At 39.9% G+C, this 288,358-nt stretch overlaps 1 protein-coding gene and 1 pseudogene across 5 annotated transcripts; one reads left to right on the top strand and one right to left on the bottom strand.

Annotated features, from left to right (window-relative positions):
- The first annotated feature begins 150,772 nt into the window (after positions 1-150,772).
- Positions 150,773-285,711, top strand: ARHGAP28 (Rho GTPase activating protein 28). Of its 5 annotated transcripts, none has more exons than XM_036323369.1 (17): positions 150,773-150,998; positions 225,246-225,463; positions 226,958-227,175; positions 243,586-243,675; positions 248,586-248,670; positions 249,354-249,496; positions 251,921-252,071; positions 252,176-252,267; positions 254,537-254,614; positions 261,034-261,196; positions 267,717-267,799; positions 270,309-270,506; positions 270,843-270,956; positions 273,049-273,105; positions 275,448-275,572; positions 279,052-279,116; positions 282,032-285,711. In XM_036323369.1, exons 1-17 carry the CDS (start codon positions 150,778-150,780, stop codon positions 282,124-282,126), a joined length of 2,196 nt encoding a protein of 731 aa, XP_036179262.1. In that variant the 5' UTR covers positions 150,773-150,777; the 3' UTR covers positions 282,127-285,711. The 5 variants fall into 5 exon arrangements, with proteins under 5 accessions (XP_036179262.1, XP_036179261.1, XP_036179263.1 ...); XM_036323368.1 differs by having other exon boundaries at positions 251,906-252,071; XM_036323371.1 differs by lacking the exon at positions 150,773-150,998 and adding an exon at positions 193,010-193,235 and having other exon boundaries at positions 251,906-252,071.
- LOC118663165 lies at positions 186,421-187,667 on the bottom strand (annotated as a pseudogene).
- Positions 285,712-288,358: the final 2,647 nt, after the last annotated feature.

Here is a 288,358-nt window from a genome sequence, read left to right as displayed (position 1 = left end):
TATTTGCAAAATACCATCACAGCAGCCACTAGATTAAGTGCTTCATTAAAAACTGGGACTATAGCCCACAACCATCACATACCTCCGTACCAATCAGTCAGTTTGGCTTTTAAGAATGAACATTACATTTGGAATAAAAAAAAATTCTTTTTATTTTCTACAAACAATCTACACCTAGCAGCTCTACATATTTCAAAAGGGTCAGCAATGACCCATAAGTCGTATATTTACACCTTTTTCTCAGCACCAGCAATAGTAGGGAACATACTAACAAACAGGGTGAAAATGGCTTTAACTTTGGAAGGAAGGTGGTGCTTTATCCACACCCATCTCTACTGCTTTTCGGGGTGTGTTCTTGAACAAGTTATTTGAAATTCCTGATCCTCACTTTTCTCAGATGTAAAATGCAGACAGCATCTGCCATGTGTGATTGCTGTGAGGAGCAAGTGAACCATGGGATCACTGGAATACCACATGGCTCGTGGTGGGTGCTTGACAATGGTATGACTGTCCTCCTTGCCTCTGTGTTTTGAGTACAGTTTCTTCGGACTGAGACTTGGGGACTCTCCAAACTGATCATCTGGATCATGGTTTTTAGCCTTGGCTGTGCATGAGAATTGCCCAGGAGCTTTAAAAAATACCCATGAAAAGCTCCCACACCAGACTAGTAGGATCTGAATCTTTCTGGGTAGGGCCCATATTTTGTAAAGTTTCCTCAAGTGATTCTCATGGATAGTCAAGACCCAGGTTAATCAGCCACCTACGTCCCACCTGCCCATGTCCATTGCCTGGACCTACAGCCTGAATATCCCTAGCTCTAAAAGCACTCTTCACTGTTACAGTGGTCTTTCTTTTCTTTACAATATTGGTTTCTAGAATTTTCTAAGACAGGGGAAAAAAAGTCCAACTTGAAAACCGTAAGTTATCATTTCTCTCACTTCTTCATTGCAAATCAATACAGGTGTGAATTTAACAATTAAATTCCATTTTAAAAGTACCTATACTGCTGAAAATCTAAAATTATAGCTGAAGCTAAAATTTATTTTTCTAATGATGATATTAACATTTTTAAGGCAGTTTTTCTATTCATGTGATTTTTAAATGGATTTTTTATGACTGTATTTATATTTATATATGACCATAAAAGGTGAGATATTTTAAAGAATTTATATATTTTTTAATGGTGGTATAGCAAGTTAAGATCCATGCACCTATACAGAGTAGGGAGTATACAGAAAGGAGATTTATTGGAAAACATATAATTAGAAATAGATATCAATCTATATACTTTCACCAAATGATAAATAGTGCTACACTATATTGTGTATTCTTTTTTCTTTGGCTCATCCAGGTCTATATAGTATATAATATATTCTTATCATTTGATTTTAGAAGGAGAAAAAGGGAAAATGATAAGGTCAATTGTATCAGGATTGTGTGGTAGCATATTACAGACGATATGAGAAAGAATGGCATAATCAAGTATATCCGTTTCCAAGGGCTGCCATAACAAATGACTTTGTGGCTTAAAACAACAGAAATGTATTCTCTCACAATTCTGGAGGCCAGAGTCTGAAACCAAGTTGTTGGCAAGGTCATGCTCCCTCTGAAGGCACTTGTGTGGGGAGTACAGGGGGAGAAGTCCTTACTTGCCTCTTCCAGCTTCTGGTGGTTCCAGGTGTCTTTGACTGTGGCTGCATCACTTCAGTATTTGCCTTTGTCTTCACATGACTCTTTCCTCTTATCCCTGTGTTTTCTCCTCTTCTGTCCTTATAAGGACACTTGTCATTGGATTTAGGGTCCACCTGGATAACCCATGATGACCTCATCTTGAGATTCTTAACTTTATTACAAAGTTGTTTTACAAAAAGACCCTTTTTGCAAAGACCCGCTTTTCAAATAAGGTCACATTCACAGGTTCCAGGAGTCAGGATGTGACCATAACTCTTGGGAGGCCACCATCAACCCATTATATATCTCAGGTAATAAGAAGTCCTCCTCTTTTGTTCTTTCCTCCCTGACAGAGTGCAAAGATTTTCGTCTTCGGGCTGTGTGGCCTCATTAGTGCATGATGTTTGCTGTCCCTCTAGGCAACATACCATGTCCTAGGCAGGAAGAATGTCCCAGGGCAGGGAGCAAGAAGTCCAAAGAAAGCAAGCAAGCTGGGCTTATCCCTCTTAGCCCTTTATTCCTACAAGTCCTGCCCAGTGACTCCATCTTGCATTTCATCAGCTAGAGCTGGATCATATGGCCTCCCCTTCCTCTAGACGGCCTGGGAAAGTAAAAATGTTATCTTCCCAGCCCCAGTAATAGAGGAAGGCAAGGATGCAAGCAATTGTGAATGGCCTGTGGGTGGTCAATCCTTACTGGCTGCTGTAAATGTTTAAAGGTAGAACCGAATATTGGCCCAAGACCCAGAACTTTTAGGAACTGACCAAATGACATGCTGGAACCAGACTAGACCTTTCCCTTCCACATGTCAACACTATTTGGGGTTGACTCTCCTGCATTGATGATGGATAGTTGTGTAATATTTTCTGAATATTGATGATACATGTTTTGAGTCTTTAGATTAAGGGGTACCAATAGGGTTGAAGATTTAAAGTAAAATATAAGAAACCCAATTAAATTTAAATTTCAGATAAATGATCAGTAGGTTTCTTTAGTATAATTATGTCCCAAATGCTACATAGTGAATATTTGTACTAAACAATTATTCATTGTGAATCTGAAATTCAAATTTAACAAGAAGATCTTGTATTTATCTGGCAACCCTCGGCAGAAACCTCTCCTCTGGACCAGAGCATTCTGCCAGGCACTAACTCCTCAGAGGTGGGATTATTGATTATACCTATCATTGTAAAAGATAAGCTTTAAAGTTGTTAACATTAATTGTAGCCTGTATGAGGTCTGTGCTAGATAGGAAGAGAGAAAAACTAATCCTTGTTTAACAGAAATATTTAGAAGTCAGAGATATGCCTTTTAAACATTAGTCCTGTCCTTTGAGAGACACTCTGCAGGCTGTTTGAGAAAGTTTATTCCATAAGAAAGATGATCTGTTCACCCATACTATTTAAATAGTCTCAGGCTGTGGTAGAAGATTAAAGTTTATGGGTTTCTAGACTGTGAGCTAGTGTGTGGGTGCTAAAGGCTTTCAGAATAGACCATTATAATTAATCTGTTCTAATTTTGCAACATCTTTAAAATCTCCTACTGGGAATTAAAGGCCAACCTTCGGGGTAAATAATTGTACAGAATTGCAGGCAATCCTATTGTAATTGTTGTCATCCTTGGTCTTGGGACTCATTATTTCTAAAACATATTATTGGCATTTGTGGTGCTTTGCTACTAAAGAATGGCTTTAACCCTGGCAGAGAAAGCTCCTGGGAAGAAGTATGAACTAATTTCACCTGCCTTGGGGCTCATTTAACAAATCAGCTGTCTCTCCCCCTCTCTCTTCTGGGCTTTCATGGAGAGAAGTAAAAAAAATGGGACAATCAATATTCCTGGAAAGAAAAAAATATATAAAGTGAGACAAGAGTATTGTCTCACTAATTTGTGTGCTACAACAGGAGAAGGGAGCAATACATCCTTCTCATTGATTTTAGAAAGTATATAATTGAGGCCAGTGTTGATCATGAATTTGGCTAGAAATTTTTTTAAAAAGCACCGGGGAAAAAGCACTTGCCTTGAAAATGAACGTGGGCAACTGTCAATGTCGAGTCATTGCAGGTATAGGTTATGAAGTGGGTGCAAAATTGGATAAGGAAACTAGAAACATAATGTGCAGATGGGGCCAGAAAATTGACACTGATTGGGTTAGATTTACATATCTACTTCAAGGCCCATATAAATTCCAGAGATGATTTCAAGAGTACACATGTCTACTTGCCCACTGATGTATTCTATAATGGTATTTACCTTTATCATCAGGATAGGACACCCCCAAATCTCATCGTCAGTGGATTTGTGTACGCTTATGCCCTGTGGCAATAATAGCTTTATCTGTGCTTGGAAAAGCCTCAACTTAATAGTGACAGAGTGGCCAATCCATCTGTCATTGCAGCTGGCCACGTCTGCCTAAGGCAGGGTCATTTGCCTTTTATTCTCATTATAGCAGCCACTGAAAAACCCCAGCTACTTAAATCTAAGATTTTTTTTTCCACTGTAAGAAACAAATGAATAAAAAAAACTTCAAATGCAATTAGTTTAGAACAGGCTTTTAGCTTTGAAATGTAATTCACAAAGAATATCATTGACTTCAAGAGGGATATCTATTTTTGTTAATTTCTATAATATTTTGACAGTAATTGTATTTAATTTTTAAGTCATCTGAGTCTTCAACTTATTTTCTTTTTGAAATTTAATGCTAATGGTGAGCTAGCAGGGACTGGTCAACTAGAGCCCCACTGAGCATTCTACATCTAGTCAAACCTCATTGATCTTGAGGTTTTCAACTTCTCTCCAACATAGTAGGCAGAAAAAAATATTTTGTGCTAGGTATTTTCTTCATCCTCTAGTATCAGTCTAACTTCTTGGAAAGGGCAATATGGGACTAATCTAAGGCAGCCAACTGGGAGATTAACTTCAGAAAAAAGCTCTTAGCTGAATGGCAAAAACAAAATATTAATGCAGGACTATGACTGTAGTAACTGATTTCCTGATTTGTGAGGGGTTTTAGGTGTACCAGACACAAGGGACAACCAAATGTGGCACTCCACCTCATTTGCTTGGTAGCATGGTTTATAAAGGAGGGGATGGCAGGATCTAGAAGGGTGACCAGAGAAAATTAAGGTGAATAACCAAGTATGTGTCAGAGCAGTCTTCTCATTACAACAATAACAATGACAATGGCGGCAACTACTTAGTGACTATCCACCATGGGCCAGACATTTTTAGACAGGGAAACTCAGGCTTTTAGAGGCAAAGTAACTTGCCCAAAGTCACAGTGTCATTTTTCTCCTGGGCTCTCTGACTTCATGCCAGTGTCAGGGGCATGAATAGAATGTTAACCAGTTTTAAAATACTATCCCTACCATATCTTCAGTGTTTCTTCTTGCTGTCCTCTCTACCACCACATATCCTCATGGCCTGGCCCCTTAACCTAGAGGGACACTGAGAGCCTCCTAATGGCTTAGTAGGTGTGTAGCTTGAATTCTTCATCACATAAGATTGCAGCACATTCAGCAGCATTATAGAAATATCATGATATTGGGATTTTGGAGATGCGGATTTGAGTCTTGGATATTGCTTATTCCTTCTTTATTCAACAGCTATTTGTTGAGTGTCAAAAGCTAATTTATTATAAAGCTAATGAAAACTTAATCTTTAGGGCTCCTCATTTGTACAAGTTTTTCAAAGTCTTGGGAGAGGTTCTGTCATGTATTTTTGTAAACTTTTTAATATGCGGTAAAAAAAAAGGAACTCTTGCCTTTTGCAACAGCATGGATGGAACTGGAGAGCATTATGCTAAGTGAAATAAGCCAGTCAGAGAAAGATAAATACCACATGATCTCACTCATTTGTGGATTATAGAGAACAACATAGACTGATGAAAAGGGACAGACTCAAAGACTGAGAAACAGCAATCAGGCTATCAATCCCTAGAAGGAAAGTAGGGGAGGGCGAGGGTAAGGGGAAGAGATCAACTGAAGGACTTGTATACATGTATATAAGCCATACCAATGGACATGGACAACAGGGGGATGGGAGCATGAGTGTGTGGGGGGGGGAGGTTGGGGGTTAATGGGGGGGATGAGGACACATTTGTAATACCTTAACTAATAATAATAAAAAAAAAAAATATTTTCACCATTCTCAGTTAAGATCACTGTCACTGTCCACTCATATTTCTCCTTGTATTTTCTGGGAATGCATTTGGGGGGGTGGAGGGCTGGCTAAGGGAAAACTGATTGAGGATGCATTTAGGTTGAGTTTCATGACTGTATGTAACCCACAGTCACTTCTGTGTGAATAACCAAGTATGTGTCACCGGTAGGAAGGGTTTTTAGGAATACCCCTACTGCCTACTTATCAATCTGCCCAATGGGTATAAAAGTGCAAGGCTAGAGGTCATCTTGAACTTGTCCTACAGTGCTTAATACCATAAGCATGTGGCTAATAGAGGAGAAACTAGCCAGAGCTAGCTAGCCTTTGGAGATATGTAAAATTGAAAGTAAAAAATTCAGTTCTCATTGACTTCTGGTCAAAACAGAAGTTCTTCTTGGTCAGGAATATTTAAAAAATGTGGCAGACAAAATTATAAATATAGCAGGCAATATTTTTTTCATGAGAATTATATATATTTGATTTTATCAGAATTCCTAGTTTTGTAGTATGCAACCTCTACACTAAAAACAGTGAATGTATGTGTGAAGTTGCAAGTTTTATGCCCATTAAATACTGACATTTTATTTTTTTATTTTTTAAATATATTTTATTGGTTTTTTACAGAGAGGAAGGGAGAGAGGTAGAGAGTTAGAAACATCGAGAGATAAACATCAATCAGCTGCCTCCTGCACATCTCCTACTGGGGATGTGCCCGCAACCAAGGTACATGCCCTTGACCGGAATCGAACCTGGGACCCTTGAGTCCGCAGGCCGACGCTCCATCCACTGAGCCAAACCGGTTTCGGCAATACTGACATTTTAAAAGATAGAAACTCTTATTCGGCCATTATGATGAGGACATAATGACAAGCTTGAATGTCATCATTTCAAATAGTATTTTGAATTTTTATTGTTGAGAGTATTACAAATGTCCCCTGCCTCTTGGTTACAGAACAAGAACTTGAACAACTCTATATATGAAGAAAACCTTATTAATGCTTTTCCAAATTGACAACAATCCTAGTAACTTATGTGACATTACCAATAATGTCTTATAAAGTTGAACTATCAATACAAATGAAACAATAAATCAATCACACAATCAATAACAGAAAAACAAAATAAAACTTGAATCAACTATACCAAAGAAAAGATTGAATTACCTTTCAATTTTCTCTACAGAAAATATCATAAAATATTATCATAAAAAGAGATATTAAGATGATATAGCCAAAAATGTAAAGAAAATGTATTATGGATATGAGTAGATAATTAATAAATGTATTATGTCATTTTTCTGGACTGTAATTTTTATGCTATTTTTGATTATTTAAAAAATAATTTATTGTGATTCTTAATTATAATTAAATATTCATTTTATACTACTTATATATTTTTTTTAAAAGAGGATCCTTCAGAATGTATGTATAAGCTTTAGACCTCATAGACTTGTATCTAGCCCTGTTGATCCCTCACTACAACCACCAGTGACAGATACTGAGAATACAAAAATTACCCCCCCACACACTGCTTTCTGGAACTGCATTCTGACAGGGTCTATTGTTAGACAACTAAGTAAAATAAAACACACAGTAAGATGATGATAAATGCTTAAGAGAAAAGTAAAATAAGGAAAGAGAATGAAGGAATATGGAAGGTGAGTTTTGCAATTTTTAGAGACCAGGAGGAAAGACTTGTTAAGAAGCCAAATACCACCTATAAAGGAGGTGTGAAGGGAGGAGCTGTTGGGCAAAGTGGGCGTTGAGGCAGAGGAAAGGGCCAGCATAGATTCTGAAAAGTGAACTGGTGTGTATGTTATACTTCAGAGCATCTGGAAAATAGAGAAAGAGAGAGGGGGAGAGAGAGAGAGAGGAGAGAGGAGAGAGAGAGAGAGAGAGAGAGAGAGAGAGAGAGAGAGAGAGAGAGAGAGACTGGAGAAATTATTTCACATAGCCAAGGACCAGAGACCCACAGAAAGGGCAAGTCCTTTGGCCATTATAGGGACATTGGCTATTAGTAGAAAGAAACTCATTGAAAGGTTTTAGACAATAGTTTGACATAATCTGTCATAAAATGTTAACAGAATCATTCTACCTGCTGTTTTGGAAATAGATCAAAGGCAACAAGTGAGGAAGCTAGAAGATCCAATGACCAAATGGGAGAGATGATGGTGACACGAACCAGGGTGGCTGTGAAGCTGGAAAGAGATGACTGGATTCCAGATAGATTTTGAAGGCAGAGCTGATGGAGTTTGCTGACATAATAGCAGGGGCTTTGAGAGAAAGAAACCAAGGACCATTCCAGCATTTTTTGTCTGAGCAATTGGAAGCATGACATTGCCATGTATTGCAATGGATAAGTCTATGACAAAAGTAGTTTGCTCAGTTCCTCTTATATAAATTTTGATGTGATGTCAAGTAGGTAGTTGAATATATAAGTTCAGGAGAGCCATGTAGATTGGAGATATGAAAGGGAGCTTTCTATGTGAAGTAATAATATTGTCATAGCCTGTATGTTAAATAACAGGAAAGAAATGAAGGGAAGACTAAATAATACGGGCATGCCATTTACACAGCTTTGCCAGGAAACTGCAGTTAATATTCTCCAAGGGACTAGACCAGTGATGGCGAAACTTTTGAGCTCGGCGCGTCAGCATTTTGAAAAACCCTAACTTAACTCTGGTGCCGTGTCACATATAGAAATTTTTTGATATTTGCAACCATAGTAAAACAAAGACTTATATTTTTGATATTTATTTTATATATTTAAATGCCATTTATCAAAGAAAAATCAACCAAAAAAATGAGTTCGCGTGTCACCTCTGACACACGTGTCATAGGTTCGCCATCACTGGACTAGACAATAGATGCAGGCCCAGTAAGGTCTGGGTGACATGGGAAGGTACTTAACTGTCAGTCACACCTGGGAATAAGTCAGTGGCCAGAATAGTTGTGGCCACTGCAAGTATGGGAGGATTTGATATTTAAGCTTCTGAACGAAAGAGCTGCTCTCTCTCTTGCTTCTCCCCGGGGCCTGGCTCTCCTGTTGTAGTGGGGCGCTCCCCTACATTCACCCACGTGGCCTACAGCCATGTAGACTCCACACAAAGGAGTAATGGACTGTAATTAGCCTAATGCTGTACAGGACTCAATTCCACTATGGACCGAACACTCTGGACACAGACCCTACTTTTGGCTCTATTGGACCCCAGCTACATATTTTCCAGGGCTGATTTAAGGACAATGGGACTTTAAACCTGAAAAATATAATTCCATACCAATAAAAACCATTCATTCTCCGGTATGAGTCTTAGAAAATTCATTTTCTCAAGATACCACAAGAGCCATCTCACTCCCACTAGTGTCAAGGAAATAGGACCCACTGATTTCTCCAGCAACAGAAGTATGTGCCTGGGAACACTTTTTTCCAAGATCAGAGAGGGGCTGAAACAACAAAAATAAAAAAAATGGGCAGAACACTAATTTTAGTTTCTGTCATTTCTCTAGTGCTCATCAATGTTCTAAACATTTTTCAAGCATTAACTCTTTCGCCATATTCTCCATGTGACAAGTAGTCCACTTTGTACTGCCTCCAGTTTCCACTAAACCAGTGTATAATTGGGAATATCTCACACATTGCTGATTTCATCATCTTAAAATATTTCCATATACATATGGAAGCTAAAATCTAAAATTGTATTGTAGTTTTTTGTGGTTTTTTTTTTTTTTTTTTGGTGTTTTGTTTTGTTTTGTTTGTTTTTTTTTTTGTGTGTGTGTGTGTGTGTTTTTTGTCTCTCCATTTTCTATACACACTGGAGATTGGGAGTTTTATTTTTATGACTTTTTCTTTGCACAGTGGATGTGTACTGGCATTTAAAAATATTTTTAATAAAAAAATTTGAAAAAGTTACACTGAACCTCGAACAGGGCTAGGCCCTAGTTCTCTAGGACTTTCACAATTTTCTGAGAGCTCAATGCTAAATTGATTACTGACTAGCCCCTGAAGCAATCCCAGTGAAGAATTTGATATATGAGGAGAAATTTTCCAAAGTATGTGCTTAACATTTGGTCCTTTAAGTTTTTTAAAATGTCTCCTTGAAACAAGTTAGAGCCCATGAATATCTATTTGATTTTATAACACTGCCTCTGGAAATATCTTAAGTAAGGTGGACTTCAGCAAGGGACATTTACAAAAAAAAAAAATTAATTATGCAAATAACTTTTTGTTTGTTTTTTCATAATACAATAATGCATTTGAGAATATTGCCTATTAAAATTTTCAGGATGTACTTATGAATTCCTTTTAGATTTTGACTCCCTAGTTGTTATTGTTTTTCTGATAGAATAGTCTAATTCCTTTTTAAAAAAAAGAAATCCTGATTCTATTTTTATCTTGGATTCCAAGAAGCTAAGAGGAAAGTTAATGCCCAGCTGTGTTTTAACAATTGAACCTGACTTTGAGATATAGTAGGAAGAACCGATGCTTTGGAATCATATGTACCTGGTTTTGAATTCCAATCCAGTGCTTATTGTATTTAACTTTTCTAAGTCTCTGTTTTCTTACCTGTAAAATGGGAATAAATTATCTCCCCCAGAGAATATCAAATTAGTTAAAATACATAAAGTATTTCTCATGGTACTTTACTAATTATTGTTAATTTCTCTTTCTATAGAGATAACATCAATCTTTTCTTTTTCTATAAAATTTATTTTACTATTTGTTGCATGTAATAAGTGACTATTACATGCAACAATTAGTAAAATAAACTAAATTATTTAAATCTAACTCAAAATTTTATTATAAACAAGTAATGAAAGCAGCTAATGTTTATTGAGAGAGTTCTCTGTTCCAGGCACTACGCTAAGTACCTGGTTGCTGGCCAGGTTTGATCCCAAGCAGTCTGGGTTTGGAGCTGGTGGGGGCCCTTATACAAGATTCTATTACTGCCTTCCCATAGAGCAGCCGTGCCAATAAACACATTGTGAAGTTGTACGCCTCATCAAAAGCCTCACATTTTTAAAGACTCAGATGAAGTTTATACATATATTAGAAACTCTGGAAACCATTTTGGTAATTTCATTACTTTCATTTTCCAAATGGACAAAATGGTGCATTCCATGCTAGCCTACCCTAAATGAGAACCTCCTAATTCTTTGAATCTCTGAAGATTTGGATTGATTTCAGGAATAAATGGGGGTGTACTGAGTCATCATTAAAAGCAGAACAGCCAGGTGCTGCAAGGGGTCCCTTGTCCCTTCCTCTCTGCTCTCAGCCACATAAGCTGCCTCACAGCAGGGTTTCAGACCCCCCTTGCCAGTGTGACATGTGCCTTCCATCTTCCCTGTTGCAAACTGAGTTGTTCTTGCCCTTTATTGCCTTTGATCTTATTGAGCCATCACACACCCAGAGACAAAAATATAAAAAGCACATTACTACTGCATTTTTACTTGGATGGAATGAAATCTGTGAACAGGACTCCATAAATAAACATTTGTAACAAAGCAAGACACTGTCTCGATTCAGAATCTAGAAACCAAGGAACACGAGAGAGACATGACGAAGGGAAAAAGGCAGAGGCCAATGGCACCAGGCTACTACTTAGCTGTGATAAGGACTGTTAGGTTTTAGAAAAGAAACTACCTTACTGTCCGCTGGCTGGTGGCCCCTCATTATATCCTTGTACTTACCTCAAGTAGAAACCTTCATTTTTTTTCTTCTAAGCCACCTAAAGAAAAAGAAAAAGTGAATTTTGGAATATGCTTCATTCTAGCATGTTCCCTCCTCACAAAATTCACCATTTAACATGCAGACAACGTGTAATGGAAGACTCACCTGATTCTGACCTTCACATGACTTTCCTTCTGACAGGATTGGGCTGGAAGAACAAGTAGAAGGTTGTGCATTGGTCACCAACAATATACATTTTTTTAAAAATATATTCTATTGATTTTTCACAGAGAGGAAGGGAGAGAGATAGAGAGAGTTAGAAACATCCATGAGAGAGAAACATCGATCAGCCGCCTCCTGCACATCCCCCACTGGGGATGTGCCCGCAACCCAGGTACACGCCCCTGAGCGGAATCGAACCCGGGACCCCTCAGTCCGCAGGCCGACGCCCTATCCACTGAGCCAAACCGGTTTTGGCCAATATACATTTTTTTTTTACCCCAAAGCAACTTTAACTCTCTTGTTGGTCCTTTAATTAAACAGTTAAGGTCCATCTCAATTTATTTGAGAACAATTTAGTGCTATGACGTTCCCAGGCCCTGACTCTGAAATTAGAAGCTAAGGAGTGTCTCTAGGATTTTAATCCTGTACTGTTTCAATTTTCAAATATGTGTAGAGATTCGCTTGCTTCACCCTCCTGCATCTGTACTAGTATTTCCCCTTAACTGTGTACTTGCCAATCACCCTTACCTAGATTCTAAGTAAGTCGAGGCCAAGAAACTGCTGAGCCAATATTTGAATCTATTTCAGGATTTACCAGAAGCTCAATAAATATTATTAAACTAAAATACACTACATAAGTATTTATAATGCCTAAAAACTTTTCTTTTGATGGGCCATATTATATTTCCTTTGACCCACCTTCAAATTTATAAATTATATCATTGTTACCAAAGATAAGCTAGAATTTCTCTGTCTGGAAGAGGAACATATGTAAATGAGGATATGAATGACTATTTTTAATTCCATGAAGGGAATGTACATTGCAACCACCCATTTGCATTGTAAATATTGTAATTAGAACAGAGACAATCTCTGGCAATTTAGAGAAAGGCTGATGAGATGGTTTTAGAGAAGGCTTTTATTTTCCTAAGCAGCCTACATAGAAATTTAATCCGATTATTTAGGTCAGTTCTTATAGATGAGATTATATAAAGCCTTAGCAAAACCTGTCCATCTTGCTAATCCTTTACCTAAAGGATGTGAACATTAAAATGTATTGCATTTTACAAATATCCACTCAGGTTAGTTTAGTTTCTTTCTCCGTTTGATTTTTAATGTAAATCTTGTTGTTGTTTTTAACAACATCCAATGACCAAATCGCCTGCCTGTTAGAAATGATGCTACATCATCCTAATATTTTATGCAAACATGATCTTAAAAATAACCACTAGGTGGCAATGAATCAGCATAAAAATCTAGGTCTTGCAAGAAGTACCCATTAATAGTTCAAAGAAGTGAGAAAGAAACATCTGGTTCATAGATGCTTAGCATCCTCCTCTCCCTCAGCATCTACATCGTCAGAAGGATCCTAGACACCATGGCTCACCACATGGGGCAGGTGGATAGGGACCCGGTGAGAAGGGAGCAGCAGAGAAGCCCCAGACAGAGTGAAATCAATAGAAGCTTTGGAATCTGAAAGACCTGAGTTTGAATCTTTTGCTCTGTCACTTGCTAGGTACAGGATCTTGGATGAATTGCTTAACTCTGCTGGGCCTCAGTTCCCCATCATTAAAACAGTAATATTAACACCTTACTCATAGGGCACAGTGAGGATCATATGAGATGATATAGGTATAGCACCTTGTATGTGAAAAGTGCTTCATAAATGGTTGCTGTTACAGGACTGTGATTTGTTACCTGAAACCCTTGGGGGCAAGATTTGTTTCAGAATTAAGAATTTTAACATTTTTAAGTAATAAAATAAAGCATAAATTATATATTTGTGCTCGGTGGGGGTGGGGCAAGACTCTATGATCAAACATATATTTCTATAGAAAAACATGTTTATACTAAATAAAATAAATAGCATATCTAATTATCAGTAAAGGCCAGGTTTTACCACTAGTGATTTATAAAAATGCTTGATTTTCAGAGCTTTTGAAAGCTGGGGGATTGTAGATAAAGGAATCTGGATCTGAACTACTCATTTATAAACCATTTTTTTATGGTCCTATGTGCTGGCTACAGAGTTTATTAGCATGAACTCCCTGATGAGGTGTGGTGGGAATGTTGAACTGATCCCTTTTGTTTCCATGTATTCCCCATCATTCTGGGTCAACTATGAAGCCAACTACTTTCTCTACAAGATTATGCTTTCAGAACTTACACTTGGCTGCATACAAAGCTGGGGAAATGCATCACTTTCTGTTCCCATGCATGAGAACTCCTGATGAAGAAAAAGGCTTATATTGGAGCAGGCATTAAGAGTTCAAAATTAGAATGATAATATTTATCAAATAAAGTTATATTTAAAATTTTTCTTCTTGGCAAGCTTTATTTTGAAAGAATTGATAGAGGTATAGTGATGTGTTTTGGAGGGATATCACCTAAGAGATATTGAAATCTTGTTTGGGGGAGATTGTTTGAAGTATGCCAGATTTACATTTCTCCTTCATATATTTCAAACAAAACCTTTTTAATCAATCATTTTATTTTTTCTAATGCAGCCTCTCAGTGCATTGTCAACCCTCAAGGACAGAAACCAGCCTTCCTCCCATTTTTCTTTCTTTGTCATCTCTAGGAGGCTTTTAACTTGTACAGAACTGTGTTTGAAGAAGATGTTAAATACATGCTGGCTTTCTTAGCTCTAAATAACAAAGATGCCGCCATCATAGTTCAGATATTCTCAGGACATAGGTTAGACACATTTGGGAATTACATTAACTCTTTCAGAATGCAAATATGTCATGTACAGCCCAGGATAAGAAATGTATCGCAATGGTTTGAAAGAGCTGGAGGCACAGCTTCTAAAATGAGCAAATCTGCCTAAACATAGTCTGGAGTAAGATTTTTCTTGCATGTTGTATACATATGATTTAAAATAAAAACTAGTCCCAAATGGTAGTAGCATAAATTAGGAATGATTTCAGCTATGCTTTATCAAAATCAGTAACATAGGGGGGAAACCTTCCCACGATGCCCTGTGTAAAGCTGCCCGTGATGTTTCTGAATAAACAAAATTGGGCCATGTTGGCCCTGTGGCTGGGGAGACAAGTCCTGCATCGGTGGAGACTGACAATGGTGAACAGATAATAAACTGATGGTGAGCTTCCTGGGTGAAAAGTCTCTGATGGTGCCAAGCCCATAGGATAAAGCCCGCATTCCTTCTGAGGGCAGTCATGGGCCTTCTCAACCTACCCTTCCCCTGCCTCATCTCTCTTACTTAAAAGGCATTTTGCAATATTTTCTCAATGTCCTTGGATTTTCTGCACCTTCGCTTTCCCTTGAATGTCCTTTCTCCTCTTCATGCTTCTCTCCATTTTTCTGCTAGAAAAGTCTCCTCATTTTTCCAGATCGGCACAAGTAAACACGACCCTAGGACACTTTCCGGGCTGCCATAGTACATTGTATGTATTTATGTATGTATGTATGTATGTATGCATGTGTATATGTATGTTTAGCACTTTGTATTTGTTTCTTTTTAGCACATTGCATTTAAAAGCATTCTAATTGTCCTGTGTTTTCTATCTGTTCATCTGTGCACCATAATGGGTTTGAGGGGAGGAGTGCTTTTTAACTTACCTTTCCGTCCTAGTACAGAAAGCAGGACTTGGAGATTCATGGACATTTAATAAGTTTGCTATTTCTGATAAAAAGTTGAGTCAAGCATGGCCCAGCTCCTTAGTATAAAATCCGTGGTGGATGTTGAAAGAGGAGCACGAGACTGTCCCTTTGTTACCCTCTTCTACTCAATTTTCAGATGAGCAAAGTGGGACCAGCTCAAGGTTACGCAGCTAATCCGTACTAACGTCTTGGCCCCGTATCAAGTGTCCAACTGCCAACCCAGTGTGCTTTCCAGGGCTCTGCCTCCTGCAAATGAAAAGGCACAAAGACCACTTCACTCTAGTGTCAGCCTCCCCATGTGGTACCACTTAATGGTTTTCCAAGCGAGTCTGTGGAGAATGTAAAATGTGGTGTGCTTTTGTTTCTTTTTTCTCTCAACTGGGTAAGTTAATATTCCAGAGGGAATTAGTTAGGCATATGGAAGAATTATTAAAGGAAGTTTAGTTTGCTAAATCTCAGTGGGGATGGACTGTTTCAGAAGTTTTGCTTTATATGCTTCATGCAATTCTAGCGGCCACTTTTCAAGAGATTGGCTGACGGGGGACGGGGGAATCAATGAACTCCTTGTATCTGCAGACACGCAGGAACGTCCCTGGACTGTGACGGCACCTTTATGTTAGGGGTTCTTATTTAAGTCTGTCTGGTTTTTTCAGCATTAATTTCAAATTAAACTGTACAAATAAATATGTCTGCTCAAAAAATTTTTGATTGTGCAAACACACCACCAAATGTCACATGTCTCATCCATGTGAGTGACTGGGTTCATTTTCCAGAGGGAGCTTGGCTACCTGAAGATTATGGCTTTGGTCTAACTTGGTAAAATTCCAACCTCATAGTTTATCACAAATTTTTGCCATATTCAACTCTCTAGTTACTTTGTGAGGATTTTTCTAACTGACTTTTTAAAAAATGTCAGCCAACAGGCATACAGTTAACAAAGATTTCATTGTCTTTCTTAGATAAATTTTGTTCACCAATGGTTTGTCTTTCTCAAAACTATTATCCTAAAAATCCATAATATTTTCCTAAGGTTATTCGAAAGGCTTTTATCTTTTAGTTAACAACTAAAAGTTTCTTTTTAAAATGCTTTATTTACAATATTTTTGTTTTTACCCAGTTAACATTTTTATTATGGAAAATTTCAAGTATGTTCAATAATAGAGACAATAAGCCATCATGTACTCAACATCTAGTTTCAAATATTATCAACTCATGGTCAATCTTTTGTCCTCTGCATTCCTCCCCAGTACCTGCCCCTCTGGATTATTTTAAAGCAAAGTTCAGATGTCATATCATATCATCTGTGAATATTTCTGTATCTTTAAAAAAAAAACAAGAACTTCCCTTTTTTAAACATAAACATAATATCAATAACCACCACCTCTCCCTACCCTCACCAAAGAGTAATTCCATAATATTGTCAAATATCCAGTTAGTTTTCACATTTCCATAATTGTACCATAAATTGTTTTTATATTTTGTTTCTTTGAATCAGGATCCAGAAAAGGTTCATACATAGCAGTTGATTAATCAGTTATTGAAGTCTCTGTTTATTTAGAGCAGTGGTTCTCAACCTTCTGGCCCTTTAAATACAGTTCCTCATGTTGTGACCCAACCATAAAATTATTTTCGTTGCTCCTTCATAACTGTAATGTTGCTACTGTTATGAATCGTAATGTAAATATCTGATCTGCAGGATGGTCTTAGGCGACCCCTGTGAAAGGGTCGTTCGACCGCCAAAGGGGTCGCGACCCACAGGTTGAGAACCTCTGATTTAGAGGCTCTTTGATTCTTCTCCACCCACCATCCTCTCCTAAGCAGAGTTGTTTGTCCTCTACAGTTAGTTTCTCACAATGTGGATTGCTGATTGCATCTCTATGTTGTCATTTAACATGTTTGTTCCTCCATAACCTGTACTTCCGCTAAAATGGTAATTATATCTAGATTCTTGATTAGAGTCTAGTTGTTTTATTTCCTTTGTTTTAGCCCCAGGAATTCTTCATAGATAGAACTTCCGTTAGGAGATAGATACTGTTTGGGTGACTTTCTTTATATAATGTTAACCACATTGATGATCATTGGCTGGATACTTGAAAAGACAGGATAAATGCTTGGTTCTTTGTTTTGATTTTTAGTGCTTGAGCTGCTTCACTGTCCTCTAAACACTAACCAAATATAACCAAGTTGATATGCTTCAATCCTCTGCATTATTATTCTCATTGGTGCTCTATACTTAGCCAATATGGGAAGCTATTTAATGAGGATCCTGAGTCCTTTTGGTATGATCCTAGTTATAGTTGATAGGTTCTTTGATATCTGGTTTGAAAAGATGTTGGAAACCCTGATTCTTTTTAGTGAGCTATGGTATTTAGAGACCACAATATAGGCTCTGTGTGTACTCATTGTTACAGGGTTAGTCATTGTTTCTACACTTTAGAGTAAGTAGAACTAGGAAATATGTATTGCTTTTGTTTGCTTTTAATCCTCACCCGAGGATACGTTTTAGAGAAAGGGGGGGGAGGGGTGGGAGAGAAAGAGAGAGAGAGAGAGAGAGAGAGAGAGAGAGAGAGAGAGAGAGAGAGAAACATTGATGTGAGAGAGAAACATGATCATTTGCCTCCCGTATTTGCCCTGATGATTGGGGATGAACCCTCAAGCCAGGTACTTGCCCTGACTGGGATTCAAACTGCAATCTTTTGGTGCATGGGACAAAGCTCCAACCAACTCAGCAACCCTGCCAGGTCTGTATTGCTTTTTAAAGATAAAATACATCAGGGCTTCATATTGATATTTCCACTTAAAGTTCAATAATGAACCAACCCTTTGTCTTTCTCTCCTTTCTCCTGCACACAAAATCTCAGTATTCAAAGATAAAAATGTAATTACTCATTTACTTTATCTCATGTTACACACAATCATCTCAGAATAACAACACTAATACAGTCATCAACGTTATGATTGCTAGAAAAAGGTTTAAAATTATATTATCATCATCATCATTATCATTAGCCATTCTTCTTTTACTTAAGGTATAGCCCACTACAGTTGTTCAAAGTAGTTATGCCACCATAACTTCAGAGGCTCTCCAAATCTTCTCCACCCATCCATTCTCTCCTAAACTAGATACTTAAGCTCACTGTTTAATGTTATATATGATTTTAAGATGTACATTTATTGCTTTGAGCTAAATTTTGTTTAAACACAGTTATAAAATATCTGTATGTTTCCTAGGTATATTTAGAGAAATCTGGTATCAACCTCTGTCCCTTCCATCCTATCCCCCCCCCCCTTTCTATAGGTAATAATTTCAACTGTTTTTGTTGTATTTGTATATTCATTGCTTCTAAAATATAAGCAAACACTACATTTTTAAATATATGTCAAATGTAAATATATATTCTTCATGTTTTATTCACATTCATTCTTTAGTGTATCTTTTTATATTTAGAAAGGTGTATATTTTTTAATATGGCTATCTCATATCTTGAATCTTTCTTTTGACTGTGGGTAAATTCTGAACAAAATGATTTTCCCATAATTCTCATGACAAATGTATTAGTAGTTATTAATTATTGTAAGACTTGCGTATGCTTTTCTGAAATAATGTATCCATCCTGTTAAGATTGTTCACTTCTGATGGGACAATTGTTTGCTTACAGCAAAAATGAAACCAATAGAAACATCAGACAGATCTGGTGGTGGGGAGAGGGGGTTTGAGGAGTGGAGAGATTGAGCAAAAATGGAACTGGAGAGCATTATGCTAAGTGAAATAAGCCAGTCAATGAAGGAAAAATACCACATGATCTGATTCATTCAGGGATAATAAAGACCATTATAAACTTATGAACAGTAATAGATACAGAGGCAGAGCTGCCTCAAACTTATTGTCAAACTGCTGCGGAAAGGCCAGGGAGGGTTGGGGGGCAGGAGGGAGGAGGGTAAGAAATCAACTGAAGGACTTGTATGCATGCATATAAGCATAACAAATGGACATAAGACACTGGGGGGTAAGGGAGGCCAGGGGATTGTCAAGGGCGGGGGGGGGGGGGGGAAGGACACATATGTAATACCCTTTGTAATACTTTAAGCAATAAAACAATAAAAAAAAAAGATAAAACTCAAAAAAAAAAAGAGAGAGAGAACTCATGGGCATGAACAACAGTGTGGAGATTTCAGAGTGGGAAAGTAGAAGAGGGCATATGGGATAAATGATGATGGAAAACATAAAATAATATTCAAAATAACTAACTAACTAAATAAATAAATTCGCTTTACAAAAATTTAAAAAAGAAACATCTAGTAATTTTATCTGCATATTATTGAATATTAAATAAGAGCTACTAGACTTAAAGGAAAAGCTACTAAATTTAGAGAAAAGCTGCTAACTTGTGTTCTCTATCATGCTAGCTACGGACATATTTTTCTACTATTAACTGAAAAATGTACTATTTGCAGGAATCTTTGGGATGCTGTTTTCCTAGTCCATCTTATTTTCATAACTTCCACTTTGGTAATTTGCAAACCAGAGTCATTTTTTTAATTGGTGATGTTGGTTACACATAGGCAACTTCATGAGGTTTTCAGCAGATCACAGATGTACTGTCTTAGTACCACAACTATTTGAGTATAAGATGGACAGGAGTTTCACTGATGCAGCATCAGTTTGATGCATGATATACAATCTTTTAGTCCTATTTAAAATTTCTTTCATACTCACATTTTTGACCAGTGATAAAACGACAACACTGTCTAACATTTGTAGAGTGTTGTAGGTTTTCCTGATACTTTCACAATTGTCGTATTTTATCTTTCACAACACCTTAGCTTTATGAGGTAATTGAGGTAAATGAAGGCTTTGTTATCCTATGAGTCAGGTATGGATAGTGAGTCCCAAGTAGGAACTCAGCTTTCCAGTGTCTAGACATGTACGGGACAGCGCAGGGGAGTGGAGTGTACGTTTATGGGTTGGAGAGGTCTTGTAACTCCATGCATAGCAAGTTTAATCTGCTTTCTCATGGGGGCAGCACAGAAGAGCTCCCTTCATATTTAAAGGACTGAAGAGTCCCATCCAGGCAAGGTGCCAGCCTGAGAACAGTACCTCCCAGGGGAAGCTGTACGCCCTTAGTAGCCTTTTGGAAATCTGAAGGGGGTCATTTTTAGTTGTCATAGTTGGGGGGCTCATCTGGCATTTGTGGGATAGAATGATAAGCATCTGGCAATGCATGAGAAAATCACATGTGCTGTGAATTTTCCCATGTAGTGTGACTTTTGGATATAGTACTGGACATTCATGTGTAGATGAAAAATCTGTTTAAATATCTGAACTTAGAACTTATTTTCATGCTATGTTTTATCACAAAGTATTTTGTACCATGTTAATGCACACTAAACATTTCAGGAATACAACTACCATAACAATAAGGGAACAATTTTTTTTCCGAATTTACTGAGTTATTTACTATTTCAGGAAATGACATCAAATGACATCACTTATGTGTTTAAGTCCATGAGTCATCAATACAGTACTCAGATTTTTGAAGTTGCATTTGAAGTGATTTTACATTTAGGTACAATATTTATCCACTTTATCTTCTGGTGTGATTATTCCTAATCTTTGACATGTTGACATATGTAATTAGTATAATCGCTTTTTAATTTCTTATTTATATGACTATCAGAGCAGTATAGTAATTGTTTTAAACGTATGTGTACAGGTTGGTTATATTAACTATAAGTATTATTTCATGTAAAAAACAGAGAATTACAAAATATGTTTATTAAAAGTGGGCATTAGGTTTTATAGTGTTGAGACACACTGTTCTAGAGAACCCGTATTTCATTGAGTCCAAGATGCTTTTGAGTGTAAGATGTGCCACTAACAAAGATTTTTAAATGAAGCCAATTAAACTATGAATTGTTTTCAATTGCAAGATACATTCTGGTTTTGGAGATGTTAAAACATGAAAACATGAAGGGGTTAGACTCAATGAGATATTGGAATGATATCAATTATAATAATAGCAATTGCTGTTTCTTAAGCATCTGCTATGAGCCTTACATCTATCATCCCACTTGATCCTCACAACAAAATGCAAAATCAGCACAAAAAGAAACAGAGGATACATATTCTCACAGATCATGAATTAAGTATGTGGTAGAATTGGGATCTGAATCTAGATCTATTTTAAATCCCACACTCATTTCTCTAGCTCAAGCTGCTGCCTTTCTTTCCATGTTGCTCTCAAGATGGAAGGAGTCCATAATCTCGATTTCTGCGCATGGGCCACGAAGTTTCAATCGCACTGTACATGCGCGCCCACATGTGGTATTTTGTGGAAGAGCCACACTCAAGGGGCCAAAGAGCCGCATGTGGCTCGCAAGCCGCAGTTTGCCGACCACTGATCTAGGTTGTAGCATGTGTCATTACTTCATTCCTTTTTATGATTTATTTTCATTGATTACTTTGTTTCACCTTTTGGCTATTGTGAATAGTGGTGCTATAAACATCTGTGTACAAGTATTTATTTGAATACCTATTTTCAGTTCTTCTGAGTGAAATTGCTATTTTACTTCTGGACAAACTGCCAAAATGTTTTCCACAGTAGCTGTACCATTTTACATTCCCACCAGGTATGTATGAGGGTTCCAATTTCTTCACATCCTTGCCAACACTTATAATTTTTAATTTTTTAGTATAGCCATCTTAGTGGGTATGAAAAAATAGATTTAAAAATTTATTTACATTTCACATGTAACCTACTATAAACACATAAAAATGAAAAATAACTGAAATAAGAGGTTCACAAAATAGTAAACATTCTGATATTTTCTATTCTGTCCTGGTATAATGTATCCTATTTCATTTTTCTTTAAAAATGTTGGTTGCAACTCACTAAGCTGACGTCATTATCCATCGCAAGATCATGGTCCACTGATGAGAATCATTGCCCTGCTAGATGCACAAATTTTTCTAGGAGTACTTTTTGTGTTTACATGAAAAATAGGAACAATTTTCTTTTGTGAGTACTAGAATCAAATAAAATTTACAGCAAATAAAATTCATAATTATAATTTATACTACCAGCAAAGTATTGAAAGAGTCTGACCCAAAGGTTTGAAAGCCGGGGTTAATTCTGACCCTGAAACTTTCTTTGCACCCTTGGGCAAACAACTCCTCTGAGGTCATTTTCTGCAGCTGGTAAATGAAGAGCACACTGAGCCGCACATCCAACTGAGGCCTGTGCTGAGGACTGGATACAGCGTGATGGATGTGGTTACAGTCTGAAAGCAGGGGATGCTATCAACAGTGAATTGTTGAAGTGTTACTACAGGAGCCTGCTTGTAGAGCACCAGTCAGGAACAATCAATAAATAGCAACAGCCAGGACAGCCACATTTGTTGGCTACTTCCTATATGCCAGGTATGGTTCTAACCCAGGGGTGGGCAAACTTTTTGACTCGAGGGCCACAATGGGTTCTTAAACTGGACCGGAAGGCCGGAACAAAAGCATGGATGGAGTGTTTGTGTGAACTAATATAAATTCAAAGTAAACATCATTACATAAAAGGGTACGGTCTTTTTTTTTTTTTTAGTTTTATTCATTTCAAACGGGCTGGATCCGGCCTGCGGGCTGTAGTTTGCCCACGGCTGTTCTAAACCCTTTGTCTACATTAACTCACTTAGTCTTCAAAATAGCTCTAGGAGGGAAGTACTGTTCACATCAGCCCATTGAACAAATGAGAAAGTCAAAGTACAGGGCAACTTGTCAACAAGTAATTCCAGTCCTCTAAGAAGTGAAAGAGTAGGTTTGAACTCAAAATGTCTGCTTCTTGTGCCTGAATGCTTAACCACTAACCCTATCCTCCCTATTTAATTAAGGCAAAAATCAGAAGTTTATATTAACATGTCTGAGCCCTTATAAAGTTTCCTGGAGCAGTAAGTATCATTGCAAATTAAATGTTTATTTGAGAATAACCAGGGAAGAAAAAAATGTACTTTTGGGGACCATTTTTGTGGAAAAAAAGAATGTAATCATTAAATCGCTGCAAGAAAGGATCAGATATCAGCTTTGAAGCTTATAGAGTCACAGAGGCTTTGTGTATATGTATGTGTAGCGGTGTGTGTGCCTTCACTCAGACGGCCTTCAAAAAGACAGGACTGGCTCTCTAGTGAGGCTAAAGGTGTGATGGTTCAGGAAGGTACAGGACGCCCGAGGAGATGAGACCAGTGGCTTTGCTGTCCGAGTGCCAGGGCCTCTGAGTCCTGCCACAGTGACCCCGCACTGAGATTAAACATCCCGTCCCTGGGAATGCCACTCCTGGCCTGGCATCCCGTCAGCCGCTCAGCCTGCCGGGCAGAGATAAGAGGAACTCAAGCCTTTGATTCCAGACACTGGGGAAGGCTCCCATCAGCTGAAGAGATGGATAATTTTCAGCTGCAATGGCTAGGGGCACGGAAACGCTTGCTTTGATTCATTAGTCAGATCAGTGTGACTTGCATGTCCAACTTTCTAACTGGGAGGTGAACCCCTAATCCTGGTCTTTCAGGCCAGAGGCTGAGTCATGCTCTCTCTCTCTCTGGCCTCCCTGTAGGCAGACCTCAGTGTTGGAGACCTTTCTGCCGAGTGCCGCCTGGGATGCTGTCCAAAGTCTGTTTCTAATGAACTGTGCTGCCGGACTGAGCGGGAGCCAGGCTCCACTTAGGGGCTGGGTGAACTGGCTAATCAGAGACAGGCCCATGGGCGTTGCCAGCCCGTTCTCACCAAGGCAAGGAGAGCCCTGACCTTGGGATACCACATGCTGCCTGGCGGCTGCCAGGTCCTGCTTGGCTTGGCCATAGCCAGGGAAGGCCTCCGTCTTAGCACAACTGGAAAAGATGTTGCTGGCTTACACATCACAGTCTCTGAACCGTGTTGCTGAATTAAGAGGAACGGATGGTTTTGAAAGGCTCATCTCTTTCATTATGAATGCGGAATGCCTTCCTGCTGACAAATTCCGATGTTTAGGAGCGCTCTTTGCTGACGCAGCCCTTCCCTGCCATCCATGCTGGAGTACAAGCGGGCATCCCCACTGCGGGCCCTTCCTGACCCAGCTGCCAACCGGTGTTCTCTGAGTGCAGAGAGAATCCATGCCATCACTTGCTCCCACCTGTGAATCTCCCTGTAGGTTTCGGAATACCTGGGTCTGACTAGAGAAGGTTCAGAATACCTTTTCTGGCTAGAAAACCCTTTCACAGTGTGTTGAGAAGAGTTCCCAGTCCCACTTCACAGGGACCTGGGACTCATCAAGTCTGAGGACCTCTCTCATCCCGCTTTTCAGCTGAAAGCTCAAGCATAAAAGAACAAAGGCTCCCAGGGAGAGAGCAGGACCCGGCACTGTGCACCAGGAATCCCTCCTGAAACTTAGCAGGTCTTTTACAGCCCATTTGGTATTTGGTCTGTTTTCTGTGCTTCATGCTCATAGACTATGCTGCATACATTCTCAGATTGTTCAACGATGAATGGAAAGTGGGCTGCCTTATGTGAATAGTTCATATTGGATCACTTCTTTTTTTTCAGTATTTCTATTTTTTTCCTCTCAAGCATATCTACTTCAGGAAGCATGGAGAGAAAAGAGCCTGGTGGGAAAATTGTATCAAGAGACAATGACATGTCCTGATGGGAAAAATTCTGAGGCAAGCAGATTTGGGGTTTTACTGTTAAGCTAACATTAGATTTCCTATCCTAACAAGATTTAAGCATCTTGTTTTTCTAAATGCTTTTTCATTTGTGTTAAAACAGGGGGGAAAATGACATCTAACCCTTTTATTCCTGAGAAAATAATCAGCATCCTCTGTGCTTTGCCAACAAATCTTTTTGTCCCACTTATTATAGGAGCCACAGTATCCAGTTTGGGAAAAGCACTACCCCAGCTGCGGCATTTGTTTTATTTTGCCTTGGATGCTGTGTGTTCAAGATGTGTGCATGTGTATGGATATATGTGTGTGTTAATTTAAGGTCAGGACATTATCAAAGAGGTAAGAAATCAGCTCAACTCTTTATAGGGAATGAGTTCTTTATTTTTATTCCTCAGACCTTTTATAAGTTTGTGTTCTTCAGTTTGCATTAAAGTATCAACAGCCTACTTTTTAAAATTTTTTTCTAGATTCATGTAACAGAAGATGAGATCTATTCAGAACCTGCTATTAAACCGTTTTTTCTTACTTAATCATAATCATCTGCTTATAACTCTTTGAAGAGTAGACTTGCTCACTTGAGTTGTGATTTTCCAAAGGGTATATTTAGAGTGTCTGTTAAAAACAAACAGAAAGTAAATAGGAAGGGAAGGGAGTGTTGATATGATTGGAACAGAAAAAAATGGAGGAGAAGCCTGCTCTTTTAACATAGAGAATGCTGAAATAAAAGACTGAGACAGGAAAACCACGCAAACCATCATTTGTTTTCTGGGGCCGCTGATTGCTTTTTGTGGAGCAGTTTGGAACATTTTCATGCTATCATAGGAAACAGCACACTGCAGGAAGGGCTCTGATTTCTGTGGCTAAAATATCTATCTCCATTTCCAGAAGCAGAAACACAAATGAGGTCCGATGTCCTTCTGGTTGAAAACTTAATGGAAAATAACATAGATAATTTTCGTGCATTGAAATAAACACATCAATACAAACAAATGACTACAAGCAAAACTGAGGTAAATAAGCTCCATGGATTATATCAGGGTCAGTGTCCTGGCTGTGATATTGTACAAGGTTTTACCATTGGAAGAACTGGTTAATTAATGCAAGGGATCTCTCTGCATTATTTCTTACGCTTGCATGGGAATCTATAATTATCTCAAAAATTTTAATTTTTACAAATTTAGAAAAGTAAAGGAGAAAAGTACAATATGTTACTTTAAAACTGAAAAAAATTAACATTTCTAATTTGAAAACAATTTAATTAAAAGCATTTAAAAGACAAAGTGTACTTTTTTGCTAATTCTTTTATAAATTATTGGTATGTTATCACAGCACCTAAAAAATGAAAGGTCACAGACACAGTATACTTCAATTTGTAAGTTCAGAGGCTATTTTGGGTAGTTTAAACCAACAGTATAAATTTTAGTGAGAAATATGAAGGTAAGTTTTTACCTATTTTGACGAAATTTGTGTTGAATTTCACCCTGACTGGCAACATATAGGTGGAACTTTGTTTCAAAAATTGGTAGAATTAGATAAGTCCATTAGTCTTAATGGCTATAAAAGAGACCCTTGCCAATACAAAGAACAGAGTATGTTTGCTTTCCAGGGATGAGAAAGAGTTCTAAGAGTAACTCTTAAGACTTCAGAATGAAATGTGGGAGTGAGATGAAAAGACAATAATAGTTACACATTTAATTGACTTTGTTGGCTTCTGAAAAAAGCAGAGCCTCTATCCATCTATCAAATTCTTTATTGCCTTATTCAGATGATACTTTTTTTTAACTTTTTACTTTGAGATAATTGAATTATCTTATTGCATAGCCTATATAATAAACGCCTAATATGCTAAGTGTCCAGTCGCTTGGTCGACCGTTCAACCAATCAAAGTGTAATATGTTAATGATACGCTAAGGCTGCTCAACAGCTCGCTATGACGTGCACTGACCACCAGGGGCCAGACGCTCTGATTGGTAGGTGAGTTTGCTGCTGGGGTCTGGCCGATTGGGACTGAGCAAGATGGGCCGGACACACCCTTGAGCCCTCCTGAAGTCCCTTCCTGGCTGGCCAAACTCCTGCATCTTTCCCTGGCCCCACACAGGAGCTGCTCCCAATGGTCAGTGCACTCCCACAGGGGGAGTGCCACTTAGCCAGAAGCTGGGCTCACAGCCGGTTGCAGACGGGCGGTAAGGGGCGGGTGTCCTGGACTTCAAGAGCCCCAGAGTGCGAGAGGGATGTCTGACTGCTGGCTTAGGCCCAACCCCAGGGCCTAAGCTGGCAGGCGGACAACCCCTAAAGGGTTCTGGACTGTGAGAGGGCTCAGGCCGGGCTGAGGGACACCCCCTTCCCCCGTCAATACACAATTTTTGTGCACTGGACCTCTAGTATGTATATATACTGCATATGTATCAAAACTTCATCTTAATGTAATGTCTGTACACATGTATTAATATTCTGCATCTTATGTAATGATAATATATCTTACTGAACAAAATAATACAGAGCGATCCCATGTACTTTTCCCTCAGTTTCCCCAATGGTAGCATTTTGCACAATATACACAATACCATAATCAGGAAATTATTATTGATACAGGACAATAATAATTCAGGACAGTTGATGCTTTATAAAGCTAACAAAACTATAGCTTTAAAGTTATCAAAACAACAGCTGATTAACTATTAGCATACTTTCTAAACAAAACATACCCTCCCCACTACAAATAACTATTTTTAAATTTGCTACTAATTTTACAGGCTCAGAGGACTTTTCTTCCCTTATTCCTTTTCTTCCTACCTTTCACCTGTCTACTTTTTTTTTTTTTTTTTTTTAAGAAGATCACAGGGCATTATGATAAAAACAAATTGCTTTAGATATTTTCTGACAAATATTTATGTCATTATAAAGCTTAGAGCCAGATTATTTGTAGCAACACTTCAGAGACCAGACTTCATGGAAATTGAATAATTAAATCCCCTATGAAAGTTACTTTACTACCTAACAGCCTGTCAAAGCTTTTGAGATTTATCAAATCCCTGGTAAAACACAACAAAGCTATACAGACAGCCTGAAGTTGATACTGAGTTTTGATGTGTTATTTTGTAAGGTTTGAAGAAAGTGATGATGGTGAAAGAATAAAGATTTTCTTTTAAAATACGTTCCTTAAGAAAAATGGCCTGCAGTAAGAGCTTCAGTCTCATTTACATCCAATCCAGATTGGGCTCTGAGGAGCTGTTCCAGGCGTGGCAGCTGTCCACAGAATGGCTCCTCCACGGGGAAGAACTTGGCGCTTGACACTGTTGAGTAGAAAGAACACTTACAAGAGGGAAAGTGACAGGCTTGGAGAGCTAAGAAGGACTCCTTTTATTCGATTGCAATGGTACACCTTGAGGGGTTTTAAGCAGCAGATGATGAAATGATCTGGATTATGGCTGCAATGAATGAAGGGGGCAGAAGATTAAGCAAAGAGGTCATCCTGAAAGTAATTGCACTGTCCAGACCATAGATGGTGGCTGGGTTGAAGTGGCACCAATGGAGGTGGGGAAAAAAGTATACAAATTTGGAATAAAGTTAGGTGGTCAAATCTATTAGATTTGGTGATAGATTGATAGAAGGAGATGCTGAAAAATGTCTTTGGATTTCTGGTGTGAATAACCAGTTTGATTTAGGTGCCATTTAATGGGATAGAAAAAGGAGATAGCATTTATTGAGAATAAGGTAAAAGGAGGGCCTAATTTTGGTGGAAAGAAAAAATAAGAGTTCAGCATTGAACATATTGAGTTTGGGTGCCCCATCAGCCAAATGGAACTCACTGGTGTTTTAGCACAGGCAAGTTAGCCCGGCGGAAGAGAAATCAGGTTGGAGTGGGTCGCAGGACGAATTTGAAATAAGGAAGTTAAGAAAGCATTTATTTTCTATCAAGGAAAAGAAGCACATGCAAGATGAGGAAGGACCTGCAGAGAATATTATGAATGATCAACCACTTCTCTAAGCTTAAGACTTGAGGAATATCTTTTTTCTCATTTCTGACACTTCTTGGGGAAAATATCCAGGCAGTTGATCAGTGTCCAAGCTACTATGATGACAATACTATCATTTACTGAGCATCTGCTTACCACATGTCAGCCATTTTATGTCTTATCTCAATTTATCTTTAGAAGAAACCTATGCTGTCTTATTATTATTATTATTATTATTATTATTGTTATTATTATTATTTCCATTTCACAGGTAAATAAAAGCTGAGGCTTACAGAGGTGAAGGAACTTTCCTCAAGTCACATTCTTTTAAGTGGAAGAACTAGTATTTAAACTCAAATAATCTTAGACCTCATGCTCATAACTACTAGTGTGGTATACCACCCTCTGTATATGTCAGTAGGCACTGCTGGGTGACAATTCTTCTTAGGTCTCTAGCATTTCTGCACATCTTTCTAGCAGAGTCATTAACTGCCTTGGTTTCAGACTATTTTCAAGGATGTTAGTATAGCATAGCAAGGATGTTAGTATAGCATGTTGTAAGATTGAGATAGTGTCTCTGTCCAGAGAAAAGGGCAGGCTTTGCTTAGTGCCTAGATAAAAGACTTGCGTTCTACGTTCAAGGTTTCACTACTATATCCCAACCTGCTGCATCTGAAGGTGTCATCTGGCCCTCTGCACAGCCCTGTATGAACTGGGCCTTGGAGAACCAAAGCAAATACTGATACTCCAGCTAGTGTATTGCTGTGAAAAATAAATTTTTTGTCCTTTGTCTCTGACCCAGAAATCTCATGTCTTCTACCAACAGCCATGAAATCAGCAGGCTAACTTAGCCTGAAAGGAGGGTAAAATACAGCCCTCCTCACAATTTTTGATGGGTACTATCACCTCCATTAAGTGCAGAGAGGCCACATACATCCAGTAAAGGGACGAGGTGGAATTTAAACTCATGTCTACCTCCATCTAATGCGTGCACTCATGCCCACTATTTCATGAATAGTAGAAAGGGGCCATACCGGAAAAGGGGAAGGAAAATAGCTGATGAACTCTATGAAGGTGATCTCGTGGCTCCCAGAGAAAAGTAAAGAAAGGTTTTATGTAAATCAGTAACCCCCCTGGGCTTATTGCCCAAACAACTTGTCAAGCCAGCTGTTTTCCTTTGGATTTTGTAATGAATACTGGGGTGCTCCACCCAGATCTTAACTTCAGAACTGGACGTTTTGGAAGCCAAAGGCCATCATTGAACCTCTCTCCATAAACTGTCAGGCTGCAGATTGCTGCCTTACCCCAGGTCACGTCCTCTTCCATAGTCTATGGTGTGGGGCTGGGGGGGGGGCGTAGGGGAGGGGGCATATAATGTTCTGGTGCCTTTGATTTAAGGTAGGACAGCTCTGAGCTTCACTCCAGAGCTTCCTGTGGGAGAGACTCAAATATTCTGCCTTTTTCACACTAACATCACAATTCAACTCCTTCCTCTGCTCAAACCTTTATTCACTCCCCCACAGTGTTTATCTTGAGACTCTTCTCAATAATTTTCCAGCACACAATCTCAGCATACAAATTGTAGAAACTTTCCTAGGAAACAGACCTGGAACAGTTCTCTTATGAAGTCATGACATGAAACATAAGGTCATATAAAAATGTGCCCCCCAAAGATTTTGTGTATTTTATGTGACAATTTTTGGTATCTGTAGGTTTAGGAAAGTCAGTTAAAATGTCATATAAGCTCATCAAAATAACATTGTTAATCCAAATTACAGTAAATATAAGAAATTATATTTTTAAGCATTACAATTGTGACAATTTTGTTCTATGTTCACTGACTTGCATTTTCTTATATATTATTCTACTAATAAATGAAAAGCAATAGGAAAATCATTAGTTTATTGGGTAATGCCCTGATGGAAATTTTGGTATAATTGAATTTCTGCTTTCCCTTGATATACAAATACTCAAATGTTCTATAGAATGTGTAAATGTAACCACGAGAAGCATTTGCAAGTCACCATTTAATGTGTCCAAGAAAGATATGCTAACCTCTTGTTCTATAGAGAGAGGCAAGAAGTCTATATGCTTTGTTGGAATGAAAAGTCAGGGATTTGTGCAAACTCTTAAGAATGGATTTGGAAAAGGAAAATGATAGTGAATGCACTGAAACAACCTCCTAGCTTCTGACTTGAGAATAATAGGCCAGTGAGAATGAAGGCCAAGTAGGGCAGCATCAGGCCCATGTCATGTCATTAATGTCACAGAACCCAACCTTTTGTCTAATGATGTCATCAGCTTTCTCCCATCTTCTCAAGGTTGTACAAACACCATATCTAGAAACAGTGTGAATTTCCTGAGGGTTAAATCTCTAGCATGGTTGTTGATTGCTTCTGATTCTCAAACTAAGTGATGCAATAAGAATACCCCTCACCCTGCAAAATGAGTTTTGTCCATTTTGATGAGCAAATCAGGTTTTTATCCTCTTGAAAGAGGTTTAATTTTCAAACTGTGTTAAAGAGCAGACTATTTCTGATTTGCGTAAAAGAAAAATCCACACTAACCTATTTTAAAGCTTTACTTTTTTAAAGTTCTACATAAAAAATTTATGTTTCTCATAAATAAGTGCATTGTGTTTATAAGTTTACCTCTGTAATGCAACCAGTTGAATTAGAGTATCAAGAGAATGTTATACAAAGGCTAAAACTTAACTCAGTCATGTAAACAAATGAGGCAAGCAAAATGCTTCAGAGTGTACAGAAAATTTAACGTGGTTAGAGCAAATCTTCCACAACAACTTTTAAATTGAGAAAAAAAGTTCCAGAGATACTAAGTACTGTTAATACAAACATAGGGAAGTGTTTGGTTTAAACCCTTGCATAGCTTATTAAAGTTGTGTACAATCAATAGAACTGCGTTGTTATCTAAACAGCCAATATATTGCTTCATATTCGTGATATCTTACCTTCCAGTCATTAGACCAAAAGTGAGATAATGGAATGAGCAAGTTTGTATGGAGAAAACAGAAGTTCCATCCCCAGAGATGCTTAAGGTGACACTAAACAGAAATTTTAGAAATATATTGTTAGGAAATCATGTTCCCTAATGAAATAAAAAGCTTCAATATTTTTGAAATGAGAGATATACAAAGCTCTTTACTGTTACTTAAAATCATCATCATTGCTCAACAATTTTCTAGCAAAGGGAACAGAGATTTAGTCAACTGAAGTTCAGGTGGTAAGTATAAAAGTGGGGCCTATTTTGAGATCAGCATTCTAAAGCTCAGAGGTAAAGTCGTGTGTGTGTGTGTGTGTGTGTGTGTGTGTGTGTGTGTGTGTGATCAAGGACTCTTAATGAAACCTAAGACTTCAGTGGCCGGAACATGTAGAGGCCTCAATAGCTGTCAATCTTTGACTATAGAACAGCCGTGGGCAAACTACGGCCCGCGGGCCAGATCCGGCCTATTTGAAATGAATAAAACTAAAAAAAAAAAAAAGACCGTACCCTTTTATGTAATGATGTTTACTTTGAATTTATATTAGTTCGCACAAACACTCCATCCATGCTTTTGTTCCGGCCCTCCGGTCCAGTTTAAGAACCCATTGTGGCCCTTGAGTCAAAAAGTTTGCTCACCCCTGCTATAGAAGGAGATATTTCCTGTCTGTCTGGATGCCTAGAATAAATTGATTACAATCAGGCTTGGATTGTAGCCATAGAAAATTCTAAGCGGAGTTATTTTATACTTGATTGCTCTTGAAGTCAATAGCCTTCACAGATATATACTTTAGAAACTTATTAAATAAGTATTTTTTCTGGCTGTTCTGGGTTGTGCTCAGGGATCAGTTGGGAGTCTTAGAAGCTGAGCAGAATTTCTCTAAAGCAGAAAGACTAAAAACAAAATAGGGCGAAATAAAGGAGAAAGGCTTCTTCCCTAGGCGTGCGTTAACGAAGACAGTATGGCAATCATTGATCAGATTTAAATTTATTTTCTTGTCTACCAGAATTTGACATTTTTATGACACATTCTAATACTGAAATTTGGAAAAGAATATCCTGGGTTAAGGAATGAGCCTAGTTCTTCCACCTCTGATGGGCCTTTCCCCCAGTGTCTGTCATTACCATTCAGAAACAATAGAGATCTCAAATGAGATAAGACTAAATCACATGGGAAAATCTGAAAAGCTGCCTCTTTCTGAAGCAGGTTAGTGCAAGTTCCATTGTTCTAACTGTGTAGGCAGAAGAAACCATTGAGATACAGTGTTTTGGGTGTTGTTTTTTTTCACTCTTGCCAGATAGAAATTATTGCAATACCGATAATTCACACTTCTGTGGATTAAGGGAAGGGTGACTTCCATTTTCTTTCTTAGCTATTGTGAAACTCAGTTTCTTTCTTCCTACCAGAGATAGCAATATGATGAAATCACAGTCTGTAAAGACTGGCATTGCCTTCAGTGACATCATGGGAACGTGGTAGATCGTGTTGAGGGCAGCATTAGGCCTTACCTGATCCCGAAAAAGTATTTTTAAGTTGCTTACCTTTGGATGGTTTTCCTGTGTCTAAAGAAAACCAGCCTTTGACACCCAAATGAAATAAACTGTCCTACTTCATACAGCATCCATTTCACATGCAAAACTGTCTTCAAAAAAATGAGGTTTTACTGACCTATCATTTTTCTGAATGGTAGGATGAGATAAAGAAAAAGGGTTGAATTGGGGATCAAGTGAGAGGCAAGATTTAATTTCACTGGTGCCACTTGCTAGTGTAGTCTTTCCATACTCATCAACTTCCTCTCTATGGTTCACAGTTTACTTATTTGCAAAACTAAAAGTAGAATAAATTGAGTTCTAAAATTATATGATTTTTGTGGACTCTAGATAAGCATACTTTTTTATTCCTAGATTTAGGAATGCCTTTGCATCTATTGAAATTCATAATCCAAGCAATGAAAAGTAATGAGGAAAAAGACTTTGCTAAGATAGAAGTGATCTGTTTTCATTTCCTTTTTAATATTTGAAATTAGATGAGGCACAGAGTTCTGTGGGTTCTTGGATAGGTATACATCTGGTAATAAATTTGTGATGAAAAGCCCATCTCTTTCAAGAAAACTCTTACATTTTATCTATGTCTATAGTCTCTTTCACTCTAGACTCAACATGGAATAAACACTGTGCTCTCAGCCAAGGACAAGTAAATCCAGTATTAGTCATAACTGTCTCATTTCACCCACTCAGAGGAAGCCCACGGCCTTTCTCTTCCATATTGCCCTAGATTGTTTTTAATCTTTTTTGCTTTAGGGACATTCTGCCCAGTTTCCAAGACCCCCAAGTGATCCCAGAGCACATCCCAAAATAGCCAGAAAGAATATTTCTTTAACAAGTTTCTGAAGTATCTATCTCTATAGGGTATTGACTCTAAGAGCAACAGGGCAACAAATAACTCTGCTTGGAATTTTCTATAGCTACAGTCCAAGCCAGACTGTAATCAATCCATCCTACATGTCCAGACAGACAGGCAGCGTCTACATTTACTAGTATCTACAGTCCTGAAATGACGTGTATTGAGACCTCTTCATGTTCTGGCCATTGTATCAAGCATTTCATGTAAATATCATTGCTTAGTTTCCATAGCAACATGGTGAATTAGGTGATACTGTCGTCTTCACTTTCCAGATAGTTTAGGTAACTTGCCTAAGACCCCCAGAGCATTTGCCTCTTGTTATAGATGCTGTATGCTTTACTCCTTGGCACATGGTCATTTGTATTGAGGATGGACTGGTTAAGAGGATCTCAACACCTTTACCTTAGAAGAAGGCCTTGGATCCTCTGCTGGTGTGCTTCTGTCACGCAGTTCCCCAACAAAGTCACAGCACGCCCAAGGTGAAACTCAAGCTGAGCAAAAAAAAGAGGAAGGAAAGTAGAAGAAAGGATTCCCGAAAGATATCTGATCATCATTGCCAACAACATGTTCTGGCTTTTTGCTTTAAAAAATCATCTTTTTCAAAAACACTTTTCTATTTGCAAGTTCTATAGTTGTTTGGTGACAAAACATTTTTTTTAATCTTTGTAATGAGAAAACTTGAAAAGAAATGTATTCAAGACTAAGAAGGCAAACCTTCCACGTCCTGTTTAGTTTCTAGCATACTTGTTTGCAAAACAAGCTTCAGTCTGCACACACCTAATTTGGGCAGCCAGACTTAGAAAACATTCCAAGCTGAGCTGTCCCAGCTGCTTGTTTATAATTCTGCAAGAACCGTGTTTGTGGATCGCAACTTGCCAGGGGGACATGCTGTCTGTCAGGCATGGAATGAAGAGCAAAAAAACCTCAATTTTGTTTTCTTTTTAAGTTTTTCTAAAAGATGAAAAATAGAAATAGAAGCTAACATTTGCTATTTTCTCATTTAATTCTTCAACAATCTTAAAAGTATTATTATCTCCATTCCCCAGAGGACGAAAAGGTTCAGAGGCCCGGGAAAGAAGAGTTACTTGTCCTCATCACTGTGATTCTGGGGTGCAGGCTGATTCTCCCCAGGGCTGGTTCTCCCACAACACAGAGACACAGGAAAACCAAATGTTCTTTAAAACTCATGTTTGTTGGACATCTTAAAATATCCATTTAAATTAATCTTCCATCACCACATATACAGGGTATGACAAAAGTGGGTTTACAGTTGTGAGTATGGCAAATAATTTATTCTTGTATTATTATTGTTCATTTTTTCCATATGAATAACTGTAAACCTACTTTAGCCATACTATATATATACAGTATATTTAATCCTCACCAGAGGATATGCTTTTTATTAATTTTAGAGAGTGGAAAGTGGGGAGGTGGAGAGAGAGAGAGAGAGAGAGAGAGAGAGAGAGAGAGAGAGAGAGAGAGAGAAACATTAATGGGAGAGAGAAACATCAATCAGTTGCCTCCCATTTATGCCCCAACTGGGGATAGAACCTGCAATCTGGGTATGTACCCTAACTGGGCCCTGGGGATGTACGGGACGACCTTCCAACCAACTGTGCTACACCAGCCAGTGTCATCATACATTTTGTTAGAGCACTTGTAGGTTCACAGCAAAATTGAATAGAAGGTACAGATAGTTTCAGATTCCCTCTTCATCCACACATGGGCAACCTCCTTCATTATCAACATCCCCTAATGTAAATTATGGACTTTGAGTGATGATGATGTGTCATTGTAGGTTCATTTATTGTAACAAATGTACCACTGTGGTGAGGGATGTTTTTCTCTGACTAGCTTAGTTCACTTAGCATAGTGTGTTCCAGGTCCATCCATACTGTTGCAAAAAGTAAGATTTTCTTCTTTTTTAAAAGAAACAACAACAAACACACATGTTTTTATTAATTTTAGAGAGTAGGAGAGGGAGAGAGTCAAACATCAATGTGAGAGAAGGCTTCCCCCTGCACACATCCACTGGGGATTGAGCCTGAAATCCAGGCATGTGCCCTGACAGGGAATCAAACCAGTGACCTTTGGGTACATGGGACGATACTTAACCAACGGAGGAACATGGGCCGGAGCAAGATTTCCTTCTTTTTTGTGGCAAAGTAGTATCCCATTGTGTAAATGTGCCTCAGCTTTTCTATGCATTTCCCTGAGGGCATATAATGTGGAGCATCTTTACATATGCTTATTTGTCAACTGTATATCTTTTTTGGTGAGGTGACTATGCAGGCCTTCTGGCCATTTTTCCAATCAGGTTGTTTATTTTCTTTTTGTTGAGTTTTGCCAGTCTTTGTATATTTTGCATCAGAATCCTTCATCAGATTATCTTTTGAGATCATTTTCTCCCAGCCTGTGGTATGTCATCTCATTCTCCCCTCGGTGTCTTTTATAGGGCAGCAGTTTTAAATTTTAATAGCCTAACTTGTCAATTATCTCTTTCATGAATCATGCCTTTGCTGTGGCATCTAAAAAGCTTAGGGTTCTCTTTAAACAGCAAAATATGTATTTGTGATAGTCACATTTATTCATGCAGCAGTCCATAAGAAAATTAGATTCGGAAATCATAATTGTTAAAAGTTTTCAGGTCCTCATAGTAAATTGGTTTTAATTTCCATACGATATTACATATAAATTGGTGGAAAGTGAGTATATGTAACCCCTCTTTTGTCAGTTTCAGAAACTTGGCAGCAATGCCTCCTAATTCACTAGCTTTTCTGAGTCAGAAGGCAAAGGCACCTTGAATTACCAGCAAATGATCATACAATGATGTGAAGTCAGGTGTCAGACTTCACTAAGCCAAAGTGGCCGCAGCAGGAAGGCCAGACAACAACCTTGTCTAAATGTTTGACAGACTGGAACCTTAAAACATGCAATAGGTTCATCGTCCTAGTGTCTGCCACACAGAAAGGTCCCTCGCTCCGCTCCTAACGGTTATGTTGCCAAGGCTGCGAAGAAGTCGCGCTCAGGGACACGGTGCCACAGACGGTTTTCCGCAGCACGATCTTCCGAAGCAGAGAAAGCTGTGCATCCCCAGCGACCTGCCTATAAAGTTTTACTTCATCTGCCCTCCACTATCTATTGTCGCTGTTCTAGGAAATGCCTCATAAATTGAGGACAGAGTTTTAGGAAACTACTACAAAATAGGGCCAACAAACTAACTCCTTAGGGGTATGACATATTAATGTACAGGAATTTCTGTAATACAAAACAATTTAATATTCCTTGTATATTAGCTATACTTTTATAAAAATAACTCTGAGTTCCAGGCCTCCTCTTCCCATCCCCATCCTCCTGTTGGAAAAATACCCTGAATTCTTTCCTATCAACTCAGGCTAATTGCACAGGTCATGGGTGAAAAGTATTTTTAAGGAAAGTTGCATATTTGTTGAACGAACTGCTTCAGAAGAAGGAAAAAATGGTGATTTGAAAGAGTTCTGCCTGGGGTACCACTAAGCAGTAATTTATTAAACAGTGCAACTCCATCAAGTCAATATGTCTACCAAAAGGAAGACATCGACCCTTGCCTAAGAGAGGGACACATTTTCCTCCTCCAGAATGAAAATTTTCCTGTGGGATTAAATCATTGATTCAAAATGGGGGAGACTGAGACTGTCAGAGTGTCAGTGAAGACTCTTTTGACTGCAAATCTGACTTAGAACGGCTTAAATGAGTAAAGGTGTCCACTCAACTGGAAGTGCAGGATGGGATGGCTTCCAGGTTGCTTCATCCAGGGCCTGTGTCCTTTTAGCTGCTCCCTCCCTTGGGTGTAGCCCTCAGCTGGCTTTGCTCATTGGGGGCAGAAATGGCTGTAATAGCAACGGGCCTCATATCCATAGATATTACAACATCCTGGGCAAGAGGCTTCTGGAACCTAAGTACCAATTAGTCACACACAGTGGGACCATCATGCACAAACTGGCTTCAGCCTGAATTCCTTGAACCAATCTTTGCAAGAAGGAGCCTACGATGACCTTGACTGAACTAAAAGAATCAGAGCCCCACCTCTGGTAGGGAGGATGGAGTCGATTTCCCCTCTACCATGCCCTACACAATGGGTGAGGGATACTGGGGAGAGCATCTCAAAGCCCACATATATCCATGGAATTTTAGTGAAAACTGTGCATATCACAACAAATACCTAAGAACATTACATGTGTATATTTTTCTTTACTTTTTATTGTTGACACTATTGTAGATATTCCTGTTTCCCACCCTCCTTTGTCCCCCTCCATCCAGACCCTTTCCCCGCTTCCCTCTGGCCATCACCACACTGTTGTCTGTGTCCATGGATTGCGTATATATATGTTATTTGGCTAATCCTTCTCCTTCTTTCATCCAGTCCCCAGAATATTATGTATATATTTTTTATTTGAAAGGTTTTTCTGAGAAACTGACTCCAGGAAGAGTAAAGCCAGCATTATCAACAACTTAAGGCTTTAAGTGTAACTAAGAATGTGTGTGTTCTGCTTCTCCTGTGCTCCTTTTTTATTCCTGTACCATGACAAGCCCCTCTCCATCCTTGTGGGCCACACCCTGTGTGCCCTGCAAACCCTTCCTCCCACTGCAGCTGCTGCTGAAGTGACCTGCTCCCCATAGGCACTGACCAGCTTGGAGCAGGTGGAACTGCCAGCTCCTTGCTGAAGGCCCACTGTCTATGCCTCTTGCTTCCTCCTTGGGGTTTCTCTATGGATGCCAATGGGAGCCTGCTGGGGAGTGCAGGGGAGTCCACTCCCATGGGCCACAGTTGACCAGTGGGGTTAGCAACCGAGCACCATTACTTCCTTGTTTGTCCTCTGGGCAGACAGTTCAGAGCACATTTCATGAGGATCCTCAAGAAGGTGGAGGGGTTAAGCCTTATAGGTATCCTGTATCACTTCCCCTCCTTCCCACTTTCACTCCCCTGCCCCTCACATATGCTCCCTGGGGACCCTAAAACTCAATAGCAATACATACATACATACATACATACGTAAGAAAATAATTTATATAAATATACAGTGTAGGAGAAAAGTAGGTTTACAGTTATTCTCATGGAAAATAACACAATAATTAATCAATAATAATACAAGAATAAACTCTGCTTCTCATTCTCACAGCTGTGAACCCACGTTTGCCCCCACCCTGTATTCTTAATAAAGAAAGGTTATTCACTAGCTTATCTTCCAGTAAGCTTGCGTGTTTTGTTTTTTTTGTTCAACTGATTGTTTAGTGATTTTATTTACAGTATTTATAAAAGTAAATGATGCATGGTTTCTTTTTTATGTTGTAATAAACTATTTCCTGAACACCTTTGAAATCTGGCACAAAATATTAGCAATGTTTGAGCTGCTGCAATTACAGGTCCAAGAAAGACCCATTCTATTTCATCTGTATGGAAAAATTGTGAGCAGAATTTTCCTTTATTTATAATTCATTTGTGGTTATTCCTAAGGGGCCTTAGAAGCAACTCATTTGTTTTCAAAGCCTCTCTCAAGTTTAACATTTTGAGTGAGTAAAGGAAGCATCTAGGCACACGGGGAAAAAGCTCCTTATCTCGAGTGGTCATTAATGGAATCAAAACAGTCAGCTTTATTAGAGCAAAGAGTCATGAGCCATAATGATGGCAAACTTCAGCCTTGTTAGTCAGACCTTGGTATTTCTCACTCTTGAGTCTTAGGAAATGGGAGTTAGTAAATACAAGGAGGGAAGTAATGATTCATTGTTGCTATTTCCATCATTCAAAACAGAAAACTACTAACAGTGTTTCATTAGATACTTTTCTTTATTTCCCTGTTTGATAAATGAATCAATAGGAATGAAACCATAATCAGGACTCTATGGAGACATAAGATCTTCTAGTAATGATGGGAAGGGGCCTTTAACAGGAAGGTGGTACTCAATTCAGAAGCAACTCTAGGAGACTCAGTGGATAGTCTCATTGGGTTAGTGGCAACTTGCCCTCTCAGGTTATGTCCTTTTTCTGGTCACCATCACTAGTACTGAGTTGGAATGGCAACTTAGGGTATAGTATATGAGTGTAGAAAATTAAGCCTTAGGAGTGGACAGGAAGAAATTCTAGAGGGCAATGTTTTACAAACTAAAAAGAAAAATGGTGTGACAAAAAAAAAATAACATATAATACAAGTAATTAAAATAACATATAATTAAAATCAAATGTTATATAACAACAAACTATGGCACCAATGGGAAAAACAAAAGGAAACTTCAGTATATGTTAAGCATTAATTTTAAATCCTAAAATCTTGCAACCTTGCTTTGTCCTCTCCCAGCTTGCATAGTTATATCTTAATTGTTGTTGATTTGTGTAAAAAGGCCAAAATTCTGAGATTCTTTACTCATGAAGATTATCTACTCCTATAATCTATTAACATCCACACAATGAAAAGTATCTCTAATCTACTTCTTTTTGACACTGTAATTTCGGCCTTCTCTTTCTGAAATAATCACAGTAGTCCTTTCTTTGCAAGCATCCTTTCTTGCCTTTTTTCCCTGAATCACCAAAGCTCTCTGGGCCTTAGTTCCCTCATCTATAAAATGGAGATAATAACAATAATGATAACAGCTACTTCATGGCTTATTAGGGTTAACAGACATAGTAGAGCTCACATTTATGGAACATCTACTGTGTCAGGCATAGCCCTAAGTGCTCTACCTAGATCAACTAGTTTGTTCTTCATAATGACAGCATTTACCTCTGAAATAAAAGCTATTATTACCCACTTAACACATGGGGAAAATAGACATTTAGAGCAGTGAGCTAGCTTACCCCCAGTACACGCAGGTAGTAGATGCTGCAGCTGTGATATGAATTCAAGAACTCTGTCGCTCAGGCCTCCCCTCATAATCATTACATTCCTGTCATGAAACTACAGCCATTAAATTTGTAGCAGAGTAGTGTACACATCACTTGTTCAGTGAATGCTTGTGATTTATCTTCTTTCATAACTTCAGCATATTTTTTTAGAATTCCATCTAGGCAGCAAGCATGGAGGGCCACCTAACGGCTGCAGGCTGTTCCAGGCCACTGTCTGGGCCCCGGGGGCACCCTGGCCCTTCCTGTGGGGAGCTAACTGCTCGCTCTCCGGCCTCTGCCTCTGGCCTCTTTGTTCACTGGGAGCAGAGAGGGCACCTCTCTGCTCTGCTCCCTGATTGCCCAGGGATCCGGGAGCCTGATGAAGAGGGAACGCAGGATGGTCTGGGTAAAGGAAAGAGCTTTGATCTTTCTCTGTAGCAGCACTTCTCTCCACGTTTCTCTTTGAAGTCAGCCTCTGCCCGAGCGCTTCTCTCCATGACCTTGTGGAGGTCAGTGGTGATGTGAGAGGTAACAGAGACACCGCAGAGCTGTGGTAGTGTTTTTTTTCTAACCAACTACAAACTCCCCAACATTTATCTAGTAAAGCACTCTAAGTTAATTTCATTTAACAAAACAGCAACACCAAACTGATATTTTCATAGTTTTTTCATGTTAAGAAAACAAAATCGACCTCTTCAAATATTTTATCTAAAATGCAGATGAATACGTTTCTGAAAGTTCCCAGCCTGTATCTCTGCGGGGTCAGGATCCTTCTCCAATGGGCTCAGGGTAACTTGTGTCAGGTGTTTCGCAGTTTCCAGGAATGACACTCCCATGTCCTCATTGTCTTACTTTCTACCCCATCTTAGAAAGAGCTGGGGAACTGTGTCACTAGCAGCAGAGTTGAGTATTGTCATATCCTCCCCATTTCTTTCAGTTTTGTTGAAATAATTCAGAGGTATGCATAACTGGATAGATTTATTATTAGCTCAGCCATGAGTCATTCTGATGCCTGACTCCGCCAAGCTTCCTAGGAGTTGGGATTATCAAAAAGGACTCAGAATAAATGTGGATGCAGTCGAGTCGCAAACACTGGTCTCAATTAGAGCTCTTTTGCCTCCTTTCAGTCTGAAGGCATTCACCATGTGCCCTCCATCATCTCCATCATCTCCAGGCTCTGGGGTCCTCAAAATCAGCTGCTCAGCTCCCAGTTGGAGTGCAAGAAAAAACATTTAGAACTTCTATTTATGGTAACCTTAATACTGCTACAGTTTCATTTTTGTGTGTATTTAACAATGTATATAATGTATTTTGAGAGTAATATATATTTACAGCATAGAAATAAATGTATTGAAGATACCCAAAACAATTTTATCAGGAGGGTGCATCCCCAATTTAAAAACAAAACAGGCTTTAAGCAATAGAAGATGTATGAGAAGCTAGTGGTCATCCAGGGAAAGCCAGATGGTTTTAATTGGAGGGGTGTCACCCCAGGCTCAGGCAGAGTGCAGACCTTAGCAAGTGGAAGCACAGAGATGTGGTGAAGGGATGGTGTGACTAGCAGAAGCAAGGTTTGGGCACTTTACGAAGTGAGGAGCAAGAAAAATGGCAATCCACCCAATTTTTTGTCTTTCTGTGATATAATTCTGCTTCAATTTAATTTCCTCAAAAAGAAGTAGCATGATGTCCTCAGAGCAAATCTCCATCTTAGTACCACTCTTTTTATAAAAATCCTGAAATGGGTTCAAATCCCCAAGCTTAATGTTTCCAGAAAGTCTCCCATATTATCATCACACCGTAGAACATGCCTGTGAGGGGATTGAAGGAACTGGAAGAACCTAATCTTGTTGTGATAATAATTTTGGAGCTCTTTTTCACTGTTTGATACTAAGGAGAGGGTGGACACTACTTCCAGGGAAGACCTAGGTCCTAGGAGGTAAGATCCCACCGGTTACTTTCAAGTTCACTTCTGCTAATCCTACCTGAAGACGTCCTCCTCTAATGACACCTGTGTATGTGGGGGAGGGAGCCTGGGGCGACTTCAGGTGGCAGTGTAGAATGGGATAGAGTGAGCTAGCATAGAATGCCCTTGAATGGACTGATTTCTCCATATCTTTAAAAATGGGTGGAGAGTGAACGGCTTGGCTATGGGTAAGTAGACCTATTTTTCTGAAGAAAACAAAAGTTCACCTAAAATCCACTCAAACGTCAGTGCAGGCTTTTGGGTCTGTTCCTCTGAGTCAGGTAAACTTTGAATGCCAAGGGTAAGCCATGAAAGCTAAGAAGACATTAAAATGATCTCAGGTGACTTGTGGGTTTGCATGGAATTGTCATCCTCTTTGGTGAATTAGCAGGACTAAGGTCAATGGCAGATTAACACCTGCTCAGATAGGCACCTGTGTATCCAGGTCCTGGGTTAGGACCCAAGAGTTCACAGGGTCCCCTGGACATGACATGGGGGACCCTAATAGTAAAAAAACAGAGGTTTCAGTGTCTTCCTTTTGGACTAAGTCTGTGGAGGGGAGCATGTATCAGTTGTGGGGAGCATATACTTCTATGTCTGTCAGTGGTCCAGCATATCCAGAAGGCAAGCGTGCCCTGCCGTGGACTGTGTAGTCCAGTTGATTGGGCATTGCCCAGTGCATTTTAAGGTTGCTGGTTCTATTCTTGGTTAGGGCACATGCTGGGGTTGTGGGCTGGATCCCTGGTAGGGGGATGTGCAGGAAGCAGCCAGTTGATGGTTCACTCTCACATTGATGTTTCTCTTTCCCTTTCCCTCTCCCTTCCTCTCTCTCTAAAAAAAAAGACAAATCAATAAAAACAATGTTTTAAAAAAAATGGCTGCCAAAGTAGTTAATTGGCATACCCATTATTCTCCCACAAGACACAACCTATTAGCCACTTATGCAATCCCTTTCTTCTATCTAGTCACTTACCTTGCCTGAAATGTGATTACCCAAGACAAAAAAATTATCAAATAAAAATCCTTACTTAACCTTTATTTTTCAATTAAAAATTGAAAACATTTAAAAATAAAAGAGTTCTGTCTAAAGTGGAATAATCCAAGGTATATGAAGCTGGCTTTTTTTTTTTTTTAAGGTTGGTTCTGTGTCCCAAGGCCAGATATTTTGAACCTCATTTCCGGTATGAGGCAGGAAGGAAGTCTGCAGTTTAACCCTGAGCAAGAGGAAGGTTATACAGTCTCAGAAGTTTTGAATTGGGATCAGGGATAAAATAATACAAATTATAAACTATAGAAACACTTACTTCAATTGTCAGGGGGAACATTCCAAGAGAAGAAGAGAGAGAGAGACAGGGGATAGAATAGACTGAAGAACAATTTCCTCCCAATCTGTTGGACTATCAAAGCTACTTAACAAGAAATGGCCAGCCACCTGATCGTAATTACAGTCATTCACTGCTAGGAAGCTTGTATTACAGTTTAAGACATGGATAAATGAATCTTGGTATAACACCATGCAAAGAAAAATTTAGAGCTTGCCAGCATTTCCAGACCATTAAATTTACATCTTATGAATGGATGAAGAGGAAAGCGTTAATACAGAAAAGGCCATGGCTAAATTTACTGTGTGGATTTGCTGAGCTTTCTGCTCATCAAGACACTCTTTGTTTGGGAAGGATGATGATCAGTTGATATCACTTCAGGTAAAAGAAGGTCTATTATTGAGGACCTGATAAATGCCTTTGAAATGCACTAGAAAAACCACTTTTTTTATTTGCTTATTTTCTTATACTGAAAAAACAATGTAATTCAAAAACAAAAACTCAAATGCCTGTGGCTTGATATGACAGGATGAGAAGGAGACTAAGTCTGTTTAAACTTTCAGGCTAGTATGCCTTTAAGAGTTTAGGGAATGTTTCATGGCATTCACAACTGGGAGGAAACATGGAGAATTGGTCAGAAATGATTATTAGGAGACAGTCCACATACCCTTCACCTGTACTGTAGATTTTATGTTCCTCTGATTCCTAAGGCTTTGATCTTTCTTCCACACCACCTGAAAACCACTTAGTATGTTTTGGGACTCGAGCCACCTTCTTTGGACATGCAGCTACAAAAACAGAGTGGCCGAAGGGCAGAATGATTAAAATAGCTCATTGCAGAAATGCTTCTCTGCTTTCTGAGCTCACCATGGACCACCTGAATGAGAAGGGTACTGTCCAAGAGAGGACAAGTCTAGAGGCAGGAGAAGTTTTTACTCACCCTGTTCCATAATGTGTGGGTGATTTTACAGCCATAAACTATATTAGAAACTTCTAAGCTTCTTTCTACATCAATGATTAGAAGTCCCATTATTTGACCACATCTAGAAATAGGTGTTTTGTTGACCCTCACAACTATAAATGAGCCAGCCTCTACTGAGGCAAACACCACAATGGGAAGGCCTCTATGAATTACGATGGTGTAGAACAGAAGCAAGCACTTGTTGGAGCCACATCCCAGGAACCATGCCCACATTTCTTCTACATTAAACCTTTATAGAAATGCGATTTTCCTGCTGACAAGCTAAGCAATTTAGCTGTGTGTCTTAACTTCTCTGTTCAAAACCTCCAAGCCATGCTTCATTCCTCTTTCTTCTTCACTAAACAAGGATATTGAGAGTATTCAAGGTGGGGAAAAAGTAGGTTTATAGTTGCATGTATGGAAAACAATACAATAATTAATAAATAATAATAGAAAAATAAACTCTGTATTGCATACTCACAACTGTAAACCTACTTTTGGCCCACCCTGTAGTATGTAGAAAGCAATGTGCCAGTAGCAGGGAAGGTCACATGCCCTAATGTGGGGAAGCAAGTCTGTGTACATGTGAGCACCCAAATGTTTACTGGAATCTTTATGTTTAGTCTTTAGATGTCCTTGGTTAAAGGACACTGCAAACACATTTGTCTTTTCGAGGATGCTTATGCTACTGATAGTATCTAATAGTTAATTTTAGTTCAAGCTGCTGTTGCAATAAAAGCCTAAGGAGGCAGGCAAATGGGGCTGTTTGGTTTCTTTAGCCAGGCAGTCCCTTAGCCCTCTCTTTCACAGAAACATGTGTCAGAGTAATCATTCATCAGTCACTCAAGGTCTGCTGGTCAGCCCCAGCACTCTAACACCAAATTAATGGGACCATATTACAGCTCATCCTATTGCCATCTGATGCTCTGGATCACCAGGTGAGATTGCCATGAACCTGTCCCATAGGACAGAGTCACAGCTGTATGACTGAAGTCATGGAGTGATAAGAGCCCTGAAGCCTAGGCTCTTTCTACACACTTCCTACTTTCTCCCCACCTCCAGGTTGTCTCTTCACACAGCCTAAGTCTTCTTCAAGTCCATTCTCTCCCTTCTGCCAGTCTTCAGTCTGATTTCATGGAATATTTCAACATCTGATGCTGGTCTCCTCCCTCTCCTTCCCTCCACCTCCTTGCACAGTGCTCCTAGAGCAACCTTCCATCAGCACAGAGAAGGCATTTCCTTTCTGGTTCCCTAGTTTCTCCTTCCTAGGGCCCAATTTTGCCGGGAGCCGGTCCATCCTTGCTGTTTCAAGGGACCTGGCATATATGGCATATTGATCTTAATATGTTTGCTCACCTTCTTGGCACTATGTGTTTTAACCAAGGTCTCCTCTCTGAGAAAGGTTGTTTCCCCAAGTAGGGATTTTCCCCTGAAGTTAGGGAGGGAATAAAACCTCTTAACTAAGTGCCAGGCAGGTAATTAATCACTTTAACTATGAACAATCGTGCTTAAGCTACATAATCTTTACTCCCTGGAATGAAGATAAGAAACGCCCTAACCTTTGTAATAGAGATTGATAGGATTGAATCAACTGGTATAAATACAGATGCAACAAGACAGCAAGACACAGAACTTAGAATACGGAACCAAGAGAGACAGAACTTAGAATACAGACAGAACTTAGAATACGGAACCAAGAGAGTCAGAACTTAGAACACAGAACTTAGAATACGGAACCAAGAGAGACAGAACCTAGGCACAGAACCTACACAGAACGTTCTCTAGAGACAGAAGAACTTCGCTGGAGAGAACATGGCAAAAGATCCTGGACAGAAACTTGCCTCAGAACCTAGAGACAGAACCTAGCGAGAGAACATGGCAAAAGATCCTGGACTGAACCTGACTACAGAAACTGGCAAGAGAACCTGACTAGAACCTAGTGACTGAACCTGGCTGGAGAACCTGGACAGAACCTGGCTGGGGAACCTAGCAAGAGAACATGGACACAGAACCTGGCTGGAGATCCTAAGCAGAACCTCTCTGGAGATCCAGACCAGAACTTGGCTGGAGATCCTGGCTGGAGATCCTGGCTAGGCTGCTGATCAACGGAACGCTGTCTCCATGTCCCTCCTTCTTCACCAACTCTGTCCACACCTTTGGCGACCCCTGGACCTGCTGGGGTTGGACTCCGGCATCTGGTGCCCGAACAGGGACCCCTAGGTAAGCCCTACTCTTGGGATGGATAGGACTCCACCATAGGAAGAGGGTGGATAGTCTTCGCTGACTCCGTCCACACCTTTGGGGACCCCTGGACCTGCTGGGGCTGGACCCTGGCACAATTTATCATTCTAGTAGCCATGACTACCATCTGAGGTTCACCATGCTGCCTAGTCAATCTTTAATCACTTTCTATTTTTTTCCCTTTTCTATGCCGTTCTTCATTCTGATCTTTATCCTGAAAATTCCAACCTCACATCTTTGGAAAAGCCTGCCTACTTTGAGTTAATGTGTAACCTCTGGTCTCCCAGAGTCCTTTGTGTAGAGCTGCAGTGCAGTACTTACCACATTGAATTGTAACTGTTGCTCACTCACATTTCTATCTCCCTACCCGTATACTGTGATATCCCTAATATGAAGAACTTTCTGTCACCAGCCCATGACAGAGCCGTGATATAAGAGTGGTAGATATTCAGTGGAGGTTGACCTGGTAAAGAAATCTTCCAACGTGCTAACTGCCAAGTCAAAACAGAGTTTGCTGTTTTTGTAACAATGAGTGTTTTAAAGGAGACTATTTTTTTTTCATAAGTTTACCCTTTCATAATAACCTAGGGGAAGTGTGGTATGTAGTACAGAAAATCAATGGCATATTTCGAAAAAAGGTAGTTATCCATTTCAATACTTAAACTATAAATATCACTTGGGTTTTGGTTTAATAAGTTTATCTTTAATCAATAATAAAAATTTGTTAGAAAAAAAGGATAAATGGCAGTATGGAAATTTAATTGCTTGAGATGTTTGCTTTCTCCAGAATGGAAGCGAACTGATGAACAGAGCCGAAGTGAATTCACTGGCCAGACAGTTAAGCTGTTTGTGGCTATCAACACCGGAAGTGTCCAGGCAGTGGTGATGACCAGCTCTCCAGAAAACAGGAGCCCCACTTTGTAGTATTTGCCAGTTTCATAGTGTCAGTGCTCCCACCAGGGTCAACTTCAAGCTACCAATGTGAAGTCACTGAAAACAGAGTTGGGCTGAGAGCCTACTCTAGCCCTGGCCAGTAGTGTATGGATTGGGAGGCACTCAGAGGAGGCCAATAAAAATGCCCATAATGCCTTTCTGAGTATTGTTGTTTGATTGTTTGGTTGGTTGGTTGGTTGGTTGGTTTGGTTAAGAAGATGGAGTTTAGTGTTAGACCAACTTCTGCCATAGAGGTTCAGTACTGGTCATGTAGCTTGAACACTATAAACCTCAGTCTCCTCACTTGCTAATGGAACTGGTAACACTAGTAACAACCTATAGGGTTGTTGAAGAAATCATACTACATGCAAAGGGCTTTAAGTAGCATCTGGCACATAGTGGACACTTAGCAAATATCATCAGCTGATATTGGTGATGATGCCAATAATAGTCTTTGTTCTCAGTTGTGGGTGAGGAGGGCTGTTTCCTTGGGATTCAGGTGCTTAGTTTTGGTGTTAGTGTCATTTACCATTTTCCTGGCCTGTCCCTCTGGCTTCTACAGACCACAGTTCCTGTTTATCAGTCTGGCCCTTTGATCTCTTTGTCCCATTCTTTATCTTTACCTCTATGGGTCTAGGTGCTGGTTAGTTGCAGACATTGTGTTGTCTTAGTTCACATTTTCACTTGGCTTTCAGGTGTACTCTAAGCACTTTATAAAAAATAGAAAGATGATCATTTTTAATAACATAATTCTTGATTGTTATTATATTTTTCCATTTTTAACACCTAATCTAATATAAAATATTAAATTTTCCCTAAGGCTGAATTTAAGACCAAGTGGAATGTACAAAGTACAGATTCTGATTATGAATTTCTTTTGAACTTATAATAATAATGTTAAAAATAAACCACTATTCTCTTAGTGCACAGCAGTTTATATGTTATCAAATTTAATCTTTAAAACAACTCTGTGAGGTAGGTATCATTACTCCCAATTTATCGCTGAGGACACTGAGGCACACAGAGGCTAAGTAATTTACTCTAAGTCACAAAACTCGTGGGAAGTTTAGAATTTGAACATGAGATCAGGACCCAGATGAAGTTGCTTCCACAGCCCTGGCTCCTGTCTTCTCCGTTCTATGAAGTCTCTATTTATAACTATGTTTAACTAAATGTTTCTGAAATATACTTAACATTATATTGATTCAGTTAATTACAGTGGGGCCTTGACTTATGAGTGTCCCGACTAATGAGTTTTTTGAGATACCAGCTGTCTCTCTGCTGATTTTTTGCATTGAGTTGATAGAGTAATTTGAGTTAACGAGCTCCTTAACGAGCTTGGTCTCGGAACGAATTAAACTCGTAAGTCAAGGCCCCACTGTACAACTTGATGTAACACTAAAATCTTCTATTGTGATATTTTCCACTTAGTTTCAGTTTGCCACCTAGCATTTTATTATGGATAGAATTACCAATAGCTCATTAATGAGCTAACAAGTGACTAAGTGGCCAACGAACAGTGAGCAAAAACTATAAAAGCTTTTTTTTTTGTCTTTAAACCTCACCCAAGGATTTTTTCCATTGATTTTTAGAGAGAGTGGAAGGGAGAAGGAGAGACACAGAGAGAGAACAATCAGTGTGAGAGAGACACATCCATTGGTAGTCTCCTGCATGCGCCCTGACCAGGGCCAGGAATCCCAGGGCCAGGAATCCAGCCTGCAACCTGGGCATATGCCCCTGACCGGAATCAGACCCGGGACCCTTCAGTCCGCAGGCTGACATTCTATCTACTGAACCAACCAAGTAAGGGCTTTAAAGGGTTTTAAACCATGTGCTCTCTCATCAATAGACACTAAAGGTCTATATCTTATCTATGTCTTGGATTGAAGATACCCAAAACTACTTATTAGCCACAGTAGAAATGTCGGTTGCCTGAACTTGAGATGTTCCTGTGTTATGTATAATATGCTTAATTAATTTGGGTCTGGAAGAGACCATCAAAACTCAGGAATTGCCTAATGAAAAGCACAGCAAATAAAGTGTGAAGAGTCTATTTGCACTGTTGGAGAGCTATTAGGAATATGCTCATGCCTTGGCAGCAGCCGCTGAGGAAATGCTAAGGCAGCAGGCAGCTGCAGGGCCCAGTGGGCTCTGCAGAAGAACAGGGGCTGTGTCTCCTTATGGAAAAGGAGAGAAAATCACCTCGGCTAAGAAACCTCTATAGAGAAAACGTTCATCTCCTAACTAAATAGGTTTTTCTTTTATGTAAATTAAGCCGTACAGTCATCCCGAGGCACTGACATTTCCATCCATCTTTGATGGTTGAGAGTCTGTGTCCATCGTCTGTCCTAGGACTTTGCAATCACTGAGCTCCAACTGCTCCTGTCCTGCCTTCCCCTTGACCCCAGTCAAGCACCTAATTATAAATTCCCCGCTTCTCCCCTGCAACACCCCCTTCCCCCCGCATCACCACCACCACCTGCATTGTTCCGTGAGCCTCAGAGCCTACTGTGTTCCAGGCACCACACTAGGCATTTTGCTATGTTGTCTCACCTAAACCTCTCAATAATCTCCTTTTACTGTGGAGAGAGCTAAGATGTGAATGGATTAAGGAGCTTGCTTAAGGCCAAAAGCTAGTACAGTGGGGTCTTGACTTACGAGTTTAATTCGTTCCAAGACCGAGTTCGTTAAGGAGCTCGTTAACTCAAATTACTCTATCAACTCAATGCAAAAAATCAGCCGAGAGACAGCTGGTATCTCAAAAAACTCGTTAGTCGGGACACTCGTAAGTCAAGGCCCCACTGTTCCTGGCCGCACCGAGACTTAGATCTCTGAAACAGAGCACTTGTGCCCTTCCATTTGCCACCAATTTTATTTGGTTTTTACCTGATTACCAGCCAAAGGATGCATTTCTTTTATTGTATACCTTGTATAGAGTCCACATTCACTTTCATTTCATAAAATAATATCTTTCAGATTTATTAACTTATTTTAAAATTTTATTTTTCAATTACAGTTGAAATTTGATATGATTTTTATTAGTTTCAGGTGCACAGTATAGTGATTAGACATTTATATAATTTATGATGTGCTCCTCTCAAAGTCTAGTACCCACCTGGTACCATACATAGTTATTACAATATTATTGACTACTTTCAATTTCTTAGTTTAAAAAGCCCAACAATTTAGGATTATATCACAATTTTTCCCTTTAATACCTTTTTCTATTATTTAATCTTTTTCTTTTATCTTCTTTTTTTTAAAAAATAAAAGTGTTATTTCATAGGGCTGATATTTTAATCACTCTTTGGTGACTGGAATTTGCATCTGTCCTAGGATTCTCAGCCTCAACTGCTTATTATCTATGAGTATTTGCTAAGAAATCAACGTAAATAAATCTCAAACTGAGAAAGCATTAATGATCCATTAGTCACTTTCTAAGTACATAGTTACTCTTGGAAATGCCATCATTCCGGAACCCACTTCTCCGCAGATGTGGAATGAATCCATAAAAGCAATTTTGGCCCTGAACACACAGAGGAGAGGTAATGGTGCAGTAACATAGAAAGGTTCTTGGAACTGTCAAGACTCACTGTCACTGTAAAGTAGATGTTGTTTCATACAAGGAAAACACTCTTGAGCCAGAAGAAAAAGAAAAATGGTCATTATTGTTCAATGCATAAAAAGTATTCAAAACAGAAGGAGATTCTACTATATTTTCTACAGGTTTCTATTGGCTACTAATGTAATTTCACGGTTGGGTTGTAAGAAGCTTTACTCTATCTTATTCTTTAATTTTAATTGGAGTCTGATTTTTAAAGCTGAAGAATTCAAATGGATCCAGTTGACGTAGAATACGAAAGACTAATGGCTTTATGGAAAAGGATCATTTGTTCTGTAAATAGCTTTATAAATGGGCAGTATTATCAAAGCATAACTGGATGCTTCCTGTGACTCTCTTTTGTTTACTCTTGTATTGCTAAGCTCACACGGATCTCTCTTTCTGCCCCTTGTTAAAGGAGAAGGCAAGACTCACAGGTGAGTTACTAGGAGGTTCTCCACATTTCTTTGTTTACATTTTCTAAATGCCAGAAAATGTGCCCAATTCTGGGTTCTCACTGCTGCTCAGCACTGGATGATCCACAGCATGATCCTATATAATAAAAGGGCAATATGCAAATAGACTGAACAGCTGAACAACCGAACAACAAATCAAAGCGTAATATACTAATGATATGCTCAACCGCTCACTATGACGTGCACTGACCACCAGGGGGCAGATGCTCTGACCCGTAGGTTAGCTTGCTGCTGGGGTCCAGCCGATCGGGACTCAGCAAGATGGCCCAAACATGCCCTGGAGCCCTCCCTCGGTCCCTTCCCGGCCTGATCATGCACTAGTGGGGTCCCTCAACCTGACCTGTGCCCTCTCGCAATCTGGGACCCCTTGGAGAATGTTGGAGAGCCAGTTTCAGCCTGATCCTGGAGGCCACTCCCCTGGGGAGGGCACCAGATGCGGGGCTCATGGCTGGCAGCACGAGCCTCTCCTGATTGGGACTGATTGGGCGTGAGCCTGTGGCAGGCACAGTGCAGCCAGGATGAGCGGGAGTGGCAGGTAGGAGCTGCAGGTGGCGTTGTGGGTTTCAGCCCGATCCCTGCAGGCCACCCAGAGGGACCCCACCTGTGCACGAATTCGTGCACTGGGCCTCTAGTGAATAACAAGACAGCCTCCAGTTGCTCATGGCCAGTGAAAGTAGAGGCCACCAGAGCCAATGACGGAGCCCAGGGATGGAGAAGGACGATTCACTACAGGGTGGAAGTAGGCATGGGTGACTTGCTCACTGAGGTACTCTGTCTCGTAGGTGTCCTGCAAAGAGAAATTAAATAAATCCAATCCCTGCTATCTGTGAGGTCTCCATCTTCTTGTAACCCCAGTGGCTCATGCTGTGTTTTGCTTGCTTCCATTCTTGAGTTCCCATGCTGAACAGTTTACAAAAATGGGCCACACATTACTTTATTTGACAAACAAGTGCTGGGAACCTAATGTTGTATACCACCTAAAATCTCCCAGTGTAAGTCCAAGGTAGCCCATATTTCTCCACACGTGTGTGTGTATGTGTGTGCAGGGATATGTATGTGGTGTACACACAGATACAGGGGGTGCTAATACAGCTTTGGAGCAGCTAAAGACAGTGCTCAAGGCCGCTAAACTCCTATCTGTAGGAAAGTGGGTTTCCTCTACAAACTGCCAAACAAATCTGCACTTCCAAAGCTGCATATGCCTGAAGTGGGAGCCAGCAACTTAATGAAAAATGCAACCAGTTACCATGTGCTTCTGTTTCCTAAGGGATGTGTGCTCTGGAAGAGAAAACATCAGCATCCTATCCATCAAAGTAGAGAACACATTGTTTTATCTCTTTCCCTAGAAGTTTCAGGAATGTCCATTATATCCTGTCCTAATTGAAACATCCTTCAAAGATAGCCTGCCACATGTTTTATCCTCTGTCTTATCTAGCATGCATTCTTTATGCATATGCTTATATCAAGGAAGAGATCTTTTATTTATTTAAAACTATATTGTCTGGAAATCAACAATTTGGTATCAGTTGGCAAACCCTCTCACTTGAAATATTTATACCCAATGTTTCACAGCATCTACTTGGACTTCTGATAAATGTTAAGTATGTGATTGCTACATGGCTGGTTGCAGAACCTAATGGCCAATGTATCTCATTTAATACATTTCACAGTGATGATTGGAACGCCCCCAATCATGGGTACATCTGAGTTGTGTTCTTTTGCATTGACGAGACAGATCTTATATGTGTGTTAAAAGTGTGGCTTATGGAGATTGCAAATGTTAATGAGCCAAGAGTTGATGAACAATAGACAGAGAAAGGGTGGAGCCCCATATACTATGGCCATATATGGCTGGGAAGTCAGCAGAAGAAATTCGAGTCTGGTGTAAAGAGCAGAGAGAATCTGGAGCTAATCAGAGCAGAAAAATCTGTGCAGTTTGTGGGTATGTACCTGGCTGGGGTCGGGTTTGGGTGGGATACCAGTGAGACAGACAGACAGTCCAAAATTCTGAGTGTGGATTATTTTTCTTTGTTCCTGCTGACATCACCTTTAGCTAAACAGTATCATTTACTAGAGGCCACTAGTTTAAAATAAGCAACAAACTTAAAATAAATGTATCCAGGCTTAAAATTTTAAAAAATCTGTACTATGCATTATTGAAGACTTTAAATATTATAGATTTATTTTCATCTCAAGCCCTGGAAAAAATTTCTCAGCATGCCATTGTGTATATTGCTTTTTCTATTGTTCAGAATGATACATTCAGAGGCTGTGCCTTACTTTAGTCTCATTTTGATATAACAGGCTAAGAAACACTAACAGGAAACCACCTCTTCAAAAAATAATCACCTTCCCTTATATGGTGGTCTATGCAGTAAATATGGCCCATGACGTCCTGTAACATTTGTTTTTTGGCCTCTCAGTGTTTCCTTTTATAAATGCCGTTAAGCTGGTCAAGTTTCTTCCACTCCTACAAGGGTCCCTCCATTCCCAATCAGTTTAATCCTTGTAGATTTACACATATATCTAATTCACTGGCCTCAACACTGATAAATTCTCAATAAAAGCATAAAACTAGCTAACACTTACTGAAGGCTCACGAGGTTGCAGGCTCGGCCTATGGAGTAAGTACTATTTTTCCTCCGTTCCAAGTACAGAGAGTCTAAAAAGATTGCCAGTGGTCTCCCAGATAGTAGTAACTGGAAGAATCTGGGTTACACCGTCACAATATAATGAACAGCCAATGGCAACCTTTTTCCCCTTTATGGGTGTTCATATGCAAACTGGGATCCCAGTACAGCCCAAGCTTCACCTAGTTCTGAGTTCAGCTTCGGAAACACCTGGAACTCTGTTGTGCTTGTAGGGGCATAAGAGTTGAATTGTCTGAGATTAAAGGTATCAGCCAGAAAAGATCTTCTTCTGGTAATAAGTCTAATTCTGTAGCCAGCACCTGCAAGGTTTATAGAGCCCAGTGCAGAATAAAAATATGGGGCCCTTGTTTAAACAGAAAGAGCAAAGTGCTGTTAAAATATAGAATATCAAATGATTTTCTTCCTTTCTTTCTCAACCTCTCTTGACCTGTGATGGAAGATTTTGTTTGCATTTAATATGCTCCCTCATGGTGTGGGGACATTCCCAGGGTGAGTTCAGATTCCCAGGTACCTGGAGGCCTTGCCCGGCAAGGCTCCTGAGCCCACTGGCTGCTGGATTCCCACCTCCAGCCACTGAACCACAGCTGTGAGCCTCATGGTGAGGAAGTCCATCTGCCTTTCCCACAGCCCCCTGTGAATGGAGGAGTCAATGAGTGAATACATGGATGGACTGTTTCATGAGTCACTTTAAAAGAATGAGAGTGCTAAGATAATTGAGGAGCCCCCAAAGGACACACTGGGACCTATACTGGGACCCAGATACTTTTTTGGTGGTGGCTTCTTCAGACCCAGGAGGCCTCCAAAGATCACAAGACCCTGGTTCCAGTGACAGGTGGGAAGGTTACCAGAATTGATAAGCACCAGCAACAGTCACAGGTATGGAGGTATAATGGAGGGATGGAGCCATAAGGCAGACAGGTGAGGTGTATTCACTGGAGCTGCAGGTCTGAATGAAGGCAGGGAGGATGCCAGAAATTCCAGAGAGCTCATATTTATACACAGAAGTGTTACTTCAATTCTGCCTGCCTCAGGTCCTCACATATAACATGCAGAGTGGAGTAGAACAACCCTGTATGATTATTGTGAGAATTAAATAAGTAAACACATGAAGAATGCTTGCAACAGTTCCTGCAATACAGCTAATGATATACATGGGTTAGATGTGGGCGTTTTTTTCATTTATTGTTATTTTCAACCAAAATGAACACTTGGATGCCTAGTCAATATTTAGCAATCTGGAGCTCATTGAAGGATTTCAAGATGTCTGAGGCTTTGTAAGGCAAAAAATGTTGACAAAGTATCTATCCTGTGCAAAGCAGAGTGACAAGTGCTATTGGATATCCAAGGTAACATGGTATGGTCCTTACTCTCAAGGGAAGTCTAGTCTATGTGGAAGCAACAAGTACTAGGAAGATGACAGAGTCAAACATGATGTATGGACAATGCGTGCTTATAGGATATCGGATGAAAGAAGCCAAGTAGGACCTCTGTGGGGGGTTGGGAAGAGGGTCCTTGTCTATGGGCTAGGAGGTTCCTAATATCAAAGGATAATATTTTTTAAAAGATAAAATCATAACTCTCTTTAAAATATTTTGTGAACACATATCCAATATTTTATTTCAACTATTAATGAGGGAATCATTAAAATGTAAAGAAGAAAACAAAAGGTCCCAGAGAGGATCCAAAGAACATCTATATGCAATTAAGAATGCTGAACTAAATCTGCCAGTCGATGCAAAACTGGTCTCTTCCTCAGGTGGGAAATAAATTGCATCTCCACCTGGGCAAAATTCCTTTGAATCATCTCTATGGGAAAGAAATTCACTGGAATTACTATTAGTTTTGTGTAATTTATAGAGTTGTACATCAGCTCAAAGGCCGTGAAAGGCACAGACCCTGTAGAATCAGATAACCCTGAGGAATGTGCCTCGCCTTCCATTGAAAGATTACCGGGTTGTGATGATTAATGTTATGTGGCAAGTTGAGTGGGCCACCAGGCTCCCAGGCAGTTGGTCAAGCGTTATTTTGTTGGATGCCCTGTGCAGGGGTTTCTGGATGAGATTAGCATTTGAACAGGAAGACTGAGTAAAGCAGATCGCCCCCCCTGAGGTGGGTGGGCCGGCCTCATCTCATCAATTGAAGACCTGCATAGAACAAAAAGACTGAGTCAGATAAAACAACCTATGATTTTGGGTTGTTGCCTGACTGCTCTGAGCTGAGTCATCACTCTTCCTGACTCCATTCGCCAACTGAAACGTCAGCTCTTGGGCCTCCAGCTTGCTGGCTTTGAACTGGAGCTGCACCGGGGACTGTCCTGGTTCCCCAGCTTGCCTGCTGACTGAATATCTAGGACCTTCTCATGTTCATAACTTCATGGTTCAGTTCCTTACTGTATTTGTATAACTTACATTTTTCTGAAGAACCCTGACTAATACACCCCATAATCTTTTGTACCCACTTTAAAGCCAGACAAATTTCCTGACCCCTGTGCACTAAAGGACGGGTGGGGAGGCCTGGAGGAGAGGCACCTATGACATCACCATGGGCACTGAAGGGAGAGGGAGATTCAGAGGTGTTGTTGGCTGCCATTGCCTGGACTTCTCTTTTAGACAGAGGGCAGCTCTGGACCTCTGCTTTGGGGCTTTAGGGTGTGAGAGCCAGCTCTTTCTGCTAAAGGGTCCAAACAGCCTCTGGTTTGAACACAGTAAGCTTTATCACTTATTTGCACCTTGCTCAAGGTCAAACAGGCCTGTGAGTTCTTTTATCGGAGTCATTTCCTACTTAATAAAAGCTGAAGGCAAGACAATGAAGTAGGGTTTGACGGGGGAGGGGAGTAGCTGCTTAGTATTTATCTACAAGGTTATAGGAAATTCTCTCACTTCATTTCTTGTGGATGTCACAGCCACCCTACAAGGTTAGCAGCATTAATCCCCATTTCAGAGGAAGAAACTGAGATATGAAGTTATTTTCCCAGAGCAAAGCTTGGAGAGGCAGAGATTGGACTCTGGGTTTTGTACTCAGACAAGGAGCCAGGATAGGAGGGCTGTTTGGGCCTCGGGCCAAGGCCGAGGAAGGCTCTGCGAGTTGGCACTGAAGCTGGGGCATGCTGAGGAAAGGTGGCAGGTACTGCAGAGTCTCCTCTGGCCGTGGCTTCCATGCCAGGACACTGGGTGGCTCACATCTAAGTGTGACTTCATCACTGGGGTGCAGAGGGGCCAGTGGGTCCATCTGAAGGCCTAAGAACTACATTGCTGTTTCCAGCTGCTGGGCAAGTTGCTTCACTTCTGTTTCCTTACCCATGGACTATGGGTTTGGGCAAGAATATTTCCCAGGTCTCTGTCCGCAGTGGTGCTGTGTGACTCTAAGAAACTTCGAAGGTATTTAGAACAGTCATGTGCAAGTGAGACCTGCTCGTTACAAGCACTGAGGAAAGTTTTCCTTTTTTAATGTAAAATAAAAGCAAGTTCCATCCCAAGAGAAACTGAATTCATATGTAGGTAAGTTTGCCAAGTATCTCTGCCCAGTTAAAAGCAATCTTCTTGCATCGACTCCCCGTTCCGGTTAATAAACATCGAATATTATTATGATTTAAGGTTGTAATTTGTAGTAAAGCTATTTAAGGGCATTTTTGACATTGCTCCTTTGTATGACTGAGGTAAAGAGGTTGTGCCCCCGCTCTCTGGATGCCACCAACCCGGAGTTATTTACTGTCCAGCTGTCTCCGCTCTGACCTGTGGGCAGCCCTGGTGTCACTGGCCCGCCTTCGCTGTCACTGCAGGTTTGCTCAGACTTTTCACCTTCACTGTTGATTACAAAACTCAGCTGGAGGCTGCTGAATGCAAGCCTGCAGCTGAGCATAAAATGAAAGGAAAGTCAGCCAGCAGATGAGGTAAGCGCTTGAGAAACCCAGGGCTGGATCTGGGCTGGGTAATTACCACATTTTCAGCAGCAAACTCTCCAGCCAGGCCAGGCCAATGCCACAGCATGTATGTTCCACCCCCGCTCCCACCCCCGCCCACGTCCCCCCTTAATCAGCACTAGGTCTCCCTCTATTCCCTGACTCTAGTGCAGTGGTTCTCAACCTTGGCTGCACATTAGAATCACCTGGCATCTTTTTACAATCCTGATTTCTGGGCCCCATCCTCTGGAAAGTGTTTCTTTGTTACTAATGTTGTGGCCCCATCCCATAACAAAAAACAGAATTTCCGGAGGATGAGGCCCAGAAATCAGGATTTTAAAAAGATTCCCAGGTGATTCTAATGTGCAGCCAAGGTTGAGAACCACTGCTCTAGTGCTTAGCACATTGAGGCAGGATAGGCAGTGAATGTATCAATTGATTACCCCAAAGCTCCAAAGAAATCTAAAGCCTTCTCCTAAACCAGTGGTCGGCAAACTCATTAGTCAACAGAGCCAAATATCAACAGTACAATGATTGAACTTTCTTTTGAGAGCCAAATTTTTTAAACTTAAACTATATAGGTAGGTACATTGTTATTAACTTAATTAGGGTACTCCTAAGGCTTAGGAAGAGCCACACTCAGGGGGCCAAAGAGTCGCATGTGGCTCAAGAGCCGCAGTTTGCCGACCACGGTCCTAAACCATGGCATACTCAGAGGATTTTATCTAAGAATCCCCAGCAATCGCCAAATGTTATTAGTCATATAAAGTGAACACAATATCCGACAAGAAACTGGAGGTTGTTTTGTTCACTCCATAAATATTTAAGGAGCACCTACTGTGTGCCATCATTATTTCAATCACAAGTAATACAAAAGCGTAAGTCCCTGGGCTCCTGGAACTTGCATTCTACTGATGAGAGACAATAAGCAAATAAGTATCTGATGTGAAGAAATATGCAGAAAAATAAAGCAGGGAAAAGGAAACGGGATAAAGGGTGATGGAAGAATGGTCTTTAACATAGGATGTTGTGGAAGGCCTCTCTGATTAGGTGACTTTTCAGAAAAGATCTCAATAAAGTAAAAGAAAAAATTGTCCATATCTGGGGAAGAGTTTCCAGGCAGACAGTGCAAAGACCCTGAGTCTTATGCGTGCTAGCAGATGGTGAAACAGCCTGAAGAGAACTATAGCTGAAGTGATCAAGAGGAGAGCAGGAGGAAATGAGGCCTGAGGTCCGAAGAGGGGAGGAGAGGGAAGTGTAGGTCAAAGTAACATTTGTGGACCATAGTGAGGATGTTAGTTTATCCCCTGAGTGAGGGGGAAAGCCACTGGAGGGTATGGGACAAAGGGGAGACATCCTCTGACTTACATTTTTACTAGTAAAAGATCCTTTGCTGTGTGAAAAATAGAATTAAGAGGGGAGCAAGGATAGAAGGAGAGAGACAATTAGTAGGCTATTGCAGTAGTCTAGGTCAGAGCATCACAAACATGAATCTGTAAATGAACTACCTAGGGATCAGATAAAATGCAAGTCCAGTTCATGGTCTCAGGTAAGACTGAGATCTTGCCTTTCCAACAAGCACGCAAGTGAGCTGGTGTTGCTGCTCCACACACCATACTTTGAATGGCAAGGGCCTGAGTGCTATAGACTAGCCTAGTCACTAGTGGCTTGCAACAGGTAGTGGTGAAATTGATGCGACATCTTCAGGTTCTGGATATACTTTGATAGAAGAGCCTAAGGATTGTTGATGAATTGGAGGTAAGGCATGAGAGGAGTCAATGATGTTTTTAGACCATACACTGAAAACACAGAGGTACCAGTTATAGAGATGGGAGAAGTCAAGAAGAATCCGTTTAGGGTTAAAAAAAAAAAATCAAGAGTTTAATTTTGGATGTGTTAACTTAGAGATGTCTGTTAGAAATCTCAGTGAAGAGCTTGAGTAAACATTTGGGAATATAATTCAGAGGCAAAGTCTGGGCTTGAGATAAAAATTTAAGATTCACCAGGGCCCTGGCCAGATAGCCCAGTTGATTAGTGCATCGTCCTGGTTTGCCTAGGTTGCAGGTTTGATCCCTGGTTAGGCTACATACAGGAAACAACCAATGAATATATAAGTAAGTGGAACAACAAATCAATGTTTCTGTCTCTCTCCCTTATCCTCTCTTTCAAGAATCAATAGATTTTTTAAAAAGAATCACCTGCTCATAGTTTATATTTAAGACCCTGGGGCTGGAAAAGGTCTCAGAGGGCATGAATGTAGATAGAAGAGAACATTGAGGACCGAGCCTTGGGGAGCTCCAATGTTTGGAATTTGGGAAGATTGGGAAGCTCCAGCAGGTGTCTGAGAAGTAACATTCAGGAGATGAGAAAGCATTCTGGAAGTCAAGTGAACACAGCATTTCAAGAAGGAGGCTCATCACCTCCAACCAGTGTTGCTGGTAGATCAAGAAATAAGGACTGAGGACAGCCATTGGATTTGGCAACATGAAAACCACCCTTGGCCTTGATGAGACCAGTGTCAGTGGAGTGGTAGGGGAAAGAGCCTGATCACCATTGGTTCAGGAGAGAATGGGAAGGCTAGGAGTATAGGGAGAATATAGAGAATTCTTTAAAGCAATTTTGCTGTAAAATGGAAACAAGAAATTGGGCAGCAGTTGGGGAGAGATTTGGGGGAGGATACAGAGAAAACCAGTATACTTCATAAGACGAGGGGTGATTTTGGAAATGACGTCCTAAATTAGATGAGAAGGCAGGGCCATAGAAGAGCACATGTGTTCTTTTGTCATAGTATCAGAAAAGAGGCAAAGGGTGTCCCTACAAATGCAGTGCATGGTAAATTGGTCACGGGAGCATGTAGAAATTCTGTTCTAATTCCTTCTGTTGTTTTAAATAAGAAGCTGAGAGTGAGCTATGGTCAGGAAATAGGACCAAAGTTCAGCAAAAGGAGGTCACTGTTCCTGTAGGATCGCCACGGCACATGTGAGGCAAATTTGCAAACAGACTATTGCAATAGGATGCTGAGGCTGCAGAAGAGAAGCACTGGATGCCACGGGATTGCGTGGAGGCCCTCTAAAACCAGGGCACGTGGGGGAAGCTTCCCAGCAACAGTGACATTGAACTCAATAGGCTGTGTTTGGGGCTGAGTGGGGGCATGGAGTTCCCGGAACTGCTGAGGCTGAGCAAGTTCAGCACTTCTGGAACCCAGCTGGTCCATCAAAGTCATGTTCCCACTAAAAGTGAGAGAAACCAGGGCTGTCTCCATGGGGGTGCATTCTTGCGCTGCAAAAGGCACCCGCAGAGGGGGATAGCGGGGCAGAAGGCCAGCACATGGATGTCCGCCTGGCTCTGTGTCCAGGAGGTTGCATTTGTCCCCACTGGGGCACATGTTTCTAATTTGTCGACTCAGAGGGGAGCCTTTTGCTTTTTCTAATTGGCATGAAGTTGCCTCATAAGCCGGGAAAACCCAGCTGCATGTCATTAGCTCTTCATTGAACTTCAGAGTACTTCCTAAGAGCTGCAAACAGTTTCACTGAATACTGTATAAAACAAGCAGCATACTAAGCTCTTTTAATCTGGGTAGCCAAGGTCTTAAGCTACCGACCTTGGGCTGGGGCCCTGCCTCCACAGCAGCTCAGGGTTTAAAACAGGGGGAAGCAAGGTCTTGAGTTGGAAATGGGAAGGCAGCCTGGCTCTCTTGGGACTGAAGGCCATGCCGCCCTCTCTTGGTTCCTGCCTGGTCTGCAGGATGGGGAGATGAGAGCTAGCAAGGGACCCCAGCCTGCAGTACGCGATGTTTCAGGCTGAAAGCAACAAGGCCAGATCATCCTTCCCCACTTGACCAGTGAAGACTGTGCAGTATCCTTCAGACCTGGTAATGGACACAGAGAGCGGGTGCTGAGAAGCCACCAGGAAGAATGACTTAAGAGGGCCAGCACTGCACTATAAATTTTCTGAGGTCAGGGACCAGGGAGTTGGCACACAGTAGGTGCTCAATAAATGTCTGTTGAGTGAATGGGTAAGCAAATGAATGGTGGCTTCCGTGAATGACAAACGGTCACTAAATAGAAGGCCTGAACCTCCACATGACACAGTAGAAGGAAGGAGTGTGAGGTGTGGGGCAGGAGGACAGGGGACTACTGCTCAGGGTGGGAACTGTAAGGTTCCAGAAATTCTGACAGGCTGCTTACTGTCATTTTCATTACTTGCACATTTTCTCTCAGGGTGGTATTGCTGACTATACAGTTATTACACTGATAGCCAGCAAATAATTAAGTTGTTTAGAGCTTGAAAAATTTGTTCCTTTACTAATTAAACTTTATGTATCTAGCTGTTCACTGAACATTATCCTGACATTGCTCCATGAGCATTACCACCTTGTGTACCGTAAGTACCATTAGATTGACATTAGTACCTGCTAGGGAATATTTTATGATGTATGCTATTAAACTCCCAAAACAGATGAACTGGAGACATAGCCCACAAAACAAATCCTATTGGACTTGCATTAAGCATTTAACATTCACAATTAAAATGATAATGTAATACCCTTTTGCACAATACATAAAACTTGACAAGCACTATGAGAACTCCATCTTTTTATCCACATCTGATATGCTAGCACAGTATACTGTAATGTATTCTGTGTGGCAGTTGAAAGTAAATAGATTTTACATTCCAGCTGTGGAGTACCCTGCAGCTGCAATCCTGGGACCATCCTAAAAACTTCAAATATCAGTTTGTCAATATCACTTAAGAAAGAATCTCTGAGGATTTACATATATTTAGAGAGCTGACAGTCAACAGATATGGTATGAGAGTACTAATAGTCCTTTAAAGAAAAAAAAAGCCAAACAAAATATGCTGTATACTTGTAGATGTCAAGCAAATACTATAAAATAGAATAATAATATCTATACAGATTTATGAACAAATGACATGTATCTTCAGATCACACTGAGAAACAAGCTATCTTCCTGCCTCTGCTGTTAGAAATGTATGCCATGCTAGCAGCTTTCTTCTCCACACTGACAGCGCCTTGGCTGGCTTGCTGCAGAGGCACTTACAAGGAAGACTAGAGGGTGGCACAAATGCCCTCACCTGTCTGCAGCCCCTGCCCAATACGCCCTTTAGGCAAAAAACCATTCCTTAGTTATTTTCTCCAACCCATCAAATTTTCTGTTCTGCATTATAGAAAAATAATTAGGTGGTTACTATCATATGGTTGCGGTTACTATGGAATTTGGAATCACTGAGGAATAGTGTGATTTATAAAACATAATGAGGAGTCACCAGAAACTGCTTGTAATCTTTTTCCAGCCAAAGATTGCAAATTAAGGAAGCTTCCGTGGAATGGGCTGACCCTGGAGAGCAGCAGCGTGACAGTCAGATGGTGGACACCACACGGACTCCCAGGCAGCATGAAGAGGCTGGGGCCCAGTGGCTGGCTTACCATCCTCGCCCACACTGCAGCCGTATTATCTATTCCCTGCAATCTCCAAAGGGGCCAGGCATTTCCTGAAAACATGATTTGTTTCTCCAATATCAGAAATGCAGCTAGAAAATGGATTTGGGATGTATAATACAGCAGTTTGGGTTGAGCAGACTCTTATTTTCCTATTAAAAAATCATTTCTGAAATACAAACTAACATAAAAATGGATAATGCTTAGTAAACGTGGCACACTGCAATCTGGGAAACAGGACCTCCTGACTGCCTGCAGAGCACAGAGACTTCCCTCGGAGCACCCAGTGCCTCTGTGTCCCTGTGCTGTAGAGAAGCCAGAGTCGTTTGGGGCAGCTGGCGTTTTAAAGCTCTAACAGGAAAAGCAACAGTCACCAGAACCCAATCTCCCACAAGGGGGCAAGTGAAACTGAGGCTGCACATGAATCACCAGATAGGACAGAAGAGAAGAGATCGAACATTTATTGAGTTCTTACTGGGTGCCAGGGGCATTATATATCTTTGTCTCATTTATCTCTCATAATAACCCTATGTGCTAGGTTTCATTATTCTCAATTTACAGATTGGGAAATTTAGCTAGGAAAAGTTACTCCCGCAGCTCAGTGAGCAGCTAGGTCTGAGGGTTCACCTGTTACCAATTACTCAAGAAGGTAGTCCATTGGGCCACCCCGTGTCAGCAGGGAAGAAAACTCTGCATATTTGGGCTTAGTGAGCACCTTCTCAGTGCCGGGTATTGTTAGGCATCACGTCTAAGCAACAGAGAAGGCTCAGTCCCTGAAGAGGACAAGAGGTTGCACAACTCTCATCACAGCTGGGAATCTCTAAGCAAACCTCAGCTTTCTTCCTATAACTATAACCATGTCCAAAGTCATCAAAGCACCATAGAAAGACAGCTGCCATATAGTGAGCCTAATTTGTGTCAAGTATTATTAGGTTCTTCAGAGAATCCAAAAGAAATAAGACCGTGAAAGAACAAATATATCCAAAGATGGAGCCACAGGACCACTTGGAATTTGCTACAGTATAGCAAAAACAGTTTGGTAGACCTTCCCCCATACCTGAATATGCAGCATAGGGACATTCTCAAATTAGTCTACACCACCAGGACCTAACTTCCTGCCCAGTGTGGAAGCTTGGGAAAGCCAGAGCCCCAAAAGTGGCACCGTAGAAAGCTTTTTGTCTACCTAGCACAGAGGAAAGAAAACAGCTTCTGAAGTTACGGCAGATACGGTCCAATCTCTGTTTTGGACAGCAGATTTAGCAGATACGTGATATTTTCAACACATTTCTCAACGATTTCTGGGTTTCTGTCTGATTTCAAAGGGAAAAGTCATGTTACCTTTTCAAATTTGTTTATTCAACCAGGGGATTACTAGGCAACTTGACATTTACATTTTAACTGCTCATTGTGCTAACAATCCCCCCATTGTTTTCCAGAATTACTGCAACTGCTTCGTTTCTAATCAACGTTTTTCCTCCAGGACTGTTTTCTCTTCCTATCTACTGAGAAGCGATATTGGTTTCTCTCAAGAAGATTCTGTTACCTCAAAGTCACCAAGGACAAACCAAAGCTGTTCTTTTATGAGGCCTTCAAAAGTATTTTGATGACATTGTAATGGTTTCCTCTGATCAAAAGAAAGAGGAGATGTGGCTGGGAAAGTGAAATAAATATAAGGCTGAACCTTAAAACAGTTGTGTCTAGGCAGCCCTGCTGGGCCAGAGCCACCACCCAGAGGAGTATTCTGTTAGCGGAGGAATGTCATTACCAGAAGACCCCCCCACTCCTTAACCTGGTTGTTTAACTGAGATGTCACTTACTTCCCCCCAAAATGATCAGCCAGGGAATCAGCAACAAGCAGTGTTATATTTTTTTTGTGGACAATGAGAAATGCCAGGAAGAAGGCCACTTACATACACAGCATTCCTGTGGGGCCTGAATCCGCTCCCTCTCAGGCCCCCACCTGGCACAGGCACTTCCTGGCAGGCCTCCTGGACAGCAGCTGCTCAGCCACCTGGCAGCTGAGGGCTTAACCAGCAGCTACTTGTTTCCGTTACATCCAGAGGTGACAAGGACAAAAATTCCTAAGGGCCAAGTGCCAAAGTAGAAAGAAGAGAGAGTGAGTCACAATTTGTGAGACAGCTAAGGCCTCCCTGGAACTCCAGAATTGTCCACACCTCCTGAGGGGCCCTGACTGTTGGTTATTTGAGTTACTTGTTGGGGTCATAGAGTTGTCTTACCCCACCTGTCATATTTCAAACAACTTGTGGGTATAATGCTATTTGATTAACAACTATGTGCTGACTTTTTCCTTGTGCCTATACTGGGATAGTGACTAAAGGAATAATAAATAGTTCTTGTCCCAAAGAATATCCAGGTGGATGAAGCAACTAAACCATATACTATAATGGCAATTGGGGCAAGTACGAAGTGCTTAGAATCAGAGGAAGAATGGGAATATTTGTGCCCTGGACTCTACGGGGTTTGAGCAATGAAGGGAAGGCGGCTGCCAGCAGAGCATGGAACCAAGGCTGTCCTGGGGTGAGAGGTAGGACAGCTGTGCCTTAATGTGAATAATGGGAGAGATTGAGTTTTTGTCTTAATCACTGTCCATTCTTGCATGACACTCAACAATTTGGTCTCTACTCTCTTACAAAATGGAAGCTTTTGTAATCTTGTAATTCTTTTCAGCTAAAAATGTTATGTTTTCATAAAACATTTTTATCTGTGTGCTATGTACAAATAACGTTGACATTGTGTGGCCAGTAAGGGTGTGAATATAGTCTGAAAAGGGTCGCAGTGTCACTTAGGGGTCCTTCCCTCACCTTTTCCTTAGTGATAGTAATGGCGACTGAAACCGTGCAGTGGGATAGGGACTACACTAATGCTCACTCTCATGAACACCTTTGATCCTCCGATGGGAATATGGGAAAGGCTCTATGACTATAATCTTCAATTTACAAATGAAGGCACAGAGCCCTGGATAGGTCAGTTCACTTGCCCAAGGTCACACAGCCACTGAGTGGCAGAGCTGGAGTGGAGATGGAGGCGATCAGAGCCCAGAGCCTCTGTGCTTGCCCATCACTTCCTATGGCTTCCCGGGGCTCACCATAAGCAGCCATGGATGGATGCTAATTCCCTGCATAATAAGAGAAAGTAAGAAGAAAGTTAGCTATAGAAAGTGCCTCAAACCCTTTACAGGAGCTGGAATAAGGAACTAAAGAAAAGACAGAATCAGAGATCAGAAGATTGCTGAAGGGCGTGAAGTTTTATTACCAGGAACATGAATTGGTGAAGCAGTCCTGGAACTGCAGCATGGCTTCAGATCTCAATTTGGAAGAGCCACCTTGGTAGTGATATGAAAGACTCTCATCATATGTCATTAGGGAACTGCAAATTAAAACAACAATGAGACATTGCTACTCACCTATTAGAATGCTGAATAGCCAAAACACTGACAACACCAAATGCTGGTGAGGATGTGGAGTAACAGGAACTCTCATTCATTGCTGGTGGGAATGGAAAATGGTACAGCCAGTTTGGGAGACAGTTCAGCAGTGTCTTACAAAGCTAAACATAGTCTTACCATAAAATCCAGCTGTTGTGCTTATAGGTATTAATTCAATTGAGTTGAAAAAAATCACATCACACAAAAATCTGAACTAAAAATTAGGAGAAACCAAGATGCCCTTCCATGGGTGAATGGGTAAATAAACTGTGGTTACCTACACCATGGAATAACCTGCACAATCTGATAAACAATATTGGGAAAACCAAAGGAACTTGATCTAAGTGGAGATGCTTAACCTGGGCTGCCCATCAGAATGACCCGAGAAGCTTTACAAAAAGTACTGATGCCTGAGGTTCACCTCCAGAATGCAATTCATCTGGATTTTAATACTCCTGCTGCCTTGCTGGTTGCTGGGGTCCAACCCCAGCGGGTCCAGGGGTCCCCAAAGGTGTGGACGGAGTCGGCGAAAAAGGAAGGACATGGAGACAGTGTTCAGTTGATCAGCAGCCTAGCCAGGATCTCTAGCCAGGATCTCCAGCCAAGTTCTGGTCTGGATCTCCAGCGAAGTTCTGGTTAGGATCTCCAGCCAGGTTCTGTCCAGGTTCTCCAGCCAGGTTCAGTCACCAGGTTCTAGTCAGGTTCTCTTGCCATGTTCTATAGTCAGGTTCAGTCCAGGATCTTTTGCCATGTTCTCTCGCTAGGTTCTGTCTCTAGGTTCTGTTGCCAGTTTCTGTCCAGGATCTTTTGCCATGTTCTCTCCAGCGAAGTTCTTCTGTCTCTAGGTTCTGTGTAGGTTCTCTCTTCTAAGTTCTGTCTTCTTAGTTCTGTGTTCTAAGTTCTGTGTTCTAAGTTCTGTGTCTTGCTGTCTTGTTACGTCTGTATTTATACCAGTTGATTCAATCCTATCAATCTCTATTACAAAGGTTAGGGCGTTTCTTATCTCCATTCCAGGGAGTAAAGATTATGTAGCTTAAGCATGATTGTTCATAGTTAAAGTGATTAATTACCCGCCTGGCACTTAGTTAAGAGGTTTTATTCCCTCCCTAACTTCAGGGGAAAATCCATACTTGGGGAAACAACCTTTCTCAGAGACCTTGGTTAAAACACATAGTGCCAAGAAGGTGAGCAAACATTTTAAGGACAGTATGCCATATATGCCAGGTCCTTTGAAACAGCAAGGATGGACCGGCTCCCGGCAGCTGGTGCCAATTGCAGGTGGTGCCTATTGCAGCTAAGTTTGAGAACTCTGGGACAGAAAGCACTAGGGCAGCAGTTCTCAACCTGTGGGTTGTGACACCTTTGGGGGCCAAACAACCCTTTCACAGGGGTCGCCTAAGACCATCAGAAAACACATATATAATTACATATTGTTTTTTTGTGATTAATCACTACGCTTTAATTATGTTCAATTTGTAACAATGAAATTGGGGGTCACCACAACATGAGGAACTGTATTAAAGGGTCGCGGCATTAGGAAGGTTGAGCACCACTGCATTAGGGGCTTGTTCTAGCCCACCTCTTCTCAGCCCCCAGGGGTGAGAGACGGCTGTCCATGGAGCTGACTCAGCCCAGTTCCAGGACATAGGCAGTGATCAGGTGAAGATGGTCCACCCCAGGCTAAGGCAGGAAATGAGACCCCTCATGCTAAGGCGGGCACCTACAAGGGCAAACCCAAGGGTACTAGGGAGATAACATTTTCTACATTTAAAAATACTAAAGAAAGCTTTTGCCTATCATAAATGGCAAAACCCAGTCTGACCCTCAGATCTGTGCCATTTGAAAGCCCATGCTCCCTTTCAGAGCCCCAAGGGGAGAGAGTTTTGTCAGTGTGAGCCTATCTGAGCATTGGGATGTGACCACCTGACAGTATGCACCACAGAACCTACAGGCTTACAGGATTTATTTTCAAACTAGTGGCCTGGTGCATGAATTCGTGCACAGGTGGGGTCCCTCGGCCTGGCCGGCGATCAAGGCCTATGGGGGGGGGGGCGGGGCCGGAGGGATGGCCAGTTGGGAGGAGGGACCATGGAAGGTGAGCTAGCTGGCCAGGGGTGAGGGGCCATGGCCAAGGGAGGTTGGCCAGATGGGGAGGGAGAGGCCACAGGAAGTTGGCTGTGGGAGCACACTGACCACCAGGGGGCAGCTCCTGCATTGAGCGTCTGCCCCCTGGTGGTCAGTGCACATCATAGCAACTGGTCGACTGCTCAACCGGTAGTTCTGGTCATTGCGGTCGTTCAGTCGTAACGGTCACTTAGGCTTTTATACATATAGGTATCTGACAAGCTCTTCCATCTGCAGACTGCATTCACTTTAGAAAACACAGGGATGGTCGCAGGTATTTGTTGTGTGTGCAACAAGACCTGTAGTCAGGACTGCTTAGGGGAGGAATAGTCCTAAAGGAGACTGAATCTCATTCTAGCTTGAGATTTTTTTAATTTTTTTATCAAAGACAGAAAACTAAATTCAGCTATTTGGGCAGCACTTAGTCTAGTAATGCTCCCCAAGAAGCAGAGAACAAAATCAAGGAGGAAAATCTGTAAGTCATTGTTTCATATTGTCCGAATTCGAACCCAGCATTAAGCTCAGGGACACTGCGGTGGCCTCTGTCTCCTAAACAGCAGAGAGACAAACTACACTACACACACCATCCTCCCCAACAAAGAAATCCTGAGGCTAATCTGCTCACCAGCATTGGAGTGAGGCTCATCACCACGTAGTGGAGCTGAAAGCGGTTGTATTTGGTGGGAACTGAGGCAGAATATTCACCATCTGGGTGTGGGGAACATTGGAACAATGCGGTTCCCTCCAGAAATAGTCCCAATCCTTCCATAAAAAAGAGCAATCTCACCTCACAGTCTGACAGACAGTACTGAGCAGACCAAGGGGACTAGATTTAAGTAGAGATGCTCAACCTTGGCTGCACATCATCGTAACCTGAGATTTAAACAGTACGGATGCCTGACTTTCATCCCGATGGCCTCCGTGATCTGCCTTATTTCACTGAGGGGCTCGACTGAAGCCGCACCTGTAACTGCGCAGCTGGGAAGTCACAGTGACTGTCAAAGTTGGGGGCGAAACCGGCGTGATCTGCCAGTCTGCCAGACAGGTGAACTGACCCGTCTCTGAGGGAGATGTGCTGCCTCCATCCTTTCCATCAATACCCATCAGCAGATAATGGACAGAGCAGCATTTAAAAAAACAGTTTTCTCCCAGGGAGCAAAGAATAGATGGAACCTGCAGAGGACGGTGTGATGTGAGACGGAGTTGGAAGGGAACATTGGCTGAGCACTTGCTCTGCACTAAACTGAAGCACCGAGAAGAAGCATCGGAAGGACGCTGCCTCTGTTTGAAGGGGCTCGTGGTGGATGAGAGGTGACGGGCATCGACACACACCATACCCACCTCGTGCTTAAAGTACTCCAGGCTGATATGTGAAAGTCTTCCTGATGAGCAGGTGCCAGAGCTAGGCCAGGGGAGGAGCCAGCCAGGAGGAGAGCAAAGGAAATGCTCCGAGCTGTGGGACAGTGGGAACAGGGCAAACGTGGAGTCGAGAAAGATCCGGTAGATGTTTTCAGAAGTCCTAACAGGCTCTCCAGTTCTGTCATGCACATGGTACTGCTGCATGAGCACTTGTGTGCAGAGTAATGCCCAGAGACGTCAGGACCACGGTTGGTAGCCACGTGTTCCCTCTTCTCACTATTCCCCACTGACTCCCTCCATCCTCCATGGACGGCACCCCTGGGGTGCACCCTTTCCTTCTCCTCCATGCTGGGAGAGCTGCACACCCCACGGCTCGCTCTGGGGACACAAAGTACACTCTCGCCAGTATTTCAGAAGTGAGCGCGCTGTCACCATGTCCATCTCAAGTGGGATTTTTACAGCATTCTTCTCTTCATCTTTTCTACTGTGGAGTAGAAAGGACAAAATCGAGGCCAGACAGTCCAGGTTTGAGTTTCTCCTACACCACCTGTCAGCTGGGTGGCCTGGTCCTCTGACTATTCCGAGGCAGTGTGAGGGTGGCCTGAGCAGAGCGCTCAGGGAGGGCACTCTGACTCGGAGCTTGCCTTCCATTCCCTTCCCTGTGCTTCTCTCCAAGCCAGAGCCCATTCTGAGAGGCCCCCGTCACTGTGCAAGTAAAAGCCTCCTGGGTCTAGTTTCTCCATCCTTCACCTTAGAATTCCCACTGAGGTTCACGCCAGGCAGTGCAGCCTCAGTGACCTCACTCGCAGGAATTGCTCTGAATGGGCCCCTTCTCCTCAACACAATGCTCTCCCTATGTTCTTTAAAGTCCTTCAACGGATTGTGCCTCCCTGGGAACATGTGTTCTTCTCAAGCTGCATGTGCTCTTATGATTCCAATCTGAAGCAAATCAGCCCATTTTATTCTCTCTACTTTTTCTCAGAGCTCCCTCCTTTCCCAGAGCTTGCCCTTTCCCCACTCACCTTCACTAACTGGCATGAGCATTATCTCTTTATATCCTCCCCTTCCCCCTCCCTGGGCTCGCTCCCTCCTCTCCTGACAGAAACACCATAACTGTCCTTCCCCGAGGGCCCTGGTGTGCTCAAGCTCCTTCTTAGCCATGAGAGGGAAGAGGTCGAGGAAGGCCTGCATGGAAGAAGACAAAAGAACAACTTCTCAGGGGTTTCCCCATCCTTAGTTCTGGTGGAATATCTGCTCCTCTCCCCCAACAGAAAAGACAAGAAAATCAATCTAGACAAGTTAAACAGAGTGATTGATTTTTGTTGAACTCACTTTATCCTTGGTCTTACTATATCATCTATTCTTAAAAGATTTTGCCATTTTATGTCAAAAGATTTAGTGATTTTGTGTTAATCACTTAGTTCTGGGTAATTTCTTTTACAGTAAAGACAATAACATTCAATATAGTGAATCAAAATAATCTTAATGCTCTTCACTTGGCAGCTACAGGGCCATCGTCATGATCTATGCGCTTTCCATGTAGGTAAATAATGATAAGAAAACATTAGGAGCATAGCTGGTAGCAATAATTTTAAGTGCTTATCCTCAAGCAATTTTTCACAAGGAATATTCAATTAGATTTCCAAAGGAAATGAGCAAATGGCATTCTTAGTATTCAAAACTAAAGGCATTGTACAATGGTTTACTTCTTAATATTTTTCAAATCACTTTATCTCTATCTTTTTAGGGAGGGAATATGCAAATCCCTCCCACCCTCAAAAATAGGGCATAGCACAGAAAGAACCCATCCATATGTTTGTTTATATCAGATTTCATGATTTCCCAGGAAGCAATGACTTAGTGGCAGGCTACTGGCCTTCCATGCACTTCTCCCGTGCCCAGCTCAAACTGCTTCTCCACGTTCCTGAGCCTCCAGCAGAACTAATTTCTTGAACCCTTTTTTCCTTCTTGCCCTTTACTTCAGCCTCACCCTGTTCTCATCTTTCCATGCCATCCAACCCTACTCATGAAATCCCATCAGAAGCACTTAACCTACCAAAAACACTGAGCATAATTCAGGCTACGACAGTGACTTCATTCCTCAGACTTTGATATAGCTATTGCCTTAGTGCCCCCAGAAGCCCTCCCTAAGCCCACCATTAGAGTACAAGTAGTTCATCTGGGAGATGATTCCAGGAAATTCCATAGAGGAATGGAGTAGAAAAGAAAAAGAAGCAAGTGAAGGTTCATTATCAAGCAAATAGTTATTGTAAGTCCACAGTCGCAGATATAATAACGACGTATGTGGCTCCCAGAGTACCCCCAAAGGAGTTACATCTGAGGGAAGAGGGAGCTGAGGTATTTATACAATCATTCTCACCAGCTATATAGCCATTTATTCTTAATTCCCAACATTTCCAGCCTTTTTATGGAGGTGGGAAGTGGATTCCGTTAGCTATAGAGGACCTCCAGGCAATGGAATCCAGATGCTTGCAGCTGGAGGTCCAGCAAATCCACACTGAAATTGCAAGGACAGGGACATGGGCAGGTGTGGCAGGGTCTGCTACAGCCACTGTAGTGCTTACTTGCCTAGCTAGTGATGGAAAATGTGTTTCATTTGGAGTGTTAAATCAAGTCAATGACTAGTGGCTTTGTTGAGAAAGATTCTGAGGCTGTGTTAAAGATCAGCAGGAGAGAGAATCTGTGGTTGACCAGAGAGCTCTGACCGGCGAGAGTTGGACAAAGACTGGTGATATCTTGCCTGATGTTTGTTGACCTGAATCCTGCAATTGCGCCTGAGAACCACCAAAAAATGAGAATGCCAAAGGGGAAGGGAATCAGGACTCTGTTGAAAGAAGCCCCTCTCCCCCTCAAATCAAACTTCCTGCTGTCCTCAGAAAGCCCACACATTCTTAGTGCCAGTATTACTTTAATTGGGTTTTCTGACATTATCTGGGCTTTTGCTGTTATGCCTGGGCAGAAGTGGGAAAGCTCACCTGAGGGAGAAAGAAAATGAATTAGCTTGAGTCATGGCAAATTTTAGATGAAGATCGAATATTTTATGTGATTTCTAAAAGTTTAAACCTACATTTCTCCTATTGAATATTAAGTAATGCCGTTATTTAAGAAGTTCCTTCAAATATATGTTATATGCTCTTTGGAAAATAAAAAGATGAATGAAGTATAGTCCAGGCCCTCAAAAGTTCCATAACCCAGGGAAAGGGTGATACCCATCCTCCGAGGACAGCCTGAGAGAGCTGGTAGGTAAGAGCACAGAATCTCTGGGCCTTTGTCTTGAGCCTGACACTTGCCACCTAGGGGACCTGAAGATGTTTATTTAATCTCTTTATGCCTTGGTATCTTCCTTGCTACCTACCTCAAGGGATTGTTTCAGAAATTGCATCCAGTAATACCTGTAAAATCAGAATAGTGTCTGATGCATTGTCAATATGTGTTCAGTCTGCTGCTCCTATGAAAGCACAGACGAGGAGTATTGCATTTCCTATTGTGGAGAATTGGGAAGACTCGAACAAGGAGCTGGTACTTGAACTGGGCACTGCTGGCTGAATGGGATTTCACCAATGGAAAGGGGAGGAAAGCTCCTCCAGGCAAAAGAAAGCCTCTGCAGAGGGCAGAGGAGGGAAGCAGGGAGTCCAGGGAGCAGCCACCACTGACTGCCACGCAGAGAGAGTACAGCATGTCACACTGTCTTTGTCTGCCAAGCAATGAACATGATCAAAACTGTATTTTTAAAATATACTCTGACAAAAGAATCTATAAGTATATATGAATTGCGATAAAATTGCCTCACCCCTTTCTCTCTAGGCTTACCAAATAAGCATTGAACGTAAAATAAAAACATTCCAACTCAAATGTCCTGAGTGGCTTAGCCCAGTGTGAATCCATGCAGCAGCAATGCAGGCGGCCATCCATAGTATCTCAGACACGCTGGGAGCCACTCTGGACCCAGCTCCTCTGGGAGGCCAGTCGCAGCGTGGAGCTCATGCAGCCAGATGGGGCCAAATGCCACCCGAGAGCTAGGACTCCAGATGCCTTTTGTCTGCAAATGTGCAGAAAAGTCAGCAGCTTCCACTAAGGCAGCTCCAGGAAGCCAGCTAAACCGACCTCTGAGTCTGATTAACAAATTATTGTTTGCACCAACTTTGGATACATTAAATCCAGGAAAATAAAATTTTTGCTGAAATTTAACGTCACATAGCACAGCTTGCAGGGGCATTTGAAGGACAAGGTGAGGTACAGGAAGCAGGGGTTTATAAAATATATTAATTACACAGGAAGATTTCTTTGCTATCCTAAGCTAAAATAAGCAATAATGGCAGAATTATATACTGCTCTGTTCCAGCTGAAAGAATCCTTTGACATGGTCTAATTCAGTTCCTGAATTGTCACATGGGGGAACTGGGGACCCTGAGGGAAGCAACTCAGCTCCCATCTTGCAGCAGCTATTGGCAGATCCAGGACTAGAGTCTGGTTGGTAAATATGGGGAGGAAGATGCTTAAACAACACTGAGAGGTAACACACTGACTTCATGATTGTTCTCACAAAGGTATAGACCAGCACTAGCAATTGGAAAATACTGCGAGCCACTTAGGTGATTTTTTTTTCAGGAAGCCACAAGGAAAAAAGGAAAAAAGAACAGGTAAAATTAATTTTAGTATTATATTCTACACTTCATTAACTCCATATGTCTAAGATGTTACTTAAATATATAATCAATCTAAAATTATTAATGAGATATTTTACACACTTTTTGTGCTAAGTCTTTGAAGTCGAGGGTATGTTACACATATGGCACATTTCAGTTTGGATGAGCTACATCTCAACTGCCCACTAGCCATCTGTGGCTGGTGGTGCCGCCATGGACAGCACAGGTAGGGACAATGTAGTTTCAGCTATTCCCTGTGAGAGGTTTAGCGATATTTATTAATTTATTCACTGAATATATGGAGGGCTCCTACTTTCTGCTTCTCTCTGGATATGAAACAAACACACATTTCTTGTTTTCAGGGACTTAAGTGTTCAGTTCAGGAACCCAACAATGAGATATATATATATTCTAATATATAAAGAGCCAGGGTTCATCACAACCTAAATGTCCGGACGGACAACCGAATACCAGACTAGGGTCCCAGTCGGCACAGCGGGAGTCAGTCCTGGGTCCTGGCCACCTGCGGTTTGGCAGCAGGAGGGAGCTGTGGGCCCCAGCTGCCCACTGCGTGGCAGTGGGAGGGAGCTGTGGGAATGGAGCCATGCTGCCATTAGACTGGCCTCTTGGTTCCTCCCCCCGCCCACAGGCTCTGGGGAACCAGAGCCATGATGCATTCTGGAAATCTTGGTTCCACCCTCCGCCTGCAGGCTTCAGGGAACCGAAGTCATGCTGCAATTGGACTGGCCTCTTGGTCCCTCCCCCCCAGCCCACAGGCCTGGGGAACCAGAGCCGTGCTGCAATGGGACTGGACCTTACCCGAAAGGTCCCGGATTGTGAGAGCGTGTAGGCTGAGCTGAGAGACACCCACCCTTGAGTGTACAAATTTTTTTCGTGCACCAGGCCTCTAGTACACACACACACACACACACACACACACACACACATACACACACACACGTGTGTGTGCATATATGTGTGCACATGCACAAAATTACTTTTGAATTGAGGGTGGTAAAGGAGCATGGTGCTGTTAGACATCAATGAACAAGCAGGGTAGGTGTTCCTTTATTTAGATCATGAAGTCTTGGATCACTGCCCCAAGGATACAACAGCTAAGCCCCAACCTGAGGGAGAAGAAGCTCATCGTTTGAAGAACCATCCAGGAGAAAGTATTCCAGCCTGAACCAAGGACCTTCGAGAAAGAACCAGGAAAAGACCAGCGTGGCTGGAGTGAAGTGCCGGGGGAGCACTGGTGTTTTCTCCTCGGCTGGCTCACATGTTAGAGCCATGGGTTCTGTACTATGCATTGTTCATTATTCTCCTGAAAATAGGAAGTAGTTATGCCTTAATGGAAGTGTGAGGTCTGATTAGGAAGAGCAGGACAATGGCACAAGGCTCTGGGCAATTCCAAAGAAGAAAGAAGAGTCTGACCCAGTTCAAGGCTAAAGCTATCCTTAAATGCATGAAGGATCTTAACATAAATGAGGTGACCATCAATCCTGTGGTGCTATATTGGGACATGCCCCCTCTTCCTATGAGAACCCCATTATTTAGCACTGGATTTATTTAGCACCAGGGAAGTGATGCCTTAGGATTACCTGGGAAAGCACTCTCCTTGATCTTTGCTCCTATTAGTCTAGAATCCTCTCATCTCAGGACCAGGAAAGGCTGTAGCCAAATTTCTAGGGCAGTCACTTATCATTAGGAACAATCACAATGAAGTCATTTCAGAGAAATGAGTTGTCTTACCCTCCAAAGAAAAAAAATCTCACATTTTCCTTGAATAATGGCTTCTCCTAGTTGAAGCCTTTTCCAGGAAATCTCCCTTGTCTTATCACACCCTCCCATCTGAGTTTAGCAGCACTACTGAGTGCTCTGAAGGCAGAGTAGGTGCTTTAAAGGGGTGCAGGAGTGGGCAGGCACACAGGGCCGCAGTGTAAGCCCCTGTGCTTGTTCTCAGTGGAACCAGTGGAAATGCATATTGTGACTCTCACTTTCTCTAGAGAAATGTTCACATTTTCTCTCTCTCTTTTTTTAAGCCCTTCTTACGACTCTCTGTGGAATTGTCTAATTGTCTTTATGTTCTCCTTTACTTCTTCAGCTGTGGAGAGCAGAACAAGTTGCTGGAAATTCCCATCAACAGAGACAAATCACTGGAAGGTGGACTGACTTCACTACTGAACAACACAAAAGGGATGTGCATTCAAAATAGCCCCTGTCACCTCCTAGGCATTAAAATGCCTCTTAGGATGAAATATATATTAGGCCATGATCAGGTATAGGACTTAAGTTTGATTCAGTCAATCAGGTTACACAGCAGGACTCCAGAAGGTGGGGGCAGTGAGCTAAAAGGATAGGGAAGTTTTCAAAAGGGAAGATGGGGGAGAGAGGTAAAGGAAGAAAAGGGAATGCTAAGAGAGGATGCAAGGCCTCCAACAGAGCAGGGGGAGGGAGGGTGGGGAGCAGGGGAGTGGTAGGCCTGTGAAGAATACAGAATGGGGTATTTAGGAAGCACAAAGGCTGTGAGAGCCTAAGGCAAGTTGCCAAATCAGCCAGAAGCGGGTAACTTTTTACAGAGTTAAGGCAAACCTCATCCACTTCACAGTTTTTCCTAAGGGCAGCCTGCTAGAAGTGCAAACTCTTTTGATGTCTGAGATGTTGCCTTGTTTGCATCAATGCATTGCTCCTCCATTTTTCCACATGTACTTATGAATGTCCACTGTGTGCAAGGCACCATCAACTGCTGGGTATATTACCATGTCTTGACCTAGACTTTTTAATATATCTGGTTAATTTAGACCATCCTTCAATATGCCTTATCTTGTACCATTTTGGTTTCCATTCACTTAGCTAACTCCTGCTTTCTATGTTGTATGATCCTTTGTTGGTGTCTCAATATTTTTTTGATGATTAATTTGAAAACCAAACATGATATTAAACACTTAGATTTATTTAGCATCTATTATCAGCTTCTTCATCTAGTCTAAATGATGGGAAATTAACCCCTTGCTTTTCTTGTGCTGCCTATCAGAATGGTGATCAAGAATGTAAGAAATAAGGCGAACCCCCCAATTCAGGGGTCTTGGTAGAACACAAAACATACTCAGGAGCCAGGCAGTAAGGCAAATATCTTTACTTCTATGTAGAAGGGTGAGCAGCACATGGTCTGGAAGCAGGTGCACACTGAGCAGGTGATCTGCTTGGCTTTATAATCCCTGCACATGACCTGCCCCTCACTCTTGATTGGTGCTCAGGCATATAGTCTTTCGTGATTGGCTAATTCAAAGGGAGGGGTTGGCCTTTGCTGTTTCAAGATGGCGGCCCCCAGGGGAGCTGCAAGCCATGCAGCCAACATGGCAACTGTCTAAATTGTTCTTTGACAGAAAAGATGACTTGTTTATTCTCACAAAGAAGAAGCAGGGACTAACATTAATTTAGCATCTCCCACTGTGCCAAGCACTTTACTTAAAATATTTCATTTGTATCTTATAACAACTCTATTAAATTTATTTTATAGATAGAGAAACTCAAGTTCAGAGAGCTAAGTAACTTACCTAAGCATGGACAGCTGAAAAGGAGAAGAGTCAAAACTGGACCCAGATCTTCCCAACCCACCAAGCCAAGCTTTTCCCACCAATGTACAGAGTTTTCTGCTAATTTCAAAACATGGTGGTGGTTAAGAACACGGGCGGTGGGCCTACACAGCATGGGATTAAGTCCCCACCCTGCCACTTGTGAGCTGTATAAACTTGGACAAGTAACTTCAACCTTCTGTGTCTCAGTGGTGTTATCTATAAGATGGGGTTGCAAATAGTGCCTTTCCCTCATAAGCTGTGGGTGAGAAATGAGCTAATATTGTCAAACCCTTAGACTGCTGCCTGGAGCACAGGAGATCATGAATAAACACCAACTGCTATAATTTTTAGTAGCACGTTAATGAAAACAGTGGTGACTGTAGAAGTATTCCATGGTTTTATTTTCAAAAGCATTTCTATATTAACTATCTATGATAACTGTTTTTTTTGCCTTCTGCCTTAAAGTCATCATGTATTTATTTTAAGCCAAAATTCTTATTAATAAAAATTTGCTTCACCACTTAATTCCCAATATAAAAGAGTTAAGAAAAATATGCTATAGTTACTTAGTGGTATAATAAACAATTTAAAATGATGGCAAAAGGACTACATGCCCACCCAACCAGTGTGGCTCAGTGGTTGAGCGTCGACCTATGAACCAGGAGGTCATGGTTTGAAACCTGGTCAGAGCACATGCCCAGGTTGCTGGCTTGATCTCCAGCACGGGGTGTGCAGGAGGCAGCCAATCAATGATTCTCTCTCATCAGTGATGTTTCCATCCCTCTCTACCTCTCCTTTCCTCTCTGAAATCAATGAAAACTATATTTTAAAAAAGGACTGCATACCCAAATAAAGACATACGTTTAAAATAAAAAGTGAAAAAAAGGAGTAGAAAATTATGTAAATACTATGATGACATGCCTATGAAAAAACAGATAGGAAGGAAAAGACCAAAAGTATAACAGTCTTTATATTATTAACCTGAACTTATGTGTGAGTTTTTCCTCTTTTTTCTAACATTTTTGTCATATGATTTGATTACTTTATACATTGTAAAAAAAATAATGCACCACTCCAATGCTTTCCAAAATATACATAAAAATTATAAAAACATCTGTATATAACCTGCTATAATAATTTTAATCTCACATGTACGTGAGAGGGTGAGTTTTACATGAACTAAAACATCAAGCATATTTAGGAACATCATATAAATGAACAAAACCTTTTAGAAGAATAAGAATCTAAGTCTTTCATAGAAAAAAATTTAAAAAAATTGTCCTTGCCCTAACTGGTTTGGCTCAGTGGATAGAGCATCGGCCTGCGGACTGAAAGGTCCCAGGTTCAATTCCGGTCAAGAGCATGTACCTTGGTTGTGGGCACATCCCCAGTAGGGAGAGTGCAGGAGGCAGCTGATCGATGTTTCTCTCTCATCGATGTTTCTAACTCTCTATCCCTCTCCCTTCCTCTCTGTAAAAAATCAATAAAATACATTAAAAAAAATTGTCCTTAATGGCTCAAGTTGCCTGCCTGTGCTAAGAAAACACTAGAGGAGCCAGGAGGAAATCGGAGGCTGCTTGCATTTCCGCTCGGGAAGTATTTCTGACAGATGGAGGCCTCCTCTCCTTCCCCCTTTCAAGCCTGCAGGAGCTCAGCCCCAATCAGGGGCCACTGTGCTCCCGTGACCCCTCACCCCACTCCTTCCCCAGAGTGGGGTCCCTCTGGCAGTATTTGTCCCTTGTGCTTCAGCAGTGCCCCAGCTGGTTCCAAGATCTGGGCAGGCGCTCCCTTCTACAGCTCTTGCCTTAACCTGTTCTCCCCTCCCTTCTCCTTCTCTCTTTTCTCCCCTTTCCTGACATTAGTGGGTCAGTTTATGGTTGTTACTAGAATCTGTCGAAAATATCTACTGCTATTGTTGGGCCAACCAGTCACAGAGAAACTTAAGGCGTGTGGTGGTGGCCAGGCGTTGTCCAGCATGGCGGTCATGCAGGAGCTCTGGCATCTGATTGTCTGATTTGAATTCACAGCTTCACCACTTAGCTGCTGGTTCATTTCAGGCATGTCCGTTCAACTCATTAAAACTCAGCTCCCTGTAAAGATGGGGAGATAATGACATCTGTCTGATGGCCTTCCTGTGAGGAATCAACAGGCGACTATATAAGGTGTTGTGGTCAGTACTCAATGAAAATGAGCTACAATTACTACTTTTTCATGAAAGTTTCACTGCAGTTCTGCCCCTGAGATACTGGCCTCAGTAACCCTTTTCTGAATCCTCTTTTTAGCCTTTAAGTCAATTGCAGCCCTTCCTCCCCTCCCACCCCTCTCTCTCCCACCACTTCCACTAGACATTATTCTATAAAAGCAGGAAAAAAGGGCCTGATAAACTTCAGTACTTGCATGTCTAGACAAGGGCACAGCCACCTACCCACAGAGCCTAGTGAGAGCCACCACTGGGTCCCATCTAAGCTCGAGTCTCCATTTTCATCCTGTGAGACCCAAGGGGAGTAGGCAGCCTGCCCAAATCTCTGCAACAAAGTGGTGGGTCTGAAAGACAAACCATACTGTTCAACAAACCCAAGTCCAATATATCTCAAATATATATTTACTTCTCCTTTCCTTTTCTTTTTAAACAGATTGACAGATATGCCAAAGAATGAATTGGGTACCAGTAAGGGAGGGCCGAGAGTCACACCAGCTGCCCCTGAAACCCCGTGCCTCTCAGTCGGTCACCACCTGAGAGTCCTCTGTGGCTGCCCAGGGCAGAGTCTCCTTGTCCCTTTGTCCTCCATGCAGTTCCACACCTCCCGGGGCGAGGAGCACCCACACTTCCTGTGTGAGAGCAGGACCGGGGCAGAGAGTCCTCTCTGGCTCTTCTGCAAAGGAAATTTATTAAGAAACTAACTATACTGTAAATCATTGTAAATTGTATTCTATTTTCAATTTAATTTCAGCAACTTGTTCCACAAAGAGAAAAGAAATCAGTCCTAAGACCACAAAAGAATACAGTAACCATGTACAATCATGCATTTAGACGAAAAATATTATGAAATGTTTAACACGTCCAATTCAGTAAAATAACGTGATAAAAATAGGGCAGAGGTCACCAGGCCCTGTATAAAGAGGAAAAAGACTCACTTCATTGGCGCAGCTCTTGGGATTTTCGGGTGTATATTTTTTCTTCTTACACCAGAATGACCCTCAAAGGTCTATTCTCCCAACAACTCTTCTCCCCTGGGGGCTCTCGGTGGCCCCTCTCACTTACTGGCCTCTTTGAAAACACATTCCCTCCAGCCTGGAGCTCCATACCAGCCTCCGGATGCTCCCTGGGGTTTCAGTCCTAGCAAACATGAGCACACAGAAAAGTAAGCCCTTGGTAGTTATTTGTCTCAGTAAAATAGGTAGACAGGATGGAACTTTTCTGCTCAGTATGGCACCTAAGAGGTATTTAACGACGAGGAGGTCAGCTGGGGGCAGCGGAACCAAGCTTCCAGCCTTCTGTTTCTCCCCCACCTGTCCTCCCACCTTGAATGGTACCTCACATTAGAGCCTGTGTCCACCAATTTGGACAGGTCATGCTGGAGAGGGTAATGGTTTCCAAGAAAGGGGAGAGTTAAGGAACCTAGAAGGTGGTATTGAATGAAGAGGTTGCATTCCAAACCAGCCATGTGATTTCCAAGCATTTTGCTCTTAATGGTAGTTAAGGCCTGGCTGCACTATTTAACCCTTAATTCTGGGAACTAGATCTTAATATTCAAATTTGTGGACCGGTGAATAAAGGATAGAAAAAGAAATTTCAGTACATGGGACATCACAGAATATTCAAACCCTTCCTTCCACTCATGTGCAGTTTCCCGAATCAGGGTCAACTCTGCTGAAAATGTGAAAATACCTGAAGTTCCTCACTGGGATCCATCTGCCTCTATCTGAGTTGATTTCCACCTGCCTCCGTTTTTGCCCAAGGTCTGCAGAGCCTGGGTCCCACAGCGCAGCCCTTCCCCCAGAACCACGCTGCCCCAGGGTAGCTGTGCTACCCCCCTCCCTTGAGTCCACTAATTTCATCCATGTGTTCAAAGAAAACCAGTGGGTTAACTCAATCTATCCAAATGTAAGAATGATTGACAGCTAATTAACTCTTCAAAGACTACATGCATTTTTGGACAGTTTGATTACTGACCCCTGAAACCTTTTTGCTATGGAGCGAGAGAGGAAAAGTGTCACCAGGAAGCTAACTCGCGGGCAGGCCTGCTCCAACCGGAAATACCTCCGACCCCTTCTGTGTTCTTTCTTCCTGTCTCCACTGTTGAGTCTGCAGTTTCTTCCCCAACTCCAGGTTGTTCCCAGCCTGTTTCTGCTGGTAAGTGGCCATGGGTACAGTTGCTATTATGGCCATTGTTTTGTAAACAGCACCTGTCATCTCCCTGAGCTTTAGTTTCTTCGTCTGTAAAATGAAGTTTAACATTATCTACCAGAGGAGGCCATAAATGTTAGTTCCATTCTGCAATAAACCCTGTGTTGTCAAGCCAAGGAATTACTTGCATCACATGGGAGGTACTCAGAGCTCTTAGGGGAAACATGCTTTTGAAAAATAATCTTAGTGGACTAACATGATTCTTGCCTAATAGCATCTATTCCCACTTTTTCTGAACCCACCATGACCTCCCCTCTCCCCCCACCCTCTCCCTCCACACACTCACACGTCCCACAGTCAATTGTGGTTTGCATAGAACCGGTCTCTCCATTCCTGTCTAAAGATGAGCACGTGATCCAAGCAGCTTATTCTACACTACTGGGCATATTTTTATTGAAGAAGAGAATGAATGCTTCTGAGGTTTGCAAGCCCTCTAAATGTTAAAAATGTTGTAGCCTTGTGTTGTATTAAATAAAGTGGAGATTTTGCATTCCAGTTGAAAATATAACCACTGTGTTTTTAATTATAAAAACACTTTAAGTTATATTGCCTTAATTTCTCCTCCACCCTTTCACATTTTTGAGGAAAATTGGGGCTGTTTATCCTGTGGATTGCTTATACCCCAGGGTGCACGTGACTGCATTTGAGAAGCACACATTAAAGGAAACCAAAACAAGACAATAGGCCGTGATCTCAGCCCCAGGAATGTCAACCATCAGAGAAGTCTGCCCTTCTGCTGCTATGTAACAGTGATTTAAATGTGCAAACTTACTTTAAAAGGGACACATTAAAAATCACATCCTGTAGATATGGCACCTGCAATGACATTTGGTATAGACATAAAGGTCCTGAATATTGCCTAGGGCCGTGGTTGGCAAACTGTGGCTCTCGAGCCACATGCGGCTCTTTGGCTCCTTGGGAGTACCCTAATTAAGTTAATAACAATGTACCTACCTATATAGTTTAAGTTTAAAAAATTTGGCTCTCAAAAGAAATTTCAATCATTGTACTGTTGATATTTGGCTCTGTTGACTAATGAGTTTGCCAACCACTGGCTAGGTGTTCTGTGACGGTGATGGCAGAGGGAGAGAGCAGGGTCCGTGTCCCCTGAGAGAACACGGGCGATTGCCATTAGAAGTACAGAATTGCTGAAGAAGCTATTTCATTTCATCTTGTTTTAACCTTCCCAGTGCTCAAAACAAAAAACGAGCACTATAAAAATGAGGGCAAGGAATGATTAATGTTAAAAGTTAGAGTTCTGCCTTTTTCTAACAGTTATCTCATTTCTTGGCTAGTTGCCTGTTTGGCCTCCATCTCTTATTTTGGATTGTTTTTCAATCTTTTCTCCCTAATTTGCTCCTTCTCTGTGGGGAGTTCATGCCTTGACCAGCCTCCACATGGCTACAGGAGGTGGAGGTGGAAAGGGTTATGTTCCTCTAGAACAGCGGTTCTCAACCTGTGGGTCGTGACCCCAAATTTCACAGGGGTCGACTAAGACCATTGGAAAACACATATACAATTACATATTGTTTTGTGATTAATCACTATGCTTTAATTATGTTCAATTTGTAGCAATGAAAATACATCCTGCATAGCAGATATTTACATTACGATTCATAACAGTAGCAACATTACAGTTATGAAGTAGCAACGAAAATAATGTTATGCTTGGGGGTCACCACAACATGAGGAACTGTATTAAAGGGCCGCGGCATTAGGGAGGTTGAGAACCACTGCTCTAAAAGGATCCATGAATTTAACCTCCTTTTGCATTTTAAAAACTGCAGCTGGATTTGCAAACCTTTCCAAGATTATGAAGTTTTCTATTGGCAATCATATTTGATTGCCATGTGGTAAATGCACACCAGTATCGAATGTTAACAACCAAATAGAATTCTATTGATTGGGATATTTCAACTAAATAAATTAAAAAGTGGGGGAAGTTGGAGTTAGAAAGAGTTTGGGGGTCAATAATTACATGATAAACCTAAGAGGCTTGCTTCCATCGAGGAGTCATTCAAGAGAGAGCTGTGGTTTGGGCCAAAAGATAGAAAGATTTGAAAAAGTATATTAGCTGCCAATCCTTTACTTAAAATGGAATAAATCAAGCACGGCATTTGGAAACTGCTGCTCTAGCAAAAAATAAAGGTATTAAGGTTTCTCAAACGTAAGATTGAGATAAAATATGAAGACTTGTTGAGAATCTGAAGCATAATTTAGAAACTTGGAGGGAAAACTCAGTTTCTTGGAAGAAGCTTGGTAAAGATAATGTTTTTCTTGGCATCATGTGCTTCATTTTTCTTAGGGAAAAATTAGACAAAAAGAAAAGGTTGAGAAGGGCCAGTTTGCATAAGTGGGGCGGGGACTGAAATAAAAAATAATAAGCATTCCAAGCACATTTCTTTTTCATTTCAACCAAGTGGGAAGGAGCAAGCACAGAAAAATGAAAAATAATTTGATCAGAAATTATTTGTTTTAAATCAAAAGCCCTGTGGATGCCAATCAGAGGGATGGGGTGGGGGGGGGTTCATGTGATGGAGAAACATCCTTAGCAATAGAGTGAGCATGATACTGAGTACTGGGATGATATCAAAAACCTCATCTGTCTGAATTCTGAACTGGAGATTAGAAGACTTACCAATATCTAAGTCAGCAAAGGGCTCTGAGGCACATCAGCCTAAATTCATTAATGTCTGGTTTATGGGATAATCTTCACAATTTCTCTGTACGGAGGTGGGGGGGGGAGGGCTGTAATAATATATGAGTCACCTGTCTGCTTGCCTATATGCAAATACAAATATGCCAGTATTCCTAGATATAATCAAAGAAACTGCAAAGTGTGTACAAAATCACAGCTGGCTGTTTCCCCTTCAAATTTTCCACTAACACAGAAGTCGGAACCTGTTTGTCAGGTTTTGGCCACAGCTAGTTTCTAGAATAAAATCGTAAACCTAACAATGGAAGTTAATGACAGAAACTCCGACGGAACTGGAACCAGCAGTTCTGGTAGAGCTCACAGACAGTTTCAGGATCTAGTCTTGTTTTTAATATCTTTTTATTTGACTTGAGACTGAATGTTCATCCATTCTTCATCAAACTGAAAAATGAAATGATACCAAGGAACAGGATTAAAGATATGGGTGTTGCCCTAACCAGTTTGGCTCAGTGGATAGAGCGTCGGCCTGCGGACTGAAGGGTCCCAGGTTCAATTCCGGTCAGGGGCATGTACTTTGGTTGCGGGCACATCCCCAGTTAGGGGTGTGCAGGAGGCAGCTGATCCGATGTTTCTCTCTCATCGATGTTTCTAACTCTCTATCCCTCTCCCTTCCTCTCTGTAAAAAATCAATAAAATATATTTTAAAAAAAGATATGGGTGTTAAATATCCTCAGACAAATCTCTCTCTCCAGTTTCAACCTGAATCCCAACGTGCTTATTACTTTAATTGGAGTCTCCAAATTCCAGTGATTTTCTGAGCTCCAGAGACTACCACACCCTTCCGAAGAGCTAGGAACAGCTCTGTCTGACCACAACATCCATCCAGTCTGTAGCATGCTTCCAAAACATGCTTTTGAAGTTTCTAAACATGTAGCCATCAAATCAAAAATCATGCAACAGTGAACCTTATGTCTGTCTTTCCAGACGGATAGACAGATACATAAAACTTTAATTATCCAGAGTCTAAGTACCAAGGAAGTGCAGATAGCTGAACATTTTTCTCTGTAGAGTGAAAAGCCAGGGCAAGAAAACACAAGAATTTGATAGTTTAGTCAAAAGACTATTTGTAGTTCACTTCTCAGGCTTGGGAAACATTCAGGTCATCTTCCTATGTTGATACCGGTTTTAGTTCTTGCTCACCTCTATTTACCCACAGATGTCAGGCCGTGCACAGGGCATTTTCACAGCTGCCCTTTCAGTTATTACTCCCAGATAACTCTGTAAACAGGCACCTTCATTGTGGGTCCAAACTCCAGTTCTTTTCCCAGGTCAATGCTGGGCCCTGGGAAAAGGAAGCCCTGCCTCTCAAGTAACATGCTCTGTGAGGATATGGACTACTTCAACGACATGAATTACATCAAGGTTTTCATTTGTAAAAAAACTTTTTTAATGTAAAAATTTCACTATCTTCAACATGTCTCCCATTTATTTATCAAGTAAATTTGTTAAGCTACATTTTCTGAAATTTATAGGAAAATAATATAATAAATACTATAACATCAAATTTGCATCCAATGCTAAAAAAGAAAAATATATATTCAATGCAAAGCTAATGCAATATTATAACTTTACCTTTTTTTGTTGATTGATTTGAGAGAGAGAGAGAGAGAGAGATCAATTTTTGTTCCACTGATTTATGCATTCATTGGCTGATTCTTGTATGTGCCCTGACCAGAAATCGAACCCACGACCTTGGCATAGTGGGAAAATGCTCTAATCAACTGAGCTACCCAGCCAGGGCTTCTATTATAATTTTCTACCTGAAAAAAATGAAAGTTATTAGGACTTTGCCCTGAAACTCTATAGCACAAAAGAGACAAGCAGTCTTCACCAACCAACCAGACAAGCAGACAAATGAAAGAAAAGAAAATTTTAAAAATAAAGAGAAAATAAATTTGTACTCAAGTGAGATATATTTACAGATCCCCTCTTGCCAAAATATCAAATACAGCAGGTCCTAGAATAACGTCACTTTGTTCAACGTTGTTTTGTTATAAAGTTGCTGAATTGTATAGGAACTTAACTTAACTCTTTTTATATCAATTACTATTACACTTAGCTTATTATGGTAAAATGGCTTTTGTTATATGTTGTTTCACTTAAAATTGCAGAATCTATCTGTGATGTAAGTGAGGACTTAATGTACTCATCACTTCAGGGACATATCTTTTATTAGTCCCCCCAACTCCTGTAGAGCTCCACGTGGAGCATTAGGTGGGCTAAATAAAGACATGAGGATTGAGAGGCACACTGCCCTAAGATTTTCTGCCTGACTCATTGATTGGAGGGTTGAGAATCTAGTAACAAGAGACATATTGTCAGCAGGTATTCCATCCGACCTCAGCATATCTTTTCTGGAAGCTTCCAACTGCCAGGAGAAATTCATGGCAGAGCTGGCTAAGGATATCAGGTGTTTTTAGAATCATAGTTAACATGAATGCAGCTGGACAAAAGTAGATGGGAAGGTGTCAGGGTAAGTCGTTTGAAACCCTGTTAGAGCTGCTCTGTGACCGCGGTCTTTCGTAGGGTCTATTCTGAACTCCATCCGCCTCAGTTCAGCAGTTTGAAGGGAAATGTCCTTGAGCTGTGAACATTCCATTACAGAGCCCTTATGAAGTCTGTCTTTTCGGGGTTCTAGGCTGTGCATTATGGCTTTCTCAGTGATTAGGATGCTCTGGTTTGATCCCTGGAATGCCATTTTGGTAAAGTTCGTGTGAAGAAAATCCTTTCTTTAAAACGTTTTTTATGTATTTAATTAGCATTGAGAACTGACCTTGAGAAAAGTGTTCAACCCTGGTGTGCTGGGAAGAATACAGGAAGTGTTGTCATCTGGCCAACTTGGCTGTTCTGTCCTGTTGTGGAATGTAAAAGAGGGCTTGAGGGGTCTCCATGTGAGAGCAGGCTTTTAACTGTGGTAATTCAAGTGAGTCAACTTTGGAAACTTCTTTGGTCTTAAAGTCAAATTCAATGGGCTGTATTGTTTCTTTCAATAAAATGCTTGAAATTCTGTCCTGCAGCAGACTGCGAGCTGTGCATTAAAGTTGTCTTAAACATTGGGATTCCTAATAAATAAGATACTAAGAACGGTGCTCATATATCAAATACTCTCAAAATCCTTCAATAGATTTAGCCTACTTAGTCTTTGCTTTAGTAGGATGGCCCCTGTCATCAAAATTACTCTGATTGCCTAACCCAGGGGTGGGCAAACTTTTTGACTCGAGGGCCACAATGGGTTCTTAAACTGGACCGGAGGGCCGGAACAAAAGCATGGATGGAGTGTTTGTGTGAACTAATATAAATTCAAAGTAAACATCATTACATAAAAGGGTAACGGTCTCTTTTTTTTTTAGTTTTATTCATTTCAAACGGGCCGGATCCGGCCTGCGGGCCGTAGGTTGCCCACGGCTGGCCTAACCGTTATGGCTCAGTAGTTGAGCATCGACCTATGAACCAGAAGGTCACAGTTTGATGCTTGGTCAGGGCACATGCCTGGGTTGTAGGCTTGATCCCCAGTGGGGGTTGTGCAGAAGGCAGCCGATCAATGATTCTCTCTCATCATTGATGTTTCTATCTCTCTCTCCCTCTCCCTTCCTCTCTGAAATCAATAAAGATACATTTTTTAAAAATCACTAGGATTGTATGAAGCCATGATGAAAGTGAGCTCCCTCCATCTTTAGTGCGATTGAATTCCCACCTAAGTTGCTTTCATTTTCTCTGGGAAGTTCTGATACTACTCGTGCTGAAGAAATTCTCCTAAAGGAGCTGACAAGGCCCTCCCTGTTAAAGAGCATCCTTTCCTACAGGAGCTCTGAACACTCGGTCTAGGTACTCACCCAGTGTGACCAAAATCCCAATTTTGTTTTACAGAACCTTCAATTTTTCCCTGTAAAATGTCTTCATCTTCCTCAAAAAAATAGAAATACACTTAAGTGCTTTCTGTGCACCAAATATTTTATTTTCATCATCTCTGTAATCTTCCCACAAAGACTATGATTTATGCATTCTGAAAATGAGAAAAAGTTACAATGCCAGCTCTTTATAATCCTGTTTTCTGGCATACTGTGCTTTTTACATGGTAAAATATGGTATTTTGGTGATTACCATTATTTACGTGAATCAATCTGAATTTAGAATCATATATATTTTAAGATAAGATTTGATTTAATTATATGTTAAAAAAGGATGTGTGTTCTGCAAGCTCAGACAGGACAAAGCCTGCAGGATTCCCATTCAGTCTGGCATCGTGGTGCGGCAAGGTTTCTATCGCAAATACAAACTCTAGTTCAGAGACTTCCAAAGAATTGAACCACTATGTGACAATGTGAAAATGGTACAGATGGATGCTTCATTGGAAATTCCTTTTTTAAAAATTGAGATATAATTGACATATAACATCATATTAGTTTCAGGTGTACAGTATAATGATTTGATATTTGTGTACATTGTGAAATGATCACCATGATAAGTCTGTTTAAATATGTCACATTACACATTTACAAAATTTTTGTGCGTGTGAAAACTTTTAAGATTTGCTCTCTTAGCAACTTTCAAATGTGCCAACACAGTATTATTACTAGTAACTATAATCACCATGATATACATTTTATCTCCATCACATTTATTTTATAACTGGAAGTTTATACCTTTTGACTCCCTTCACTAATTTCCCCCACCCTCTAACCCCTGCCTTTGGCAACCACAACCTGTTCTCTGTATCAATGAGCTTGGTATGGTGTGTGTTAGATTTCACATATAAGTGAGATCATATGTTATTTTCCTTTCTCTGACTGAGGTTTCACTTAGCATAGTGCCCTTGAGGTCCATCCATGTTGTTGCAAATGGCAAATTTTATTCATTTTTTTATGGCAGAATAATGTTCCATTGTGTATATATACACCACAATTTATTTATTGATATATACTTAGATTGTGTCTATATCTTGGCTACTGTAAGTAATGCTGCAATGAACATGGGGGTGATAAATATTTTTGAATTTGTGTTCTCATTTATTTATTATTTTTTAATATAAATGCCCAGGCGTGAAGTGTTGGATCATATGGTGGTTTTATTTTTAATTTTTTGAGGCACCTCCACACTGTTTTCCAGAGTGACTGCACCAATTTACATTCCCACCAAAAGTTTATACGAGTTCTTTTTTCTCTACATTCTCTCCAAAATGGTTCAGCCTTAATATTACTAACAAGGAGTGACCACTTTGGGAGTCTTTACTGAATGCCTTGAGTGATCACTGCATATTCTTCACTCTGGCTATTCAGATTGAGAACTGCTTTCCAACATGAGTGAGATTTGGAATTGTTCCATTTACCTAGTCTTTTCTTGCCCACCTTTGCAGACAATCACTCTCTGCAGGCCTGGCCCAGTATTCAGCAGACTCTGGAGCACATCTGCGTAGATTTCTACAACTGTTTCTGTGTCACTCCATCCTTTTAGGGGGCTCTGCCCTTCAGTCTCCACCTGTCTCAGCCTCCCATGACTCTAGCTTTCATTTCATCGTCTCAGCAGGCATTGTGGACCGTGTGTAGAGTCCCTCTGCTTACACCTGTGTTTGGGAAACTGATTCTAGGCTGAAATATGGGGCAATTGTAGGGCTTACTTTGTTTGTTTTCCTACCCTTAGGGGTCATAGTCCTGAGCTGGGTATTGTCCAATGTCTGAAAACAATTATTTCACATACTTTGTGCAGCTTTTAATTGTTAGTGGAGGGAAATTATATTTGGTCCTTGTTATTTTGTCTTGCCTGGCTGTGAAAGTTTAAGATATTTTTATACTGTTGAGATTTCAATTTGTAATCATAATTAGATCTTTCACACTTTGTCTTAAGATTGAATCTAAGAAGCAAATAAACCAAATAAATATTATTTATCATATTAAAAAGTTATATAAACTTCATTCACTATAGAATTAGAATGTGGTTCTATTATACGTCATATAGAATGAAATATAAATGCAATGCTGTGCAACTTAAACTCGGAAGGAAAAAGGAGAATCTTCCAAGCACCACGTAGTAATTGCATTTGAATTTATTTCTAGCATTACACATTTCTCCTGGTCATAGTCATCTATGGCAATTTTTATAGGAGTATATCCCATATTGTCCTCTTTCTTGGATTCTTCCTTTATCTTGTTAGAATACTATTGTGGGACTGCCTTCTGTGACATTTGTGCATGCCTTGTTGCAGCCTTTGACCAAGACTATCTTTTCTAGGACATTTACAAAGCAACATTAATGCCTTCCTCTTAGGCAGAGGGCAGGTGCGTTTCCTGACTAGATAATAATCATGATGTCTTTATTTTTTAATCCTCACCTGAGGATATGATTTTTTGTTTGTTTGTTTTTTCATTGATTCGAGAGAGAGGAAGGGAGAAGGAGAGAGAGAGAGAGAGAGAGAGAGAAACATCAATGTGAGAGAGAAACATTGATCAGTTGCCTCCTATATGCACCTGTTCAGGGATGGAACTTGAAAACTAGGTATGTGCTCTGACTAGGAATCAAACCTGCTATCCTTCCGTGCACAGGACAACACTCTAACCACTGAGCATACCCAGCAGGGCTAAACATGAGGTCTTCTTTCAAATTTCAAGGGAAATTTGGTCAGGTTTCTAGCAACCCCTTATCCAACTGGAGGTTTCCTAAAACCAGGGCCCCTTGACTGTGATGCAAACACAGTGTATAAACAGCACGTACCTGGGCTGCTCCACATCACTCCCTCGGCACTATGGGGACAAAAGGAACCAATGCAAATATACCTGCTATGCCATGAATAATAAAGTCATTTGTCTCTCACTCTCACTTGGGACTCTTGTGTCTTTTGTGAGCACCTATGAAACTGGCAGGCTAACTTGTCAGCTTGCAAACAGAGCAAGATCCTAGATTCTTCCTGGTTCTTACAAGTACCTTTGAGTAATTTTCTCTTCAAGTATGAAGATGATAAGATTCGTGTATGAACAGATTTTGTTTTGTCTTCACATTTGATTGTTATTTTGGTTGAGTGAAGAATTCTAGAATAAAAATATTTTTTTGTCAGAAGTTTGAGTGGATTGTTTCATTTATGTCTAACGTAGTGTTTCTAACTAAAAGATTGATTGTTCTCATTTCTTTTTAGAGAATTGACTTTCTCTCTTGGAGTTCTCTGCTGGGGTTTTATCCGCATCTAGAAGGGTTCAGGAATCTGGAGAAGGGGCTGCGACGTAAATTAATAAAGAGACTAGACATGAAATATAAAATCGGGAGGCATTTTAGGGGAGCCAGGGGAGGCTTATCTTTAGTAACTAAGTTCCCCAAATCTCCTCACACCCAGGGCTTTTATTCCCACATTTTGCCATATAGCAAAGCAGATATACATATCAAGGGTAATGTTTGGTAACCAATAAAGTATTATCAGGTTGGGGGAATTGCCTTCAGCTATCTGGCAACAGGCAATAATAATGCAAATCTTCAGCCCTGCTGAAGCCCCAAGGTTCATCAGCCTTTTGATGAACTTCTTGCATTTTAATATGCCCTGCTGGAATTTGCTTCCAGCAGTTCTCTATCAACAAAGCTTTTAGTTACTGCTTTCATTAGCCTTGCTTGGTATGTGGTGATGCCAGTCTGAAGACTCTTGTCCTTTTTTCCCTTCTATTACTTTTTAAAATTTCTTCTCAATTTTCTTTAGTCTTCCTAGCTGGAACTCTTATTGGATACATTTTGGATTCCCTATATATCTCCTGGCTTTCAACTTTAAATTTTTAATCTCTTTATTTTTTGGTCAATATTATAAAATATCTCCTTAACTTTGCCTTTCAGATTAATAATTTAACCTTCAGTTTTGTCCAATTTAAAAATCCAACACATCCACGTATGTATGTATTTTAGGCAATAATATTTATTTTTATTTCCAATCATACTTTATTCAAACTTCTGCCTAATCAGAATCTAATTACTTCCAATCAACTTTACTTGTAATGTCCAGATTGAAGCTACCATCACCCCTCAACTAGACTATTAAAATAACCTCCTAACTTGTATTCCTTGCTCTCCCTGTCTCCAGATTATGTTCTCCCCTCAAGCCAGAGTGATTTCTTTAAAATATAACTCCATCTTCCAGAGCCTTGATCTTGGCCTTCTCAGCTTCCAGAACTATGAGAAATATTTGTTGTTGATAAGTTATCCAGTCTAAGGTATTTGGTTATAACAACTTGAACAAACTAAGATGCCTTCTATTTAAAATCCCAGTTGTAGAGTTCACTCCCTTACTCAATTCTCTGCTGTTTCTCTATTCAGTGGTTCTCAACCTTCCTAATGCCGCGACCCTTTAATACAGTTCCTCATGTTGTGGTGACCCCCAATTTCATTGTTACAAATTGAACATAATTAAAGCATAGTGATTAATCACAAAAACAATATGTAATTATATATGTGTTTTTCGATGGTCTTAGGTGACCCCTGTGAAAGGGTCGTTCGACCCCCAAAGGGGTCGCGACCCACAGGTTGAGAACCGCTGCATATTGTTTCACTTACTTATGACACTTGTTGTTCATCCTCACCTGAGGATATTTTTCCATTGATTTTTAGAGAGAGTAGAAGAGAGAGGGAAAGACAGAGAGAAACTTCAATGTGAGAGAGACACATCAATTGGTTGCCTCCTGCATGAGCCCAGACCAAGGCCCAGGCCTGGAAGGAGCATGCAACCAAGGTACGTGCCCTTGATCAGAATCTAACTCAGGACCCTTCAGTCAGCAGACTGACACTGTATTCACTGAGCCGAATCAGCTAGGGCTATTTTTTTCTTATTGATTGATTGATTTGCTGTGTACACTTGTATAATTTGCAAGAGGGCAGGGTGTTTTGTCTGTTGTGAATACTGCTTTATCCTCAACACTTAGAAGAGTGTCTGGCGCATGGTAGACACTAATACGTATTTGTCAAATAAGCAAACAAATTAGTGAATAACCTCTTCTCACATTTTTACCCTAATATCCTCTAGATTAAAACTTCTCTGAGACATGATGACAATTTTAAGGTTCTATTCTGTTTGTTAAGCCAACTCTATTTTCTCTGAGATCAGTTATTAACATTATTCACTTTAGTCTATTACTTGTTCTCAGTTGTACTCAGAGTTCTGATTTTTCTTCATAGTGTGTTCTTCTTCAGTTACATTTTTCTCTTCTTCCTTCTCTATTAATTTTACCTCATTCATTTATATCTTCCATATACTCCTTAATATTTGGGGACCACTTTTGGCAAATTTATGGTTGCATAGTTTTAAAAATATCTTATTAGTAATTTCAGAGGGACATTGGGTGGGCATAGGTACAAGCACTGTGTCTGCCGTCTGTAATGGGAAGCCTCTGCTGTCATTCTCAAAGTTGATCATTGATTTTCAGTGGCTCCGATTTGTCCACTTGGCTCTCTATTTAAGAATACCTTAATGTACTAAATGTTGTTGAGGGATTGTTGCATAGAATCTGCTTCCCTTCATAAATATTCGTATCTCCTTTCCTGATATTTCAGAATGAACCAGAACCATCAAAAAAAAAAACAACAAAGAAAAATTTTTGTTAATTGAACATTTGTCTTTGTGTCTTGAAGCACGTTTTTAAACTGTCACATCAGCATTCTGTGAGTGCATCTTCCACTTTTAAACATAGTCAAAACTTTTTAATTTTAACTACTTGTGTGTGTTTTCTGCTTTTGTCTCATCTTTTCATTCTTAATATGAGAAAAACACCAAGTGACATGTGAAGAAAACCATGACCAGTTCATAGGAGGAATGTATAGCATCATTTTATGTTCATTTATTTTCGATTTCCTTATATTTATCTTATTTTGATGTTCTTTGAAGCTGGATTAACTGTGTCCTCTGAACTTTGGGATTTCTACCAGATGAGCCATTTAATTAACCCACAATTCTGTATAGAACATTTTGAATGAATAAATCATCCCAGAGTTAACCTGTCAAATTAAAAGAGATTTTTGGGTTTGGGGAGTTTTTTGCCTAAAACTATTTTCAGTTGATAAATAACATTCCAAAATAGTTAAATCTGCAGTTGGTTATCTGAGCCTGTATAGTCTCCCAACATAGCAAATATGATCCAAAAGGGAAGGAAACAACTGGAGAAAAGCCTCAAGCTTGAGAAACAATATTAGGAATAACTCTATACTCTGTTAAGTGATTAAAAGGCAACGTTAAATGAACTCACTCTCTGAATATATTTAGACAGTTATTTAACGAATAAATTTTAAAGAATACATTTTATTTCCAATGCATATTTGTTGATTTTGTGTTGTTGTTGCTGTTGTTTGAATCTCTATAGGCCTGAATGAGATGGTACATTCTGAATTAGAATGAACTACTTTGGATTACTATTAAATATGTGGCGACACCAAAACTTCTTCATAACTAAGTGATGGCATAGGACAGAATTCCACTACAGAGTTATCATACTGAAGAAGTCATTTCCATTTCTCTCTCACCTTTGTGAATTCTGTTTTTGCATCAACGTTTTCTTTTCTAATAAGGACATTACCATTTTTCTCTTTTCTTACCTAAAGGTTGTTAAAATCAACCCAGCTACTTCATTATTTAGTTAAGAGAAAACCCCCTAATTGGAAAGCATGCACCTTCTGCAGCCAATTTTAGAATTTATAGTTTCATAGCTGTGGCTTAGGAGAAATTTAGCAGAAGCACTTCAAGGTGCTAATTATAAAGTTACATAATTTACATAGATTTACATAGGCATTTCAATTTTTTTGAAACTTGATCTAGTGCAAACTGATGAGGGTAATTACTGGGGTATTTTAGGATTTTTCTCTTGTGATCAATCCAAGCGTATCATTTATTTTCAAAATGTGTATACACTTGTTCTAATGAAAAGTATCTCAGAAAGATATAAATATTGTTATTTAGCATTCATGAGACTACATGGAATAATTCTTTAACAATGAGAATTGTAGTCCAGTAGTGTTACATTTGTCTGGGCAGAGAATCACCGGAATCTTTAGGAAACACAGAGGCCTGGGCCTGCCCTCCAACCTTAGGGTTTAGTTGTTTTAGAGTGGGGTCTAGGCCCCTGTTCTTTCAAAGCCTGCATCATTCTACTGAGCCGCCGGGTGGACTCAACAACAGGGCACTGATGTGGCACATATCACATTTCAGAAACCATGCAACTACAAAATTGTAAGTGAATTATTATAAATAAATTTCAGCCAGGGAAATATTGTAATGTTCTTTAAAATTAATGATCCCCTTGGAAAATCCTTATTATAAATAAGATGAAATCCAAAATTCATCTTCTTCCCTCCCTCTCTATCTTTCTGTCATCTTTTGGTAGTATTCAAAATGATGTAGTCTTCCTAGCTATCGTAGGTGATTAAGAAGAAATGTCCATAATTGTTAATATTGTTTTTATATCTGATATGTCTTTTTGCAAAGTCTAAGTAAATCCTTCTATATTCTTGTTTATACTAAATGGGTGCAATGTTATTTCTATACACCTAGCATAAAGTGTATAATCCTTAGTGTCAAGCTAGTAAAACCCTGGAATGCTAAAAGATTCCTAAATTTGTGTCTTTTCATCATTTTTCTCATTAAATTGACTCTTTTATATATATACTAGAGGCCTGGTACATGAATTCGTGCATGGGCGGGATCTGGCTGGCCCGCCCTGATGGGCCCCCATCAGGGCAGGCCAGCAGGGGGGAGGGGCAGCAGGCAGTTGGCCACCTGGGGAAGGGCCACTAGCAGTTGGCCAGCTGGCCCTGCCCCCAATTGGGGTGTTGGGGATTAACCAGGGGCCAGGCCAGCTGGCAGGGGTGGGGGGAGAGGAGGTGATCAGGGCTGGATCAGGCTGGTTGGCTGCCATAGTGCATGTCATAGCCACCAGTCATTCTGGTCGTTCCACCATTCTGGTCACTGGGCTTTTATATATATAGATATATAATTTTTTTTAATTGATTTCGGAGAGGAAGGAAGATGGAGAGAGAAATAGAAACATCAATGATGAGAGAGAATGCCTCCTGCATTCCCCACACTGAGGATTGAGCCTGCAACCCCCAGGTATATGCCCTGACCAGGAATTGAACCACGACCTCCTGGTTCATAGGTTGACACTCAACCTGACCCATACTGGCTGGGCTTAAATTGACTCTTTCTGATTACAGTGGTCTGTGTCAATATCTTGTGTTATCATTTTTTCAATGTTAATGTTTGTCATTACTAATTAATAAACTCTATCAAATGCCAGTTTATACCTGGCTCAGTCTCAGGACAGTTGGAAGTTCCGTGTGCCACCAGGGCACATATCCAATTGCCTGTAACTCTGGAAAGCAAAGTTTAACCATTTTTATTTTGGTTATATAAATATCAATGTATCTAGATTTAATAAAGGAAAAGGCACTAAGGTTTATTACTCTTGCACTTATATCAAATACTCATATTCAGGTAATCACAGCACAGTTCCTTTATTGACTTGATATACATGTATGTTAGACAGCCACTGGTATGAGTCAACTGATAATTGTAATGAACTGATCCTCAAATTAAAAACACCCAGATAAACAGGAATCATGAAGTTAGATTTGAGTATCTCTTAACAAGATTAAGTATCTAGCCCTTTCACATAAATAAAGAGAAATTGTATTTTCTTCTGATTGAGAAGAGTGTAAAATTATAGAGTAAGCACGTACAGTGAATGTGTTATTTGTACTTCTGTAAGTTTTTTAAATGGCTTATGTCAAAATAAGTTTCTGCAGCCATTAAGAAATTATTCTAAAATAGTAGCCTTTGAGGAGGGTTTATATGTCCTTCTACTATTTCTAATTTTTCTCTTAAAATTATGCCTAAAAAATTTCCTCTAAAGTGTTATCAGGGAAAAAACAGTAAACTAATTCCAGCCTCCACTTGTAAGCATGCCAATTAGCCCACTGTATCTATCGATTGCCAGCTGGCTAATTGTACCTACAGTAGTATATTGTGTCAGCATCAGGTTTCTTTCTACACAATCATTTTACTACCAAATTTTGCATTTTCCAATGGACAAATTATGAATATAAATTAGAAAATTATACTGTGTTAAAACAACCCTAACTGTAAAACTACATTTTTTTATTTGGATGTGGTTCCATATTTTACTTTCTTAGATAAAAAATTACTGAATTAAGACAAAAATGTGTACATAAATCCTATCTCAACATGCCATCATTTCACAACAGATTGACGCCAATATACCAGTGGCCTTTGAAGGGTGCATCTGTAGCAATTAAATCAACTTTTCATTTTATGTTATATTTCCTAAAGTGTGTTTCATGGGATTTTAAAATGCCCTATGTAGAAAACAAAAGGCAAGGGAGAAAGGAAGACCTGGCCATGTAAGTTTGGGAAATATTGTCTTGGAGTTTTAAAATACAGTGATTTTTAACTCATTTGATGGGTCAATATCTTCGTGAATTTCCAAGAGGGCATCAAAATATGTAGCATTTCCCAAATGTATTTGGCCATGTAGGACCTACAAAAAAATGCTGGTTAGTGAATCCAACTACACATTTGTTTAGATAACTTTCATTCCCACCTCCATGTTATCATAATTATTACTTTTAACTTTTACCACAAGCTTGCCTGCATTCCAATAGTGTTACAGATTTTACTTATCTCCTAATATATATGCAAAGACAGTCTCAGTGGTTAACCCAGACAGCTAACTTTTCAGAGACTTGTCTGAAAGTTGATATGACCCCTTTTTGGACACACCACACGGGATCTAGGAGTGAGCAGGTTCTATGAGGTGGGCCTCATGGAGCCACCATGGCTACGGAGTTGAGCCCATTTACATACCTTGGTTCAAGCCACCTCCATGCACAACAGATATAATCTTTCTATTAATAACTGTTACTAGATACAGTTTAAGGAAGCAGCAATAACCATGCACATCGTCGTTTGAATAGGAGCTACTCAGAAATTAATTTTTAGGCAGGTATAATTTTCCATCATATCAGCCAAAGGATATTTCTGGGGTTCGTTCTTGGATTTTTCTGTCCCTTTAACCACTCTCAAATCCACACTTACCAAACTCAGGTTTTGCCTGTACTGCTTCCAGCACCTGTTGAAGATAAGGTTTTCTCCCCCTGAGCAATCCAGGATCCTTGGCCTGATAGGGTTTGTGTGGTCCCAGGGGTGGACACAAATGGGCTTCCTCACATAAGGCTCTCTAGAGATCAATGGGTAACTGTTTCCAAGGCATATCCTGATGCCCTTTTTAAAGTCAACTTTATTGAGATATAATTTATATACAATAAATACACCTACTTCTATGGGTTTTGGCAAATCATGCCTCCATGTGATCAGCACCACAATTAAGATTTGGACATTTCTATCACACTTGTTTCCCTTCGTCATCAGTCTCCTTGACCTCTGGCCCATTGTAACAACTGATCTGTTTTCTCGTCCTATAATTTTGCCTTTTCCAGAAAATTCTATAAATAGAATAATACAATATGGACTCTTTTGTGTCTGGTCTTTTTTACTTAGCATATTTTTTAAATTTTGAGGGTCACCTATGTTGTTGCATATTTCAAAGTTGTTTCTTTTTTAGTGCTGAGTAGTATTCCATTGCATAGCCGTACTACAATTTGTTTATCCATTTACTTGTTGATGGACATTTGAGATGTTTCTAGTTTAGGGCTATTACTAACAACTAGTGGCCCAGTGCACAAATTCATCACATTGAAAGGAAACTAATTAGAAGAAATATTTTAATATTGCTATTCAGCCTTTCTCTATAATAGAAGTGTCAATCAAATTCACAATCAACAATGACAGATGGAAACACATGCATGTGATTGGCACCAGTGAGAGCTTTATATGTATTGCACTTAGCCTTTTATAGATATAGAATCAACTTGCTTAATTAGACTTGCTTGCTGATTCAGCAAAACTTTCCAGCCCAGTGAAGCACCCCAACTTTTCTTTCAGGTAATTGTCAGCAATACAGTAGTAAATATCAACATGAAGCAGATTATTATGGTAGATCACGAAGAGAGAACAAAAGGTAAAATATTTAACTGCAGCAGTGTTTGACTATATTCTGTGCAGTGAGAAAACCTGAAGTCATTTTCAAGGTCCACCATTTCTTATTTCTTTTCAGTGGGGTCAAGTTTCTAAGCTTTCTAAATCTCCATTTTCTGGCTAATGAAAAGAAAATAGGATTCCATCAAGTCTCCTATCTACCTACTCCAGGACTTCTGTGAGGATCAAATGAGATGAGACATGGGAAAACGCTTCACAGACATTTGGTTACAGTGTAAAGTGTTTGCACCTGTCTATAAAGCAAGTCGTGTTCCTGGGCTGAAGAAATTCCAAGGAGGCTAGTTGCTAGAGAGAGGAAGCCAGGTGTTGCTATATGAGGTCATTACCCAGACGATCGGACACTTAGCATATTAGCCTTTTGTATATACATATGCTGCTATGAACAATAGTGTTCAAATCTTTGTATTGCCCTGTGTTTTCACTTCTTTAGAATGAATGTATAGCAGAGGCGGAATTACAGGATTGTATGGTTAAGAGTGAATTTAACTTTTTAAAACAATTGGCATTTTTCCAAGATGACCATACCCCTTTATATTCCCATTAGCAAATATATATTGCTCCGATGGAGCAAGTATTAATAAATAACCTTTATTAATAAGTATTAATAAATAACCTTCACTAATACTTGCTATTGTCAATATTTTTTATTTAAGTTTGTATTTCTGGATGGCTAATTTAGCATTTTTCATTGTTTTAACATTACTTTTATTTTATTTTGACCAAAATTTACTTTTAAATGTTCAGTACTAACGAATTTTTATGGAGGCAAATCTCATGACCTCAAAATATTTTAGTTTAAAAATTAAGCCCCCCTTAAATATACAGAATTGTTTTAAAACTCAGCTGTCATCTTTTGTCAGATATTTTGGCCTTGTCACCAGATAGAATTTCTAACCTCCTGTTCTGAAGTGCAGGGCCCCTCCCCAATCAGGAGGAGGGGAGTGCTGTTTTGAGGAGAGACAATATTTAATTTCACCAAAGGCTGGCTGTCTCCAGTGAACAAATCTGGGAGATTGACAACTGTCTGCCCAATATTCAGTCTCTTCTTGCTTTATAAGAGAAGTCTGCTTTTATTCAGTGTGGGGATGTGTCCAATGAAGAGACTATGTTTTCCAGACTTCCTTGTGGCAAGGGGGAGCCTTGTGGTTGGCTCTGGCCCACAGAAATAAGATGGAATGTTGGATGGGATGTCCAGGAGGCTGCTGAAAGGAAGCTGTTCCTCTTTTTGCCTTCCTGCCTTCCGCCTTCTCATGCGTGGCTGGTGGAGGTGATGGCTAAGCTTCAGAAGCCTCATGACGCTCTTGAGGACAGAAGTGATAAGGTAAAGATGCTGACAGAAGCAGAAAGAAGAAACCTGTGGATCTGCCTTCCTGACCCAATTTGCCCAACTCAACATCCATGATGTGAGGACAGTTTTTTTATGATAGAACTAGAGGCCCAATGCACAAAATTCATGCAAGGGTAGGCCTTCCTCCCCCAACTGCTGGCACAAGCTTCCCTCTGGCACCTGGGACCCTGGCTTCCCTCGCAGCCCTGGCTTTGTCCAGAAGGACGTCTGGTCTAATTAGCATATTATGCTTTTATTGTTATAGATAATGCTTATATACTACTATTTAGGATTTCCTCTTTTCTTCAGCCTGAAATAATCCTAAGTGCTACTGCCAGCAGAGTAGAGGCATGAGCACTGCTGCCAGCTACAATGTCCCTATACCTCCCCAAGAAGCACAGCCAATGGTAAAGGCGGAGGAACAAAAGCCAGCCAGAGCAGCTGGAAGCAGCAAGTAGCAATATCTACTTGGAGCATATAAGTGGGTACTGACCTATTGGCAGATCTAGTTTATTCTAGCAGAGAGCTCCTTTTCAGGCAGCATGTTCATGTGTATTCTGGTCATCTGAAAAAAAATTAAATCAGATTTATTTAATAAAAATTATGCCATGCAATCAGTGTGGGTAGAGTATTGAATGAAATATCGCGAATTTGGGGTTCTAGTACTGTTTACATATCTAACTAACTTTGGGCAAATTGTATATGAGGTTAAGTGAATCACTCCACTGCTAGGAGGAATTAGACATGTTAGTCTTGATTGGATCCTTCTTTTCTTTCCAGTGATAATCTAATGGTCACTGTAGGTGCAGGTGAATGGAAAGATAGTGGCGAGGTAAAATAAGGTCAAATCACAGGAAGATGGCAAAACAAGCTAAAAGTATACTTTTGTATAATATCCTATGCCTATTATATATAATTTTATATAGTATTATTTGCTAAGATAACTAGAGGCTAGTGAAAAAAAAATACAAATAAGCTTATTTTAGAATTCATTCTGTGCCAGTAGAATAGAGGTAAGTAGCCAAGCTTTCTGTCTTCTTTTCCACCTTCACTGTTTTTTGTGTCTTATGTGGGCATAGCATACTACCTGCATTAGACTGTAAAAATAGGCGCAATTCTTCACCTCTCCTTGCATGCACATCTGGCTGTCCTGTTGTTGCCTCTGTGGCCCCGCTGGCAGCCAGCCGGCCTCTAGAAGCTAGCTGCTACCTTGCAGCTGATTTCAGACACACGAGAGAGCCCAATCAAAACCAGAAGAACCATCCAGATGAGCCCAAACTGCTGACTTACAGAATCATAATCTACATAAATGGTGATTGTTTTAAGCAACTAATTTTGAACGTTGTTATTCAGAAAAGCTAACTAATACTTATTTTTGTGAATATTTTTAATCAAATTTCCTATCTGCCCTTTTTCCTTCTCTAAATATGAGAGAGAAAAATAAGAAGTAGTCTTTGCAGTACAAAATTTCTTCCCACTAAAGTATCATGTCTGGGGCAACAAAACAGTGGTGGGGATGAATGGTGTCTTCTGTGTTCACCTTAAGGCCATCAGACTGACGGCATTTTTATTTTATTGTGCTGAAGCAAATGCCTAACTATCACTATATTTCTCTTTTCTTTATAATTGAGGTTTTATTGTTTTTTAATGCCATGGTAGGCTCTGCCATGAGCACACTAATCCGAAGTGAACTGCCAGTGCTTTAGGCACCTGGGCTATGAGGCCTCTGAGTAAATCATTCATTATCCCCATCACCACCCTCTGGAAACTGATTATCTCCAGCCGCCCCTGTAACTGCCATGGGCTCAGTTGTGGGCTCGCTCCCAATGCAGAGAAACCTCAGACTGCTTTTATTTTTAAGCTTCAAAGTTGGTTTTTGAAATCTGTTTGTCTTCCATGAAATTCTGGAGGTTTCTGAGGGTAAGTGCAGGTATAGGCTCATTAAATTATTTGTTTTCTGATGTCTCACTTCATCATGCCGAGAATTGACAGTGGCTGTGGAGGGCTTATTACAAGTAGACAGATTGATTTGGAGGCCTCTACAGGAGGTAAATTTAATGGTGCTATGAAAACTCCTCCCTCATGCTGTCACCATGCCCGGATTCACTCCGTTAGCTCATTATTTCTTCTGATCTTCAAGGATTTTTTTAATGTGTAAGTGTTCCTCATTAGAGTAAACCTCCCTGCTATTATAACTTAGCACATGAGCAGGGATTGGCTGAGAGCTGGTCAGGAGAAACCCTTTAAGAGAAGGATGTAGGCTGGGTCTTGAGAGAGGCAGATGGTGCCATTTCGTGTATTTCACCTTGTGTTTGGGGTCCTCCCAAGTTATACTTCAGAGCTATCCTTCGGAGGCTCTGCTGATTACTAATCACTGCCTCCGAGTCTCACATTCCGCAGATGACAATTTATTTTTGTTCCCTGAGAGCTTAGTGTTCCCTCATCATTACTCTGGAAGCAGCTTTATTTCATTATGGAGTTTGTGTTCTGATTACAGAATTGCATAAGGATTCTTAGAGGTCATCTCTTTTCATCCTCCCTCCATCCTGATTTTATAAACCAGGAAGCGAGGATCAAAGAGCAGAAGAGACTTCCCTGGGCTCTGAGGCTCCCCAGCTGCCTTGGTCCTCCCCTTAAACACACACACACACACACACACACACACACACACACACACACACACTTATATATATACACACAAACACACACACATACACCCCTAAGAACCCTGGGATTTGGAGGAATCTAGTTTGGGATTTAGAGGAAAGTGGGGAAAAAAGGAAGGATAGGGAGAAAAGGAAAGGACAAATAAAAAAATGAATGAATGCTTCAATGATTTTATAATACATATAAAGTCCCAATTTCCTTAATCCTCACCTGAGGATATCTTTATTTATTTTTTAGAGAAAGGAGAGGAAGGGGGAGGGGAGAGAGAGAGAGAGAGAGAGAGAAACATACATGTGAGAGTGAAACATCTATCAGTTGCCTCCCACTCGAGCTCAGGCAGGGGATTGAACTTGCAACCTAGGTATGTGCCCTGACCAAAATGGAACCTGTAAGCTTTCTGGTTTACAAGACGACATTCCAATGAACTGAGCCACCCAACCAGGACAAAGCCCAAGTTTTTTAACATGGCATTCATACGCCTTCATTTTTTACTGCAATATCACTGTTTAATCCCCTTTGCCACCTCCCTACCTCCTCCACATTTTATACTCCATCCATTAAAAGGCCATGTGCTATTTACCACCATAATTTGTACATGCTGTTCCCACCTTCGTATAAAATGTCTTTCCCCACTTGCTCTGCTTGGTGAATTTCTTTCCTTCCTAAGGACTTCCTTGACCATCACCACTGCTGTGAGTCCCACCACTAGACTCCAAGTCCCCAGTCAGACTCTATTGCTTTGTTTATGTGTCCTGCTCCTTTGTTCCTCAGGCACCACTTGTGAAAATAAATTGCGGTTGGTCACATGCATGCCTCTCTCCCTCCTTTGGTGTGTCAGATCCTCTTGGGATGAGAGCATCTAGGCTGCCAACCATTCAATAAATATTTGTTGAAGGTTAATGCCTGTGACTTTGCTGCTTTGGGTGATGTTTAGATTTCTGTCTGCCACATCTACTCAGGGTCCTGTGGGTTATTTCCCTGGCCCAGCTAATCAAAGGCATTCAATGCTACTAACTAGGTGGTCTGTGCCTGGTGGAGTCACAGATCATTAAACTTCACCCTGGAATTCAGTGAGCTGTTTAATAGGCCAGGCCTTTGCAGCGACCTCCTTTTGTTGTTCTCTGTTCTGTCTCCTCAAACTTGAGCCAATAGGTCTGAAACATCCTTGGTGGATATGTGCTGGAAATCAACATGTTTAACGTCCTTATTGAAGTTGTCCTTAACTTAGCCCAACTAATTTTTATTTATTTATTTCGGGGTGAGAAAAATAATAAGTGTATTTTCACTGACCTCAAACTAAAATTTATAATTTTATTCAAATTTGAATGAAGACAACAAAGCGCTGTGACATTAGAAGTTCCTGTGATGCTACCAAAATAAATCACAGATCTTTTCATATCACATTACACATGTGGCAGATTTATGCTTATCACTACCTCAAAATTATATGAGGTAGTTAATTGGTTCAATTTATTTGTGTGTGCTATTTTTCCTCATTCTTTTCATAGAATGGGAAACTGTAGGTTCTTGCAGGTAATTCTTTTTTGATTTCTGGATGGATCCTAATATTGCCTTGCAAAAATAAATAGGTTTTAGCCTCAGATTGATATTAATCTGAGAGGTTTTGTCTTTGTGTGTATATGGGCACTGATATTTAGAGCCAGGTTTGGGGACAGAGAAAGAAAAGGAATCATGAATAAACATTCCCTAATGCAGGGCACTGGGACCCAAATGTGGCTGTTGAACTCTGTTAGCCGCCTATGCTACTCAGTCATCATGGGTTAGAGACCAGAACACCTGACAGGTCCCTACAACTCTGTTCTCAAGCCCGTTTCTCTTTACTTTGAGGTGTCCCCCTCCTCCCGCCAAGCCTAAAGTCTACATCAGAGTGTTGTCAGGGTTATTATTTTCTTGATTGAGCTTAGTCATATGAAACCAAAGAAGAAACGTTCGCTGAGGCCTAATATTCAGACATGTCTTAGATCTACTAGTATCTAATCACCCAAATCACGTACATTCACACATGCACACACAGGCGCAGGTAGGATAAATGGCTTTAAGTAAGATTCTAATGTAAGACCACTTTTGTGCCTGGTATTGCAAAACTAGTTTTTTAAGTGTTAGAGCTTTGTACTAAGAAAGATAATGTGGATTTAAGCGTTACTTTGTGTTGATATCTATGTTAAAATGAGTTGATAAGTCTTCAAGTATAAAAATGAGGAATATACTAAAATTTAAAACTAATATTTACAACGTGAGATAGATAGATGCAATATTTTATAACAACTTGCATAACAGGACCAGGATACAGTCAGTTGCAGTTCCTGAGCTGTATAGTTACAGATCATCCTAGAGGCATCATTATCATGTAAAATGACAGAAATGTGACCTTTTAAGTAGTTGGAGTAACTATAGGTTACTTTTAGAGAGTTGGTGTCTAGAGAGATAGCTTCTACGCACTCTCATTCAGATCCTTCCTTAGTTATTACTCCCGTCTCATAAATGAGGAAATGGAGCTTCAGAGAACATTAAGTAATTGCCCAAGATTACAAACTGGTAAACAAACTGAAACTCAGATGTGCCTGGTTCCAAAACTTACGTAGGCACAAGTATGTTACAATATCATCTTCTCTAATAATTGCTCTCTTTTGTTTATCACCTTCCTACTAATTTCCAACCCCTCTGAGCAAAGCTAGATCAGTGTGTAAAGAGAGATAGATGACTCAAAGGATATTCGGTCGAGTTAATGAGCTAAATTAACTTTGTCTTTGGTACTGTCTCTTAAAGAGCTAAATATACCTTGTCTTTGGTATTATTTCTTGAAGAAAATGTCTAAAGCAGTGGTTCTCAACTTTCCTAATGCTGCGACCCTTTAATAAGTTCCTCATGTTGTGGTGACCCCCAACCATAAAATTATTGTTGTTACTACTTCATAACTGTAATGTTGCTACTGTTATGAATCATAATGTAAATATCTGATATGCAGGATGTATTTAGGCGACCTCTGTGAAAGGGTTGTTCGACCCCCAAAGGGGTCGCGACCCACAGGTTGAGAACCGCTGGTCTAAAGAGATTAACTTAAATAGGGGAACCCAAAGTATATGGATTGTCAAGACTTATATATAGTAAGCACTTATCTACTCATGAGTGGACTATCTATATATATAAAAGCCTAAGTGACCATTACAACTGGACAACCAGATGACTGGATGACTGGCCGGTAGCTATGACATGCACTGACCACCAGGGAGCAGATGCTCAATGCAGGAGCTGCCCCCTGGTGGTCAGTGTGCTCCCACAGCCAACCTCCTGCAGCCAGCCAGCCTCCTTTGGTTCCTTCCCTCCCCCACCACCCTTCCCCTGCCAACCTACCGGCCAGATCGCCCTGATGGGGACTGGGTGAGGCAGCCCCAATCGGTCCTGATTGCCGGCCAGGCTGAGGGACCCCACCCATGCATGAATTCTCGCAAGGGGCCTCTAGTTTTACCATAATCTCCTAATTGATTTCTGTGTCTCAGTGACCTCCTCTCTGATCTCTTTTGTATTCTGCCTCCAGGAAACTCTTCACAAAGCCCGATGCTCTTCTCTTAAAAAACCCGTGGTTTAAAATTCAAAGTTCAGATCTCTTTCCCTCTGAATAAATATGTTCTTTATACTACTTATGTGATACTTTAACTTACACCATCTTGTGATTTAGCAATATGGATACAATTTATGTTTCTTTACAGAATGTAAGCCTTTTAAAGATTGAACCCTTAAGTATGTGGCCAAAGGAAACACTTCATATGTAATTATCAAACTTGGAAGTTTCCACTAGGCAGCAGAAAATGCAGAATTTTTGTCCTGGCTTTTCAAATGAAATCAGCTCAGCCATGCTGTACATTCCTGAATACCTCAAACACTTCTCATCGTCTCATCTTGGTTACTACTCGATCTCCCTCCCTCCCTCCCTTGTTCCATCCCCCTATTCCTTGGGCTTGTCTTCCGTAATCTCTTGACCCTCCCGCTAAACCCTACCTCTGGCTTTGCTAGATTTGATGGCACATTTGACCTCCAATTATGCTTCTCCAACTCCGACTATTGGCTGCCGCGGGGCCAGGACCAATTCTCAACAACCTCCAAGGAGTGGATTCCCTGGTTGGTTCACATAGTGAACAGAAATTACAGGGGGCATGAAAAGCCTGGTGTGAAACAATTATATAACAGGTTCAGGTTGCCAGGCTCTATTTCTGGTAGCGAGACTCAAAAAGTATTAGGACTAAGGAGTTTGTTTACTTGTTTTCAGGATTAATGAGTATGTTTTTATTTACCTTTTTACAATAAGTATTTATTACACTTAATTTTTTTTTATTGGTCCTCAGGAACATATACTTAGTCATTATTTGCTCTCTTGCTCTCTCTCTTTTTAAAAACATTGATTTTAGAGAGAGAAAGGGAGAGAAATAGAGAAATAGAAACATCCATCAAAGAGAGAGAAACATTGATTGGCTGCCTCCTGCACACCTCCCACTGGGGATTGAGCCTGAAATCCAGGCATGTGCCCTGACTGGGGATCAAACTGTACCCTCCTGGTTCATGGGCCCATGCTCAACCACTGAGCAACACGGATCAGGCTCTTCCTCACTTTTTAACATTAATGAATGCATTTTTAATTGAGATATAATTGACATATAATATTTTATTAGTTTTTTTGCTTTCTTTTTCATTTTTAAACATTGTATTAGTTTTAAGTCTACAGCATAACTTTATATACGTCAAATGTTATTTGATATAACTAAACTTACCACAGTAATTTTAGTTGGTTAACACCCACAACTACACATGGTTACAATTTTTTTCCCCTTTGTGATGAGAGCGTTTAAGATCTACTCCCTTAGCAAGTTTTAAATATACCATACAGTAGTGTTCACTGTGGTCACCATGCTATTCATTATATCCCAGGACTTACCTATATGTGGAAGTTTTATACCTTTGACCACTGTCATCCATTTACTTTATTCAGAAAGTATTCGAAACAAAGACTTTTACAGCAGAATCCAACCTTAAGGTAGAGACTCTACCCGTGGGTAACACACAGCTCCTGCTAATGTTTTGCTGAGAGTAATTTGTTGGAAACAAATGCAATTAAACTTGAGACTTGCAGGGATTTGTGTAATCGCTTGTAGAGTCTTAGATAGCTAAAACTATCTGAATGGTGGATGAAGTGCCTGTACTTCAAGTCTGAACACTGAGAAATTGCAGCAAGAGAGAGACAAAGGATCCCCAGAGTCATTCTACAGGCCTGAGGCCTGTGCTTATCAGCAGGTGATAGGAGCCGTGTGGGTTAAAGTCATAAACACAGAGGCCAGTCTAGCTAAGCTCAGAGGCCCGATTTCCTTTGTCACACTTAATCAAGTGTTTTAGCAAGAGACAAGACCAGACCCGTGGCGTACAACATTCGCAGTTTTTATTTGAACTGTCCATACTTTATTCTATAAGTTTACTTTAATCGTTTTCATCTCTTAGTTAGCACGTTGGGTCCTTTTTATAGAATTCTTAGAAAAAGATCTCTTTAGTGTTATGTGAATGATGGTCATCAGAATTAGAGGACACACCTGGTAACTGTACTTATTTAACTCTGAGCTGAGGTCCAGGGCAGCCTGAGCAGAGGCCAAGATCAAGCCTTTGGTCTTGATGGGGTTTGGTGGAGAGGAGTGGAGAGAATTTTTCTATCCATAGACACCACGCAGGAGAGTATTCAGAACAAGGCTGTTTGTAGAAACTCACAGCTGGAGTTGATGAGGAGGGGAGGAGAAGTACTCAGTAGACCAAAATAGGTCCAATGACCAAAAGTATAAAGTATGGTGAGCAGCTTGCCCGAGTGGGAAAATTGTCACGAAAAGCCAGTCAGGGTTAACCCACTGAGTACCTTTTGTGTATACATACAATCGAGAAGGTTCTCCATAGCAGAAAGCTGGGATCCATTTGATCAGGATGGTGGCAGTGTGCAGGGTGGGCATTACCTGGCAGCTCACATTTTCTCATCTTTGTTGATATATCTGCATTCTTTAAAAAGCACCTAATGTGGACTCTGGCACCCAGTTTTCAGTAAGTAGCATCCCTAACGAATGGTGCTCACATAAGGCTGTTGGAATCACATTTGCCTATTGGAATCCACGTAGCCTTCCAACGTTTCATCCTGAGCTTTGGGATGGTGAAGCAAACCTCTCTTCCTTTACTTGGGTGGTGCTTGCTGTTGTTTAGGAGAGTAGCTTTCCAGGGTAGGGCCTTTCTGCAGAGCCCGCGCCCACATCCAGAGCAGGGGGTTTATTCAGCAGCCGTTTCCAAACACACTGCCTGTGGGAGACAGCTGATGGGTCTACTGGGTGGTGAGACAACAGCTAGGGGGAAAGGAACTAAAAATTAGGAATAGGGATTCAAGGACAGGTTTATAATTGGGAAAGGTCGCAGAGCCCAGCTATCTGCCCCGACGCTCGGGCTGCGCTGGGGCAGGAGTGAGGGTGAGAGGCCTCCCTGGTGGGAGCACCGAGTCTGGGTAAGGACAGACTGGAGCAGGTACCCTTCTCCAGAGCTCCTGCCCAGAGGTCACACCAAGTATGCATTAGGGCCACCCTCTGCCTGACAGGACCAATCCCAAGTCTCCAACAGTTCATCTCTACAACGTCCTTACTTACAAAAGTGGTAGCAAATTCACTGAATACAAACACTAGTTTAAAAAAAAAGTGGGAGGCATTTAAAAAATTGCAAATAGAAATGTTTCATCCCTCTCTTCGCTGACTTAGAGGTTATTCATTTTTAGACCCAAAGTCAGGAACATTTGCCGTATAAATGACTCTTGAACATCTCCTGTGTCTTGCTTCTTAGCTGATGCTAATAAGTTCCTGCACCCTCTCTGTTCTGTGAGATGCATGCCTTCCCTTGCTGCGTCTGTTTCTACCTGGAGGCGGCAGGGGTCTGGCAGAGCCGTATGCACCAAGTACCTTCCTAGTACTAGATGATCACTGCCCTCCTGAGCTAAGCTAGGCAAGAATTTATATTGCTTTTCCATCTTTCCCTCCCAATAATGAGGATTCATAGGTCTGGCCATTCAAATTAACAAGTATCTCAGCCTTCTATGGATCAGTCTCTCCCCAAACCATGAATTTTCCATGACAGGAGGGATTAAGACTAGGAGAGTAAATAGTCAGATTTCTTTTATTTTTATTTTTTATTTTTATTGATTTCAGAGAGGAAGGAGAGGGAGGGGGAGAGAGAGAGATAGAAACATCAATGATGAGAGAGAATCATCAATCGGCTGCCTCCTGAATGCCCCCCATTGGTGATTGGACCCACACTGGGGATCGGGCCCACAACCCCAGCATCAAACCTGGGACCCTTCAGGCCGAAGGCTGACGCTCTATCCACTGAGCCAAACCAGTCAGGGCAATAGTCAGATTTCTTAATATGAATTTATTTTTCCCTGGTTTAGGGCAAAAACCAAAAATACCTTGTGGCAACACTATAGATTATTTATTTGCTTTATCTGATTTTTATATGCTAAAGGGGTCATTTCTTCAATAACAATATGCATAATTCTTTGAAAGCAAGTTAGAAATTCAAGTGTACAAAGGAAATGTTTTAACCAATTCTCTTCCTAAAGAGTGAGGGACCCAAAGGAGAACTGAAACACAGGATCACAGGATCATAATCCTGGAAAGGACTCTAGATTAGCGATTCTGTAGTAGTGTATACACCAGACCCCTGCCATCAAGATGGGATCTATGCCGAACAGTGCTCTGTAGGAGGCCATCTGCACATAGGCAGGTGACTCCCGCATCTTCACTTCCTGAGACCAGGTATGCATGTTTACCCCACCTGGGGATAGCACAGCCTTCTCAGCCATGCAGGTAGAACTCACCATGCCTTCCAACTACGGCCCTGACTCCTCCTTCTCATCCACGTCATGCATTGCCTTTAGTCATCAAGTTCTAAGCTTGAAGCAATTTATTTCTTCACAAGCACATTTCCAGCCTCAAAAAGCCAGAGGAACCATTTGCTAAGGGAGGTATTGCAGGGAGTGAGTTGCATCCTCTGAATTGGGTCTTGACCTACCCTTCAATTTGTTGGTAGCTAGTCCCATCTGCCCATCTCTACCCCTTCCCTTTTCACCACTGCAAGGCACATGCCCCATGTGCCCTGCCTATTGGCTCCCCACCTTATTTCATGATGTTTGGACTGTATCCTTCCCTACAAAGAAACTGCATAGACTGGCAAACTGGCAACAGGATGCTCTTTGGTTTGATCCACAGCATCAGCATCCCCATCATGTCCTTATGATCAGATATTTTCCCTCATCTGTTCTTGGGATTGTGCCTCCCACCTGGACCTAGAGAACTGGCTCATAAATGGTTGCTTTTTCCTTTCCTTCTCCCTCAAAAGGGACTCCCAGTTCACTGGGGCACACAGCATGTTCTCAGGGAAGCATCTGATGAATAAACAAATGATGATCAGACATGCTAATGAAAGACAGGCCAGGGAGAAAAAAAAAATAATTTTTGGTAATAATACATTCTGCAATTCACCCTTGCTACTTTCAGCTCATTTGTTTTAACCTGAGATAACAGAAAGCCTGGTTTTGCAGACAATGCAAAACCTACTTTAAAAGTATGTTTGCAGAGAACATGGGAAAGTTGTTGGCAAGCTCAGAAGCTCATTCGCATACCTATAGACTAGGAGGGGGTATTTCATCAATAACAATATGCATAATTCTTTGAGAATTTGAGGAACTGAGTGAGACTCAGTTCCCATTGACTGGAGCACAAGTTTATAGTGTGCCTTGTCCACTTGGTATTTGCTGCCAGAAGCTCATAGCCACATTTGATTCAACTATAGCAACCATTATGAAAAGATTATACTAACCATATGCAAAACCCCTTCCTTTGGCCTTGATTACTTAGTTCTCTTTTATTAACTTTCTCATACATGTCTTTGTTCTTATCTTCTTCATTGTATTCAAAGAGTACACACATTAAAATAAATTACCCAAAGGACTTCCTTCAAAAATGTTGAGGTCTGCACTCCTCCATGGCCTTGTGCCATGGCACGGAATTAGACACTGGGTTTTTGTCATTCTGTAATGCATTCAGCCTTTAAGGCCAAAACTCGCCGTGCTTACAAGGCTCAATTCCCTGCACTGTCAAGTCTCATTTGTGAGCTGGAACCACTCGGAAAACAACTTTCTCATTTTAGGCAAGTCCCCAGGAAATAAAATTATTAACATTAAAATGTTCTATATTAAATCGCTATATTACAAACACCCCATAACAAGGAGAGCAAAAAGAAAGTGCAGAGTAACAAGCTAGTTAGGATGCCATCTCTTTCTTTATTTCTAATTATCTCAACAAATTGCTGAGTCCATAAAAACTCTCACCCTCATGGTCTACACGCTACAGAAAAGAGAAATTTGTGGTTAGAACAATGTATCCCTAGTTTAAAGCTAATGCAAACCAGAAGTTTAAAGCTCCAATCATTCCAATGGTACTGAACTGAGAAATAATTCTAACCTGGAATTGTGTATCCCTCTAGGGGGCCATGGATTTCAGACACTATTCTAAAGCCGAATTAGGCCTCATCCTGATTCTCTCTCTACTGCCCTTTTCAGGTATGTGTTACGTAGGAGCCTAGAGGCACACTGATGGTCCCCAAACAGATGGGCTTTCTTTTATGTGTTCCTTTCCTCCTGGGCAAGAAAAGCACAACTTCATTGAGCAATGTTGTGTAAAAGATTGCTTAAACCCATCCACAGCTTTCACCTTCTCTTCAGCAGGGAGCTGGAACCTGGAAGCTTCTAGCCCAGTGATGGCAAACCTATGACACACGTGTCAGAGGTGACATGCGAACTCATTTTTTTTGGTTGATTTTTCTTTGTTAAATGGCATTTAAATATATAAAATAAATATCAAAAATATAAATCTTTGTTTTATTATGGTTGCAAATATCAAAAAAATTCTATATGTGACACGGCACCAGAGTTAACTTAGGGTTTTTCAAAATGCTGACACGCCAGCTCAAAAGGTTCGCCATCACTGTTCTAGCCCATTAAGGACTAAGCATTCTTATTCAGATCCTTATCCATTCTGTGCACAGATATGCTTATTAGCAATCATTACTATCTTCAGGAACCTTTTACTCTACCCATTTCCTAGGCTTTGCAGTCAGGAGTAGGTTAATTATATTAACAAATATTCCCTCCCCCAAATACCAGAATTTCCAAGGAATGCAAATGCTTATTTCCCCCTCAAGTCATAGGTCTAGATGTGGGGGGCGGGGGTTGGGCCTGTGGTTGTTTCCCAGGCTCCTTCCATCTTCCATCCTCTTCTAGGTCCTTAGCGCCCTCTTCTTTTGGAGCCTAAGACAGAGCAAGGAAACTTGTGTGAGAAGCTTTTCTGGGTCAGGCCTGTAGGTGGCACCCTTCATTCTGCTCAAGTTCTCGGTCATGTGGACACATCCATGGGCAGGTAAGGCTGAGATAAGTAGTCTGCTCTGAAGGGAAAGGAACTGGGGTTTAGGGAGAGCACACAGCAGTCTCCCCCTCATTTTTTGTTGCCCTGCCCCCCATTTTCTCTCTTTGTTATATTAACAATTTTTGGTGAATGGGCTATTTGCCAGAAATTTACTCCAGCAAGGAACAAGCTGTTCAGTTTGTTCCTTAATTCTATTTTAAACCATATTTCCAAAGTCTCTACTTTCACCATCAATACCTACCAGGACCCGTGATTCACTTCAAGTTTTGTTTGTTTGTTTCTCTCACCCAGGTGTCTTAATCAGAAGAACAACTCACATGCCTCTAGAGGTCAAGGCCACAGGATGTAGAAGGATGAATGTAAGAGAAAGTGAACTGCTGAAGCTGCTGAAAACAGGGAGTGCACCTCCCATGGAAAGAGGGGCTACTACGCGGCTCCTGCCAAGCGTTCCCCAAAAGGAAAGTGGCCTGAGGTTGTAAGAGCTTCTACTTGTTTAAGAGGCCCAGCAACCCAGATTTTAAGTAAAATGTCTTCATTTGTAAATGTTGGCCACTAATTAAACTACCTTTAAACCTCTGATCAGGCTATTCAAAATATATCCAAGGGCCAGACTCAGCCGGTAGACTAGCATTTTGCAACTTCTCTTTTAACTTTTCTGCTCTGGTGAGGAAAGGTAAAGGTTCAGATGAAATCAGAGCTCTTAACTGCAGGCCTTTACATGGAGCAGAAATGAAGGGTGCCTTCTGCTTCCGCACAGCCTGGTGGTAGGGGCTTAAGGGCATTCATCTCTGGAAGGGTAATCTAAGATTCAGAATTCTACATGTTGAATAACCTTGTTATTTCTTCGCAAATGTTACAAATACCAGATGTATTTGAAAAAGACAAAGGTCTTTCATGATCACATAGATCAAATTTGGATGCTACTGAGTAGGAAACGTGTGTGTGTGTGTGTGTGTGTGTGTGTGTGTGTGTGTGTGTTCTTACTGGACCAAACTAGGTCCAGTCACTCAGTAGTTGCCAGCCAAAAGACAACTCCAAGAAGATTTCATGAGAAGGTATGTATTCATTGCCAGCCCACAGGCAAGGACAGGGTAGAAGGGTCACTTCCCCAAAGCGGGGTGCCCCTGAACAAAGGATCTTAATTCAAGGAGATCGTGCATAAACATCGAGGTGAGCTTCGGCATCATAACATGTACAGGTGGGTCATTCTTGTTCATGCACAGTTAGAAAACATGGCTATACATACATAGAATGTTCAAAAATGTCGAAAATCTGCCCCCTGGGAGGAGAACTTAGTTTATAATGAGGGTGTAGTTCATGGAGAGATCAGTATAGAGCCCTTCAGGCTGCTTCCTTCAGCATCAGGCAGTTCAAGCCCCGTAAGCCCCTAGTTTTGGAAACCATCCTGGGCTTCTCCCTGAAAAGACAGTTCTGACATGCCTCAGTGTCAGGGACGGCACAGGGATGGAAGGAAGTTTAATTCTCAGCTCCCCTGTTTAACTCCACAAATTGCAGGATATGGTTACACAAACCTTACAGCATTTAGGGTGATTTAAGTGGGTTTACAGGTTAATCCAAGCAAAGTTGTGAATTCTAAATAAAAGTTAGTGCATATATATTTTAGATTACAGTTTGTAGTGTAGTAGGTGCATGGTGGTGTGTGTGTGTATGTGTGGTATGATGTGTGTGTGTGGTGTGTGTGTGTAGTGTAGTGTGTGCTGTGATGTGTTTATGGGTGGGGTGGTGGGGTTTGTGTGTATATGTGTGTGCTCACATAGTCAATGGAGGTTGTCTATATTTAAAGTGGCATATACTTTTAGCCAAATTAGCAAGAATGCCTGGTAGAAATACATAATTTTATAGTATTTTGTTTTTAAAATCATGTTAAAGGCTGGTAAAAAAATGAAAGGGGCCCTGGCTGGTTTGACTCAGTGGAAAGAGCCTTAGCCTGTGGACTGAAGGGTCCCAGGTTCAATTCCAGTCAAGGGCACATGCCTAAGGCTTGTTCTCCATTAGGAGGCATGCAGGAGGCAGCCAATCAATGATTCTCATTATTGATGTTTCTATCTCTCTCCCTTCCCCTCTCTGAAATCAATTAAAATTACATATATATATTTTAAATGAAAGAGGAGGAGGTTGGAGAAAGAAGGAGCATGGTCAACTGCCAGAAGCCAATTCCAGCATGTCAGCAGGGCTGAATCATCTGGAAATGGCAGAGAGCATTTCCCCAAACCTAAAAAGGATGCATAAAATGATTGCTTGCTGCCAGACAGCTGAGGGCATCTTAATCTACATGTTATTGCCTAAAAAGCTAACTATTTTAATCCCCATATATTTGTCAATACTTTGAAAATTGCTTAATTATCACTAGCTAATGCTAGAGATTTCTGGAAAATATATAAGAACCTCATAATGGCAGATATATTTACTCTAAAACCCTCTGCAGGTAAAAAAGATGAATTTCCATGAACTCAGTAGGTTTGAGACAAAATCCCACTTGACTTTGTTTCCAGAAGTTCTATTGCCTTCATTTTTCAAGGCACTGGATGGAGCCTAAAAATGTCAAAGGTAGACTAAAATTTAAGGTAAATCTTACATTCCTTTAGTTATATGCCAAATTTGATTAAGGCAAGTGAACTCTTCTGAAAGGAATAGACAAATATAAAATGCCAAATAGCTGAATTGAAGCAGAGAATTCACCTTTTTTTGTCCCATTAACACTACAATACACTTAGTGCTGAGGGCGGGTCTCCACTTAGGGCTCTGACTGTTCCACTTGAACAATGAAAACAATCTAAAGGGGGAATCTCCTAAAATACCTACCCATTGTTCCCACACACATTTGGGGATTTCTTTTTAGTTGCCATTTAGGATTGAGAAAGCCAAGAACTGCATATTCTCTCAAACCAAACCACCAGCAGCAGCCACAACAATACAGTAGGGGAAACAAAGGGGACTAAGGGACAAGGAGGAATAAGCAAAACCCCAGTTAAGACCAACCAGCTTGCCAGACTCCCCATGCTCTCCCCCATGTGTGTGCTGCTTCTGCCCACCTCTGTACCAGGGCATGATTCCAGCCTGCGCCGGGACACATAAGCATGGGCAGAATGACATACATAACATTTCCATTGATTACAGAATGAAACAAGTTTTGTGAATTCCCTTTGGGGCACTAGAAAACATACAGCAGTGAAATTCCCACTTTATAGAAAATTCCTACTATATAAGCATCATCCCTAATAACTAATCCTAGAAAAATATGTAGAAGTGTTTGCTGAGGAAGAGAAGACCTGAGATTTTATCATTTCCCTTCACTAAGGTATTTGGTTCAGGAATGCCTGAACTGAAGTTTGTGTTGGTTTCTAGCTTATGTCTTATCTTTGAATGCATTACGCAAAGAATGTCTGTTCATCATGGTTAGCCCAATAAAATCTGGCATCTTAAAAATGTTAATGCTAGCCCTGACTGGTGTGGCTCAATTGTGTACCAAAAGGTTGGCAGTTGTATTTCTCTGTCCAGGTACATTGCCCGGGTTGCGGGCTCGATCCCTGGTGGGGGTGTGCAGGAAGCAGCTGGTCTATGTTGCTCTCTCACATCGATGTTTCTCTCTCTCCCTCTTCCTTCCTCTCTCTGTAAAAATCAATAAAAATATTTTTTTAAATGTTGACGCTATTTTGGAGCTATGAACTCCAAAAGATAATTGCATAAATTTAAGCAATTATCACAATACCATTTTCATTATGATTATTTAAATTAATGTTCAATAACATAATACAATAGTAATGGCCTTGCAGGATGCTTATATTAGCTTAATTAAGCAAAATTTTGATATATCCATAGTGTCAATTTAATATAAATTCTTGAGATTGTTTTCAAATTTTTGAGCACTTAATAATTTAGAATTTGGGGCTATATGATACTTCTTGGTATTATAAACATTTCAGAAGTTCTTACAAATGGACCCTGAGCTCCAACTTTGTGGTTCTAGCAGAACAGCCTGGCTACTCACCCACTTTTAGCCAAGGCACCCATTTTTTCATCCAGAAAAGCTCTGCTCTTCAGTGAGAGTGAAGAGGTACAGCTGTCTGACAGGTCAACCTGTCCAGTGTTGCAGATGTCACAGCCAGATCCTCAGTCTGCAAAGAGGAAAATACATGGTGAAGACACGTGGAAGATGATGCAAATCTGTTTCAAAGAAAATGTTCCTGCTACATTACTCATTCCCTCAGCTATCAGTGCGCAGATCCTATTTGAAATGGCTTCTGACTTCAATTTTCTGATTACGATGCCTGCTTTAAAAAATTAATTCAAGGAATGATTGCAAGTCTTTTCTAATGTTTTTCCTGAGTATTGACGTTTACTGATGTCTATTATATGTCCGTTATCTTCTCAGAGCTGCAGACATTATTCTGAAGAGTAAGGAGAAGAAAAGGAAACAGAAAGGAAGAAGAGGGGAAGAAGGAGAATAAGAATAAGAATTAAATGGCAGCAGAAAATAATTATTGAACATTTATTATACGTCAAGTACTATGTTGAGTGAATTACCTCCTATCTGCTATCTACTAGATGTATTATCTAATTGAATCCTCTCAACTCTTTCAACTAAATAAGAAAATGTTTTTACTTTTCAGATAAAAAAACACTGAGTTTCACGCAGAGTATATTACTCCAGGTCAAACAGCTAGTAAATGACTGCTCTTGTTTTAGAACCCAGGACCCTGATTCAGAAGGCAACACCTTATTATGGTACAGAGCATGGTCTCTGGAAACAACTGCAGGGCTCAAATTCTGGACCTGCTTCTTCTTGGCCGTGTAACCATAGGAAAGATAGCCTGCCCCTGACCCAGTCTCCTATGGAGTTGTTTTAGATTAGATTCACTAGGATCTGTAAAGCACTCAGAATGACACTTGGCACATAGTATGCACTACAGAGTGTTTTTATCATTTCAAAGCCCATACTCATGACTATCACTTTCCTGTGTTTGGCAGGGAATCAAGATCCACAGATAAACCATTACAATGCCGTGTGAAGGGCCCAGGAGAAGTGGAGGGCACTAATGTAATGTGTTGGTGGTCTGGAATCCACACTTGGAGCTTCAGGGAATGCAGCCTAGAGCAAGGGGCATCTGAGCAAAATTCCTGAAGAAGGAGGAACGAGCTAACTGAGGGTTCAGGGAGTTGGCACTTGTGCGCAGGGAAAACCTCTTATTTATGAGAAACACAAGTTCAAAAGAATTAATTCGGGGAATTATTGCAAGTCTTTACTAATGTGTTCCTGAGTATTGAAGCAGAAAATAGCACACTTGACAAGTATAGTGTAAATAATATTTACAAATATATGCTAATGACTGAATCTGGAATTAGCATTTCAGAAATCAAGGATTTTTAAAGTACTTTTGATAACTGTTGATTGGTGTTAAACACTTAATACCCACGCTGTGTATGCAGAATACACAGAAATGTACTTTCTCATTCTTTTTCTGTTGCCTACTAGTCCTTTTTTTGTCCTTCCCTGTTTCTGTCCCTGTGCTCCTCACTGGCGTTCCCCAGTGCCTGTATTCATATTAGGTTTAGGTGACTGCATAAACCTCATTGGCATCTCAGTGTGTGTAACAGCCTCAGTGGTGCCCCACTGGGGAGAAAAGACAGGTTAAACAATAGAAAGCTAGAGGAAAGAAAGGTATATTCAGGAAAACATATCACAGTCTCACAGTCTCGTTATTCTCTATGGCATTCTGATGTGTGATAAGACTTACTCAGCACTCCTGTCTGCTCTACACTCATCATTTCCTCACCTTCAATAAAACGCCTCAATGTTCAAAAAGTAGTATTTTCCTCCAAAACAAAATTAATAATATAATAAAATCTATATATATAAAAAGCTAGTGACCAGAGCAACCGGTCACTATGACACCCACTGTGGCCAGCGAACTGGCCGATCAGGGGGTGGGGCTGGCTGGCCAACCTCCCATGGCCCCTCCCCCAGCTGTTGACCCCAGATCAGCCCCCTTACCCTATTCGAGGGCGGGGCTGGCCGGCCCCTTGACCACAGCCCCTCCCCACAGCTGACCCCGCCCCAATCACCCTCAGCCCCTCCCTCCCCCAGCCGGCCCAGTCCTGATCGCCCTGATTGCCCTGATTGAGGCAGGCCAGCTGGCCAACCTCCTGAGACTCCTCCTCCAGACAGGCCAGGCCCTGAACAGCCCGGATTGGGGCCCCGGCCGGCTGGACCCTACCCATGCAAGAATTTGGGCACTGGGCCTCTAGTTAAAATATAACATGATTTCAACCGAGACTATTATGAACTCCAGCCTTATCTTAGATGTAAAAGCCCACGCATGTGAAACCCATATTCCCTCACCTCTTAGCAAGAGAGAACATTGTAACTAATCTCTCAACTCTGGATTAGGCAATCCACAGACGAGCAAAGGGAGAAAGATATTGCTTTTGTTAGCCCTGGCCATAAATTCCAACTGCTGTAAGAAGGAAAATGCAGCCTCGCCCTCCCCTGCAACAGAAAAAAAGCAAATGCTAGACATTTTTATTCCAAAATTCCAACCACACAAAAGGAATTTTCAAGTTAAATTTCACATTTTTTTTTTCTGTATAAAAAGACTTGTGCCTTTAAAAAAATATTCCTCAAGAAAAGAGTATTCCTTGTGAATACTGCCTAATTTTCTGTACATTTAGGTTTACTAGCTTGCCTGTGCTCTTGCTGTGTTATTTGTGGCAAGGCAGCAAGGCCAGAGATGCACAATGTCATATTCAAAGGGACACTCAGGCTACCGATGAGGTCTTTTAAGTGTAATGATGGTTATAACAAGTGGGTTTTTTTAAATCTCTATTTTCTATGGTTGCAAAGAAAGAAAGGCTTGTTAGCAAAGTCTGGAAAGAGTCACTTTCTTTTTGATGACCTTTCTATTATATTGCTCACTAGAACACAAACTCATCTGAATCACCTTTCTTTTAATGGGACCTAACAGTACACCTGCAAAATTACAGTATAATTTTGTGAACTATATTTAAAAACTGATTACATCTTACTTGACCAATATTTTTTTCCATTAGAAAACCTAGAAATGTCTCACAATATAAATATGAAAATGCTCCAGACCAAAATATATCATTGTTTTAGCCATATTTTTATTTGTAAGGCACTGCACACTGAAATTGTGTTCTTGATAGCTTCATCCTATTAATTCATATAAGTACAAGCAATTAGGATAAAAGCAGTGTAACTGAGGAGGGTAGATAATTGCATGATCCTTCCTTGCTCTGAACACTTTCAGAATCGCTGGTATACTTGGTGAGTAGTATATCACAGCCAATCCACAAGAGCATTAGCGCCATACATGGCCCAATCCAAGAACCACAACTGGAAGATGTGTATTTGAGGAGCAAATAATCAGTATCATTAAAATATCCATTATTATATTTTTCAATCTACACTGCTGCCCTTAGTGCACAGACCCTATTTGAAATGGCTCCCGACTTCAATTTTCTGATTACAATGCCTGCTTTACTATTTCCTTTGGCTATTATAATGTCAAAACTCACTATTTTGCACTATTTACAGTTTGACTTTTTAGAGCCATTCTGAATTTGAGGTTCTTAATCTACTGGAGACTTTTAAGAGAAGGGCTGGTGTGCTGAGGATTTGTGACTTCTATTTTGATGCCTGTTTTTCTTTGTTCCTGATTCTCAGTGGTCATTTGGTTAGTTGAGGTTTTCAGATAAATGAGGGGTTTACTATACCAGGCCATAGTGTTTGAAATAGAAACTTTGTGCCTCAGAGTGAGCAATTCTGAATATGAAAATATGTTTCCTATTAAAATAATCTGGCTGTCTCTATCTTAGACATACCACAGTTCACATTAATTCTAATTCAATTCTTTGACCAAAATCAAATGTTTTTACTATGAAAACATCTCCCCAAAATAACTTTCTTTTCACTTGATGCCAAGTGATTATTACCTTATTTCTAACATCTTTTACAGTTCTCGTGTTACAAGAATATGGCTATGGAAATATATAGCTCTTTATTTTTCAACACATCTGAACTTGATTTCAGCTAAAAACAAAGCACATATTTTAAGCAAATGAGCAAAAAAACATTGACGCATAAGAACAAAAGAACAGTTAAACTATCATGGTTATTCAATCAGTGTGTGATTATGGCAAAGCATTTCCAGTATAATACATTTGTTGAACACATGCTTGGCAGTCTTCCAAAATAGTTTCATAGAAAATCAAGAGGGGAGGAACTCAAAGTGCTTTTTACATAAGTTTCTGCTAAGGCTACAACATGGATATAATACAGTTGTAAAAATATCAAGTAATAATTAACTATTTTATTTTCATTTCATCTTTTATATTTAATGCAAATTTTAAAACTTTTGGTAGAAGCACCCAAATCAAAATCTGCCATAAAATATTCTTGGGCAAACTGAAGTACAGGAACATCTCTGAAACATTGTACATAGTCCGTGTTGAAGACAATTCTCGCACTAAATCTCTTACTTTCTAGACAATTTGGTATTCTTGAACAAAGGAAGAACTAAATCAATTAACCAGATAATTTTTTCTCAAATAAAGGTAAGTTTACTTTTCTTAATTTTAATTATAATATATACTCATGGAAAAAATCCAAACAATATAGTTAGTCTTGTATGGATTAAAATTTTGATAAAATTCATGTCACAAAACAGTTAGCTGGTTTTAAACTTGAGGAAGTTAGGCCACACAGACTTAGATATTCTAAAGATTTAGAACATCCTTATAACCACCTTTCTACATACAACTTACATGGGTAGAAGCACATAAACAAATTCAAATGAATAGAATTATATGTGTTATTTCATAATCTGCTTTTAACTCAAGGTGGCATAGAGATCTTTCTTGTCTATGGATATAGATATAGGTCTTCTATCAGAATTACACAGTATTCTTATATACACCAGACCATAGTTTAACTAATTCTGAATTAATGAATTATCAGACAACTTCTAAGATTTATTATTTTAAAAAAAACAGATACTGTGATGAACATCTTGCAAATCTGACAACTTATGTGAAATGTTTGTAAAATTCCATTTATGTGTTGGAAACCCATGGACATATCCAAGTAATTATTTTTTGTTTCTCCTGAGAAGTGGACTTGACATTGCCCATTGCCTGTGATCTCTTATTTTTTACTAGAGACCCGATGTATGAAATTCATGCATGGGTAAGGGCCTTAGACCTGGCCAGCGATCAGGGCCACTCCGGGCCTTCTGGCTACTGGCCAGGCCTCCCTTCATTTCTTGCTGCCCCCTGGTGGTTAGTGAGCGTCATAGTGAGTGATCGAACTCCTGGTCTCCCAGTCGAATTCCCGAGGGGATACTTTGCATATTAGCCTTTTATTTATTTTTTTTTAAATATATTTTATTGATTTTCCACAGAGAGGAAAGGAGAGAGATAGAGAGTCAGAAACATCGATGAGAGAGAAACATCGACCAGCCGCCTCCCGCACATCCCCCACCGGGGACGCGCCCACAACCCAGGCACATGCCCCCGACCGGAATCGAACCCGGGACCCCCCAGTCCGCAGGCCAACGCTCCATCCACTGAGCCAAACCGACCTCGGCTAACCTTTTATAGATATAGATAATGATAGAATGAAGGTCTTTTTTTGTAATATACTGTTATTGATATCAGAGAAGAATGGAGAGGGAGAGATAGGAACATCAATGATGAGAGAAAATCATTGATTGGCTGCACCCTGTATGCCCTACACTAGAGATCCAGCCTGCAACCAAGGCATGTGCCCTGAACAGGAATCAAACTATGACCTGGTTCATAGGTCAATGCTTAACCACTGAGCAACACTGGCCAAGCCCATTGCCTGTGATCTTAAGCAATGACTGCAAGGATCTATATTGTCCTTTCCAAAGTAGAAAATATATTTTTATAACAAGAAACAGAGCATATAATGTTTTAAATTTCCTTCTGAAAAGCCCTTTCTTGTCTAGATGGATATAGTTTTCCTTTTGTGTATGGTATTAAAATGATCTTGGAGAGAAGAAAAAGATGCATTTCATCCCATACAGTTCAGCTAAATAATGACAGCTTTGACTGTGCTTGTCTCCTAAGAAAGGACAGCCTTATAGTTTAAGAAATTATGTTTGAAGCAATAATGTTATTGTCAGATAAACCTTTACCTCTCAGGAAGAAAGGGGTTTTTTTCTGGGTCTTCTTGTTAATAAAAATAAATCAAGTATTTGGATTGTTTGCTTTTACTTGCTTTAAAAATAAAGAGTCAACAAAAAATGGAAGAAACAGTTTTAAGATCACTGAGTGGCTTTTAAAGACTAGAATGAAGGCTTTATGCTAAAGGAATAAGTAGACACAATTATGCTGAATTGTTTTAAGAAGCTCCAAAGGGGGAAGAAAGACATTACTCTGAGACGGATGTATAACAGCCAAGAATCATTTAGAGCTTCCAGAAAACTGGGACAAAATCAATAAGAATAAGGGGTCTTTGTTTATAATGGAATTTGAAATTCAGAAGAAAAGGTTAGGAAGTCTCTAGAGCTCCCTGAAGAAATGCTCAGTGAGTGAGTGAGTGTGATTTGGGGAGGCAGAGGAGAATAGAGGGAGGAGGTGGAATAAATCTCTGACAGTTTCAAGGAAAGAGGAAGCCATGAGTAATTCCTTCAAGCAAACTAGGCTTTATCATGGGAGACATTCATGAATATTATATAAGGATTTTTCAAGTTTTTTTCTCTTCCTTCAGGTCAGCTGAGTTTTGCCTAATGCTCAGTGGAGATCCTTGGCCTTCAATTGACTGTAGCTCTCTGTTATTACATTGGAGACCAATACAGAGTATACTCGTATTGATCTATTGTTTTGAGCTTATTGTTTTGAATGGTAAGATTAAGGGGATCTCTAAAATTCACCCCGACCTTCCATTAATGGAAATGGCCAGCTAGATGAACCTTCCTGCAGAAAACAATGAGAATGGGGCCAGTAGTTGTTTTTTTTCCATGGGAGAAATAAAGGGAGGGTGTTATATTGGAATGGTACACACGGAGGCTTCTGGGGTTCTGGCAATGTTCTCTTTCTGGATGTAAGGTTTCCCAGGTAATACTTACATCTCTTGTTTAATCTGGGTGGTGGTCACTTGTTTTTGCAAGGTTTTGTATGTAATTCATATATCATAATAAAAATTAATTACCTAATTTAGCCCTCAACCTTCAAGTAGACAGATGTTGCCCAGTCAAGATACATTTTCATTCTCCATGAATCACAATATTGTTTTCCTTTAGGAGCCAAACAGCACTCTCAAATCCCACTTCCCAATGACTTTAGAAATATTATATATCAAATTGAAAGCTATAAGGTTCCAAGCTAAAATATTGAAGAGATTTCCATGGAAGTTTTTGTCTAGAGCTTTAAAGTTATGAGGTGGCTTAGTAGAATAATTTGTAATAGGTATAGTCTCCAATTTTTCTACTACAACAATTTTGGTTTAGCAAATAAGTCCTATTCCTTTCATACAACTGCTTTAAATTTTGCAGTAGGATGACTGTGTTTATGTCCTACAGTGATTATGAGGGATTGTTTTTGTAATCAGAAAGAAAGAGGTTGCATCAGACCCTTAATAAAGATTTTTGAGGAGTTTTTCCTCAATGATAAAATTCAAAGTCTAATCTGCCATTTTCTCTTCTCTACATTTCTTATATCTCTACATTCTCTGAGCCCATATTTTTCTTGAATAATTGGTTACTACTACTGTTTTCCTTTCATACGTATGATATTATCTGGTTAGACAGCCTTTTCTAGAATATAAATTAATGTTTCATCTCCAAGTGAAATTGGAAATAACCAGTCTGAAGGAATGAGAAATTTATTTTTTTAAGTGTAAAGGTAAAGCAGATTACAGTAAAGTTGTCTGATAACTCTATCTTCCTAGTTGATATGGAGATATCATGTCAAATTTGATTCCAATGAGACAAAGTTACTCAACTTCTGTTTAGTCTTAAATTTGGTGGTGCATCAACCAGAATTTATTTAACAATCATACACATAGATAATTTGTAGTAGCGATATTTGGCCTATAAAAATTAACCAATAGTTAAAGGGGGTTAGAGTCAATATTAGTTAAACTGAAGTGTTCAGGTTATTTACAAAGTTGCTTTATTATATTGTTGGTAGGATTCATTTAAACTGCTCAAAGTGATGAATTTAAAGAAGGGGTCTACTATCTCTATCTCCTTTAAGCATGGTTCTATTCTCTGCTTTTTATACAAAATGTGATATATTGTTTTGGCCAGTGCATGCACGTGTGTGTGTGTGTGTGTGTGTGTGTGTGTGTGTGTGTGAAGGAGAGTGAGAACTGATCCAGAGGCTTCCACTTAGCACTGCCCACTATGATAAATCTTACCTCACAAGCTAAGGAACCAATGTGAGGTTCTTGCTATTAATCAACTATGTCCATTCCAACTAAACAGGTGGGGACTGGGGAAATTGCCCCTGGTTAGGTCTATGGACTGACCTACTGTGAGCTAGGCCTGGGTGAGGACTCCATTTGTTACGTGGCTCTTTATACTCCCCACTAACAGTGCACATCATAGTGACTGGTTGTTCGGTTGTTCCACCATTTGGTCTATTTACATATTAACCTTTCATGATATAGGATGACAATCCCTATTAAATAGGTTGAAATTCACTTGCAAGTGGCATGATCCTTAACCATCATGCCACTTGCTCTAAATTTCTACCTGGAAGTCACATGATCATCACATTTGGTCAACCTCTAAGTAATAAGAAAGCTGCTTTTTTTTCTGGTGCTCACCTTTCCCATTCCACCTCAGTTCAGTTCTCTCCTGCATCAGTCATTACTGGATAATGTTTAACCCAAGAGACAGAACCCAGTGACAGTTCTCATTTTCTAAGAAACCTCACGAACTTGGAACAATATTTCCTTTGTGTAAACTGGTATTTTATTTCAGCCTTTGCAAGGTTCGCTGTCAGCCCCCAATGCTGTGCTGACTCGGCAAAGCAGGGAGAAGTAAATTGCCTGCTTTTTCAGCTTCTCTGCTTTAAGAATATAGTCATCCGTTTACATCCCACAATTTCTGTGTCATTGAAAATGATGTCTGATAACATTTATAATCTGCTAAGGTGAAAGAATCTTCCAGGTGTCAAAATATATATGTGGCACGGCTTTCTAAATCCTTTATTGTGTTCTCAAATGCAATGGCAGAGAAAAAGTTGAACAGGACTGAACATAATACAGAGTGGGGCAAAAGTAGGTTTACAGTTGTGAGTTGCCATACAGAGTTTATTCTTGTATTATTATTTATTAATTATTGTATCATTTTCTATATGAACAAGTATAAATCTACTTTTGCCCCAACCTGTACATAGTCTGACTTCACCCAGTTCTTGATGGGTACTGAGTATTGGTAAACTTTTGAGAGTTGCATTTTCAGTGTGAATGTTATTGTTCGAAATGAGAATCTTTTGTTTAATGTAAGATATCCAGCATTGATGAGCACTACAGTGCCCATGAAAATTTGAATTTCTACCAGGGCACCTGCTTCTAAATATGTAGCTTTGGTATGTATATGTATATCACTCTGGGTGGGCAGAAATTGAATGCACTTGTATATACATCAAATAGACCTCCAAATCATTAGACTTAACAGTAGGAAGATCAGAACTATAATTTATTAATTTGCTAATTGTTCTTCTAAGCTTAGTACAATTTGCTGAGGTTACCCTATTTTGGTATCAAAAGTTACATAAAACATGATAATGGTTAGACAATGTAGAGTAGACTTTCCAACACTCCTGTTTAATAGAAATATCTGCTCAAGAATGTCAAGGGTGGAGACACAGAGGCTGTTATAGCAGAGTTGCTTGGGGTTTGGGAGATACAGTAGTACCTTTTGCTCTGAGGGTTATTGAAAGTTTCCACTACCTTTTATTTTATTTTATTTTTTAATTTTTATTGAATTTATTGGGGTGACCAATCCACTGCCTTTTGAACTCAACTTCTTGGAGCCTACTGCTCAGCCCTGTCCTGACAGGCTCCTTCACACTTAACTGTCTTTCCTTGGTTTGTGATCAAGTCCTCTTGGTCCTTCTGCATTCGAAGCCTCTTTCCCTTGAAATAGAGGGGGTTTCATCATTGTGCTAGCTTGGGTTTAAGATAGAGAGGTGTGTAAATATTGAGCTGTGTCCTTCTATTCCCAACCATGTCCAGGTAGTAGGGACTTTCCGTTTCACACCAGCCCTGCCACTGGGGAGTCTACTGTTCCTCCCATGGGGGTCCAGGGCTGAGAAGTCTCTAAGTACCTATAGGGCTTTCCTGTTGGGCCACACAACTACTAAGGCTTCTCAGGACAGGGGAGGGGCGGCTCACTCTGATGCTGACAGTGCACACCAGGTGGCCACAGGCAATCCCAAGGGCTTGCTTGGCAGCGGCTAAAGGAAGTGTTCATACTGATTCAGCTCCTCTATACCGAGTTCTCCCTCCTCATAATCCTCCCTATGGGGGATCATCTGATTATATTCTCTTTCTATTCTTTATATATACCAATATATGCATGCACATGCCATGCTCTGCTCCTTAGAGAATTTTTTAATTCTTAAAACACATTTCCACCATCGAAAGACAGAAACAAAAGAAAAATATACTTGCATTTCTTAATAAAATCTTAATGCCAAACAGAACCCAGCTTAGTGACCCCTTCTCTTGTTGAAACTGCCCCTCCTCCTTCTGAAGAGGCCACGTGGAGGCCTAAGGCAGCCGCACCTCGGCCAAGTGTGGTGTAGGGGGGCAGGGGGGTAGGGGGGCGGTGAGTTTTGAGACTGCGAGTCCTTCAGGCACCTGCTCCATGCTCCCTGCACCTCAGCGCCTTGCCCAGGCCTCACCACCACGTGGACGGAGATGACATGGCTTTGAAGAGCTTTGATGACATGGCTCTGGGGTCAAATTAGCAGCTTGAATGCCAGTGAGAGATTTAATGAAGTCACATAGAAGTCCTGGTCAGTACAATACGGTGGTCATTGCTGAGTTGAACAGTTTGAGTGGAATGGTGGAAATGGAAACCTAAATGAAGCGTGTTCAAGAGAAACGGAGGTGAGGCGGCCATGACAGGCAGTTTTCTATGCTCAAGGTGTGCTATGCTCCATCCCATTTTCAAGCCGTTGTGCACTCTATTTCTCTACCTAGCGTCTCTTTCCTTTTCACTATGCTCTCGCCTGCACACCACTGGTCCTTGTCAGCTCATTCACGTACTTTGTGCCTGAGCTCCTACATCACTTCCTCAGAAGGGGCTTTCCTGATCATCCCACCCTAACTGCTTGGGAGAGGTCTCCCTGTCACAATTTCCTTTCACATTTTATGAATCTGCAGTTATGGGCCCCTCCTTCCCCATGTACACATACACACACATACACACACATACACACACATACACACACATACACACACATACACACACTACACACATGCCTGCCCCGAGCGCCCCACGGAGATGGGTGATTTCACTTTGGCTCATTATCGTGTCCTTAGGAATTAGCCCAATGTCTAGCACATAGTAGTTGCTCAAAATTCAACTCGTTTATTTAACTCATTTGTTGAATCAATCAATAAATTAATATTACCTTGTAATACCCTGGATGAATGACACTTTTTCTGTAGTTCATTGTTGACATGTGATGTTTGGCAGCCACTCATGAACTAACACAAAGCTCTATCAGAAACACTTTGATTAACAGCTAATAAGCATTTTGGTCTGAAAACAATTCAGCATCTTTTGCAAAAAAGTTCTTGATGAAGAGCTTCATAAGTCTGTTCAGTTTGACATTGAAGAGTTATATGGTCTTCCCAAAGACTAGCAATCCCAGGCTAACAAAAAGCTGTTCCGAAGGTCTAGAATACATTCTTTGTGTTTCTTAGCATTTATTAATTGGGAGACCACTTAAATTCTATGGGCCTCAGTATCTTTATCTATAAAATGGAGGTTATTGCCCTTATTTTGCCCACCAAACAGAATTGTTTAGTCAAATGAAATAAAATAAATGAGAACACTTTGAAAAATTCTAAAGCACTTTCTAAATCTAAAGTATTATTACCATTATGATCCCTTTTCAATGCAACTCTTATTACCAAAATGGAAAAATGAAAATACCCTTGCTTGCTTTCCTCCCTTTTAAACTTGGTATCCTCTTAATGGTACTTGCCATAAAAGTAGATGGCAATAATAAACCTTTTATCACTGTTCAGGAGCCAAAGTCTCCAATATTTTTATATGCTTCCTATTGGTATCATAATACATGATCTGTTTTCTTTGTTCGTTTACCTCTCATGGGAAGAAAACAAGGCAATTGTGTACTTGGAATCTGTAGGTATAAAATGTGCCCTTCATGCTGAATCTAAGAACATGAAACTTGACATATTACTTAAAGGTGCTGTGGGACTTGAAGTGAGGAATTTGAGAAAGAGCAATATAGCACCTAACAAATATCTGTAAATATGAAAAGCCTTTGTGCTACAAGAAATCTTTCTAGTTTATCTACATAATATCTAGAGTAAATGTAAAGTGATTTTCACAAATTATACAGAATAATTTATTTCATTGCTATACAGCTATCTATTTCTAAATGTGTATATATGTTAACACTATACTTAGTGCAGTGATTAGAGTACAGAATATAGAGATACAAAGATTTTGGTGCGAGTTTCAACTTTGCTGCTGTAAACATGTGGCTATGTGCAAGCTATTAACCTTTCCAAATCTCAGTTTCCTCACCTTGAAATGGGAATTTTCTCATAGAGTGTTGTGAGGAGTACATGAAATAAGATAGAAAAAGTAACTTAGCTCATAGTAAGTGGTCAGTAAAGATTTGTGTTATTACATATCTAATTCTAATATTTGTACTATATTTGGTATTAATATATTAGTTATATATACTTGTATCAATTAATATAATATACACATGCATTTTAGTGTTAATTAGCAATATTATTAATATAATATTCACATATTATTATATATTTTTAGTATCTTTCTCTTAGGGTTAAATTGTGTCCCCACAACCTAATTCAGTGATGGCGAACCTTTTGAGCTCGGCGTGTCAGCATTTTGAAAAACCCTAACTTAACTCTGGTGCCGTGTCACACATAGAAATTTTTTGATATTTGCAACCATAGTAAAACAAAGACTTGTATTTTTGATATTTATTTTATACATTTAAACAAAGGAAAATCAACCAAAAAAATGAGTTTACGTGTCACCTCTGACACGCGTGTCACCTCTGACACGCGTGTCACCTCTGACACGCGTGTCATAGGTTCTCCATCACTGACCTAATTCATATGTTTAAGTCCTATACTAAATGCTTTAGAATGTGGCCTTATTTGGAAATATGATATTTATAGGAATAAACAAATTAAAATGAGGTCATTAGGGTGGCCTCAATCCAATATAACTGATATCTTTTTTAAAAAGGGAAAATTTGAAGAATGACATGCACAGAAGGAAAAAAACTATGTGAAGATGAAGGAAGAGATAGGGTGATCTTTGTAGAAGCTAAGGAATGACAAGACTGCTTGCAAACCACCAGAAGTGAGGCGAGAGGCATGCACAGCTCTCCCGCCGAGCCCTCAGAAGGAACCAGCCCTGCTGGGAACCTTAACCTGGGAACTCTGGCCTCCAGCACCAACAATGAGACAATACATTTCTGCTGTTTAAGCTACTCAGTTTGTGGTACTTTGTTGTGGCTGTCCTAGCAAACTAATACACTTCCCTATGGAAATGAGTAATCAGATAGATTTTAGGAGGCAGCAACATAGATAGGCAGGGATACCAAGAGCATTCTCCTGCACTTCCTCCCATTGCTCACTACTGCAATCCTACTTATCCTTCCAGGTCCAGTCCAAAAGCCATTTCCACGATAAAGTCTTTCCCATTCTTCTGGTCAGAAACAATTGCTTCCCCTTTTGAGCTCACAACAGAGAGAGGCAAGTATTTTTCCCTAGTTCGTCCTTTCCCTCTACAATTCATCCTGCCAATGAAGCTAGATTAGCTCACTTAAGAATTGCCCTTATATCCTAGTCAAGTTTTCACCTGTGTCCCCTACCCATCCAATTTGGATGCAAAGATGTCTTATATGTTCGGGATGTGTCATTTCCATTCCCTACCAGCTAGTGCGGAGTACAGTGCTTCCATGGAACATAGAGTAGATGTTCAGTAAATATTTGAGAAATTGAACTGATTTTCTGTCATTATTTCCTCATCTTAACTGCACTGTGAGAGAGCCTTTCAGAGAGGGAGGAACTGAAGTTAGGTAGATGACCAAAGGTAAGTACCTAAAATATGTTTTGTGTTGAGGTTTGTGGAAAGGGAACTTGTGGCCAACAAGCAGCCAGGGGCTATTAGGGAGTTCAGCGCACAGGGCCAAGTAATTTTATCCAGTTTCGATGGTGGATGGGATTGAATTGATAGCCTTGAGAGTAGTTCAGAGCTGGAAGTCTGAAGTTGGTCAGGTCAGGAATTCTGACTGTCACAGCAAGGAGGAAGGTAAAGTTACCAGGCAAAAACACATTAGGGCTGGGGGGTGTTTGGGTGTTGGGAGGATAAGTGAGGAATGATAGGAAAACTAAAGATCACTTTCATCCAGTTACTGGTCAGAAGAGAGGACTAGACTACAACAGGAGTGAATCTGAGGTCTGGGTAAAAGTAGGTTTGATTACATTTTCCGAACCCCAAATCAGAATATGTGATAAATACAAATGAATGTATCTGAACACTAACACAGAATATTTGAAACTGGAATGATTAAAAATATATATATACCACATATGGTTACTATCATCACAGAAACGATCATTGGAGTAGGCTGAAAGTGATGTTGTTTTCTTTCTCCTAGTTTATGTCATCTTTCCCCCTTGTCTAGCCTGAATACTGAAGAGAAATACATTTTATTATGCTTTTCTCCTAAGAGAGGTGAATTGATTTTCTAATTCTCTTTCTTAAAATGTTGAGTAAAGAAATTATTGATTGTCTACAGTGCTCAATGGATTTTTCTCCACTGCTTAAATTCCACCCCCTTGCTCTAATATATTCTTATAAGACAATTTAAGTTCCCTCTCATTATTTCCCAAGATCAAGAGAATTTCTACTTTGCTTGGGGTTACCCCCTATTTGTCTTAATGGTTTAAGGAATTGTGTTCACTTCTTCCATTTTTCTTACAATATTTCAATGAACAGCACTGGCAAAGAAATTTTTTTCATTGGATACTTCCATCTAGCACAAGAATATTTATACCACTAATCCTGAGTTTAAATAAACTTCAATATATATTTATTTTTAGGCAGTGCTTGTTGTCAGGGATAAGGTACCCAATTGATGGGAGTGTGGGTCAGCCACAAAGAAGTAAAAGATACTGTTTCTGTCAGTGGGCCATTTTCTCAAACTAATTGTAAAATGGGCTAATCAGAAGCACCCTTTAAAAAAGAAGCCATTTTATAGATGTACAGCCTGGACAAATGATAAGAGAAAGGAGCTGTAGAAACATAAGTAAGTAGGGTCCATTTAACACACTCATAAAAAAAAAAAATTCTTGCCACTCTGTCCCAGAATCTTCATTTTAATTACCAGTCAGAATCCATGCAGAGGGGGATATTTAACTTAGATTTTTATAAAAACATCAAAAGCATTTCTTGAGGATGACTAAACCCATACTCTGTAATAAGATCTCTGTACCGTAGAACATGTGGAAGGAAGCAGCGTGTACTTTTATACAGGCGTCTGGATCTTCCTCCCCAAGGGACTGATGGCAGTGCTGCAGTGGTTCTCAACCTGTGGGTCGTGAACAATGAAAATACATCCTGCATATCAGATATTTACATTAAGATTCATAACAGTAGCAAAATTTTAGTTATGAAGTAGCAACGAAAATAATTTTATGGCTGGGGGGTCACCACAACATGAGGAACTGTATTAAAGGGTCGCGGCATCAGGAAGGTTGAGAACCACTGAGTGACTGAATGACCTTGCTGGCCCCAGTCACCTCTTCTGCTACATGCCAGCCCTAACTCAAAATATGCTCTGTTCTGAGATGTCTGTGTCTGGTTTCAAAGTTCTGGGTACAAAGTCATGTCTTATGCATTTGCCCAAAGTCCACACTGAGATGTGAGACTTGTCTGGTCCAGGGGTGACTGAGCAAGACTGCAGCTCTTTAAGTCTTTCCCCAGTGGACAGTGTCTCTGGGACTGGGATTTCACTAGGGAATGAGCATTCTTCTACATCACGTCTGGGTTTTCTCTGTGTCTGATTTTAAAGTATTTTGGAGGAAAACCACTTCTTGATTGAGGTCTGTTCTGAAACAGGTCTCCATAGTGGGGCCATTCCCTGGGCAACACTAATAAACATACGATCTGAACCTTGCTCACCTCCCTAGCAAAAGCATATAAAATACAAGTGCCTGGGATCATGTCACCTCTGGTATCATGAGGGGTTTATTGAGTCCAAAAAAATGCCACAATGAATCAGACCTCAGAGCTACCCAACTCATTTTCAATTTTTATAGTGGGATTGAAGAATGGCTTATGATGATTTTGTTTAATAAAGAAACCTGATAGACTTCAGGCTGGTCCCTCTCAGCATTTGCATTTCTTGATTGTTTTATCATCTTAATACTTCTTTTCATAAAGCATTTTCCTTAATTGGTGATTATTTAGACTGTATTTTATGGCTCTCACCCAGCTCTTACATTTCTCTCAATCGGCACCAGGTTGAGGTAGAACATTAGGTCTTTCTAGACTTTACCTAGTCTCACTTTAGCCCCCACAGGCCTCATTTGCAAGCATGACATGTTTTTAGCCATAAAATGTTAAGATCAATCATATGCAAAATTATAAGGCAGAAAACTCCTCACTTTCATGCCTCACTTTGTAACACACCCTTAGATGATAAGCTTTTTACAGCAGACATTTTATCTTATGTTTCTTTATGCAGTGGCTTTTACATTTTGAATACAGTCCTAAGTCACATCTACAAACACATGTACCTTTATTCATCTTTCTTTGAACTCATCTTAGCTCTACCTGCCACATCAAGGATACTTTACTCACAGTCTTCTGATTTACAGATGTCTTTTTCAGGAAATCACTATATTCAGGATTTAAGCTCAGTCAATCAAAGTTCCAACTTCCCTTCATGGGGGGAACTTGTGGTGGGGTCTTGTCTTCTGCCTGGTACCCTGAAATTGTGTCTGGGCACAGGAGACATTATATAACATGGTGGGGCTGGTGCTGTCCTCCAAGTCGCTTATCTGCTTTACTCTGGTTGTGTGTGTGTGTGTGTGTGTGTGTGTGTGTGTGTGTGTGTGTGTGTGTGGTGGGGGGAGGGGTTGTCCTCATTGTCCCCACTGACGGTGGAGCTCCTTATGCACTTTGCCAGCGTAGGCAGTGCTCCTTGGGGACTCTGACACTTCCCCCTGCTTATTAGGTCTCCACTTCAGAACTTGCTGGTCCTGAGGCTCTCCTATTGCCTGGCTAGAACTATCCTTTGGCTCCCCAGCTTGGGCTATCAACCTGAGACCTTCTGCCACCAAGTCATTTTACTTCAGCTATAGTGAGTGTCCTGAGAGCTTGACTGTCAGTTCCTGCTGGGGCACCTGGGAAATTGTTGATCCCCTCCATGATACCTTCGGGGGGTGTGGGCCATCTGAGATCCTCTGCAGGACTACCTCGTCCAGAGTTCCAGGTAGGGGATGGCACATAAGCTTCACCATCTTCAGGTACTCAAGCCTAGTGCTCATATCACCCTGTGTCCCAGAGATTTAACCCAGGAAGGGGCAGATTGGCTACCCACTCTTCCCTCCTTACCATCTCTCCCAAGCTCTGAGAGTCTTCAAGTCCCTTCTGTGTAAAAGCAATGCTACCCCTCTCTTTACATCACGGTCTGCAGCCTTACTTGTCACGTTTTAAAAATCTCCACATTCAGTCTTCCCAATTTTGGTTTTGTCATTAATGGGACTTTTTTTAAACTTAGGAAACTCAAGTGCTGAACTCTAGGCATGAAAAATTTAGTTTTCTTTCTTTCTTTTGAAAAATATGTTTTTATTGATTTTTCAGAGAGAGGAAGGGAGAGGGATAGAGATAAAAACATCCATGAGAGAGAAGCACCTATCAGCACGCTCCCTACTGGGGATGGAGCCTGCAACCCAACATGTGCAGGAATTAAACCAGCAACTTCTTGGTTCATGGGTTGGCACTCAACCACTGAGCCACACCTGCCAGGCAAACCTAATTTTCTTGATTGATATATCTGAAATGTCCTTCAAGAGCCAATCTTGAAAGTGAAAATCTGACACTGAAAGCTTTAGCCGTTTCTCTATTCTAACTATAACAACCTCTATCAGGTTCTATATCTGCAAATGTAAAATGTTACCTTACCATGACTTCCTCTAAAACAGTAGTTATCAACCTTCTGGCCCTTTAAATACAGTTCCTCATGTTGTGACCCAACCATAAAATTATTTTCATTGCTACTTCATAACTGTAATGTTGCTACTGTTATGAATCGTAATGTAAATATCTGATATGCAGGATGGTCTTAGGTGACCCCTTGTGAAAGGGTCGTTCGACCGCCAAAGGGGTCGCGGCCCACAGGTTGAGAACCGCTGCTCTAAAAAGTAGGACTTAAAAATCATAGGAGGTCAGTGCCAAAGGTTCTCAAAAGTAGGCTGCCATGTAACTTATGCCCTGGAGCCCTGCAATGCTGCCTGATGGAATGGCTTTGAAGACAGGAGTGTGAGGCTAAATTAGACAGCGGTTGTTGTAATAAACTTGTGTTGGAGGCAGAGGACAATTCTGATCTGTGCTTTGTCACCTGCTAGCAATGAGCCCATGTTGCACTTCTTTTGTCTGTTTGGTGTTTTCCTATGGAGAATCCACACTAAAGTAGCTGTAATCTCCGGCTGAATAGAAAGAATATCATGATGGGAAATATAAAAAAGAAAGCATAGGAATACATTTCATAACGTAATTCCACTATATTTGTATCCTCAGACCTCAGAATGGTGTCTGGCATGTATGTTCTCAAGAAATGTATACATTTATAAACATGTTTAATAAGTGACTCAAGTAATAAATAAATACATGAACGAATAGAAAAAGTATAACCATAGATAATATCCAACTCAACCCAATACTGTGGTTTTATAGATTGGAAGATAATTGGGTGATTTTTCCCTTCAAGAGCTATAAGGAAGTGACTCCATTCAGGAATGCCTCAACACGGAGCACATCCCTTTTCCCCGGGGAACCTCGAGGAGCAAAGCAGCCCAGAAGAGGGAAGTGGCTGTGTGTCCTGTGCCTATAGAGGAGAACAGGTCCAAATAAAAATGAGGAAGCTGCAGGGGGGAAATCATAAAGGAAACAGACTCTAAGCGACTGCAGTTACCTGAAGGTAAATCGCTCCTAATCAAGTTACTATTAGAATTACGTTTCAATCTGATTTGTAATCTGTAGACCACAGGAGTTCATCTAATTTAGGAAATAAATATTCCACCATTAGCAATTGAAATGAATTCAGAACAAAGGGATTCTAAGTTCTTTGCAGCACTTCGATTAAGGATATAATAATTCTTTCTCAAGTATCTCATCATCTTCAGTCTCTTTTCACTCACTTTGAGAGGATATTTCTAAAAACAGCCAAGCCTCAAGTGACCATTTATTCCTGTGTGTGATGGCAACCGCGACAGACACAATCAAGTCCATTCTTTCTCTGTGGAAAAAAACAAGACTGTTACTTGTTTTTAGAGAACAGACTATCATGATTCTTAGTTTTCATTCCAAGTCCTCAACATTGTTTGTAAACATAAACTCATTTATTCCCACCCACCAGGCACCACTCAGAATGAAGGAAATGGAGTGAAGTAGTGAAATAATTACAAATACTGCGACCACTACTGCTTACGCAGAGCCTGCTCTGATAAAGTGGAGGCTCAGAGATGTTACTTGCCCAAGTTCACAATCTAAGTCTGGGCAATTAAGAGCAGGATGTTGTAGTTGCTAAGTTCCTGGACCTTGGTGCCAGATTACCTGGGTTGAATTTCACCTATAGCTTTTTTGAGGTCTGTGACTTTGGATGAGTTAACCTCCCTGAGCTCCCATTTCTCCCACTGCAAAGGGGAGAAAATGACAATAATGGTACCTACCTGACGATGTTAGTGTGAGGATTAAGTGAGTCAGTGATTCGAGTAACATGTGGCACCTAGTAAATGCCATGTGAGTGCTGGCTATTGTTATCATTGTGGTTGCAAGTCGTAAGAACCCAACTCACGTTAAGTTAAGCAGCAAAAGAAAGAGTGGTAATATTTACTCCAGAAGGGCCTGAGGAAAGAGGTTCAAGTGATATTGCTAGGAAGCTCCCCAGCATCTCAGCTTGCTTCTCTTAGCCTCAAGATATATCAGACCAGCTTTATGGTAGCAAGGGGGCTCTTTGCAGCTACACGGTTGCACTATCTTTACAGAGAAAGAAAAAAATCTTGTGAAGATCTGGCAGAGGTCCCAGCTTTAGTTAAATACCCGTTCCTGTTCTGAGGCCTGAGTCATGAGACAAGCACTGACAAACCACATGGCCTGAGATGGCTTCCTGTGTAAAGGCACTCAGTGTGATGCCCCCAAAGAAAGGGATCAGGAAGATGTATATATACATACATGGCACGCACACACACATACACACACACACATACACACACATGCACACACACACACAGCTTCATCATCGCTAGCAGGAAAAAGAGCAGAAGTCAGGAAGAACAGTGTTCACTCCCTTCAACACAAGTTTTACCACAACTGTTGTGTAATTTTAGCCTTACACTCCTACCTTCAAAGCCATCCTAACAGGGCTGCATTGCACAGCCCACGGGGTGTAACTTTCACAGCATCCTATTCTCTAGGACTCTGCTCTTAGGACTTCCCTGTCCTCCCCCTTTTTCCATAAAGTCACAGTAAGGTACCAGCCTTATAGTTTCATTATACATTGGAAGATATAAACACTGAAGATTGAGTGGCAGAGGGGTCTTTACTCATGAAATCATTGTTTAAGCCTACTTTGCATCAGTTGCTATACTCAGTGTGCTACAGGCTTCTGAGAAGCCAACCAGAAGTGAGTGATCTGGAAAACCAGCGCTGTGAGTCAAGACTTCCTCTCAGGAGCATGCCGATATTCTGGCCTGGCCGTCAAGGCATCTGTGACTTTTTTGAGCTGGGTAATAATCAGTAACAACTAGGTACATCATTGAATAATGTTTCAACTGACAAACATCAATTTCCTATCTGCCGATGCCTGCTCAAAACATGGCTTTGTTACACTAGCATGACCTTTTCTATAGAGATACAATCTGAGTGTATTGAAATGTCTGTATTAGCTGACTAATAAGTTAGCTAGGGTTTATTGAATTCCCCCTGGGACATCAAATAGGTATCACTAACAAAGTAGAAGGTAAAATAACAATTTCTTGAAAGCATGGCATAATAAAAGGAATATATGTTTATTGAAAATTACATACACAGCGATTTTACAAGTCCTTTCTAAATCCTGGCCAACAACTCCATGTGGTAGGTATTATCATCTCATTTCACAGATGAGAAAAATCAGATCTCAGAGCGATTAATAAAGGCTCATGTCCTAGGGCACTAAATGGATGAAATGGTATTTATTCATAAGCCTGTCTGGCTTCAGACCCCGCCTTCCTTCCACTGTACCATTTTAACCACCCATTGCATAAACTTACTTTAAGATTATGCATTCAGTAATACTTCTCCGGACTTAGTTCAGGGCATGTAAGTCTTATTGAATGTTATAGTCTGGGCCCTATTTGAGGACTGATTAGCCAATATGGATTTGAACCTTCCTATGCTCATCACAAAATCAAGGTCTATTCGATTTGTAAACTCCAGGAAATAAGATCCTCCTTATTCAGGGCCACATATAGGCAAAACCACAAGAGAGGCAAATGTATTCTTTCTCTGGGCCTCACTTATTCCTCCCACTCTCTGGAGACTCCTTCCTGTCTCAGCTCTTGGATGTCTTTACCATCCATGACCCAAGTGTGCCTCTTGGCCAGTGCTTTCAGGCCAACCTTGCCTCCCCAAGGCTGCACCCACTTCCCTCTAGTGAACACTGGTCATTTGATGGCACGTTGGCATTCCCTCTTGTTACCTAAAAACACCCAGGTGTCAATTTGGGGACTTTCCCACCACATGGTATATGACCTCTTGGCCTATTTTACCATTAGAGAAGGCAAGAGCCCTCAGGGGATGTCCTACTGATGGTTTAGGCCTGCTCAGAGCGGGCCTATGCTGCAGTCTGGCCTCCCTCTGCAGGAGGCGACTGGGCCAATCAGGGGAAGGTGCTGCCCCCATCACTTTGCTGCTGCTGCCACTGCCAGCGCCGGCCCTCGCAGCTGCCCTGGCTGCCAGCCCTCCTCGGCCCTCACAGCTGCTGTGGCTTTGTCCAGGAGGACATCTGGAAGATGTCTGGTCTATCTGGTCTAATTAGCATATTACCCTTTTATTAGTATAGATTCTTCCTTGTTTCAGAATCAGGAATATTTTTGTGGTTTCCAACCAAAGAACTCTTGTAATAAATATTTTCTCCTCATTGGTAGCCCTGCCTGCCACATTTCTCCCCAAGCATCTTACTGTTGTGTTCTTCCCTCATTAGTGGAAATCTAATGTGATTCCATCACTTCCCAGGCCAGGTGGTCTGTGCTGCCTGGAGTGACTGTGAACAAAGCAGGTAACTGATCAGCAATAATGAGCTAGTGACAGAGGGAAGTGATAGGGTCCTGCTCTCAGCCTCCCCTCTGAGGCACTTATTTAACTCATTAAGCTAAACTTCTCAGCAGCTATTTAGAATCCATCTTGGACTTTGGGGCTTAGCATCTGGTCATTTAAGTCAGCTTTCTTCTTTCCCAGGCTCTGGTGTACTCTCTTCTCTAAAGGAGGTTGGGAGGCATAAGAGATGTAGGTTCAGAATAACTAAGTGAAGAACGGTTTATGCAGAACCCCGGGTAGGGGTGGCGGGGTGGCGGGCGGGGGGGGGGGGGCACTATCTAAAAGCACAGGTAGACCCCAGAACTACCCTGTTTGAAACCTACAGTGGATTTCCCATCTGAACTCAAGGATGAAGTTTAAAACCCTGACATGACGTTCAGGTTCCCCCAGTAACTGGCCTCTGCCTTTAGCTTCATCACCAGCATTCTCTTCCTTACACCTATTCTCCAGCAAAGCTAAACTAAAGGTGCTTCTCTGTACAACCCACTTGATTCTTTTCTCTGGGCCTTTTTTTCCAGTCGTTATCTCTCTTCAGAATGCCCTGCTTCTCATTCCTCACCCACTGTGGACACCTACTCCTGAGCTGGCCCGTCGTTACTCATTTTTAAGACCCATCTCTAGCATTGCCTCCTCTGGGGAGTGTTCTTTGACGACCTCCTACTCCAACACCAAGCCCCAGCCCCTGCAGAAACTATGCGTTCAGATTATTAATTTTTATATTCCTGGTGCTCAGTATTGTGGGTTCTGGTGATGATTGTAGTTTCTTGGAATGGATGGATGAGTAAATAAAGCCCTTGTGTAATTACAAAACACGGCACTGCTGAAAGTATTTCAAATTGCAAAGCTTTACAGACCAACCCTTCGTGTCGATAGCTGGTCTATTCCCTTCCCCCACTCTGCTGGGTCTATTAGTAGTGATTCATTTCCAATCAATACTGATTCAGTTTACTTGTAGAAGCCACTTATCACATTAAGTCACTTTAGTGACTCAGTTATGCCCATCACATAAATAACAAAAGTCTTGACCTGGCTGATAAGCTCTCATGGAGACATAGTCTGCATAACCTGATTACCAAATTGACCATAGAGCACAGAAAAATTACTGAGGAAAAATAGGCCCTGATATCTCTTTAAAAATTGATGCTAAGAAAAAGCAATGGAAACATCAGAATAGTATAAAAGTTGTGTCATCATGAGAGGACTCAGAAAATAAATATGAGTAATTTAAGTAGTGCCAATAGGTTTTAAAAAATATTTTAGGGTAGCAATTCAAGATTTACACATTACCTTTTAAAATACTTTATAAAATGATCACCTCATTAAAGTATTTTCTCTTTATATTAAATGCAGTTTGCATTCGTTCCCTCTCATTTTACCCAGTCTTCCTAGAGGATGTTGGGTGGAGTTTTGATAGAATTAACGCATTCCCCTAAATAGGTAAGAACTGTGCCTTTGTTTCCTGCAAGATAGGGCCAGTGACTATGTAACTTCAAACCCTCTTGCTGAGTGGATGGCAGTCAGTGGCTGCAAAGATTCCAGCAGCTGCACCTGTTTTCCTGTTCCGGTCTTAAACGATTTTCCTGGAAGCAGTTTTGCTAGAGAAGCAGCCAAGGCCACAGGAGGCACTTTTCTTTGTCCATGTTGAGGTTTTGCATAAATGCTCTGTTTTCTTGCCTTTCTTTGTGAGGGTGAATTTGCTGAAATATTCCATTCTTCATGACACTTACTGCCATGTCACTTACACTCGGGGCCCGAGTTTGTGAGGCTTTCCCAGGTAAGTTTATTTCAGTTGAGTCTGACTCATTTCTCAAGAAGGTTATAAAACGCCTTTGGGTATTCCTAAGAAACGCTTTTGGAATTCCAAAATCAGGTTGTTTACTCTGGAGGGTTGAACTCAAATGATGCTTCCAGAAAGACTGGGGTGGAAGATGGGTGACAGGAGATAGTAAAAAAAGGGAGAAGAGAACCAGCATCTATTGAATGTTTATGGTATGCTTGGCATTGTGACTGGTGTTTCAAAGATGCTATCTCATTTACCCTCCCAACAGCTATTTGAGGATAATCCCCACTTTTCAAATTAGGACATTGAAACAGAGAGAAATTAAGGTAACACAGACAGTCGTTAGCAAATTCATAATTCAAACTACAACTCAACTTTGACCCTGTTTGGAGGTCTATCACTCTGCCTCCACTGTTTATTTGGAAAGCGCAGAGTCTTTGTGCACCTGTAGTTCATCTATGTCACTACTCTCCAATGACTTATTTATGTGTATCTACTCACAAATTTGCAAGGCAGATGAAATACCACTGAATTAACCTTCAGCACATTCTAAGAGCAGTTGTTGAACTGCTCTTAGCAGTTAATGAAATAGATATGTCTTTGAATAACCTTAGTATTGTGTATTGAAAACACATGCAATCCTTTCACTTATCACTATTTTCATCATCATTATTATATGCTAATGATATCTATCCTTCAATATGCTAAGTAGATGTATGGAAAGCTGCAACAAAGAAACATAGATCCTACCTATTTCATATTACATTATAGAGGAGGAACATATATTTTGAATCTCAGCGACTCTTTTATGAAATAGAAATATGATATTTAAAAGCATGGATTCAGGGAGCCAGACTGCCTGGGTTTGAATCCCAGCTTTGCCATGTCCTCATCTGGGAAGGTTACTACAGCTGGTTTCTTCAACTGTAAGATGAAGATGCTGTAACTCGTGCCTGAGAAGGCTACAGGGAGCATTTCATGAGTTGGGGTTCTGATGCCTAGAACAGAGCCAGGCACATGATACACATTCCACAGATGTGGGCTGTTTTCTTTCTTTTACATGGGAGAAACAGGTGTGCAGTCAGCGACTGGCTCCATGCTCTGTTATGGGCAGAGTTGGTGCTGCCTCCCAGGTCTCCCATTCTCACTCCAGTGCTGGGTGCTGCAGGGACACCCAGAGCAGCACTGGGTGAGAAACTAGACTTTCCCTCTACTGTTGCCCTACTCCAGATAAACTGGAAATGCTACTTCTGAGCCTGAATGGCCACTGTCCACCAGGGGGGCGATTTATCAGCCCAGCTCCCAGATGAAGAATCTTTCGCAGGATTCCCGGTTACTCTGTGCTGAACCAGTTGTCACAGTCCTGTGCTGCCATCCCCTAGCCCAGTGATTCCCAGCATGCCAAGAGTGTTCACAGACCCCAGGTCCACAGTCCCATAGCTGTAATTCTGAAATGCAAAAAGCTCTTAAATCTGAAAAATTTTTGTAACTAATTTGAATGCAAAACTTGTTCAGACCTGAACTTATTTGGTGAAAAAACACCTGAACTGACTGACATGAGAGTGTTTATTGTTTGTATTCATCCCTCATGGTGTGTATATTCATACAGCTCACTGTAGACATTCTAATGTTTTTGTCTACGGGATACTGCCTAAATCTCTGATATGTATCTGTCAGGATCTTGGTGGGAAGAGATGGGACACTCAGTAAAGGTACTGTCTATAAAGGTGTGGGTGGAGTGAGGGACCAATTAGGGATTTTGCAGGAGGGAAGACAGAGGGATTTCTTGATGGACCAAGTGCTGTTACCACCCCTAGATCTGAAGGGCCAGGTAGAGGTAGTGTTACAGGACTCCAGAGAGACCAGCAGGGGAGAGAGCTGTAGTCAGGAACTATGACTTTGTAAAAGGAACCAGACAACAGCAAAACAGCAGAGAAGAAGCCTGGGAAATAAACACCCACCTGGTTTGCCCTCCTCCCTCTCTAGATCATCTGGTGGCACCTCTCTTTGTGTGCCCCTTTCCTGAAGGTAGAGGCAAGGAGGCTCATGGATGCAGACACCAGGACTAAGCAGGGTATTGAGGGTGGCAAGTGGGTCTGGAGGGCAAACAGAGGCTATCTTGCATAGAGTATTCTATAGTATGTAATATTAGAGGCCTGGTGCACCAAAATTTGTGCACTCCGGGGGAAGAGGGGATCCCTCAGCCCAACCTGTGCCCTCTTTCAATCCAGGAGCCCTCAGGGTATGTCCGACTGATGGCTTAGGCCCATTCCCTGGCGGGGAGCAGGCCTAAGCCTCAGTCTGGCCACCCTCTGTGGGGGGCGACTGGCGGGCCAATCAGGGGATGGTGCTGGCCCCCCATCACCCTTCCATTGCCACTGTTTGCTGCTACCATCCCCCAACCCCCGCCCCCTCTGCTCACTGGAATGCACCTTGGCTGGTCTGGCATCCCCTGCTTGCTGGCCTCGCTCCCCGCTGACCCATCGTTCCACTGTTCGGTCAATTTGCACATTATGCTTTTATTATATAGGATGTGCACTCTATCATCTTTATGAAACCCGAAAACTCAAGAATACTTGCAGAGTTGTATTTTATTAAGTGTATATCCCCAGTTGAAAAATATTAATACATACATGTGAAACACTTTTTTTTTAGTTTGCAGTGTCATATAGACTCATGAACCATGTATAATAATAATTCCTTGGCTACCCTGAAAGAACAGAAATATTGCACTAGAGAGTGCTATTTCATCCACTGATTCATTATTAGATTCATATGTTCATTCATTGAACACATATGCCTTACTGATTGCCTACTCTGCAAAACACAATGGGCTCTATGATATAATGACAAAAATATGACACTAGCTTATAATGTAAGAAAAGGGACTAACTTGTTGAGGACAGTAATACAATCTTGGGTGGGCAAATAGTTTTGTCTCAAAGTTATCTTGCAGCTGGGGACTCAGTTTTGAAGAATTTTGTGGGCACATCTGGGCTCAGTGGCAAAAACCAGCCTGACAGAATCGTTACATGTGAGGTGGGCACAGGAGCAGAGCGTGTACACACTGCAATCCGGGTAACTGCTTTACTCCACGGCAGAATGCGATTATTCCTACCACAGAAGTAAGAGCAATTTTCACAAGAGGCCAGAGGTATTAGGAATACCTGAGAAGCCTTTATGGGGTTAGATAGAGGGTTTTTAAGGTTCTCAAATAGGAAAATGACAAGTAGGAGCAAAGACAAACTAAGAGTGCAGGACAGGCTAGTGTGAATGGGCCATAGGGTCTTGGGAGCGAGAAAGTTTTAGGTGACCCAAACATTAAGGAGAAGCTGTTGTAACAAGTTCCGACTTTATTTTGTAGTACGTGGGTTACACCTGAGGACACTTGAGAAGGGGCCGGCCTGTGCTTTAGGGGAATCACTCTACCAGCACTTGGAATAGGGGCAGGGTTTAAGAGGAGGCGATTGAAAGTAATCTATGTCAAGGAAGGATTGCCGTCACCAAGGCAAGAGATGGTGCTGGGAGAACAAAGACAGTAGCAGTGGGAATAGGAGGAATGGTTGGCAGACATTTTGAGCAAGAATTGACAGATTTGATAATCGATTGGAGAGAGGAGTCAAAGTGACTCCAGGGTGGGTAAAACTTGAGTATACAGGAGAAGAAGAAGGGCTATGATGCCAAGCATGAGGGAGTACTACTGGGGTGTTGGACATCTTGAGGCAGAGTTATGGCCAAAGTGCATTCAAGGAAGTACCCTGTAGGTATTTAAAATTGTGAGTCTGTAGTTCAGAAACGAAAAAAAAAATTCCAAGGAGAAATCCCATACCCATAAAAAGTTCCACTACTATAATTCCTATGGTAGTTCCAAAATTCGAAAAGCTGTAAAAAGTACACCTTTTAAAAAAAGTTTGGTGCCAAAACTTATTTGGTGATAAACCTGACCTGAATTGATGTGAGACTAATCATAGACTTTATTGCACTTAGGATCAATTCTTTTGCTAAAGAAAATATGTTTAAATATAGAGTGCTGCCCCTAATTGTACCGGGCGGAGGGTGTTCTATGTTAAATGGTGCATGCACCACGTTACTTTTAAAATGAAAAAATATTAATAGATTCTGAAATGTATCTGGTTCCAAGGTTTTAGATGAGGCATTGTGGACATGTATCCATACTTACACTATGTCTTTATTATTTCACATTTTAAGAAAGTATTGTCATAGTTTTAATGTATTTGGCATTAGACACAGTAGGTAAACAGATGTCTCTTTGTGTCTGCAAGTTTTGGGGAATGAAACAACCTTTGCAGTGCCTTTTCCATACACGGATGCTTGATAAGTTTCTTTAGTCAAAAAATTCGGGTAATAATGCCTCAGAGAGTTGTTTAAAGAGCTAATGTACAGGGTCCAATACATGACTATTTTGGTAAATGTTAGTTATTGTCCCACCCTTTCTTTAATCAACAAAACATGTTTTACAAAAGCATTTTGGGTGAAAAATGTTTTGTTTTCCCAACCTCTGAAATTGCAGTGAAAACAAATGTCTCCCTGGATGGCTGTAAAGGAAGTAGCAGAGAGAACCATGTTTCTTGAGAACTTAGCATGTCATTGGTGCTTTTAATGCCCTGAGAAGAAAGAATATTCTTTTCCCCTTTCACGGATGCAGAAGCAGATTCTGAGATGTTAAGTAGCATAACAGGCCATCCCTCAGCCAGGGGTGCACTAACTCCTTTTTCCATTCTACCCAGCTCCCGGGGGAGTGTAAGAGACAGCAGCTAACACACCCTGTCAGGGTGTGAAAGACAGTCAAGGTAGGCTCTTTCCAGCCAGCCACCCCCCTCCTCAACCTCCCATCAACACCTCTGGCAGTAACAAGCTTCAGCTCAGAAAGCCTGATTTCCAGGCCGGCTGAAAGCGGTCTGTTAATTTGATCAGGACTGGGAGGAGGAAAGGGATGTGGGAGTGAGGTCAGAGCCTGGTTGTTGTGGCATGGAGGGCGAGGGAGGGACATGTTCTGCCTGCTGTAAGCGGGAATTACCTGCCCGAAAGGAAAGCAAGTTTATTGTAACTTGACTAAGTACACAGCAACGTAACCCGGCTCTTCCATTTTTGATGTGGATGCTTTAAATGAGAGTCGCATTTTCTTCCTTTCTTCCCAGACCACAAGCGTGGCCCTGGCTGCTCTCCTGCTCAGCCCGGGCTCCTGGGCAGGGTTTCTTTCTCTCACTCCAGGCTACCAGGCAGGAAATGTTCCTAGCGATCGGATAAGCCTCCCGGTGGAAGGGGGGAGGTGAGAAAAGGAAAAGGAAAAGAAACAAAGCAAGAAAAAAACCTGACTAGAGCAGCTCGCCCGAGCCCTGAAGGATCACAGCCGGTTTCCAGTTTCCTAGAGACAGGGATCCCACCCCAGCACCTCGTCCTCAGGGCCCCCCACCCCCCTCCAGGGCTCCGGGGCGTGTTTTGCAATCTATGCTAATAGCGCTGCGCCGCGGGCGGGGCCGGCTGCCCTGACAGCCCGGAGAGAGCCCCCGGGAGCTGGATGGGCCCTGCCTCCCCGCTGGTGACGGGGTCCCGGTGCTGGTCCATGCTGGTCCCCGCCTTTGTTCTCGGGCGGGAGCCAGGACATGCGCGGCTGACGATGGAAGTGGAGGACTCGGGCGGCGTGGTGCTGACCGCCTACCACTCGTACGCCCGCTCCCAGCCGCCCAGCTCCGAGCCGCGCTGCGCGCCCCGCGCCGCCGCCAGCCACCCGGGCAGCAGGTACTGAGCCGCTCCGGGGGGAGCAGGGCTTTCCTGGCTGGGGGGTTCCGGCTGGCCCCGGGGTTCTCTGCCTGGGCATCCCTCCACCATCCCTGGATTGTTGTTGCAAGTTTGGGTGGACAGGGGAGTGAGCCTGCTGTTCTTTGCATTGTTCTTGATTGGAAGAGGGAAGTGCACGAAGTCGCACCCGCCACGGCTGAAGGCAGAGATCATTAGCAGAGTTGTGTTCTTGAGACAACTTGGTGATAGCAGTAATCTGCCTCGCCTTTGCCAGGTTCACCCGTGGAGGTATTGGAGAATTTTTTAAAGGCATTTAAAATGAAACACAAGCAGAAAGTAAAGAATTTACAATACATTATCCTAAATCCTCGAATCCTAGCCAGAGCTTCTTAGGTAACTTCATGCCACCTGAACGAATGAGTACTAGATGGAGAGATTCTCCAAAAAGTAAATCTCAGTAGATGTTTATAAACAATTTTATTTATAGATTTTAAAAAAACCCACAACTTTCAATTGTATAAATACATTGGTATTATTTCACTATTGCTAATGTTGACTATTCTTTAAATGCAATTATAACATTTCTTTTGGGTTAAAAGACCTATAACCATCTCATTACGTGCAGTTTAGATGTAATACATCAGGAATCTGTGTTAAATTATTCTATCAGTTTCCATCTATTTGATGCAAGATCAAGGCCAATGAAACCAAAGACGTTAGACTTTTAGGAAGTTTCTGTGGGTAGACAAAGGTAGTTCACTGATAAGTAGGATGGTTTGATATCTGACACATATTTAGGGGAAATTTTATTTGTTTAAATGCGGCTGTTTTGCAGCTATGGATCCATTGATGGTTTTCTTTACAAGTGGGGAGTTTGTATATTTATTTTAAGTCATTAATTTTTTCTCATGCTTTTTAGTTATGTGATAATGATGAGTTGTTTCCTAATTTAGTGGACTTGTGAGGCTTTCAACAGATTGTGACTTTTATTTCAAGGAATATCTTTTTGGCTAGTATCCATGACAAGAACAAAATGCCTTGGCATGAGATCTGTTTTGGGCTTGACTAACAGAGAAAATATTGTTTCTTCCAAAAAAGTGCAGGTTGAGTAAAATCTAATTTTTATATATAAAGACAATGAGAAAATAACATTTTCCTTCCAGTCTTAGGGGCTGTGCACATTATTTTAAAGGCTGCTTGAACATACACACTTGCCTTTAGGGTGTTTTAGGGTGTTTTCTAAGCATAATCATTGACTCTAATTACTCAAATTATGAGTATGAAATAGATATGAGTGATTTGATGAGAAGCTGGGGACCAGGTTTGTGCATTTTTAGATACAACTTGGCGGTAGGAAGCATATGCCTCATCTGGGATAGCTGTCCTGTCTATAGCTCCCAGCAGCTGTCCAGGAGCAAGAGCCAGATTGTGCCATTTGGGCTACTTGAAACTACATCCGTTTCCAAAGCAAACTGGGGGACAAGTTCCATTAACTCAGCATGTGGTCTTATGGAATGATAATACATGAGAGCAGAAGAGTTGTGTGTCAGAGCTAGCTAGCGTTTTGCCACGCCAGTTGCCAGTTAGATTTATGTTGCTCCAAGTTTGCATTTTTTTGGTGACTGCCCTGTACCCTCTCTGTAGGGACCTTTGTGCCACTCACCCTCTGATGTGGGAGATAGACGACCCCTGCCCCTGTTGCAACTAAATGACTAGAGAATGGCTTGATTCCTTGGTTCCCAGTAACAGCAATCAAAAGGGGGCTCCTGTCTTTAGTGGAGCCAGAGGACATCATCAATCATGAGTCAGATAACAGAAATAATCAAGCCCAAGTTATTAACCTTTGACTCACTAACTACTGATCAATACTTCCTTTCAAGCCAAGGAGCAAGATCTTATTGTTCTCCTTATGAAGAAAGCTCTCTCTCTCGCTCTCTCTCTCTCTGACCCTTTTCTTTGAATTGCTTACATATGTGTGACATATTTGTGGAGTAGTGACCAGTACGGCACTAGGAAGCATGGACTGTTGTATCGAACTTCCTAAGTTTCATTCTTTAGCTCTGGGCGGCATGGGCTCAATTCAAAGCAACCATCTCCTTATTTTCCAATCCTCTACTCCATCTGACTTTATGTGCTTTTGTTTTCGTTTGGCCTGTTTCTCCCACGAAAGTATTATCCTCTGTTGCTTCTCTCCCCCCTTTCTCTTCACTATTGTATCCCAAGTGCCTGGAGCAGTGTCTGGCACATTGTAGTAGTTCAGTAAATATGTGGTGAATAAATTAATGAATTCCTACCTCAAATATAAAATGGCAGGGGCTGTAACAGCAGAAGGCGACCTTTTTGCACCTACTATGTGCCGGCAGCACATTAGGGATTAGGTGTACAAAGATGAATGAAACCAAGTCCCTGCCATGAGAATATGGCTCTTTACCTTTCAGACCACTAGGATTTTTAGAAAAAGTTTGAAATAAGCAGTAACATTTCAAAATCAAGACATAAATCTAGACTGCCACTTTCTGAGAGAGAGAGAGAGAGAGAGAGAGAGAGAGAGAGAGAGAGAGGAGAGAAAAAAAGAAAATCAAATGATTCAGCAGCTCAGGCCTCCGCTGCGCCTGCCAGCACTTGCTGAAGCTTAGTGAAGGCTGCTCAATCGCAAGCTTCTCCCTGTTAATCTTCAACACTGAAGCAGGGTGTCCATTGCAGTTTCTTTTGGGCCTGCCCATTTTGTTTTATTAAAGTAAGTATCCAGTATAAAGCACCAGTTACTCAGGCTTGGGGTCAGACTCCATCAACACCCTTCACTGCCATGTGGCCTTAGGCAACTTGCTTCAGCTGCTTAGAATAGTGTCTGACCCAAGGAAGCATCTAATTGTTAGCTGTATTATTACTATTATCACTTTTAACCACAGTGTTGATGTAAGGAGAAGAGTAAGATAGTCTTGGTACCAATCCCTACAACTTGCTCATGCAGGAAAGAGACTCAAGAATACTAAGTATTTGTTGGGAAGAGAAGTAATTCTTTTTTTTTCTTTTTTTTTTTAACATGCTGTCCTTTACATTTTATCCTGTAAAGAAAAACGAGAATGAAGGCTTATATATTCTCAGTTCTGTTACAACAAATGGTTAGAATTGTCTTTAGAATCATGTGCCTTTTATAGAGGCTAAGCTTCTACACCCTCATTCAGAGTCCATGGTGAACATGTTGACATACATACAAAATAACTTCACTTACAAAGTAGCTGAAGAGAAAGCTGAATATCTTGTTTCAAAGATCTTCTAATATACCACATTTTTCTGTGAAGGTGTAGTGTTAAATGGCCATGAGTATTTCTTATGTTTATCTCATTATGCCATAAACTTCCTGAGAGAGGATAAAAATAGAAGAAGAAAAGAGCCAACTCTTCCTCAAAAACAAACATAGAAGCTAACCAAGGTTTTCCTGGGCATTCTAATTCTACAACAATGTTAAACTTTTGTAAAGGGGATGTGATTTCCTCATAGCATAACTAGAATGAGAATGATTCTATTAAAATGAAAACGATGACTGGAAAGTAACTATTTTGTAGAAAAGACCAAGTTTAGGAACTTTTAATGACATGTTAATTGGCACTTTCCTGGATTGAAATTAGTTAAAAGACATTTCTGTGAGCTTATGGGCATATACATAAGCAGAGCAGTTGGACTTTATCTAGAGGATTCAGAAATAATAAGGGAAATCGGAGTCTTACGAGAGAAGAAGATATTTATAGGTCACTATGTTAGGGTTGAAATCAGAGTTTGTGTCTCCGGTTTCTCTTTACAGTGGGCCCCTGCTGAGTGGGGTGCCTCCCTGCATAGAGCGAGTGGAAAACATCTGGCACATTTCCTTTGATCCTGTCCTTTGCCCAAACATTTGGCCAGTTGCTTTGTCCATTTTTAACCTACTCCGTCCTCCCTGGTCATTAATCCTTCATGTGTCCACAAAGTTTAGAGAATTTAGGATGTTACAGAGTCACTTTCATGAGGATAAAGATGACAACTTTTTCTTAACTTTTATTTTGATAAAATATTAGACTCACAGAAAACTTTCACAGGTAGTTCAGTGAGTCCTGTGTAAGCTTCTCCCAGCTTCCTCTATGTTAATATTTTGCAAAACCATAGTTCCATTATAAAACTGAAAAATGAATACTGGTAAAATGCTATTAACTAAACTGTAGACTTTATCCTGGTTTCACCAGTTTTCCACTAGCATCGGAATTCAATTCTGTTGTAGAATTGAATCCAGGATGGATTGACTCATGCCTCCCAAACCTCCGCCAATCTGTGACGGTCTGCCCATGTCTTTTATGACCTTGGCGCTTTTAGAGTACTGATTGGTTGTTTTGAAGAAGTCTCTCAACTTGGATTGGTCTGATATCCTATCGTGATTAAACTGAAGATATGCATTTTGAGTGAGAATTCTGCAGAATGATGTTGGGCCCTTCTCAGTAACATCATATCAGGGGTACATGATGTCATATGTCTCACTAATGTTGATGTTAACTTCGATCACCTGCTTAAGGTGATGTCAGCTAGGGTTCCCTATTGTAAAACTATAATTTTCCTCTGTGTGATTAATATATGAGAATGATCATGGGAGAGTTACTGTACATCTTTAAAAAGTCAACCAAATAAATGTAAAAAGGCATCAATAGTCCTTTAACCCACTTTCCCCCCCACAGTTTTGTGATAGAATGGTTTACTTTTTTTTTTTGGTCTGAGTTCGTGAAACCTATAAAAGGAAATTCTCTAATTTTCAAAGTTTCATCATTCTTTGGAGGGAAAATTTTAATATTGGATTAAAAGAAAACTAATCACAAAGATGCTAAGTGAAATTCTGCATCAAGAGGGTAGTTATTAGCTCTGGGCAGTTCTGCTTAGTGGTTTGATTCCTGGTCAAGGGCATGTACCTTGTATCTCGGTTGGCTGCAGGCCTGATCCCTGCCCAGTCAGGACACATGCAAAAGGCAACCAATCACTGTTTCTCTCTCACATCCAGTGATTTTTTTTTTCTCTCTCTCTCCCCGTCCCGCTCTCACTCTCTCCTTCCTCCACTCCACTCTCTCTAAAAAAAATCAATGGAAAATATACCCTTGGGTGAGGATAAGGGAAAAAAGAAGGCAGTTGTTAGTCTCACGTTGCTGGGGTCTCTTAGTGAGGCTACGGAGGCTTTCTGTTTTCTTAGAGCTGTTTCTCCTGATGGAAAACATTTTTCCCTTCTAGTGTCCCTAGGATGTTACTTGAACATTTGCAAATGTGTTATAATGAAAGCAAACATTCTAATATGCATATGATCAACATTTCTTCTCATTCCATCCTTAAACCAAACTATTTCATTTCTAAAGTAACTTCTGTTCTCTGTTTTCTCAATGTATGGTCTCTAGATATTAGTTCCCGCAAAGAATAAAAGTGAAATGTTTTGTAGCAAAGCAAAGGGAATAAAATGTTTCTTTGACGCACATTTTGGGAATAAAGTTTATCCATTTAAGCAATGGAGTGTTTGTTTTGCCTTTAAGTCTCTTTGTATGAAGAATCAGACGTAGCTTAAATAATGTAGAAATGACCCATTTTTAATGACTCATTAGTAAGACAGTATGGTTTCTAGTGCTGTCGTAAAGGCATCTATTGCGATGTGTGTTTGCTTGCCTTAATAGTAAATAGCTTATGTTGGTGCAGTGTTTTATTTCTTATGTAATTTAAGTATTATCTATCGTTGTTATTTTTCCCTTATTTTTAGGCAGTCCTGAAAGCCTTTGGCAGTACTTTGTTCTTTCTACTATGGCTATTTTTAACATGCTTTGTAATCTACTTTTGATTAGATAATTAAGCTTGTTAGAGCTGCGTAAAGAAAATGCTGTTCAAAGGACTAAACTGTGTAATTTAACAAAAGATTTTGATAGCATTTATGTCGGTTTCTTTGAGTTTTTTGGTTTGCTGGTTTGCTTTCAGTCTCTTGCTATGCTCTGGTTACTTGGGTTAGTGAGTTTCAGATCATGTGTCATTCTTCATCCCATGAAGTTTCATGTGTCCATTTCTTTGTGATTACTAGAGGTGTACATCAAAACAAAATAATAAAGTTGCTTTATTCTCTAAGATGGGAACTAAAGAAAGCAGTAGATTGTTTTGTTGTGTTTTCATCTTCTTAAATATCTGGGGGTTATGAGACATTCTTCGAGTATCAAATGTGTTAAATCACTCCTCGCTAAATGAATATTTTTGATAAAACTATCCTTTTGACAGGCAGTAAGTGCCAAGTAATTCCAAGGGTGGGAGAACATGCTCTAAGTGTCACTTAGAGAACCAGCTGAGTGTCTCATGTTACTCTTAAAACTAATTAAACCTGTGCATTCCACTTCTGATCCTGAACAGATGAGGACTGCACACAAACACACAATACAAAGGACAGGAAAGAGAAACGGAAATCAGAGACAGAGTAGTATGTAGTTGTTTTGAAATTGTCAAACACTTGAGATTTATTTGTACTATTTTAGTAATTCTAAATTGTGGTACTGATTATCTTTTATATATATAAGAGATAAGTCTTTACATCTCTATCTGAATATCTGTAATGTATAAGGACGATTAATTCCTTTGACATTTCCTGTTCAGAATTCATTTATGAAATCAATTTAGAAAACACTGGCCATTGCATTTATCTTTCTACAAAGATCTTAAAAAAGGATTTTATCTTTACAGATCAGTAGAGAAATCTGACAGGTGTTTAGAAAAAATGTTAAGCGTATTAAAATGACATTATAGCTAATAATATGATATTTGATGTCTTTCCTTCCCACTTTTCCCTATCTTCATTACCACACTGAAAAATTCACACAGTAGATGAAGTTAACATGTCAATGGTTGGGACTAAACCCATATTTAAGTGGCAGGAGATAAAATGCAAAACAAAGGGGAATAAACATAGTCAAAGAAGTAAGGACTAAACTTCTGAAGAATTCCTTAATCCTAGTAGCCAGAAGAGTTTTCATCTGCCATAACAGTAATCATTTGGTAATTAATCATGCACTGTCTGGTGGTGTCTGCTTTAAAAAGAAGGCCTAGTTTTATTGATACCTTAACTGAGCTTGACATACAAGACTTCATTTAGTCCTTACAGCAGTCCTATAGCAGGAAGGAACTGAGGCCCAAGATCACACAGTGAGGTAATGAGACAGCCAGGATTCCCTCCCAATCCTTCCAAAACTGGTGCTTTTTAACCTGTTATTTCAATATTGAAACTTTACTTAATATATTATGTATTTAGTATTTTTCTGCCTGAATTTTGTTGTAGGTTTATTGAGAGCAGGGTCCGTATTATTGTATCCCCCTTAGCAACCAGCATCAACAACTTCCACATGGTAGATGTTATAAATGCTTAGTTTTGGTTTATTTTTTCCTTTTGCAACCATTCCTACTTTGTTTTAATGAAATACACATGAAGTAGGTTATTAGAAAAATGTTATCACTTGAAAGAAGTGCATTTACAAGATTATTATTTTTTTAATTTTAAAAACTATTCTTGCCCTTCATGCAGTCTTATTTAGGTAAGAATATTTTAAAATAGACAGAATGTTCTAGAGAAGTCATTCAGCTTGACCAAGAAAGTGAGACCCAAGCAGTCAGTGACAGGAAATCTTCCTTTGGCTTTTTTGGGCAGAAGCGGGGAGGGCAGTTCTTAATCCTTTAATCCTTAGGTTTATGTTCTTAGTAACTAGCTCTTAGAATTTTTCATTTTAGTTTTAATAATTGCTTTCTTTAGCCACTAAGGTAGATTTCTGTGGTTAAAAAAATGTATATTTTACTCTATTCCTGGCAATATGACTTATAACATAAGAATTCTTAATGTATGTTGAGAAAACACTCCACAAGAATTAGTGGGGCCTTCTTCTCCGTCTCCCAGTATTCAGTCAGGTTTTTACCTTATCTCTATTGGAAACCAACCAAAGGACAGGACCAAGCCAGGTCCTGGACCATACCTTTGTGAAGATCAGTTCTGTTCTAAGTCTTGCTCAGAAATTTAGGGTAAGATAAGATAGGTTGTGGCCATCTGGACCCATGAGCCATCTCTAGTCTCTCATAAGCCTGGGCACAGTTCTTATCCATCAGTGACCTTGGAGCCATGGATAATGCCATACCTAGATTGGGCTTCAAGGGTTTCTGTTTAGAAAACAAATCCAGGGCTCATTATAGTCTGGACTTGAATCTTCTGGAGAAGTCAGAGTCAGAATGGCCTCTAGGCTCTGGGCACTTGTTTATTTTTTAAGGTATTCATTTTGATAAACTTTGGTTCTCAGGGCACCAGAGCTACAGAGATTGGACAGTTATTTTAGTTATATATAAACAGAGCGGTCTGGCTCCTCTGCTAACTGCCATGTCTTTGGAAGTCTTCTCTAACTGTTCTTATCAGCCAGGTTGCTCGGAGTGTGTTATCAATGGGAACTGGGCATCATGAAAATACAGTCATGAGTGAAGACTGCAAGGAACAACCTCTGTGATGCAACTGGGAAGAGAGTATGGGAAAGTGCCTCGCTGGAGCCTCAGAAGGAATAACCAGTTGTTGAGCCAGGCTCTGACTACCATCTGCTGCCCCCCCTGGTCACCAGCTCCCCTTACCTGGGGACTGAGGCCCACAACATGGTCCAGTGTGTTCTGGGAATAGCCAGGCCAACAGCAAGGAGATCATGGATGAGGGGAAAACGGGCTTTCTCCCTGGGAAGCAATAAGAACTAGCATAGAACTAGAGAAAAGGTGGTGGTGAGAATGGCATTTCCTTAGCTTCCTTTCAAATACTATTACAACTACCCGTGCACATTATCTCCTTAAGTTTTACGTGGAGAGTCTGGAAAACACACTGGCTGCAACTTCTCATTGGAATCTTAAAGGAAAACATGTGCTGACCTCAATAGAGTAAGCAATTAAATGGGGAAAAAGCTGACTAAGTTTCCGCACATTCTGTTTTGGAAACCAGAGGATGGCTGGCCCTGTGATTTTTAACATACCACAACCTAACTTCTTTGCCTCCTCGTTTGTAAAGCTCAGTGATTACGAGGTTGACTTGGCAACTCTTTTTATGAAATCTGAATTGTGCTTAGTTGCAGAAAGATGGGCTCTAGAGAACGCCCACCTCGCCCAGTGGCTGGAAGCGTGTGTGGAGCTGGAGACAGCAGGCCAGGCGGTGCTCTCCCTGTTCAAAGCTGTGTCATCCTCTGCGGGGCAGAGAGTCAGCACCAGCTAAAACAACATGAGTCATTGCTTAGAAGAAGCCCCAGTGAAGCTGATTCTGATTACACCAGTCCTAAACAAACATGAAAGTCCTTTTATCCAGACTAAAAAGTTCTTGTAAGAGTTAAAAAATTAGCACCAATTATCTTATAGTTCGTGGATGTTGCTACTTAGAGGACTTTCTTATGTCTTAAGAAGGGAGCCCTCTTCAGCTAACCACATTTTACCAAGTTTATTCTCTCTTCTGTCTCTTCCCTTCCCCTCCCTGCTCATACTGGATTCAGATCATTGCTGTTTTAATCTGGCTTCAACACTATTGGGTTAAAATCTATAAAATAAAATTGTAATGCTGTAACTGTTTGATCATTCTGTTCCAGGTTCCCCCAGTTTCTGGAGAATAAAAGATGGTTTTAAGCAGGACCATGACTTGGGGGTAGAGAAAAAAAATTAGAGGGCTAATGCCATTCTTCAAGGAAAGGTGATAAGGGCCTAAACTAGGGTCCTGGGAATGTGGGTGAAGGAATAATAGATTCTGTGGGAGAAACAAGCAATGCAGTTGGTTTGATGTGGTGATGAAGTGTCTACTGGGGACTAGGAGAAATAACTTGGGTTTCTGTTTTGGAGTGGTATTAATTAAAATTGAGAATTCTGGTGGATGAGTATTTCATAGATGAAGTCACTGAGGCATAGCGAGGTTATGCAACATTGCAATCCGTTTAGTAACTGGTGAGCCAGGATTCAATAAAATCAGGTAATTCCAGTCTGAATAGAAAAGAGTGATGCTATTTTGTTCATTAATTCATTTCTTAATGCAGCAGATGATCTTGGATGACCTACTTCACGGGTCACAAACTAAGGCATCTACAGTTGCCAGGCCAGGAACGTATTGTGTGAAGTCAGCCAGGTACAGGACACTGGAAGTGGTAGGGACTATGCACAACAGGAGGCCTCAGGCCTCAGGCCAGCTGTTTTCACATGGGTTCTGTATTATCAGACTTTCCCGTTTGTCAAAAGAAGCTGACTTTTACTGGAAATCTTTCAATTTGGGAGAAGTGTCTAGAAAGAGGTGAGTTCTAGACATGCTGTGTTGGAGACAGCTGTGATACCTCCAGCAGTTAGGAATTTGAATGTAGTTTCAGGAGAATGATTTGGGGGCAAGTATGGATTTAGAAGTCTTCAACACAAGTGTAGATGGGGACGCCCATGGAAAAGGTAAGAAGAAAACAGGAGGACCAAGAACTCCAGCAAAGAGTTGGTGGAAGAGTCAGCAAGGAGGAGCTGGCATAGAAGAAAAGTCAGAGGAGAGGAGCGTCTGAGACACCAGAGGGGAAAGGTGAATGAGCAGGATTATCAGTCAGTCTGTTCTTACTACAAGTTGATGTACTGATTCCCTCGGGTGGAAGGGTTCCCAAACCTCAGTAATAAGAGCTATAACAAGTTCAAAGAACAATATTTTAAAAAAATATTTTAATTGATTTTAGAGAGGAAGGAAGAGGGAGAGAGAGATAGGAACATCAGTGATGAGAGAGAACCATTGATTGGCTGCCTCCTGCATACTCCCAATTGCATTGAGCCTGCAACCCAGGTATGTGCCCTGACCTGGAATCAAACCGTGACCTCCTGGTTCATAGGTCGATGCTCAACCACTGAGCCACGCTGGCCAGGCAAGAATAATTTTTGAAAGTCCAAATGGGCTATGACTTTTCTGTATGAAAAATTGGCACTAGAGGACAATCCTACCACTTTCCTACTGCTAATCACTTTAATGACTCTAATTTAAAAGGTAAAAGAATTATTTTACTTCCCTTTCCCGGATTTTAGTGATTTTATTAGCATAATAATTATTCCACTTCTTCAGTTGTTTGTTTTTTAATATTTTGTTTGCTCTTATGACATTTGGAAACTTCTGAAGTACTTATCAGACCTCACCAGAACCACCTGTGATTTTGTGGGAAAGCAATAATACCCATTTACTAGTAGATTTATGACATAAAAGCATTTTCCTACCTACAAGTTAAAACTTGGTTCACATATCAAAAATTATTTATAACTTTGCTCAGATACAATTTTTTTTCAGTGTATTTAAGAAACCTTATTCTATGAACAAGGAAAACAAAGGAATCTATTTGTTGGGCTCTACATAAAATCTATTCTCCCTGCCTGAGTTTAAAATCAACTGAACAGAGGCAGGCAATGGAAATCAGAAGAGCACCTTTCTTACAGATCAGGTAGGTTGGAGAACATGGCTTGGTGTTTGCAGTAGACTTCACCTCTGACCTACAACACAGGCCTTCCCACCAACACAGACCCCTTTGGACCCACAGCAAGGCAGAATGCAGTCCTGGACAGATGAGTTCTGTCCAGCTCTTTCTCCAAACGCCCAAATCAGGTACATCACTCCTTCTGCCTTAGGGATAAACAATCCAGATGGAAAGAGTAAAGCAGGTTTTTCTGGTGGAAGCCTTTCCACAAAGAAGCCTGTGGTCAGGGAAGTGGAGGCCCCTCTATAACATTCTCTACTGCCTTATCTCCTTTCCAGTTCATCCAGCAAGGCAGGTCCTATTACCCCATTGGGCTCAGACCCAGGTCATAGGATTTCAGAACAGTGACTTTCACATTACCCTGGGAGGCTTTGCCCCCGAGGTCTGGGGTTAAATGAAATAATCCCATTTAAATTCATTGGGTAGGCAGTTAGGGAAGAGGCAATAATGAAATAGTCAACAAAAGGCACCTTTCTGGCTAGACAGACAAGGAGACCTAGACGAGGTGGCAGGGAGCTACCAAATGGTTGCTTGGCTATGGCAAGTCATTAAATTCTTCCTTTGTACATCCAGTTTAGCAAATCCTGCCATTCTACTCCTTAGACCAGGGCTGGGGAGCACCTGGCCCAGAGGCCGTATAAGGCCCGTGAAATCATTTGTTCTGGCTTTGCCAAGGCATTACGGGTGAGTTAATTCAATGTTTGACCAAATAGAGCAGGCTAATTTTTAAGTTGATAATTTTATGTGTTCCTTGAATGATGTTATAAACATCCAAATGGCCCTGGGCAGAAAAAAGGTTCCCACTCCTGACTTAGAGGATTAAATGAGCTAATTCATAAAAGCACTCTGAAGCAGCATCATGTTATAGTAACAAAATGACAGTTATTATTTGGGATGAAAGTATTATTTAAGTAATTTTAAAAAATAGGGAAACCAGACTGTTTTTCTGAATGTTTACTTTTAAAAAGCAGATGCTTTAGAGCCTAGCAGAAGTGGATTTAAATCCCAGACTCCCCCACTCATCGCCTGCGTAAACTGGCCAGGTATTTGATCTTTCTGAACCTTGAAGAGGATCAGAATGTGCCACCCCAACATATGCCACTTTGGCAGAAAGGTACTTTTGAGGTGAAGGCAATTGGAAGTCAGCAGATGCAGGAAGAGTTCTCTGCCCTCCCTTCATTGCCTAAAAGCAGGATATAAATTCCCTCTGAGGAAGGTGTCCCTCCCCCCATTAGGGAGAGAAGAATGACTCCTATCACATCAAAGATGGACATGATGAGCTTGCGTAAACAGGACTTACCAAAATAGCCCTTCGCTTGTTTCTCCCACATATTTCCTAGTCATTTCCCCACAATTTATCATCCCTTGAAGCCAAATATCTCCCTTACTTAAGAAGCGCACAAAAGCTTCTAAGTATAACTACTTCTTTGAGTTTTACTTATTTTCTTTAAATTCCTGTGCATGTAAGTATTAGTAAAAATGGCGTGCCTTTAAAAAAGAGAGAGAGAGAGAGAATTCTGGTGGATGAGCAAATTGTGGGTGGGGAGATAAGTTTAACACCTGGAATCTTGAGCTAAGTATGTATGCCCAGCAGGTAGTTGGCTATACAATTAGAAACCGGAGAGAGAACAAGACTGAAATTTCTCAGCTCTATTCACAGGAGACTTCAGCATTTGGGAGATAGATACTACTGGGACCTGGTAAGATCTGGCAGGAGAGCATAGAGCAGCTGTGGGCAAACTACGGCCCGCGGGCCGGATCCGCCCGTTTGAAATGAATAAAACTAAAAAAAAAAAAAAAGACCGTACCCTTTTATGTAATGATGTTTACTTTGAATTTATATTAGTTCACACAAACACTCCGTCCATGCTTTTGTTCCGGCCCTCCGGTCCAGTTTAAGAACCCATTGTGGCCCTAGAGTCAAAAAGTTTGCCCACGCCTGGCATAGAGTGTCTATAGAGGCAGCAGTGGAACAAAGACGAAACCTGGAGCAGGAGCAATGTCAATCAGGGAAGGGAAGAGCATCGAGAACCTTTGATGGAGACCAAAAGGATAGCAGCATTCCAGAAGCCAAGGCGTTAGATTCAGAAAGAGTGGACAATCAAAGAGTAGCTAATGACTGCCCTGGCCGGTTTGGCTCAATGGATAGAGCGTCAGCCTGCAGAATGAATGGTCCTGGGTTCGATTCCAGTCAAAGGCACATGCCTGGGTTGCGGGCTTGATCCTCAGTGTGGGATGTGCAGGAGGAGGCGGATCAATGATTCTCTCTCATCACTGATGTTTCTATCTCTCTTTTGCTCTCTCTTCCTCTCTGAAATTAATATATATATTAAAAAAAGAGTAGCTAATGACTAATAATGTGAAGACTGAATACTGTACACTGGACTTGTAGCATGAATAGCAATGAAGATCTTTGCTAGCGTGTCTTTAATAGAGTTGTAGAGGGGGAAGCCAGTTTGCCACAGGTTGAAGAGTATGAGGTGAGGAAATAGAGGCAGCAAATAGAACCTATTATAACATTTTAGCTTTTGAGAAGGTGAAGAGAGAGAAAAGGCAAACTGAAGAGGGGGATTTTAAAACTTACCCAAAACTATAAATCTGATAAAGTCATGAAAGAAATCTAGCATTTATAAAATGTAAGACTTACCCCGGCTGGTGTGGCTCAGTGATTGAGCATCTTCCCATGCACCAAGGAGTCTCTGGTTGATTCCTGGTCAGGACATATGCCTGGGTTGTGAGCTCGATCTCCAGTAGGGGGTGTGCAGGAGGCAGCTGCTGGATGTTTTTCTTTCATCGATGATGTTTTCTATATCTCTCTCCCTCTGCCTGCCTCTGTCTCTAAAAAAAAAATCAATAAAAACATATACAAATTTAAAATGTAAGACTTAAACACATTTAATCCTTTACTTAGATCTTTGATAATAAGGTTCTTGCCTATAGGAAACTTTATCACTAGTCCCACAGTAGTATATGAGCATTGTTAGGACCAAAACATGCCTATTTCCTTCATTGCTGTATCCTCAACCACCTTCTCCCTCCCCCATTAAAGAGCATGGCACTCAATAGTCTTAATAAATGGTAGCTGAATAAACATAGTGGTGGCTAAAATGTGGAAATGTGACCTCTCCTTGGGTTGAGAAGCTATCAGAGAAGTTTTCAAAATCTGAGCATCACTTCCTTTGTGAAGTCTTTCCTGTCTGCCTCCCACTTCAGTCTAAGTTGGCCTCTTCCATCTTTGTGTCTCCTCTACCTCTTACATTCTTCTAGTATTGCATGTATCTCACTATGTGCTTGTATAGCTGACTTCTCTAAGGAGTTTGCTGACACCTAGGACCATGCCTTATTCATTTCAGTATCCCTGGCTAATTCCATGCCAGGTACATATATGCTTATTGAGTAAATGAACAATTCATTAAATAGGAGTGAAGGTAATAATCTATATATATAAAAGCCAAGTGACCGAAACAATGAAATGAAAGAAATGACCAGAAGGACCAGTTGCTATGACATGCACTGCAGTGGCCAACCGGCCTGATCGGACCCTGATCGGCACCCCCAACCACCTGCGGCCCCTCCCTCTGGATGGCCCTGTCCCCAATCAGACCCCCCCACACACCAAATGGTGGTGGGGCCTGCCAGCCAACCTCCCGCATCCCTTCACCGCCCCCCCCAACCGTCCCAACCCCAATTGGCCCCCATCAGAGTGGGCCGGCCAGACCCCACCCATTCACAAATTTGTGCACTGGGCCTTTAGTCCTACTATATATATATATATATATATATATATATATATATATATATATGATGAGATGTTCATAATTTTCTATTATTTTTACCCTAGAAATATTAGAAATCTTGGATTGGTATTCTGTTAGAGACTATACTGTTCTGAACTTACATACTGTGTACTTTCCCAGAATTCACTAAATTAGTCTTTATTAATAGGATAACAAACTCTTGGTAATATGTTATGAAGTAAAGAATAATTAATAAATGAGCATGTCTTGACATGTAAAACTAAGAGCAACATGGATAATAAATAGATAAATATACCCTTCATTCTTAAAGATTAAATTTTGCTTAAGGGTCATTTCACTCACTAAAATAAGAATTCAGATTTATTCTTACAATAAAAGTGAACTTGAACAAACATCTATTGAGCCTTTGTATGCCATATACCGTATCAGGTCCTGGTACCGTATCAGGCCCTGGGGCACAAAGATGGTTAATAGTCACTCCTTTGAAGAGAATAGATGAACTCATTAACAGGTTATTTCAGCTATATATGAAGTGTGGTTCCTTTGAGGGCAGCTGTGATGTCTCTCTCTCACTCTGTACCCCTAGCATTAGCCCACCAGCCAAAAGTGGGCACTCAGTATTTGAATGGGTGAAAGAATAATTGAGGAAAAATGCCTGAGGTGCTCTAGGAGAGCAGAGAAGGTGTAACTAACACTCATAAGTTACATTGATGAGAGTGAGAGGGGGTTAAGAAAACTCCTGGGAGGAGTTGATAACCAAGTTAAGTTTTTAAAAGTTAGTAGAGGGGGCCCAGCCGGTGTGTCTCAGTGGTTGAATGTTGACCTATGAATCAGGAGGTCATAGTTTCTGGTCAGGGCACATGCCTGGGTTGTGGGCTCTATCCCCAGTGGGGCAGGTACAGGAGGCAGCTGATCAATGATTTTCTCTCATCATTGATGTTTCTCTCTCTCTCCCCCTCTCCCTGCCTCTCTGAAATCAATAAAAATATATTTTTTAAAAAAGTTAGTAGAGGAAATGCGAGTGGGAAGAATGTTTCTGGCAGAAGAACCAGTCTGAGGAAAAGGAACAGCAGCATGCATCCAGCCACAGTAGCTGATATGACTAAGGCCAGGTATTATGAAACTAGAGGGAAGGTAGAGACCACTTCCTGTGCTGTGCACTTGGGTAATGATTAGGGTCAGACTGAACTCAGTTACATGCCCAGTCTCTTCATTTGGATAATGAGGAGGTTCCATTAGTTGACCTCTAAGGTCTTTTCTAACACTTAAATTTTATTTTCTCTATTATTAAGTTGGAAATGAAGATAATTAGAAAATCCTATATATTTAACCAAAACATGGTTTCAGACCTGTACAAATTTTGTAACAACACCCTTCCCGTTCTCATTTAACTTTGCTTATTTAATCTCTTGAGTACTTATGCTGTCTGGTAGTAAGCATAAATTGTTGTCTAATTTCAGTGCCTTCAATTACTCTAAGTAGAGTTTGGCTTATTTTAACCAAGCTACCCTAGTCAGGATTATATATTAGTAAGATGTTAATCTTTCAGCTTTTCTTTGAAAAATAGAGCCTGTCCAATAAGCAGAACTGATCTTTAGAGGATTATAAATTTGGAGGCCAATTAATAGAAATGTTGGGTACTGTTTAAGAATTCTAGTTTTTATTTTTTCTTCCAGTTTAAAGGGAGTGGGGGGAATGGGAAGAGATTAACCAAAGAACTTATATGCATATATGCATAGGCCATGGACATGGACTGTAGTGTGGTGAAGGCCTGGGTGGGGCAGGGGTGGGTGGAGGGAGGAAGTGGGGGTGGGAAATAGCGACATCTATAATACTGTCAACAATAAATAAACTTAAAAATTTTATTTTTTGAAAGATGAAACTTATCAATATCGTATATGATAGATTTAATACTTGTATTAACATTGGTACAAAATTAGAATAAGTATTTAATACAATTAAGTAGAGAAACATGTGAGCATGTTGTTGAATATTTTCTCAGTATTTTTAAATAGTCGAACAAACATACACACAATTTAAAAAAACAACAACACATTTCACCTATTTCCTCATTTTCTCCTTTTGAGTTTCTTTCTGAAAGACTAGGTCCCTAAACTGAGCTACCTGATGGTATAGTGCAAGAATGTGTCTGTGAAGGAAATGGGCTAGAACAATGGTTCCCAACCCCTTTTTTGGCCATGCCCCACCTAAGCACCTCTAAAATCCTGATGCCCCCTCTGTGACATATAATTTTTATTATTCAAAAAGTGAACTCCTATTCACGTGGAGGAAGCCTAAAAAGCCATGAACTTGGTCTAAAAAAGCTTCAAAAGAACATGGCGTCCATGAAAAATAAAAAAAATGAAAGGACAGTTGAAGTACCGAGGAAGAAATCACTAAGAAATTGTTTAAAAAATAACAACATGAAGTTTAGCAAATAAAGTTTCAAAACATATAATAGAGAATTGAAATGCATAAATGTCACAGTATATATTTATATAATGTATATGAGGCCCCTAGAACCATAAGAAATTCACTGTTAATAACTCATTCTCGAATTGCCCCCCTTAAACATCAAATTGCCCCCCTGTGGGGCATGTGCCTCATGTTGGGAACCACTGGGCTAGAGGCTTAGAAAATCCCTCTCCTCTTTCTCCATTCTTCTCCTTTCACTTGTCATCTCATCCTCTAATCTTAATATAGGAGAAATTATATAATGGCAATGATCTTAAAGCTCTCCAAGATTTCTGAATGCATTTTCATGAACAAATAGATTCTTTATTTAGTGATAATAGTAACTAAATTAAAAATTGAGGTGTACTCAACATTTTATAAAATGCTCAGTTAAGTGTTCAGTTAGATCACTTTCACCCATGTAACTACCATCCAGAACAAGATATAGGACGTTTTTATGACCCCAGAAATTTCCTTCATGCCTCTTTTTCTTTCATTACCCCCTCCCTACCAGTTTCTGACTTCTGTCACCATAGGTTAGTATTGCCTGTTCTTGGAAGTCACATAAACAGAATAATACTATATATATAATTTACAGTTATGGTGTTTGAGATTCAAACACATCATTTCATCAGAGCCCAAAAGTGATAAAAGTGTACATAAACCCTTTGATGGTTTTATTTTATTGTTATAACTGATTGTCATCCAGCTGTGTTACAGGTATTGGCTGTTGCATATAAGAGAGGCTAAGCAAGGGAGCAGGTTTAGGTTAAAATCCATCGCAGTGTCAGAATCTAAAGACTCATCCTGGTGGACCCAGGCACAATTGGGAGGTAAGCAGATCTATTTTTGGTACCTGCTCAGTTTGCTTTGACTTCTGGATCCTTTCCATTATCCTTCTAGTGCAGTGGTTCTCAACCTTCTGGCCCTTTAAATACAGTTCCTCATGTTGTGACCCAACCATAAAATTATTTTCGTTGCTACTTCATAACTGTAATGTTGCTACTGTTATGAATCATAATGTAAATATCTGATATGCAGGATGGTCTTAGGTGACCCCTGTGAAAGGGTCGTTAGACCGTCAAAGGGGTCGCGACCCACAGGTTGAGAACCACTGTTCTAGTGCACCAGGTAGGAATCATTTGTTTCTTATCAAGGGGCTATCTGCTCAACACTTAAGGTGTTTTGCCTTTCCAAAGCATATGTAAAATGTTTAAATCTCTACTGGTGGAATTCCAGGTCCATTCAGGGAACAGAGGAGAGGTCTTTAGGATGGAAATCACATGCCTCATGAGTATCATTTAGACCAGGGACTGGAAAAGTTTTTCTAAAAAAGTAGTTTGGCTTCACTGGCCACATGGTCTCTGTTGCAAACCTGCTATTATTAGCATGAAAGCAGCAATACATAACCCAAAAGATTAACTGTTATAATAAAACTTTATGTACAAAAACTTTATTACAAAAAACTTTATGTGATAAAACTTTCTGTGGTCCTTGGGCCATAGAACCCAGTCCCCTAATGTACACAGCTTCTTCTTCTGCCTACTGTGAGGCTTATATAGTAAGCTTATCCTAGCAAAATACAGACAATTAGTTCTCTAGAATAGGTAAAGCCAAGAGGAACTGGAGATTTCACCTATTACAGCCTCTCACTTTTCAGCGAGGATTCTGAATCTCAGAGCAATAACTTTTGTTGGAAGGTCACAAAGAGTCAATGGAAGAGCCCCAGACAATTCAGAACTCTCAAGTCTTTGACCAGGGTTCTTTGCTCTATTCAGATTGTGATGGATGTAACTCACAGTACCACAGGACCTCAAATATACTATCAGATTGACATTGGGGAAACTGGCAAACTGTCTTAGCTCACTTATTTTAAAGGAATAAGACAGAGAGAGAGGGAGAGGGAGGGAGAGAGAGAGAGAGAGAGAGAGAGAGAGAGAGAGAGAGAGAGAGAACAATGGGAATTCAAGTAGGAGCACTCTGGAAACTGAATTGGCCAAGAAAAAATGAGAATTACATATTTAGCCACCAGTTTAATTAATGAAAATAAACAAGTTGCCAAAGAGATATCAATTGTTCCAGCCAAAACAATGAAAATAAATTAATAAAAGTACCTCACTTTGGGAGGATCTCTTCAACTCTTTATAGATATCATATAGTCTATTGAAGTAAAGCATTCATTTTAAAAGAATCAGACTCAAGCAAAAACTTATTTTTTTTTTTGGAGCTCTCAGTTTATGCCCCCCCCCCCCCAAGAAATTGAATAACTGATACAAATTGACTTATACATTGGAAGTAGCTGGCTTCATAGTAATCACAAACATATGCTGGGATCCTAGTGGTTCTACCGAAATTCCAGTTTTCAGACTTCACATTTAGCAGAGACATATATAGCTCTAACCCCCCAGTTAACGTGGCCTGCGATTGCATGACCCAGCTGGGGATGGTGATGAGGGTTTTCCTAGTGTGTGCACCAGAGGGATCCAGGGCAGGCAGAGGGAGAAGACTTTGGGTCAACACGAATGAAACCCTGGCCCGCATAGGCATTTTGGTAAATCCATGAAGGCAAGAATGTTACTAATAACAGAGCAGATTTTGGAGGTCATCTCAAACTTGGTCAGCTGCAGTTAAGACTGTGGCTGCTGGTATTATGGAGTGCACCTCTATTTGTTTGGGGAAAGTGGTGAAAGAGATTCAGTTACAGGTTTTCTGCCTTCCTGGAATGATGCCACTCTGAGAATAGAATTCTCCACATATCCAAACATGATTGGACTTCAAATTCAGGAAATATTCTATTAAATGACCCATTTACTGCATCGGTACTAATTTTGAGGAACTGTTTTACATTTAACTTACCTCTTTTTTTCCCCGCTGTTAGGATGAATTTATTTAAAGCCAAATTAAAAATTATATTGTCAAAATTATTTGATGAACTATTGAAGCAAAGTAACTGTTCACAAACTGAGCATGTGTGGCTGATACTGTCCTTGAATTTGGAATGTACTTTCATTGCTCAGAGATATTCAAATGGAAGCAAAAGTGATGTATTTTGTGTTTCCTTGTTACTCGTTGCTTGGGGACCTGAGTTGTATTTTTACATACTGACAAAAAAGGTTATTATTTTTATCATGTAGTTCTTAGCTTTTTCAAGTCATAGAACTCTTTGAGAATCTAATAAAAGCATTAGGTCCCTATGAAAAGTATCCATATTATGCTATTCAGACTTGCATATGTCTTTTCAGGTGAGTTCATGGGCTATATAGGTTAAGAATATGCTGATTAAATTAGTATTTTAAATGTCTTCCTTTTTTTAATCCAGGATATCTTTACATTGTAGGTATGATGACCATTTTCTGTACCTGGAGAAACCTCTCAAAATATTAAGAGTGTTTCCCTAATACCTAGAGATTAGCTTTGAACAAATGTGGAACAAGTTCAATATAAATATAGCACATGGCTAACCTAGGGAGAGGCTGCTAGAATGCCTGCTGTGTCTTAGGCGGCCATTCTATGTTGTGTCTCTATAATCAGGACACTTCTGGGTGGCTTTGCTGTGATGAACAACATCTGTGGCTCAGGCATTTCTGGCTGATGTGAGAGAGCTGACAGGGCAGAGTCTGGGAGCGCCCTGGGCTCACGAGATAATACCTGTATGAATAGGATATTTATGTGCTCAGAAGGGAAAAATGTTGGCAATCAACACTTAATGAGATCATGGTGCAAGAAGGTACTGAGTTTTAGCCACTTCTCAAGGAAGGAGTAGAGGAAACAGAAGCCCTTCCGTATTTCACATATGAGGGTGGGCATTGTCTAATTGTTGTTGAATAGGAAGATAAGGGAAATTAATCCTTTTTTTTTTTTTTTTTGGCCCTCACACCTACAAGTCCATGGCCTATTTCCTCATGGGAGCCTGCTTGGTGTTTCTAGTACTTTCCTCCTCGGATGCCTATGCAGGGGTGTGATCTGCATGTGAGACCACCAGTTTCTAGTCTTGGGTGCTAAGACAGAGAGAAAAATGTTTGTTTATGCAAATGAAGCATTTCTGAGATTAAGGTGAAATCTTCTAGCACCTCTCTGACCAATATTATCAAAATAACATGAGGCAAAATGTGTGCACTAAGTCAAGCAGAGCAAACAACTGATCTGTTTGCACATCATCCAGTTGGTAGGCCACAGGCAACGGTACACTAAGAACAGATTCAAGAAAGGTTAGAAGTCATGACTAGTAAATCAGTAGCATATCCTTAGAGGAAAGTTAGGAATGTAAGCACCAAATATTACTGTGCTTGCCCCTGCAAACAGTTCCTGGTGGCATTGTCTGACAAATTTCTGGACTGGACATATATTCCTCCTTACCCAGGGGTTCATACCCTGCCTTGATTCTATATAGCCTGTTCTTCAGTCAGTTCATCAGTCAGTTCATGGTTCCAAGGATCCTTAGAAACATCTAGCCTTATTTATACAATGAGGAAACTAAGAAATTAGCATCTCAGGCTTCTGCTATTCTCACATTTCTATACCATTTTTTTATTGTTTAAAGTATTATATGTCTCCCTTTTCCTCTGTATGACCCCCCTCCCCCGCCACTCCTACCCCTGAGGGCAAGCCCCCACTGCCCCAGTGTCTGTGTCCATTGGTTATGCTAATATGCATGCATACAAGTCCTTTGGTTGATCTCTAACCCCACCCTCCTGCCCCGCCTTCTCTTTGAGCTTGGACCTTCTGTTCAATGCTACCTTGTCTCTGTCTGGATCTATTTTTTTTTGTTCATCAGTTTATGTTGATCATTATATCCCACCTATGATGGGATCATGTGACGTTTATCTTTAACTGGCTTATTTTGTTTAGCATAATGCTCTCCAAATTCCATCCATGCTGTTGCAAATGGTAAAAGTTCCTTCTTTTTTATAGTAGTGTTGTATTCCATTGTGTAGATGTACCAAAGTTTTTTAATCCACTCATCTGCTGATGGGCACTTAGGCTGATTCCAAATCTTAGCTATTATAAATTGTGCTGCTATGAACACAGGGGTGCATATATCCTTTTTGATTGGTGTTTCTGGTTTCTTGGGATATAGTCCTAGAAGTGGGATTACTGGGTCAAATGGGAGTTCTGGAAGAGCATACCGTGTTCATGGATTGGTAGAATAAACATTATTAAAATTTCCATACTACCCAAAGCAATTTCTAGATTCAACGCAATACCCATTAAAATACCAATGGCATATTTCACAGACCTAGAACAAACGCTCCAAAAATTCATCTGAAATAAAAAAAGACCCCAAATAGCCATAGCAATCCTGAAAAAGAAGGACAAAGTTGGAGGGATCACAATACCAGATATCAAGCTATATTACAAAGCCACGGTTCTCAAAACTGCCTGGTACTGGCACAAGAACAGACATAAAGACCAAGGGAACAGAACAGAGAACCCAGAAAAAGACCCAAGCCATTATGCTCAATATTTCACAAAGGAGGCAAGAGCATACAATGGAGTCAAGACAGTCTCTTCAATAAATGGTGCTGGGAAATTTTGTCAGATACATACAAAAAAATGAAACTAGATCACCAACTTACACCATACAAAAAAACAAATTCAAAATGGTTAAAGGACTTAAATGTAAGACGGGAAACCATAAAAATCTTAGAAGACAACATAGGCAGCAAAATATCAGACATATGTTGTAGCAATATCTTCACCGATATAGCTCCTAGGGCAATGGAAACTAAGGAAAAAATAAACAAATGAGATTACATCAAAATAAAAAGCTTCTGCACAGCAAAAGAAACCATCAGCAAAATAACAAAGTCCACTGCATGGGAGAACATATTGCCAATACTATTTCAGATAAGGGTTTAATTTCCAAAATTTACAGGGAACTCATACAACTTAACAAAAGAAAGATAAACAACCCAATCAAAAAATGGGAAATGGACCTAAATAGACGCTTTTCGAAAGAGGACATAGAAAAGGCTGAAAGACTATGAAAATATGCTCAAAGTCACTAATCATCCGAGAGATGCAAATCAAAACAACAATGAGGTAGCATCTCACACCTGTCAGAATGGCTATCATCAACAAATCAACAAACCACAAGTGCTGGCAAGGATGTGGAAGAAAAGGAACCCTAGTGCACTGCTGGTGGGAATTCAGACAGGTGCAGCCACCGTGGAAAACAGTATGGAGTTTCCTCTATACCATTTTTTAAATGGGAAGGACTGATTCATCATAGTTTCTCATGTTGTTGTTTTGTCATTATAACGTGTGGCATCATAACATAACATTCCTCTATCCAGACTCTCAAGTGGTGCTATGTAACCAAACCTGGGTTTCTGTGGGATGCTTAGCATCCATAGCTTTAGGACTGTGCTCCTTTCCAGGCCTTGGGAAAGGAGGTATATTTAAAGTGGTATTGTCAGTCTGCCCTTCGAAAGGATATTTTAATCCTGGAAGATGTAATTACTGTATTTTGCATTGACATGTTCTTCTCAAGTAGGAAGGTGTAGTAGGTAACTTCAAGGATGTATCCTCAGTGCATGTTCAACGTTCAGTGAGGACCTCAGGGAGGTAAAAGTGATATGTTCAAAGCCAGCCTTCCTTCCTTCCTTCCTTCCTTCCTTCCTTCCTTCCTTCCTTCCTTCCTTCCTTCCTTCTATTATAATTCTTTTTTCCAGTTTTTCAAGACATAATTGACATACTTTGTATAAGTTTAAGGTGTACAGCATAATGATTTGACTTACAAATATAGTGAAATGATTACTGCAGTAAATTTAATTAACCTCCATTATCTTATACTAGAGGCCTGGTGCATGAAAATTCATGCACTGGAGGGGGATCCCTCAGCCCAGCCTGCCCCCTCTCACAGTCCAGGAGCCCTCAGGGGCGGGAGGTGACCCAGCAATCAGGGGAAGGTGATGTCCCATCACACCTCTGCTGCTGCCACTGCCACTGCCACTGCCGGCAGTGCAAACCTCGGCTGCCCCTGGTTACCTGAGCCTCAGGCTGGCCCTGGGTGGCTGGGGGGCTGAGGGGACTGGGGGACTTGGGAGGCAGGCACGCGGCAAGGCCGTGCCCACCTAGTGATGGGCCCGGCCTTGCCACCTGCCTGCCACCCCAGCAGGGCTGAGGGGACTGGGTGCCGCCATCTTTGAGAGCAGGGCAGTCAATTAGCACATTCCCTCCTTATTGGCTGTGGGTGCCACATCTTTGAGGGCAGAGCGGTCAATTAGCATATTCCTTATTGGCTGTGGGTGCTGTCACCTTTGTGACAGCATGAGGGTCAATTAACATATTCCCTCTTTATTAGATAGGATTATTAGATAGGATAGATACAAAACAAGAAAAATGTTTTTTAAAAATGTCATTTCTGATAACCTTCAACTCAGTTCCTATTTCTGGGTTTCTTCTATGTCTCCTGGACCTTTCCTCTTGAAGAAGGGAGCTTAAACTCACCATGCCTGGCAGGTACCCTGCCCTCACTCCTCTCTGGGTCTGGATGCACAATAATAAATGCTAACATTTATTTAGTTCCTCCTCTAAGGCCTGCAGGGGCCAAGAACTTTGTGTGTGTTAACCCCCAGGGCTTTACTCCTAGGTGGTAGGTACTATTTTGCTTCTCATTTTAAAGATTTGGAAACAGAGTGTAAGTAACTAGCCTGAGGGAAATATAATTACCTCATTTCAAAACCCAAACTGCTGCTTCTTTAAAAAAAAAAAAAGTGGCAAAGTATACATGTAGAGCTTGTCATTCTTAACACCACATTCTGCCCCCTTTCTATATATCCTATCGCCCTTGCCTGAGGAGCCAGTCTTCACCCTGTTAAGTCCTATTGTCCTTGGGGATCCGGTCACAGCTTACTTTGCCTAGAAAGCCTTCCCTACTACCTTTCCTCCTCCCTTCCAGCCTGGCTCTATTTTATCTCTGCTGTGCTCCCTGTGAAGCCTGGGCCAATGATAATTGTGATGTTATTTTGCCTGCTTCCTGCTCCCACACTGGACGGCAGCTCCCCGAGAGCAGAAGCCACGGCCTGTCTTTATGATCGCATGCCCAGTAATGCTCTGTAAATGTTGATGGCACGAAGGGAAAGGAGCAGTGTATGAATTTCCTTTTCCAAAATTGAAAAATGAATTTTCTTTTCCAAATTCGACTCTGGTTAAAATTTGTCACAGAAGACAGTTTCTTACAATAAGAAATAGAAAATGAAATGCGGAGGAAACACAGGGAAATGCTAATCAGGGTCAGGTTCCACAAGGTCAGCTGGTTATGTTTTCACTTTGTCAGATTTTATCTCTTGTAAAGAAAAAAAAACCACAAAAAACCACTGGAGGCAAAAGAGAAAGGAAATGCTTTTGTTTTTCATACTGTAAAACCAGCGTTTCCATGACCTCATTGTGAGGCAATCCCTCCTATTGTAGATAATATGTCTCCTGTGAAAGTGCAGAATCTAATTTAGGGCTTGGTAACTTGGGATAATTCATAGGATATCAGAGACTGTAATTTTAAAGACTTGAAAATGATGGCCAGGAGGAATATGCATAGAAATTGATTGTTGGGGCTGGAGCATAGAAAGGCAAAATGAACAGTGCCAACTAAGTCAACAAGAAGGAATATCACCCAACTGGTGGGCTCAGGATACTCTATGGTTCTCTACTGTGGTGTTCCACCCCCAGATGACACTGCCAGACCCAGGAAAAGCAGCTGCAGTGACATCATAGATTACAAAATACTGTAGGTAGTGCTGTCTCTCTGTAATTGTGTAAACCATAAGATTTGCTATTTAACTTGTCTTTCTGATTGTAGTTTGATTTCATGTCCTTGAAATTCTCTAGGGTCATGAAGGTAATTGGCAATTGCTAAGACAAGGAGCCAATTTTCCTATTAGAAGAAATAGCAAAGTCTCTTCCAATTTGAAGATATACCTACAAGACTCTTAAAAAAAATTGCAGGCATCTGGGAAGTTGAACTTCATAAAATAGTGCTTAATTAGAGAGGAAGGAGAGCTACATTTGTAGAACAGACCAATTTGATTATATTTTAACTATTAAATAGATTAATTTTCAGGGTGGTCATTCTTTATTATATACATTTAATTGACATTAAATTATATTAAGAATTTAATTTTAGCTCCCTTTACAAATTGGCCAATGCCCATTCACCCTAGGTAGACTAATAGAATTTCTACTCAGTCATGCTATTTATTAATCCTCATTACTTTTCTTGAAGGGAAAACATGAGTGGGCCAAGTGGATTTCTTTCCTCTAGTGAGTTTAATGACCACAGTTTCTGGAACTATTTTAAAAGAATGTGAGCATTATCATAAACTAGAGTCCCAGTGCACGGATTTGTGCATCGGTGGGGTCCCTCAGCCTGGCCTGCGGGGATCAGGCCAAAACCAGCTCTCCGACATCCCCCAAGGGGTCCCCAATTGTGAGAAGGCAGCTCTCGGGTGACGCACCTCAGAATCAGGCTGCCTCCTCTCTGGTTCCCGGTGTGTCACCTGTGAACCATAGCTGCCAAGTCACCGTAGCTGAACAGATCGGGCGTTGAGCAGCTGCCCCCTGGTGGTCAGTGCACGTCATAGCTACTAGTCAGATGGTCGGATGGTTGGACAGTCGCTTAGGCTTTTATATATATAGATTATTGAGTCTTCAGACCCAAATTCAAACAATGAAGCCAAACAGACCCTTCTTCCTATTCTGATTGCATCACTGGCATCACAGGTCAATCAAGGACTAGTGCTTAACTTAAAAATTTCTTTAGGAGCTTTCTCTTGAGCCTCTCTCCCTAATTTGGTCCCTTTACTTGAGGCCATTTGTGTCTTTAGTTAACACGGACCTCAGGCAGTGCAACAAAGGTTCCAGGCTCAGCAAAACCAATTGCTAAATCACTTCAGCCACTGCACAAAGAGGACCATGTCTAAACAGAAAGGACTGCTGTGAAAAGGGCCCTGGAAGCTTCTCATGGGTGCAAGGTTAATTCTTAGCCTGGGATTGTTGTGTGATGATACAACAGGCTTTGCCCCCACTCCACTAAGGAGCACAGACAGGTAACAATGAGCTCGCTTGTTCCTCTCAACACTTCTTTATCATCTCTGGTCACAGTTCAAGAATGCAGAGGCTAGGTTCCTAAGCAATGCTCAGTGTCATCGCACCAGGGTATTTTTCTGCCTCTTTGTATGCTCATAATTATTCTATTTACTCTTGTCTTTGACCCAGTGGTTGACTATTTCTTTTCTCTTGTTGCTGTAAACACTATATGTAGGAGTAATAGATGAGGTAAAAATAGTGCTTCAAACCATTTCCTAATAAATCAATAGCTTTTGTGTATTACGGAAATGCCATTTAGTCAAGTGATTATGAATCTAGGCTGAGTCTAGGACTTGTAATATCTAGATGCTCTGTTTGAAAAGGTACTAGTGGTCTTATTTTGTAGTTTTTTTGAGTCTTGGAAAGAGACTATTAAATATTTCTGCTTACTAAAAGCTTAAAGTAAAAGTATTACTTTGACATAAGAGCCACTTATTTAATTAAAAATAAATTTCTTCAAATTAGCCTTTTAAAATGTTTTTCTTTGATACATATTTCTATTTTATCTAATGCAAAGTGACAATAAGTATTATATTTTCAGTGAAACCAAATTGAGATCAACTATTTCTTCCTTCTCTCTCCCCTATTTGATTTTGAGATTCATGGGGTTCATGCCATCTTATGATTTACTCTATACCATATAATAAGGTTTCAGCTTATTCTATAACTGCAGACCACAGTTGGAAGAACGTAATATACAAAACCTCACATAGCATGAGGTTTGATTCAAGACTAACTGCTAATAAAGTGGATATTTTCTAAATTAAATGAAAGGATAATATTTGGAGCAGTGGGGTTGAATGAGTTGAGGCATCTTATTTTTGTTTCTGTTTTTAAGTTTGAGTTCTGATGGTCTTCCCAGAGGCATGGCTCTTGCATGTTTCTGACTCTGTGTAGTCAAGATTCATCTAGAAACATTTCAATCCAAGCGCACTGATTTTTGTCTTAGTAAATATGGTCTGTGCTCATAACAGACAAAGAGGTTGCTACAGTTCTTATAAGAGTTTAACTATAAAGCTGACACACAGAATCAAGCTCACATTTTGTGATTAAGATTTGGTCTAGTACTGGTCTACCTTAAGTGAACATGTGCTTATCTTGAGTATCACATCAATAGCTCTAAAATATGTGATACAATTGATTCTCTGTTTGCAATAATTATACCTCTTTTCTTGATGTCTACTTATCTTAAATAAGACCATTTTCATGAAGGAATAAGGTAACAGGTAATTAGGAAGAAATCACTGTTTAAAACATTATTGTAGAATGGAATATATAATTTATTTTTGGCCATGTGACTCTGAAGCTATAATTACTTTTCTTCTTACATAAAATATCCACTTCTTTCTATTAAATGTGATCTTCAGACCTTATTGCAGTTTCTCCCCAAAAGGTAATACATGCAAGCAACTTTTATAGAGAAACTTTTAATGGTATGTCATTATCATAGTGAAGTTAAACCTATCTTTGAATAACTGAGACCAGTTAGCGTTGCTAAATCATGGTGGGATAAGATATATTTCAGGGAAATTAAAGGTGAATACAGTTCTGTATTGGGTATCATCATCAGGATAAGTTTAAATACTAAGATCTTAAAAAAAAACCCACCATGCTGGCTAAGAAAGAGAAGTTCTTAGCACCAGGTGAGAAACAAAGTCAGAATTCAGCAAGTACAATATACAGTTATATCATATAATGAACATACAGTAAAATGTTGAAAAGTTAAATACACAACTTCTATGAAATTGTTTTAGAAAAGAATTTTTAAAAATAGTAAAAAGCTTATTTTCTACTGACATTTATATTGTTTTTCCAGCACATTCAAAACACTTTCCAAAGTCACTGGCAGTTCCTTAGCAGTATAAAAGATTCATAACTAGAAAAAGGGATTAATTCTATAAAGCAACAATTAGAGTTGATTTCAGATTTATTATCTAAAGCTCATCTCAGTTTACTTTAAGCTACTGCAATATAACTTTCCCTTTAAAGTCTCTCTCGCCATTACTATTACTTTACATTCTAATCTTTAATTCATATGAAGGAATTTGTTAGTTAGTCGGGGTCAGAGACTCAATCTCTTCTAGAGGATCAACACGGAAATAGGCCTTGTCCTCCCCTGGGTTTATTTCACATTACTGATTTTACCTAGGTGTACTTCAGAATACAAATGTCTAGGTACTATATATTCATGTCAGGGGTCCTTAGAATACAGGAAAAGGAATTCATGAGATTATACTTATGTCTATCTACAATAACCCTTTCCCCCCAAGTTAAATAGCAGGTTTTAAAACCCATGTAGACATATAGAGAAAAGTGCATACACTGTATGATTCCATTCATATATCATACAAAAATAGTCAATACAAATCTATGGTATCAGAGCTCAAGATAGTGGTACCCCTAGGGTGGGAGTGGGGCAGAGTGTGGGAGGAACCTGAAGCCATGGCCAAGTTATATTATGTACTGAAGGTTCAGATTCTTCATCTGTAGAAAGGTATTTAATAGTATGTATAGTTCTTGGCATACTATGTGGTGCATAGTAAGGCTTTAACAAGCACTCAGTACCAGTACTATAAATAGCCAATGGCCTGCTGATAGTCCCAGAGGTTTCTTAAATTCAGGAAACCCATTTGACTTTATCTTCCTGCACAATTATTGACCTATTTGCTGGTAACATGGAAATCATTCTCCTTTTCCCTCGTGTCCTCCATCAGTCACCAAGTCTGTTTAGATTTTCAGAGTACATCAGTTCCTTTCATCCCCATGGCATGATTCAAACGATCAGCGTTTCTCAAATGCCTTGATTCACCTCTTGCTATTTATTCTCTAACAATCTCTATTGCAAAAGGGTTTTATTTCATTCAGTTTCTTTTTAATGTTCTACACCATTCTCTTCCAGTTAACACGTTATTCCTTCTATTAGAAAGAGTTCTCTGTGTCTCTCTTTGCCTCTCCCACTGTTATATGCTGAATTGTGTTCCCCCAAAGACCCAACGCCCAGTAACTCAGAATGTGACTGCATTTGGAGGTAGAGCAATTAAAGTGGCAATTGAGTTAAAATGGGGTCATTAGAGAAGGCCCTGCTCCAGTCTGATTGCTCTGAGAAGAAGAGGAAGTTAGGCCACATACTGGCACAGAGGGAAGACCAGGTGAAGACAGAGTGGGAAGAGAGCCATCTTCAAGCCAAAGAGAGAGGCCTCAGAATGAAACCAGCAATGCCCACACTTTGATCTCCGACTGCCAGCCTCCTGTGAGAAAACAAATGTCTCTGTTTAAGTCACTTTACGGATGGTATATTGTTGGGGCAGCCCCAGCAAACTAATATATCCACAATGAATTTCTTTCATTCCTCAGGACTGAGCTTTGACCATTCACTATGGGCCTGGGCCTGCTCACATTAATTCTCAAAAAAACCTTTATGATGGGGAGGCAGTTTTATCATCCTAAATATACTGATCAGAAAACAGGGGGAAAGAGAGATTCCCAACCAATGTGATTGTGTCCAATAGTCTCTTTTCTCTTATTTGTCAAGGTAGAATATTCTTACACAGTATTAGAGTTTGACTCCAGACTAGCCTTATTTACCTTATCATAGTATTCATCCAATGTTCCTGCAAATAGCTGTTTAATTTTCTTCTCCCGGAGGGCAAAGTCTGTCTGTATTTTTCCTCCCATCTATCGGCCAGTGTCCAGCACAGTGTGTGGCCCACAAATATTTGTTGGATGCTCCTAGCTCCGGTGCAGATGAACTGCCATAAGGAGCCCTGTGCAGCCTGCAGATGGGGAAGGAGAATAGCAGCGATGCTCTGAAGTGGAGGGGATGGAAGAGCAGGAGTGTGGCTCACAGGGCTCAAGTAAGCATGGCATCTCTTAGCATCTCCCTCTTCTTCCCCCACAGTGTGTGCAAGGCTCTTTATTTGTGGTAAGGGAAAGAGAGTATGAAAGCAGACAAGTAATTATCAAGAAATATTTTATAACCAATCTATATTCCTGTATCTAGTTGGCCCTCTCCTGGCTATTTTATTCTATCAAAACATTAAAAAAAGATAGTGTGTTTTCTTCAGAATTTTAGGAATAGATGATAAAATCTAATTCTATACAGTTTAATTTGTACATGGGAAGAGTCCTCATAGAATAAAATAATAAGACTAAGTAATTCCAGTGAAGGACAAATATCTCAATTATTGAATTATTTGATGTTAAAAAATAATGCAAGGTGACACATATTTTATAATTTTGTAGGTACTTTCTACAATCCAAGGTCCATTAACACTGGCACACTGGCCCATGTCGATTCCTGTGATCCAATGAAAGCTGGCCCACGCTAATTCAGAATTATAATTTTAAACTTAAGCTTTTAATTCATTTGATGAGTATTAATGAACTACTTAGTGAGCGCCAGACATCGGGGACATGAAGGTAATAAGATAGTCTCTGCCCTCAGAATATTTTGTCTAGTGGAAGAGACAAATGTGAGAGCAAATACATGCAATGAGGGAGATGGGCTGGGATTGAGGTATATTCAAGACCAAGGGCACAAAGGAGGCAGCAGCTGTTACCACCTGGGAGACAGGAAAGCTTTTAGAGGCAATGGCCTTTATCCTGGGTCCTGAGAGAGAAATCCTTGAAAACATATAGCTCCACTTAGAAATAAAACAAATTATTTCAGACAGTTCTTCACATGACATAAAACTTTCTAAATATAGGATTATCATCAAAAGTTACTTTCATCGCTGGCCCGTGTGCTTCAGTTGGTTGATTGTTGTCCCATGCACCAAAAGGTTGCCAGTTCGATTCCTGGTCAGGGCACATGCCCAGGATGTGGGCTCAATCCCCTGTAGGGGTGCATGGGGGAAGCAACTGATCAATGTTTCTCCCTTACATTGATGTTTCTCTCTCTCCCTCCTCTTCCTTTCTTTCTAAAATATTAATCAAAACATATTTTAAAAAATTATTTTCAAAAAATAAACATAGCCACAATCTAAGTACACCTACTTTCTACTCTAGAGTTCATTTTTTATTTTATACTTGGAATGATATTTTATTAATAACATTTATATGATCAAGGACAAGAGCGATATTTTCTAATGACAAAAGGCTAATTTCATAAAGAAAATTTAATAACCCTATATGTGTATGCATGAACCATAAGGCTTCAAAATATTTGAAGTAAAAACTTTGAGGACTGAAAGGAGAAACAGACAACTCCCAGTGATAGTTGGAGATGTCCGCACTCCTTTCTCAGTAATAGAACAAATTGTGGCAGAAATAGAGTTGTGCTATTCAGACCACTTTTCCAAAAAGTAGTATACTTAGCTATACCTTCAGCTGTCACACTTTGGGAATCTAACACATAGTCACACCATGGCTATCCTGTCAGCTCATGTCTGAGCACATGAGTGGGGCCAATATCTGCTGGGGACTGCTGATTAGCCTGGCTGAGACTTCCTTGGACCTGCACTCAGGGTGAGGCTCTTTCTCTGCCCAATCCTGCTCCCTCTCACCTTTATCTTTCACAAGTGTTTCCTCCAATAAGTCTCGTGAACCTTTGATTCAGTTCTTGATTTCTGTTTTCCTCAAGACCCAAACTGACACAGAAGTCTGCTTTGTCTGAATTAATATGGCCATGCAAGATTTCTTATGATTAATGTTTACATGGTAAATTTAGTCCATCCTTTTACTTTTACTCTGTGTATATAATTGAAATGTGTTCCTTTTTTTTTTTAATATATTTTATTGATTTTTTACAGAGAGGAAGGGAGAGAGATAGAGAGTCAGAAACATCGATGAGAGAGAAACATCGATCAGCTGCCTCCTGCACATCTCCTACTGGGGATGTGCTCGCAACCCAGGTACATGCCCTTGACCGGAATCGAACCTGGGACCCTTGTGTCCGCAGGCTGACACTCTATCCACTGAGCCAAACCGGTTTTGGCATGAAATGTGTTTCTTGTAGGCAACATATAGAGCTGGATTTAGTCTACTATCTTGCTATATGTTTTCTATTTATCCCATCTGTTCTCTTTACCACTTTTCCTCTTTCCTGGCCTTCTTTTGGATTACATAAGTTTTGTTTTATTTTGTTTTTTTGTATTCTCTTTTATCTCCACTTTTGTATTATAACTCTTTGTTGGTTATTTTTAGTGGTCACTCCAGAGTTTAGAATATGGCACTTTATCTTATCACATCCCACCTAAAAGTAATATTATATTATTTCACATATATGTAAGAACCTTATGATTTTATGCTTTTATTTTTCTCTTTCCTGAGCTTTTTGATTTTGTTGTCATAAATTTTATTTATTTCATATGTCAAAAACCTTGGTGTTATTTTTGTTTTAACCAGTCAATTTTATTTTAAAGAAGTTAAAATATAAGAAAATTCTTTCTTATGTACCTACATATTTACAAACTCCCACACTTTTATTCTTTTGTGTAGGTCCCAAGTTTCTATCTAGTATTATTTTCTTTCTTTTTAAAAAACTAACATTTCTTGTAGTGCAGATCTGCTGTATATGAATTATCTGTACTTTTGTTTGTCTAAGATTGTATTTATTTTGTCTTTTTTTAAAGGATATTTCCACTGGATATAGAATTCTAGGTTAACCTTTTTTCTTTCATTACTTGAAAGGTGTCATTCTACTGCTTTTTGCTTGGGTTGTTCCTAATCAGAAGTTTGCAGTCACTCTTATCTTTGTTCTTCTGTACATAATATGTCTGTTTTCCCCTGCTCTGCTACTTTTGCTTTTTCTCGTTATCTTTTTTTTCAGCAATTGCATCATGATATGCCAGGCTGGTTTTTTTGTTTTTGTTTTTTTGGTGTGTGTTTTTTTGGGGTTTTTTTTTTTTTTTGGTGGGGTTCATTGAGTTTCTTGGATCTCTTATTTATAGTTTTTGTTGAATTTGGACACAGTTCAGCCATTATTCCTTTATATCATTTTTATCCCCTTTTCCCATCCCAGGACTCCAGTAACACATATGTTAGCTTACTCGATGTTATCTCACAGGTCACTGAGACTCTGTTAATTTTTCAGCCTTTTTCCCCCTGTGTTTTGCAGTTTGGATATTTTCTTTTTATTATTGAGACATAATTGACATATACTTTTTAATTAATTACATTTTATTTTATAACAACAGCTTTTTATTACATGGATCAAATATGCAGCAGACCAGTCATGCCCCCTGACATTTAATAATCACATCCAATAAAAGCTTGTTAGAGCATTCCTCAACACTCTACTACTAATTCTAAGGGGCTTCCTTCAAATTCCCTTTACAAAGCCTTGCACAAAGAAGTTAAGCACCAGAAGAAAGATTGTTGTTAACAGTAATTTTACTTCATCCTCCTCCTCATCATCAATAAACATACAGTTTCTTCCTTTGAAATGCATGGCATTGTAAATGGGTACTACACTCTGCCTATGGTACAAAGTACATAAGTACAGTATACCAATACAAAGTTGAAGCCATTAAAAAGAGCTTAATAACAACTACTAGGAGATGATGAAATCTGGAATGTTAATGGAATCTAAGAAGATATTTAGAAACAACACACAAACTCAAACATTATAGTGAATGTTTTACTTGGGAAGGGGTGAGAGGGGATTTTTTTATGTGGGTTTTCTAAGTTGCTCTTAGTTTATTTTCTTTCTGCTGTTATCATTAAATACTGCAAAGCATTGTGAGCTGTATCACTCTGCACATTGCCACAGGGGATCCCAGTGCCATGATAGACCGTGATGGGATTGGTGTACACTTTAGTGCAACACTGATAATGTTCCTTGGCCCTCAGTTTGCTTATATACAAATATGTTATATTAAAACCTTGTTCCTTGGTGATTTCACTAAGCAGCTGGATATAATCTGTATTTGGAATACTGAGGAAGCTTCTTTTCAGTAAGTTGATCTTTTCACCAGGAGAATTCTTCAAATAATGCCAAGTACATCCTAAAGAATGACCTACTACTTTTGTTAAAGAATGTGGTTCTTTGGAGAAATATTACAGAATTTCTTGAGAAATTTCTCAGCAGTATTTCTCTTGGCCTTTTTTTTTCTTGTTGCTCCCTTTCCAGTTTCCATAAGTGACTCGAGCCTGTGAATTGTGGTATATTCTTCTTTATGAGCAACTAGAGGCTCAGTACATGGAATTTGTGCACTGGTAGGGTTCCTAGTGCCTGCCGCCACCAGCCAGGTAGTCCCTCCCTTCTCTTGGACTCCTGCTGCTACTGCCACCACCAGCAGGGGCCTCCCTCCTGTCCCCCAGCCGGCCCTGCCCCCAGGTCGAACTCCTGGATGAACTCCTGGTCGGTTGAGGGGACAATTTGCATACCACGCTTTTATTATATAGGATTCTTCCTTTCTGGGAAAGGGTATATTCAGGAAGTCTCCAGCCATGATAAACAGCCAATTCCTGTAATGAACAAATAGGATTAAGTTTGGTTGTTTGGAAGGATCAGGCATTAAGGGGTCAGGAACTACAAAGCAAATACTTGCATTGGCTTTCAAAATGTTTGTGGTAGATTCTGCAGCTCTGTTTCACCAGCTTATTATTTGTACCTTCATCCATGCAGGTTGTCACCAACGATTACTCTGAAGGTGAAAGTGGGCACATGTATTTGCACATCAGATCTTTCACATCATAAATCATCCGGGACATTCTTGGTCTTTATGCCATATTTGTGTAATACCGAAATTTGGTATTTTCCCTAGCATAGCTGTAATCATATTCCCCAAACGGAAGGTCCTGCTGTCTTTTTGCCCCAGTTGCGGGGCCACCATGCAATGCCTGCTCTGGGGCCTGAAGAGAAGGGAGGGCTCAATGGTGGTAGGAAAAGCGGTGCATTGGAGAGGGCATGCCCTTGCTCCCAGGGTCATCCAGTCCCTGAGAGGAGCACTCCAGTGTCCGCACTGGCACTACCACTCAATATTTTTTATTTTTTTTTAAATTGACATATAAGGTATTTTCTATACTGTTTTGCCTTTTAATTTACTGGTCTCTTCTTTGGAAATTAGTTAATGTTATGATAATTCCATCTGGTATATTTTCATTTCAAATTTTAAAAACTCTAAAATCTTACTCCTTTTAATCTTTCATTTATCTCCTCTTTGTTTGAAATTCTTAAGTATATTGAGCATAATTATAATTATCCTTTTGTACTAATTCATCAGCTCTGTCATTTGAGTTTGTTTCTATGTCTTCTTTTTCTGATTCTTTGCATGTGTCATAGTTTTTAATTGAATGATGGACTTGTGATATTTTTTGTTTGTTGTTTTATTTAGTGTAAAGTTTTATTGTCTTTCTTTCTTTTAAAAGGGTTGTTAGGGCAGGTCTACAATAGTCTTTGTTCTAGGGCTGAGTTAGCTTTACCATTAAACTGATACTTTAAAGTATCTGTATATATAAAAAGCTAAGTGACCGATCGTCCGTCTGTCCAACCGTCTGACCAACCAACCGCCGGTACATATGACGTGCACTGGCAATTTAAAAATAAATGTTGACTCATGCATGCATGATACATATAAAGCTCTTGCTGGTGCCAATCGTACACATGTGTTTTGATTTGTCATTGTTGATCATGAATTTGGTTGACACTTTTATTATAGAGAAAGGGCAAATAGCGATATTAAAATATTCCTTCTAATTAATTTTCTTTCAATGTGCATGAATCTGTGCACTGGGTCATTAGTCAAATTACTAAAGCATTTTTTGGTGTTGTGACCTTAAGCCCAGGTACTCAGCAAAGACTTCCTATTCTGGCTGGTAATAACTCAAGTGTCTCCTAGCACTCTGGCAGATCTGGGAATTGGGTACTTATAGATCTTCATTTGTTTTTTTGCCCATAATTATGAAGTTGACCTTGTGTATGTCAACTTAATATTCAGCAGCAAACTCAAGGAAACCCCTGTATCGATTTCTTGAGCTCCTTGTCTGCATAGATCCTCCCTGTAAGGTACTTTTCCCAGAGAATTCCATCTGCCTTAGCCTCAGTGCACTCTGTTCTGTGGCCCCGTAACCCCCTGAGGCCCCAGTGTTCTTGGCTTTCCTCTCATTGCACTGCTGGTCTGGAATGTGCTTTCAGGCTGAAAGATGGGATGACTGTGGAACTCACTGCAGATGGTCCCCTTTTCTCAGGGAGCACATTTTGTGCTTCCTTTAATCGAATATCTATAAACAGTTTTTCACATATTTTATCCAGTTTTCCAGTTATTTACATTGGAAAGGCTAATCCAGTCCCACTTAATCCATCATTGCCAGAAACAGAAGTTTCATTTTTATGCTCTGAATGTTTTCTCCTACATATAAGGTAGCCTCTGAGACCATCTCTGGTGTTGAGAGAGAAATAGTTTTATGGGAGAGAGAGAAGAGACTACAAGGCCATTTGCTGTGATGTAGACAAGCACGGGCTAAAGTTAGACACACGGCCATGGTTGGGCATCCCAGAAAAGAAGGGGGGATGGCAATGGGGACATTAGGGGTGGCTGTGCCCCTCTTCTTTCCAGGCACTCTTGTACCCATCATCTTACAAACTTAAGGGATATAAGTCAAGGATAGTCTGCACATTCACACTATTCTAAGAGGGCAGTTTCCTGGCTAGAAAATGGTATATCTCTTATTTTAGTTATGGTTAGACTGTGTGTTTTTTTCTCCATTGAATGTTCATGGCAATTTATCTTTTAATAGTTTTCTTCGGCATCAGTGCCATTTACTGAGGACTTCCAAAACCCAGGCACTTTGTTAAGGATTTGCATTCATAAATTCATTTTATTTTCACCGTCTCCCTATGAGGCAGGTCTAATATGTTTTCTGTTTTACCCATGAGGAAGGCAAGGCTTAGAGGAATTAAGAAATTTGCTCAAGATTATATAGCAGGGGTGTGGCAAAGCCAGAATTTAAGCCTATGGCAGGGGTGGGCAAATTTTTTGCCTCGAGGGCCACAATGGGTTCTTAAACTGGACCGGAGGGCTGGAACAAAAGCATGGATGGAGTGTTTGTGTGAACTAATATAAATTCAAAGTAAACATCATTACATAAAAGGGTACGGTCTTTTTTTTGTTTTGTTTTGTTTTATTCATTTCAAACGGGCCGGATCTGGCCCGCGGGCCGTAGTTTGCCCACAGCTGGCCTATGTCCTTCTCACTTTGTGCCTGCACTCTTGATATTAGGCTGTACTTCCCCCTTTACCACGCACTACCTTTGTACTTTAGTTATCTCTGTACCTATCTTACCAGTTCATGAATTGATGAAGAATAGGAACCCACTACTTACACATCTTGTGTCTTCAAAGCATCTAGAAGAGCCCTTGTCCACAGCAAATTGAAAGGGAGAAGAAGGAGAAATATTATCCCCTTTATTCCTCATTTAGGAAAAGAAATATCACTAAACTCTTAGAATGAACTTGCTATCACAGACCTTTCTTATTACTAAGATTAATCTTTCATTATAGCTTTGCTTTACTTATTTTATTTCTAACGAGTCATAGTTACTAGAGTCAGCAGACAGGAAATCAGCTGTCCTATAAGGCAAATGGAGAGATTCATCATTGTTCTGTTGTGCAGTGCACATGCCCAGTAACGGCAGACTCTGTGATAATGTGCTCTACATTTCCTCCTTTTAGTCTTGCCTGTAAGTTATCTCTCCTATTACATGATGTTTATTATATCTATAGTATTAGATAAATATTCATTAAAATTAGATACATGGTCTCAAATAATGATAGAAATAGCACAAGAAGACTGTGTAATCAGTAACTTGAAGTTATCTTTTTATTTACTAACCAAGTAACGCATTGATATCTTGATTAAGTCTGTTGGTAGCCGGGGCAGTCCCACTATTAATCCAGGAAATAGCTGGCAGGTTCCTCAGAATCCCCAGGAGAGGCTGTCGGAGCCTCTGGGTGAGTGCCTACAAGCTTTCTTACATTAGAGGGAGAAGCAGCTTGACTATTGGATGACAGTTTCCACAATTCAGCCTCCTGCCCCAGGGTCAAATGTGCATGTTCCGGGAGGCATTTAAGCCACATCTGATAACCCTCTAATTGAACTCACAAGCTCCCTGTAGATGGCATTTGTTAGGCCAGAGGCTACGTGTCAGGGGAGAGAAAGCCTTGCTGCTGAAAGCTGTCAAAAATCTATTTCAGAACTTCCTTAGAATCTTTAATTACTCAGTTAAAAATGCCTCCAGCAGTAGAGAAACTGCTTGAGAGAAGGAGGAGAAGGGATGTGGCGGAAAAACATCTTCACGGTGTCTGAAACTTTGACCTTAGAAAAATATAGAGGATAGATACTTGCTCTAGGCAGTAAATTTTATTTTTATTTGACCACCACTCTGTTTTTCAGAGATTCTTTTTCATCGGCCAAAAGCTGTAGAACTTTCATAGTTTATGATTATGAAGTGCTTCCTCATATTTTGGAACTAAAATGACTTCATTCAGAGGAGCGCCTTTAAATCTTTTCTCCATGTCTAAGCCTTGCGAAAGGTCAGCAGCAGGAGAGCTCTTGTTCTTTCTGTAAAGTGGGAGCCAAGAGAGGGCAGAGAGGAGAGGAAGAGAGAGGCTGCATCATGTTCCTTTTTTCTCGAGCAAAGCAAGAGAAATCCTCAGAAGTAAGAGGGAATTCTGTTTCACATGATCTTTAAGATTCAGGATTCTTCCTCCTTGGTAATTTGCTGACATGGACAAATATCCACGAAAGTCTCTATCTTTTGTACACATAATAGATTAATGAGCAGCTATCAAATAGTGACGTTTGGTCTCTTAGTGGCCTGGAGTGGCCCGAACTGGACTCAGACAACAATGTGAAGGCTCAGAATGAAATCTGTTTCAGATCCCGGAGACTGTCCTGTCTCCTGGCATGTTACATTAAACATTAGCAGTTGTTTCATAAGAACCACAAGGGACCACAGGTCTTTATCCTTCTTGTCTGGATAGTGCTTTTAAAGAAATCAATGAGTCCTTATCAAGTCAAATCCCACTGCCACCAAGCTAGGACTTCCAGGGCACCAGAAAAGAGTTTTTATTTTTAACAGAAATAGGCCTGAGGAATGATTTTAGGTCCATTCTAAACTAAGCTAAAATTTTTTTCAGTGAATTAATTTATATTGAATATTGTACCTAACATTCATGATGTAAGAGGTGTGTACATTAACCATCTTAATAATATGTTTGACAGGGTGATTTAACAAAACATGCAGTCATATTTATCTCAAATGTTGGTAACAGCTCCAACTTGTCTTAAAATTCTATTATTGCATTTTCCTGGGATGTTTCTCGATAGAAAAAAAGTTGTGCTTCATTCACTAATTCAATACGCATTTATTTCAGACTTATGTGTAGAGCATCGTACTTTGATTTTGTCTGAAACTATGCATTTATCTATTCATTTATTTAACCAAACATTGCATGTTGCATAGTAATATATGCCAAGAGCTGTTCTTGGTACTGGGAATATGTTAAACCAGTCTTACCAATGAGGTCTCTGGCTCTCCTACAATCTTGGTGCCCATGGGGAAGTCAGACAATACACAAGCAAACAAATGCAGAGAAGAAAGATGTATTTGTACTTTTTATCTAGCTACTAATGCCTGATACACTTTAACAGCAGCTGGGAAATTAGATAAGTCAATGTAATAACAGCGTGGTCTGACATCTGTAAGGCATAGTATAGGGCCTTTTACAGTTATTAATGCAGATTTCATAACACATCTAAAGTACATGTTATTAGTCCCATTTATTCAGACAAAGAAACTGAGGCCCAGAGTGAATTTCTTTAATTAAAGCTAGTAAAAGGCAGAGGCTTTTTGAATCCAACCCTTGCCTCTGACCATAAGTTGCATATATTTTTTTCTGTTTTACTATGTAATACATGTTGGGTTAATGATCCACAATTTTTTTTTCCTTTCTACATTTCAGATTAAAAATCTTTCAGAAGTAGAAAACCTTTACCAAACCACAACAGATAGTTTTTGCTTTTGACTTTTAAAGTACTTTCAAAGCCTCATATCTGCTTGTGGAGAAAAGAAGGAAAGGGAAGACCTGTTTCTAAAAATTGCCCTTGCACACTGTTTTCATAAATCTCAGCCTTCTCGAGGCTTACTACACTCTGTAGTCTTCCTTAGGAAATGGATGGAAATGTGAGCGAGGACACAAACAGGAAGGCTCGAAGGCCGCATTTGTCCTGCAGGCCCCACCTCTTTAAATAGCTCCTGTGCAGCGGGAATTGGTTCTGCACTTGGGGAAGGAACTCCGCTGCCCTTAAGGAGGCCGCCAGCCCAGCCCTGCCCTGCCCTGCCCTGGAGGTGGAGGCAGCACTCTGCGGTGTGAGGTGGGGAATGTGGGCTGGAGGATGGCCTCCCCACCGCTGGGCCATGAGGACACATGGTCGCAGAGATGTGTTGTGCTTCTCCCTTAAGCGTCTCATCCCTGAAGACTTTTAACCTGCGAAGAGGTAAGGTTCCAAGAACTTCCTAAATCAATAACTTCGGCTACAGACTTCTTTTGACAGTTTGGGTCTTTCTGTCTTTTATCTAAGAGAAAAGAAGAGAGCAAATAGTACAGCTTTTTAAATAAATCAGTTTTTAAGTGAATGCATAGGTGGGGGCTTATAGTTTTATGAGTAGATTGCAGGTACATACTGTTAAGTGATAGTAAACTGTAATTTTTTAACCCTTAAAGAAGATTTTTGTTATGGTGTGAATGTAAACTTCTCAAGATCAGATATAGTAGAATATAGATCAATTCTGTTGCAAATTTGGGGAGACTGGTTAAAATAGGATCTTAATAGATGCATAAAAAAGAATAGCTTAGAAGTTTTGTATTCCAATTCCTGCTTTTGAGCTGGAGCTTTGAAACGATCTAATTCAGTCTTTCCTTATAATTACCTATTTTTAGAAACATCTACTGAGGTAGACTCTATTACCCAAGCCAGCTCTTCCACTCTTTAACGGAGTTAATGTATGTCTCTGGAGAGGCTACCAAGCTCTTCCTCTTGTGTTCAGTGCTGGGACAAAGGGCACCAACCCAGTGGTTGTGTTTGCTGCCCTTGTCCTAGAAAAGACAGGTGAGTGGGAAAGGAGTTCTCATGTGCCTACCCCACAGAAAAGCACTCTGCCTAAGGATTTGTGTGACTTGAATCTGTCCATTTCTCCTGCTTTTTTCCTGGCTTCTGCCTACTCTTCCCTTATATCCCTTCTCCGAGAAATTGGTATCTGTGTTAGAGTGTACTCTCTAAGCCATGATTAGTCTGTTTAATAGCAAGCAGGTTGAGGGTCTACTTCAAGAAACACAAATGGCCTGCTCTTCCCAGAATGGTTTCCATAATATCGATTAACCCCTAATGTTTAACTTTTAGAATACTGTTATCCATACAGCCAGTCTGTCAATACTTCATTCTTCTTTATTTTCTTGGAATTGTTGTTCAGGTGCTTTGTGTTATCTTTCAGAGGGAATGAGAAATGTTAGGAAGAGCGGTTTTGGTGGTTTATTTGAATTTCATTTCCTTTAAATTAGATGAGAATCATTTGCTTTAGAGGGTTCCGGGTTCTCCTTTGTTAAGTAGCATCATGTTATAGTTTACAGTTGTGTTTATAGTTTCTTTTTATTGTTTTAAAATTGTTTCACCAGTGTATTTTATAATCAAAGGTGATGTTTGTTTTGGCCTCTTTTTAAATTCACGTGCGGTAAGAAAGCCTTCTTAGATGGAATATTGCTTTTTTGTATAGTTTGGGGAAGAATAAGAGTTTTACCTCAGATTTTAGAAGGTGGTAAGCAAAACGAAGGTCCATGATGAGCGTATAAATGTCCAGCATGGTGTCTAGGTGTGGCAGTATCTCGATGTGCTCATTTGTTTTTGAAAATAATTTAACATTTATGTGCTTGATGATTATTGCCAAATGGGGAGAATTTCTTCAACTTTAAATCTTGTAAGTAATAAGGAATTTACATTATATTTAGAAATTGTTTTTAAGCCTCACATTCTACAGTTTCATTTTGAGGGTCCCTAAAGCTCTGTATATAATCCCTGCCCTGCCCCCTTTGTATATGTCCAGTCTTTTACAAAACCTTTTATAAGGCTCTTGTTAAACGCTAACCAAGGGATTAAATCGAATAGCAACTGTGCTAATCAAAGGCAAGTTTAACAAGATAAGACTTGTGTTTACATCTGAAAATGTAAACAGAAGACTTTATGATCCTAAAGCTGTAGAAAAAAAAATCAGATGGAAAGAACATAGTTTAGCTAACCTCAATCAGCAGGATCTTTACAGATAAGGGATTCTGAAGACAACAGGCATAATAATGCAAGGGTCTGTTAGCCAAGGCTCTGGCAGAATATTTAGGAAAAAATAACCAAATGGCTTATGAGATGATCTAAAAGGAAATCAGAGCCCCTGTGCAATAAGTAGAAGGACAAGCGAAGTAGCAGATTTACTGGAAGGCCGCCTCCTGACCCCAGCGGCGCCGAGTGCACAATGTGTTTCAGAGCCTGTTTAAAACCCTGGAGACGGTATTTTGAACCAGTCTTGCTGACGTAAACACAGACCCTGCCTGGAGATTCTCCAAAAGCAGAGGGTGAAAGCAGTTCAGTCGAGATGTGCTGTGTTATTGTAGTAAACGTGCGGGGCAGCAGTTCCCAAGTGCCTTGGGACACAGCCCTCAGCCTGGCAGCACTCTCTGAGTGTGGCGTGACTGGTGATAAGACATTCGCAGAGAGAAGATAGCACCAAGAGCAAACACCCCCAGTGCTTGTATACACAGAAGGAAGGAAGGATGGAGAGAAGGGAATTGTTTCTTAGTGATAGAGAAGTCTGTGGATTATTTGAGGGGGGAAAAACGACTGTGAGGAGTGTTTGGACAAGGTAAGTGCTGATTAGCTGGCCATTCATTGCTAGGTGACTTTAGTGATGAATAAATGATGGGTTTACAGCTCAGATACCAGACACTCAGGGTTTGTAAGTGAGCAGAGTAAACAAGTCTTGTCTCTGTGAGCTATGACTGAAGTAATTCTCTGTTTGTTTGATGTATTTAATTAAATGAACATAAAGATTTAAACTTTTTTCTTTCTCTTAAGAATATACATGGTAGCCGAAACCGGTTTGGCTCAGTGGATAGAGCGTCAGCCTGCGGACTGAAAGGTCCCAGGTTCGATTCCGGTCAAGGGCATGTGCCTGGGTCGCGGGCACATCCCCGGTGGGGGATGTGCAGGAGGCGGCTGGTCGATGTTTCTCTCTCATCGATGTTTCTGACTCTCTATCTCTCTCCCTTCCTCTCTGTAAAAAATCAATAAAATATATTTAAAAAAAAAAAAAAAGAATATACATGGTAAAAGTGGAGCCAGGTATGCAAATATTTTCTGCTTAGCTGTAGATCAACCTAGTTTAGACTTTCCAAGAAACCAACCTGGTGCTTCACAAAATAGAGTGGTGAAACCTGGGAGGGGGGCGTGCGGGTGGAGAGGGTCAATGGGAAAAAAACACACCGAACAAACAAAGGGGACATCTGTAATACTTTCAACAACAAAGATAAATTTTTTTAAAAATATGTTTTTATTGATTTCAGAGAGGAAGGGAGAGAGAGAGAAACATCAATGATGAGAGAGAATCACTGATCAGCTGCCTCCTGCACGTTCTCCTCTACTAGGGATTGAGCCCGCAACCCTGGCATGTGCCCTGTCCAGGAATCATACCGCGACCTCTTGGTTCATAGATTGATGCTCAACTACTGAGCCACACTGGCCGGGCTAAAGATAAAATTTTAAAAAATCACATTTTGGTTACTTGTATACTTAACCACCTGAAACTTCCGGAATTAGTAGATGTTATCAGAGATATTTCACCCTGTTTTTCTTCTTGTTCCACAATTTGCAGAGCTCATGACAAATAGGGCTTCCATAAACCTCAGAAGGAATGCTGGAGGAATGAGGCAATAACCCCTGCCAGTCCTGCCTGCTGAAGGCAGGAGTTATGGGGAGCCCAGCTGGTTGATAAGCGCTTTCAGCACTGGTGTGCGACACCTGCAGGAACTGTATGAATAGTGAAGACAGGGTGCCCTTTAGACATAAAAATAAACGGAGGCAAAAAGTTCACTTCAGAAGACTCTTTTTAAATAATAGAATATTAAACATTAATTGTCTTTCATTTCATTCTGTGCCAACCTCAGATTATTCAGATGGTATGAATCTTCCAGTATGTTATAGTTAAAGTGCTACAGGATTTACCACTTGATCTGGCTCTAGAAGTGGCAGCTCCTCCTCTTCTTCCTTCTCACCCCACCTCCTCTGCCTCCTTCCTCCCACCCCGTTCCTCCCACTCAATCCCCCCCCCCAGAACCTCCACCTCTTCTTCTTTACAAAACAAAACACCCTAAAGCATAATCTCTTTTTGCAAAAAGGTAAATCCATGGAAATCCCTTACTAATAAGAAGTTGCAAACCCTTTAAAATGCATGCAATTGAAGAAATCAGAAAGTGATCTTAGATAAACTCATCTTGAACTTTTCCAAAAAGTGGTATAATTTCCAAAGAACAGAGGTATCTGAGCTGCCAAAAACACATCTCTCACTAGACATCTATAGGTTATGGCGGTAATGGTAGGAGTGGAATTACAGAACGTGTGCAGCGTTTTAGGAATACTGTTTCATGAATCTTCACGAAAACTCCATGCAGAAGTGGCTCTCCACGGTTTACCGAGAAGGAAACTGCGGTATAATGAGGCTACATGTGTTGACCAAATCTAGACAGCTGATGAGTGGCAGGGCAAGAATGTAAAAGTTTGACTCCCAGGCCTGGGCATTTTCCCCACACAATGCTGACTGAATGACAAATTTCTTATCTGTCTGTGTTTTTCAGTCTGGAGACAATAGGAAAACTCCTGAGGTTTAGGTGGCAGTATCGGGCAGCCTCTGAACAATTCAGAGAGGCTGTTTGTCCTCATTTATGGGGTCCCCTTGTTCTCTATTCTCAGACCATTTTTACTTTCTTTTCTGACCTCCTGTCTTGAAGAAGCAGTACCCATTTCTCTTCCCTAGTAATATATAAATCTTGTCACTGTGCTTGTGTGTGTGTGTGTGGGGGGGGGGGGGGGGCGGGGGGGGGGGAGCGGGGGCGGGGGAGAGTACTGTTTTGAGAAAAGAAGAGCAAGGAGTCATATCACCTCTTAGGAACGGTTTGCGAAGCGGTGTATTGCAGAGAATTGTTGTACATTCTTAAACCCTAAGTGGATTCTCTGAGAATTTTCACTAATCTGTTTGCAGTTTTGTTTACTGAATATTTGGCTTTGGGGTGGTGACTTTTGCCAACGGATTCATCTGTCAAAGTTTAGCTCAAATTCCAAGCCTCTTTTATCCTTAAAACACTGTCTCACCACTTTCCTCAACTTTGACTTCTCCAAATTGGTAAAGACTAGTTACCAATATCTTTCCTTTCATATTTATGCACTCCCTACCCAGAAAGATGAGTATTCTTTTTAAAAGCATTATCTTGTCTCTGGCTAGCATGTAGGCCCCATGAGTATTGATTACTTCTTTTACCTCAGTAACATTCCTCCTCCCCCATAGCTAATACAGAGTTGGCATTAATATTAGTTGATTTATTTGTTCTATTATCCTCCCATTGGTTCTATTTTTATATCATGAGTGACTCTGCACAGATTGTTCTTTCTAAGACAGGTCTTGAAATATTTGAAGACAGTGATCATGCTTCCTCAGAGCCTTCTACGTTTCTCCAGTACTTTCAGCATTTCTTTCACATGTGGCATGGCTTTTTGATGGTCTATCCTCACCCATTCTTCTCTGAATTCTGTCCTGGTTGTCAGCATCCTTCCTTAATGCGATGCCCACAGCTGAATTCCAGTTCTGCTGCATTTAGGGTAATTACCTCCCCTTGCTGTGATATACTTCTATGCCACTTAGGGTCCAGTTAATTTTCTTGGTATCCATCTAATGCTGTTGGCTTCTTCTGACCTTCCATTTGGCCAAAATCTCTTCATCTTTTTCACATGAGCTGTACTCGTGCCAGGAAGCAATCATCCTAAACATGTGCAGCTGAAGTTTCTTAACTTCATCCTCATTCCTGGTGTTTCATCCTGTGGGTTTCAGTGTGTTAGTCCTCCCAATGGAAAACTTATGATTTCTGGATTACAATTCAAAATAACCTATTAGGCTAGTAGGTGATCATGCCTATTCCATCTCTGCCAATCAGAATCCCTGCACGAATTTCTCCTTGAGTTCTTTCCGGAACTTTAATAGGAAGTACTTTCTTCTTCCTTTGAGTTCCTAAAGAGTTGTCTAAAACTCTTAGCACTTATTGAATTCTACTTTATGTGAGCAGAATGGCATGGTGGTTGAGAGCAGAGCTCCTGGAATGGACAGACTGTGTGCAAACCGAGGCTGTACCCCTAAACCTCAGTTGTCACATCTGTAAAATGTAGGTAGTAATACCCACCAGTTAGTATGTGTGAAGTGCTTAGAATGGTGCCTGGCACATAGTTACTGCTAATATCATTAGTTATACCCATACCCAATAGTGGATTTTAATGAAGCTCAGAACAACTTGTAGACAGGATTTTTTGAATCCTTAAAATATGGCTATCTAAAGAAACATTTATAAGTTATAAATTCATAGAGACAGAATATTTGAGAGGAACAACATTTTCCCAAGGAGGCATTGTGAGATGGTCTCCAGCTAAAGGCCAGACTTACACACTTGTTCACTTGCAGTCAAATATTAGCTGATATTTTTATAAGCACTGTGCACCTTTACTGATGTCAAGTAGTGCAGGTAACCTGGAGAAAAATGGCTTCCATGTTATGAACTCTGTTTATCAACATTATAATTAAAGTACTTAATTGCTCAAAACTTCATTTTAACTTCTGTGTCCATGGGCTCATGCTAATTGGCATTTTGCTTTGTATAGCATAACAAAAGAAATTGTAAAATATTTTTTTCTTATATGAAGTATAATCTTTATTTCCTTGATGAAAAAACATCATGGTGCACCAACATCAGAAACTCATGAATTTAATTTTTGGCATTTACCACAGGGATTAGCAATCTTTAGCATGATAACTCACTCTGACTTAATATTTATTGATAGTCTACTAAGAATTTTGTGTTGGGCTATATAGTGTTGAGATGCCAAGAAGTATAAGATAAAATTTCTATACTCAGGTATATTTGGAAATACAACTCATAGTAAATAAAAGCAAAATGTAAGATCTATCATATGGAAGTTCTGTAATCAATGAATTACTAAGTCAGTGGTAGAGAAAAGTGAGTATTATCAAATCCTCAGCAGGATAGTTCTTCATTGCTACAAACTTATTTCAATTTCTTTCCACACTATCACGTCAAGAACCTCTAGAGACCAAAGAATAAAAGCCTTGAGGACATCATTACTTAAGTAATAATAACATATTTGCACAGTGTTTCTTCTTTGAAAATTTGCTCTCCATTAAAGTATAGTTTTTTATATACCTGATGATAAGGATTATAATAGTTAACTCATTCACTTAACCATTGCTGATGATAACCTTATTTATCTGTCTTAGAGTGTACACATAGCTTATTACATTGGTAAGAGGTAAGTCTGTGATTCACTTCACATCAGTGCAATTGAAAAGCCCTCTGTCTTAACCACTAGAATATCTTGTTCCCATTGACTCCTAATCAGTAGCCTACTTAAGGGATCCATTATTAGATCATTATGAACAAACTTCGGAGTGGGGGATAGAGATGAATTGGAAATGGTAAGCTAAGGCAGGTTGTAAAGAAACTCCTATATAAGCTAATGAATTTGGAATATCCTGCCAACAATTATGAAAACCACATTAGTGGATTGTTACCAAGAGAATGGCATTATATAACTTGTGTTTTAGCAATATAATTCCTTCAATTGTATGTAAACAGTATTAAAATGGGAGGAGACAAGATATTGGGAGACAAGTTAGGTGGTATAATGCCCTAGATATATCATAAATTCGTACACAGGACATACAACAAAATAAAAAAAGATGGATTTGAGAGATGTGTCTGAGGTAAACTTGCCCAGATTTATGGACCTGTTCGATATGGAGGGCAATGAAGAGGGAAGAGTAAAAACGGCAGAATGTTAAATGACGCCATTCCTGAGGTTGGGGAAAAGGAGTTAGGAGCGGCTGAGCTTTAGACATGTTGAGTTCCAGGTGAAGGAGAACATACCGAAGGCAATTTGACATCCTGAAGAGTCAGAGCTCAAGAGCAATCAGACCAAAGATTTGTGAATCCTCGGCCTGTAAGTATAACCATGGCAATAGATACGGTCATGGCAAGGGGCTGGGGTGCCATAAGTGGAGAGATATTGAAAGAGGTTAAACCCAGGAAAGCCACAATTGTTGAAGGTACGACCCTTTTTAGCAATGTTGCAGGCTGATGGGTACAGTAAAGACTCTGGGATTGGACTTAGGTGTTTCTCAAGCCTCTGTCAACATGATTACAAGCTGTCCTTTAGAGTAGCTTCCTTAGTGGCTGAGCCATTGACTGTTGTTTTTACTAGTGTCACTCTCAGAGGATTGACTCCAAAGCTGGGAAATGGTTTGCTCTCTGTAAATTGACTAAGGATTGGTATAGTCTGGAGATATGTATAACTCACTCGTAAATTGGTTGTTAGATATCCCTGGTTTTCTTTAGGATTTTTTCCCCATAAAGTTTGCATGTTGCATTTCTAGTTTTAAAATAAATTAGTCCAGCGTTGGAATCCACATGACATGATTGACAACCCCTTAATAAGCTCCAGGTTTCTTGTGAAATGTCTTGGAAACTTTATTGGCAGCTTCCTAGGTCCTTAAAATGTATGAGTGCTTAGATTCTACTGTGGTGTTCTCTTTCAGTAATGAGCAGAAGCTTCTCTACAAATTGGCTCTGCTGTCCATTCATTGCATGAGAAGTTACAGCACTGCAAGTAACCTAGGGGAAAGTACCCATGGTACAAGGCAAAGAGTTCTGGCCTGAGGTTCTACTGCCTGAGCTCAAATCCTTGGTCTTCCTCTTACCCGCTATAGGTCCTTGGGCCATTGATTCTTCTTTTTATGCTTGTGTTTCTTTATCTGTAAAAATAAATTATGATAGTACAGATAGTACTTTTCAGAATTGTTGAGGATTTTCAACAAATATTTACCCAATGTTGGACACTAGGGAATGCTGCATGTAATTACTGAGTATTAATGCACATTGACTAGAGTCCATTTCTCTCTTCAATTCTGTCTTAAATACCTTTGTACTAGTAAGTGCTGTACTATCTGGAAATCTGTTTAACTGACTTCCCTGAATGTGATCCAGTTCCTAGATCTAGTTCCTGGCTAAATGGTACTGGGAGTAATTATCTGATACTAGAGGATATTGGACTATCACCGCAGGTCATTCTAATGGATTTGGAAGACTTTATTTTTTCAGGGTATCCCTCCCTTCCTCTTACAGAGTCACCACTTCACATCTGTAAGCAGAGCGCTGGCCTAACTCTGCAGCTTAAGCAGGGGTCAGGACATCGAAGCAATCTGCTGACATTCTGGTATGTTCATTTCCTTTGTTCTCCAGACCAGGTCTCAAAGAGCACTGCCTGAGTACTAAAGACGTGTTTCTTCTAATGTCCGTGACCCGGAGTCATGCAGACGGGAGAGCCCAGGCCTTTTCATGGGCCATTATAAAAATCAAATGTGGCTTAGCCCCGGTTTTATTGCAGGGTGCACTGTGTCCGCATAAAACAACCCGCATCATGTTGTTGGGTGAATTCCCCCAAATTGCAGTATTATACGTGGAAGTTCTGCAAAGTTAAGCAGAGCTGTTCTCTTTGGGCTTCTGACTGGGGGTGTGGAATTCACTTGATAGACACTGAATAGTATTGCTGGCAAAATTGTCCCTTTCAGGAATTGCATACATTTATCACATTTCCTTGTGTAGAACAATATTGCAAGATGGCTTTATCATTAGTCCTATTTGGTTTTCATAAACTGACTATGAAGAATGTGTTTGTATCAAATGTGTCTCCATGTTGCTTTTATCGAATTCTACAGTTAAAGTTTCAGTACATAACTCCCAGGGTATAGGTATCACAAGATCCCCTAAACAACCATTTTATGAATATTTGCCCTGTTAGTCTAAGGCAAAGGTCACATTCAGTTGCTCATCAGTCCTTATGGAAAGCAAAAACATCTGCCTAATCTTGTACAGCATTTTAACATCTTTCTCATTGATCAGGAAAAGATGTGTTAGTTAATGGTGAAAATTCATTTGCCTAGGTGTGCAATGGCCTCTAACTCTTCTTTATTGCTTCGAAATGACTCTGGTCAATGTGTGTCTTTCTGAGAAACCTCTGGCAGAAATTCAACCATCCTGCTATAAAAGTAAATTGAAGAGAACCCAACACTTCACTGACATGGAACCTGAGAGTCCCTAGCTTGTGTAAGAGAGAGCCTTATGAACTGACTTAGTTTGGAAAACTCAGGGGAAATGTAAGGATGCAACAAGACATTAGGAAGGAGGTGAGCAGAAGGATCAGGTTCTGCTTGTGACATTGACACATGACGGTGGTTTTGTCATGCATGTGAGCAGGGCTTGGCTGCACATTTCACCTCTTAGGCCGGACTAAGGACCTGGATAGGCTCAGGTGCTTCCAGGCAGGACTGTCCATCGTGGAACCTGGGCTGGACCTATGAGGCCATTCCAGCTCTAAAAATGACCTCGGGTAAGACCAGGTCAAGACCAGATGGCCAATCAGAATTAGCTTCTTTGCAGATGGCAGACCATGGGGCTGCTGTTTCTGGATAGAATTTAGGCTTAACTGAATATTCACATATAACACTTACTCAGTGGAAACTGAGAAAAATCAATCAGTCTTGTAATGCACATGGATTTCACAGTCACAGAATATAATTTTTTTTATTTCTGTCAATACACTTATATTCTAACTCTAATTCCCTATTTCTGACAGACAGCAGAAAAACTTAATCTAGTCACAGCCACAGCCAGTCTGCTTCATCCAATTTAGCGCTTTCTAAATTGCTCTTGGTTAAAAATCAGGAATATTCAGGATCTTCCCCTTCATCCCTCTCCTTTTATTCCATGTTGTTGCTTTAAGTCAGTGCCTCTATAGGGGCAGTCAGGGGGACTGTGTTTTGGATTCAGCTCCCCTACCCTGACTTCTCTGTTAGCTCTAATGCAGTGATGGCAAACCTATGACATGCATGTCAGAGGTGACATGCGAACTCATTTTTTTGGTTGATTTTTCTTTGTTAAATGGCATTTAAATATATAAAATAAATGTCAAAAATATAAGTCTTTGTTTTACTATGGTTGCAAATTTCAAAAAAATTTCTATATGTGACACGGCACCAGAGTTAAGTTAGGGTTTTTCAAAATGCTGACACGCCGAGCTCAAAAGGTTTGCCATCACTGCTCTAAAGGGAAAGTAGCCCACCTTAGGGCTCTAGAGCTGAAGCATAACTTAGGTCAAGATGTTGTCTTTACCCTGCCAGAGGCTGGGACTATGTGACTATTAGTCAGGTTCAGGCTGCTCTCCTCTGCTGCCTCGCAGGTTGCTGATTATCCTGGGGAAAGGCTAGGTCTCTGAGGAGTAGAGGGACTTGGGTGGTGGGGGGAGGGAGAATGGAAACAAAGGCCAAAGTTATCAAAATTAAAGTTACTTTGCTTAATGAATGTGAGGAGATCCCTCTGTAAAATCCCGTGAAAGGAGTGTTTTCTCATTTTAGTCACATCTGCAAACCTTGAGTAAAGATATCTGATTGTAATCCTGAATCCTCAAACTTCATCCTAATGTCACATTTGACAAATAGCAGTCTGTCTCCCAGGAGCGGTGGCGTCAGAGTTGTTTGTATTGAGGCAGATGCTGAACAGCCAGAGCCCTAAAGAAATTAAGAAGCTGATTTTTTTCAAAAGGAAATCCATGGAGAAAACAATCACCTGATTACCTCATAAGCTGTCCTTGGAATTTATTTCAGTGCTTGTTAAAGAATCTAAATCCCCCTTTATAAAGGTTCTCATAGGAGTTCCCAATTAGGTCCCCGTCATTTGTCACCTGTAATCAACATTCCCATTCAAGTCTCTTTATAATTCATGTAAATGAAATAACACAGATTTTAAATTACCCAAGCAAAATGCGAGGACAATTTTTTTATACCATTATGAATTAAAAACACACACAAATATTGGCTTAGGGCTCTGAATATTGATTAATTAATTCATTCATTCATCATTCAAGAGAACCAAATGTATCACTCAAAATGTATTCTTTATCAGTGGGGAAAATGGGGACATCTGTAATCCTCTCAACAATAAATATATATTTTTTGCTACCTCTTCCTGGCACTAGAACTGAGTGAGAGAGAAAAGATACCTTCATCATTCTGGATTCTGGTGCTTCAGCTCTTTCTTCTTGATCCAGACGGGATCTTGGACCAGCACTTGGCTCCATCCTCTCTGCTTCCTCTGCTTGCAAGCAGCTAGAACTTGGATTAACTTCTGTGGATACTAACAGTTAATGCCTTGATTGTGGCTCAGTTATTCTTACACCCCTGTTATGTAATAGTCCTTACTGTATGCTAAGTGACTGAATCAACCAGAAGGTGCTGGAATTCCAAAGAAGCAGAGTTAACATTGCTAAAACTGAGAAAGGATCATTATTGTGCCTATGATCTATAAGTGAGCTTCCCTGTACCTTCAGTACTAGTCTAAGATGGAAATCTGCTACTACTATTCAGTAGTAGGCTATCAAATCAATTTATGAGGTCACTGTTAGCATTTGAAGAAATGGAATAGAAGAGGAAATGCATCATAGTACATGTATAATGAGACTCATGAAGTTTGTATTTGTTCCAAGTATGACATACGTGTGTACTAGATAGATATATAAATTATATTGCTTTATATGGATTGAGGTTAAACATTTTTCAAAAATACTCCCCTAGAAGATGCACAATGTTTGAAATAAGAAGTTTTACTGTGGGTGAGGTTGGAATTGGGAGTAAGGCACTTATCTTTAAAAAGAGCAGAAAAAGTCAGTGTAACAAACAGCATTTTGATATACAATGACCAAGATAAATTCCAGAGTGGTTAATTTATACTAGCCAAATTGCACTATTAGCCACTATTGATCACAAGTTTATGTATTATAAATTTCCCATTTTTAACTATTTTATTTAGTAATAGTAAATAATTGGAAAAAGTATCCTGTCATATAAAAAAATTTAAGAAGATTTTCTTAACTATGCCAGTTTAAAAGGGGCAGGTATATACCCAAGTCAGGCTAAACTGGCTGCAATGAGAGTAAAGATGTGAGAACCCAAAGGAGAAAAGGAGCCCTCAGGAAGGAAGGGTTGGAACCCCGTGTCCCCACAGTTATCCCTCTGTGACCTTCTCATCAGTACATGCCTGCCAGGAGGCTGTGTTAGGATGACTGACCACACACTTCTCTTACTTGTCTGAAATCACCATCACTATTAAGTGAATCCCTGAAAAAATGATATAAGATTGTACCATTTAAAATTTGATTAAAGGGATTAAACACATTTTTCCCACTGCAAGAACTGCCCGAAAAGCTATTAAAATGATGCTATGGGGGAAATATCCCTAAAGTAGCAAATTTTCTTTTTACATCTCAGTTTCCTATAAAATTCTTTATTCTCTAGTCTTTTTTTCCTTTGGCCTAAAAACATCAAAATGTTCCAATGTGATCATTTATTGAAATTTAAATTTTATGTTGAAAATGTATTTTCAAGGTAGAGAAAAAATCAAATAACATAAAAACCAGCATCCCTGACTGAAGACAGTTCTTTAAACTACACTGTGTTATTTACCTTTCTTTTTTAATAAGAATATTTCATTTACTTTCTCTTTTTAAGAATGAGACTAACAATGAAGATACAGGTTTCCTTCCAGGGAGATGGTTGACAATTGGGGAAAACTGTTTTCATGTAGGTTAGTGGTTCTCAATAGTGGGGACCACTATTTTACATTTTGTCAAAAAGTGCTTGATATCTGGGCTCTAGCCCCTGGGATTCTGGTTCAGTTGACCGAGAATGTGGTCCATTTGACTCAGAGTTCTTGAGTCAAATGATATGATCATTATAATGTTATCTATACCCACTAACAAATTCCTCTTCAGAAATGTATGCTGTTTACCTGTGTCATCCAACATTGGGTATTATTTTTAGCTTTTGTTTTTTGTTAAATATAATTTGAATTTTTGTTAAAGACATAGAAAGTTTGCTAAGAATTCTTAGTCATTTCTTTAAACATGTCACTCTTATTAAACTTTTAAGAGTCTGGAAATGGAGCCCATGACCCCAGAGTGGGGGGTGGGGGGGAGTGTTAAGCACAATTCTCAAAGACTCTGTATTTTAAATAACATAGGTACAAGAGATTTTTTTTAAAATATATTTTTATTGATTTCAGAGAGGAAGGGAGAGAGTGATAGAAACATTAATGATGAGAGAGAATCATTGATTGGCTGTCTCCTGCAAGCCCCACACTAGGGATGGAGCCCTCAAACCCAGGCATGTGCCCTGACCGGGAATTGAGCCGTGACCTCCTGGTTCATAGGTTGACAATAAACCACTGAGCTACACTGGCTGGGCCACATGAGATTTTTTTTTAATGTAAAAGTGTAAGTCACCTTTTTAAAACAATTCCCAACAGTTGTCAATCACTGCTTAATCCAACTGTCATTTCCTCTTTAATTTGAGTAGTTCTGCTTCTTTCAATACATTTTGGTTCCTTCTGCCTTCTGTGTAGATTAGAAACTTTAGCTGGACTTCAGTTTCTGCCCACCAAATGGGTATCCGAGGTGCTTGCTGGCTTTCTTTCTACAGGTTTTGGCTACAGACATTAATTTGGTGGTTCATCAGCTACTTTCTTGGTGCCTGTTGTGTGTCCAATTTTATATCAGGGCTTGGGATACAAAGATTACTAAGATACATGCTAGCCAGTTTGGTTCAGTGGATAGTGTCAGCCTTTGGACTGAAGAATCCTGGGTTTGATTCTGGTCAAGGACACGTACCTCCGTTGCAGGCTTGATCCCTGGCCCTGGTTGGGGCATGTGGTAGAAGCAACCAATCGATGTGTCTCTCTCACATTGATGTTTCTCTCTCTCTGTCTCTCTCCCTCCCTTCCACTCTCTCTAAAAATAAATGGAAAAATATCCTCCAGTGAGGATTAAAAAAACATACAAACAATTACTAAGATACAGTATTTTCCCAAGAAGAGGAATTCTAGTGGCTATAGCTCTCTTATACCAAGGGATAAACATGAGAGTATCCACAACAATGTTTGGGAGGAGAGTGTAAGTGGCTCCTAACTTTGTCAGCAAATGCTTCAGAGAGGCTATGGCATTTGAATTGAGTCTTAAGGACAAATATGTGACTTGATCTGGCAGCAAAGGGGGGAAAGGACATTCCTGTCAAAGAAAACTGCCTTCCAGAACATGCCACAGTCCATGGCTTGTTCAGGCAAAGGTGGCAAGGTCTCTCTGTTGGTGAGAAATTGCAGGGGATGAGGCTGAAAAAACAGACTTGGGAGAGAAGTTGTCTGACCTTTTTTGGCATGCTGACGTGTGTGCTGCTTGGCCTTTGCATGGTAGGGAGCCAGTAGAAAGGGAACTCCATAAACATCTACAATTTAAAAAATTCACCCATAGCAGCATGGAGGAGGAATGAAGGGAAAGGATGCAGGAAGCAAGGAAAGTGCCTTAGGAGGCTGACCTGTGGTACAGGCATGATTGACAAGACCTGAAAAGGACTTAAACTAATTATTTGTAGGAAAACCATGAGCACTGTGGAAAGTCTGGAAGAAAAAAAAATACTAAGAGGAAAATACAAATAATCTATAATCCTATTACCAGAGATAACCACCAATAATGCTTCATTCCAGTTATTTTCTCCTGCACATTTCATATGGTTAAGATAATTTTAGATCTTGATGTTTTAATTTAACACTATGAAAAGCAGTTATTACTATAAAGACACTCCATTAGCAAATTTAATGGCTTTTTGTATGGATGCACAGTAAAAATACGAAACTGTTCCCTTAGTTGGTTGTTTCCAAGTTTTCCTAAAAATCTTATATTTAACATCTTTGTGCCTAAAATTGTCTAAAATGATGCTTTTCATAGGCTGTATAGCTTAAGTAAAATTAATGAGTTAAACCACACTTAACATTAACATTTCAATACTGCTGTATTATATTTCAGAAAAAGTGTAAACATTTGTGCTTTAGTTAGATTTTAGAAATATTCAAAATATAGGGTAGTTTGGGTGGATGTGGTGAACAATTGCTTTGGTAAACTAAAAACTGATGAATTAATCTAAAATGATTTAAGTTTTCTAATTTGTCAGACTTGTTAAATTATATCATCACTAACCAAGAAAATAAAAGATACAGGTGGAGCAGACTTTGCATGGAAGATAATGTGTTCTGTTTTGGACTTGCTTCATTTGAGATACTGCACTGGTAGGATGTCTAACTACTATACAGTGACAAATGAAAATGTGGAGTGAAATTCAGCAAAAGAGGTGGGAGCAATTTGGCCAATAAGTATTAGTCAAAGTCCAAGAAGTAAGAGGGAGAGATAAATCAGTAAGAATAGATTTATCTCTCTCACATCGAAGTCTCTCTCTGTCTCTCCCCCTCCCTTCCACTCTTTCTAAAAATAAATGGAAAAATATCCTCCTGTGAGGATTAAACTTAGGTGGGGATGAAACTATGGGGAACACTGCTGCTTTTAAGAGTTGGGTACAGGTGAAATAGATGAAGAAAGAGTGTTCAGGAAAACCAGGAGATAGCATAGTTACTAGTACCTAGGCCATGAGAGAGAGATTATCCAGAAAAAGAAAGAATGGTCCACAGCCCTGGCTCTCAGTCCTGCCAGACACATTGTCTCCTTTACCATCCCAAATAAAATGTATAGAGAGTATAACCTACCAACGCACACAGTTAAAAAAAATCAATATAATGTCCCAGCTTTAACCTAACATAAGTGAAAAAATAAAATGAAAGTATAGAGAATAAGTATCTCCATATGTAAACTCTGGGAAATGAGTAAAGAAGATGACAGAATGAAGGAACCCGATGGTTGCTCTACTGTGCAGAATTACATGAATGAGATGCTGCCAATAGAGTCTGGTCCATACGATCTGTATTGCAGTATTGCTGCATGTGACCTGAATTTCCAGAATGGCAAGTATTTGCACAAAACAAAGCATAGTTTTCTCTCAACTTACATTATATTAGTGTTGCTGGAAAATTCTGTGCATAAAAAATACTTTCTATTAAAGTTAGGGTCAATCAGGCTCTAAGTTCCGAAACTTATAAACAGGTCTCTCACCTGTGGTGACTGTCCACCAGGGTATTTGAAAATCAGGTGTGACACTGGACAATCCTTTCTTGGCACAGGACGGTCCACTGCAGTGTAGGACTCTTAGCATTCCTGGCCCTGCCAATTAAATTCCAGCAAGGCCCCTAGTTGTCCCAACAATCAAAGAGCTCTCCCACAGCATTCCAGAACACTCCCTGTAGAGTGACACAGTCCATGAGAGAGGCATGGGTTCAGTGTCAAACACCCCTCCTTGGGGTCCTTTAGTCTTTAGAGCTCAGGCTAAACAAGAAGTGAAGGGGGCTAACGTAATGGTGTAATAATTGTGACCTCTGTGATCTCTGTGTTTCTCCCTCCCTAATCAGATGATAGAGTTTTTCCACTGTTTTTACAAATATTTTTGCAATCCCTTCCTTCCTCTTTCAACTATACATTCTTAGGTTAATTCATTAGACATAAGTATGGCAGGTCCCCTTAACAATGGCTCTAATCTAGCCAGTTTCCAGCCCACATATAAGCAAAGTCCGTTCCTTTTACAGCTGCATCCAGGCTGATGGTCATAATCACCCGATTATAACTTGTTATTTTAAACATTTAGTAGGACATAAAGAGGATCTTGAAAGAAACACCTTAGTTAGTCTGGGTGATTTGTGTGGTATTTATACTGACTATTTGGATACAAAAAATCTCTACATTTCTTCCCAAAAGACTATTCCACTTTAAGTCATGTGACCGTGGGCAAGTTAGTTAACACCTGGAGCTTCCATTTCTTACCACTTAAAATAGTTATGAGGCCTGATAAATCTAAAATGCTATAAAATATAAGGCCCATAGTTGTTATGGATCATGATTACCATGAAACACCTTGGCATGTAAGAGTAGATAAGGTTTCTTATACTCAAAATTAGGACAAATGAGGAAGGTTGCTCCTCCAATATTTCTTTAACTATTATTTTAGGTATTCAGTTCATGGATATGCTTTCTCTCTCTCTCTCTCTCTCTCTCTCTCTCTCTCTCTCTCTCTCTCTCTCTCCATATATAATATATATATATATGTTTATATATATATATAAACATATATATATATATATATATAATATATATAATGTTTATTTTCCCTTCTTTGTATTTTCCCATGCCCAAAAGAAATGAACACATTTGGAATAGATACAAAGGTCTGGAAGAAAATTAAATATAGACCTCCGAAGGTTATGTTCTCAGTGAAAGAGAATAAGGAATTGCAGTGATTTTAAGGAAACTATTTAAATGTCCTTTCCTACTCTCCTTTCTTCTCCCACCTCAGTTCCACGTGAAGTCATATTGAGAATTGTAAAACACAGTATTTGTTTCTTGGCAGTGGCATTTAGAAGATGATAGGTTTGTTTGTTTTCAACCGTGAGGGATGTATATTGGCTTCCAAATGAACGTTAAGGGTAATCAAGAAGGATATCAGAAAATATAATTCACACTATAAATGGAAAATTTTACACCCCAAATCATTCATCAGTATGAGAGTATGTTGGATTACTTGCTCAAGGCTCTGTTCGATCATTCATGCAATGGATATGAAGGGGAGAGAGAGGTTATACTTTGTAAATTCTGTACAATGATAATATTGACTCTTTACTCATTTTCAGTTAGGGAAAATAGGAATATCAGATAAACACTATTAAGTGCTCAATAATATTTCCTTTGAGAGAATGTGTATGATGTGCAATTCCAGATTTATGGCATTGTAAAATAGATACACAGAAAATTGTGCTTAAAATAGCTGCCAGGTTGGTTCTATGTTTTCTGCAGCATATCTCCCTCCACATGATAAACATCTTCTCCTAACTCCCTCTGGCCCTCCCACTTACTCAGCTTCGTAATAGTCTAACTAGTTTTGTCTGAATCCATTTTTTCCTTCACAATGCAGGAAGTGAATTGCAGTGGTTTTTCATTAATGTTTCATCCTGACTTCAGAAATATTAGAGAAATTGTCACTTTTTAAAATCAGCTCATTGATCTTTGGCATGCAATAGGAAAATGGGGCAACATTCCCGTGAGTTGCAGAGGGGCCTGGGACCTGACCAGTCCCTGCAGGGGGAACTTGATCCTTTCCTGTCTGTTGCTGTTCTGTGCCTCCCAGGACATAGCTATGCTCCAATACTTTTATTTTTAAAGTGCATTGTCTTCTTAACTTGTGACATTAAAAATTCCCAGTGGCTTTCCGTTTTTCTTGTGCATTGTTTAGATTTACTAAAGGGTCTAAAGCCTTTATTTCAGATCCTGCTTTTTGTTCCCACAACAAATCTTGAACCTTGGAATTTTAAAAATCACATGATCAATTTAATTTTTCAGTTACAGTTTTTCCTAGGTGCATGAAGGCAGATTAAATACTGTTAAACCTTCTGGAGAAGTCAACTGAAACATTGAACTTCTATTTTCACAGATTGCCGTTAGAGTGTTCTCCTGCACGTTTGTTTTTTTTTAAAGGCTAATTTTCTAAGCCTGGGAGTGGAACTCAGAGCATTGTTCTCCTGGAGGAGTGACCTTTATACAAAGACTCAGGCTCGGGGTATGAAAACAGCATGAGCAAGTTCTGAATGAGCCTCCATTCTTCCTGCGGTCCAGCAAGGAAAGTCGAATCTTAGAGCTTCTTAGTGGTCCTGGTGGAAAAATGGGAGGCTGTTGTTCTAACAGCCATGGCTCCTCAGGAAACAGTGTCTCCCCTTGATCTGGAGGAGGGAGCGGATTTCTCTAGACGTGTCCTAGGTAGGCACACAGCAGCAGCCCACTCCCTCGTTCTTTTTCTGTGGGCCAGGAGTCAGCAAACTTCCTGTAAAAGGCATGTACGTACTTTCTGCTTTGTGACTCATGGGATCGGTTACATCTATCCAGCTCTGCTGCTGCAACATGAATGCACCTGTGGGCTGTACTTACACAAGTGGAAGTGGCTCTATGTCAGTAAAGCCAGCTTTTCAAAAAGCCAATGCAGACTGGATTTGTCCACGGTAGTTCACTGACCCCAGCTCCAGGTCACATGCCACCTTCTTACTGGGCTAGCTTGGAATAGCCCAGCCCTGAAGGTGAAAGGAGGCATTGGGGGGCCTAGTTTCCATTTACATAAAGGGTGACCAGATATTTAGAGGTTGGACCTCCCTAAGCACATGTGGTATCCAGGCCACAGCCTGGGACATCCTAAGGAAGGTTTGAAAACATATAGCCAAGTAAAGTTATACCACTACATTTCATGGACTGCCTTGGAGTCTAAATTCAGATTATAGCAGGTGGCAAAACCAGATTGTTATATCTAAGGCCTATAGGCTTTTCCTATACTTGGACAGTCTGGTAAACGGAAGGATAGAAATGCTTAATAAACCATATACAGCATGCCAGGGTGATGTTAGGGATATTTAATAACTCTTAGAAATGTCCAGGCACCCACCAAGAGCAGCAGGCCCTAGTAGACAGCCAGCAGGTCTCCTGGACAGGACTCACTGGGCAGGTCTCAGTAGATGGTAACAGAGGATGCACACACATGCATATCTACATTTTGTTATTGTTGTAATCCTCACCCAAGGATTTTTTTCCCCATGGATTTTTAGAGAGAGTATAAGGGAGAGAGAGAGAGAGAGAGGCATCGATTTCAGAGAGACACATCGATTGGTTGCCTCCCGCATATGCCCCAACCAGGCCGGGATGGAACCTGCAATCCAGGTACATGCCTTTGACTGGGAATCGACCTGCCACCCTTTGGTGCACAGGCTGGTGATCTTACCACTGAGAAACACCCACCAGGGATGCATTTTTTCAGGGAATATCAAGAGCACATGGGCTTGCTTTTCTCCATTACAGATCTTCACCTTTTCTCTCTTTATCCCTGTCTGGTAAAACAGGACTTCTGCGAAGTTCGAACCTCTACCTTCCCACTCTCTTGGCTGCCCTGCTTGGTACCCCCAAATTCCATACCCCCAAATCAGTCTCTCCTTTTCAAAAAGCTTCTTGCCCTTTGCCTTCAAAGATACTCAGATCTTCTTTATCCTAAATCAGTGTCTAGTTATTTGAATACAACAGTTTATATTCAACATGTTAGTCATTTCTTCAGAAAAAGTTAGGTGTTTGTGCAGGCAAAGAAATTCAGTGGGTAACCAAGTCACTGAACTCTTTAAAAATTAATCTCTCTCTCTCTCTCTCTCTCTCTCTCTCTCTCTCTCTCTCTCTCTCTCTCTCTCTCTCTCTCTCTCTCTCTCTCTCTCTCTCTCTCTCTTTCTCTCCTCCCTCCCCCTCTGAATTCTGTTAAGTTCAACTCAGTTTTCTTTTTCAAAAAATACCTCATTACAACATCCTATAGGTCTTATAAATAATGAGATTGCCAAGTGTACTTATTTCACAAAAGTCTACCAGACCTTTGGAAATAAAAGGGGCATAGTTCCCTGTGGGTAAAACGCCTATTTGTGTTTCCTTCTCCTTTTCACACGTGCGCGCGCGCGCACACACACACACACACACACACACACACACACTTCTGTGATTTTATGTTTCATTCAAAAGTAATATAAAAGTTTTAATTAAATAACGCATGGAAAATGAGAAACAAACATTAGCCAGGGTGGTTGGTTGGTAGAGAGTTCTGGAAATTGATGATGGCCTTAAGATAAGGTATATCTAGGCAGACTTAAGAGCTCACCAGAGGGGAAAATTTTTTATGCATCTATGTTCAATAAATATTTTTTGAAAATAAATAGGCTTTGGGTGCCTGATTGGTCTCTGCCTGTTTGTTTGCTACCATTCAGGTGTGTGCAAGGTTAACTTTTGGTGGCAAGATGTATCCACTTTCAAAATCTGTCCTTTGTGGAAGATGGCCATGTGCCCCACCTGAAGCAAGATTTTAGAAATGGAAAATAGCCTAAATCACTTTGATGCTTTTTGGAGTTTGTTCTGTGTCACTTTGAGAAAAGGAAAATAAAAGATGGCTGTCAACTCACAGATCCCTGCCTTCCGGATGTTCTCCTCGCCAGGCATCTGTCTCCCTTGCTTCCGAGTGCTGTCTGAGGCCAGACGCCCAGGCAGTTGTCTCTGGGACAGTGCATACAACTTAAGGACTTTGGATTTCCAAAAAAGATTATGTGGTATTTCTTCCCCCTCCCTCTCTCCCTCTCTCTAGTCTTCTGTTTCCTTTTCTTTTCCAAAATAGCATACCTTTGTTATCTTTTTGGAGCTGGCACTGCCTGGAACCAATTTCCACAATTTGGAGGTCTGTGAGAGAAAGGAAATTAGAGAACAGTTATTAACTTCAGGTTTTTAAAAACAAGTTGTTGGGTTTTGTTTTGTTTTGTTGTTGTTGTTGTTGTGTGTGTGTGTGTGTGTGTGTGTGTGTTTTCTTTTAGTGAAAACTTTCATTTAAAGGAAAATCATTAAATTTGGAAGGAGGAAGAAGATAGATTTTTATTTTGTTTAATAAAATTCAGATTTTTCTACAACACATTAAAAAGAAATTATAAAATTATTAAACCTATAAAATCATTTTCTGAAACATGTTTTTTGATACAGAGTCACTTAAGAAAGTGACTTATCGCCCTAGCTGGTTTGGCTCAGTGGATAGAGTGTAGGTCTGTGGACTAAAGGGTCTCAGGTTCGAGTCTGGTCAAGGGCACATGCTTGGGTTTGGGGCTCGATCCCCAGTAGGGGGCGTGCAGGAGGCAGCAAATCAATGATTCTCTCTCATCATTGATGTTTCTGTCTCTCTCTTCCTTCCTCTCTGACATTAATAAAAATATATTTTTAAAAAAAAGGAAAGAAAGGATCTATCTATACTGACCATTGTTCATCCTTATGCATTTAGTATTTACTCATATGAAGCAGGCATCATGCCAGGATCAATGATAGTCTGAGAGATGTCAAAATAAATCTTGTAATTTCTAATATCAGGTAGTTTAAAATTGAATAGTTGAGGTGAGTCATATCTTCAAGTCCTTGTAATACATGATGGTAAATGGCATATGATGGCAGATCATTTTTATGTGGTAAGAACAGGGATAGTATCTTAGAGTAAGTAGTACTTACTTTCATTCTTAGTTTATACTTCACCTCTTTTTTTCCCAATCAATTTTATTCTTTGGTGAAGTGTTCAAATATTTAGTCCATTTAAAAATACCAGGTTTCATTATTATCAAATTTTGAAAATTCTTAAAATATTCCATATACAAGTGCCTAATCAGATACATGATTTGCAGTATGACTTGTTTTCATTCTTTTAATGGTGTCTTTGAAGAGCAGGTTTTAAATCCATTTTATAAGTGTTTTACTTTAAGGATCATGCCTTTTGTGTCTTATCTTTGAAATCTTCACCTAACCCAAGGTCATAAAAATTTTCTCCTGTTTTCTTCTAGAAATTTTAAGAGATTTTAGGTTTTACATTTAGATCTGTGATCCATTTTCATTTAGTTTTTGTATGTGGTCTGAAGTTCATTTATTATTATTATTTCTTCATATTGATAGTCAGTTGTTCCAACACTATTTATTGAAAAAATTATTATTTCCTCACTGAATTGCCTTTGCACCGTTGTTGAAAACCAGTTGACAACATATGTGTGGATATATTTTTGGACTGTATTTTATTTCATTGATTCATGTATCTATTTGATTACATTACTGTATTGCTTTCTCCTGTAGTTTTATAAATAAGTCTTGAATTTAGATATGTATTATGATTTTCTTTTTCTTTCACATTTGTTTTGGATGTTCTAGGTTCTTTGTATTTCCATATGAACTTTAGAAAACTTGTCAGCTTCTAGAAAGAAAGCTTTTTTTTCTGGGCTTTTTATTAGGATCACATTAAATCTATAGATCAGTATGGGGAGAATTGAATTTTTGAGATTGATATTTTGAAGTGTTGAATCTTCTAATCCATGAACAAGTTACATATCTCTATTTATTTAGGCCTTCTTTAATTTCTCTAAGCAATGTTTATAGTTTTCAGTATACAGGTCTTGCCCATCTTTTGTAATATTAATTTTCCTAAATAGTTTACATTTTTAATGCTATTGTGAATGGTATATCTTTTAAATGTTGACTTCTAAGTGTTCACTGTTAGTATATAGAAATACAGCTGCTTTTGTATATTGATATTTTATATATTGATCTTTATCTTATAACCTTGCTGAACTTATTTATTAGTTTTAGTAGTTTTTTCCTAGATTGTATAGGATTTTCTACATAGATGATCATATCTGCATGTAAAGATACCTTAATTCTTTCTTTCCAATCTGGTTGCTTTGTTTGCCTTTTTTTTTTTTTTTTTTTTTTGCTTGATTGCACTGGTTAGAATCTCCACTATGATGTTGCATAAAAGTGGTGAACGCAGTTATTCAGGTCTTATTCTTGAGCTTAGGGGGAAAGCATTCAGTCGTTTACCATTAAATATAGTATTAGCTGATCTTTTTTTCTTAGATGCCCTTTACAAGTGGAGGTAATTCTCTTCTACTACTAATTTTCTAGGAGGGTTGTTCTGTTTTGTTTTACAGGAATGGATGCTGGATTTTGTCAAATAACATTTTCTGTATCTGTTGTGGCAATCGTGTGGTTTTTATTTTTTACTGCTAATATATGACTTAAACGGTGATGACTTTGATGAATTAAATGGATGAACAATTTTCAAATGTTAACTCATCCTTGCTGTCCCAGGATAAACTCACTTGGTTATGATGTATTAACCTTTTTATGTATTCTTGGATCTGATTGGCTAAAATGTGTTAAGAATGTTTGCATCTACATACGTGGGGGCATTGGTGGTGCTTTTCCTTTCTTATGGTGGCTATCTCTTTCTGGTATTCAGGTAATGGTAGTCTCATATATTAGCTAGTAAATGTTTCCACCTCTTTAATTTTCTGGAAAAGTTCATGTAGGATTGGTATTATCTCTCCTTTAAATGTTTGGTGAAGCAATCTGGGTTTGAAGTATTCTTCTGACAGGGTGTTTAACTGCAAATTCAATTTCTTTAATAGATATAGGGCTACTCAGGTTATCTATTTCTTCTTGAGTGAGCTTTGGTAGGTTCTATCTTCTAAGAAATTTGTCCTTTACACCTAAGTTGTTGGACTTACTGGCATAAAGTTTATAATATCCCTATATTATATTTTAACTAGAGGCATGAAATTCTTGCACTCAGGGGTGGGGGCCCCTTAGCCTGGCCTGTACCCTCTCACAGACTGATCGCCCGGCAGAGGAAGGCCCTGCCCACCTGCTGCAGCACTGCCGGCCAAGTAGCCTGGGCCTCCCTCTGTGGGGGATGGATCATGGGGCTCCGTGATCCATCGCCCCACAGAGTTAGTTCCTGCCCACCCAGCCGGGGCTCCGCAATCTATCGCCCCAAAGAGGTAGGCCTTCCCACCTGGCTGGGGCCCTGTGATTGATCGCTCCCGCAGAGGGAGGCCCAGGCTACCGGCCACAGCCCGCCACAGCCCGCTGGGCGGTGGCCTGGGCCTCCCTCTTCAGGGCGATCATGGAGCCCCTCCGATTGATCGCCCAGCCGGCCAATGGCCTGGGCCTCCCTCTGCACCACGATCATGGGGCGATGGTGGGGCCCCAACCAATCGCATCGTACATGCCTTGGCTGGCCTGGTACCAGTGGGTGTCATAGCGTGGTTGTCCAGACGGTCAGATGGTCGGACTTTCCGCTGTTTGGCCATTCAGTCAATTTGCATATTATGCTTTTATTATTATAGATATCTGTCAAATGTGTAGTGATGTAACCTCTTTCCATCCTGATACTGCTAATTTGTGTTGTCTCTCTTTTTTTCCTTAACATATCTGGATGGAGGTTTATTAATTTTATTGAACCAGAGCATATCCATTCACCTACTGAAGAACATCTTTCTTATTGTTTTATTTTGTTTTTGTTAATCCTCATCTGAGAATATATTTTCTATTGCTTTTCAGAGAGAGTGGAAAGGAATGAGGGGGAGAGAGGGGAAAGAGAGAGAGGGAGAGAGGGAGGAAGGGGGGGAGAGAGAGAGAGAGAGAGAGAGAGAGAGAGAGAGAGAGAGAGAAAGAGAGAGAGAGAGAGAAACACTGATGTGAGAGAGACACATTGACTGGTTGCTTCCTGCACATGCCCCGACCTGGGGTGAGAAGCAAACCCATAACCCATGTATGTGCCCTTGACCTGGACTCAAACCTGAGACCTTTTGGTGCAAGGGCCAGTGCTCTAAGCACTGAGCAACACCTGTCAGGGCAAGAACATCTGAATTGCTGCCTGGTTTTGCCAACTATGAATAAAGCTGTTTTAAACATTGAACCTAAGTTTTTAAATCCTTTGGGTAAATTGCTGAATTGTATGATAAGTGTATGTTTAGTTTTGTATGAAACTGCCAAACTGCCTTCAAAAGTGGCTGTACCATTTTGCATCCCCACCAGCAATGATTGAGAATTTCTGTTGTTCTACTTCCTTACCACTATTTTGTGTTTACAGTATCAAAGCACTTTTAATTGTCAAAATCTTTTAAAAAATTTAAAATGGCAATATTTTCTGATATAGTATTTTTTTGAGATATAATTCACATAATATAAAGTTCATTCTTTTAAAGTGTATAATTCAGTGGGGGTTTTTTGTTTGTTTGTTTGTTTTGTTTTAGTATATCCACAAAGTGGTGATACCATCACCACTAATTCCAGAACATGTTCATCTCCAAAAAGCAACTCGATACCCATTCGGGTCCACTCTCCATTCCCCCTCCCTTCAGGCAAAGTAGGGAGAATTTAAGAAACAGATCATATTTTGATTTTTGACATATAATTAGTATATTTTAATTATGTGCTAACTATACAAACATTGATTTCATTTAATCTCATGTTCTTTGGTAGGTCAGTAAACTGTATAATATAGCATAGATTACTTTGGGTTAAGCAGATGCAGTTGCTTTGCTCTCATAGCTAGAAGTAGAGAAAAGCATGCTGTCCTCTCCCCAGCCAGCCCCAGGAAAAGATTGTGTCATTCTCTTTTACAAAAGAGCTTGCTGCCCCGTTTGAGCCTCCTCCTTTGTAAATCACTGGGTTTGAGTGTATAATGGTTTGAAATTGCTCTTTCGTTCATCCTTCATCGCGGCATTCCCCATTTCTAACAAAGTGCTTGTACTCAGGGTGATACATAGATACATAAGAATTTAATTGCTGATGTGAACTTCAATTGGTCAAAAACAAAACAAAACGCAAAAACACAAAACACTCCAGCTTTTAAAACCACTTAGAATGTTCCTTGTTGGATGACTGAGATTTGTTTGCTGTTTTAAGCCTCCCCCTAATCTACAAACACATTTTTCTGTATCCTTTACTGCCAACAGAGACATACCTGTTTACCTCCTGATGGAATACCAGCTTTCTCCTGTTCCTTAAGAGGGTGAGGCAGGCCAGGAAAGGAACAGAAAACTTGGATGGCGAGTGGCAGGATGAGCATGGGAGGACACCAGAATGATATTGAAAGGCACAGCCAGGGAGCCTGAGAAAGAAAGTGGGGACCTCCTCTCCTCTCTGTTCTGGCTTCTATTACTCTGACGCTATAACTTCCTTTTATCACCATTGCCTTTCAAGTGCTTTTGCAATACATCCAAGTTAAGCTTGTTTATATGCATGTTAGAATCCAAAGATTCCTGAGAAGCCAGAGCATAAAAACAAAGGATTTGTCCTCTTACTTTATCTGAATGGCCTCCCGAGGAAGCTAAGAAGGCAAACAGCTGCATTACTGGGGCTGTGCCTACGCCTTTTTCAGAGAGCAAGCGATTTGTCTTGCAAGAGCCCTGCTAGTCAGTACCTACCACCATTCCACTCTGTGCTGGCACCAGCATCATTCAAAGACACTGACAAGGAAGAATGATGTTCTTATCTTCTTTCAGATAGGGAAGGGGAAACCATTAGTTTTTGGTGTATTCTTCCTAAAACTCTTGGAATATGTTAGCTTGAAGAGCAATGTGAATATATTTCCTATATATTTAGACAGGTATGTCTTCACCATGAAGCTTAACTCTGTAGTATAGGGATCAAGGCCAGACCGAGACCTGGGGTTAGGCTCATAATTGGGCAGTCTATAAAATAGAAAAGCATTACGTTAGACCTCACCTTCCTTTAGGAAGCAGGTTATTATTGACAGTTTAGTTTTATTTAAATATTCTTCTTAGTGTGGTAGAGAAGGTGTCTTATGTCACCTCACCCCAAATGACTTAAATATTTTTTCCAATTATATCAGTTAAGAACTATTTTGGCTGCAAGTAACAATAGCAACAACAAAGATTAGTTTTTAAAAACAAGAGTTTATTTTCTCACATTTTTGGAAGTACAGAGATAGGCAGCATTTCACATTATTTCTGAGACTTAAGGCTGATAACTGTAATTTTCTTGTTTTTTTAATCTCATAGTTGCAAGATGGCTGCAGGTGCACCAGTCGTTTTGTCCACATTTTAATGAAGGAGGAGTAAGAGAAGGGAATAGCACCTATATCAAGGAAAATATGATTTTGCTGAAACCATAGAGAAGAATAGTTCTTATGTGACTTTGGCCAGAATTGTGTCCGATGTCCACATTGGCCTAAGGGAGTTGGGCAAACAAGCCTTGAGAATGATGGTGGGTTAGAGAGGAGTTCTGATTGATCTAGTTTTATTTATCTGTTTACATTCTAGTCCTATGTTAGTGCCCCTGAGATATTCCAACACCTGTTATAGCCTGATCCTAAATCTAGCTATGAGCATGCTAACAAATACAGCTATCACTTAATCCATGGGTTTACTATATGCAATGCATTTTAAGTATATTAACTCACTTAATCCTTATAATAACTCCATGAAGTATAGTATATGATTAATATATGTATATATATTAATTCTCACCTGAGGAATGAGGATATTTTTCCATTGATTTTTAGAGAGAGTGAAAAGGAAGGGGGTGGGTGGAGAGAAAGAGAAGAGAAAGAGAGAAGAGAAAGAAGCATTGATGTGAAAGAGACACATCGATTGGTTGCATTCCACACACATACTGACAGGGAACAGAGATTGAAACTGCAACCCAGGTACATGCCCTTGACCTGGAATCAAACCAGCGACCCTCCAGTGTGAAGGCTGGCACTCTAACCACTGAGCAACGCCAGCAAGGGCTGATTAATATTTCTGTTAGATAGGGCAAGGCTCTCAAGGTCTGACCAGTTCTAAATGTTATTACTAAATGCTATTCTTGCTAAACATTAAAATATAGTATTTTGTAGATGCAGATGGAAACAGGAAGCACTTGACAGGAACTCGACCAAATAAGTGAGTCAACTGCAAAGAAGAAATCAATATGTAATTGACTAAATAGTGTATATAAGCAAAGGCTAAGCCTCCCTTTGGGGAGACAGCTTTGAATATGTCTCCTTGCAGTAAGTAAATAAAACTACCTTGCAACAACCACTTTGTATTCGTATTTTATCGATTAAGAAATGGAGGCACAGAGATTCAATAGCATGTTCTAGGTCATAGATCTTGGAAGTGGCAGAGCCTGTATTTAAACCTGGACCAGCTGGCTTCAGAGTTTTCCCTCTAAATCTCCATATTCCTTCTCTGAAATAAAAATTAAGTATAGCTATATGCAGATATACAAATATCTGAGGAGACTTATGAAATTAAGAAAGATTACTGTGGGGAAGACATTTGGACAACATGGAAAAGGCTTGAATTTAAATCCTGGCTCCTCTATCACTAGGGTCAACTAAAGGTCATTGGCATCAATTCAACACCAATAGGAATCCCCAGTTGGAGTAAGGAAACTTTGTTCAGTGCAACAGCTCAATTGTAACAGAGTAGGGCTGTGAAAACAGCAAGGCTGTGGGACAGCTCAATAGTGATACAGCAGGGCTGTGAAAACAGAGCTTCTGTTAGGAGGCCCTGGGGTGAGGCAGCCCTGGGCAAGGTGGCCCTGAGGTCAGGTCCCTCTCCTGCCAGACCCCTCTGCTCTGCCCTGCACTGAGTCTGATCTGCTCTTCTCTGGCCTGCTCTTCCCTGCACTGGTCTATCCTGCTGTGGTTCAGCAAGACATCTTTGGTGTTTTGTCTCCAGCCAGGGCAATGAAGTCTGAAGTCTTTGGTGGAAAGGGAAAGTTCACTCTCAAGAGCCAGAGGGGAGCTGACTTATATAGACAGAAATCCCCACCCCTATCTCCAATTGGTGTGTCCTCATCTAAATGAGGACTCCAAATTCTTCTAGTTTGATTGGTCCAAAAGGCACTGACCTGATTGGTTATAAAGGAGCTGCTCTGATTGGTTGGTGAAAAATCTGATGGGGATATAGCTGCACAGCTCCCATTGGGTAGGGACAGACTCAGTCTAGGATTCCAGGAACTCCTTTTTGAGGACTGGCTCCAAAGGCAGGAACACAGTGCAGGCAGACAGTTTAGTGCAGAGGCAGGTAGTTCAGTGCTGGCTTCTCCCTGAAGTGCAGCTTGAATGAGAGGCTCCTTTGTAGAAATGGCTGTTTTTTAAAAATGTGTGCTCAGTTAGCCACCTAGATCTCCAGTAATCATTAAAATATAATACAATTTATTCCTTAAAAGATAATTGAGGAAAATACAACAATAAAATGTATTTTTAAATGCCACTTTGAAGTTATGGTAGTTAGCATGAAGTTAAAATCTAATCTTACACCTAATGGTGTTCTTCCCAAAAATGGTTGCTCTGTAATACATTTGTATTCTGTTTTCATGTAATGTTTTCCTGGAATTGTTATGAAATTAAAAAAAAAATACAAACAGCTGACAAAGCTTAGACTCTATTTATCCTAATATGGTGAGGTATGCAACGCCAAATTGAAGCTCATCGAAGTGTTGGATGAGCCTGAGGATCACAATTACTAGTATGTGATGCTTCAAAAATGGAAGGTCATGGTCTCTACTCCCTGCGACGAAGGAGGAAATATTTGTATCCTTAACTAAGAAAGTGAGAACTCTTCCAAATGTGCTTATCCAAAAAATGCTGTCTGTGTACTTAGCCAAAAAAGAATAGTTGATCATTGCAATTAAAGCATTCTTTAGGTGGATTGTCTCAGATGAAACCAGCGTGTTACTCAGATGCTCATGATCTGTATTTCATGTCTGTTCCCCCAGCCCTCAGCAGTTTTATGATAACGTCTTCTGCGTATACCCTTTGCCTCCTCACCCCAGTAGGATCCCTCTACCTATGCAGGTGGTGATTCAGTTCTCCCTGAACTGTTCAGGGGTCTCTGTGTTGCAGGTTGATGTCCCACTTCCCTAGGTTTCTTTTGTGTGTGTGTGTGTGTGTGTGTTTGTTTTTTAAAATATATATATTTTATTGATTTTTCACACAGAGGAAGGGAGAGGGATAGAGAGTTAGAAACATCGGTGAGAGAGAAACATCGATCAGCAGCCTCCTGCACACCCCCTACTGGGGATGTGCCCGCAAGCAAGGTACAAGCCCTTGACCGGAATCAAACCTGGGACCCTTGAGTCCACAGGCCGACGCTCTATCCACTGAGCCACACCGGCCAGGGCATACCTTGTGGTTTTTGCGAATGATGCTGCTATGAACATGGACGTACGAAAACTGTCTTTGAGACCCTGCTTTCAATTCTTTTGTCCTTTTACCCAGAAATAGAATTGCTGAATCATATAGTAATTCTATGTTCAACATTTTTAGGAGCCTCCATATTGTTTTCTACAACAGCTATCCCATTTTACATTCCTACCAACAATGCACAGGGGTTTCAGTTTCTCCACATTCTCATCAACATTGTTGTTTTTGTTTACTTTTTGTGACAACCCTAATAGGTGTGAGCAGTCAACCTTTTACCTCCTCTGTCATCATCTTAGATCCTTTACAGAGACAGACCATGTATGTTTTGACTAATACAAATAACTTTCTACTTTCTGAGTGTGTGAAAATGTTAAAAGTGTTTTTATGGTAAGTCCTGATGGCCACAGAGTCATTATGAATTAGAAAAGGTTTTTTAAAAAGGCCACCACTGGGTGGAGATTTTCCCCTCAAACCCCTCTCTTCCACACTGGCTCTGTTTCTTCACTGATTTTAAACCTGAATTGAATTTTGTGATTTATGACGTAAAAGGTACTGATTTTAATTCACAGATATTCTTTCCTCAGACAATCCATTCCTCGCTGCCGAAGAATTAACAGGATGCTCTCCAATGAATCCCTACATTCTCCTGCGTTCAGCCGCACCAACTCACAAGCCTCCGTGGACAGCGCCTCCATGGACAGCGCCTCCATGGAGGATTTCTGGCGGGAAATAGAAAGTATTAAAGAGAACAGCATGGGAAGGCAGGAAGAGCCGGCGCCAGCTGAGGTCAAGCCTGTGGATGGTAAGTGCGAGATTCCTTTTCTTGTCTGCTGACTTACTTTCTTTGTACTCTCTCTCTTGTTCTGTCAGCAGGTAAAACTCATTTCATTAGTAATTTAACAAATGAATTTAGTAGAATTCAGCATATCAGCTACCTGTTCCCACTGATTTATATCTACTGGACTGACTCAAAGTGGCTTCTTTTTTAAAATATATTTTTATTGATTTCCGAGAGGAAGGGAGAAGGAGAGAGATAGAAATATCAAGGATGAGAGAGAATCATTGATCAGCTGCCTCCTGCACACCCCACACTGGGGATTGTGCCTGCAACCCAGGCATGTGTCCTGACCAGGAATTGAACCGTGAACTCCTGGTTCATAGGTCGACTTTCAACCCCTGAGCCACGCCGGCCAGGCCATTTTCTTTTTAATATGGTTCATCAACAAACTTACTGATGTGGTGGATTAGTACAGAATGCTACAACTTAGGTTCACCTTTGTATTTTCTGTTAAAGGATAGTTTATAAAGCAAATGAGCAATAAAAATAAGAAAGAAAATGAAGGCTTGCCTTGCTAAGAAATTGGAGCTGTGAAGCACATTGGAGACTTTGGGTCACATTCCAGTGCTGCAATACTGTAAGCATGTCCAAGACTGCTAGGCTGATACTTGGACAGGCATTTACAAATCAGTCCAATCTGCTCTTTAGACAAACCTCATTCAGGAATGCCTGCTTAGCGTAGCTCCCCAAATTGTATGTGCAGTGGATTTGTTGTTACAAGATGTTGTTATTCTGAATCCTTTATTATTTCTGTACCTCTAATTTACAATAGCGATTGATTCTTATTATGACTAATTTTGCATTTTTTAATTGCCTTCTGAAAAATGGAAAGATTACCTAACATTCAGAATAAGGAGAAAGTAAGAGAACAAATAACTGTTGAACCACATACGCTGTTCAAGGTGTTTTACCATTTGTCATAACGGTAAAACAATCCTCAGAGCCGAGTAAAAATTTTGTTATTATTATCTCTATTTTGTCAATAACACACTGAAGCGAAAAGATATCTTAAAACCTTCCAAATCCATGTATCTAGTAAATAGTAGCATTGGGATTTGAACCTGCCTTTGAGTGGTTAAAAGCCCTTTTGGATGCTGTTTAAACCCCTATTGTTCTATTATGGTTTTAGTTTAAATATTCATATTTTTTCCTCTTTTGAATTGATAGTCCAGATATAGCTTATATTTAACTGTCTGGCCAAGAAAAAAACCTTACTCAATCTGCCAAGTAACCTTATTGTACTAGAAAATACTTTAAAATTTGACTTATTTAAAAAATACAATACAAACTTTTCATTCATTTTAATAGGCCTGTTCTATAATTTGGGGGGAAAGGACAGTCTTAATATATTGACTATTGATATTTCTTATTCACAGATATGCACAGACCTACAGATACACACCTCATCCAATCAGACAGAGAATGTGCTAACCTCCTCTTGGTCATGGTATTTTTCAGAAGGAGAACTTGAAGCAGAGTGGTTGCAAGATGTGGGTTTATCAACCCTGATCTCAGGTGATGAAGAGGAGGATGGCAAAGCCTTGCTCTCCACATTGACTCGAACCCAAGCAGCTGCAGTGAAAAAGAGATATAATACTTACACTCAAACCATGAGAAAAAAGAACAAGCAGTCTGTCAGGGATGTCAGAGACATCTTTGGAGTCAGCGAATCTCCTGTAAGTACTGAGCATGGCTCAAAAGGTTTGGTTTGGTTGGGGGAAAAGATGAAGGAGGGAAACGGAAAACATATCATCATCTAGGTTTTAAAGAAAACTAAAGCAGACAGCACAGTCCAAAATTTTACTAATTTGAAACGTAAGCTATCCCATTCATCAGTCTCCCTCAACATTAAACGTATTCCCTTCTTCACTGAAGTTACAGAGTAACTTTTTGGCAACAGAGCAAGTCTTTGTGGATGGGCTACACAGAGCCTATACTTAAATCTAAGCCCTGAATGGAAACAGGTAAAAGAGCCCTGGGAAAGTGGCCGCAGTATTATAAGAAGTCTGGGTGGTTTGTTATAAATGGAGGTGGAGGTGGAAGAGTAAGTAGGATAGCCTTTATGGTCAAATAAGTTAAAAAGGTAAAAAAATGAAAGGTATGAGCATTAATTGAGTAGGAGACAGATGATTCATAAAAAGCATGAGGAAAGCATGACATGTTTCATGAGGAATGGCTGGTGGAAATTCCACCTTACCTGAGAGTTCCAAGGCCACACACACTTTTACTTCTGAGGCTGTTAATCATGTTCTCCTATTTCTATGTTTGTTTCATTGCAAACTCTGCCTTACAACTCATTCATTCATTCATTGCATCATTGCAATGTTGTATTGCATCATCATTTATGCAAAAAATAGTTATTGGACACATTATCTGTGCAAAGTCCTATGTTAGGTTCTATAAAGATGAGATTCTTAGAACTTTGAGGGTAATTAGTATAAAGATAAAAGGAAACTTGATATTCTGCTGCAGTTATAACTAAATTTCCCTGGACAAGTTAGTTAATCATCTGACTTAGGTTTTTCACCTGTGTAATTATAATATCAATAATGACATAAATTAAAATTTCAAGGATATTGCGTAGCAAGCATAGTTGAAGCCAGTTTTCGATTTGAGTTACTTTATGTTGTCTATGTCATATCTTCCCTTTGACATATTAATCACATTGGGTAGTTGCCAGGGAAGCTCACATATACTTTATTAACCTTTCCATTTGTGCTAAGAATAGCACTATCCTGTAGAACTTGCTATAGTGATAGAAATGATCTATTTCTGTGCTATCCAATATGGTAGCCACATTCACAGGTGGCACTAGCATTCAAAATATGGCTGGTGTGACTAAGGAACTGAATTTTTATTTTTATTTTCTCTTTATTGACTTAAATCTAAATAGTTACATGTGGCTGACAGCTAATGAATTGAATAGCATGCTTCTAGAATCCTATATAATAAAAGAAAAACATGTAAATCGTCCCTTCACTACGCTCACCAGCCAATCAGGAGTGAATATGCAAATTAACCCAACAAAGATGGTGGGTTAATTTGCATACACAGGCACTGGGCAGAGAGCAGAAATGGGAGAGCCAGCAGCTTGCGGGGACGTGGCTCCCTCAGTCAGTTACTCTCAGTGCTGGGAGCACCAGGAATTCTGGAAATAGTAGTTCTGGGCAGCCCCAGGACTGGAAGCGGAGGCCCAGAGCCCGGGGAGCACCAGGAATGCTGGGAATCGTAGTTCTGGTGGCAGACGGATCTCCTAGACCAGTGGTCGGCAAACTGCGGCTCGTGAGCCACATGCAGCTCTTTGGCCCCTTCAGTGTGGCTCTTCCACAAAATACCACGAGCAGGTATGCATGTGCAGTGTGATTGAAACTTCGAGGCCCATGCTCAGAAGTCGGTATTTTGTGGAAGAGCCACACTCAAGGGGCCAAAGAGCTGCATGTGGCTCGCGAGCCACAGTTTTCTGACCACTGTCCTAGACACTAGAGCAAAGTGAGCCTGGAGCAAGTTACTGTTGCAGTGGGGGATGGAGGGAAAGCAAAGGTGAGAGACATAAGTAAAATCAGAGTGTCTAGGAAAAATTAAAGGGAAGATATCCTAAAACTTCCAGGAAATCTCCACCAATGAAGCAAAGGAAAAAAAATGCCTCTATTATTCTGTGAGCAACAAACCAAACCGGGTTGGGGGTCTCAGACAATTCGCTCATATGACTGCAAAGATAGACAGAAACTCCCGGATTGGGGAGGGCTCCTCTGAGGGCTCCCAGATTGGAGAGGGTGCAGGTCGGGCTGAGGGACCCCCCCACACTCTCCCCACTCCTCCACTCTCCCACCCCTGTGCACGAATCTTCGTGCACCAGGCCCCTAGTCTTCTATATAATGATATGCCTTGAAGTAAGTGTGTTTTGAGTTCTGTGATGTTTGAATTTTCAAACTACCTGAAACCTATGTCGTCAGGGATGGTGAGATTTTCTACAGCTATAATTAAGTAAATAAAGGTGATGCCCACTACTTAAGGCAAGGGCTCCAGCCACAGGTTCCCAGCCAAGATGTCTATCCAGGAAAAGGTTTACACTGCTGGTTTAAATTCCCTCTGTCATTTTCCAGTTATCTCCCAGATCATTAGGAGAGAGTCCTGAGAATTGGGGTACATGCTTTCCTTTCCACTTCTATTTCCAGCTACCTCAGACAAAGGTTGTTGCTCTTCCCTATAAAACTACAAAATAGCAAAGGGTCTGTAGGCTTCTCCCAAATCCTCCAGTTACTCAAGAAAATGCACAGCTGGCCTCTTTAGGGTTCCTAAAACTTTGGACAGATAGTAACAGGATCAGGGAGGGAAAGAGATCTTTTGGGGCTCCTTCCTCTTCTTTCACTTAGATCCTGAAGGGAAACATAAAATAGGCACTTCCCCATTAGGGCTTTAGGTATCAAAATAAATGAGTCTTTTCTTTTTACCTCATGTACAGGTGCATACACTGTTTGGTGTTCTCAACTCCAGAGAGGGCCTAAGACAGTGCCTCTGTGATGGTGGAGGTGGCCAGGGAGGGGTGGCTCTTCCTCCTGTCCTCTTCCTCTTCTCTCTTCCGGTCCTGTTGCAGAAGCCCCAGCCCTAGGTGAACTGAGAATGGGAATGAGGCAGGAGGTGTGGTCACAGGTAAAAGAAAGGCCAGGTACACAAGAAGCAGAGGTCTTGTGCTATCCTGGCAAATGGGCCTCAAAGTCAGTGAAAGCCCAGCATTGTATATGCTGCTTACAAATTCAGTTGTTCTTTGTCAAATTGTAAGCAGCAATATTTTTTAAAATATGTACATTTACAGTATATAAAGCCTAATGATCATCTTCACAGATTTTCCCCCTCAGTATCTCTTTCTCCAAGTAAAGAGATGTGCAAGTTTTTTAGGAATGTACCTAAATTTTTCAGTTTCCTATTTGATTTGGCAGCATAAATACCAATTCCTCCCCTTCCTTCTTTTTTTCAAAGTATCTGCCCTGATCTGTCTTTTTGTGTGTCCTCCTCTCCTCCTCTCCTCTTCCTCCTCCTTCTCCTTCTCCTACCCTCTCTCCCTTTCTCCCTCTCATATTTTCTACTACTCTTTATTCTTTTTTTGGCATCATTTATCTACATTAATAGATTACCTAAAATTCTCCATTTCACTTTCTTAATGAAACTTTAACATAATTTTCATAGGGTAATTTTGCACTAATCTTAGGCATATGAATTTGACCTAACAAACTTACCTAGTGGGGATATAAACTCAATGATTTGACAGATAGATACGTAGATTATACTAGTTGTTCTCTTCATTTTTTGCACATAGAAGCATATGCTCAAAATAATTTTTCTTCAGAATTTTGAAGATATTTGTCCAATATCTTCTCTCCTGCACCATTGCGGCAATGTCTATATCAATCTCATTTCTTTATATGCAGATGTGGAAGCGTTTTAAATTTTATTTTTTATCATTGGAACCTTGAGCTTCTACCTGTTTCACCTTTTTGAAAAATTCATCCTGGTCACTACTAACTGAGCTGTTGCAATCTGAGGGCTCGTTCATTCTTCAGTTTCTACATATTTTCTTCTAACATTTGAAACAAGTATTGATTCCGTTCATTTTCTCAGTTATCTCCTTTTGGAATTCTGTTAGATGGTTGCTGTATTGCTTGGATTGAACCTCTGTTTCCCTTAAATGTTCTCATATATTCCAAGCTTTGTTTGTGTGTATGTTTGATCTGCCTTTTTTCATATCCCTTCAACCTCATTTTTTATGTTAGTAATTTTCCATAGTTGTATGCATACTTCTGCCTTTCATTTATTTAAAAAGATTTAACAGTCATTTTGTTAGTTTATCATAGGCTCTCCTTACCCTTGACTTCCCTAGGGGCTGAGGATCAAACCTGCAACCCAGCCATGCGCCCATGACTGGGATTCGAACCTTTGACCATTTGCTGTGCAGGCTGTCGCTCTATCCACTGAGCCAGGGCTATTTTCATTCTTAATATGTGCCTTTTTTCTGGATCAGCATTCACCTTCTGCACATTTTCCTCCTGTGGAAGTTTTGTAGATTTTTAAAAGCTTCCTGTACCTTTTTTCAAGCTGAGGTTTTCCTCTATTCTTATCAAACCATTCTTGCTTGCTTTTTATCTTCCAGGAACATTCAACAGTTCTCTTCTACTAATGGAAATGTTTAGTGGTTTCTAGATCTACTCTTTGAAAAAGGTATCTCTTTTAACACTTTGAGTGATTTGCAGGGAGACCTGAAAGTGGTATATGTAATTCGCTATCTTGATCCAACTCCCCTGTGCTAATTCTTCAGTAAGATTTGTTTCTTTCAAAAAATATTTTTCCTTATTATAAAAGTATTATTAATCTTTACTAGAAGCTTAGAAAATATAGACAAGCAAGGTAAATTATGACTATTTCTATGGATCCAAATAAAATTTTATTATTTCATTAAATATACAATAAATTTTATTTTCAATGGAGTGCTGACCATAAAGGAATAGAATATTTAACCCTTTTTTTGGTACAGCCATTATATACTAAATCACAAATACTAAGTCAACCTCTGGACACATAACACAAGATCTACAGTCTTATTCATCACAAACAGAATTCTAGTGCCTAGATACATTTTTATAATATTCAGAAGATGTGTACCAAATATTTCTTTCAGTAACATTTAATTGAGAAAAATAGCCAGTCTAATTTATTTCCACTTTCATAATTGATAAACAACTGTTAAAGGTGATACTGACTTATAATTGACCATATAAATGTGGTCATACATTCTGTTTTAAATAACATATATACATATACACATTTGATTGCATGTAACTGAAAATCCAAGAAAGCATGAGTTATAAAAGTATAGATTTGGTTTTCTCTCTTTAAGAAGCTAAAGGTTGATGATTCTTTTTCTTAGCATTGATCTAGCTTCCTTCTACATTTCTATTTGTGTTTCATATGTAGCCTTCATCCTTTTGTTTACAAGTTGGTTTGGCCACACCATGTTAGTGTTCCTAACAGTTCCTGGAACTTAGACCGACTGCTTCTGTCCCTCTGACCTTGCTTTCCTGGAAATCTGATGTGGTAGAATTCCATTTACCACCTGTTGCCCAGAACTGTTATATGATCATCTTTAGTTGCAAGAGAGCCTGGGAAATCAGTTTTTTTTTTAGTTGGGCAAAAAAGTTCCTGGAAAAAAAATCAGAATTCTGTTAAGGGAGATAACCGCCTAGGTTTGGGTTGGGCAGTTGACAGTATCTGGTTTCCACAGAGACCAGTGTCTATCATCATCCTGGCAGGTACTGGCTGATCATGGCTAAATGCAATGATCAATGCAAGGCCGTCATATGTATGTATAGCTCCACAAATATGTAGGAATATACACATATTATGCAAAACACATAACTAAATGCACAATGACATTTGGGAGAATATGCCTGAATAGAAATGCACTCTCATTTTTTTCAATGGCCAGATGATTTTTGTTGTGTCCCAACTCCTCTTTTGGATGCGACCCTGGATGAGGAAGGGATATCAGTAATTCCCCCCAGAAATGGTCTCCTGGTAACATAAGCAAGGGGATTTAAGAGTAAGCAGTTTAGAAAACAGTAATTATTTCAATGCAATCAGGAACATTTGAGAAAAATGCTTGCTTGTAACAAGAAAAAGAAGACTCTTAAACTCAGGAATGAATAATTAACCAGTTAAAACCACAAATAACTATATGGCCTACCTGCACCTACAACATCAAAAACAGCCACAGCTGCAGCTACAGCCACAGCCGTAAAGCAAAATGGGGAGTAGGTCATCAGCTAACACTTTGTTTTCTTTGCTGAGCGCATAATGGGAAATCTTGCACTACCCTCCATGTGGCTTTCAATATTAATTGGTAGTTCTCACCATAAGACATATTTTGACATTTCAGTTATTTTATAAACGTAAATATTTGGGGGGGAGGGGGACTAGCACGATAGCATCTTAAAAATATTGTACTAAGTGGGGAAAGGTGCAGAGTGTACTCTGTGGCACAGGAGGTAGATAGTTGTCATTGTGTCACAGGGTGGGAGATATTTCATTAGAGCACTCCTTGTTCGTTTTAGTAGAGTTTCAAAGAGAGCTCACCTGAGTTTATAACTGTCAGTAAAGCTATCTCAGTAGAAGGCTTTATTTTTGTGAGGTGAATCCATGCCACGATCTGTACCACTTGGCATGAAGCTGGTCCTCTTATTGAAGTGGTGCGCCCCAAGTGGGAAAAGTGGGAGGTCATGGGTTTACTGATATCTTTCTCAGGGACTCAGGGCTGCAGAAAATTTGCAGTGGGAGACTTACCTCTTATACTTCAATATGTTTTCTTCTCACTAGTTCTGCTTTTCTCCCTTCCTAGCCGAAGAAGGGGGATTCTTTACTATTCTATGAACAATCCCTATACCACCTCTGATCTGATGAAGATGACAATAATGATGCTTAGTCTCTATACAGTTTATTTTCATCTTCTGCATATTTTGCATGGGGCACTCACTCATGGTTACTCCTGGTCCCTTCTGAAATTCTGCTGTAGGGTTTGCATGTGGCCAGTTTGTGTTTTGGCTGCCTTCTGTGACTGAGAGTAAGCCAAGGTCTGGAGGTGGAGCCTGGGTGATTGCAGCTGTGAACAACCCTTTTTTGTAGAAGTTGTCTCTGATTTTTTTTTCTTACTGTATTTCTCATGAGAGTGCTAACTCTTTCTAGTCAGAGGTTTTCCGTTTTCTGTTGGGCTGGAGGAAGGTGTCCTCTGGTTTCATGCTGTGCCCATAGTGCAAGGAGTCCTGGATACCTCACTTCCAACCAGGAACCTGCCTCAGGGTTATCTGTTCTTCTCTGCCTGCTGGTTTTCCTTCACAGCAGCCACTGCCTCTCCCCTCCGCCAGAGGAGGAGCAGGGTAGACACTCATGTGTTTCCAAATAACGGGTTTCTATGAGACTTTACCCGTAACTCTCCCTACATTTTTTATTGTCTCCTCTGCACCTCATAGGTGAGGGAGGGGTTCCTGCTCTGATAATAGGTTAATAGAGGTGGTTGAACACATGACACCTGACACTGGACAGATAAGATGGACAGCATCTTATTAGTCACCTAGTCTCACAGCCTGGGGGAGGAGGACACCACACACCACCCACAGCCACACGTGGAGCACCTGGAGCAGAGTGAACAAGAAGGGCTGCAGGAAGCAGGCTTAGTAGTAACGAGAGTGAGGTGCTGCCTGGTTCCCATGGGAGGATGTGATTGGCTTGTTTGTATAATTTCACAGCTGGCAAGGAGCTGAAACCCACGACTCAGGGATAACGAGGAACTATGTCTGGTAACCTGGATAAGGATCTTTGTCTGGCTGGGGTGCCTTATCTGGGGGAGCAGAAAGGGAGGGGAAGTTGTGGTTAGGCCACTTATGGCCTCCCTGAGTTTTCCAGTGGTCAAGACAAACTTAACAGTGGTCCTTGTGTTAGGCCTTAAGCTGCACTGACACCCCCACACCAAGCCATGGACTCTCATGAGTAGTGTGGATTTATTTTATTTCTTTTCTCTTTCATCACTTTTATTTTATCACTTTTATTTCAATTTCTTAAAGATTTTATCCCCTTTTAAAGGTTAATCAAGTGGCCGATGTAGTGCCAAACACATGAAGAAACTTCTCACTGAAATGGAAGAGAACATTTAAGTTTCACTCCAGCCACACCCCGAACTGCTCACAAGTTTATAGAATGAGAAAGCAAGTACAACTGACCCTTGAAGATATAAGTGAACCTAGCAGTTCAAACTCCTGCTGTGAAGGGTCAGCTGTTCTGGTCTTTCTCACAGGAGGAGGAGAGCTAGCATCACAGAATGACTACAGAGACTAGTAAAAGTGTTAATTTGCATAATCACATATATTACAAAATGTTACATCTTCTTAGCAGATTGTACTTTTTTTTCGAAATAAGAATTTATTGAACGATAATGCAGTTACAGATATTGCAGCAAGAATAACCAGAGACAGCTAGTAAGAGCACAAAAGTACGGAGTTAATCTCTGTCCTAACATGTGGTCTATCTTTGTAAATGATCCTATGCACTTGAGAAGAATGCGTATTCTTCTGCTTTGGGGTGAAATGTTCTATAAATGTCAATTAAATCCATCTGATACAGTGTGTCCTTTAGGGTCACTGTTTCCTTGTTAAGTTTTTGCCTGGAAGATCTAGCCAGTAAGCGGGGTGTTAAAGTCCCCTACTATAACTGTATTGTTGTCCATCTCTCTATTAAAGCCTTCTATATATATATATATATATATATATATATATATATATATATATATATATATATATATATTTATATATTTTATATATTTAGATGCTCCTATATTGAGTACATATATGTTTACCAGGGTTATATCCTCTTGTTGGATCGATCTCTTTAGTATTATGTAGTGACCTTTGTTGTCTCTTGTGATAGCCTTAATTTTAAAGTCTATTTTGTCCAATATGAGTATTGCTACTACAGCTTTTTTTTCTTTTCCATTTACATGGAACAAATTTTTTCCATCTCTTCACTCTCATCCTATATGTGTCTTTTGTTCTGAGGTGGGTCTCTTGTAGACAGCATATAGTTGGGTCATGTTTTTTTATCCATTCAGCTACCCTATGCCTTTTGATTGGAGCATTTAATCCATTTACATTTAGGTTCATTATTGATAGGTCTTTATTTATTGCCATTTTAATTCTGTATGGCTAGGTTTCTCTCTCTGTTTCTTCTTCTCATTATAGCAGTCTCTTTAGCATTTCTTGTAAATGCTGGCTTGGTGGTGATGTACTCCTTTAGCCTTTTGTGTGTGTGTGTGTGTGTGTGTGTGTGTGTGTGTGTGTGTCTGGGAAGCTCTTTATTTGACCATCTATTTTGAATGATAGCCTTGCTGAATATAGTAATCTTGGTTTCAGATCCTTGCTTTCCATTACCTTGAGTATTTCATGCCATTTCCTTCTGGCCTGTAGAGTTTCTGATGAGAAATCAGTTGTCAGCTTTATGGGAACTCCTTTGTACATAACAGTTTGCTTTTCTCTTGTTGCCTTTAAGATTCTTTCATTGTCTTTAACTTTTGGCATTTTAATTATGATGTGTCTGGGCATGGGCCTGTTTGGGTTCTTCTTGCTTGGGGTTCTCTGTGCCTCCTGAACTTGTGTGACTTTTTCCTTTACCAGGTTAGGGAAGTTTTCTGCCATTATTTCTTCAAACACATTCCCTATCCTTTTCTCCCTTTCTGCCTCTTCTGGCCCACCTGCTATTCGAATATTGTTACATTTCACATTGTCCCATAACTCCCTTAAGCTGTCCTCCTGTTTTTTAATTGTTTTTCTCTTTTGGATTCTCTGATTGAGTGATTTTTTTCAACCCTATCTTCTAATTTGCTGATTTGTTCCTCCACTTCCCCTAACCTGCTGTGTATTCCTTCCAATGTGTTCTTTATTTATGTTATGTCATTCTTTATCTCAGACTGTTCTTTTGTTACTATATCTTTTTTCATTCTGTTGAGCATCTTTACCATCATTACTCAGAACTCTGTTTCAGATAAATTTTTTATCTCTGCTTCATTTATCTCTTCTTCTGGAGAATTCTCTAGTTCTTTCATTTGGGGATGGTTTCTTTGTCTCCTCATTTTGGCTGTCTTTGAGTTTGTGACTCTGTATTAGGTAGATCCTCTATGCCTCTCAATCTCTAGTGCAGGACATTGTTAAAGGCTGTTTCTGACTAATTAGATCAGGCAAAGAGTCAAAGCCTCCAGAACCACCTCTGCCTATAGCATTCCACTTGAATCCCCCCCCCCCCCCCATGCCATCATCCTCACTTGTGTCTAGAGTTTTTTCAACAGGGTAGGGCAGTTGCTTCTGCTTGGAGGCTAATTGTTATTTTTAGTCTCTTAAGTGGCCTCAGGGCAAGATTTTTTCCAATAGGGTGGTCAACTGTCTTCCCCCAAGGCAAGGCAAATGTCTGTCCTCCTCCGCTGCATGTGGGAATGACTCAGCCTAGGAAACTGGGGGTGTCTGCCTTCTGAGCTCTAACCCCCAAGTCCCCAATCCTGGCTTCAGTCCACTCTGCCCTCCTCTTCAGAGCAGAAGGTGGGCGGCTCCACAGGGAATTTTGTGTGTTGGCCCTTTAAGAGGGTATCTGAATTTTCAGTTGTCACTCCCTGGCAGACAGCAGCCCCGCTGCTTTTCATAGCCAGATGTTATGTGGGTACCCTTCTCAGTTGTGGTGCTCTCTGTTGGGGGGCCCAACTTGGGGATTAGATCCCAGAGTTTTCAGTGGCAACCCCCCACAGCTGAGATATTTCTCTGGAACTTCAGTTGCTGTATCTATGCTGTCTCTACTTTAGGTCTCAGGTATCAGGGTTCTCTCCTGAGAACCTTCTTTTGATTATTCTGGAAGTTTTTCTGTATTTTAGTTGTAGTTCCAGTTTGTTTCTGAGAGCATGTCCATGCAGCATTCACTTACTCTGTCGCCATTTCCTCCAGATTGCACCTTTTATTCTTTCAGCATATCTGGCAAGAAATATCTCTGGATACTAAAATTTCATATCTACAAAGCTTAAATCCTAACTTGATGAGTATCAAAATGCTAGGCCTTAAATCAGTTTCTTTAAGATATTTGTAAATATTAATCTATTTGCTTTTACATATAATGTTACTGTTGAGAAGTCTGATGCCTCTCTAAATCTTATTCTAGTGTTTATATCCTGCTTTCATTTTCATATTTCTGGAAGTTTTTTAGGTTTATCATTTTTGTTAGAGACTTGGACTGTCATCAGAATATGAAATAATTTTTTTTTCATTCTTATCAGTACTCAGTTTTTTTGTTTCTGAAAAATGTTCCTTTCAGTTCTGAACATTCTATTCCCATCATTTTTCTATTTTATTTTTCTCATTTTCTCTATTTTTCATTTCATTGCTTGCATTAAACTCATATCTCTTAAGATTTCTTTTACATTTTACATGTCTTTTTTCCCCTGTTTGTTTTGTATGCTAACAACAAAGATTTTGTCTACATCATTTTGTAGATCCCTAATTCTAATATTTGTCCTGAGTGGTTATAATTTAACTGCTATTAATTTTTAAATTCAATTATTTGTTAATTCAAAAGAACTCTTCATTTTTTACTAATTTCCCCTTTATTATTATAGTTAATTCCTGATTTATGGATACAATAGCCTCTCAAATCCCTCTGAAATTTTTAAATCATTATAAGCTGCCTTCTCTTCTCTCCATTATCTCTTTCTCCCAGAGTGTTTATCACTATATGTCTTTTCAGGATATTAATTTTCTCCATGGCCGACTTTTTAATGTTGATTTTCTCCAATGACTCGTGATCTTAGGTGATTAGTTTATATTTATTAATGAACTGGGTTGATTAACTAATGACTTAGGGTATGTCACTGCTATATGATTTCCTGTCTTTGTATAGCTATTTTCCCAATTAACTCTTTTTTGAATAATAGGGAAAACTTTGGGTCCTGTATAAGTCAATCAAGTGTGAGAACTGTGCATGAATGGAAGTGAGCTTAACAGCACACATGCATTAGTGTGTGCATTAGTACACACAGACACACAGACACACACCGCACACACACATACACATATATACACCTCTCTCGCACACACACACAAACATACATCTTTAGTGCCAAAGGGAGAACAGTGAATGACCTCATTTTCTCTCCTAGACAAAGCTGATGTTTTCCTTTTATTTTCCCATCCATGTCTTTTGTGGAGGTTCTGAGTGACCTGATTAAATGAAAGTCTTCTTTGGTCCCAGCACTGGACATCTTACCAAGGCAGGTGGCTCACTTCATTCAGAGTGTCTTCCTTGGGTTCATACATAGCTGCTGCCTGCTGTTCAGTATAAAGGGGCTGCTGGGAGGTGAGGCTGGCCCCTCTGTTCAGAAAACACTTTACAGTAAGTTATCCTGGCCATTACCCTGGGCCCCTTACTGCCCTTTAAAATGTTCACTCTGAGCTTTGTTGTTTGTTTGTCTGTTTGCTTTTTGTGGATATGTTCTTTCCTTGCCAGCAAGGTTGTCTTATGCTGTTGTTAATCTGAGAATTTCTGTACAGTTATGTAATACATTACTTACTTTTTACTTTCCACTCTCTCTAATTTTGAGTGATTGGGAGTGGTGCACCCTCCGTCCTCCATCCTCACCTAAGTTTTCTTGTAGTGCCTCCTTAGCATTGTTCCCACTTCAATACAGGTATGTGTTTTTGTTATTAAGGTAATACGTATACTTTTGTGGAAAGAAAATACAGAGAAGCAAGATGAAAAATAAAAGTTTCTAAGGTCTCATGTAAAACTTCATGGTTTTATTAGTATCTTTTATATTTAATTTTGCAAAAGTTGGCTTTAGTCAGGGAATAGAATATTTTCATATTATTTTGGGGAATGCCATTGTATTGCAAATGCTGTTAAAAATCTTAGAGCATAAGCAAGAGACCTACAAAGCAGCCCATGACTGTCAGAATAGACTCCAAATATGCTTCCTGCTTAATGAAAACCAGAGCATTTCCAGTGTCTGTGACTGAGGATGAAATATTTGTTTAGGTCATATGTGCTTGTGAGATAATCTAATGCATTTTCAATCTTATAAATGAAAAAACTGCCTATTCTTGCTATTCATTTATAAATCATTGCAAATATAGTCATGATGTCTGATATTAAAGCAGCATAATTTTATCACTAAGTTGCATGACTTATACCTAAAATTAGAAGTTCATTTTCCTTACAAAATAAGAAATCTGTAGTTCTGAAGTTTCTCAAGGATCTGTCCTTTATTTCATTCATTTCAAACACAAATCAGTGTTTCCTTTCCATCTGAGAACCGTTTTGTCTCCAGTTTTTGGACATTGTGTTCTGTTATGTCTTCATTTTCCCCCCATTTTCTGTGTCCCACCCTCTAGAACACAGATTAAATGGTTGTTACTTTGCTTGAATTAGATTTCAATATCCCACAATTTTTTATCATGTTAGTTTATTTGCTTTGTGTTCTAGATTTCTTCTTTATGTTCAAATTAGTAATATTTTTCTTGGTTGTTATTGTATTATTTTTAGCTAGTCTCAAACTTTTTATAAATTTTACCAAGATTATTCTTATTCCCCAAGAACAACTTTTTTATCTCTGATGTACTCATTCATATAGGTAGGCATAGGTTCTTAACTCGTAGCAGTGATCCATAAATCACCGTGAATTCAGTTATTGTAGGGAATCAAATTATTCTGATGTGTTCTTTTTATTGAGGTATAATTCACAAACAATAACTGCATACACTTTAGGTATATAATTAAGTTGTTTTAACAATTGTTTGCACCCAAGCAACCACAATCAGCCAAAATATTGAACATTTCTATCCTCCAGAAATTTCCTTCAGACCCTTTCCAGCCCATTGTCTTCCCACTCCTGTAGAAGCGAGCCGGTTGTGATTTCTGATACCTTAAGTTGGTCTCACCTTTCATATAAATGGAATTATTAATATAATAGACACTTTTGCATCTGGATTCTTTTACTCAGAATAATTTTTAGATTCATCCATTTGTTGCTTGTATTAGAAGTTTGGTATTATTACTAATAATATTTCATGCATAAATATACTACCTGTTGATGGACATTTGGGTTGTTCCCAGGTTTAAGCTATTATGAGTAATGCTTCCATGAATATTCATGTAATATGAAGGTTTGTATATTCTCATTTCTCTTGGGTAAAGATGCAACATAATTCATACTTTTGGCAAACACTGATACCCACAGCCCCATCACTCATAGCTCTTAAAATCAACAAGGACTAATTTAATAAATAAAAAATAACTAAATTCTATTGTTTTTAAACAACAAATACTAGGTGGTTTTTTTATGTGTATCCTAAGTGGAGGATGTTCTCAACTAAACTTTGGTCCTTGTGGTTGAGCTCATAAGGAAAAATAACAGACTGCCATGTAAATACTTTTCTCAGCATTTCAGTATCAACTAGATATAAATATTTAGTTTTCTCTAGTTATGTTCCAAATGTAAACATCTGTGTAGAGAACATGTTAGGTTTTGGAATGTTAGGCAATAAGTGGTGCAAACAGTGAAATGTCTGCCTGCGTGTGGATACCGTCTGGTCAGGGTCGTGTACATGTCTCCTCAGGTGGCAGAAAGTATCCTCAGTTTTTACAATTGGCCTCCAGTGCAGGGAGAACTTCTGATCAAGACTATGGATCCTGGTTGTTTTCTCCTGTTCAGCTCCCAGTCCCTCCCCCATAGCCCTGTGTAACAGAATCCTGTCACTGCAAGAAAGTGAGATGATCCACCAAACACATCATCCATGAAAACATAGGATGGAAAGGGTTCTCCAAGGCATAAGATGCCAGCACACTTTCAGGCGGAATTACAGCTCTCCAGGCCCCTACTGTTCTCTGCGAGTTATTGGTTTATGATTGATTAGTGTAGGAAGGGAGAGGGAGAGAGAGAGAGAGAGAGAGAGAGAGAGAAACATCAATAATGAGAGAGAATCACTGATCAGCTGCCTCCTGCACGCCTCCCTACTGGGGATCAAGCCTGCAACCTGGGCATGTGCCTTGACCAGGAATCGAACTGGTGACCTGGTTCATAGGTTGACACCCAACCACTGAGCCATGCTGGCCCGGCCCATTTTCTCTTTTTTTCCATTTTATTTTTATCTACAAATTTTTATCAGTTGATATCCTACACACTTCTTTACTGGTTTAAAGTGCTGTTAAATATCTGTTCCTTTAAAAAATATATGTTTTTGCTCTGGCCAGTGTGGCTTGGTTGGTTGGAGCATCATCCCATGTACCAAAGGGCGCAGGTTAGATTCTCTGTCAGGGCACATACCCAGATTGCAGGTTCTATCCATGGTCAGAGTGTGCGTGAGAGGCAACCAATTGATGTTTCTCTCTCACATCAATGTTTCTCTCTCCCTCTCCCTTCTTTTCTTTCTAAAATCAATGAAAACATATCCGTGGGTGAGGATTTAAGCATCGTTATATAGTTTTCTATAATTTTTAGTGACTTGAGGTGAGAGGGGATGTAGTGATTGTCAAGTCACCATCTTGACTTGAATTTCTTTTAGTTTTGTGTTTTATGTGTTTTTTTTAAAAAAGTGTCTTGTTCATTTTGTAAATAATGCATACCTTCTATAGAAAATTTAGAAAATACAGTCAGGCAAGATGACTGACAGTTTTTTAAAAAGACAAAACTATATGTTTTCATAAGTATAATTTATATCCAACTTTGGAATAGGAAAGAATATTCAGGCCTTAAATTTCAGTGAAGCCACTGTACACTGAAGCAAAAATTTCTTTGTCCCAGCTTTATAAATTAAAAACAACTTGATACTATTACTATTGAATTTTAATCTCTGAAAAAGGTTGTTTTAGAGTCTGTTAAAAAAAGTGAGATGAGTTAAGTTTGTGTTTGGCTGCATGTAATAGAAAATGAAGAGTTGTTTCGCCTCACGCAAAGAGACCTGGGCCAAGGGTGACAGAGAAGCTACATGATGCCCCTTAGCATGGACCAACCTCAGGTGACCTTCTGGCATTCCTCCCTGTGGCCATTGTCCTTACTCATACAAGATGCTTGGCAGTTGCAGGCTTTCATCCATGTACTGTCATGAGCGTTCACAAGCTGACCTTGCTCTTTTGTTCAGGAAAGCCGTAGCTTTTCTGGAAGCACTCGGTAAATTACCCTCTCACCTCATTGGCCACACTTGTCTCATGATCGTTCTTAGCTGCAAAAGAACCTGGTGATCAAGTTCTGTAGTTTAATACTCAAATCCCTGGAACAAAACCAAGATATTGCTAAGGAAAATAGAGCTTGTGGTAGGCAATAGAAGCGTTTGCCACAGAAGCCAGTGTCAGAGCGTGTTTAGGTGGCTGCAGTAATGAACCCTGAAGGGCTGGATGCAATTGTTTGGGCTCAGGCAGTTGTAACTTCATAGGTTGCCACACATATCCAGCTATGTACACAGTGGAATGCACAGACACATTAGAAAGTACTTGCCTGAATAAGAATGCACTTTCATTTCTCCATTTAGCCAGATGCTGCTTCTCTCAACAGTACTACCTTGTCAGATGGGTCCCAGGATGAAGAAGGGAAGTTTGCACTTCCCAGGAGTGGCTCTGTGGTAAGTCATCGCATGCCAAGACAATTGCATGTCAGGGCAAAATTGCCAGTTCAAGGCAAAAAGAAGCAGTTTCTTCAAAATAGATATGGAAAACTGTAAATAAGTTTGCAAGAAAACCACAGCTGCCAATAGACCCAGGAACCTTGAAATAATTAGGAGGAAGGAGACTCAAAACTGAGGAGTGAATATATTTCAGTTTAAAAGAGGACTTCATAAATTAATACCACTGCAGCCAGAAACCAATGGGTGTTCTTTACATCTGTCAAGCATGAAGGAATTTTATTAACTTTAGTCTTTTTAGCTGAATTCACCACACACATGATCTAGCTTAATTCTGCCATCTTGATACAGAAGTCCCTTTAATTGCAGAGTAAGGTAAAACTCCTTATCCTTGTTGAAGTTTTTCCACTGTTGCCTCCCTTTCCAGCCTTAGGTCTCAGGACTCACCCATGCAAACCCTCTACTCCATACACACTCACTCACTTGGCCTTGAGTAACAGAACCTGTACTTTTCTTTGTTAAAACTCTCATCACTTACCCTCTCCCCCTTCACTGGTGTCTCCGTGCATATGCTCTGGCGGGGGTGATACAATGGACCAGAAGGAGTGAGAGCTCCTGTTAGAGGAGACAGTGGTTCTCTGATGGACAGAAATAGCACTTCAGACAGACGGAGGAGGCACATTCAGACGCCCCTGCAGGACAATAGTTTCTCCTCTGTTGACCATTTTGAGACACCGTATGGTTGACATTCACATGCATGACACACTCCCAGTATATCCCATTGTTCAGGGAGATAATTGTATTATCCCCATGAAAATTAGCTTTTCTGTTGTGTTTTTAGATCTTCGGTTATGGAGTTGTTTTGTTTCATTGTACAGTGATCACATAAGAAACATAAAATAATGTGAGTGACTTTTGTCTAATGAGTAAGTTGTCAGTGACACTACAGGTGTTGGCATAGATAGACTAAGAATGACCCATACTGTCTGAACAACTGGCTATAAATTCAGCCCTTACATTCCCATTTAAGACCATGTTGGAATGCAAATGAGTATGTCTCATAAAATGAACTACAGTCCACTGTACTTATTAAAACAAAGTAAGCCATTCACAAACTCTGGTAAGTACCAGAAGTAACTAGTTGTGTATACTATGCCTTAATACAGTTGTGCTGTGCCCCTGTGGCTGGGGAGTCCTACTTTAGGTTCTTGCCCACCATCCTTTATGCTCTGCCTCAGCTGGTGATACCCAGGTGCCCAAGATCCAGATGTTAGTCTCAGAATCACCTATCCTCTCCCCCTCTACATGCCCATCACCGAGACCTGTGGATTTTATCATTTTAAGTAGTTCTAGAGTATTTCTACTCCCCTCTTTTCCTACAACTACTTCCTTAGTTCAGAAACTTATCATTATCTTTCTCTATTGCTGAAATATCTCCTTAAGTCATCTCCTGGATGTTTGTTTATACACCTCAAATTCACCTTTCCAACAGCTTGCACATCTTGCTTAAAGCCTACCATTCTTCCCCCGACCTTCTAGTTAATATGAAAGCTCCTGGCATAGTCTGACCCCTCATCTGCCTCTCTAGCTGACTCTGCCACCCAAGCAAGACATTTTGTATGAGCCTCAACAAAGCATTGCCTGTGGTTCCAGGCACACAACAAGCAGAAATTGAAGTGGGGTGTTTGCACAATTGAGTTGCTAAGAAAGTTGGTTGGAAAGGCCTTGCTTCTGAGGCTTTTCCATGGCAGTTCCATGACCAAAATTTTACTTGAAATTGGACTGATGCTAGTCATGTTCTTTCATTTCTTTATTCTTTTCTGATAGCTTCTCCATATCATTGGTTGCTTCATTCATTCATTCATTCATTCATTCATTCATTCATTCATACATTCTTTCACTATTTTAAAAATCCTTACTGAGTACATATTTTCTGCAAATAGGATTCTTGAAAATTTGAGAGTGTGAAAGAAAGAAATGATTTTTATTGGAATCATAGAGCTTCCTGGGGTAGATGACTTAGATTTTGGTTTTATTTTCATTTTGTTTTCTGAAAACTGATTTGATGCTGATAATGACATAAATAAAAGTTTAAGAAAAAAAAATCTCTTTGGCACCAGTCTCCAATGTGACTGACTTTGACTTTGGTTTGTTACTCAAAATATCTTTACTAAGAAATGTCCAACAATTGGGTATTTGCTAGAGCAGCCCGCAGAGGCCAACTTAACTCTTAATGCACCTGTATTGAAAATCGTTCTAGAACATCTTTACCAAGAGGTAAATACATTTTGCTTCCCCTGTTTTTGGTTATGGAAGCTACAGGCACTCTAGTTGGGTTCCCCAGTTTTTAGATGGTGGCATTTCCAGTAATTCGGTGAGGTGGTGGCACGGGCTTCAGGGGTCCTGGCATGACGTCTGTGAAGGTAAACCTCACCTGCCTAGATAAGTTCCCCGGGACATTTTACTGTCACCTACAAGACTGCAGAGACTCCTGATAATTTGCCACATTGAAATTTGTGTTATGGGATGGTATAAAGTAGGTATCCTAACTTTATCTTTTCCAAAGGGATAACCTTGGCTTGACCAATATTTTTTTTAATCTTTCATTTTTTCTACACATCTGAAATGAACCTTTATGATACATGAAACATCTATAAATACAGTGTTTATTTTGATTACTATAACTTTATAGTTTTTTTAATCTACATTCAATCTCATTATTCTGCATCAAAATTTTCTTTGCTCTTCTTAGAAATGTTTTCTTTCAGATGAACTTAGAATAAGACTATTACTTCCCATTAAAAAAAGAAATCTTGTTAGGACTTGACTGAGAATTTTATTGAATTTAAAGATTAATGTCATGGAAAGAATTCACATCTTAAAATATTGTTTCTTATTGAGAAACAATGATTGTGTCTTTCCATTTATTTATGTCATCTGTCCTTCAAAAAAACTTCATAATTTTCTATCTTACATTTTTTTCTTACACATCTTTTCACTGTTTAATTACTAGGAATTTAATAGTTTTCTTTCATATTTTAAATGGTAGGGTTTTTATGATATCTTCTAGTTTGTTTTTGCAGACATATAAGGAAATTATTTATTTTGTTCTTTTACAAAAGTATCTCGTATAGCTTCCTTTCTGAAATTTTTTTTTTACTTATAAATTTTCATTTGATTTTATAATTTGCGTAGATATCATCTGAAATACTGAAAATTTTATTTACCCAATTTATTTTTTCTTTTCCTTGTCTGACTGACTGACCACAGTCACTTATAACATTGAATAATAATTATGGAGATCTTTAGGTAAGTTTTTATTTTCTCGTGACATTCTACTAAGTTTCATCATTAACTAGAATATTTATTCTAGGTATCTTGCTTTTTATCAGGAATGGAGGTTGAATTATATAAAATGATTATTCATCATCTATTAAAATGAATATATTATTTTTCTTATTTAAGCAATTCAGGAAATTACAGTGATAGGTTTTTCTAATGAACTGTAATTTTGTTGCTTAAATAAATCCTGCTTATATGTTATATTATTCTTTTATTATACTACAGAATATGCTTTGCTACTACTTTAGCATTTTTAACCACTAGTCTAATATGTGGGGTTAGTATGTGTGCATGTGTATGTGTGTGTGTGTAATTTTTTGTTATTGTTACCAGAGCTATGCTAATCTTGATACAAATAGGTTGTGCATTTCTAATGTTTTTCAATATTTGGTGGTAGTTATCACTCTATTTTATAGTGAAAGAATTAATATGTTAATGTATTAATAGTAGCTAACTCTTATATAGTGCTATCTACCAGATACTGTTTCATGTAATTTTATATAGGATAAGTCTTTTACAATTCATAATACCTCTTTGAAATATGTTCTGTTAACATCTTCATTTTACAGATTAGGAGACTAAGCAATAGGGAGTTCTGGTAACTTGCTTAAAGTCACACAGTAAGTGGCAAAGCCAGAATTAAAATTCAAGCAGTCTGGCTCTAGCATCACTTTTAATAACACCTAGCTATGTCATGATTAGAGTTTATGAACAAAATGTATGACCAAGTACATCAAGAATAACAAATGTTGCTCAATGGTTATTGTTGGCCCAATGTACCAAAGGGTCTCAAGTTCAACTCCTGGTTAAGGGCACATACCTGGGTTGCAGGCTTAATCCTCAGCCTGGTCAGGGCACATGTGGGAGGCAACCAATCGATGTGTCTCTCTCACATTGATTTTCTCTCTCTATCTCTCTCTCACACTTTCTTTCTCTCTCTCCCAGCCTCCCCCCCTCCTCCCCTCCTTTCCCCCCTCCCTTCCACTCTCTCTAAAAATCAATGGAAAAATATCCTCTGGTGAGGATTAATGACAACAACAAAAAAAAGAGAATAACAAATACGGTGTCCTGGCCAGTGTGGCTCAGTTGATTGGAGCATCGTCCCATAGACCAAAAGGTGACTGGTTTCAATTCCCAGTCAGGGCACATAGGTTGCGGGTTCAATATCCTGTTGTCGAGTGTGTGTGGGGAGGCAACTGATCGATGTTTGTCTATCACATCGATGTTTCTCTTTCTCTCTCCCTTCCTCTCTCTAAAATCAATTTTAAAAAATACTATATTTGTCAAACTCTGTGACATCAAGAATGTAATATCTATGTGTTAGGAAAGATATGAGCAATAAATATTTAAGAGCTAAGAAGCTGCACTTATTTTAACCTTGGCCTAGTTCTCTTTTGAGTAATTGTGTGGGCCGTACAGGTCTGAACTGAATGAAGAAACAAAGGAAATTAGATGCAGGCTCAAGAATTTCTTTTAATTCTCTTATACTACAGAACATAAATCAGATTGAAATGTAGGTAGACTGTATTGATGGTAAATGCTCTGTGTTCATCTTCCTTGTTTCCCAGTCTATCCTCGAGACTATTCCAGATATACCAGTTCATTCCAACGGATCGGCCAGCCCTGGACAGCCGGTTCAGAATTCCGTGAGTGGTGAGTGGCACAGCCTCCTGCTGAACTTAAGCTCTGTCTCCTCATTTTTGTTCTGGTGCTCCATAGAGGTAGCAGTGAATTCCTTAAAGGGAAATGTAGGTGTTATTCTCCCCATGTTGATTCTGTCACTCCAGCATGCACTCCTTCCACCTCCAAACACCCTGTTCAGTCCCACCAGACAAAAGTAATAAAGCCAAACTGGGAGCAGAATCTTTTCCTCCGTTGCTACCACCATATCATTTAGAAACCACTCACTTGGGTAGTGTCTTTGTTTTGGGGCCCCTTTCACAAGTAATCTGGATCTCTTAACAGTTGCAAATAAGCCGGAAGTAGGCCACTCTAATGATGCTTCCCCAACAGCAGCAACATTAGGTCTAGATGGACTTAATTTTAATATCATAATAATATATAGAAATATGCCATGTTTGGACTTCCTCTAGTTATCCTCAAGGCCTTTCATGAGACAAACATCCAAAATTGAAAACATCAATTAAATAGAAAATTTGTTTAGATGATGATTATAGACATTTATTCATATGGAAGTCTGAGAATACTACGTTACTGGGTCTGACACCTTTCCCTGAACGTAAACATTCTAACATGCTGATGGATTAACTTGTAAATAGTTTCTGCTTATTTTAAAGTAAGTGGCGTATTAAATATTCTATATCATTTTTTCTTAGATGATGATTATCGGGTAAAGAACATTCCACCTGAAGCTGAAGAGCTGTCCTTTGAAGTATCTTACTCAGAAATGGTTACAGAGGCTCCAAAAAGAAATAAATGTAAAAAGTCAGATTTTAAGAAAGAAGACTATGTTTTTACTGTAAGTAAAAGCTTTCATCATTATTCCACTAGCTGCCTGTGACTTCTACATGGCACAAACTAGAATTTTTAAAAACTTCATTGGGTGTGCACAGAGATAGGGAGAGGCCAAGCATCATAAACTCGGGGCGTTATTTGCTGTGCAGAGAAACCTGCCTGGCTGTTGCTGGCAGCCCTGGGGTGAGGAAGAGTTGTGAGGGTATGTGAGCTTGAATATTGTTGTAGAGATGAAATTTCCACCTGGCTGTGTGCTTTCATGTACTTTGTGTCCTTACTTATAGGTTAATGCAGATTCTAACAGTATACCTACTTGTGCCTCTAGACCCACATATCACATGGGAGCATTGCAAAAAGTCATAGTCATAACAACAAGACATGAAGCTTATAGGACAGACACTAAAAATTAATCAAAAAACAAAGTCAAGAATTTATAGTTTCATTATGGATGAGCAAGAAGTGCTCCATACTTCATTATCCTGAAAGCCTCCTTATATCTAGGATATTATATCCTGATAGCCCAATACAGGAACTATGTTACATTGATCTGCTTGCTATTCAATAAATGCATTTGAGAAGAGTTCATGATATGGAGCCCTGAATTTCTGTGCTGACAAGGGCAGGCAGCATGGTGAGCAGGGCTCAGGTAGTTCCAGAGCTAAAGGAGGGAGTCATCTAGAAACAGGTGGTCTGCCCCAGGAGGCCTGGATCTTTCCCAGACAAGCATCCCATGAAGGAGAGGAAGAAGCAAGCAGGGCAAGAACTGTAAGACTTGCTGAGTGCCTTCCAGGGGCTTGACATTGCACTAGGTATTCAGCTGTAAGCATTCCTGTGATTTGTCCCATTTTTCAGCTGAGGAAACTGAGGCCCAAAGAAACTAAGTAGCCCATATCTAGTAGATTGCAGAAACAGGATTTGAACCTATGTGTGTTAAACTCCCAAAACCCTCTTGGTCTCTAAGCAGCCTCTATGGTGAAGGGCACAGGGGCATTCTAGAGCAAGAGAGGGAGTCCAGTGGGACTCTGGTTTCGTGGGGAATCCCTCAGAATCTTTAGAGAGAGCTGCCCAAGGGAGGATGCTTGCCCCTAGTCCTCTCATCCAAGTGTGTGTCTCCGCCTGAAGTTTTGCACACCCAGGGTACAGGCCAGCCTCCCTCTCATGAGGAACTTTGCATAGGGTTTAAAATGCAATAATTGCTCAATAAGTGATTATGATTCTTGTCTATATTGTTGTTGTTATGTGTTGTTATATGGGACCTTGGTCTCAGAAAGAAGATAAAATAACTAAACATTTAATAGCGCAAGTTATACCCCAAAACACATCCTACATTTTGTTGTTTAACTTTTAAATACTTGGAGTTCCAATGAATAATTGGTGATTGATTGATTGAATGAATAAATGAATGAATTGGATGGATTTAAAACCCTAAGGAAGCTCTAATTTAAGGAACCCCTATGAAGACTGTGTACCTAAAGCTTTGTAATTTAAATAACTATGGTATTTTTCTACTTTAACTTTTTTCCCCAATACTAGGTTTTCTGAGAGAAAAGTATTTGTTATATACTATATATATATAATACTTATATAATTATATGTTAATTATGTATTTATTATTTAATACTTATATTTTATTATTATTTATATATAATTTTTATAGCAATACTTATATATTAATAAGAACAGCCTTTTGCTTTTTAAAGGTCTCATAGTCTTTACAATATTTCTGGATTGTTGAAGGGTTTTTTTTTTTGTTTTAGTATATTTTTCTTTCTAATATGGAAATAGAGAATATAACAATAATACTGTCTTCAAAGTGATAGTAGGATTATTTGGCACTTTCTTTGCGTTTTTCTCTTTTAAGACTATTTGGAATCACCTAAATTTTATTTTGAAGGTAAAATAACTACTCTTTCAGCAGCATGTGCGATCAGTTTCAATTTAGAAATTTCAGTATTTTAAACTATGCATAAGAGAACAGATGATGCCTGATTTAAGCACTGATAGTTCAAAATAAAAAATATATTGAAAGCTCTCCGGGGAGTACCTAGATGATGTGGCTGTATGCCTGTCTCACATGTGCCCATGGTGTGTACATTTCATGCGATGCCTGGGATGTTTGCTGTTGACCATCTAGGAGGGTCCTTAGAAGAAGGCAGTTTTTACGGTTGGGATGACGATGTTGTAGTATTTTCAGACCACTGTTTTGCTTCACATTTAGCATAGTAGTAACCTGCAGATGTTCTGAAAATTATATTCATCATCTTTTTATAATGCAGCATGCACCTCAGAGATGTTTTTTTTTTTTTTTTTTTGCAAATAGCATATATATTTAGAATGTCCAGGTAGCATTTGAGTGAAAGCACAGTAATTTTTCTTTGCAATAAAAAATAAATATCCTTAATATATATTTTAGAAATTTATTGTTCAGAAAACCAGATTTGGCTTAACCGAAGCAGGAGATCTGTCTGCTGAAGACATGAAGAAAATCCGCCACCTCTCTCTGATTGAATTGACAGCCTTTTTTGATGCCTTTGGAATTCCACTGAAGAGAAACAAAACAGAGAAAGTAAAAGGAAGAGGTAATTAAGAGGACCGGTTTCTTCTGATTTTAACGCTTTGGCACTTTGGAATAAGATAGTGTTTTTCTGATGCTTTTTTCTTTCTCAACTATTTTCCGATGAAGACAATGGGATTTTTGGAGTTCCACTTACAGCCCTGCTGGAGAATGACCGAAAGAAGGACCCTGCAGTGAAAGTGCCCCTTGTGTTACAAAAAGTGAGTGGAATATAGAGGAATGGGGATTGAGAGAGCCTCATGCTTGCTGTTTGCTAGTTGTAAACCTGCTGATGGATTTCCCTTTAGAGTTAAGGACATAAAACGAAGCCCTGTTAGGACTCAGGCCCAGCCCATTTTCAGTTTCCTTCCATGAAGCCCCAGCCAACCGACAAGTACTTGGACCAGTTTGCCTTGCAGTGAACTTCTGGAGCCTGTTGAGCATAAAGCATCAGGTGGTGGACACGGATGCTCTGTCACATGGCTTACTTTGGTTATATCTGGTTTATTCAGTATTTTAAAAAATATTATTTGTGTGTATGTATGTCTTTATGTGTATTTGATTATTCTGTCTGAGATAAAATATGACAATTATCAGCAATCTATTTACTGATCATACACGTATTTGCTGAACTGTATCATAGGTTGGGCATTTCAAAATATATATTTGTAATCATTTAGATGAATATTCCAAACAAAGCTTAATAAAATCTAAAAATCAGCTTGTTATGATAGTTTTTTAGGTATGACTGGGAAGATTTGATACAATTAGACAAAGAGGAATTTTGATTTTGGAAGTTTTAGAAGTGATATGATTTGAACTATCATATGCTAATATCTCCCTGTCATTGGTGAATGGCACATTTGCTTTTAAGTCATGTTTTTTTATACCCAACAATTTACACCAGTTTACCTAAGTATGCATTTATTTAACAGTGACATCCAGTGCCATAATTAAAATTCCAAGCCCTAAATATAAGTCTTATTGAATTTTAAATTGAGGTTTTATTAGTAAATGATATGTGAAAATATTGATTGAGGAAACATATGTTTGCATTATTCATAGTAATAATTCTCCATCTCTTCACTATCTTTCTAAATTTTGTTACCACTAATTAAAGTTGAACTACTCCTCAAATTGGGTGATTAGTTAGCTGCCAGTGGGAGCAGGGAGGATGGCCAGTGTGCATGGGGGCCATCTGTAGGGTGGCTCTCCTGCACGGGGCTGTGCCAGTGCCTTCCATATCTGGTCACATCTCCTCAACACTGAACAGCCAGAGGAGGTTGGTATCATCATGTCCCTTCTACTGATAAAGCAACTGAGGCAATAGTAGGGCAGGGTAATTTAACCGTGAACACAAGCTAGCAAGAGGTAGATGGGAAAAGGAGTTCAGTATATATCCAAGGCCACGGTCCATGGTGACGCTAAGATTTTTCTTTTCTTCCTGAATTAGAACCAGAATTATGTCCTTTGTCCTCTCTGTACACAACAGAGTTTTAAGAAAAATGCATAAAAATCTAAGACTGAGAATATTCAGTACATGAACTTATAGTATTATGTAAGTGCAGAAACCTAGCACAGGACATAGCAAATGAATGGTGAACAATAAATGCTAGTTAAACTAGGTCCGGATTTATATTGTATTAGCAACTCAACAAATGGCAGCTATTATTCCTACTGGTGTGAAGTGTTCCTCATGTAAGACAGTTTGAGGTATTACCTTTCCACTTCTATGGGAGAGTCTTTTCTTGTGGATGTGTTTCTTCCCCTTAAACATCTATTTCTCTCCACTACAAGTAAGAGCTTCCTTAGTTCCAGGCATTATGTCTTAAAAGAAAAATAGCAAGAGACTCTTGCGTGAAGTTGGGCAAGTATTCATCCTTACCATACCATTCACCCTCAGCCTTATTGTGAGGATTTAAATGAGCTGATAGATGTAAAGTACTGAGAATGGCACACAACTACACACAAGAAGTACACATTCACTGTTAATAGTTATGATGATGATACTGATTTTAACACCATCACCATGAGAGGTCATGAGAGCTATAACCCTTTATAATTTCTCCCTCCTTGGTTATATTTCTTGAGTTCCTATAATTCCTTAGCCAGAGTGGTTGTAACTAATGATAGTGAATTTAGAATATTTTCTTACTGGCCAATCTGCAGAAAGAGGTGTAATAATCAGACCTTAAAGCAGTGAAGTGCCAGCATATTTCAGTGGTGAAGAGCACAAGTTGAGAGTGTCAGTGCCATTTGATGGATAATCTTGGGAAAGATATAACAGCTCTAAGTCTCCATTTCCTCATTTGCAAATCAGAGGCTAATGTTGACCTCATAGGGTGACGGTGGAAACTTAACAAGGCATTCAAGTACCAGGCACATATGTAGGCTTGGTAATTTATCATTTGTTGTCATCAACAGTGTTATTTCAGATGTTTGCAGTCATATTGGAGGTATTTATTTTTGTCATGTATCATTGTTTTCTAGTTTTTTGAGAAGGTTGAGGAATCTGGTTTGGAATCTGAAGGAATTTTTCGACTTTCAGGATGTACTGCCAAAGTCAAGGTAACAACCATTATTTTTCTCTTCCTAGTTCGAGATCTAAGCTAGCTAGACCCAGGTCACACAAGCATCAGGTATCAAGTCCTTTGTTGTTTTGATCCGATCACTTGGCCTTACCTGGTTTCCCTCCTTACCTATGATTAGATGTTGTTTATAGTCCTAAGTTGTGTATTCTCTTAAATTAAAACAATTAAAACCAATAGCAGTGAAATGACACATCAGTTCACCATCAGCACTGCTGTTTGTCTTCAGTTTGGAAAGTTGAAATGTCCCATCACTGTTTTTGGTGTTGAACGCTTTAATTTGCTGTGTCCCTCTCACTCATGGAATTCATTAAGCCAATTATTACACGAGTCCTTATTTCCATTACCAGTTGCTTTAGATTGAGAAATATTCTTTGGCTCTCTTTTTAATGAACGTCCTTATAAGAATTTGTAGGAATGACCATAACCACTACAATACTCAGTAGTTCTAAAGCCCAATTCCACTTAAAGTAATGTTAATTTCTACATATAAAAACACCCGGGTGCCCAGCCGGTGTGGCTAAGTAGGTGAGCGTCGATCTATGAACCAGGAGGTCATGGTTCGATTCCTGGTCTGGGCACATGCCCAGGTTTTGCAGGCTCGATCCCCAGTGTGATACATGCAGGAGACAGCTGATCAGTGATTCTCTCTCATCATTGACGTTTCTGTCTCTCTCTCCCTCTCCCTGCCTCTCTGAAATCAATAAAAAAATATAAATAAATAAAAAATAAACGCACCCATGCAATGTGAGTCCTTTACTTCACTTTCTTACTTCTGTATGGTGCAAACTCTACCATTCAGTAAAGAAAAGAATCATTAGAAAAGAAAATCTTTTTTTCATAAATTTCCAGGAGGATATGCCACTTTATCTACTGGTGGGCATACACAATGAAAAATTCCTTCCCGCCTGCGGACCACTCTCTAGCTGGTGGACATAGAAACATGCGCAGTTTAAATGATGAGTCCCTCAGAAAAATGTTCAGGGAGCGGGAAAAGTGAACCCTATTCTGTTTAAAATGATTAAAAGGAAATGCATAAAGGCAGAAAAGCATCTCTTCATTTTTCTGTCAGAAGTTTCTGAGCTTTTATATAGAAATCTGAGATGTTTTTCTAAGTGGAAACTAGAAAATAGGCTGTGTCTGTTGGAAGCTCCAGAAAGCAGATGCTGGGATGAAGTGAGAAGAGCGTTATTGGGGTAGCGCTTCTGCAAGAAAAGGGGATGGAGGCAGGATTGGGCAGGCGGAGCCTCAGACCACAGTTCAGGTCTGACAGTTCCTTCTGTCCCATGAATCAGCCCTGCACTGAGCATATGGGCCAGGCCCTAGCCCCGACACCACACTCAATCACGGCTAGGGCTTTCTATGGAGAAGGGGCTGGGCAGACCAGAAAGTCCTAACAGCTGGGTAGTCAACTACCTGGATTTTTGTAGATTATCAGCAAGTTCTTTTCTGAAGGGAGATCAGAGAAGGGCACCATACTTTGTCAGTGGCAGAAGGGAGAAGGGCATTTGGGGGAGTTGTGACTTCCCTGCCAGTAGAGATTCCTAAATACTGGCACAAGTTCATGTGAAAGGCAGGGAAATCCCTAGTGGCTCCTTCAAGTATATACTTTCTAAATTGAATCTGCTTTCATCTCAGGTTCTCATAGGTATGGTGGTTATATACTGCTGAGCAAACATATCCTCAAGCCGAGGATGAAGGCCATCACTACTTTTAATTAAATCTTTGGTTATATTTGGCCAATCTTTTTTAAAAATATATTTTTATTTATTTCAGAGAGGAAGGGAGAGGGAGAGATAGAAACATCAACAATGAGAGAGAATCATTGATTGGCTGCCTCCTGTATGCCCCACACTGGGGATCGAGCTTGCAACCTCGGCATGTGCCCTAACCTGGAATCCAGCCATGACTTCCTGATTCATAGATTGACGCTCAACCACTGAGCCATGCTGGCCAGGCTGTTTGGCTAATCTTTGATTGGAAAATGCTTATCATTGGCTTATTAATTCCTTGAAAGTGTCTCATAGGCACATGCATCTCTGAATCACATTGGGTAGAAGTCCCTTTTCCCCCGTAATCAGTTTTATGTCATTTTAGCCTACTTATTCCACCTCTTATTAGTCCAAAAAATGGAATCCAGATGTTTCCATTGTTTGAGCTCCAGGAAATCCAATGTGAAAAAAATCTGGGCCAGTGAACAAAAACAGGGGAACATGCAGTTAGAAAGGCCTTGCAACCTGATATAGTAAAGGGGTCTTTATTTCTCTCCTCGTTCAAACTTTAAACTATTTTTTTTTGGTAATTTCATCTGTTAGACTATTTTTTTCTAGGAATATGCTTGAGGAAAGACCATTTCAAAAAACTACATTATAATTATCTTCTCATTGTGCCGAGAGGATGACACTAACACTGATGTCTCAGTTACACTCAGGCCCAGTCTTGTGCTTTTGAGGCCTGGTGTGGTGCTGAGGGAAGCTGCTGGCGTTACCCACTCAGGCCCACAGCTGCGGGGCCCATTCCTGCATTTAAGGCCTCAGATCATTTGGAGCCAATTTAATACTTTGGTGTTCTCAATAATCCCCTCCTCACCCCCCTCCAAATGACAGAAATTTGAGTCAAGCACTGGGGAAGAAGGAAAACTGTTTGATATGTGAGGTTTTCTTTTCTGAATTATTCTGGGGCTCCTCTAAATGTTTCATAATTAGTACCTGGCCTGCTGGTTTCCTTTCCTGCACTAGTTTTTTGAAGCTGAAGGCAGGTTCTTTGCACTGTTTTACTATCTCAGAAGTGGAAGCAGGTTGTCTATTTGCCAGAGATTTAAGGACGTGGTTCTAACCCTGGCGTGGTGCTCTCATTAACATTGGACAGAAAACATGATTCTCTAACCTCTAAACGCTCCCTGCCTTTGGCAAGGTCGAGTCAACACCTGATTTCTATGGCTTCACATTTAGGGCCACAGAAATACCAGCTCTGCTCCTATGCTCCATGGTTGGCTCTGCCTAAATCCAACAGAGGGCATTCTTTCTTGCTCTGTTTTGTTTGACACTGGCCAGCAGACAAAATGAAGCGATATTATTACCCAAATATCCACAACCACATATGCATGTGTTTCCCTTGGTGACAACACTAAGGGTTATAACAAAGAGAAGGGGACATAGCTAGCAGCTGGAATTTATTGAGCACTTACTGAGTCACAGGCCCTGCCTCCTGAGCTTTACATTGTACATCTGATTTCATCTCTTTGAGGTCACTTCAATATCCCTGTGAAACAGTGGGAACTAGTTAGGCACAGGCCATACAACTAGTTAGTTGTGGAATTGCGATAAAAACCTAAAGATTCAGGTTCTAGAGCCTGCTCTTGACACTAGAGCCATATTGCTTTTTAGGTGACAGGGATCACTGTTAGAATGATGGCCACATTAGTGCTCAGGTGGCTTCCTATGGCAGAGGTATGTAGGAAATGAATTTGAATTATTTTGCCCTTGCTGGTGCTTCCTGCCCACTTGAACAACATTTCCCCTTTGCTTTACAGCAGTGGTTCCAAACAATGGATGAAAAACATTTTTCTTCTCCTATATTTACTAGTAATTATCTGTTCATATTTTTTATTTCATCATGATTCAGAATTGGTATATTGTATGTTTCTAAGAATTTATTTCTTCTAGGTCGTACAATTTGATGGCATGTAATTGTTCATAGTAGTACCTTATGATCCTTTGTATTTCTGAGGTATCAGTTATAACCTCTCCTATTTCAATTCTGATTTTATTTGAGTTCTCTCTTTTTTTCTTGGTGAGTCTAGGTAAAGTCTTCTCAATTTTGTGTATTTTTACAAATAAAAAGTTTTTAGTTTCATTGATCTTCTCTATTGTCTTTTTAATCTCTATTTTATTTTATTTCTGCTCTAATATTCACTATTAACTTCCTTCTGATAACTTTGGACTTTTTTTTTTCTTTCTTTAGTTACTTGAAATGTAAAGTTAGGTTGTTTATTTGAGATTTTTTTGTTTGTTTTAAGAGGTAAGCATTTAATCACTATGAACTTCCCTCCTAAAACTGCTTTTGTTGCATCTTACAAAGTTTGGTATGTTAGAAATATAACATTTTTGTTTGCCTCAAGGTATTTTTTTATTTTTCCTTTGATTTCTGTTTTGATCCATTGGTTTTTCAGTAGCACATTATTTAATCTCCACATATTCATCAGTTTTCCAATAACTGATTTCCTTGCCTCTAGCCTGCTCTTCTTTTTGTTAATCCTCAATAATGATAGTTTAATTGATTTTTAAAGAGAATGGAAGGGAGGGAGGGAAGAGAGAAAGAGGGAGAGAGAGAGATGGGAGAAAGACCATCAATCGGTTGCCTTCTGTACAAGCCCCAACCAGAGCCAGGGAATGAACCCACAACCAAGGTCCGTACCCTTGACCAGGAATTGAACCCGAGATCCTTCAGTGTGTGGGCTGACACTCTAACCACTTAGTGTCGGCCAGGTTTAGCCTGCTCTTTAACTAGTGCCAAGCACCACATTCCTCCAAATCACTTTTGCATCGGGCTATAAGAAAAGATAAATGTTACCATGTCCTTCTCTTGGAGATGGTCCATGTTGCCTCATTGCCTGCAGAATGAAGTCTAGTCACCTCTGGTCTACTCCTCAGCCTCATCTTTCTCTTTATTCACCTCCTTGCTTGTGATGCACCAGCAACACTGAACTAATTGGAGTTCCCCAGACCCCCTGGCCCTCCTTGGATTTGTATCACTACTTGAGCAGTTCCTTCTGTCCACGACACCCTTCTATTTCCTGTTCTGGCAAGCTCCTTACTAGCCTTCGTGACTTTGTTCGAGCAGAGTTTGATTCTTTCATGAATTCATAGCATTCAATACGTGACCTTTCTTAGAGTTTTTAACACCCTAAGTTAGCATTATGAGTACATGAAATAGTTGTATCCACTGAACTACAAGATGCCTAAAGGCAAAGAATCTACCTCATGCATCCTCCTTTTCTTAGATCCCAGGCTACACTCTCTTTTATTCGGCAAGAGTTTTATATGTATGCTTCAGTGCTTTACTAAGTGAATTTATCAGCAGAGGTTGATTTATTAGCTATATATTGAGAGCTTCTCAAGGAAAATAAGAAAAATCTCTCGATGTCATCAAAAGGTGGCTTGAAATCATGTCTGTGTCTATTAAAGACGTGTCCTGCCAGGGCACCCATGTTTTGCAGGCTCTGGGAGCCACGAGGGCATTTATTTCTGGGGTGGTTAATGAGCTGCTCCTTGGGAGGAAAAAGTCTGATTTAAAAACCGACTCGGGCTGTGCATGTCTAAGACTGGCAGGATTAGGCTTCTCATAGGAATAAAGCAGGGATCTTAAAGAAATTGAGAGTTTTCAAAGTTACATTGTAAGTATCCTTTTTGGAACTGTTAGGGTCAACCAGGGAATTGACTTCACTATCTGCTATTAAGAGTAACATCTGTAGTTGAAGGAAGCAGGAGAAAGTGAGTTTGACTTTGAAAAAGAAACATGAAGAATTGGTGGCACTGATCAAGTGAATTGATAATGTAGAATGTGTCACCCAAGTAGAACTTAAGCAGGCTTAGTGTTTTGTTTCTTAAAGCATTTGCACAATGTTCCAAACCTTCTGAAGGATTGGACAAGCATGCACACATGTGGGAGACATATGTATGTCTTGGCTTAAAACTTTGCCATAACTGCTCCAGGAAGATGTCATTGGTTTGTAGGTTGAATGAGATCAGAGTTTCTTTATTCTGGATGTGAATTAACTGAGAGGCATACATTCATGATCTAATTTAGAAATTCTAGATGACCAGGATAGGAAAGAAATGGGGTCTTTGTCAAAATCTAACAATATAACTGCATTATCATGTAGGGATAGGTGGCATTCTGCCAAAACCACATAAATGAAATTATGACCTGAGGAAAAAATTCTTATATTTGTGTAGAATTAGCAAATGATTTCAAGATTAACATTGTTCAAAAAGGTTCTAGAAAACCATTTTAAAAAATTAATTCAGGGCCCTAACCGGTTTGGCTCAGTGGATTAGAGCGTCGGCCTGTAGACTGAAGGGTCCCAGGTTCGATTCCAGTCAAGGGCATGTACCTTGGTTGCGGGCACATCCCCAGTAGGGGGTGTGCAGGAGACAGCTGATCGATGTTTCTCTCTCATCGATGTTTCGAACTCTCTGTCCCTCTCCCTTCCTCTCTGTAAAAAATCAATAAAATATATTTAAAAAATTAATTCAGAAATGACTATTTCAGTTCTTTAATCATTTTGGGAAAAGTTAGGCTTTTTAATAGTTTGTGTGTGAACAGCTTTCAAAGTGGGGTGGAGGGCATCAGGTGGTAAAAGCTCATTAAATATTGACTGTTTTCCTTGATTTTCAGCAATACCGTGAAGAACTGGATGCCAAGTTTAATACTGACAAATTTAAATGGGACAAAATGTGCCATAGAGAAGCAGCAGTGATGTTGAAAGCCTTTTTCAGAGAATTACCCACTTCTCTCTTCCCTGTGGAATATATACCTGCCTTCATCACTCTAATGGAAAGTAGGTGGAAGATGTTAAGTGTGAATGGACTAAGATATAAGGTCAATAAAGTGACTTAGAGTAGAAGAAAGATACAAAATGAAATGTGATCCGAAGTGTGTATTTGCTCTTTCCTGGCAATGCTTGGTGAAATATTGTGTTTGATGGTAAGCAGTCGTCTCTTTACATAATTAGTCTGATAGATATGATTTAGAGAGTTTTCTAATCATTAAAAGGTAGAGGGGTTTGCAGAAGGAATATACTCGCGAGATTTAAATTCCTGCTCAACCAATTGTTAGCCATGCAGTGAACCTTTCTGGGCTTCATTAGTGTGCCTATAAATTGCAGTTGATAGTTATGTGTCAGCGTTGTTGTGGCTATTGAGTGAAAACACCTAGAATAGTGTCTGGTGTGTAATAGTTCTTTAAAAAATATAAGTCCTCTCTATTCTTTGAATCTAAAATCCTGCCCTGATAATGTAACACATAATACACGTTATACAGAATGTGTCTTTTCTTTGAAAATTATATCACAAAGTACTTCTGAAAATTACAAAGACACATAGATTAGGCCTTAAGTGAGTACTGTGGTAAAAGTATAGCAATGGAAAGTATGTGTCGTATTTGGCAATGAGGGAATGATTTGTCATGGCTTCAGCCTGAGGGTTGAATATTTCAGAGGGTGTGACGAGAGAAATTTAGAAAAGTAGAATGGAGCTAGATAGTGGGGCTTTCACTACTAATCTGAGGAATTCAGGGATCACAGACCTTAATATGTACAGTAAATCCTCACTTGTCATTGATAGATTCTGCAACTCTAAGTGAAACAATTATGAGGAAACCATAGGCTAATTGATGTAAACAAGAGTAAAGTTATGATGAAACAAGGTTGAATGCGATGATGTTATTCGAGGACTTACTGTACAAGGCTGTTAAAAAAGGGCTGTGGGCAGACTGAGAGGACACGCCCCAAGTAATGAGGCAGCCACTGCTCAGCTCTGCTCTGCTCTTCTGTCTGCAGCCAGTACACTTCATTTAAGGGAGAGAATCTGGAAAGTATCCTGAAAAGGTTCACAGAGGAGTCCATAGTTCTTTGTGTGATTTTGAAAGTGAAAAATACTACATTACAGCGAGTGATTTGAAACCAGCCAACCCCACAGGGAAGCCCAAAGGTCAGGGCTACTACCAGCAGGGAATACAGCCTTTTTGCCAGGTAGAGTAAACCTTAGTTGTAATGAGATTTTCTGAAATGAAGAATTATAGACGTGGGTACGTGTGTTCACTCTGCCCCTCTTCATACTCTGAAACATAGAGGATATAGAGTCACTTCCACTAGGGTAATTACTTTATATTTTCAAACTTGGAGCAAATATTGTCCATAAAATTAAAGGACTAATAGTTCATCAAGCAAACCTGAGATATTTGCATGAAAACGTTGATAGCTTACTAAGGAAATAATGACCTCAGGACAAAAGAGACTTAACTAGGATGCAGTAAATGAATTAAGTACCAAACCATTAAACACAAAAAAGAGTAGGGCCAGGTTTCCTAAATAAAATGAAAATGGATTATTTGCCAGTGTAGATTTTTAATCTTAACAGGAACTTTATAATTTATCTGAAATTGACGGAGATACAGTCTGCATCTATTTCTCCCCCATAGAAGTTTTTGGGGATTACATTGGAAGATTATAGACAGCCCTTAGCCTCCTGTGTACTTGTTAAAATAATGCTTTCTCTGTCCCTAAATACTTGTACTGAGATGTGCTCTTGATAGTCCTGTTATTCAGTCAAACTCATGTCAGCATGCATTAGCTGTTTTCAGAAATATCCTGCACCTGTGTCATTTTTGTTTACAAATTTGACATACATTTCTAGAAATCCACATGGGGATTGTGCTGAGAAAATATGACACAATCCCCTAAATACTCCTTCCAGCTGTTCCTTCATTATGTGGTTATTTGTATTTGTCATCTACCCCTAACTTGGGTGCACACAACCTCTTGTAGCAAGTACCTGGTCACAGGAGTGTTGCCAGTATTGTGAAGCTAAGTGACTAGAAGCAGCTGACTGCCTTTCATCCATTGACTATCATAGATAGATTTTTCATCAACTTGAGAACTCCCCAGGGATTCTAGAACATAATGCTTCCTGCCAGGAACTCCCCACTAAGAGGCCATTTTGAGGAGAATACAGAGAGACAAAGCAAAAGCTGGCTGCTGTAGTAAACTCCACATTTTTTCAGCACAGCTGGTTGTAGATTAACCAGTTGTGGATGGAATTGCTAAAATCCCTTCCCTGCAACGGGAAGAGTTGGCACTGAGAACAAAAGCATAAATGCCAAACGTCTAGCGCCATCTTCTGTCATTGTCAAGGAATAAAATATCAACAATCTCCAGAGATCCAAATAGAATCACCTTCCCTAAATGTCCATTTAAGATCTAGAATACGTGTCGTTAATCAGAACAAGAGAAAACACACATAGAGGTAATGACTTAGAGGCACACTGATGTGAACACTCTACACATATTAACTTATTTAATCTTTCTTTTTTAATGCCGGGCATTCTGTTTACAGAAGCTACCTTGTTTAAAGTTTTAAGTTATCATCTTTGCTGATAATATGCCTTAGAAATGGCTCATGATTGAAGCTTTGTTGGATTCCCCAGAAGCAGCATCTCATAGTGTGTATGGAACATTTATTAGGGTGTACACATGGGTTCCACACTTCTGAAAGGGAAGGGTAAGGAAGCAGAATTGGGCAGAGGATAAGGCTGGGCAGTGGTGCAGTCTCAGCCAAGCCCTCATGCAACCCTCTGGAGAGCTCTGAAGGTGGGTGGCCTTTCAGAATGGTTTCTCAGTGCAGGGAGAAAGGTGGGTATTTTTATTCTGAATCAGGCTGTGAGTGGATATAGACTGAACCTCAGAAGACAGCATGACCTTAGGCAAAACAGCCTGGGAGAGCCATTTCTAGGAAGAGCTGCCAGCTGAGGGGTTAGATCCTTCAGTCCTGAAGCGGGGATGCAGGCCGGCATCATGTTCCCTGTCCCACTATAGGCGTGATGTGAAAACAAAGAGACTTTCTAAGTTCCTGAGACACCCCCACATGAAGAAGAAACAAATGAATTTTTAGAGGCAGTCCAACATACGAAGGAAATCTTCGTTATGAAATAAAGCCCACATTTATTTTTTCTTTATTTCTTTTTTTAATTTAATTCTTTATTGTTTAAAGTATTACATATGTCTCCCCTCCCCCCCATTGATCTCTCCCTGGCCGCTCCCACCCCCAGCACATGCCCTCACTCCCCTACTGTCTGTGTCCATTGGTTATACTTGTATGCATTCAAACATAAAACCCACATTTCTTAAGCTAAAGGGATTACTCTATCCATAAACCACTATGCACAAGAGTACCTGTTATTGATCTTGTTGCTCTTGATGTTAACAGGTTTCCTCTCTGATTTTATGAATCCATACTTTAATAAGAGGTACTAATTCATATGTAACAATCTGTCCCTACATTAAATAGAAGATATCTCAGCACTGTCTCTTACACAGCAATGGATGCAGCACCAAAGTGAATGTCCAATACTTTAGTCCACATACTACATAAAGCACACACAATGGCAAAGGCAAATTGGTCCAAACTTTTCAAAATTATTGGTGGCAAAAAATCCCCTGAGAGACTCAACAGGTGACAAAATCTTGCCATTTCTGTAATTATCACAACCCAGGAAAAACTATAAAGGATAGAGCATGGATCACAATCCCACTTCAAGTATAATTTAAGCGTTTATAACTGGATTTTATGTAATTGCCCAAATCACAAAGCCTTAAGTAGGTTTCAGTAATGTTTGGGGGTTTTTCCCAAAGCTGTCCTCTGTATCTATGAATTTGTTTTTTTTAAAAGATGTTGTTTTTTGGAGGGTATTTTTTAGCTTTAGAGTCCACAGATAAGGGAGATCGAATGCTATTAGACTTTCTCTGTCTGACTTATTTCACTTAGCACAATGCCCTCAAGGTCCATCCATGTTATTGCAAATGGCAAGATTTCATTTTTTATGACTGAATAATATCCTGTGTGTGTGTGTGTGTGTGTGTGTGTGTGTGTGTACTAGTATGTGTATCACATTCTCTTTTTCCATTTATCTATAACTAAAGGCCCAGTGCACAAAAATTTGTGCACTTGGGGGGCCCTTCAGCCCAGCCTATGCCCTCTTGCAGTCTTGGACCTCTTAGAGGATGTCCACCTGCTGGCTTAGGCCCACTCCCTGGGGGATCGGGCCAAAGCTGGCAGTCAGACATCCCTCTGACAGCCCAGCAGCCCTTGGGGGATGTCCACTTGCCAGCGGGGAGCAGGCCTAAGCTTCAGTCGGACATCCTTAGCAGTGCTGAGGAGGTGGGAGAGGCTCCCACCACCACCACTGTACTGGCAGCCATCAGCCTGGCTTGTGGCTGAGCAGAGCTCCCCTTGTGGGAGTGCAATGACTACCAGGGGACAGCTTCTGTATTGAGCGTCTGCCCCCTGGTGGTCAGTGTGTGTCATAGTGACCAGTCATTCCCAGTCGTTCTGCTATTAGGGTCAGTTTGCATTATTACCCTTTTATTATATAAGATAGAGGCCTGGTGCATGGGTGGGGGCCAGTGGTTTGCCCTGAAGGGTGTCCCGGATCAGGGTGGGGGTCCCGCTGGGGTGCCTGGCCAGCCTGGGTGAGGGGCTGATGGGTGTTTGCAGCTGGTCACACCCCCTTCAGGGTGGGGGTCACCACTGGGGTGCTTGGCCAGCCTGGGTGAGAGGCTGATGGCTGTTTTCAGGCCGACTGAAGCTCCCAACTGCTCCTTTTTTTCTTTTTTTTTAATTCTGGGCCAGCTTTAGCTCTGGCCCCAGCTCTGAGGCCTCTGCTGCTGAAAGCAGGTATCTGGTTTGTTTGGGTTCTATAATCGAAACAATGTATAACTCCAGCTCTGAGATCCCAGCTCACTGAAAGCAGGTTTCTGGGGTTTTGTTTAGCTTCTATATTTGTAACATAGTTCTTAGAGTTGCAGCTCAGAGGCCTGCAGCGCCAGGCAGGGAAGGTTGGAGTCCTCCGTCACTGAAGCAAGCAAGCCTCATGTTAGTGTCAAGCTGCCTGGCTGCTGGCCGCCATCTTGGCTGGCAGTTAATTTGCATATCGCCCTGATTAGCCAATGGGAAGGGTAGCAGTCGTACGCTAATTACCATGTTTCTCTTTTATTAGCTAGGATTGGACACTTGGGTTGTTTCCATATTCTGACTAATGTGAATAATGCTGCAGTGAACACTGGGATGCATATGTCTTTTCCAGTTAGTGTTTTCATTTTCTTAGGATAAATACCCAGAAGTGAATTGTTGGATCATATGACAAATTTGTTTTAATTTTTTGAGGCACCTCCATACTATTTTCCATAGTGGCTGTACCAATTTACATTCCCACCAACTGTACACAAGGGTTCCCTTTTCTCCATATCCCTGCCAACACCTGTTATTGTCTTTTTTATAATAGCCATTCTAACAGGTGTGAGGTAATATTTCAGTGTGGTTTGATTTGCATTTCACTGATGATTAATCATGGTGAGCATCTTTTCTTGTACTTGTTGGCCACCTATATGTCTTTGGAAAAATGACTGCTCTTCTGCCCATTTTTAAATCACATTGTTTGGGGGTTTTTGCTATTAAGTTGTATTAGTTCTTTATGTTTTGGATATTTGCCCCTTAATATATAATGATTCACAGATGTAATGATTTGCAAATGTTTCTGACATTCAGCAGGTTGCCTTTTCATTTTGTGGATGGTATCCTTTCCTGTATAAATGCTGTTGAGTTTGATATAGTCCTACTTGTTAATTTTTCTTTCTGCTGCTTTTGCTTTTGGTGTCAGATTCAGAAATTCATCACCGAGACCTATGTCGAGGACCCACTGCCAATGCTTTCTTCTAGGAGTTTTATGGTTCCAGGTCTTTCGTATAAGTCTTTACTCCATTTTGAGTTTTAAGTCATTTAACTTTTATAACAGCCAGCGAGGGAGGTGTAAAGACTACTTCCATTTTGCAAATGATAAACTAGAAGCAACAAGGGGTTAAATAACCTGCCCAAGGTCCCTTAGTGACTAAGCAGTACCTGCAGGATTGGAAGCTGCTTATATGGCCCATGTTCCTAATAATTATATTTTGCTTCTTCTTTATGTGGAAACAAGATTTATTTTCTCTTGAATTGAACTTCAAGCTTTCTGTTTATAGCATAAAAGTAAAGTAAAGCCTATGAAAGCACTTTGAAATGGGAAATGTTATATAAATCCAGAATTATTTTGAGGATCTTGGCCACCTGCCTCTACAATGGCATCACGGGGTGTGAGAGGGAAGCTGATAGACTGTCCACATGATCAAATTTAATTGTTGGGCACAAAAACTGAGTCCTTACCACCGAGAGCTGTCAGGAGCCCTCCTCTGCCACCAGACGTAGCGAGGAATGCTGTCAGAATACATCAGTGGTGTTCCAAATAAGTGGTTATTTCTGTTTTCTTGTTAGGAGGGCCTCACATCAGAGTACAGTTTCAAGCCTTACACCTCATGGTCATGGCACTGCCTGATGCCAACAGGGACACAGCTCAGGTATGTTGTATTGACCTCATGTTTTATCATTGGCTCTTGTTGGTCAGAGGCAATGGCTCAGATGGAAAAGTGAAAAACAAGCTGAACAGGCTGTAAACCTGTTCCCTTCCATGCTCCCGTTGCTCTTCTCTGGAGAAAGACAAGAAAGAATGTAAATCTTGGAGTCTTCCTTGAACATTTCAGTGTCATTCATTCAATCTGTTAGATAGTGAATGTCTACCATGTGCCAGGCCCTGGGCGAGGGTTAGGATTAGGAAAAGCAAACATGGAAGACTTAAGTAGAATCATGTCAGAAATAAACAAGAATATTATGTAAGTTGTAAAATATAAAACTCTATGATTGCTGGTCCTCAGCTGTCCACCTCAGTCTAGTGGCAAAAGATCTGAGGAGTGTACTTGGGGAGGAATTTTAAAATCAGTGATTTAATTTTTTTAAATATTCGTGCCTTAACATTTCCAAATTCAATTTAAAGAATTCTACAATCTCTGAATTTTAGAGGTTACAAGCTAGGAACTTGTCATTGTATGGATTAGGAAAATTAAACTCAGAAAAGTGATTTCTCCATTAACATATGATGGAACATTTGATAGAATCCTGTTCCATAGTTCTTCATCCCAAATATCCCTCCCTTCATTACAAATTCATTCTGTTGCTGTATGATGGTAAAAAATCAAAGTTTCTCTTGCTATTTTGATAGTGATTCTGCATACGATAGGGCATTTGTTATAAGTATGATAGGTGTTGAGAGTCTTTGAAATGAGGTTAGATGAGTTAGAAAGAGCTAGTAATTTTGAGGCCAGTAAAAATAATGCTAAAAACAAATATGATTCTTTTTAAAAAATATATTATTGATTTTTTTACAAAGAGGGATAGAGAGTTAGAAACATCGACCAGCTGCCTCCTGCGAAACCAAGATACATGCCCTTGACTGGAATCGAACCTGGGACCCTTCAGTCCGCAGGCTGACCCTCTATCCACTGAGCCAAACCGGTCAGGGCTAAATATGATTCTTAATGCTGCCTCTTATCAGACATTTTAATTTAATGAGGACCCTTCCTCCCACATAGTGAAAATACCTATGTTAATTATATGTTAATTATATTCTCAATCCAAAGGTGGGTGTTGACTATGACATAAGAACCTTTCTCTAATACAATTTGGTAATTTTTCAAAAGCTGGAATTTATTAGTTTTTTACTTTGTCTAAGCAATGATATTTTATCCAAAAAAAAATGCATCAGCTATCAGATATCTCAGTCAAAATACTATCTATCCTTTCATATAATTGAGGACGTAGTAATTATCAGGAAATTTATTACATTTCTAACAGAAGATCTTCAAAAAACATTATGGAACTTGTGAAGAATCAATCTCTCTCTCTCTCCCTCTCTCTCTGCCTCCGTCCCTCCTCCCCTCTTCTCCCCATCCTTTCCTCTCTCCCATTCTAAATTGTGACTGGAACTAGATTGACATTGGTGTGGTGTACGTAGAAATCAAGAGCTCTAGCTCAAGAATCAGATGTCTTCAGTTCAAATCCTGGCTTTGCTACTTAATGAACTGATGCTTGACAAGGCTATCAATTCTTCTCCACCTTAGTTTCTCATCTATAAAACTATATTAATATTGGTACCTACCACATAAGATTTTGAAATATGATAAAATCAGTGGATATATATAAAGTACTGAGAATAATGCCTGGCTCATAATAAACCCTCAGATAAACGTTAACTATTATTATTCTTATGTGCTGTCCATTTTCTCATTACAAATACTATAGCAGAATTCAAACTTGAGAAACTAAAATGCATCTCCCTTCAGGATTTCAGTCCTCTTGGTGAATTTCAGAAGGTCTGATAAACATTTATACTTCGTTGGCTTAGCCAAACTGTTATTAAGCTTTCTCAAAGCTTTAAAAAAAAAAATTTTAAAACAGCTGCATGTAAGCATTTCCCTTTGGGCTACTGAAGATTCCAAAATTGAAAAACAATGGAAAAATGATATCCACTAAGTAAAATTTAAATTTTTTTTCAATTGTGTTTACATTTGGCCTGAGGAATGAGATACTCACTTTTTTAAAAAAATGAATTTTCCTTTCCCAAGAAAACAGTAGTTTTTAACAGTGAGGCTTTAAATTAAGAGTTGTTTTTTTAATTACTTTTCTTCAAAATGAAATTACATTACATGTTATTTATCTTTTTTTGAGATACAGTATTTTCTAGTCCTAGTTTACTATTTAATTTTAGTATTTGTCAAAAGGATAAAAGAAAAGAAAATGCAAACTATTATTTATAGAGATTCCACTATAATAAACTCCATAAAAACTATTCACATTTCTCATCAGCACTTTTAAGCAAGTAAAGGGGAGCATGACATTGAGCCATTCTGTACTTCTGAGAATAATCTGACAGTTTTCCCGAGGCACAGCAAATGGGTGCAGAAATGGATGAAGATGATCATTGGTGCCTTTTGATAATTTACATTAGTGTGACATGATGCTGTATCTTCTCAGGCCCTCATGACATTCTTCAATAAAGTGATTGCCAATGAATCAAAGAACCGAATGAGCATATGGAACATTTCTACCATAATGGCACCAAACCTTTTCTTCAGCAGAAGCAAGCATTCTGACTATGAAGAATTACGCTTAGCAAACACTGCAGCCCACATCATCCGCCTAATGCTTAACTACCAGAAAATTCTGTGGAAGGTGAGTAGTAGTGTGATAACCTTAATGTTCTCCTTTCGAGTCTACCAGCACCCAGGAAACAATGGCTCCATGAGGAAGCAATGCCCTTAGTCACAGGGAAGAAATATGAGGATATAATCCCAGGTTACCTGTAGCATCGTTATGCATTCTTTGAGGGCTGCTCCTGAACTTGGCTTCTCTTTTTAAATATGAATTCTAATAGTTTTTTCTAGTTTTTACAAGGACAAATGCCACAGTGTACTGAATGGCTATGAATTACCGTATCTGAAGATAGAATCTACTGGGAAGGTTTAATTCAAGTGTTTTCCTTCAGGTCAAGCTATTTTTCTTCTCCAGGTCCCATCTTTCTTAATCAATCAAGTCCGAAGAATGAATGAAGCCACCATGTTGTTAAAGAAGCAGCTCCCAAGTGTCAAAAAATTGCTAAGGAGGAAGACCATAGAACGAGAGGTAATATAAACACGGATGCAAATGTTACAACCCAGGTTTTTATTTCTCAGGGTGAGGCACAAAGTAGCTTGTCAGTTAGAACCAGAAATTTTATATTCTCACCAAATGCCAGTCTTGTGACTATAAACTTTGTGGAAATTGTGTCCATGGCAGAATACTGTGATCTTTTCGTTTTGCTATGCATTTTGGTTGACGTTTTTTGAAATATCTTTCTCATGCTTACTGTTTTATTCTGTCAAGTACTTTAGGCTAAAATGGTTCTCACAAAAACTGAAAGTTGATGTTTTAGTCCCTATGAATTAGATTTAAGAATTTAAAATATCTATTACATAGAGAAGGAAACTTCTTTAGTGATTGAATTCTGAAAGAATATCTTAGCCTCAGGTTGTTTTGTGTAAATTCATTGCATTCTGAAGAATATTTGCATTAGCACAGTTTGTATAGAGGCGAATAATGGAAAGAGGTGCAAAATATCCTCACACTAGGATATTTTTCCATTGTTTTCAGACAGAGTGGAAGGGAGGGAGGCGGGGAAAGCGGGGAGAGAGAGAAAGAAAAACATCAATGTGAGAGAGACACATAGATTGGTTGCCTCCCGCAGGTGCCCTGACCAACCCAGCAGGGCTAGGGATCCAACCCACACTCGAGGCACATGCCCTTGACCAGGAATGCAACCCCAACTCTTTGGACTGCAGGCCAGTGCTCTAATCGCTGAGCCAAGCCGGTGAGGGCTAGAAGAATTATCTTTATTGCTTTAATTTAACTTGAGGATGATTATGAGTGTCAGGCATAGCGTTTTACCTTGAGGAGGATAGAGAGATACATGAAACTCACTTTGCCCCTTAAAGGAATTTACACCTAACGTGGGAGACAGGTGTGTAGAGAGCTAGGGATATGCATTAGGTGCCAGATCAACTGTGCACACAACATGTAAGGACCATGCAGAGGAGAAAGAAATGTGCTCCAACACGGGAAACCGTAAACAGCTTCGTGGAAAAAGTGTAATTCGAGCTGCATGCTGAAGGGTGGATAGCATTTTGAAGGGAGAAAAGACGGGAAAGCTCATCCAGGGAGAGGAATAGTAAGTGCCAAGGTGGTGAGTGCTGCTGGTTGACTTATCACAACCATGGTGAATGGTTGTATTCCCTTATTGGTAATAGGCAAAGTGACTTTAGGTCAAGTAGAACCAAGACATTTATATATTTGAAAAAATTGTTTTGACAAAAATTCACATAATAGAAAATTCACCATTTTAATTATTTTGAAATGTACAATTCATTGGTTTGGATGTATTCACAATGTCATGCAACCATCACCATCATCGGATTCCATAATATTTTCATCATCCCTAAAAGAAACCCCTTGCCAGTTAAGCACTCATTCCTCATTACTCCCTCTCCACAGCCCCTGAAAAACGTTAATCTCCTTTTTGTTCTGAGTTTACCTATTTTGGACATTTCATAGACATGGAATCATACAATATATGGTCTTTTGTGTCTGACATCTTTTACTTAGCAAAATGTTTTCAAGGTTCATCATATTGTAGCACATATTACTACTTCAGCTCATATAAGCATCTTTTTGTGTGCTTATTGGCCATTTGTATATCTTCCTTGGAGAAATATCTACCCAGATATTTTCTCATTTTTGTTTGGGTTATTTGAATTTTTATTATGTTGTAAAACTTCATATATTCTATATACAAAGTCCCTTATCAGATGCCCTGCATATTGGTGATTATTCCACACCGGTCCACAAAGCCTTCTTCTCTGCTTCTTTTGCACGATATTCCACAGACACATCATAATTTATTTAAGCTACCACATATTATGAACAGTTAGATGGTGTCCAGGCTTTTGAAGAGTTTTATATCAGTGAATAAACTTGTTTTATGTCACTTTTCAAAAATGAAATATAGTTGTAGGATAAATTTGTAGATTTGGAATTGCTGGATTAAAGTACATATTTATTTTATAATTTGGTAAATATTCCAAAATATTTTCCATAAAGATTGTACCAGTTTGTACTTCCAACAGCAGCATATGTTTGTCTTTCCAACATTAATCCTAAAAACTAAATGTGTTTTATTTAGGTTACAAGCCCCAAGACTTCAAAGGTACTACAAAAATCACCCTCTTTAAGAAGAATGGTAAGAAAACAAATAATTTCCTTTCCTCCCTAATTATTAACTTCTTACGTAGTATTCCCTGGCTACATCCAGGATATCTGTGAATAATTTTGGTCATGGTATATCCTTCAAACTTGACATTTTTATTGTGACACAACTAAATGATGATTCAAAATGTGTGGTTAGGCATCTCTACACAAGCAGAAATTAGAAGGAAATGTGATTTTTATGATCACAGGTTCGATAATGTCAGGGGTAGGGAATTTATCTTACAGAGGCTTCTGGAAAGATGGGAGGGGAAGGACATGAAATGAACAAGGGTAGCTCAAGAATACAATCTTGCTGCAATGAAGCAGGGGCACTCTGCCCCATTCCAAGTCTACATCCTGTATGTATATTTCCTACCATTCTCTCCTGGTTCTGTTGGGAATGGTAGAATAGTCCTATAAGAATCAACCCTATTTTAAGATATTTTGTATTCGTTTTCTAGTGCCGCCATAACAAAGTACCACAGACTGGATTACTTAAAACAATAGAAATTCACTCCCCATAGTTTTGGAGGCTAAAGGTCCAAAATCAAGGAATTGGTTTGGTTGATTTCTTCTGAGGGCCATGAAAGCAGAACCTATTCTTGACTTCATTTCTAGATTTTCATAATGCCATCAATATTTACATTCCTTAGCTTGTCAGTGCATTCCAATCACTGCCTCTGTCTTTATATGCATTCACTCTGTGTATGTGTCCCTGTCTCTTCTCCTCTTTTAAGGGCACCAGTCACACTGGATTAAGGGCCTTCCCTACCTGGTATGAGCTTATCTTAGCTAGTATATCTGCAATGACCCTATAAATAAAGTCATATTCTCAGATATTGGGGGTGAGGACTTCAACATACCTTTTGTGGGGAACACAATTCAACACATAACATTCTTTCTAGGGTAGATATTAAATCACTTCACATAAACCTACATCAACAATTTCATCTTTTGAGAATATGCAGATTTATAATGATTACCTGAAGAGTAGCCAGACCCTCAAACAAATAGAAACTTGTTTCTATTCACCTATAGTTAGAGAATTAATCATTAAAGCACTCAAAATTTTGAAACAAAGGAATTTTCCAATCAATCCTGACAAAACAGAAATTTCTATTAGAGAGCAACATTTTTTTAAATATTTTTTTTATTTTTTAAAATACATTTTATTGATTTTTTTTCAGAGAGGAATGGATAGGGATAGAGAGTTAGAAACATCAATGAGAAACATTGATTAGCTGCCTCCTGCACACCCATCACCGGGGATGTGCCCGCAACCAAGGTACATGCCCTTGACCAGAATCGAACCTGGAATCCTTCAGTCCGCAGGCTGATGCTCTATCCACTGAGCAAAACCGGTCAGGGCAACATTTGTTAATATGTCATTTAGATGGGAGTTCCAGAGTCCCCAAGCCAATTATGTTACATAATAGCAGAGACATTCTCTTTCCCAATAGTGGTCCATGTCTGCCCTTCACAGTGTTATTAGCACACATGGAGGGATCAAGTCTCAAGTGTCCATCTGGAGTTCACTTTGGGCTGACTAAAGAAAAGGGATATTTAAAAAGTCATATTTTCTAATTGATTTTTTACTTTTTCAGGTTGATATTAAAATATATTGAAATATAGAACTCTGCTTACAGTAGGCTTATTTAGAATACTAGAGGCCCAGTGCACGAGATTTGTGCACTCAGGAGGGAGGGGGGTCCCACAGCCCAGCCTGCGCCCTCTCGCAGTCTGGGAGCCCTTGCGGGGGGTGTCCGATTAATGGCTTAGGCCCGCTTCCCACAGGGAGCATCAGTGTGGCATCCTATTTGCTGCTGCAGAGGCCACCACTGCAGCCCTCGCCAGCCTTTAGCAGTGGGCCTGGCTTCTGGTTGAGCAGCGCTCCCCATGTCGGAGCTCACTGACCACCAGGGGGCAGCTCCTGCATTGAGTGTCTGCCCCCGGGTGGTCAGTGTGCACCATAGCGACCGGTTTTTCCACTGTTCGGTCGATTTGCATATTACCCTTTTATTACATAGGATTGTTCAAGGAAATGCAGTAATAGAAACTTTAGTTGTTTTATTATAACCCAGGCCTACTCCTCTCATGATTTTAAGGCATTATATACAACCTAAGTTTGTGGTGACAGTAAAATTCCAGGTTAAGTTTTGTCGAATCTCCCATTAAAAAGAAAGCAGTGTTTCATTCTGGTTAAATATTAGTCATGTTTACATGTTTTCCTAGTTCAGAGTGCCACTGGTTTGTATATCTCTTAAGTGCAAACATTGAACTGATTGATGTTCATCCTAGTTTGACAGAATGTACTGAATTTTTCCTCATTGTCAGTCTGATGTGCCAGAAGGAGTCATAAGAGTCCATGCTCCACGTCTCTCGAAGGTTTCCATGGCCATTCAGCTCAGTAGTCAAACCAAAGCCAAAGACATACTGGCAAAATTTCAATATGAGAGCAGGTGAGTAAACATGAATAAAGGTCTCTGTACAAAGATGATGAACTTTTATCAGAGAGTAACTTTCCAGGAATTTACAAATTTGGCCTATTTGAAAAATTAGAACCAGTTACTTTGGAAACTTTACCAATAAGTGAAAAGTCAAAAGTAGAGTAAGAAGTTAGTAGGTCAGAGAATTGTCAGTAACAGAAGTTTGGGTTTATTTAAAGGAACTTCTACAAGTGGGATTCTTTATTTTCTTTTTTTTAATTGAGGTATAATTAACATATAACATTCATTTCTCGCATACAGCATAATAATTTGAGTTGTATATATTGCAAAATTATCACCACAGTAAGTCTAGTTAATATTTGTCACTGTACAGTTACATTTTTTCTTGTGATGAAAACTTTCAAGATCTACTCTCTTAGCAACTTTCATATATACCATCACGTTGTACATTATATCACCATGACTTATTTATTTTATAATTGGAAGTTTGTACCCCCTTCACTCATTCCCCCCACTCCACCCCCTTACCTTAGCAATTGCCAATCTTTTCTCTGTATCTGTGAGACTGTTTTTCAGTTGTGGTGGTGGTGTTGTATTTTTAGATTCCACATATGAGATTACGTGCTATTTGTCTTTCTCTGTAGGACTTATTTCACTTAGCATCATGCCCTGAAGCTCCATCCATGTTTTTATTGCAAATAGCAAGGTATCATTTTGATGATTGAATAATATTCCATCATATATATCACATTTTCTTTATCCATTTATCCATCAATGGACACTTAGGTTGTTTCCATATTTTGGCTATTGTAAATAATGCTGTAAAGTTCCCTTTTTAGATATGGAAGCTGGTTATATGATGTGTACGCTTTTTGCATGATTACTACTATATAAGTTCATACATATAAAGCTTTCATAAAAAAAAAAAGAAGGGTAGACAGAGGCCAACAGGAGTCTCACACATTTACTCCTTTTCTGCCGCTGGCCCTGATACCTACAACACTGTAAATAGTTACCCTTGGGCAGTAATAGAGGGACTTGAAATTCCATTTGAGGGATTTGGGCATCCAATAGATTTCTACTTACAAAGTTGTTTCTATATGCTCATGTATACCTTTTGTAGAAAGAAATTTTGGACATTCATGAGCCAAAAAAAAAAAAAACCCACCCAGAAATGACCCTTGATCTAAACCTCACATTTTATACAAAAATTAACCCAAAATGGATAATAGAATTAAGTGTAAAACATAAAAACTTTTGGAAAATTGCTTACAACAAAACTTTTGTGATATAAGGCTAGTGAAGAATTCTTAGACTTAACATTGAAAGCATGATCCATAAGAGATAAAAATTTATAAATTAGACTTTATCAAAATTGAAATATACACTGAAAGAACCAATAAAAATGATGAAAAGACAAGCTAAAGACTTGAAAGAAAATATTTACAAACCACACATTCAAAAAAGGTCTAGCCCTAGCCGGTTTGGCTCAGTGGATAGAGCATCGGCCTATGGACTGAAGGATCCCAGGTTCGATTCCAGTCAAGGGCATGTACCTTGGTTGCGGGTACATCCCCGGGGGGGCTGTGCAGGAGACAGCTGATCGATGTTTCTAACTCTCTATCCCTCTCCCTTCCTCTCTGTAAAATATCAATAAAGTATATATTTTTTTAAAAAGGTCTAGTATGTAGAATATGTAAAGAACACTCAAAACTCAACAGTAAAAACAAATAACAAAAATCAATACAAATTGATTTTTGCTGTTGTTCCTTTTTGTCACCAGAAAGGATATGCAGATGACAAATATGCACATGAAGAAATATTCAGCATCTTTAATCATTAGACACCTATAAGAATGGCTAAAATTAAAAAAAAAATAATGATAAGATCAAATAATGACAAAAACATAGAGAAACTTGATCACTCGTGCATTGCTGATGGGAATGTGAAATGGTACAGTCATTCTGTAAACCAGTTTGATAGTTTCTTATACCACTAAATATGCATTTATCATGTGAACCCAGCATTTACACTCCTAGGCATTTATCTCAAAGAAATTAAGACCCATGTTCCCACAAAATGCTGTGCACAGATGCTTACAGCAGCTTTATCTATAATAATAAAAACTGGAAAAAACCCAGGTATTCTCTAACAGGCAAATGACTAAACAAACTACAGCAGTACGTCCATACCATGGTATACTATTCAGCAATAAAATTTAGCAAATTGAATGAATATCCAGGGAATTTATACTGGTGGGGGAAAAAAAACAATACAAAAGAATTCCATACTGTATGTTTCCATTTCCATTTCCATAACATTTTCAAATGACAAATTTATAGAAATGTAGATAAAGGGATAGAGGATGGGGGTATGGATAGGGACAGGGAGAGAAGGTGGGGGTGACTATAAAGGGGAAAGGAGGGATCTCGTGGTGATGAAAATATACTGTCTCTTTTTTGTTGTTCATCCTCACCCGAGGATATTTTTTCCATTAATTTTTAGAGAGAGTAAAAAGGAGGGAGAGGGAGAGAGAGAGAGAGAGAGAAACATCAATGTTAGAGAGACACTTGGATTAGTTGCCTCCTACCCTGACTAGGGATTGAACCTGCAACCCATATACGTGCCCTTGACCGGGAATTGAACCTGTGACCTTTAGGTGTGTGGGCTGATGCTCTAACCGCTGAGAAACACGGTCCAGGGCATGTTCCATATCTTGACTGAATCATTTAGCATGATGGTTGTAATATTTAAAGACTTTTCTATTAGAGGAAATTGGGTAAAGGGCATACAGGATCTGTCTGTATTATTTCTTACAACTACATTCAAATTTACAGTTATTTCAAAAAGTTTAATTTAAAAAAAAAAAGGAGAGCGTACATATTCTTCCTCACGATAATGAGAAAAATCTTTTTGAAGAAATCAAGCTGAAAGTCATTCCTGAAGTGGGATAGAGATCAGAAATGGTCTTTTCAGACTCTTCTACCCCAGCATTCTAGTCTGGGGTAGAAAAATTTCATGGGGCAATCATTTCTCTGACTGACTTTTACTATAGGGCAAAGTCATGGAATGAAATCAATGTTAGACAGTAGCAAAGCATTAATTAGTCAAGCTTAGAAATGTGACATGGGCTGAGGAGAGAATCCCATTCAGTTTTGGGAAAATATGGAAATGAAACCTGACTTTTTTGAACTAAGAGTGATGCGACCAATGACCAGGCATAATGAAGCACCCAGCTGCTCCTTGGCCAGTGTGGTATGTCAGTAGCAGTTACCTCTCTAAGTGGAGCTGACAGTTGTGGATAAATGGGCCCCAGTTGCCGTGGAAGTCTGTGTCAAACAAAAAGCTTTTATCATAACTTCAGTCATAATGATTTGTGGGTATATTTCACTCAAGGTAGAATGAATTGTGTGTTGCCATGGTTATTTAATCTACAGATTAACCTCCGATTATGAAAGGGTTAAACTTACGTTGCTTTCTCTTTTTTTCAGTCATGGTTCTTCAGAATGCATTAAAATTCAGAACCAAAGGTTATATGAAATTGGAGGAAATATAGGTAAGGATTCTTTAACATTTTTACTCCTAAATTCTCGGGTTACTGTAAAAGAAATATGATATTATTATAAAAGTATATTTTATAAGTTTCTTAGATATAAACTCAAAATCAGTGAATTTTTGATTTTTTAATCTCATGTAAAAACAGTATGACTTTCCTAAAATATTTTCAGAATTTAAATGTGAATATTTTAGTTTATATAGAGTAGACTTTTGGATCTTTTAAATGTGCCTCAAAATTGGAAAATCTCTTTCTAGAGATTCTTGCAAAACAAAGGAAAGAACATCATGGAACGTTTAGTTAACTTCCCTATTTTCACTAGTAGCCCAACTTCATTCTTCCTATTTCCCTGACGGTGAAAAAGGAATCCAAAGCCTAACCAGTTTGGCTCAGTGGATAGAGTGTCAGCCTGTGGCCTGAGGGGTCCCGGGTTCGATTCTGGTCAAGGGCATGTACTTGGTTTCGAGCACATCCCCGGTGGGGGATGTGCAGGAGGTGGCTGATCGTTGTTTCTCTCTCATCAATGTTTCTAACTCTCTATTCCTCTCCCTTCCTCTCTGTAAAAAATCAATAAAATATATTTTAAAAAAGAAAAAGGAATCCAAAGAAAATTCCCTCTACTTTCTTCTGTGTCTGTGTCTTCTGCTTGCCTTCCTCACAGTCCAGAGGAAATATCTGTGCTCCTATTTAAGGCCAGCTCTTCCACTCACGTCTCACTTTATGTCCCCCCTGCCCAGTTAGGACCTTGATCCAGGTATTCCCCCATTCTCTCTTGTATCACCAGCTTTCCCTCCAACTGCATCATTTCCATCTGCATAAAGATTTGGTAATTTCTCTCATTTTTAAATTTGTTTTTTATTGATTTGAGAGACAGAGGAAGGGAGAGAGGGAGAGAGAGAGAAACATGAATGAGAAGGAAACATCATGGATGGGCTGCTTCCTGCATACCTCCTTTCTGGGGATCAAGCCCACAATCCAGGCATGTGCCCTGACCAGGAATAGAACGGCCAACCTTTCAGTGCATGCCCTGAACCACACCAGCCAGGACATGTCTCTCATTTTTACAAAATTCTCTCTTGACCCCCTTCCAGTCAACACCCATTTTTGTTCTGCTTTACAGCAAAAACTCCTAGAATCAGTTGTCTAAACTTCCATTTCTTCCTCTTGTTCGCTCTTGAAACCACTCCAGTCAAGCTTTAGCTTCAACACTTAATCAAAATTGCTCTCTTGTCTAGGTCACCGGACAACTCTTACCTTGTGAAATCCAACAATTCAGCCTGTCTTTATAACTATCTGAGTTGATCTTTCCCTTCTTTGAAAAACACTTTCTTCATCTGGTCTCAAGGACAACCTAAGCTCCTGGCTTCCCTCCCACTACGTTGACTACTCATGGGTGTCTTTTGCCCATTACTTATCCTCTCACCCTCTTAAGATTGGAGAGCTGTAGGGTTCAGTCCTTCCACCTCTTCTTTATCTACATTTAACTTCCTTGGGGAGCTCAGTTTATCTCCTTGCTTTGAATACACCTGTATGTTGATGCTTCTCACATTTACATCCTGACTTTCCCTCAAACACCAACCTTGTGTATTCACTCACTGGGCACACTCTGCTTTGGGTCTTTGCATTTGCTGACTTTTGCCTAGAACTCTCTTTTAGATTGTTCATTCCTCGCTCCCTCATGCAGGCCTTTGATGAATATCACCTTCTCAATAAACCTTCCTGGATTATATCTTCTCTATGTTCCTTCCATGCTTGGTTGTTCTCTGATGTTCTCATCATTATCAGACTTTGCTTTACATTATACTAGCTTATTTCCTAGTTGCCTTTACCACTTTTAGAATGTGAGTACCCATAGGGCAAGTACTTTTGACTGTCTGCTGCATTGCTGTAGCCCGAGCTCCTAGAATCATTCCTGGAACATGATAACTCTCAATAAGTAGTTGATAAATGAATGACTCAAGCGAGCAGTCAGATCTTGGTAGTTTTGCTTGAGACTTTAATATGAATTTCAAACACACTGTATATAAAATTTTTCACATGTATTTTATCACATAGAATGATCTTTTTGTTGTTATTTCCAGATCTTCTGCCTATGGGCATTGTATCCATCGTAAAGAAATTAAAATGAACTTGCTTTTAATCTTCTCTAGTCCTGGTCAAGTTACTATCTGTAAAACCATTAGAGGACATGTATTACATTATAAATGATCATTTTATACCTGAAACAAGTCCTTGCCATATTTTTTCTAATAAATGTGGCGAGTCTAGGAAACAATTTGCCTGTGGTTGATATGTATTTTCCACAATTTCACATGGGATTTATTTTAAGTACTTGACAGCCAGGAAGAAACAAAGAAAGAAAGGAGGGAAGGAAGGAAGACAGGCAAGCTTTGATAAGAATCTTTAAGATGTATCTACAGTCATGTTTTTGGTCAACAATTGACTGTATATATGACAGTGGTCCCATTAGATTATATTGGAGCAGAAAAATTCCTATTGCCTGGTGACATCGTAGCTGTCATATATAGCAGAACACATTAGTCACATATTTGTGGTGATGCCAGTGTAAACAAGCCTACTCTGTTGCCAGTCATATAAAAATATAGCACACAGCATTACAGTAGCGGGCTGTACCTTCTAGATTTGTGTAAGTACACTGTGACATTGGCCATCTAAATTTTTTGCCTCATTATATATTTTAATTGTTTATTGCTTGTTCAATCATCAGTGAAGGCATGGAAATATTTAATAACTAAAGTACTCTAGAAATAATAAGGAAAGTGCTTACTGTACTTACTCTTGGCTCAGAGAACCACAGTGGCCTTATCGAAACCTTACAAACTCACACATGCGTGCACACACACACTCAGACGTGCTCACCCTTAAACACATGCTCTGATTTTCTCTCTCCTTAGGACAGCATTGCTTGGATCCGGATGCTTACATATTGGATGTATATCATGTAAATCCTCAAGCAGAATGGGTCATTAAACCCCAATCAAGCTTTTGAAATACCCTCAAGATGGCAGCTATTTTGTTTAATATGCCAAGAAAATTCTACAATAACTAGGGGGAAAAAAGGCTGCTTTTGACATGTTTGTTCCTATAACCCTCGTGGTGTTTCTCAGCTCACGCGGTGTCTCCCAGCATTGTCAGCATGAACTATGGAAGAGGATATGGTTAATCATTTGAACTAAAGCTTTCTCATGACAGTTCCTTGATAAGAGTGCAAGAAAGAGGTCATGATCCTTCTGAAGAGAGACCAATCGAGAACAGGAATTCTGATCATTTCTAGTACGTTGGCTACAGCAGAAATGAACTTGATCCTTATCTAGGGATAAGAAACACTTCTCTATGTAGCAAATGCTACCAAACACAAGAGGTGGAAAAAAGACTTTTTTGTACTTATGCTATATATACATATATTGTCCTGTTTAAGCAAGAATGCCAGAAATATCAGTAACTTCCACTCTATAAAATAATTCAGCTCTACCTTCCAGTGGAGTCCGTTTCTAAAGTTACACATACACTATTTATGCTCTGACTTCCTCCTGAATTGAAGGAGAAACTTCTGTTTAAAGACACTGTACTATTATGTACGTTGTACTGTATCATGATAATCAGCATTCTGGTGCAAATGAACATTTCTTTTTCTTGGACTGGTGAAAATTTACAGTTATAAAGTTTATTCCCTTATGAGCACAGGGCCTCCTACGCAAGCTTAGTTTGACAAAGGGTATTCTTATGTTTTCATAACCTTCTGTGTAGTCAAAAGTCACAGAGCCTCTATTTTTCTCATCATGATTATGGTGCTCAATGAATAGCTTTCCATGTGCCGGGCATTGATTTCCTTTTCTGACCAAACATATCACTTTTTATATTTTACAACTGTAGATAGTCACTTCTGCAACCCCAGTTTAAAAATACAGAACTGCCTTTATCCACGAGTGCTTAAAAATGCCGTTACATTCAGATTTTGCATGCTGTAAAAGCAGGTTTTGTTTCTGTTCATCAATCATAGTCATGGCCAAGCACTGGGGATTAGCATCAGGTTTTAAAATCAGATGCATATTTTGTAAGCGGAAAACTGTCTCGCTATCAAGATCCTGTGGAGCCATTTTCAGACCTGAAATTGATAAGAACACACAGTCCCCATGATTGTAATTGAAAGCAAATCTAAAATATGCAGAAGGGTCAGACAGCTCTGCCTTTCATCTTGAGAATGCAGATATAGTCCTTCTGGGGTGAGCTAGAAATGGGGCCGCCATCTCATTTATCCCACATGCTTTGGATTAGAATCCACAGATTGGTATTTTGTTGACTTTATATCAGTTTTAATGAGCTTTGACACTCAAACGACTCTCTTGCAGTTCAAACAAGAGACAAAATTGCTCACAATTGCAGAAAACGTATCTGCTTACTAAGTCTCAAAACATGTGATAATTAAAGACCACATATACAAGAAATTTTTATATGCTGCATTATGCCTTGATGTCTATAAAAACATTACTTATATTCAACATGTTGATAATTCAGTTTCTGATCATTAAGATTTTGCTATATTTTTGTAGAAAACTCAAATATCTATTCATTTTATTTGTTTGAGAATTCTCATTTCCTTTTCCTGAAAACGCATTAGGAAAGAAACATGTTCTGTAAGTTTAGACTTACATTTCATTAGCTTTCGGTATGTGGGTAATTGATGACATATGAGTTTACATAATGAATTTCAAGAGTCTGAAAAAATGCTTTTATCATTTTTGCAATTTAAACAACAGGAATAAACATTTCACTTCATGTTGTTACTAAGTTCCAAGACATAAGATGGCAGTAATATATGCCTATACACATGGAAGAAACTCTTCAAAATAACTACCTTACACTTCTATGTATATATGAAAATAATGATTGATTTATCTCACTGTATTTCTTATCATTTAGAATAAATTGCTTATATAGAAAATTCATGAATCTAGTCATTCAATTTTTTATTTAGGAGTTTTCATTTCTTTTGATTGAAAATACATTAGAACCTATACATAAGTTCTAAGGATTTCAAGATTTACCTCACTTGTCATCAGTTTTAAATAAATTGCTAGCAGATGACAGGTAAAAACAATAAGTTTCTGAATTTCTTAGCCACTCTGTGTGTTTTCATAGGTCAGAGACTTAACTGAGTCAATGACTTTACTCACTTTAATGTATTCAAGGATGTGTGACAACTTTCAAATAACTGTATTATATAGAAGGCCATGTCAATACCAATAGCATTATCCAATAATAACTTTTATTCTTAGTCATAGGGTTAACTGATTAGAGAAGAATTTTCAGTAGACACAGACTAATTTTATGTAAATAAAAAGGGGGTTTTGGGTTTTTTTTTTACTAATTTTATCTTTAAAAAATAAACAAACCCTTACAATTGAAATTTAAAAATGCATGCCACCTAAGTATTGAAAAACTATCTTTGCCTTATCAAGAGTTGTTTTAAAATAGTTATGGCAACCTGTAAAGATGAATAGTATATTTGCAAACAAAAGCAGTCAGACTGGGCTTTTAAATTCTGTTTTTAATACCTTCACACCCCACTCACCCCTACTGCCCTTGGTGTACAGTTAGGAAAATAATATCCAGGAAAGAACTAGAGAAAATTAACATTTTAGGAACACTTACTCATTTAAAAAAACAACAACCTAGAACTGGCTCACTTTTTTATTCTGCAAAAGAGAATCCCTTTGCTAAGCAGCTCACTTGGGGATATAATTTTTGGAGTGAATGACCTTCGAACAAACTGGAATGTTAATTTCTTTATAATGTATACACAGTATAAACTACCTCACTTGCCTTTCTTGGGGAAAAATTAATGGACTTTAACAACTTTTGTTACAAACTGTCCCTGAGTCTTATTTGTCACTTCAGTTAGCTTTCAGTGTACACTTAATAATATACATTTAATAATGTAAAATATTTTTAGCAAAAGCTTGAAGCCAAAAATACTCTGTAACTGTTATCTGTGGTATGCTTTGAGAGAGTTCCTGTCCCTTGGTCATTGTCTTGTGTGTTTAACCATACTGAGATGCAGGTTTTCAAGTGTAGGGATTAATAGTCATCTCTTCTTGCAGGCATTTTTCAACTGCTTTTCCTCTATCGCAAGTAACTGAAAAGTAGGATTAGATTAACATGACCCTTCTTTTATCAAGCATATTTCAACTATTTTTCACAAATGTATCACATGCCTGAAAAGACTATAAATTGTGGGATTGAATAGTTCCTAGTTTCTGATAGGCATTTTCAACTCTTTTTCATAAATATATCACTTAATAAAAAATTATATAACATGGATTGAAATGTTTCTGTCCAGCATTTTCAGTAGGTTTACATACACGTGCGCCTTAACTTTAAAATAACATGTTTTCTTTCAGGCATTTTTCAACTCTTTTCTAAAACTGTGATTTAATTGAAAAATTGTATGTCACAAGGAATGCCAATGTTTTATGTTGTCTCCCACCCTAAAAGTTAATGATTCTTTTGTCCCATTAGCTTTTATTGTTCAGTATAATATGTATGTTGCATTTTATTGATGAAAATAAAAATAAAAAATAAAAGCATTGCTATGAGAATTCTTATATTTAACTACTCTGCGGCCACCATGGTGCTGATGAAAGAGCAGGAGCTTGAACATCGGGAGGTTTGTGTCTGAGCCCTGTAAGTCTCTGTCACTTACTAGCCAGATGGTAGTCTTGTGCAGAATCCACTTTGACACCTCTGTCATGGTGGGTGGTTGTGGGTAGGGAAAAGATTGAATAAGTAAACACTATTTCCCAAATTTGGTGCTCTGTCTGAACAAGCTTTTAGTAGGAGCTTAATTTTTTCTGAAAATAGATATAGAAAAGACATTTGGCAAAGTTCAATACCCATTTGTGAATTTTTTTATAAAATTCAACATTTTACCATATATCTATGCAAAAGGCAAGAAAAAACATAAAGATTAGAAAATAAGAAATTGCCCAGCTGGTATAGCTCAGTGGTTGATCATCGACCCAGGAGTCAAGAAGTCATGGTTCAATTCCAGGTCAGGGTGCATACCTGGGTTTCGGGCTCTCCCCAGTAAGGGTCATGAAGGAGGTAGCTGATCAATGGTGTTTCTGTCATCAATGTTTCTATCTCTCTATCTCTCTCCCTTTCTAAAATAATAAAAATATTTTTAAAAAGGAAAAAAGAAAATGGACAATGTTTGCAAATTATATGATTATTGATATAGAAAAGCCTCAGGTATCCTCAGCTATTAAAATAAGAATTTGCAAGGTTATGACAAGATTATTACATAAAAATCAATTATATTTTTCTTAACAGCAAACAATTGGAAAATAAAATTTTAACTGCCACTTCCTATAGCATCAAGAAACAAAATACTCATGAGTACATTTAACAAAATATATGCAAAACATATGCTAAAAACTACAAAATATTTTTGGTAATAATTAAAGAATAGCTAATAAATGTGTAGATATACTAGAGGCCTGATGCATGAAATTCGTGCAAAGGGCTCGGCCCTCGCAGCCCCAGCTTCATCCAGAAGGTCGTCCAGATGGTCATTCTGCTGTTTGGTCTAATTAGCATATTAACTCTTTATTATATAAGATTGCTGGATAATAAGATATGGGTGGACGAGAATTGGCAAGATGTCAGTTTTCCACAAATCTATAGATTCAATGCAATTCCAATCGTAATACCAGTAGGCTTTTTAGGTAGAAATTGATAATTATAAAATTTATATGGAAATATAAAGAATCTAGAATATCTAAAGTAATCTTACCAAAGAAAAGAACAATATTAAATTAGAATGAATGGTGCCAAAGTATCCTATGTGGAAAGGAAACTTTGAACAGATAGTACTAGAACAATTGGGATGTCCATATAAAAAAAAAAAAAAAAAGTTGACCCCCTCACAGGATACACAAAAATTCAGCCAAAATGGGTCAGAAGGCTAATTTAAAAACCTAAAACAAGGCCTTCAGAAGAAAAAGGAGAATAGCTTTGTGACTTGGAAACGGGCAACTGATTTCTTAGAAACAGCAATGCTTAGAAAATAAATGATAAATTAGACCAACAAAATTTAAAATGGCTGTGTATCCAGAGATCATTCAGAAATCAAATAAGCAAACCACAGATCAGGAAAAAATGTATATTTGTAAAGCACATATTTGACAAAAGAAAGATTCAGGATATATAAAGGAACTCATTCCCTTCTGGCCTGGCATGTTTCTGTTGCAAAATCAGTTGATAGTCTAATGGGAGATCCCTTGTAAGTAACTTTCTCTTTCTGGCAGCCTTTAAGATTCTTACTTTGTCATTGATGTTTGATGTTTGCCAATTTAATTATGATGTGCCTTGGTGTTGGTCTTTTGGGGTTTATTTTGTTTGGCACTCTGTGTTTCTTGGACTTGCATATTTTTTTCTTGCCAATATCAGGGAAGTTTTCTGTCATTATTTCTTCAAACAGGTTTTCTATTCCTTGCTTTGCTTTCTCTCCTTCTGGTACCCCTATTATGCAGATGTTTCATTTTGTGTTGTCCCAAAGCTCCCTTAGGCTCTCCTCTTGCTTTTTAAGTTTTTTTCCAGTTGCTGCTGTGTTTGTGTGTTTTTTCCTACTTTGTTTTCTAATTCACTGATGTGGTCCTCAGCCTCTTCTATTCTACTGTTAAGCCTTCCATTGTGTTCTTTATTGAAGCTATGTTGTTCTTCATTTCCTCTAGGTTCCTTTTCATGTTGGTGACATTCTCATTAAGCTCCTTATAATTCTCATTGAGTTGTGCATATTTGTCATCCAGCCATTTGAGCATCCTATAACCATTACTCTGAACTCTTTCTCTGACATATTACTTGACTCCATTTAATTTAATTCTCTGGTGGTTCTTCTTTTTCTTTCCTTTGGGGATTGCTTTTTTGTCTCCCCATGTTCTGCTGTAACGTTTCAATTGTTTCTGTGCCCTAGATCCAACTGCTTTGCTACCCAGGTTCTTTTGAGGGTGGTGCTACTGATGTGATCCCTCAGGTCTCCTGGGCTTGGTAATCTATTGGAGCTCTCTACTTGAGCTATTTGGGTTCTCTTGATGTAGTTGGATCTTGAATGTTTCTTATTCGTGGATGAAGTCTCATCATGGGTTAGCAATGTGACTCACCCCCAGCTTTGTTGTGCAAGCTGTTTTGGATGTGACTGTGGTTCTGGCTCTTGTGGAAAA

Source organism: Myotis myotis, unplaced genomic scaffold, assembly GCF_014108235.1.
Source record: "Myotis myotis isolate mMyoMyo1 unplaced genomic scaffold, mMyoMyo1.p scaffold_m19_p_9, whole genome shotgun sequence".
Classification (NCBI taxonomy): Eukaryota; Metazoa; Chordata; class Mammalia; order Chiroptera; family Vespertilionidae; genus Myotis; species Myotis myotis.
This window is presented reverse-complemented; position numbering and strand designations above follow the sequence as displayed.

What these genes read in the sequence shown, in the direction of transcription:
- ARHGAP28 (XM_036323368.1), top strand. Translation starts at nt 150,778, where the DNA reads ATGGGCCCTGCCTCCCCGCTGGTGACGGGGTCCCGGTGCTGGTCCATG. An exon ending in TGAGGTCAAGCCTGTGGATG is followed by an intron (nt 225,464 to 226,957) that starts GTAAGTGCGAGA and finishes GGTATTTTTCAG; the next exon opens with AAGGAGAACTTGAAGCAGAG. An exon ending in AGAGAAAGTAAAAGGAAGAG is followed by an intron (nt 252,072 to 252,175) that starts GTAATTAAGAGG and finishes TTTCCGATGAAG; the next exon opens with ACAATGGGATTTTTGGAGTT.